Source organism: Miscanthus floridulus, chromosome 12 (genome assembly GCF_019320115.1).
Source record: "Miscanthus floridulus cultivar M001 chromosome 12, ASM1932011v1, whole genome shotgun sequence".
Classification (NCBI taxonomy): domain Eukaryota; kingdom Viridiplantae; phylum Streptophyta; class Magnoliopsida; order Poales; family Poaceae; genus Miscanthus; species Miscanthus floridulus.
In genome coordinates this window covers 79091230-79374755 of record NC_089591.1, presented here as the reverse complement: position 1 = coordinate 79374755, position 283526 = coordinate 79091230, and the positions used below count along the sequence as shown (strand labels likewise).

Sequence of the window (283526 nt, the reverse complement as noted above, 5' to 3'; positions counted from 1 at the left end):
GGGGTATAACATGCTAACCTATGCGCTGTTCCTCCATGCATTTACTATTTTGCTGGTGAGTAATAACATATATTTGTATCTGCAGCTTTGAAACTAGAGGGTGCATGAAATATGTTTGATGTCATTTTTTGTTTGTCAAGGCAAGCCACATGTTGATCCATTGTCCCATTTACAGGTGCCAGTTCCTCTGTTGAAAGAGAAAATTGCTACTGTAACTGGAATATTGTCTGAACAGCAACGCTTGATTTGTCGTGGGAGAGTCTTGAAGGATGATGAACTCTTGTCTACTTATCGTATCCTTATCTACTTAGTGTTTCATTCTTCTATTCTATTTTTTCTGTTTGTCTTGTGAGATTTGTTTACTCCACCTACAGACTGCCCTATGTATTTTATTGGTAGATGACATCAACCACAGTAAATACTTCCTCTGTCCCAAATTATAAGACGTTTTGACATTTCTAGATTCGTAGATTTTACTATGTATCTATACATAATATATATCTAGGTGCATAGCAAAAGTTATGAATCTAGAAAAGCCAAAACGTCTTATAATTTGGAACGGAGGGAGTATTAAATAATGTCATATCTCTGAAAATTGCCTAATTATCCAGTGTTGGGGTTTAATCTGTTAGTACTTTGCAAGACAACCTGCTTTATTTTTTTTCCATGGCCAATTTTTTTTTTTCATTCGGTCTTTTTAGTTTCAAATATTACCTCCAATCGAAAATGTAGAGATTTAGAATTTTTGCTGGTTAAACATTTTTAGTTCTAACATCGATTAAGAAGTATGTAGATTGACAGCATAAGATTGATAATCCTGTTTGATATATCATATTTTTAAAGCCTTATGTCCTATCGGTCAGAGGGAACCTATGGTTCATGCTGATGAGATTGTTGGGAATGAATGATGTTATTGGTGATGTTGTTAACGTTTTAAGTGAATGCAATTTTTTTTTTAAGAAATTCATTTCCCTAATATTGTGAGATGAAATTTACCAAATTGATGTTATGGATGTAAATGGATTGGATGCAAATGAACAGTGCCTCAACAACATTCGTATTTGAATTTTGTAAAGATATAAATCAGAATATGAATATTCTGAAATATGACTTAAGCAAATATCAATATTATGAATAAAAAAATCTCATAATTCAGCTGAAAGCAGAATCTCGGTAACTTGTGTAATGGAAAGATACAGATGACAGTCTATTCTGTGAATAGCACGCTTATTCTCATTTATTTTGTTTCAGTTGAACAGTGACTTCCATTATTTTTAGATGAGGAAATTACTCATGCCATGTTCGAGTATATTGCTTTTCCTTTACAACATTTTTAGATGTCGAAGATGGTCATACATTACATCTTGTTGTTAGACATCCAGGCCAGTCAGCTACATCTGGAAATGCAGCAACTGAAGGTTTGTAAACTTAAGAATTGTAAATTTATGGAGTTTTGTTAACCAGTTAAAAGTTATCTAGATCTAGAATCAAGAAAGCATCTTTTTTTATGTTGAGGTAATCGAATATTGCTTTCAAAGAAATACTATTGTTCCTGCTGCCTGGCAAACCTGTTGAATTAAGTTAACATGTTTTGCTAGCATCATCAGGCTTTTCCTGTCTCCCTATCACTCTGTTGTTTTGTTCACATGCTATAAAAGTGTTTTGGTGGCTTACATCCTTTGAGAAACGTTTTGGTCTTCATGGCATGACCATCAAGTTCTAGTGTTCTGGTGTCCCACAAGAACCATTGGAGAATCCCCTTGCGTTGGAACAATTTAGCATGTGGAGGCAGCTTCTATGGCAACACATTTTAGTTTTTGTGTTCAACTAATAGTCTGATACTCCCAGCGCTCCCAGATATGCAAAGTATTATTAGTGTGTCTGTTTTCTTCTAGGAACACACAATTTAACAAATGTGTCATACAAATAGGTACTGCCTTAAGGTTTAGTGTTAATAGGTTTGCTGTTCAAGTCATACTTATTTGAGCTATACTTATTTTATTTACGTCTAAGTTTATGCAGTACAGGCCAGTGTTTCAAAGGCGTTGCCTAGGCGTCCAGGCATACCCAGCTCGCCTTGGGAAACAGTGGCGTCTTGTCGCCTAGGTGTCCAGGCGGACCCAGCACTCGCCTGGACGCATAGTCGCCTTTTAAACACTGGTACAGGCCATTAAGTCAATATAGTAGTATTAACATTGAAAGTTATCTGCGATGTATGCTATTTTCACCTTTTGTGATTTAGATCTTTCCATTATGTTTTAGTTTGTGCTATTGACATAATATATCTGTATGTATAGTCAAGCACCCTCACTATATGGCAACTAATGCACTCTCTGCCACAACTTCACTTTGGAGCTAAGCTAAACTATTCGTTATTCAAAGGGCTTATCTCTGATGGTCCAATCTTTGTCGGACTCCTTCCAAATAACACTATGGCCTGTAACATGTCTGGACTGAGCATTTGTAACATAATACCATAATAACCGTTACATTTTCACGGTGCATCTTCCAATTTCCAAATATTCCATGTTCACTTCTAGATACTAACTTATATGCACTGTAAATTGGTACAATTTTACAGGTAACACAACAAATTCTGGCCGTCGTCGTGGACCCACAGTGGCAAGAAGTGTAGTACTTGAGGCTGTTAATGTGGATCCTGGGAGCAGTGAACTCCCAGCTTTTGTTGCGCAGGTGAGAGTAATTTCCTACATGCATTGAGGCGTTCTGTCCCACCGTTCTTTTGCTGAAGAACCTATAAGTTTGACATATAGCTTGATTATATTAAAAAAATTGTCTTATTCTTTTGATAGATTCTCCAAAGCGTGCTTGGAACAATCAATGCACAATCTTCGGTAATCCAGTGACCTTAAAGTAATTTTAGATTATTTATTTAGATAGAAACTTGTTTGAAAATAATTTCTCTGACGCCAGGGTACATCAGCATCTTCTGACACCAGACCTTCAGATCCTGCACAATCTTCCATCCCAAATACTGTAAGAGTTGAACTCGACCAGCAACAAGCTCCTCTGCTTTTCCCGTCTGAACCAGCACACGAGTCATCACAACCAAATGTAAATATTCATCTGATTGTTGTCGCATGCTCATCCTGATTCCCAAAAGGGATGTGTTTAATTTATGTATTCCTTTGTTGTAGGTCATCCCTGATGCTTTGACAACTATGTCTCAGTACATTGACTTTATGAGGGACTCATTTAGGAGGGAGGGCTTTAATCTTAATGGTCTGATTTTATTCTTCTGTGAGCTACATCCATCATGTAATCCACTTAAGGTTTACCTCCATTTATCTTTTTCTACAGGACAAACAGAGGGTAATGTGGAAAGCAGAACTGCAGGAAGTACTACTAGTGTTGGTGGTACTCAAAATCAGGAAAGCCAGCCTGAATCAGCTGCGCTTGGGCTTCATAATGCATCTTTGCTAGCTGAAAATATGCACTCCACTAGGCAAATTGTTGTTGAACAGGCTGGTGCATTGCTGTCTGTAAGTCGCATCTTACAAAATCTTATTACTGGTGCCAGTTAGCTAATCTTAATTTATGTTCTTACTGCTTTGTTTAATGTCTTCTGTTCATTGCTATTGACTTGATGTTGTGCATTACTTGATGTTTGCTGATAGTAAACCTCATTTATTTCTGATAATAAACATGTAAATTTGTATTTTTTTGCTATTTGAATGATGGCAAATGTTCTCTTTTTTATCTGTATTATTATTACTATGGTACTGCAAGATTTGTGTTTTGTAGATCCATGGACCCTCAGTTGGCACTTTTTAAAATCCAGTCACCAATAGTCCAATAGTAGGATCAAATCGAATGCTCTACAGTATCCATTCTACCAAAAATCCACTGGTTTATACGCAACTTCGTGTACCATGATGTATTTTATATTGAAATAACATACATCATTCTTGTCAATTAAAAACGGAACATGTACACATGACGTCCCTCGTGTAAATATCTTATGCGTCCAAGAGACTAAATGGAAGGGGCAGAAGGCGAAGGAGGTAGACAATACCGGCTTCAAGCTCTGGTACACAGGGACAACTTCAAATAAAAATAGAGTAGGAGTTTTGATTGATAAGAGCCTCAAGGATGGTGTGGTGGAGGTGAGAAGGCAAGGGGATAGGATCATCTTAGTTAAACTTGTCATTAGTGATATGGTATTAAACGTAATTAGTGCGTATACCCCCCAAGTAGGCCATGATGAGAGTGCTAAGCGGCTTTTCTGGAAAGACTTAGATCGCTTGGTTAGAGCTGTCCCTAGTAGCGAGAAGCTCTTTATAGGAGGTGATCTTAATGGCCATGTAAGTACATCAAGTGCAGGTTTCGAGGTAGTTCATGGGGGTTTCAGATATGGTAGTAGGAACCAGGAGGGAGAGGAAGTCTTAGACTTCGCCATAGCTTTTGATCTGATGATAGCTAACACTTTCTTTCGTAAGAGACAGTCCCATTTAGTGACCTTTAGTAGTGACCAGTATTCTAGTCAAATCGACTTTGTCCTTACAAGGAGGGATAAACGAACATGCGTGGACTGTAAGGTGATACCTGGAGAATGTGTGGTCGCTCAACACAAGCTGGTGGTGGCTGACTTCCGCTTTCTGGTGCAAGCTCGTGGGAACAAACAAGCTAGGGTTGCTAGAACGAAGTAGTGGAAATTAGAAGGGGAGGTATCAAAGGTCTTTAAGGAAAAGGTCATTGAAGAGGGCCCTTGGAATGATGAAGGCGATGCAAACAACATGTGGGAGAAGATGGTAACATGCGTTCGGAAGGTTGCTTCAGAGGTGCTTGGAGTGACCAAAGGGAGCGGATGCGACTCGAAAGACACTTGGTGGTGGAATGAAGATGCGCAAAAGGCTATTAAGGAAAAGGAGTGCTATAAGCGCTTGTATCATGACAGGTGTGCAAACAATATAGAGAAGTACAAGGTGGCAAAGAAGACTGCAAAACGAGCGGTGAGGCAAAGGGGCGAGCCTATGAGGACCTTTACCGACGTTTGAGTACGAAGGAAGGAGAGAAGGACATTTATAGGATGACTAGGGCTCGCGATAGGAAGACAAGGGACTTCAACCAAGTCAAGTGCATAAAGAATGAGAGGGAGCAGCTCTTGGTGAATGAGGATGAGATCAGACATAGATGGCAAGAGTATTTTGATAAATTGTTCAATGGTGAGAACGAGAACACCACCGTTCAGCTGGACGACTCGTTTGATGACACTAACAGGCGCTTTGTGCAGATGATTCAAGAATCGGAGGTCAGAGAAGCCTTGAAAAGGATGAAAGGGGGCAAAGCGATGGGCCCTGATAGTATCCCAATCAAGGCGTGGAGATGTCTCAGGGATATAGCTATAGTATGGCTAACCAAGATGTTCAACAATATCTTTCGATCGAACAAGATGTCTGAGGAGTGGAGAAGAAGCATATTGGTACTAATCTACAAGAACAATGGAGATATCCAAAGTTGTACTAATTATCGGGGAATTAAGTTGATGAGCCACACTATGAAGTTATGGGAGAGAGTCATCGAGCAGCGCCTGCGAGGAACGACGCAGATATCAACAAACCAATTTGGTTTCATGCCCGGAAGGTCAACCACAGAAGCAATCTTCTTAATAAGACAAGTTATGGAGTGGTTTAGAGAGCAGAAGAAGGACCTCTACTTGGTTTTCATTGACTTGAAGAAGGCTTATGACAAGATACCAAGAAATGTTATGTGGTGGTCTTTGGATAAACATAGAGTCCCATTAAAGTACGTGACCCTCATCAAGGACATGTACAACAATATTGTGACTAGTGTTCGAACAAACGATGGTAACACAGATTACTTCCTGATTAAAATTGGACTTCATCAAGGGTCAGCCTTCAGCCCGTATCTTTTTGCCTTGGTAATGGATGAGGTTACCAGGAACATACAAGGGGATATCCCTTAGTGTATGTTGTTCATTGATGATGTAGTGTTAGTGGACGAAAGCCAGGCGGGAGTAAATAGGAAACTAGAGTTATGGCCGCAGACTCTTGAGTCTAAAGGTTTTAGATTGAGCAGAACTAAAACCGAATACATGAGATGCGACTTTGGCGGAGTTGTACAGGAGGAGGGAGGTGTGAGTTTGGAAGGTCAAGTAGTGCCTAAGGAGGATACCTTTCGGTATCTGGGATCGATGCTACAGAGGGATAGAGATATTGATGCGGACGTTAGCCATAGAATCGAATCAAAGCATGGTGGATCAAGTGGCGACAAGTTTCTGGCATTCTCTGTGACAAGAGGGTACCACAAAAGCTAAAAGGCAAGTTCTATAGAACGGCGATTAGACCGGCTATGTTGTATGGAGCAGAATGTTGGCCTACAAAGATTCGACATGTTCAATAACTGAGTGTTGCAGAAATGCGTATGTTGCGATGGATTTGCGGTCACACAAGAATGGACCGAGTTCGGAACGGAACGATGATATATGTGATCGCCTAGAGGTAGCACCAATTGAAGAAAAGCTTGTCCAACATCGGTTGAGGTGGTTTGACCGTGTCCAAAGGAGACCTCCAGAGGCACCAGTGCATTGTGGAGTCCTAAGCCAAGCTAATAATATGAGGAGAGGTAGAGGAAGACCGGAATTGACATGGGGGGAGGCAATAAAAAGAGATTTGAAAGCTTGGGATATACCTAGAGATTTATGTTTGAATAGGAGTACTTGGAAAGCAGCTATTGAAGTGCATGAACCGTGACTTGGGGCTCTTGATGGGTTTCAACTCTAGCCTATCCCAACTTGCTTGGGACTGAAAGGCTATGTTGTTGTTGTTGTTGTTGTTGTTGTACACATGATATCCCTGGTTATTTTTTAAAAATGTTTTTCATCGCCTATTTGGTCAACATTTCATACCAAGGAAACAGTGCGGTTTTGATCATGACTGAACTATTTGAATGCTTTAATTTTGGTAGTAAAGGGTAATCTGTTAGTGTTCAGTCACGGAATTGGAGCATCTATGTGCTCCTTTGACATGTTTACAGTAACACTTCAATACAAATAAAAATAAATGTGATTCCCATGCACGACTCATGTATTTTTTTTTTTAAGTTTGTTTGTATCTATTTAATTCCCTGCTTATAAGTTCTTGTTATTTTCAATTGAACATCTCTTAAGTGTATCTTGAAGTTAATACTGTTGTAAAACAATACAGCAACTCTCAGCTCAGCTGGGAGATCTAGAGAATGTAACTGATCCTGCAACACGAAGGGACATTCAAAGTAGTGCAGTTCGCATGGGTTCTCTACTTCAGAACCTTGGTTCTTTGCTTCTGGAACTTGGCCGCACCACAATGCTACTGCGTATAAATCCGTCATCTGTAGGTTTTCCTGACAACTGTTTTGACCTCATTTCCGCTTAGATATTATTATGCACTATTGTATTGATTTGTTGTACCTTCTTTTCAGTCAGAAGCGGTTGTAAACTCTGGACCAGCTCTTTATATATCTCCATCAGGGCCAAATCCTCTTATGGTTCAAGTGAGATTTTGGAATTTTAAATTTTAGCATTCACTGATAACAAGCTTGCTAATTTATTTTGTTCAGCCTGTTCCATTTCCAGGAAGGTCTGTCCAAATGGGTACATTATTTTCCAGTCTTGGTTCGCAAGGATCTGTTCTACATCCGAGAGATGTTGATATCCATGTCCACACAAGTGAGTAATACTGAATATGTCTACACAAGTGAGATGTTGATATCCATGTCCACACAAGTCTTGGAGATTGACCATTTCGTTCATCATTACCATTAGTGTTTTCCTCTTGGGATGCTATCATCTTCAAGCAAGCATCACATTTGTTTGACTGAATTTATGGAAAAGTTGCTCACATCATGTCTAAGTATGCCGAACTATTGCATATGGCTGAACTAGTCTATAATTCTAAATAAATAGAAAATGTTTCATCTATATCATTTCAACCGGACTTTTCATCTATGCCACCAGGCTGTGTCAATGGCATGTAGGACCAAAGCCTGGTGCTATGGATGAGAAGTGCTCTGCAAGTGGTGTTATTGGTGCAAATCCCACAACTACAATGAGAGTGGGCCTGCCAATAGGAAGTTTGAATGTTATAATGTCTAGCAGGTGGTTGAACTCTGTGGGGATGCCAGGTTTTGATATTGGATTTTGGATGATCTCAACCTGGGATCTCTGGCATACTTTATAAACCAGAACAATATGGTGTGTTTGTCCTAGACCTGATCAAACACTGGGACGGGTTAGGCCGAAAAAAATGTCGGGTCTGTCAGGCTATTTCTCGGGTTTTTTTTTGGGCTTTCCTACTTTGGGTCAGGATTTTTCGGGTTGGGTCGGGTCATGGGTTGCATCCATGGCCAGAACCTGACCTGATGCAGTGACGGGTTGGTTGGCCCATGATCAGGTCTACTTTCTCCCTAAAAAATTATAAGTTGGGTTTGTCAATTGAAAAATTAGTTAGTAGATTTTACAATTAATAGCCAACATATTTGGACCTTTTATGGGGATAGTTGTACTAAATGTGATGTATCTTTGTAGCTACTTTTCTTGAGTTCTCATTTATCCTGTTGTTACTTTGGTTATGACAGTTGTTAAATGCATCTTTTTTTGTTGTTATAGGTGGGTCCATGCCTGGAGCCAACCCAAGTGAGTCGGCTGGTGCACAAGCACATCAAAATGTGAATAGGCCAGGAGATGCCTCGCATGCAAATATTGGTGAAGCATTTTCAGGGGTTGCAAGTGGCACTCCTTTTTCAGTTGAGTCTGGAGTTAGACTATTGCCACTTAGAACAGTGGTTGCCATGCCTGCAGGCATCAGTCGTGCTCCATCAGGGTCGTCTAGTGGAGGTGTTGGTATTATCTATCCATTTCTCACTCGAGTTCGACAAAGGGCAAACACTAATGGTAATGATGAACGAAATGGTCAATCTCCAAATGAATCTGCTCGTAGTAGCACCCATCCTAATCAGCAATCAATTCCTCAGTCATCTCAAACTCATGAAGCAGGTCAATTTTCCTCATTACCATCTTTTTCTACTTTGTTTCAATGTGTCGCATATTCAGTAAACCAAAGAGTTTCTATTAGGGGCTCAATAGGGTTTTACTGCTCCTGGTTGGGCTGATAAGCTGATCTGGCAGTGACTTATTTAGTTATCGGACTGATCAGAATAAGATATGTTCAAGATTTTCTTTTGAAAGAAACTTCTGTTAACTGATACTTGATTCGAATTGCTGGCACCCATTATATAGGCAATCTGATCTTGCCATAGTATGGGATCATGCGACTTAAATGAGCTTCCTCCTAAGTCATCTAAGGAGTCTGCTACAGAACTACAAATGTGAGGTGCAGCTGAGCAGTAAAGAAATCAGATACAATTAGCCCCCATTTTGAATTCTGGAAAGCTACCCATCTGATTTAATATTATCCAAGTACACAAGCTATGTACTGAGGCAGTGCCATAGTCTTTATGATATTCCGTTTTTCAATTTAATTTGAATAAGTTGTATATTGAATGTGGTCATTAGTACTTAAAAACTCCACATATATGATTAAAGTCCACATATCTGGTTGTAGTTTTTTCCAGCTCTTAATCTGATAAATTAATGGCTGGTTTATTGGAAACTAACATCCAAGTACTCAGATTGTAGTTGTACACATGCTTCTACATAATTTGTGCTGCCTTTTTTTTGCCTTTGTTTTCTAGATGATTTTCTCAATAAAAGCTGTGGCATTATTGAACTATTCTTCATTCTGTTGTTTACAGGTAATCTGGGATCTCCAGTTGATGTCAATGTTGGAGATGGCTCTGAGACCTCACCTGGGCAGCAGAATGGTCTGGTCACACTCTCTCAGATAATGGACTTTCTTGGATCAATGCTCCCTGGCGAAAATGTTCGAGGAAATACCTCAAGCCAGCAATCACCAATGGCTTCCACCGAGCAGGGAGAGGGTAGAAATCTTGCAACACCAGAAGTGTCAGGAGCCAGTGCGGAGGCCCTACGCTTTGCTGGCATGGTCAGACAAATTATGCCATTTATCTCCCAAGTTGAAACACAGAATCGAAGTGCCCCACCAGACAGCAGCAGCACACCTGCACAGGCAATTGCTGCTTCTCCTCATGCTTATTATGTTTATTTAGTAAAAAAAATGTAATCATTTAGTTGACCTGTAACATTGATACTGGATTCAGGCTGCATCTGGGAGCGCAGACAGAGCTAGGGATGTCCCAGATGATTCTATGAGTTCTCGTCAACATAACCGCGACCAAATTGATGAGCCTAATTCTAAAAGGCAAAGGTGTGACACTGACTTGTCATTTTAAATCCACTGCAGATGCTTTTCTTGGATATACTTGTTTGATCTTTGAACGTAATGATTTATATGGGTTGAAATGGTGAGCCTTTATGGTTTTTAGTAGTCTAATAGAAAAATACTAATGCAGTTTTCAAATTGTGTACTTATCAGTATTGATCGAAAGTTGACCTTAAGACCTAATAATTGGAACGTTTCACTGCATCGTTGTCCCCCTTGGAGCCATGGTTTGGCTGCATTCAGATCTTTAGAATCTTGTTTGCAAGTTCTTTAGAACGCCACAAGATATGCCAACTTATATTTGTGGACAAAGAATTTACCTGTTTTTTTTTCTTGCAGAACTAGTGACTGATTCAAATCTACTTGTGAGCTGGGAATCTTGCCAGTTCTTGCTTACCCCCAGCGGATTATCAAATCAGGACTTGAGGCAAATGTATAGTTGGCACTGAAGTCACTAGACGAGGCACCCAATGCCCCCTTTTTTTGGCACATCTTATAAACTGTTATTTTCGAGTGCAACCATTCACGCTGCTGGCATCCAATCCCCAATCTGTACTATTTTAATTTATTTGGGATGTAATAATTTATGCAACGAATCAAAGCCTCTGCTCTAGTCATTGCCGTAGCATGTGGAGGACTCCAGCCATCAATAATATTATTATGAAAATGTATAGCGTTAAGTTTGTATGCTTTTTTGAACATTGTGTGATTAGCTATTGCTTACACACACAACTGTTACTGTTGGAATACACCTGGCATGTTTGGTTACTAGTACAGAGCGTGCATGGGTAAAGAACTGCAAATATATGTTTGGTTCGCTGATTGTAAATATATATGTTACATATGTGGTTTGTGATATATATAGAAGATATATGTTTATCGAATAGAAGATATAGTAGTTGTAGATTTTACAAAGTACCCCAATTTCAATGAAAATGACGTGTAGTGATAAGAACATACAAAGAAGGTATTCAATCTAGAACTGTGTTTCTTTTACAGCGAGCGGAAGCTACAGCTGACGTGATCAAGAATCATGAATTACAAAACCTCAGAAACATGCAGAATGCTACAATAACCTACAGATTTAAGCTCGTGGTCCCTAATCTGATGAAAAACACCGCAATGACACCCGCACAATGGGCGCAGAAACACAGTTCTTGTTCTATACCTGACAACAAAGAAACATATGGCGTGCCCTTAGCATACGCATGGACCAAAAATCTTGACCGAGGTACATGGGAAAAGGAAATAACAAATACCTGCTGATGATATGTAGTACCTGTCTCAAGAAAGTGTCCATATATATTTTGTGCTCTTTTAGTGTAGGGCTTGAGAGTAGTTCTAATTTTCTCGACACGTGGTTTAGTAGCTGTAGCAATTCGATGAATATATGGTTTGGATAATTTCTTGGCGGCCTGAAAAACATAGGACCAAACAATTATATATCGATGATTTTGGGGGTAACGTGGTGCAAAAACTGTGGCACGGAACTATAAAAATCTGAAATGCTGGAGATGCACATGGAAATAGGGGTCAGCAACTCGATGTGCATTTACAAGATGAGGCCTGATGAAGTCACTTGATGTTTGATGAACCTCCAAAGATATCTCAGCCGCCCACTATAGTAGTCAGCTCTTCACCATTAATACATAACACATTTGTCTCTCTCAGAAAGTTTATTAGTTTTAATGTCTAAATCGGTTGTAAGCTTACAACCCATTTCTCTCTCTCCTCTCTTCTCCACCTTAGCAATCAGCTTACTTAGAGCCTACTATTATACTTGCTCTAACACTACCTTGCTGAGTTGCTGCCAGGCAAGTTAGGCACGTCACCACTTTAGAAATTGTTTTTATTTTAGAAAAATGTTGTTATAGCTTCTTCTCGTGAAAATGGCTTCTAGCTTCAATAGAAAATTATTCAGCCTTAATAGAATCTAAAAAGTTCCATTTACTTATTTGCAATGTACTATATACTCATAGTTATTGTTATTATTTGTGTTATTTATTGTCCTAGCCATTGGTAGTGTCCCATAAAGAGAATATATATAAAATCAACAAAAATAAAAAAAAATTATAAGGAAGAGAAAAAAATAAAAAAACAGAAATTTTCAAAGAAATTGTGAAAAAACGGCCAGAAGGCCCGTGCGGGTGCTTTTTTTTTTTACGCCGTCAATCCATGATCTGCATCCCGCATGGTGCTGTTTGGATTGTCACGGGGAATGGGATAGGGTTAGGAGGACGAAAAAGTTCAGGCAGGTATACGAGAGATTATATCCTTTTTCCATGTTTGGATTTACCTTGGTTTAGGATAGAGATATATGGTGGGATCCACACCAGATTTAAAAAAGAAAAGGAAAACTGACCGATACCTCTTCAAGTCTCGTACTCTGCTCGTCCAGCTCGTTCTTCCTCGTCATCTCCTTCTGGTCCCCGCCCGGACATCCCGAATTTTTTATCTTTTTAGCTTTTTTTTTTGTTTTTCGTACGTCTCTGGAGGAAAGATTTTAGAATCTAGATCCTTAGCTCGGCGCCATCGATGCTGGCGTCGAGCTAATAAGTCTCGGCGCCAGCGTCCCTAGCGCTAAGCTCTTGGGCTCGAGACCCACGCGGAGATGACATGGCAGTGAGCTCGGCGCTGCAGATCTTGGCGCCGAGCTCGGTCGGTGCCGTAGATCTTGGCACCGAGCTCGGCCCCAGAGTGAATGACGCCGAGCCTTTATTACGTATGGGTCTCAATCATTTCTCTCTTCCTCTCCCCCCCTCTCTCTCGCGTCTCCCTCGCCCGAGCCGAGCAGAGCACCGCTGCCGCCGCGCCCGGAGCCCGCACGGCCTCGCCCTCGCCGGAGCCCGCCACCGTCCGCCCGCGCCGCGCCGCCACCGAGGCCGCGCCGCGCCTGGAGCCCGCGCCGGCTGCCGTCTCCGCCCCACGCCCGCCCCGAGCCCGCGGCGCGGCCCACGCTCACGCCGGCCGCCCTTCCCCGCTTCCTCGGCCGTGGCCGCGGCAGCCACCGCGATGGGCCCTCGCCCCGCGCGCGCGCCGGCGCCGTGCCACCGCCGTGCAATGACCGTGTCGTGGCCACGTCGCGCCCGCATCGTGCCGCTTGGCGCCCGCCGTGCCATGCCGCGCCGCCCGCGCCCGGCCTTGCCTAATTGGCTACCCGTGCCGACGTCCGCGGATCAGTCGTTGGAAAGGTAAAAATTGTGAATATGCAATATACCTACTTAGTTGGCATTTATCATTTACTAGTTAATGTGATGACTTAGGTAGTTGATTTAATTAGTGATCTAGTGAGATATATATGTAGATAGATTGAAACATAGATACATAGGTATATAGATATAGTTAGATAGCTACTTAGATAAGTAGTTACATATTTAGTTAACTAAATAGGACCTAGCTATTTAGTTGGTACATTATATCTATGTATGTGGTTGTTATCTTATTTACTTAGTTTGTAGTTAGAAAGTACTTGTTAGGTACTATCTAGCGTCTAATTTGGACTAAAGGACGTGTGTTTCGTTATGTGTTTGAACTAGATGAACAACCTAGTGATCATATATCATGGAGGCACCGTTGAATACGATCGCTATGGATATGTTGAGTTTGTTGACATGCAAAGTGTGCCTGTGCTATTCAATAATATGCCTTCATTTAGTGAGATGCTTGTATAGGCTCGGGAGGAGCTGCATTGCCTTGGAGATGATGGCATTGCAGTTGAGGGTGTACTGCACCTAGGTTCTCCTCCCAACATCCTCAGACAAATGATCCCAATTGGTTGTGCAAATCAGTGGGAGAACTATGTGAGATCGGCTATAAAGAGCCAGCTGCAATGTTTGGACGTGGTTGTGCGTCGAGTGTTAATCGATCCCATCCCTTATGGGTTTTCCCCACCAATGGGTCAACAGGCACACATCGACCCTCCCATCCCAGAACATGATATGAATGTGGAGGTTGCACCTACGGTTCCTGATGCTCAATCTGTCCCCAATGCGGTAGTTGGAGATGCTTGTCAGACTCATGTTATTGTGGTAGATCCTTCTCATGAGATCCCTTTGACACAGAATCATCCGAGTAAGTGTCTTAACCGCGTGCTTATTGGGAGCTTATCCCCTTCCTTACATCCATTTCTTTCATTCTTTCCTCATTTCTTTACTTATGTTGTAAGAGATATTCCTAAGAATGTGGATGTGCCCCCTATTGCTGCGCAAGTGCACTTTGGAGATGAATTATGTGGCTCCAATAGTGTTGAAAATATGCATAATTCAGAGCCATATGAGATGGCAATGGCTCTTGATTCTGATGATGATCGCCCTGTTGGAGAGCTGATAGAGAGTGATGTTGAGATGCTGAGACGTATCTTTCCTGGCCATCGTGATCCAAGAGTTCACGAGTTCAGCATTCTTGCTCATTCTGATCAGGCGTGTGCAGAAGGGCATGATGATGAGCTCCTAGAAGCTCCTCAGGCTGGGCCTAACATGGTAATTGAGAATGGGAGGGTGTTCAATGACCTCCCTGTATTAAAGAGGTGGTTGCAGGCGTTTGCAGTGATACGAAAGAGACCTTACAAGGTCTTGCATTCATATGCAGAGCGTCGTTACACAATTGTGTGTGACAAGGAACGCTGCCCATGGAGGGTTTGTGCAAGGAAGCAAACAGTCATTGGAAAGTGGAAGATCACAAAAGTTGTTGGGCCACACAATTATGCTGACCATGAGCTGACACTGAGGCATCGACAGTTGACATCTACCCTCATTGCTAAATGGGTGATGGGAATATTGCAGGGAGAACCCAACATGAAGGTGAGGATAATTATCAGGACCATTGAGGCGTTGCATGAAGGTTATGTGATAACTTATGGTAAAGCTTGGAGGGCTAAGCAGCGAGCGTGGAAGATAATATATAGGAACTAGGAGGATGGGTACGAGCAGCTACCAATACTTTTCAATGTAATCAAAGCGATAAATCCAAGCATACATTATGAGTACATCCCAAAACCAAATGCATGGAAGGATGAGAGGCATATATTCTTTCATGCTTTCTCGTGCTTCCCTTAGTGTGTTGAGGCCTTTAGGCTATGTCATCCCATCTTCTTCATTAATAGTACGTTCCTGATTGGCAAATATCAGGGCACACTTCTTATAGCCATATCCTGTGACGCGAACAATAAGCTGGTTCCTTTGGTATTTGCTTTGGTTGAGAAGGAGAACAATAACAGTTGGGGATAGTTCTTGAGGCTAGTCCGAATACATATGGTTGGGCCTGGCAGAGAGGTTGGCGTCATATCTGATAGGCACCAGGGCATACTTAATGTTGTGCGAGAGCAGATAGAGGGATATGCACCTTTGCACCATTGTTGGTGTACTCGGCACCTTACCGAGAATCTACTCCGGAAGAATGGTGTGAATGGTAACTTTGATCTATTCTAGGAGGCTGCTCGATAGCTTGAGGACAAGCACTTTCAGAAAAAGTTGGAGCAGGTCAGAACTGCATCAAATGTAGAAGGTAGACAATGGCTCACTAGTTTGATGAGGGTTTTGGAGAAATAGACGAGAGCTCACGATGCCGGTGGATGGAGGTACGAGTTTTAGTGCAGCAACATGGTGGAGTCATTTAATAAGTTGCTATTAGAGATACATGGTATGCCTGTGAATGCAATCGTTCAATTCACCTTCTATAAGCTTGTGGCATGGTTCAACGATAGACACGCCCATGCATTGAAGTTACGGAGTGATAGAGAGATACGGGCTCCGAAACCGAAGGCACACCTAGAGAAGGCAAATAAAAGGACTGGCACACATGAGGTTACATGCTTTGATCATGCCATAGGGACTTATCAGGTCGAGCATAGGGGCAGTACAACATTCAACGACGAGGTCTGAGAGTCGAGGATACATGTGGTTGTCCTCCAAGATTTCAAATACACTTGTGGTAAACCAAGGCAGTACCACTTTCTTTGTTCCTATTTGATGGCAATAGCTAGGCATCACAACTATAATATCAAGAGCAGGATACCTCATGAGTTTAGTATCGACACGCTTGTGCACACATGGAGCCCCCGCTTTGTGCCTTTCCGAGACCCTGGAGAGTGGCCTCCATATGATGGGCCGAAGTACATTGCGGATCTAGCTTACCGTTGGAACAAGCATGGATCAAAGAAGAGGACGAGGCACATGATGGTTATGGGATCAGATACCTAGAAGAACAAGGCGTGGGAGAGGAACCCTATTTGTTACTGACCCCGAGCAGTATGAGCGTGGCAAGTGTGGTAGACTTGGCCACAATTCATGAAGTTGCCATTGGCAGATTAGTGGAGTACGATTATTGGTTGATTATATTACTTAATATTTGTTGTATTCATTTAATTAATTATGCATGTAATTGTGTCAATTACTTGTACATTTCTAAGTTCATGTTTCATTGCATATTGAATTTCTAATTCATTGACTTTTTTTGTAGGATGGCGCAATTCCACTTGCTCGACCCGACATACGAGGAGACCCACCGAGGACGTCTCATAGCGTAGGGGCAGGTAATAATCTATACATTTTGTTCAAATTTTGATGAGCGTACATATGTTCATAAAGTAATAGGAGACTATGTTTTATTCCATACATGACCTTTCGCTCCTTTGTCCTAGAACCCACAGTGGGTTCTTAGACATGCGGTACAACGACAGGTACACTCCTTTTCTACAAAGAGCTGACCTGGATGTCATCTCTTTTTAGGTTCATCGTGGGTTGCCCAAGTTCAACTTAGCGGCCCTAACTGCGTTGGTTGACAGATATTATATTCAATCATTACCTCCATTCATGGCCATTTGTTCATGCGCTCGCCTTTTTGACATGTAATGTTGATTTGTCTAAAATATAGGTGGCGGCTAGAGACTCATGACTTCCACCTACCTTTCGAGGAGATGACAGTCACGCTCTAGGACTGTCAGAAGATGCTAGGTCTGAGGATTCACGGCAACCCAGTCACCGGGCAGTGCAGGTCAGAAGGCTAGAGAGCACGAGTGGAGGCCTTCCTTGGGCATGAGCTTGACGAGCAAGGGGCTCGCACTTCTAGAGTTCTCACCTCCTAGCTCTGGCAAGAGTTCGCACAGTGCCTTGAGGAGGCAGATGATGAGACAGTTGGGTACTACAATAAGGCATGGATCCTACACCTATTTGTCTATGTTCTTTTCTTCGACACCACGGGTGACACTGTGTCCTAGATGTGGGTCCACTGCCTCAGTGACTGGGACCAGGCGAGTCACTACAACTAAGGCTCTATAGTCTTGGGTTTCTATACTGGCAGCTGTGTGAGGGGTGTCGTCGAACTTCATCCAACGTGTCACTTAGTGGATGCGTGTACCTATTACAACTATAGATGTGGGCTTATCTTCCAGTTAGCCGTCCAGAGGTTCTGGCTCATCGTGAGTGGTTCCAAGGTCAGCCTCTAAGTCAGCAGCCAACGTGGGTGTACCTTTGGGACCAGGTCAGGGTTCCGTATGCGAGGTTAGAGCGGTCGTACATTGAGTTCACGAACGAGCTAGACACGCTGACGGAGTCTAGTGTAAGTAAATTTTATTTCCTATGCTAGTTTGAAATGGATTAGTATACCATCTAACATCTTATTTGGACATGTTGCAGGTGGAGTGGGAGCCGTACGATGGAGATGGGGCACTTTCTTTTCAGTTGAGCAATGTTTGTGAGTTCGACGATGACTTCTATAGGATGAGGTGACCTCTAATCTGCTTCTATGTTGTTGAGTTCCACCTGCCAGATAGAGTTGCACGTTAATTTGGAGTGAGACAGCTTTGGCCTACGGCTCCGTTCTCGCCTGGCGTTGACTTACACAAGTAAGCGTTTTGCTATTTCAAATGTCTCATGATGGTCCATTTCTATTAATATGGTGACATGTACATGGATTCAAGTAACGATGACATATGTGTAGGTTGGATCGTTAGAAGAACAGAAAGATTTTTGACTGGGAGAAGCACCACCAGTCTTACATTGAGCAACAGGAGGAGATGCACGACAACGTGGATGAGAACAACGAGCCGCACACGAACCGTGAGTTTAGGCGGTACCAAGCTTGGTACTAGCATGCGACACGTTGTAGGCTGAGGGTACAGTGGATAGAAGATGACTACACCGACATTGAGTTCTCCGACGATGAAGACACGACATACGACCAATCTACTCATGTAGGAAGGCATGTGGAGGCAGGACCGATCTTGGACAGAGTGGTAAGTTAATTGTCTTATTTTTCTATGTTAGGTTGCATACCAATACATTAGGCATTCTTAGACAGACATTAGGAGTTATCTATTTTAGTTAGTGTCACCTTCGAGCCATATCACCCTTATAATACGTTAGATTCTTGTACAAAAGAAAACAAAATCTATTGTTATCTGTTTAGAAGTATTATTACTGAGAACTTTGTTGCAGGGCAATACACTCAAATGCTCCATTGAAGAGATTGAGCACATTCGGCCGAGAGTCAGGGGTGACTACATGCTTAGCTTCCTGGACGTAAGATTCAAAATATTCTTTTAAACATATTATTAATACGTTAGATTCTTTTAGTTAACATAATTTTGTACAACAGAGACTATCATGTCGGCTATACCGTGCGGCTGCTCGTTGTGGTTGTAGGATAGACACGACGCAAGACGTGTATGTTCCTTCCGCAGACAGAGCAGGCTTGGGTTCCTCTAGCCAAGTAGCTACACGGGACGGAGACGAGGACGAGGACGACATGGACCAGAGGCACGAGGAGCTTGGCCCCTCTCAGCTCCATGACGCTCTCTCGACTCAGCCTACACCGCCTCCAGGCACTAGGCGACACCGTCCGCGTGATCCTTACACTCTAGGTATGAGCTCTCTCGGTTACAAGGGTAAGGGCAAGAGTAGGAGGCAGTGAGGGTTGTGGTAGATGTTAGTATGCACTATTATAGATTTTATATTTACTTTTTTATAACTATTTAGGACTATATGGACATTATGAACTATTTGGACTGTGTAGGACATGTTATGTTGGTTGTGATGTTCGTTGTGGTTGCATTTTGCTTATTGGATGATTAAATATTTGAAATATATAATGATGTCTCTGTTTATAACTATGGATGGTTCTGAAACAAGGAGAACTCTTACGAATTTTTTCCGTGAATCATTAATCATACTACAATGCTAAAAATGCACAAATATAGTACACAGATTAATTGTAAAATTATTAGAATATGTATAGTCAATCGTATCGTATAGACACTTTGCAGATGAATCTAGGGTTACCAAGCAACAGTTCGGTATATGATCTCATATGCCATTTCATGTATTTTGTGTGTTGAAAAGGCTCAAATCTAGTACACAGATTAAATATAAATTTATTAGAACGTGCATAGTCTAATCGTATCGTACAGACTTGGGTCGGGACTCCCGACTTAGGTCGGGACGTCCGACTGTTGGAAGTTCTGACTCACATTTGGACTTCCAACGGCCACAATCACTACGTAGGCTAAGTGACTGGGTGTCAAGACTTCCGGCATGAGTCGTGACTTCCGACACCAACAGTCACTAAAAAATATTCTACGTGCTCGTAGAGTGCTAGAGTGTCTCTCTTTTGAGTTTATTTTTATGCTTGAGCACTATATCTTTCTCAGACCAACTAAGTTTACATCCCTCTTTATAGTGCGACGGATCTTAAACTCAAAACAAAAATAAAACTATTAGAGAGCGCATAATGAGTAATAGCTACGACATATCTCATTAAGATCATATTAGTCCATAATTTTAATGTCATCAATACACCAAAAACCACATAGGGGACAAATACATTTTCAAATTCTCAGTCTAAAATATACTGAGTAAGCAACTCATCATCCGAGTATCAGTTCTGTACCACAACCCTGTTGCTGTGGCTAGGCTCACCTGCATTGCTCTGACCTGCCTGTCGCCTATAGTAAGCGGCCTCCGCTTCATTTGCGGCCGCTGCGGTCTGAGTAAAGAACGCGTCGTCATCCTTCTCGGTCTGCAAGCCCGCCTCTGCTAGAGCGATGCACTCGCTCAGTCTCTCACTCAGTTTGCCAGTGTCGTCCCCATCCTCGTTCTGCTCATCAGACAACACAATCGGTGATTGAACGGTGCGACCAGCTCACGATCTATGCTCATCTAACTTCTTCTCATACCTTGCATGAGTCACCTCTGCGGCATGTTTCTCGCTGCAACCAATCCCTTCATGTATAAAATACAATCAGTTAATAACGTGATTATATTACATTTAAAATCAGGCAATGAAAAAAGTGAAAAAAGGCTTTCAAGCACTCACTAGCAAATAATGCAACAACATGCTCGTTCAAGACCTACATCTGTACTCTTGTCTCCTCCCTTGCCTCCTTTCTTGCCCTCTCCTCCTCTAACGTCATCCGCCTCTCCAATCCCTATTTGTTAAGTCCAACATCGATCGGGTTACAAATACCGCGCTGTTTAGCAAACTCACACATCTTTTGTTTATGATGTTTAACGAATAGGTTGACGTAGTTAGGTCCATATTCACTCTTCCGTGCAATTACTTGCCTCTCCTTCAGTTCATCCAAGAACTTAGCTTGACCATCATAACATTCTCATCTGTATTTTCTAGTGTTCTGTTCAAAATAAATATTATATCATATATGTGTTAGCAAAAGAAACAAAATACGATTTCATGTTTACCATAAAAATAACCAACCTCATCATACTCAACCATATGGCCGCAATAATGACATATTTCAAGCTCTGAAGGGACTAGGCCATAGTTAGATTTAACACCACATTCACACATGACAGGAGATGCTTTGTAAATTACCCTTTTTTCTTCTTTTTCTTAACCTTTCGCGGTTCTTTCGGCCATTGGTTCCTAGGACCATACAACCACTCTTTGAAACGGCACTTCGTCATTGAAAATACCTAAATAAGATGATATTAGTACATGAACACATATAGCTTAGCATTTCAACACATACACTTTGCACTTACTTCATGCTTGTTTAGACACACAAACTCCAACGTATTCTTAGGATTTATCACAACTCGACCTCTGCAATCGCACAGAGGAGGTTCCTCGAGTCGTCTAACCGTGGCTAGGTGCTTCTCCTTAGCCGTCATTGACGGAGGGTTAGGGAGGTGGAACCCACCGCTTGAAGTGCTCACGTGGATGTCTCCCTCTGAAACAATCGTCGAAAAGGAGGTACTTAGTATCAAACTTATTTGCACCGTCAATCCACTGAAAGAAAAAGTACCTCTCATGATCCTACACAACGAGATTCCAACAAAATATTAGTAACATACTTACACAAATAAAGAAAAAAAGATAATGAAAACAATTTCTTACATTAAAACGACTGCATGTGTAGAAGCACCGCGCCGCTGTGTCCGGATGTTTCAATTTAAAAACATGGGCCGGAAAACCACAGTCACAGTTTGAGACAGGGAGGTCAGGAGGGACGGGGCATCTTTGCTAGACGCGTCGGGGTATAATTCTCGAGGACGACCCCGTTTTCGCCAAAACTCCTCCCGAAATATTTCTTGCATCTAACAAAACGAATGTAATTTAACAAACATAAATCAAAACATCACAAATAAATGTCAATGAGAACCATAACTACAATACAACCAATTTCGTTCTAAGAACCGAAATCAATTAACATTAAACCCTAAATTTCTTATTTGATGCACAACAATGAACCCATAACATTCAATGACGTATTTGTGAAAAACTAAAAAAAAAAAAGGCTAAAAAAATAAAAAATTTCGGCCGGACGGCCTTACGAGTGTGGAGTAGCCCGCGGCTTCGTTTGCCTGCGCGGCTAGGCATGCTCCGGTGCGCCAGTGGCCCAACCAGTGCCCGAGCGGACACAAGCGGGATCCCGCGAGAAGCAGCGTCTCCGGCAGTCCACGCGGCGGGTCGAGATGCGGCCCAGGCACGCGGTGAGACGAGCTACTCCTCCGGTGGCCGGCGCAGCCAAGTGAGGAACGGCCTCGGCAACCCTCGTGGAGGCAAGCTGCCTCCGATTGCGATGCAACGGCGAGGGTCGGACGGTGTGGAAGATTGCGCAAACGAGGTGCGTACAGTATCTTTTCCGATCGTAACCCAGCCCTCTGATTGGAACAGGATCTCTGAGATATCGTAACCCAGCCTTAAACATGGTTCAAATCTACCCCATCCCTCGTTTCCCTATCCCAATCTTTATTTCCCTGAACCAACGCCACCCTTCCGTCCGCTGCATCCCTCCCAAGTCCACGTGCGTTCTGAGTGTCTCTCTCGCCCCCCTCTCGCTCTCAGAGACGACTGGTGGGCCGTCGCCACCGCCGCCCTAAGCCAGGCGCTGAGGCTTTCGTTGCTCTCTTCGCCGGCGACGAGCACCCCACCAGGTACTCCCACCCCTTCCCTTCCCTTCCCTTCATGCTGTTCGAAGCTGAGCACCGAAACCCTAACCTAAAGCTATTTAGCTATTTGATTTGACAAGCCTCCTAGCTTCCCCTTTACTGGATCTGCCCCTGGTGGGTGATCTCCTCGTGATGCAATGGCGCGTGCAATTTTTTTTCGTGGTAGTTGTTTCACATCACAAAAAAAACAGCGGCTTAGTTTTAAATTGCTGTAGTTTTGCGGCGGACCGCATTCAGGCCACCCACTGGTTCAGTTTAGGTACCCTTCCATTTTCAGTGTTTATGGAATTTATTAGGCTTCTAGTACTTCATTATTTTTTGCTTCTGCTCTGGTCAACATTCTAGTTCTTCTCCTCTAGGAGGTCAGAGGTACTATCATGGTGTGTGAGCCTGGTGCGGAATTTAGTCGAATGTGCATGATCATTCTGTTGCATCCATTTCTGTTGATGTGCTCTATGTTCGTGTCTTTTCTACTAAACTTGTGAACTCTTTCAGAGTAGATGTTGTCAAATACACAGGATGACAGGACCTTCTAGCACACAGCCATTTCCTGTGAGGTTTTCTTAACGTGTACAAAGGTATTGTGTATTCTTACAAATTCTACTTTTGGATGGTATTCAATCGTTGCTATAAAGGTATACATGGGCCTCATGTACATACCATAACTTGGACATAGGTAATAAGGTTCAACCTAGAAAAGCCCCATATATTTGATGAATTCAACCTTTTGCAAGTATCCAAATATACTGATGTATTATGAACACCCCCAAATAACTTCTACAAGCAGAAACACACAGCGACAGGAGGGACTTCCGCGCTGCCACTAACAAATCTAGATCGGTGCCTTTCCCTGGTCGACAGTTGGCGTATGGCGGCAGTGGCGGCGGCGGCAGCCCTCGGTGGCGTCTAAAAAGATGGCCACACACTCTTCACTGTATCCACTTGCCTCTTATCTCCTTCCTGTTTCACGCGACTGGTGACGATCTGAGGTGAAGGTGACTTCAATCTCATGCTTGGGTGTCAACATTGGGGGTGGGCTAGTTGTGACCGGATCTGTGGTATGGCGGCCCTACAGGCCAGTTCCGGCGGCGGGCACCTACCTTTGGTGCTTCAATGACAGTCAAACGGCATAGCAATGTTGGTTCCATGGATGATGCTGGTATACCCCCACCTGTCGGCGCCACGCTGTTGAGGCCTTTACTCACTTCTTGTTGTGTGGATCCATCTGGGTGAAAACTTAGTACTGGTTTATCCAGTCATGCGGTGACGGCGTCTTCAAATGTCTCTCTCCTTGGAGACCTCGCATTAGGAGGTGCCCTTTGTGGGGGCAGTGTGATGTTGGTTTCCCGACTTGGTGGTCAGAGCTCAGCCAGCATTTGGAGTTGTTCATCACCTTTGTTGGATTTGGCTCAAGCTTAGGTTCCGCTTTCACCCATTTTATTGTGAGATTGGTTCTTGCGGAGGAGACATCATGAAAAAACCGTGAAAGTTTGACTACATGATGAGCATGTTAAAGATTATTATTATTCTTATAGGTTTTATCTTTTGAAGGAGATGTATTGGCTATAAACCTTTAGGCCATATGCCTATCTTTCTAGTGGTGGGTTTTTTTTTGTAACTTTTGTGGTCCGATCAGGGAATGATTGAAGCCAGAATAAATCTTTCCATTATCTAAAAAATAACTTCTACAATATAGGTATAAACTTGTTAAAAATATGTATACCTGATGAGGTATTCCACCAATTGTACCAACTGGTTACTTCTACTGCCAAGAATCCGTAGAATACACGGCACAGTACTCATTTGTTGTAAGGTGGTCTACTCGTGCTAACCAACTTTGGAATACTTTCTAAATAAAAGTAAATAAATTTGTCGGATTCACAAAATCTCAGCCTTTTTACCTATATATGTTCCGTAAGGTTTTCTATCTGTTCTTTTGGAAATACCTTTCTAACAAACCTCACGTACTTTCTAAAAGTTGATCTTTTATTTAAGTTTCTAGTGGGGTCGTGTGACCCCACAGGACCCAAAACAGATAGCTGCCATCAAGGATGGAAGGTCTCTCCATCGATCCCAAGTGGCTTATCGACCCGAAGCTTCTCTTTGTTGGGCCACGCATCGGCGAGGGCGCTCATGCAAAGGTCTATGAGGGGAAGTAAGGCCCATCTTTTTGATCTATCATCTGCAATTTTCTCCTAATCGAGCACTTATTTGATGCTGGGATTGGCAGGTATAAGAACCAAAATGTTGCTATCAAGATTGTGCAAAAAGGGGACACCCCTGAGGAGATGACCAAGAGGGAGGGGAGATTCTTGAGAGAGGTGACCATGCTGTCAAGCGTGCAGCACAAGAACCTCGTCAAGGTCTACTTTTGCAGTCATGTTGATTCTTTCCTCCTCAAGGAGATGACCAAGAGGAAGAGGAGGTTTTTAATGCATTTGTTTATTGAAAACTACGACTGCTTGTTTCACAGTTTATAGGGGCCTGCCTAGAACCTGTCATGGTGGTGGTGACAGAGCTACTAGTGGGGGGCTCGTTGCGCAAGTATTTGGTCAGTCTCCGACCTAGGAGCCTTGAGCCTCATGTAGCAGTGGGGTTTGCATTGGACATTGCCCGAGCTATGGAATGCTTGCATGCACATGGGATCATTCATCGTGATCTTAAGCCTGGTAAGACTTGTCATTTTGTGATCTGATCGTTGCGTGCTCTCTATATTATTCACTGCATAGTAGGTGGGTTTCTTCAAACTGTGGATATACCTCTTTTTGCTCTCCATGTTTACCATGTGGGTATATATCTTTATTACTTTCTTTGGAAAAATAATTAACCTGCAATATTTACTTCCTTTTAACAGTTGATTAGTAAATTCCGTAGTTGAATATCAATCTTGTAATGGCATTCATGTGGATTAGTTCAGGATGGAAATGTGCCTTATAGTAACCTGCAGATGAGAAGTCTCTTCTCCTTGCACTATTACATCCTATATATATATAATTTTATAGTAAATTTTGCCATTACATGTTATTGAGATTGTAGAATGTTATGTTATCATAAATCTTCTAAAAAAAATCTGTTCTTCCCCAGTTTTGGTGATTAATAAATTAGTGCCTCCTTTAATTTTGTGGCATATTCTAATATATTGATTCACATCAAGTTTTGTTTCCTGTTGTGTGCGCTGTCTTATTTTATACATTGTGATTATTCTTCATTTCTTTTCTGCTACCACTGTTCTCTTCAAAGATGAAGTTCAGATGTTAAGTGCCAACTGTTGGCATTGTACTCACTTCTGGCAATCTATGACATACCATGGTTATCTAAGAACCTTTTTTCCCTTGCCTATTCTTTATTGTAGCATGCTGTAGTTCTATGATGGATAATTAATAATTCACTAGTTGAATGCCCGTGCGTTGATATGAGCTTACATAAAATCCCCTAACATTCCACTTTAAACAGACACCTCTTCTATGAATCATTCCATGCTTTACTCATTTTCATGAAAATTGCGATATGCATCTTCTTCTGAATAGAATTTTAAATTTTGTTTGGAGGAAAGAACAAACCAATGTCGTAGAATAAATATTGTTTGAATAGACTGTACAAGGCGCTCATCATTTAGCTCTTCTTGCAGCTATAAATTTTCCAACCCTTCTGATAGAACCTACTAAACACTGCCTTGAGATGCATCTTTAGTAAGATTCTGGAACTCAGACCTGGCATCTTAGCAAGATTCTGGAACTCAGGCCTGGCATCTATCTCAGAAGATTCATCGGGAGACATTGAAATTCTCCTATCTGATTTCTGAACAACTATTCTCTAGATGGCCACATTAGCAAAGTGCCTCTCCAAAAGCATCTGAATACAAACCTACAGGGCATGTGAAATCTTTTTTTTTTTGAAACAAAAGGCAGGAGCTCTACCGCTCAATTAAGCCGAAAGAATATTATGTACAAGAAGGTTAGCCGGACGAGATGCCAGAAAGGCACCCGAAGGGCTAACCACCCCATGCGACGCAGCTGAGCACAAACACGACACACTGCCATGGGTCATCGTTGCCGAGCATGGAAGCCAAGCTGCCAGCAGCTCCGACTTCCCATGGCAGGCCACCCACTAGTCACCCACCGATGGGTTTGAAGCTAATGGCCGCCACCGGTCATCGTTGCCAAGCTCAAACACCGAAGAGCAGCTCCGACTTCCAAACGCAAACCATCGCCCCGCATCGAAACCGCGACAATAATCCAAATGCGACGCCTTCAGGAAGGGAGTGATGCCAATGGCGTCACCGTCGCACGTCCAAAGTGGACGGAGTTTTCACCCTTGGAAGACATGCTAGTGGGGAAATACGACGCCCCCAACAGGGAAGCGGCGCCCAACGGCGTCGCCGTCGCCAAGGCTTTCGCCCAAGAATCCTCTAGCACACTTGTCGGGTCGCGAAGCCGGACCCGTGCCAGCCTTCACCGCCATCGCCGTTGTCCCGGCGCCCCACGGAAGCCCCTTAAGAGGGGCATCGACGCTCTGGCTGCACGTAGCAGCCGCACAGCTGCGTCAGTCGCCACCCCCTCCGACCGGGCCACGCAGAGCCGGACCTGACTCTGCGGCTCGGGTCACACCGCTGCACGCCGAGGCCGCATTTGACCAACGTCGTCGGCTCTGGCACCTGCCGATGTCGCTACCGTCATCACCGCCAGTGTGCCCCACCATGTCGGGCTCCGCCCCATGTCCTGGGGCCGCCGAATCCGGACGCCAGGCCCCGAAACCGGCGCCCCCTGCCGACGCCGACGCCGACGCCTCCGTCTTGACCATAGCTGCAGACACCATTCGCCTTGGCCGCCAGACCGGCCGCCGCGGGTAGGCCGGCCGGCAGAGGTCGCTGCCCCGGGCACAGCCAAGGTCATGAGGGGAGGGACGGCAGAGAAGAAAGCACCGCCCCCCCAGCACATGCATGGGCCTCGGCCACCGCGCCGGCCGCCAAGACAGATCCGGCAGCCTGGGGTCCGGATCTGGCCCGACTGGGCCCCGGACTGGCGGCCTCAGCCAGCGCCGCCGCCGCCATCAAGAGAGAAGGGGAACGCGCGGAGAAGAAGACCTTGCCGCCGTCCCCTGCGCCTGCACGGACACCAGCCGGCGCTGCAGCAGCCGCGGCAGCCACCTCGTCAACCTCCACGCCGGTTGCGCGGGGCCGGACCGCCGGCCTGCTGCAGGTGCGCCGCCAACACGAGGAGGGAGAGCCCCGCCGCCACCATCACAGCCGGCTGGGCGGCCATGTCGGCAGCCAGCTCCGGCAGCGGTGCGGCAGGCGAGGAGGAGAGGGGTGAGAGGGAGGCGGCGCGGCAGGGGCCTCCTGAGTCGCCCCGCGTGGGGGAGCGACGCCGGCGTCACCAAATGATAAGATTCCGTGAAATCTTATATAGCGTGAAATCAGGTTATAATTTCTAAATGTAATGCATGTACACAATACTCTACAACACATCAAAGCAAAACACATCATTTGTTTTGTCAATGCAGCCTCAAGATCAACCATGATGCAATCATTCTGAAAATGACCATTACATTTTATTGCATCAGGAATTAATACATGTATGCTTAAAAAATGAACAGGAGGATAGAGTGTTGGATCTTTACATGGACACATATACGTTTGCTTATACTACTTTTTAATAAAAATAAATAAATAAATGACTAATCATACATAGCAAGTTGAAAATACCGTGCATTTGACTGCTTTCCACTCTGGAGTTTGGAGATGTGTGCATGAAGATGTATTTCTCTGAAAAACATGGGTTACTTAAGTATATAATTTCAACAAGCTATTGTAAGAACATATACTGCCAATCATCGTTTCCTCCTGTGAAGACAAAAAGCATACTGCCAATCTGCAATCTAAAAGCATTAATTTGTCACTATCTAACCATTGTTTCCTAGGTAGGGTTCCACCGCGGAAATAAGAGGAGTTGGAATACACTTCTTCAGGTTGCTAAGGTGCCAATTACTGAAATTGATCGGTCTATAATTGAATCAACACCATGAGACCTATAAGCTTGCCGAGGATCATTTGTACTCAACCGACTCCCACGCAATCTCTGCATTGTGCACAGAGTTTGTTTGCCCCAACTACAACAGATGACCATTCTCTCCTCGCTTCAGCTGCACATCTTTGTAGGTTTCTATTTTGGCGGTGGAGTGACAGCCATGCTGCGGGAGCATTATCAGATGTTAAATAAAGAGTTCTAAATGGTCAAAATTATCGTGCAAATAAAGCAGTGTCACATCTATTAGGAGTACAGATAACAGACTCTCAGATAGTATAGAAGATGTTTGCATTTCCCAATAATCCCTCCATCAATCTTCAATTGTCATCACCAAAAGTTGCTCGTTCCTGCAATTTTTTGAACTTTATGCCAAAAAATCTGAAACTGGACAATTTGAAGTTGTCATATAAGAGTAGTTTACCTGACTAATTTGTTTGAGAGGCATGCGCTGGTTTTCGTGGCATTTGTAACCCCTTCGGCCCTTCCACCTCATACTCCAAACCTGCACCCACGGCCTCTACCATGTATGTCCATGGCCGCCTCAATGGTCCCTGCTGCTCGTCCCTCTGTTACTGAAATACCAAGCATGTCATCGAAAAAGCCACTATCTCTGTTGTTATTAGGTCTCGGCTTTGCTTCATCGACGTACAAACTGTAGCAACCAAGGACATCACCACTTCATATGCTTTATCCAAGGAATCTGAGTAAGAATCCAAGTATCGACGCCACCCTTACCATAAACTTGTTTGCCATGGCATGAAAAATTCAGAAGCCATGACAAACTAAAGTTGAATCATGCATCACAAATTCAAAGAAAAGAAATAATTGTAGTAGAGAAGTCTCACGACCGTGGGGTAGTTGACCTGATAGGGTAGGTGTGAGAGGTTGCCGGCCGGCCGCCGGCTTCCTGCCCGTGGTGGCTGGTTGAGTGTAGCAGCAGGGAGATGAGAAACAGAGAAAGGAGATGAGAATTGGATTGACTGTAATTGCTTGATTCATTCCTTGGTCACGACTGATTAAAAAGAGATTACAAACTCTCCTAGCCTCTCATTTGCCTAGCTGACTTCTTCCCTATTGCTAAATCAGGCGCCTGCATGATCTCCATGCATGTTCCTGCGCCTAATTCCTGAGCTGCATGATCTCCTTGGCCTCTCCTTGCCTAACTAGCCCCTATTCCTGCGCCTGTAGCTATTCCCAACCATAACAAGAAGAGATTAAGATTATCATGGTTCTGTCATCTGCAGTGTTTGTCGTGATTCTACTGTATAATTTATCAAGTAACATAACATTTAGCTGAGATTTTGCTAGTGCATAACTTACCCAACCTACTGTCATTTCCTGTTCCAAATGCATCAAGAAATATAAAGTAGCCTGAATGATTGGTCGTGATGTAAGCATAGTTTGAAGATGTTAATTTCAGCGCAGTGGAGTCTTCATCAGTAGAGATTACTATTATCTGAGTTTCAGATCATATATGTTCAATCCAACAATGCATTTTATTTTTTATTTGGTTTGTTAAACCACTGGTGACATCTTGTTAGTTTATCATGAATTTCCTTTTCTTTTCTTTTTTTTGTCCCATGTTATCTTTTAAGAATCTGCCTGACAGATATTTATTCAGACTGTTGATCTTTAGTCTGTGTTTTTTCCCTTCACTTTGTGCAGAGAATTTGTTGCTGACTGCAGACCAGAGAACAGTAAAACTTGTTGATCTTGGTTTGGCTAGGGAAGAAACATTAACAGAGATGATGACTGCTGAGACAGGAACATACCGTTGGATGGCTCCAGAGGTTTCAACTGTATTCATATTTGTCAGTTTCTGAATCCTTAATTTTCTGTGTTATTATTATTAATGTAACCTGGAATATCTCAACAGTTGTACAGCACAGTAACATTGAGGCACGGAGAAAAGAAGCATTACAACCACAAAGTAGATGTCTACAGCTTTGCAATTGTCTTGTGGGAACTCCTTCACAATAAACTGCCCTTTGAGGGAATGTCTAATCTTCAAGCTGCGTACGCTGCTGCTTTCAAGGTAACACCTGATACTCTAATCATGAGCCAATTATCCTGAAGAATTGTTGAGATCATCCCTGGGTTATGTTTGCTTTGGTATGTTTATATATACACATATCTTGCATGGTGTTTCAAATATGTTCCACCACATGAACTCTAGTTTATTCTTACACCACTGCATGTGTTTTGTATTTGACCAGATGAAAGCCTTATTTGCTGCAGAATATCAGACCAAGTGCTGATAACTTGCCTGAGGAGTTGTCAGAAATCCTAACATCCTGCTGGAAGGAAGACCCAAACGAGAGACCAAACTTCACACAGATAGTGCAAATGCTCCTACATTACCTATCCACCCTTTCGCCACAAGAAACCTTGGCCCCTCGCCGCACATTCAGTTCGGAGAACACAATCCTGCCTCCAGAATCTCCTGGGACGAGCTCACTTATGGCTTCTCGGGGTGACCTCGGCGACACACCGAAGGGCAAGAAGGAAGACAAGCCAAGGGGCTTCTTTTTCTGCTTCAGTGAGTGCTATTAGCACAACCCCAAAGGGAACTCTGAGAAGTTGCAAATACTGAATCAACATCGTCCCCTGATGCCCTGAGACTCAACCATGGTCAGTCGATCAAGTCTCGGCATCCATAGTCCATACCCTGAAGAATGGAAGTGTAGTCAAACTGTTGTTTCTGCAAATCAGGTCTCCTGCTTCGTTTACATGTTGATATACAGCAGGGTAAAACGGGGAACATTTTGACTCCAGATAGTAATGATGGAAATAGCTTATCCCTGTATTTTCGGTGCACCATGATATATAATGGAGTTACTAGAGCGCGACTATAGATTACCTGTCTCGTCTGCCATCGTATAGAAATAAATCAATAATTCGCATTTATTGGTTTGTCTGCCGCAAAGGATACTGGAAGCTTTCAGTTCTGTGCAGCACTGTGTTCTTGTTCTGGCACTGGTCTGAGTTCTTGGAGGACAGGACTTTAGGCTGCAAGATTTGTGTAGGAGAAACTGTTGCAGCAATGTGTTTGTGTTGCAGCACTGCAGCAGCAGCAGCAGCCTCTCCAGCAATGACTTTATGCACATAATTTATTTATATAACTTGTAACTTTTCAACGACAAGTTATGGAAATATTTTTCCAAAAAAGTTAAAAGTTATACTGAAAATTATGACAAGTTGTTACGTAAAAAGTTATGCATATGTTATAAGTATAATTTTGTAACTTTTCAAAAAAGAAAAAAATACGGGAATGGTTTTTTCTAGAAAAAGATTATGTTCATAAGTTACGTTTCGCAAAATATTATATTTAAAATTTACGTGCATAACTTTGCAACTTTCTGAGAAAATATGGTGATAAATTTTGCTCAAAAAGTTATACGTAAAAATTGTGAGTATAACTTTGTAACTTTTCAAATCAAAAGAAAGTTGTGAATTAAAAAAAAGTTACGGAAATATTTTTTCTAAAAAAAGAAAAGTTGCTGGACTGGTGGGATCACTGATTCGCTAGGTCAGAGAACCACCGTGTACATCACAGCACATGAAAAGAGAATGAATAGCGTATATGCTGCGCTATCCAAATAGGCAAAGATGTGGAAATTTATTTTTTTTTCGAAAAAAGAAAACTGTGGGACGTGTCGAAATATTGTTTGCCGCATTCCAATCGGCTGAGCGTTCGCGAATTAGTGCCATTGCCTTATATTAGGTTACAAATTGTGCAGTGTCGTCCCTGCCCACTGTTCTGGTGTGGACGTCCGGTGCACGCACGGGCACGCCAAAAAAACGCACGCATTCCTCTCCAGTCAAAAAAAAAAAAAAACGCACGCATTCCGCGCCGCGACTACTTCCTCCACAGCCTCGACTGCAACTGAAAGCAAAGCAAAGCCTGTACACTGTGTGTTCTCTGAAGGCAACTCTACTTGTACGTGCGAGAACGAGAACTTGATGTAAAATGTAGGGTTTTACACGACGAGACCGATGGATGGATACGTGTATCCGCCGAACCATGCACGGCGTGTAATGTAAACGAAACTCGTGCAGCGTGCCTGGAGACCTGCCATGCGTTGCAGGTTTGTGTCACGGAGATATCAGGCAACTGGCTTGCGTACCAAACGCATGCTGCCGCCCCTGCCCTGGTGGATTTGGGAGTGCTTTTGGCGGCCTTCGGTGCAGGCGTGCAGCGAAGTGGCGAATCGCCAGTTGGGTGGGGTGCGGGTGCGGCGTTTCGTTCATGCGATCGCCAGTTTGGGAAGGAGGGCAACTCCAGATCCAGGGGGTTCAGCTGGAGATGCGCCACGTTTGCTTGCGGACTGCAGTGGACAGTGTCGTCCCTGTCCGGCCGGTGCACGCACGCACGGGCACGCCAAAAAAACCCACGCATCCTCCTATATATATCGCACCCCGTCGCTCCCAATTCCACATCCACAGCCTCGACTGCAACTGAAAGCAAAGCAAGCCTCCACACAGCAAGGAAGCAAGGCAACGCCCGCTCGAGTAGTTCCAGCAAGGTGGTGATCACGATCTCGTCGCTCGTCTGCCTGCGCCGCACGATGCGGCAGTGGCGGTCCCGCGCCTCCTGCTCCTCCGACGCTGTGGTGCCGGTGGGGCACGTTGCCGTGTCCCTGCAAGGCGCGGCGCCGTCGTCGTCGGGGCCGAGGCGGTTCGCGGTGCGGGTGGCGCACCTCAGCCACCTGGCGTTCCTGGAGCTGCTGCGGCAGGCGGAGGAGTACGGCTTCCCAGCCGCCCCGGGGCCCATTGCGCTCCCCTGCGACGAGTGTGATTCGGTACGGTTTGGTTATGATTAAGAACCGGAAGCTGAAAGAGAATAAATAGATCTGATTGCTCAACTCTTATTTGAAAGTAGAACATGTGCTTACATAGAACGGTTAGCTAATGAATTAATCATGACTACTAATAAAACATATACATAAGGATTCACTATTAGTAATGCTTTTCGTAAAAAAAAAGAAAACCCAGCAAACCATAAAGCTTATCATATCCTTTGGAGTCGGAAAATTATTTTCACTAGCCGGGTAAGTCTTGAGAGTACATTGTGTACTCAAGATTTATTTACCCCTGTTGTAGGTGCAGCTTGAGGAGTGGCTGTTGTGTGGAGGATTCTTCTGGTGGGCACATACGGATCCTTGTATCTTATCGTTAGATGTTTATTCCAATTCCGCTGTTTAAATTTCGCACTCTGAACTTGGTATTGTAATAATGTATTTCTGAGAACTCTTATTGTATAAAATGGACTAAGTATTGTAAACTCGTTCTCATTATTGGATCCTGGATAAAAAACGTGGATTATTCGAGTTCTCTCTTGGGGTGTGCTCGACAGGACCATCCGATGTAGCGTACTTTCAGGGTGCTTAGCGTTTAGTGGAAGACGAATGCCTCCGAAAACGTGCTATTTTGGACAGTTATGCCACAGATTGTACCCATTGTCACATAAAATGGGTTCACCACCTTCGACCCTCGACCCGGGTTCGTCGACCCCGACCCGAGTTCATGGGTTCATTTTCGACCCGAAGTATAAAAATCTCTCGCAAGTAGCGTACCACGTACTGCGACCCCGTATCTCGACCCCATCAACCTAGAAACTTTGTGACTATGATTGTACCTACGTTCTCTCCTCTCCTCGGGCTCGGCGACCACCAGCGCATGCATCATCCTCATGTGCTAGGGCAGACGAAGATGACATCAGATGAGACGAGGGCACCAAGCTTGGCGGCTGTGATGCCCTCTTGGGATCCACCGACTTCTCCCATGGCAACTACGTCGTACCCAGCGGCAGGGTCATCCTTCTTGGATCCTTCTCCTCCTGCCATGGTGAAAGGTCCTAATGGCTAGAGGGGGTGAATAGTCTATTAAAAATTTCTACAACAACACTTAACAAACCGGTTAGATAATTATGAGACGAAGTAAGTATTGCGCTAGCCTACTAAAAATGAGAGTCACCTACCATAATTCTAGTTTATATAGTTTCTATCCACAATAGCTATGACACTACACTAAGTTAGTATGCTCTCAAAAGCTAACTAAAGAGCCACACTAACCAAACTAACAAGCTCCCACAAGTAGTTACACTAAAGAGCTTGACAACTAGTTTGCGGTAATGCAAAGAAAGAGAACAATTTGTTTATACCACCGTGTCGAAGAAGGAGCCAATCAATCACAAGAATGAATACCGATGAAGACCAATCACCTCGGAATCAAATGATGAACATAATATTTTTTTATCGAGGTTCACTTGCTTGCCGGCAAGCTACTCCTCGTTGTGGCGATTCACTCACTTGGAGGTTCACGAGCTAATTGGCATCACATGTCAAATCCTCAATAGGGTGCCACACAACCAACACAAGATGAGGATCACACAAGCCACGAGCAATCCACTAGAGTACCTTTTGGCTCTCCACCGAGAAAAGATCAAGAACCCCTCACAATCACCACGATCAGAGCCGGAGACAATCATCACCCTCCGCTCAACGATCATCGCTGCTCCAAGCCGCCTAGGTGGTGGCAACCACCAAGAGTAACAAGCGAATCTAAAAGGACCTAGGATGTCGCCTAGAGGGAGGGTGAATAGGCGTTTCTGAAAATTTACACCTTTTTCTATGTTTCTTGCTCTTGGTTGTGTTGGCCTTGCTTGAGATGTGATTTTTTTTGTCGGGTTTTGGAGGAAGCAAGGTTTGAACCCTTCTCAAGCTTCTTCACCATGTTATCACGGTTATCTTGAGAAGGTTGTGCTTTCTCCTTACCCTTCAACCGAATCACATCTTTCTTTAATCTTTGCACTTCTTCTTTGAGCTCTATGTTTTCTATAAGATTTAGCTCAATCGAAGATTGACTTCCTTGAGGAGCACATTCATTAGTACAAGAAATATTTAATTGAGACGGTGTACTAGTGAGCGGATGTGTGAGAGGTTGAGAGAGTTTTACCGATGTAATCACAACCTCATGAGCCACCTCAAGCATGATGCTTGATTCTACTACTTCCTCATAAGAGCACTTTAGATGAACATAATTTGCTTGTAGCTCATTATACTTGCTTGATAGTTCATCTAGCCTTGCCTTGAGCTCGAAGTTTTCCTTCTCTAGTTATGAAACACTAGAAGAGGAGTTAGTAACTAAAGCATGCTCAATTGACAATTTTTCATACCTCTCATTTATTGCCTTTAGCTCTTGCAATTTAGAGATGAGAAACTTTTCTTGATTTTGAAGCGATTGCTCTTGCTTCTCAATCTCTTCTTCAAGCTCATCATTCTTTTCAACTATCTTCATGATGATGAACTTGTCTTTATGGTTGAGATGATCAAGGTTGTAGTTGTCTTCAACTTCAATATCACTCTTATCTTGATCATCCACTTGAGCCTTCTCCTTTTCTTGATCTTTCTTGTTACTCTTCTTCTTGCTTTTCTTGGCCATGAGACACAAGTGATGAGTATCATGAGATACTGAGATTGACTCATCACTTGGTTGCCACTGTGCTTGAGCATCGTTGCAAACAGCTGCTCGCTGGTCTGCTGCCTCGGCCATACCGGACACGTCCGGCAGGCATACCGGACACGTCCGGTACATGCAGGCAGACAACAGGTCATGCGCTGCTTGCACTTCTTGCTCTGGCTCGGCATTCTTAACGTCTTGTGAGGCTTCTTCGCTATATGAAGACACAATGGACATACTTTCCATTGACTCGATCTTAAGTGCATCATCACATTTGGATTTTCCATATAAATTAAAAAGTCTAGTCCAAATGAGATGAGCACTCTCCGGAGGTGGTTGTCCATTGAATATTGCCTCATCTTGAACCTCTACACTTAATGTACTCAAAATGACATTAATAGCTTGAGCATTGAGTTGCACGCATATCTCTTCCTCTTTTGACAAATTTTTGTAGTTGCTCCAATCAACTATAGGAAGAGGTATGCTTGCATCCACAATATGCTCAACAAGAGGACTAATATCTCTAAAAGCAATGAGTACATTAATTGACCAAGGTAGAAAGTTTGAACCATCATTTTGGAGAAGCACCGGCTCCAACTCGATAGGCGTCGACATCCTTTTCTCACGGCGGTGAAACTTTAGGTGAGAACCTCGCTCTGATACCAATTGAAAGGACCTAGGATGCCGTCTAGAGGGGGGGGTGAATAGGCGTTTCTGAAAATTTACACCTTTAAATGCGGAAACAATTAGAAAGGGGAGTTTCCAAAATAGAAACTCTAAATTAAGAGTACTACCACCCCTCACAAGTTAGCCACAAAGTAAACAAGGTATAAAGAATATATCTAGAAGGTACAACCCTGCAACACCAAGTTAGAACAGAGAATAAATATTTTCAGTGCAGGCAGGAAATACCGGACGTGTCCGGTATGAATACCGGACGTGTCCGGTAAACACGATTTCTGCAGATCAACCCCGAACTTGCTCCTTTCGATTTCTATCTTCAAACCAAACTACAGGCACCTAATGGAGATGACAATATACACAGAGAACCTGCAGCACAGCTAGAGCAACATAAATATCAAATGAAATGCGAATTTAGACACGATATTTGTTTTACCGAAGTTCGGACTCGTTCGAGTCCTACTCTCCGTTGAGGGGGCTGCGGGTGACCCAGCGAAGGTCAGCCCTAGAGGGTATCACGAAGGTCACTCTAGCCGGAGTCTTTTCCAACTCCTTTTCCTCCTTCCACTAAATGATTTTGAGGCGGCAGAATCGACCGTTACAAACTTTCCGAAGCAACCATAATCTCTCGGTTGCTCTCCGGCGACGCCTAGCCGTCTAGGACCGAAGAGTCCAAGAGTAACAAATGCGAATCACGAGATTGACAATATGCACAAGTGCTCAAGTGGTGGCTTGCTCTCTTTTTCAAATTCTTTCTCAACCCACAAATTGATTTTGCAATTTAGATCACACACTCACTAAGAGAGGGTTTAGAAGAGTTGGCAAGGCTAAAAAACGTGTGACTATCTTAGCAGAATCAGCAGCCTCCAAAGGTGGAGGCTTGGGGGTATTTATAGCCCCCTTGAAAAACTAGCCGTTTTATAGCCGTTGCAATACCGGACATGTCCGGTATGCATGTCGGACACGTCCGGTATGACTCATACTACGCCAACGGTAACTAAGTTACAGTGATGTTGTGAGGCGTCGGAACTCCCGAAGAACGCCGGGACTTCCGACCGTCGGAACTCCCGACTCAAGTCAGAACCCCCGACCCTCAGTAATTTTGAAAAACATGTAACTGAGTTAAAGTTAATGAGGTGTCAGAACTCTCGACGCATGTTGAAACTCCCGACCGTCAAAACTCCCGACTCACGTCGGAACTCCCGACCCTCACGGCTTTTGAAAACTAGCCGTTGGCTTCTGGTCATCCATACCGGACACGTCCGGTATGACCAGGACAGAGAACCCTCCAATGTCAGTAGAAGTGCGACACGTCGGAACTCCCGACCCATGCCGGGACTCCTAACCGTCGAAACTCCTGACCTACGTCAGAACTCCCGACGAACCAACCCGAGAACAACAATTTTACAGCTGCTGGACAAATACCGGACACGTCCGGTATGAATACCGGACACGTCCGGTATTGCCAGACCAGCAAGAAATCAGTTAGCACTTTTGTCGCTCAAATACTCAAAACTCACATGGGTTGGCTTGAGCACTTATGAAACATTATCTATCAACATGATGCATCCCTCTTAATAGTACGGCATACCTATTAAACTCAAGATAAACGAAAATATGGATTTGTACCACTTGAGTTGTTCTCTTTTGAATTGATGCCGTCCCTTTCAATCTTTATCAAGTAAGGGTGCTACCATGTTGATATTGATCTTTTCACTTGAGCGTAGCCATCTTGAGCATGTGACTTGATTCCATTCATCAAGTTTGAATAATCCCAAATGTATCAAGTCACTTCCATCAAATACTTCATTATAGATTTGATCCTTCACATCAATATGACCATCTTGGCTTGATTAGTACCTCAACTAAATGTAAGTACTTTCTTCTTCACCCTAGCTAGGTTCTTCGGCCGCCAAGCCATCACTTGCCTTCACCCTTGCTTAGTACCTCGAAGCCTTTCCTTGCTATCTTCACCATTTCAAGCCATCAAGTCACATCTTGTGTTGAATCATCCATTCATGTATTGTTATCATTTTTATTTCAATCTAGCAAGCTTCAAATATGAGACCAATCCATATGCAATCCCTCATGTCTCATTAACTAATAATCACGAGCTTGCTTTCACATAGTACATGGAAATCCACAATAATTAAGCCTTAGCATGAATTCCATTTGCATTGTTGTCTTGTGCTTGAACTAGATTGTTTATACAACAACACATCATTTTGGCTTTCATTAAATACCTATGAGATAACCTTTTACCTATCCACACTAAGCAAACGGGTTAGTCCTTTAATCACGTTGTCATTCAATCATCCAAAACCCACTAAAGGGCTAGATGCACTTTCAATTTTTCATGTTTCTTGCTCTTGGTTGTGGATTGTATGGACATGAGTGGGCTATGTGTCCACACAAGAGTTGGGCCGACAAGGTTGAAGCCGCAAATCAAAAGGCTTCTACCAAGAAATGCCCAATGTACAAAGAGGCAAGAAAGGAAGCCCAAGTTGCAACAAGAAGATGCTATGGATGCAATGAGATGGGCCACAAGGTTGATATATGTCCATACAAGCAAAGCAAGCATAAAGCAAACAAAGGCCACATATGCTATGCTTGTAAAAGAAAGGGGCATCTAAGCTATGAATGCCCAAATGGTAACTCACCTAAGTCGAACACATTTGTTTATAATGATATGCTTAGGAAGACCACAAATGGAGTTGGCATTAGCAAGGTGATGTGTTCACCACAAACTAGTGCTAATGCCATTTGGGTGCCTAAGCACTTGTTGACTAACTCAAAAGGACCCAACAAAAGTTGGGTACCAAAGTGTGCTTAGGTTAATGATATATGTACTTGATGATGAGATGAAATCTTCGGGGTGGTTGAGCAAGCAATTTGACTATATTCACTCAATCTATCAACCAATTCTTATCTTAATCCCTTATATGGTTGACTCGAAGATAATTCAATGAACATCTCATATATTTCATCCTCACCATTGGTAACAAGTACCTAAACCTTTTAGGATAGCCACCTTGTTCATTTCATGTTCTATAGTTCACAAATAGGTACATTTGTGAAATAATGAAAGTGGCTAATTAATTTCACTTGAGATTTATCATGTTTGCCATATGATGCTTTTGATCGCTCTCTAGTAGAATAATTTATTTGTTGAGATGCTAGTATACAATAAATAATAAAGCTAAACAAAGAATCACAAGCAGCAACTTAATTGGTTCTGTCTTTCACCTATCGGACGTGTCCGGTATTACTATCGGACGTGTCTAGTATGGCTAGGGACAGAAAGTCAGTGTTTCTTTTCTGTGTATTCCGGACGTGTCCGGTATACTACCGGACATGTCCGGTATTGCATGGACCAGAACACTAATTGTGTTGCAACTGAGTATTCGATCCATACATTTTTTATATATCCCTAACTTACTCAGAAGCTTATGTTTTATCAAATCTAAGTGGATTGTGAGCATCTCTTAAACTCACTTTCAACTATGGCATTCTTATTTGGTTTATGGTCAAAATGAAAATTGGCTCTCAATTTCTTATTAGAATAAAAGTGCTTGTTGAAAGTCATTCAAAATACTTGAAGCACTTATTTAGGGGGAGCTAAATTTCTATTTTGCACCATTGTGGACTAACAAATTTATCTAGCACTCTTTGTAGTCCTTTGGATGAAAAATTGAATTTGTATCAAGCATGATTACTTGGCAATCAAGGTCAACATAAAGATTATCATGCCATGTATCTTCTTAGTGGTATTCTTGTGGGCTCAAGGCAAAGGTATGTTTTTACATACATGTATTGTAAGTGCATCTAAGGCCCTTTACATGTTAGAATGTGCATTTGTGTGACATAGGAGAGATGTTTTTCAAAACCCATAACTAGCATGTGTAGGTAGTGTGAATTTGAAAACTATTTAAATCTTGGTCTTTGCGACCTAGCCCTGCCATGTGATGATTATAGCTCTCCTTGATTGTTTGATTGTCTAATCATACATGACATGGCTTTCTTAAGTCCATAATCTACTATGTCTCTCTCTCTCTCAAGTAAGCGAAATCTTGTATATGCCATATATTTGGAAAAGAGAAAATAAAATGATGGCATTCGATAAGAAAAGTGATAGTACTCGGTTTGGATCAAGATCATACACCTTTTTGGACTGAGCAATAATAGAGAAAGGGATTGGAAGAGTGAGAACACATTTTGGAATTATTTGGGCCAGCCCGTGAATACCGGACGTGTCCGGTATGATATCGGACGTGTCCAGTATGAGCAGGACTATAAAAGCAGAAGTACCCCTTCGGCCCAGACTTGTCTGTCTCCTTCCAACCAACCAGCTGATGCCCTTCTTCCCACCTAGGGCGACCGAGGATTTCATCAAGGAAAAGAGAGAGAGGGAGATTGCATTGAAGAAGGCTTGGATCAAGGATTGAAGGCCCGTGGATTTGGATTTCACATCGCATTCTCATCTCTCCTCTCAAGGTACCCTAATCACGGACCTCGTCCGATCTACTTGGTCAATACATGATTTGAAAATTCCTTCGGTCAATATGCTGCATTGGTGATGGAGAAGCTATGCCAAAGTTTGGTATTAATCCGTGTTGGTTTGAATCAAGGAACCCTGGTTAGGGTTGCTGGTCGCCCATACCGGACGTGTCCGGTATGCTACTGGACGTGTCCGGTATGACCCAGCAGAGCAGGCTCTCTGCTTCCTTTGATTCAAATGCTATCCTAGAGTTGTATATTAGGCACAGTTTCTTCTATATCTATGTTTTGCAAACCTTGTGACAATGGTGTGTCGAGGTGATTGTAAAACCTTGGATAAAAGAATCTATGTCTAATTACAATTCAAGAATAAGCTATGGGCATGTATCTAAAAATCTTTGGAAATCTTTGGATACAGGACAACAGCCATGAGTGGACGATAGGAGCCGAGGTCCAAGCACAGGCATGATCCAACACTTGAGAAGTACAAGAAGGCGAGACAGGAAATACATCCTGGATTTCAGTCGACCAGCAGGAGGTCCACCCGGACTGCCTCTAGTGCAGCAGCTCAGTATGCAGAGGGGTCCGGGAGCTCTTCTTCTGACACAGACACTGATGAGTTTAGAGTGGAGTCTAGAGATGAAAGAAAGAGGAAGAGCACTGACAGAGGATCAGATGGTGATAGCTCAGATGAGGAGCAGGAGATTGAGGAGGAGGAGTTAGTTCCTCCAGTTCAGCACCAGCCTGGTCAGGGGATGCATTATGGTCTTCTTGAGACACGTCTGCCTAATGTGCCCTCCTATGTTCCCCGAGTTGACTACAGGGGAAAGGGTATGACTAGGAAGGCTAGAGATGAGCAAAGGGTTGATCCGAGGAGCTTACCTAAGGTTCAGTACGATCACCGCTTCCAGACAGCCTTTCACCTGGACTTCTACTCTAGTGTGATTCTCACCAGGAACCCTGTGATTGCCAGGTCTCAGTGGATTGACTGGCAGTATGTCAAAGAGTTGCAGAAGGCCTCAGTTGATCATGCCATTGCTATTTGCCAGTGCACTGGGGTTTATGAGATCATGGAGTTCTAGCATGACTGGAACATAGAGGTAGTAGCTCAGTTCTATGCTACTCTATTTGTTGAGGAGGATGAGCGGCGGATGCACTGGATGCTTGAGGGCCAGTGGTATAGTGTTGACTATGATGTTTTTGCCACCCAGCTTGGCTTCTCAGAGGACGATCTCTAGAGGGACAGGATCCACACCGAGCAGGTGTTACCCCCTGAGCAGCTTGCATATATGTATCCTCTTGGTGGTGAGAGAGGAGCTGTGGGGAAGGTTCTAGGTCTTCACCCTACCTATAGATACCTGGACAGGATGTTTAGGAAGACTATTGACTGTAAGGGTGGAGACAAGGGCAACATTGCAGATTATTCTAGGAACCTACTCCATAGGATGGCACCTGATGCTCGGCCCTTCAGCGTGTTTGACTTTATTTGGTCCGAGATCAGGAGTGTTGGAGAGAGGCCCCTCAAGGGCTGTGGTTTTGCTCCTTATATCATGCATATGATTGAGCAGGTGACAGGGCACACATTCGAGTATGATAAGATTCACAAGGCCCTGAAGATTATTGCAGATCTGCCTGAGACAGGGTTACCTCCAGCAGGACCAGGAGAAGCAGCCGCAGCACCAGAGGCAGATGCACCTGGGAGTGGTGCACCAGCAGGAGCTTCACCTTCACCACGTGCTTCTTCACGTTCTACTTCACGCCGTGGCAGTCCTCCCTCGCCTATCCGCAAGCTTTTCAGCTCCATATTTGGGATGTGCCACGACATCCAGACTAGGCAACAGAAGGAGAGGGAGGCTAGGAGGAAGGACACTCGAACCTTGAAGCAAATTGCTTCTAATCTTGAGCTTGATCCTCCTAGGTCTCCTCTATCAGATGAGGCAGCCAGTGAGCCTGAGACTGAGGAGCAGCAGCAGGCTAGATATGATAGAGAGTATGTTGAGTTCATACAGCGACAGCAGCAGCAGCAGGCACCTGAGCAGCCTGACACTCTACCACTTTAGGCTCGTGTGCCTACTCACTCTCAGCCACGTCCCAGCACTACAGACGACTATGCTACAGATTGGTGGAGTGACCTGACAGGTGGTGGTGGTTTCTATGGGTCTGGTGGCTATGACCCGTATGGTGCGGGTGGTTCTCGTCCAGCCGGTATTGCACGCTCAGATGATGAGAATGCTGGTCGAGATGATGATGATGATGAGTGATGCCAGAGATTAGTGACAGCTTGTAGCCCCTTTGTCCTTAGTATGTCATTGTTGGACCTTTGTGGTGATAGATGACAAAGGGGGAGAGAGACTGATTAAAGCTTCAGGATAGTTTCATTTGCTTATCTTTGTACCTGAAGATATGTACTGCAGGCTGTAGTTTGTTTTTGAGCTTCATTGATGTATCTTGGATTTGAGATAGATTGTATCATGTGAGAGATGAGACTTACTTATGCTTTATCTATGTATCTCTTGAGACATGATCTTTATCTATATATTTCAGTGGTTTCTGGACTTGAGAAAATTTGTAATGAGTGCTATGTGTGAATTACATATGTCATATTTATTTTCATAAGGACTATGCATGCTAGAATGAAAATATTTGATGTGATGCTTTTATATTTATTCTTGTGTGATATATCTTGTCATATGCATCACGGTTTCACTTTGTCACACACATATGCACCCCATGGATGCAATGATTTAGGGGGAGTCTCCTATATGTTTTAGTATGTGCAATTGACAATTGAGGTTATTTTGGGAATTCTAATCATAAGCACATATTAAGGGGGAGCCTCTCATAAATCATTGAACTCAAAAGTTTAAATGTTTATATCTTTGTGTAAGCTTTAATCAAGTTGTCATCAATCACCAAAAAGGGGGAGATTGAAAGTGCATCTAGCCCTTTAGTGGGTTTTGGATGATTGAATAACAACGTGATTAAAGGACTAACCCATTTGCTTAGTGTGGACAGGTAAAAGGTTATCTCATAGGTACTTAATGAAAGCCAAAATGATGTATTGTTGTATAAATAATCTAGTTCAAGCACAAGACAATAATACAAATGGAATTTATGCTAAGGCTTAATTATTGTGAATTTCCATGTACTATGTGAAAGCAAGCTCGTGATTATTAGTTAATGAGACATGAGGGATTGCATATGGATTGGTCTCATATTTGAAGCTTGCTAGATTGAAATGAAAATGATAACAATACATGAATGGATGATTCAACACAAGATGTGACTTGATGGCTTGAAATGGTGAAGATAGCAAGGAAAGGCTTCGAGGTACTAAGCAAGGGTGAAGGGCAAGCGACGGCTTGGCGGCCGAAGAACCTAGCTAGGGTGAAGAAGAAAGTACTTGCATTTAGTTGAGGTACTAATCAAGCCAAGATGGTCATATTGATGTGAAGGATCAAATCTATAATGAAGTATTTGATGGAAGTGACTTGATATATTTGGGATTATTCAAACTTGATGAATGGAATCAAGTCACATGCTCAAGATGGCTACGCTCAAGTGAAAAGATCAATATCAACATGGTAGCACCCTTACTTGATAAAGATTGAAAGGGACAGCATCAATTCAAAAGAGAACAACTCAAGTGGTACAAATCCATATTTTCGTTTATCTTGAGTTTAATAGGTATGTCGTACTATTAAGAGGGATGCATCATGTTGATAGATAATGTTTCATAAGTGCTCAAGCTAACCCATATGAGTTTTGAGTATTTGAGCGACAAAAGTGCTAACTAATTTCTTGCTGGTCTGGCAATACCGGACGTGTCCGGTATTTGTCCAGCAGCTGTAAAATTATTGTTCTCGGGTTGGTTCGTCGGGAGTTCCGACGTAGGTCGGGAGTTTCGACGGTCGGGAGTCCCGGCATGGGTCGGGAGTTCCGACGTGTCGCACTTCTACTGACATTGGAGGGTTCTCTGTCCTGGTCATACCAGACATGTCCGGTATGGATGACTAGAAGCCAACAGCTAGTTTTCAAAAGCCGTGAGGGTCGGGAGTTCCGACGTGAGTCGGGAGTTCCGACGGTCGGGAGTTCCGACACCTCACTAACTTTAACTCAGTTACATGTTTTTCAAAATTACTGAGGGTCAGGGGTTCCGACTTGAGTCGGGAGTTCCGACGGTCGGAAGTCTCGGCGTTCTTCGGGAGTTCCGACGCCTCACAACATCACTGTAACTTAGTTACCGTTGGCGCAGTGTGAGTCATACCGGACCGGTATGCATACCGGACATGTCCAGTATTGCAACGGCTATAAAACGGCTAGTTTTTCAAGGGGGCTATAAATACCCCCAAGCCTCCACCTTTGGAGGCTGCTGATTCTGCTAAGATAGTCACATGTTTTTGAGCCTTGCCAACTCTCCTAAACCCTCTCTTAGTGAGTGTGTGATCCAAATTGCAAAATCAATTTGTGGGTTGAGAAAGAATTTGAAAAAGAGAGCAAGCCACCACTTGAGCACTTGTGCATATTGTCAATCTCGTGATTCGCATTTGTTACTCTTAGACTCTTCGGTCCTAGATGGCTAGGCGTCGCCGGAGAGCAACCGAGAGATTGTGGTTGCTTCGGAAAGTTTGTAACGGTCGATTCCGCCGCCTCGGAATTATTTAGTGGAAGGAGGAAAAGGAGTTGGAAAAGACTCCGGCTAGAGTGACCTTCGTGGTACCCTCTAGGGCTAACCTTTGCTGGGTCGCCCGCAGCCCCCTCAACGGAGAGTAGGACTCGAACGAGTCCGAACTTCGGTAAAACAAATATCGTGTCTAAATTCGCATTTCATTTGATATTTGTGTTGCTCTAGCTGTGCTGCAGGTTCTCTATGTATATTGTCATCTCCATTAGGTGCCTGCAGTTTGGTTTGAAGATAGAAATCGAAAGGAGCAAGTTCGGGGTTGATCTGCAGAAATCGTGTATACCGAACACGTCCAGTATTTCCTGCTTGCACTGAAAATATTTATTCTCTGTTCTAACTTGGTGTTGCAGGGTTGTACCTTCTAGATATATTCTTTATACCTTGTTTACTTTGTGGCTAACTTGTGAGGGGTGGTAGTACTCTTAATTTGGAGTTTCCATTTTGGAAACTCCCCTTTCTAATTGTTTCCGCATTTAAAGGTGTAAATTTTCAGAAACGCCTATTCACCCCCCTCTAGGCGGCATCCTAGGTCCTTTCAGAATCCCGCAGCGAAACATGAACACCAAGTGCCTCTAGATACAAACACTCAAGTAATGCACTTGGATTCTATCCCTATCTCACAAAGATGATGAATCAATGATGGAGATGAGTGGGAGAGCTTTGGCTAAGCTCACAAGGTTGCTATGTTAATATAAATGACCAAGAGAGTGAGCTTGAGCTGGCCATGGGGCTTAAATAGAAGCCCCCATAGAATAGAGCCATTGTACCCCTTCACTAGGCACAACACGGGGTGATCGGACGCTGGACCTCAGCGTCCAGTCACGCGATGCGTGCCGCGTGTCCCCAATCACCACCCTCCGCTCGATGATCCTCACTGCTCCAAGCCATCTAGGTGACGGCAACCACCAAGAGTAACAAGCGAATCCCGCAGCGAAACACGAACACCAAGTGCCTCTAGATACAAACACTCAAGCAATGCACTTGGATTCTATCCCAATCTCACAAAGATGATGAATCAATGATGAAGATGAGTGGGAGAGCTTTGGCTAAGCTCACAAGGTTGCTATGTTAATACAAATAGCCAAGAGAGTGAGCTTGAGCCGGCCATGGGGCTTAAATAGAAGCCCCCCATGAAATAGAGTCATTGTACCCCTTCACTGGGCACAACACGGGGTGACCGGACGCTGGACCTCAGCGTTTGGTCACGCGATGCGTGCCACGTGTCTCCTCTCTTCAAATGTTGATCGCCCAATCTCAACGGTCAAGTGATGACCAGACGTAGCAGCTCAAAGTGGCCGGACGCTGAACCCCAGTGGCCGGTCGTTTCCAGTAAGCATCCAGAGACGACTTTTCATGTGCTCGACCGGACACACCCAGCGTCCGGTCACTCAGCGACTCCTCTGTCCATTGCCACGTCAGCAGGACCGAACACACCGAGTCAGCGTCCGGTCACTGAGTGACCCAGCGTCCGGTTAGAGACCGACGCTGCGCGCCCTCTGCTGCCACTGACCGGACACGCCGGTCCAACTGAGACCATCATCCGGTCACTTACAGTGACCTCCGTCTTTTTTGTCTAGGGCGCCGGTGGCACCGTCGGACTGTCTGCACTCTACAGGCAAACACTCCGCCGGTGAAGTTCCTAACCATTGCTCAAATGTGCCAACCACTAAGTGTATCACCTTGTGCACATGTGTTAGCATATTTTTACAAATATTTTCAAGGGTGTTAGCACTCCACTAGATCCTAAATGCATATGCAATGAGTTAGAGCATCTAGTGGCACTTTGATAACCGCATTCTAATACGAGTTTCACCCCTCTTAATAGTACGGCTATCGAACCTAAATGTGATCACACTCTCTAAGTGTCTTGATCATCAAAATAAAATAGCTCCTACTATTTATGCCTTTGCCTTGAGCCTTTTGTTTTTCTCTTTCTTCTTTTCAAGTTCAAGCACTTAATCATCACCATGGCATCACCATCATCATGTCATGATCTTCATTTGCTTCACCCCTTGGAATGTGTTACATATCTCATTATCACTTGATAAACTAGGTTAGCACTTAGTGTTTCATCAATTCATCAAAACCAAACTAGGGCTTTCACATGGCGGTGGCGGCGTTCGAGGAGAGTCACCGTGGCCGCATCCACGACGAGCCGTGATGGCGAAGACACGTCTGCGATGTTCGGAGGACGCGATCTGATGATGCAGCCGATGGAGCCAATGAGCTGGAAGCCGAGCTGCGACAGCTACCGAAGGAAACTCCAGAGGTGCCCGGGAGCCGAGCCGGCCTGCTGCGAGCTTGTGAAACCTTCCGTCAGATATGTACGGTGTCCACGCGTCAACCATCGGAAGCCGGTGAGTATGCAGGGAACTCCGTTTGCAGCCCAACTCCACGAAATTTTTTTCCTAGGTGGAGGGGTTGCGGTGGGACCGACAGGGTGAGTTTATATATAAGTGAAAAAAATTGGCTTTTTTTGGCAGATTCATTTTCTAAAGTGTGGTTTTGAGGCTTTCTGGAAACTTTGGTACCCCCTTAGCCCTGACAAGTGGGTCCTCTGTGAGGAGAGAAGTAGGCCTAATCTTGGTGAGAAAGGTTTTCAATTCTTTCATCCTTTATAGTATACATAGATGCGGGACATATGATGAAACCAATTACATTTTTGCCTATCTGTTCTGTAACTACCATATTTTTTAACTGCCTAATATATAATTACCATATCAATTACATCTTTAAATTTTGTCTAAAACAAGTTCATTATGTTACGGTAAAAATATCAGGTCTCTCTGGCTCGCACGCAAAGCCAAAAGAAGAGTGTTTATGTTGACCTGCAGGACCACACCACAGCAACATTATTGCCTGCATTGGCTGCCTGCCCATTGCCCACATGAGCCATCCAGGCCGACAAAACCACCCATACCCAAACCTAAATCATTCTTCTGAACACGCTTTCTGATTTTGTCTGTTGATCGGACAGACGTCGAACGGTGCAAGTGATGCTGCCAGTTACCTCTTTTGATTTCTTTTTTGTTTTCAGCGATTAAAGCCTTGTTTGGATAAACTAAATTTTATTACATTCCACTACAACACATGTGAATTGACATGGATACACATGTATCAAACAAAGACCTAAGAGTACTAAAGATGTATCATCGGATTCCTTTCTATTGCCTCAAGGCCAGTTTGTTTATTATTACAGTACAAGGAACAAATCGAGACGAATACATTAACTACTGTAGTAAGATGGAAACACGGACTCCAAATTTTACATAAAAGATTACAGTAATGCAAAATCAACGAAAACGATAGAGTATACATGAATTCTTGTTACGCACTATATATTCCATCCAATTGTATTCTTGAGTTATATAATATGGTATATTTGCATATAAAAAGGAATATCCATTTCCTTTCCTAAGAAAAAGAAACAACCATTTCCTATTATAAAAAAAACTCGACGTGCAGGGGGTAAGCTATCTCCGGGCATTGCTGTAAGAGAGAAGATTTTCTCACATAGGCCGAGAAACCCCCCAACCTTTGCCCCACCCTGACACGGGGGCACCGTTGCCCTGTGAGAACTGGATCGGGCCTTTTGACCTGTGCTTTAACCGTGGGATAGATGAGGAGATTTTTTAACCCCAACCAGAAATTCACTCCCACAGGAGTCAAACTCAGGAGCTGAGGAGTGCCGTCGAGACCACCTAACCGGTTCAGCTAGGCAGGAACTCATCCTCTTCCACTCCTCATCTCCTCCTTCCCTCCAAGAACTCGATCCCCTACAGCATTGTTTCTTCCTTGGGGCAAGACACGGAGAGAGTGGGTGGGAAGAAGGCGAGGCCGATGGGTCGGGAGGCGGCGATGCTCCCCCTCAGCATGATCGCCGTGCAGGGCTGCAGGCAATCATGGTGGGCATGTTACTTCTATCCAAGCTAGCTCTCAACGAAGGTATGGCCCCCTTGGTGCTGTCAGTTTACCGCAATGTTGCTGCAGCGGTGGTGGCGCCGCTTGGACTGTTGTTGGAGAGGTACGATGTCTTCCCAGTTTTCTTGTTCGTTCTCCCTGCTTTTCCGTCGGAATTAAAAAGTAACTATCTGTGAAGCAACAAGCTAGTTAGCTAGAGGACTGCGTAGGAATGCACACACGTATATATGATAAAAAACGAATGCAGTCCAATTTACAGTTTTCATGTTCATCCATTTACGGCTCGGTTCCTTCAGAAAACAAACCATAATTTTACTGCAGCACTCTCACTACGTTTCTTTACGGCTCGCTGAGAAAGATTTTAGATTCACAATGGCATCATGAACACAAAGAAACCAAGAGATTGAAGTTTCAATTACAAAAAAAAAAAAAAAAACGCACAGGCGAGGCTCAACATGTCGCATAATGTGAAGCCTTCGCAAGCCTTCCATCATGTATATAGGAGCTGAAGTTTCAATTTCAAGTCCGAATCACAAGTGCAGACACCAGTTCATTATTGATTGTTAATTTAACACAATATTACATCGTCAGATCTGATTCATAAAACTTCCTCCCCACATCTTATGTTGCAGGGAATTGTTGAAAAAGGTGAAGTGGATTGTGTTGGCCTGGATAAGTACCAATGCTACATTCGGGTGAGTTTTCATCAGATTTTACTAGTTAATCGTCTTTCTTTAGTGAATGTTGGCGTGGGGATAGAAATAAGAGCATGTGGATAACTTTTGCATCTTTGAATTAAACAAGAAAGGCACACAAATTTATTTTTGCAAGACAAAAGTTAACACATCTGTAGTATATTTTAAACCTTTAAAACACTCCACTTTCAGTTCACAACTATTTTATAAAAAAAAAGAAACAAAATAAGCTGATAACTAGCTGATTGATGATTTCACATGCACTGCCTAAGTTTCATGCGTAAATTATTGACAATCAACAATATAGTGTGAGAAGTCCCTTTCTCCTATTTTTCTTGTGACCCGTTTTACTTATGCCATGGGCCTGTAAATTCTTGTGACCCGTTTTACTACCTTGTGTCTGATTCAAAACATGAAATTCTGTCACGTCTTGCAGAGTTGGCCTGGCCATGGGCCTGTACTACTATGGTCTCCGGACAACCAATGCTGCTTACTCTGCAATTTTCCTCAACCTGGTTCCGATTGTGACCTTCATCATCGCCATTCTGCTAAGGTATTCCATCCCCTTATGAAACCATGCACTGTTGAACTGTTGCGTATGCAGGCCTAGGCAACTTGAAATATATGCGTGACTTAGTTCGTTTGATCTCAACTTCTCAAGGTCCGAGACACTGGCACTGGCAAAATGGTCTGGAAGGATGAAATTCTTCGGTGCATTACTCTGCTGGTGAGCCTGCTGAAAGGCCGCCGCATACTGCACATTTGGCCAACCGGCCTGCTGCTGCAAGGCTCCCATGCTCATGCCCCGGCGAGCCCCACCGGCGCTCACCACAACATGGTTGCTGTTGCTGGCACGCTGTTCCTGTGCGGAAGCTGCGTCGGTTATTCTCTTTGGTTGATCATCCAGTTGACCAATTCAGCGTTCAGTGTGTTTGCGAATGACTGATGTACCGAAAACACAGGCAAGGCTTGCGACGGTTTTTCCATCAAAGTACTGGACTAGCGTGCTGACCTGCCTCATCGGAAGCATAGAATGCTTTCTGGTGGGCATCTGCTTGAGCCATGACAAAGCAGCAGAGTGGGCACTCAAGTGGGACCTTCAGCTCCTCACCATCATTTACTCGGTAAGTATTAGTCATGAGACCCCATGCCAACAGCTTAAACCTGACAAATTCACCCTAATATCTTGGGTGATAAGCAAGCGCGGGCCCATCTATCCCCTTATGTTCAATTCGCTCTTCCTCATCGTTTCGACGGTCCTTGACTCGGTGCTGCTCGGCACCAACATCTACCTGGGAACGTGAGTGTTCTAGATTGAGTAGCAGCAGGGATAAGTATTGCCCTGTTCGCTTGGCTGATAAGCCATGGCTAAAAGTACTGATGGCTTATTTGTTGGGAGAGAAAAATACTGTTCGTTTACTGAAAAAGTATGGCTTATAAGCCGAACGAACAGGACGATATTTATATCTGTTTGGCGATCACGTGCTCGTGCAGTGTGGTGGGGCCAGTGTTGATAGTCCTGAGGCTCTACGGGTTCCTGTGGGGCAAGGACAAAGAGCTAGGCTCAACAGCCTGTTCGTTTGGCTGTGGTCTGTCGTAAACGATCGTAAATTTTCAGCCAAAATAATATTTTTCTCTTACACAAACCAGCCAACAGTACTTCTTAATGAACCAGCAACGATATGAATCAGCCAACCGAATAGGCTGCAAGCTCGCGGCGGCCGCACGGGCGCAGCAAGAGGCACAGGAGGCCGCACAACACGAGCAGCAAGACGAGACGGTCTAGCAGGACTCTTCGGCTACATGGACGACACTTGGCCACTGACTGGCAGAAGGAAGAAGAAACCCTACAATTAACTCTACGTCGTAGTTGTAGGCAATAATAATGATGTCCCGAGTGCAACCCTATGTTGTGGTGTGGATGCTCTAGATACCGGTTCGAGCAGTCCGTGCTCTAATTATGCCCCAGATGATTATTTACATATTAATTGTCGTCATGTGATTCGCCCTTCGCATATGTTGTAGGCAATAATGATAGCTCTTTGCAACTTGTACGTGCGCGGCTCACTAAAAACTCCATCACAAAATCCTTATGGAAAAAAGGGCATAGAGAAAAGAGCACGCGTACGACTCTAACCTATACATGTTCCAATTCCGGAAGCTTTGATTCTAGCTACAAGCGCCTTAATCTTTCGGACATCTTTATCTTTGGGCTTTGGCTCCTTCTGATGCGTCTGTAACATGGTTCATTCGCTTCGCTCGATGCGTAGGTCTTCATCTCTAGGACCTTCTCGATGCGCGGGCCTTCATTTCCGAGGCCTTCACCTTCCTTCTTGCATACCAAATTGCTCATATAGTTACCAACACCTGAATAAGATCGGCATGGGACTGTTTCAAACAGGTTCGCCAACCAACCTCTTGAGTTTTTCTCATGCATCTCGTTGAGGTGTTCGACGATTTCCTCACTCTCCAACACCCATACACATCTCGCCATATTACATTCAAGCAAGGAATGTTTCCAAGAATTAGGGGCTCCACATAAAGCACATTGGTCATGATCAGCCATATTTCAGCGGTGAAGAACATCTACCGATGGCAATGAGTGCTTTGCGAGCCGCCAAATAAAAATTCGTACCTTTGAAGGCACCATGACCTGCCACAAGGACGACCACTCATTCTCTTCCTCTCTCCTATTAGACCTTGCTGCATTCTCCGACAAAGCACGCCACATAATAAGCATTCTATATGCAGATCTCACTATGAAAACTCTCGTCTTGTCATGATGCCAGGCCCGGAAATCCGGTTGACTCCGATGACACAGAGGGATATTAAGAATCACATCACTATCGGCTAATGTGAATAACTCATGAAGCTTTATTCGATCACAAGCTGCCGATGTGCTGTCAATTAGCTCGCTCATAAGCTGTGGGGTGTGTGGGCGAGTGCTGGGTACTGGCCGCCACATTCTATGAGTCGGTAGGCGGTCCATATTCCAAACTGACGTAGGCAAACCTGTGCCGATCGACCAGGCAACTGTCGTGCGTACCGAACGCATGCGGCTGCCCTGGATTTTGGAGTGCTTTTGGCGGCGTTCGGTGCAGCGAAACGCAGTTGGGTGCGGGTGCGGCGTTTCGTTCATGCGATCGCCAGTTTGGGAAGAAGGGCAACTCGAGATCCAGGGTGGTTCGGCGGCTGGAGATGCGCCACGTTTGCTTGCTGACGGCGTCCAGGCGTGACGTACGAGAGAGTCCGGGTGTTTTCGGGGCAAGGGCAAGGAAGGCGGGAGAGGAAGTATCTGAGGCCAGCTGACACAAGTGTCTGTCCGTCCTAATAATTGCTAAACAAGGCCTAACTATTCCAAAGTAACCTTAAGCTTTATGACGTCAGTACGTGGTGCTTGGTTACGTTCTCTCACCCGCATCACTCGCCTCAGCTAATCCAGGCCGGTGTCATCACCATATATACGGTTCACTGGACAGTGATTTCAAAAAAAAGAAAAGAAGAAACGAACGTGTCCCCGTGAAACAGGGCTAGCGCCTAACTGAAAAATCACTTTCACTCACTAGTAACAACATAAGTGTGCAGAGCTGATTTGCTAAGCACAAGCAGCATCACCCATGAAAACGACAGGAACCGCTCTTACCGTACCAGTTGCACAGCTGAGCCAAGCGCACAGCAGTGTCGTCCCTGTCCAGTGCTGTCCTGCAGGTGCGGACGTCCGGTGCACGCACGGGCACGCCAGAAACGCACGCATTCCGCGCCGCGACTACTCCTATATATATGGCACCCCGTCGCTCCCAATTCCAAAGCCTCGACGTACTGCAACTGAAAGCAAAGCAAGCCCTCACGCAGCAAGGAAGCAAGCCGCCACCCGCTCGAGCTGCTCCAAGCATGTGCAAGGTGGTGATCACCATTCCGTCGCTCGTCTGGCTGCGCCGCACGCTAAGGGCTCCTTTGGAAGCAAAGGGTGCAAAACCCAGGGATAGAAAACCCCACTAAAAACTAAGATGATAATTAAAATGATATCCCCATGGGTTATCACCCAAGAAAAAGTCCGGAATGCCGAAGGGATTGGAGTTTCCAAATTAGGCTAAGGCGGTGGCAGTCCCGCACACGTCGCCGTGTCCGTGCAAGGCGCGGCGCCGAGGCGGTTCTTGGTGCGGGTGGCGCACCTCAGCCACCCGGCGTTCCTGGAGCTGCTGCGGCAGGCGGAGGAGTACGGCTTCCCGGCCGCCTCGGGCCCCATCGCGCTCTCCTGCGACGAGGACCGCTTCCTCGACGTCCTCCACCGCGTGTCCTCCTCGGCCTCCGGCTGCTCCTACGTCCCGGCGGCCGCCCGGCGCGGGCGCGGCGACGCTTGGCCGCTGCTGCTGGGCATGACCGTGGAGAAGCTCGTCTGCTGACCGTGACGCATGCAGGCCAAAAAGGCGAAAGCGACTCGCCCGGCTGGCGCAGCCGGGAAGACTGTGCGCGCGCGCGTGCAGGCATTATTCGTGCCGGGGCATCGGAGTAAAGGGCGTCCTCCTCCCGTGCCCTACATGAAGGCGACGGCCGCGAGGGCAACTGGGGAAGGCACGGGCATTGTTAGCAGCAGCAGGGCCAGCATTGCTGTAGGGGTTGTTTAGCTTGGAGCTAGTAGTAGATGACACTAGGAAGAAATTGCTCCAACCATGAGAGGGTATGAGTATGTGACGATTCTTTTGATGTTGGTGGTGTTTTTTTTTTCTCTGTAATGACTCGATGATCCATCTTGCAAAGGGAAATCATTTTTATCGTCATCTGGTGATGCGTCAAACCTGTCCTCGACGACAATGGATGTGATTGTTTCGACCACTAGACTACCACCGTGAATTGTGTACGCTAGCAACTGGTATTTGAGACTTGTATATAGTAAACAGTCCACTCGTATAGTGCTTATATATACTTAGGTTACAACTTACAAATCCTGCACTGTACTGACAGTGGCTAACGTAATAGGGACTAGTACGTAGAAAGCAGAATGTTCAGGCCATCAGGTAGACGGGTATTCAGATTTTCTGAATGAAGCAGGGACCGACAAGCTCGACCCGCGTGCTTCAAGTCTTATGGGTGGTCAGCAGAGCCGAAGGAGAGGGCCCGTGATTTGGTCCAAAATGTGAGTTGATAACAGCTATAGCATATCACTGTTGGTCTGGATTCACTAGCTAGCTCGGTACATTTTGAGTTGTAGCCATGCACGTCAGGCTAGGAATTTGAGTAAAGGACCTTGATTTAGGCGTGGTTACTCGCAAGAGCTCTGAACAAATCCTCGGTGAATCCAAAGCTCTTTTCTATCGTCCTTGCATTAGCTGTATGCTCCCTCAGTCCTAAAAAAATATATAATTATAGAATAGTCCATATTAGAGCATGTCAAGTTTAAATAAATTTATTATATAAAAAATTACTAGTGTTTATCATATTAAATATGTACCATTAAATTCGTCTTGAAACATATTTTTATAATATACTTTTTTTATGTCATAAACATTAATATGTTTACTTATATATTTGGTCAAACCATAGACACATTAACCGAGAATGCATATAGAATTTTATTCATTTTGTGACGGAGGCAATACAAGTTAACATCTTACTAGAGTTGTGTGTTGTTTCTAGATGCAATGGGGCAACTTCTAAAGCCACCATTATGGAAAGTCAGTTCTCCTTTTCTTATTTAGGTGTTGTTCTGATCCCTAGAACAGATAGTTACTCCCTCTCTTCTAAATTATAAGACGCTTTTACTTTTCTAAATACATACATTTGTAATTTAGATGGAGGGAGTAGATACTAATAATTAACTCATTTGTAATAGTCTAGTTAATTGTGTAAGATGAATGCTTAACTAACAACTATCTCACTAGTACTGGTCATTAGTAAAAGTTAGTAAAAGTGGACTATTGGAGTCTACTAGCAAGTTTGTTAAGAGTTACTCCCTCTAGCCTAGAAAATACACAATTCTAAATATATGAATCTGGACGAGGACTAGAGTAGTATGATAACATTAGCAGATACAACCTGACCTATCCAAGTGCTGTGCCCCCGGGAATAGTGAGCTGAACGAGCTGCTGGCTCGTAGTGGTTTTGTGCGTTCCGTGGGCTAGTCCGAGCTGATGGCGAGAGGTGGCGGCGGGATCTGGACATCAGCAGAGGAAGTGATGTAGCTGGAGCTCTTAGGCCGTCTTGGATGGGAGACTCACTGCGAAACCTAAATTCAAAATAGGTATTCAACACAATACTTATAGTCTCCAACAGAGTACCTATATATAAGACTTATTTTTTTATGCCGGAGAGGCATAATCTAGATCTAAGTATCCTCTCTTCTGGAGACCCATTTGCAGAAAGGGTTGTCTTTTGGGTCTTGTCGTTGGAGAAGATCAAAAATAGTTATTTAACCCTTTATCCCAAAGCACAAATAAATCTTGTATTTTGTGTCGGGTCGTTGGAGACATGCTCAACCGAGGCAATGTGCATGTGTCGTGTCGCTGATGGCAAAGGCCTCAACGGCATGGGACGTGACAGGCCGCCGTCGTACGTAGCCTAGTTGCTGTACTCAGCATCACATGCACGTGATCGAGCCGGTCCGGCTAGTCGCCATCATCACCTGGGTGTTGTCCAGTCCGAAGGGAACTGTAGCTGTACGTGCGAGAACTCGAAGGAAAATGTGGGGTTTGATACGAGACCAACGGGTACGTGTAACCGCCGCACGGTGTGTGTACGAAACCCGTGGTGACCTGCAAATCTGCCATGCGTTGCAGGTTTGTGTCACGGAGATATCGACTGATCGATGCAGGCAGCTGGCGTTTGCGCGGAACGAGCGCATGCTGCTGCCTGGATTTGGTAGTGCTTTTGGTAGCGTTCGGCTGCAGGCCACCACTTTTGCTTGCTGACGGCGCCCCGGTGACGTACGTGCAGGTTTCGTGGTCTGGTCTGGTTGTGTTTTCGTAGGGTCTGAAGCGTAGCTAGTACTATTCATTAGTCTCAGATCTTTCATTTAAGACCCGATTTAAGTTCGGATTAGGAAGACATGTGCTCCGTGCTCCGCGCTCCACTACTAATGGCAAAACAAAATGATTTTCCATAGAGGGGACTGTAAAGCCACCAAACAAGCGAGATCGATCTATCACAACTAAGGCGCCTGTATCTTTCAAATTCCAACAGGAGATCTAATTTTGTTTGATATAAAGAACACGGAGATCTATGCAAAATAAAATATTTTATAATGTATAAGCATATATTCGTTAAATAGTTACTCGATTGCTCAAATATATTTCCAATGCGTCCATAGTTCCAGCATTCATTAGGAATTCCTAGAGCCCGAGACATTAAGTAGTCTTAAACTTTTATCACTTGCCTCGGCTAAGCGAGGCTGATGCCAAAAAGTATAATTAAATTCATGAAACATGTTCAACTCATTCTAGTGCTGAGTAGAAAGTGATTTCAAAAAGAAACAAACGTGTGCCCCGTGAAAGTGGGCTGTAAAATCACTTTCACTCACCAGTAACCAGTAGTTGATGACATATAACCAATTGTGCATTGTCTATAGGCAAGCAGAAGCAGCAGCACGGGAAAAAGGAGGGCCACACGTATATGCAGCCGCACGTTCTATCCCAGGCATTCTTCATCTCTGCAGCACTAAATTTTTTTTCAATACGTAAAAGATTTACGTATCATTGTATTAAAAACAAGAGTTTCAACATATACACAACGCGTCTCTATCGAGCGCCGAAGAAGGTCGACTTAAAACAGCCATAGCTGGACCATCCTAGCAAAAGACCTGTAGTTTCGATATTACATAAATGAAAACAACCAAAACTGACGCAGCGGTGCGACCTATGAGGTGGCCTTGCGTTTTTCGCGGCTGCGTGGACGAGCCCTTTCCACCATCCAGGAAGAGCGCGTCCAGCGTTTCGACGTTGGACGCAGCCAGGTTGCCGTTGAAGATCTTATTAAAGGCCTCTAGCTTCGACGCGGATGGCGCTGATGGATCCTTGGTGTAGCCCATACGTTGCATGATCAGCATCTCATCTTGCTTGGAAGCAGGTACTCGAGAGAGACTCTGGGCCACCAACCGCCTATTCCGCAACGGCAGCTCCGGCTTAGCAGGAGGCTGCTTTGGAGGCTTACGAATAGGCAGAGAGTCGACCTTCTTCAACACGCGTGGCCGCCACCCATGACCTCATTTTCCTAAGCCAACGTTGCTCCTAACCCCGGCAGTTGCAGCTCCTAGCACCGCACCGGCCTCCATCACGCTCGGTCGCCGACCCCGGCCCTGGCTTCAGCCACATCCTCTGCCATTGCGCCGGCTCCGGCAACCTCGAGCTCTCCCGCCGCCGTGGTGGCCCCGGCCTCCTCTTCCTCTCCCTCTTTTATTTTCCATCCCCGGCGGGCTTAGAAAGGGGGTGGGGGGAGGGGGAGGTAGACAAGCCTGACACTAGGGGCGGGAGAAACAACAGTGGTGATGCCGCCGGAGCGGGCGACGGAGGAGTTGGCTGGGCGGGGTTGTGATAGGGACACCATCGTAGGACTCGACCCCATGCTCCTTCCACCGGCGTCGTCAGCCCGGCACAGTCGCTGTGTCCGAGCTACGCGAATTTTAGCGTCCTCGTACGGCCACGATAGGCCTGGCGGCCACATGCACACGTGGAAAATCCACTCTCCAGCAGCGCCCATGAAAACGACAGAAACCGAGAAGAGTCTGTCTACTATACAACCATGTGTTTTATTCAGTTTCAACACATGATTTTTTTGCACCATAGGATTAAGATTCAACAGCTTCCACCTTTCTTCTACCTCCAGCCTCTAGCCCTTTTCTACCTCCAGACAATCACAAATCACAAGATCACAGATCCACAGATCACAGATCATAGGAAATAATTTTTTCTATGGAAAGACAAATCACATATCGCATAAGAGAAGGAGAGGCCTACCTGAAGCCGGATCCGCTGCCGCCGCCGCGCTCCAGAGACCATGGCGGGACTCACAAGGTCTGCTTGGCCAACCTCGATGACAGCGGAGGGTAGAGCAGCTGGCTTGCAAAAGCGCGCGAACTTGTCGCGCGCCGGTCGTAAAAGCCCGCGAAAACAGATGGCTGCTCGTGACCATGTCACCGCACGGGGCTCAACGCTCGCTCCCACAGTCGAGACTGGCCCCACCATCCATCGGCCGCAAATCAGGCGCGGGGTCGTCATCCGCCAATCCCAAATCGACAACGGCAGCTCCACCCAGGCGTGCCGCGTGCCCACGTCCGCCATACCGCCAGAGCCGCGCCCGGCGCCCCCACCGCTGCATTTACATGTGGGCCCTAGACGTCATAGATTAAAAAATCCATGTGTTTTTTGTGTTAAAATACACGTGTATTGTATAGCATTTCCTGTTAGACAAACAGCAGTCTCGTCCCTGTCCACTGTCCTGTTGGACGTCCGGTGCACGCACGGGCACGCCAAAAAAAACACTCGCCACGACGCCATTGCCATCTACTACCTCCTCCTATATATATGGCCACCCCGTCCCTCCCAATTCCACAGCCTCGACTGCAACTGAAAGCAAAGCAAAAGCCCTAGCCTCCACGCAGCAAAGAAGCAAGGCACCGCCCGCTCGAGCTCTCCAGGCCTCCAAGCATGTGCAAGGTGGCGATCACGATCCCGTCGCTCGTCAGGCTGCGCCGCACGCTGCGGCGGTGGCGGTCCCGCGCCTCGGAGGCGGCCTCATCATCCTCCTCCTCCTTGGCGGCGGTGCCTGCGGGGCACGTCGCCGTGTCTGTGCAAGGGACGGCGCCGTCGTCCGGGCCGAGGCGGTTCGTGGTGCGGGTGGCGCACCTCAGCCACCCGGCGTTCCTGGAGCTGCTGCGGCAGGCAGAGGAGGAGTACGGCTTCCCGGCCGTCCCGGGCCCCATCGCGCTCCCCTGCGACGAGGACCACTTCCTCGACGTCCTCCAGCGCGTGTCCTCCTCGTCGTCCTCCTCCTGCTGCTGTGGCCCGTTGGCCGCCCGGCGCGGGCGCGGCGACGCGCGGCCGCTGCTTCAGGGCATGGCCGTCGAGAAGCTCGTCTGGTGAGTGGTCACCGCGACGCATGCAAGTGAGCAAGTCGGCAGCGGGGAAAAGGCGAAAGCGACTCGCCCGGCTGGCGCGGCCGGGAAGACCGTGCCCTCGCGCGCGCGCAGGCAGTTCGTGCTGCCGGGGCATCGGAGTAAAGGGCGTCCCTCCTCCCGTGCACTACGTGAAGGCGGCGCCCCCAACGACGACGGCCTCGAGGGCAACTGGGGAAGCCACGGGCATTGTTAGCTAGGAGCCTAGGAGCTAGTAATAGATTGTACTTGGAAAAATTGGTCCAAGATCAAGAGAGGGTATGTGAGGATTCTTTGTGTTTTATTGGTGTTTTTTCTCTGTAATAACTCGATGCTCCATCGTGCAAAAAGGAATAAACAAAGAAATTGTTCCTTGTATTGTATACAATTATTTTTGTCCTCACTGTGGCAAGCACGTGTTCGTGATACTGATGCGTCAAACCTGTCCTCGACGACCACTAGACTATCACCGCAAATTTGTATGCGCTGGCAACTGGTATTTCTCGTGGTTTACATGGCGATTACCTACTGTAAAAACCTGAGACTTGTATATAGTACACCCGTAGTGCTATATATACTTATGTTAACAAATCCTGCACTGACAAAAGCTAAGTAATAGGCATTAGTAGCAGATAAGCAGATTGTTCAGGCCATCAGGTGGACAGGTATTCAGGTTTTCCGAACGAAGCCGGAACCAACAAGCTCGACCTGCTTCAGGTCTTGGGGTACCGGATTTGAAGAAACTTTGGTCCTAAATGTGTAGCAATGTGAGTTCAGAACAGCTATAGCACATCACTGACGCTCTGGATTCACTAGCTTTGGTCCTAAATGTGTAGCAATGTGAGTTCAGAACAGCTATAGCACATCACTGATCGTATACATACATCCTGCAGAGCAGAGCATGTGCCCGACAATTTCTCGTCAAATGCACTGGCTTTAGTGAAACCACACCACTGACCTGAGGACTATCCCATATCCTATCCTCGAACAGGAGTACTGTAAAATCCAAAGGGGGTTGTCGTGCACTGTCTCCGCGACTTGACGTCGTCAGACAGGAGCACACGCAGCATGTCATGTGTGTGCGCCAAGTCCGGAACACCCGCGTCCTCCCAAAGCAACACTTGGCGTGGCGTCCGTCCCGGGCGGCCGGTCGTCGATCAGTCTCCGGTCCGCGCCACGTCGTTCAAACGGCACCGTATCCTCTCGCCGATTCGCCGCACGCGCTGGCGCCGATCCGCCCGTCGCCACGTAGCCCATACAGCCAGGGGCGTGCGCGCTCCGATCCGGCGCCGGACGGATTCCGGCCAGTTGCACTGCACCCACGGGTTCGGCCCGTTCGTTTCGGCTGCCGCGGCGGTTACACCTGGCCCGGTCGTCGTCGTCTCGTCTGGCTAGAAATTGCCGCGGCATCTCCGCTCGTGCGAGGCGTTCAGCTCACGCGCTCGCGCTCGCACTCGCGGCCGGCGCGTACGTGTCCGCGCGTCGGGGCGCGGAATTGTGCGAGCCCCCGGCCTGGGCCGCCAGAATCTTTGCGGAGGAACAGGAGGGAGGGAGGGAAGGCAATGCAATGATGGTCCAACCGAATTCGCGTGCCCTTTTGGTTGCCGTTGCCGGATCACATCATCATCTAGCTGCTGGATTAGTGTTTATTTAGCAGGGGTCATATTTTTAGTGCAGAGTTTTAATTTTCTGATCAAGCTTATTAGACTTGTATAAGCATGCAATCTGTGGAAGGACCAAGGATGCATGCACCTGTCCTGTCCTTCTGGTGCTTAGTTGGACTCATTGTGACTGCCCAGTAGTACTCCACTACCTTATTAGCTTGGTTGCTGCCCAGTTTTTTTTATCCAAAAGGCGGCTAAAAATTTTGCCGTATTTTTATTAGACGGGAAAAAAGAAAAACGGGAACAAAACATAATTACAAGAGAAAGACACCGACTCTGCTGTCGCCTACCCCTCTGGCCACAAGGCCCGGAGAACCCAACTCTAAACACCGCCTAGTAAACGCAACGCTGCGGACCCCCTTTGTAGGATAATAGCAAAAAGAACACACGAAAGACAAACCACTCACACCCAGATACAACATAGGAACATCAAAAACACTACTGCTGCGACTAAAACGTTTGCGCATTAGATCTCATCGCCAACTGGTACTCCTCGATGTCTTCCTTACATAGAAATGCCACTTGTCTCGGTTGCAGCGAGATGTTCTGGAAAGTTCTACGATTTCGCTCCTTCCATATGTTCCACCAATAATAGATTAAGATGCCATCAAAATCTTTCCTCTGCTTGCTTTCAATCTTTGAACGACATCTGCGCCAATAGTTGTGGAGCGAACCTTCCATTCGCACGGTGTCAATGGTAGCAAGCCCAAGCCACTGCTTCAGTGATCTTTACATAAGTGTGTTGGCATTTCTGGATCACTTCCACGGAGCTTGCATATTGGATTATGTGGCCATTGTCGCTTCATCAAGTTGTTCATAGTTAGAATCTTTTTATGCAGCAAGGTCCAGGCAAAAAAATTGCATTTTGTTCCGCCTTAGCTTTCCATATCGGCATCATTTTTAGTTTACTAAAAGTCCCCTGAAATTGTATTGCACAGGCACTCTTGGTTGTGTATTCTCCATCCTCTGTCCATCGCCAAATGATGTTATCCTCTGTTTTTTCTTCCAACTGAATGTGCTCGACGGCTTCCCAGAGCGTCACATATTCTTGCAATTCCTTTACCGTATCCACTGGAGTGACATGAGCAATCCATTTATTTCCTTGCAATGCCTTGTATACTGTGATGTTTTTCCTTTTAGCTTTCCTGAACAAAGACGGTGCAATGTTTTTTGGCGTTCTCCCGTCAACCCACGATGATGTCCAGAACTTGGCCACCTTCCCATAGCCGATCTTCACCATTGTCGATGCTGCGAATAATTCTCTATCCTGGCTGTCACAGGGAAGGTCGAGGCTGTTCCACACCCGGTCCCTTTGCTTCCATTGGAACCAAAGCCAACGCAGTCTTAACGCTCGTGCAAAGCGTTCCAAATCCAAGATCCCAAGCCCTCCTTTAAATTTCGGACGACAAGTCATTGGCCAATTGACGATCGAGTGTCCCCCTAGACTTTGTCAGATGTTTCACCCCTCCAAAGGAAGCTCCGTCGTAATCGATCGATCCTTTTGATTAACCATTTTTGCTCCAAAAAAGCGGTTAGGTGATAGACTGGCGGAGAAGATAGTACCGTTTTTACTAAAGTCTCCCTCCCTGCAGTGGACAGAAATCTACCCTTCCAGACTGGCAATCGGGCTCCAATCTTGTCTATGAGTGGTTGAACTTCAACCTTGCGCAGCTTCCTAATATGCAACGGGAGGCCAAGATATTTCCCCGGGAAATTGCAAATTTTTCTAGGGAAGTTTTGGATCAATTGCTCCACCGTAGCATTATCAATTCTGATGGGGAAGAGTTCGGTCTTGGAGATGTTGATTTTAAGCCCCGAGCATTCACCAAAAAGGTTAAGATCTTATATAAATGCTCCAATTCTCTGCTCCTTGGATCTGCAAAAATCGCTGCGTTGCACCTTATATTTGCCGCTTTTGGAAGTATCGGGTTTAAAACGCCTCTCTGCGCGGCTACTGATGTGTTGCAGGGGATCAATGGCTAAGATGAATAAAAGCTACGACAGTGGATCCCCCTGTCTTAAACCTCGCGCATGTCTAATTTCTTTTGTTGGCTGGCCATTGACAAGGACCTTGGATGACGCCGTGCCCAAAAGTGCAACGATCCAATCTCTCCACTTTCTGCTAAAACCGAGTTTTTCAAGAACCTCCAATAGGAAGCTCCATCCTATGGAGTCAAAGGCCTTTGAGATGTCTAATTTGATAAAGAGGGCCGACTTCTTCTTTTTATGTAGGAGTTGGATGACCCTCTACACGTAGATGAAATTGTCGTTGATGCATATTTTCTTGATAAAGGCATTTTGGGCATCGGAGACGAGTGAGTTCACGTGCGTGCCAGTCTATTAGCTAAGATCTTTGTGATGATTTTGACGAAGCTATTTATCAGGCTTATCGGCCTATAGTTTGATACTGAACGTGCATCTTGGGTTTTCGGCAGCAGCACAATATTTGCCTCATTGATTAGGCCTAGTCTTGTTGTACGATGGTTATAGAAACTCATGATCGCCTGGAGCATATCCCCCTTAATAATCGTCCAACATCTTTTATAGAAGGGTCCAATGAAACCATCTGGACCAGGCGCCTTTTCCGCAGCCATGTCCTTGATCACCGCTTTGATTTCTTGGTCGGTCAAGGGGTCATCTAGATCCTCAAGATCGTGGTGGGTGTATCACAGCTCATTCCAGTTGATTGCTTTGGATCTAGTACTTGGTGTCCCCATGATGGATGAGAAATAATTATGAATCAAACTTAATTTGTTTTCCTGTGAGATTACTGGACCCTTTTCTCCGATTAGTGAACTAATGAACGACTTTTTTCTACGCATGTTTGCATTTGTGTCTCCTTTACGGATCCACGTCAGTCTAGAGTGCTGACGAGCCCGAGCTTTTTGCATTGCCATAATCCCTAAAGCCTTCAGCTTGAGATAACTCTTAAATTCTATCTCATCTGGTGTGAGTGATCTTGACCTCTTGAGCCTTTTCCATGTTTGCCAAAGTGATGTTTAGTATAGCCCAACTTATCCTCCACCCATCGAGACATTGACGCCTCAAATTTTTTAGTGCTTTGGCCGTGCGCAATAGTTTTACATGAATCCGCAATAGTGCGTCTTGTGTATTAACCGGCTTGTTCCATGTCTTCTGAACCATCTCTAGGAAACCAGGCAAATGAATCCAGTGTGCTTCAAAACAGAACCCCCTGTAAAAATCAAAGGTGACACCTCCTTGGAGGAACAAAGTACAATGGTCAGAACCAAGTGAGGCCAGTGCTTGTAGATCAGTTCTTGGGAATAAATCTAGCCAGTTTGCCAAAACTAGCATGTGGTCTATTTTTGTCATAGTTGGCATCTATTGGTCGTTGCACCAAGTAAATTTTCTTCCCCTTAGAGTAAGAGGCGCTAGTTCCATGTTATCGATTGTTGCTCTGAACCTATTAATCATCGACATATTTATACGCGTGTTGTTCTTATCCTGAGCACTAAGGATTAAGTTGGAATCCCCAAGTAGCAACCATGTCGGGAGGACGTGCTGTCATATGTCTGTGATTTCCTAAAGAAAAAGGATTTTGTCCGCGTCAGACTGTGGTCCATGCACACCAGTAATAGACCACTCTTCATTATTAGCCAACATTTTAATCTGTGCTGATACTGTGTTGGTTGTTAAATATGGCTAACTTATCTTGAAAAACCGGTCGGAAGCTGCTACCAAAATACCTCCGCATACTCCTATGGAGGGCAACCACACTGCATTATTCGCCATGTCTGGACCAACCGTCTCTACTAAGAGATTATGATTCCAGGATGCAATTTTAGTTTCTTGAAGGCAGACCATTGTGGCCCCGGTTGAAAAGATTTTATTTCTAACCATCACTCTCTTCGCCCCATCGTTCAAACCTCTCACATTCCAACACATTATACTATAATTTTTAGCTGACATTAAAACAGAAAACATCTACTTGCATTGATGTCCCGGGTGACGACCGAAAGCAACACACTCGGAATCCATATGAACTACCAGCAGCACTGGGGGTGACCGAAGGCAACAGAGCCAGTAGGTCTAAAGAGTTCTCCCCCATGGTCCAACTGCAATGACGCTTACAATCCATCCGCCGAAGCCTACTAGGCCAGCAAGCGCATATCCAGTGAAAAGTACCAAGTCTGAAGGACAAGTGCTTGAAAGCACTATCATAGCCACACAGGGCTCTACTAACGACAAACTAACGAAGATACAGTGGGCAACAAGCCCAAACCCCCTTGCCTGTAGGGGCTAACATGTACCATTTGGACTACTTGAGGTTGACGCCTAGGCCACCAAGCCTAGCGCCACCGTCGCGGTCTTGCGGTTGTTTCCCTTCTTGCGCTGCTTGACCCCCTCTTCAATGAGAACCTTGATAGCCTCTGTCTTTGACTTGTCGATGGGCCTATCGAAGTGCTACGCATATAAGCCGAATTCGTCAGAACTTTGTTGTACCACTGAACCCGATAGCTCCCCCAATTTCTTAACTAGCAGATCTTGTGCAATTTGGATAGCATCTTTGCCTTAATTAGCTTCTACCTTTTGTGCTAATCTAGATCTATGTCTTTTGTTTGCACTTGGTGTAGGATTTATATGCTGGTTAGGAACAGTTGCGCTAGTGGAGTTTGTCATAGGTGTCATGGGCCCTCCATCTAATAAAGGTTGCCTTATGGGCAGTGAGATTGAATCTAAGAAATTGTCTATAGGTGAAGGTAAGTGGTTGTCTATGTTATTGATTAACTGTTGATTTTTAGTAGGCACCCCTTGCACTATGGTTTCAATAGTTAGTCTAAATCTTGCTGCGGTTGACTGATTTTAGTGGTTTCAGCAAGCTGATCATCTAAACAAGCATTCACTACTTTAGTATCAACTTGTACTGGTAAGGATTTGTCTACAGCAGGAGAGCTCACCAGCATGCTGCGCAGAAGGCCTAGCACTAGACCCAGCGTCTGCTCATTGGTGGCGTGGAGTTTTTCCATCTATGTGCCTACAGACTCCCTTGGGGTGAATGGAAAGTCCTGTTCCTTGTGGACATTGATGTCTACCACCTCCTTGACATGTGTGTTGTGTTGTCCTGCCAATATCTCTCCACTTGTTGCCAGATTTGGGTTAACTTGTTCATCAGTCATCCCCCAACTTTTCACACTTTCGTAGCCCTGAGTGTTTTGGGTTTCTTTGATAAGCAAGATGCTATCATCGGGGATGACAATCTTTGGGGGCTTCAGCTCAGTTGCTATTGCGTTGGCAAAGGAGACCTTCTTGTGCTTCTTTTCCACCTTGCGTTCCTTGACCCTCTAGACTTGTGACGGCCCTTGGAGACTTTGTGTTTCCTGCCTGCTTCTGCAAGGAGGGGAGTCACTCTAGCCGTGCCACCTGTTGGAGCTGACACAGTCATCCACTCCAACCCTGCAGCGTGAGCTTCTGGCCCAGTTGGAGATGCTTCGGTGACAACGGTTGCCGTGGTTGCGTCTATCGTCATAGTCGTTGTCATCCCTCCTTCATTGTCGCCTGATGTCGCATCCATGGTCGTTGTCGCGCCTACCTTGGATGTGCTCTCCTACAGTGTCCGGCACTCCGTAGCTCCAGTCGAACTCTTTGCGGGATTTGCGGTTCGGAGGACCACCAACTCTCCCGCGGCCCTACAGGAAGGAGAGATCCTCCACTACCTTGATGTGATTGCGAAGGAGGTAGACATGCCCGCGCTTGAGGTTGACCGGGTCATCGTGGTGTGGCGGCTCCCTGTCCGGCTCAGTCACCATGAGCCAAACCTCGATGGGGATGTCGCAGGGGTTGCAGCACCAGGCCTAGAGGTCGAACGACCTGGTGCGCTCCAGATAGCGGGTCTTCTCCTCGACGTAGTGCACCATGTAGCTTTTGCCCAGCGCCTTAGCAGCAACCTCCTCTGCCCAGCAGTGGACCGGAACTCCTTCTATGTGTACCTTGACTCGGAACTCCCAGCTGACGTTGGTGGAAAAGCGGCTCTCACTCCATGGGGCGAAGTGGAAGACGCGGCCGCTGTAGGGGACGATCCCCATGTCCACCACACGCTGCCTGACCGTCGGGTCAGAGAAGATGACGAGGTAACGCTCAGGGAAGTGCTTGAGCACCTGGAAGTCATCGTGGTGCAGGTTGAGCTTGCGGCAGAGAGCATCACTGAGGTGATAGGTCTCTGTGTCATGGCTGCTTCCGTTGATCCAGCACACCGCCGCCTTGCTGATGAGCTCGTCGTGGCGCCTGTGGATGGAGCCCGTAGCCGAAACAACGTAGTAGCCATGAGCGGGCCTGGCCCTTGGGTCGCCTGGGTACCGAGATGCCGCCATTGGATCTTGGCCGCGCACCACCTCCAGGAAGGAGCGGTGGTCAGACTTTTGATGGATTGGAGGTGGACTGAGTTTCTGGGAGGGGATGATATGTCGATGCTCAGTGGAGACCATCCTTTTATGTTGTCTAGACCTTGTGCAATACATTGCTCTGTGCCCAGAGTGGTAGCATTTCTAGCACCGAGGGAGGGAGCGGCAGAGCCGAGCAGAGTGATTTGGGGAAAAACAGTTATAGCATCTTCCTTCCATCTTTGATCCGAAGAATACAGAGCCCATTGATTTGTCTGTGGGTAGGTGTGGTGTTTGAACGTCCCTTGCCTGTATCTCTGGTTTTTTGCGTCGATGGATCTTGGCGGGCTCCCATCCCTCATCGCTGATAACAATGCTCATTTGCTGTTGCTGCAGGCGCGTGCTCAAGGGTGCAGTGGTGTCTTTGAGGGCAGTCATCCCTGTGCCTGATCTTGTTCAAATCTTCTGCCAAATCCGGAAGCAACGCCCATCCCTGTGCCTGAAGCTCGCTATCGATCACAGTTGGGCTTGCCAGAAGGAGATTGGGACCCTGTGGTACCCCTCTGGGCGAGGACGCCGGCGACCGCTAGTTGGCTGTAGCTGCTTCGAGTCCGCCAGAACTTGAATGCGGCACGGACTGCGCCCCATCAATGCGAAGACCGGGCACTGGGGAGAGTGGATCTGGTGTTTAATGGTTGAGGGAGGCAGCAGATGGGACGGATCTAGGCTGGGAAGGTTCCGGCGAGGGGAGGATGAGGAAGGGGAGGAAGGGGTCGGGAGGCGGGTCGGGGTCTTCCATTTTTCCCTGACTTCCGGAATACCTTGCTGCCTAGTTTCATGTCCATTTTTTAGACTAGACTAGAGGAACCCTAAGTTTATTTCTGCTGGGTCGCCACGCCATTGATTCTTTGCAGTGTGAACTGGAGTGTAAATATCTATTCCTACCTAACAAAACTGGAGGGAGAGAGGGAGGAGATGGGGAAAATGTTTGAAGCTAGGAAGCATGTTTTATATGGCGTACATATGTAAATGGTTTGAAATTGGCCAGAGGCCATAAGGATCTAGTCTAGTATATGGCTCTGCAGAGTCAGCAGCCACATGCTCCCCTCCCACAACACTACATGTGTTACCATCTGAGTCGTCATTGCAAGCTGCAGGGCATCTACGCTAGTATATACAAATGCCAATGTGACCTCTCAAGCGTGCCATGGGCATGGGCAGATGACACGTAGAGGCACAGAGCATCTAGGAGAGGCACCAGGACAAGAGGCGTGGTTTGGTGCTGTATGATTGGCGAATTAGGCCCTGTTTCTCCGATAAATCCACATAGAAATCTCCTCCTGATGTTGGCTTCCTAACTCTCTCCCTCCCAGTGGATGATCGGAGGAGAGAATATCTGTTAGGTGGAGCATTTCAGGATGGGCGAAGATTAAAGGGGGTATATTTTAGCATCTCGTTAGGTTTGGTTAATCATTTTTGAGCAATCATTTATCGTCAACACAAGGTGCTAGTTAAAGACATAAAATCATTTTAAATGTCCACCTCTCGGTAAGTATCCATAGAATAAGATAAAAGAAGACTAATCTTGGAGAGCTAATAGCTAGCTTGTTTACACCAAAAAGGCCCGTTCGGCTTACCCATAAATCGGTTTGTTCGGCTTGTTTTTTCAACCGGAACAATGTTTTTCTCTCACAACAATTCAATCAGGATAGTGTTTTCAGCTAGTTTCAGCCAAGTTTTAGCAAGCCAAACGGGGCCTTGAGTTGAATTTGGTGCCGCTTGTTCAACTAATTTTCTTTTCCGAGGGTACCCACTCCATTCTAAATCCTTTATTCTGTTTACTTGCCAACCTATAGTGGTACATCTATTTGACCATTCTTTTTTTAGATGTATCAAATATAATCACTTAAAAACCATTTTTCTTGCAAATGTACTGATATCATTTTTATGTGACAACTACTATTTTGAATACCCCAAGTAATGGTCAAAGTTTTCAAAGCTTTTAATCGTACATGTCTTAAGACAAGGTCATTTTTTAGAATGAGAGTGGATTATGTATAAAAAAGGGGACGATTAGTATCTTTGAAGACAAATATACTTGTATCAGTTCCAAATATTCAAATGGTAAAACTATTTTGTAGTCAAAGTAAGGAACATTGACTCCAACTGCAAAACATCACTTATTCTTTTACTAAGGGCTTGTTTGGCTGCACTTGAATCCATATGTTCTAGTGTGAATTTTGGTGAAAAATTAACTAGTTTATCACCTTAATACATATGTATTAGGATGATTAGAGTGCAGCCAAGCAAGGACTAAATAGAATTGTTAAGTACTCCCTCCATTCCAGATTATGACAAATATACAATAAAAGCTATGTACTTAAACATAATGTATATATATTATAGCGAAAGCTATGTATCTAGAAAAACTAGAATGATTTATAATTTGTAATGGAGGGAAAATTAATCACGATCGATTGAACACTTTCTTCTAAAAAGGAACAAATAATAACCTATCTAGTGGTGGTTACCCTCGGAACAGGACAAATAAGTTCATTAGCACCGAAGACATATCTGGGTGTTGCACGTACGTGTTAGTCGCTTGGATATTGTGAGAGCAAGTATTAAACCCTAATGCGATACAGCACGAACGAATGCATCTTGACACAACATGACACTCTGTCCTGATCACCTAAAGCAAGATCCCTAGCTCCTTTAGTCCTTTCCGATTAGACGTAAATTCCGGCCAGTACAACCAAAATCAGTGTACGGTGCACTTAAACTGACGAGTGACGAGTGCAATGATATTTCATATTTGTTTCTGTTCTATCTGCTTTACCAGCGACAGCTTCGCTGGCAGGAAAAAAAAAAAGCAGGAAAGATGCAAAGGCCTCGCGTCGCGTCGCGTCGCCTACTTTTGTTGCACGCCCTGCCGATTCTTTCTTCTTTGGCGCTGTCTGACAAGTCCTTAGATAATGTTGACATAAAATGTTGGAAGCATGTAGCAATAATGCCGTAAACCACGTACATTAAGTCATCAAATTTTGTGATTCACTGAATTTTTATATGTTCTTTTGTTTGATCTGCAGCAGCAGCAATCTTCGCCGAAGGCACCGTTGAGATGGAAGAGATAGAAATGTAGCGGCAGCAGCAGGTTGAGCTCGTGCAGAGCTGAAGCAGGCAAGGACGCCGATCCGTATGCAGGGGGTACTGTCTGCCTTGTTGTACATACGGTTCGAAATTTTGATTCTTCCTGTTTCAGCATTCCAGGATAGGCGTCATTTTCAGAGGAAACGCAGAGGTTAGAACATACTCCGTATATAGTAGCAACCAAACATTTCAGCATGGTATCCGGGCCTAATGTTACGAGGAATCCCTTTTACTATGGCTCTGTCTGTCTGTTCCCCTGAAATTGGGTATATTTTCAGACTGCACATAAAAATGCAGCAGACAAGGCTCCTGCTGTCCTGCAAACTGCCAAGTATACATACATGTGTACATACGTTAGGCGTTTGATTCTTTCTGTTTTTGGCTTTCTACGATAGCTTCCATTTCAGAAGGAAACAAACCCAGTGGTCAGGGGACTAAACATTTCATTTTCAGGATGGTTATTGTCGAAAGGCGCCCCGCCTCTACTTGTGTCCCTGGAAAATTGAAATCCAAGGGAGATCAGACCAGACCAAACAGAGACAACGTTAATGGTGAAAGCACAAGCCGTGGTCCTTGCTCCGTCTGCAGTGCGTGCACACACACTGTGACACTGATACACACGATGGTGCATGATTACTCGGTCGACACTTAGCGCGGACATTAAAAACAACCAAGAGGAGTCAGGGTGTCAGGCCGTCTCCAATGGTCCTTAAATAGCTACTCTACGAAGAATTTTATTGGCTATAAATGAGAGAGATCAAATAGACAGTGGCTTCTAAATAGCTAGTCTAGTACGATTTCTTAGAAATAACTCTCTCACATCTTACGTAACTCTGCACTAAAATGTTTATTTTTTATTATTTCTATGTCTCATCTGTATAGCTATTTGCAAATTGCCATAAAAGACGCCCTCATTAGGCAGTTGCTCAGAAGATAGTATAAAGGCGAGGAGGCGCCAGGATAGGAAAGTAAGCCGTCATCATCATCATCATTCTCGACGGCAACAACCGGTGCGGTGCGGACAGGGACAGCAGCCGACGGCTAAACAACGAAGGAGAGGGATGCATTTGGTTGGTTCATCCAGTTTGTTCACCTTTTCGTTGATGGTACTGAAGAAAAAACCATGGAGTTCCAGCCTGAAAAGGCAAATGCTGCTGACGGCTTTTCTAATCTTTGCGGTCCCTTTTCTCTAGGGCCTTGTTTAGTTTGCAGGTACCGTAGCATTTTCGTTGTTATTTGGTAATTAGTGTCCAATCATAATCTAATTAGACTTAAAAGATTCGTCTCGTGAATTTCGTCTAAACTGTGTAATTAATTTTATTTTTTTATTTATATTTAATGCTTCATGCATGCGTCCAAAGATTCGATGTGACGAAAAATCTTGAAAAATTTTACAAAATGAAGTGCAACTAAACAGGCACTGGCTTTCACCGACCGGGATGGGCGATCATCATTCCATCATGTACGTTTGGTCTTTTCCGGTGGTCAGTTACCGGTACTCATATAATTCGTCTTTTTCAGCTTGTTTAGTTTCTTATATTCTATTTTTTTCTTGTTTTTTTAATTAAAATAGTTTTTTTCTCGCAACGAATCGGTCGGAACAGTATTTCGACTTGTTTTTTTAGCGAACGGCACGTAATTCTACCTATTAGTTTTATGGCCTGCGAATTAAATTATGCAGGCTCGTACGTAGGACCAATGACCAATTCTCTGGGTCGCTAAAGTACACTGCTCATGTCCTTCCAAGTACTGAAACTCAACGTGTGTTTAGTTGGAGGGAATTTTGGAATTTGGCTACTGTAGCACTTTTGTTTTTATTTGACAATTAGTGTTCAATCATGGACTAATTAGCCTCAAAACGTTCGTCTCGTAATTTTCCACCAAACTATGTAATTAGTTTTTTTTTCTACATTTAATGCTCTATGCACGTATCACAAGATTCGATGTGATGGATAGTATAACACTTTTTAGGAAGTTATTTTGGAACTAAACACCGGCTGAAGGCATATGCATGCCTGGCAGTTACGCCGAACTCAAGGCAGCTAAAAAAAAATGGCAGGCATGCACTCTCTTGCACTGCCTAACTGGCTAACCAGGCGATCACATTTAAAAAAGCCCAGCTCTCTGACCTATGAAATTATAAAAACCCCTGTTAGTTGAAAATGCAGCGCTAATGGAGTCCTACGACTTACTAAAAGCCCCTGTAATATATAAGAGGCTAGTAGCACCGGTAGCACAACTCTTTGACACTCCCTAAGGGCTTGTTTGATGTATGTGTATCCACTTCAATTCACATGTGTTAGAGTGGAATGGAATGCAATTTAGTTCAATTTCGCCCCAATCCACTTCAACACATATGGATTGAGATGAATATATGTGCGTCCAAACAAGACCTAAGCGGATAAGACAGAGTAATTCTTCAGCACAGACAGGAAAAACAAAAAAAATCAAATCCGAATTAGAACTTTTATTTCCATGAATCATGATCCTCTCATGCACCGACAAGTATGTGTAAATCGCTTTGATCCATTTAGATTTTAGACAAGTATGCAAGCATAAACGTTTCTACTACTGATTAAGCAACGGGGTTTCTTATGCCAAGCCAGAGGCCAGAGCGGTGGCAAAATATAGTGACCGCACGCGTTTGGACATAGCCACGTGACCACGTGGCTGAAAGCCTGAAACGTGTGACACAGACGAGTTTTTTTCTTTTCTTTTTTGGAGTGTGACACATATGAGCTAGTAATGCTGAAGTATTCTTGTGTTATACCATCAATAGAGATTCATTTGGAGATTCCATGTTAATATTAATTCTAGTGAGGTGCACTATAAAAAAGAGATAAGATTCTAAAAATTATCATAGAAATCAAAATATCATGTCACCTCTACTATTCTAAAAAATAATATAAAGTAATGCCTATTACATCTCCATCTATATTACCTACATATGCTAATAATTGAAGAGAAATAATTCAAACGGGCCCTTAAAACTATCCATGGGCCTTTAATTTATTTTGGGCTTCAACGCTCATGTCTCTTTTTTAAAACACTTTCTCCGTTTTTATTTACATATCGTATTAGGATTGTTGTAAGTTAAACACTTTTATGTTTGACCATTGATTTTTTTTTAAAAGGTTGTTGGCATAATGAAATCAATCGAGGTGTACGTACGTTACCGAGTACTCCGTATGTGCGAGTCAGAGTCAGAGGCCCAGAGCACCATGTATCCACATGTCGGGTGCTGAAGTAAAGCCATCATGACAATCGTTTATTCGTTTTTTTTTTCTCTCTTCGAATCCGATCGGCACCATTTGAAACGAGGATGCTCGGCAAAACGTTTATTCGTATATGGCAGGCAGTACAACATGCACTGAGTAAACAAACAATGCCAGTTGAGTGCAGTAGTCAAACACTGCTGCGGGCGGCACCTCCGCACCGCCGCCTAGGCATGTGGCTGACAGTGGCTGCATGGCCCGACGCGCGCCGACGGCTATGAGCGGCTCGCTGGCTGGCTGCTGAGCCGTGCCCGCGCGGCCGTGCAGCGTGCTGCGTGCTCCATCCACCCTTCAGTCGACGAGCGTCGTCGTCCGTCATGTCCATGCCGGCAGCTCCTGCTCCCCCGTCTGCAGCCGATCAGAGACGGCGGAGATCGTGGCCGACGCAGTACCCGGCGCAACTTGCGACGCCAGGCTAGCTGCCCGTGACTTGACACCGTACGCTGCGCTCCTTGGCTTGGCTTTCGTTGGCCGTCTGGGCTGGCCGGTGCATGCACACTCGAACGAGTACACGACGTAGTAGTACTATAGTAACACTGCAATGCAAGGACTGAAGCGAGTACGACCACCAACACCAGCCGGCGCACCATACCAACTTGCGACTTGTTTTATCTATCTGCACCTAATCGATCCCGGAATCCGTGGCCAAATTGCAGTGCTCCTGCACTTCGTCACGGCGTACAAGTGCCGTGCGTACACTGGCTGAGGACACCACCGGCAAGAGGTATCGCGTTATTGGAATCAGTCCTGCCGTTCCGGAGCCGGCCGGGCACGGGTTCGTTCTGGTCACGCTTTCCACGCCCGTCCACGGTGTCCGATCGATCAGAACGGGAGATCGTCGATGCTGTCCGGATCATATCCGATCCACGCGTGCGTGCAGCGTCCGTGCGTGCACACGGCAACAGGCCAAGATGCAGAGTTAACGGACGATGCGTTGCCGCACTGCTCCCCGGTATTCGCTCTGCCTTCTGGTGGCTCGACGGAGCGCGCGTGGCGGAGAGAAAGGCGAAGCTAATAAGCATCTTTTTCCTCTTCTGATCTCTGGTGACGGCGAGCTGGCATATCCGCGCGTGAGACAGAGCGGCGTACGATCGCGTGTACGGTGCGCGAAAGCAACCGTGCGTTAGCTGGTCGTAGTGTTCCCCGGCCGGGAATAACGTAACCATCGGGTGTGTTGTTTTCCTCTTTTGGTGAGAAGAACGGGACGTACCGGCCGGGCGAGTTTGTTTGTAGCAGTGTCTGGCAGTGGCCGGCCGGGAGAGAGATACCAGAGACGACGCCGACCTCGCAACCTAAACAAAACCTCTCCAGCCGGGCTCTGGCAGGAAGCCAGTTCGTGGAGCAAGAACAACCGCGTTTCGTTTCTTGGTTTTTTCTAGCACTAGCACGCCTAACAGATTCTGAGCAATGAGCAATGAGCATGACCTTCCGTGGGTAATGCATGCATGTGAGACGTGGACCTGGCAGCCAGAATCCAGAACAGACGGAACGGGTCTTCCCTCCTTTTAGGCCGCGTTTAGTTTTTTTTTTTGGTTGGCTACTGTAGCATTTTCGTTTGTATTTATCAATTAGTGTTTAATTATGGACTAATTAGGTTCGAAAGTTTCGTCTCGCGATTTCTTATCTAACTATGCAATTAGTTTTTTTCCCGTCTAGATTTAGTACTCCATGCATGTGCCGCAAGATTCGATGTGATAGATACTGCGTAAAAAAATTTTGAAAACTAAACAGGCCCTTACTCCCTGCTCCCTGCCTGCCTCACCGTCACCGAGGAGAGTAGGAGACGTGCCACCGTTGCCCAGCCCGTACAAGAGACTCGGCACTAGCTGGGCACCGCGACTCACCGTATGCATGCAATGCACGCGCCAGCACCGGGGCGGATGGATAGGCATACATACATAGTACTGGGACTGGAAGTAGTACCGCAACGGCGACACGCCAGCGCGGCATGAGTACTGAACTGTGAACATAAGCGGGACCGCCGGCGGCCGGTGCACGAACCAAGTGGCGCGCCCGCTCCGTGCGCCGCAACCACGCACGTGGAACAGGCTACGTACAGGCGCGACCGGCGACGCGATGCACCCCACGGCAACGTAAGTAGGGTGGCCCAGCCGCGCGGTGAATGCACAGGCTGCAAACCGACCCGCTGGCCGGGGCCGATCCGTCGCGGATCCACCCGTATCGCGCCCCGGCGCCGCGCCCGCCCGCCCGCGCATTAATTTAGCCGCGGCCACGCTCGCTCGCACGGCGGGGCGGCGGCGGCACATGGGTGGACCGGTGGAGGCCGTTCGCCTGTCTGCCGTGCCGAGACGACCGCAGCGCCGCGAGCATCGCATCGCATCGTATCTTCGGAGCCGCGCGCGGCGTTTGGCTCGGAGCGACGGTCCAACAACATCCAGCGGCACGGCGACGGCTCAACCGCGCCCCCGCTGCCGTCGCCGCGGCGGCACGCGCCCGCCGCGCGTTATTCGTATCGACGCTTTGTACGTACGCACACGGCACACGCACACGCACACCCCCGCCGCGCGCGAATCGTGGAGTCTGCGGGCGCAGTTGCAGGCGCCCCCGTAAGGCCGTTCGTTTGACCGGCGCGGCGGTGCTCCGCCACTGGCTGCCCCGTAGCTAGCGATGCGTCCACGGCGCGACCTGTTCTCCGATTCCGCGCCGCTGCTCTTGTACATTGATCCGGAGATTTGTTTGGCCTGCACTGTTCCGTTCTTTCCCGCACGCCAAAGCGGCGAACAGCTTCGCGGTTTGGACACGTGCTTGCAATAGTGCCCGATGGTTCCTTCGCTAGCTAGGGGGAAGAGTCGAAAAAGAGATTACTGGAGTGTTGGACTCGGTCATTTGGAGTAGTTGCTTGGTTAGTAAGCAACGAGCATGTGTGCTCAAGGACAGTTAGCCGATATCATGGCATTGACAGGGGATCTCATTTGACTCCCTGGCCTGGTGCATGAACCAGTAACAGTCCTCCTGGCAGTTGCATGCCGTCCGTGAATCTGCAGTTTCTGTTTGGACGTTACCGACTTGCTACGCGGTAGGAGAGTTTGACAAAGTGTTCAGCCCTTCAGGGGACAACATGCTAGCAGAAACCTCGTTGCATAAACGAGGACACACGCGGGCGCGCGGTTACCGCTGAAACGATAGTAGATTATAAGCCAGAAGACTGGTTTGGTGTGAGACAAAAATACTATTGCATATTGTTGCAGCTTATAATCCACGATTGTATAAGTCGAAACCAATAGGCTGAAGATTTGCTGGATGCAAAAACTGGTTTCTGCGAGGGGCCGGGCGTGTGCCGCGAAATCTTCCCGGCGATCCTTGAAAGCTACGAGACCGGCAAGGACTGCGCGGCGCGGGGGCGCAAAATCCTAGGAGAAATCGGCCGGACCAGACAGGCCAAAATTCGGGCACATGGACATGATGGACTGCCCGCCCTGCTGCGGACAGCGCCCGGTCACATGCACCACCAGCCCACTCGCCACTCCCGCTCGGGTCGCCACTCGCCACCGCCACCGCTACCTGATCGCTCTCGCTCGCCGATCAGAATTCTGAGACAGAGATCAGAGGCACCTCGCCTGGCCTCTCGACACCGCCGATGATGTGACGCGACCGCTGGCCCGGCCACGATGCGATGCTACGGACACTGTAGCCAACAGCGACGCATGGTGCCGTGCTCTGTTCACTGTCTACATATACTCCGGGCTGCTCTGTACACTCTCTCCTCCCCCCGCTCGCCGACACGACACGAAGAGCACAACGCTGCAACAGTGAGCTCGGTTCGGTTCCGCGGTGGCCGTGCACGTTTTTGCGTTGCGACTTGCGAGGTCCCAAAACTTGTCCGGCACCGCGCTCGTTTCCCTGTTTGAGAAAGAACACGAGCAGCGTGGAGCGTGGCGTACCTACCACCCGTGCACAACTTGTTTGCGTCGCAGCAGCAGCGTTTCAATGCGCGCAGCGCTTCGCATCGAGGCCCTTTGTACGGGCGTTCCTAAAATTCTGGTTACATCAAATATTTAGACACGTACATGAAGTATTAAATATAGACTAATTATAAAACTAATTATACAACTTACGATTAATTCACGAGACGAATCTTTTAAGTCTAATTAGTTCATAATTTGACATCATGGTGCTACAGTAACATGTGCTAATGACAGATTACTTAGGCTTAAAAAATCATCTCGCAAATTAGCCTAATTGGTTTTGTAATTAATCTATATTTAATATTATTTATTAGTATCTAAATATTAGATGTGACATGAATTTTAGGAACGATTAAATAACCCAACACCCTCTTATTCATAGACGATATCGATATATACGTAAATAAATCTGCTAGCGACAGATCGACCATTTGCTCCCAAATGGCTCATGACATACACGCGAATGAAAGAAAAAAGGGAACGAATTGAATAAGTGGAGCGGGGGAAATGGCATCAGCTGATCTGCGCAAGAGGGAAATTTGTGCGCTTCGTAGCACAAGGGTGCGAGCTGCATAGTTTAGGCAGCCGGCCAGGCATTCGACGGTGCGGTTTTAAAACGTTAAGCATGTGCACTTACCAATACTTCCTACGCTAATAGCCCAGGAAGAAATACTTGTACTAGAATGTGCATCTTAGATGGACGGACTTTTCTTTTCTCCGTTTATACATGTGTGCAGTTCCACTCTGAATAAGCTTCGGTACTGTACTTGTAGCGACATGGAAAATGAAACAAGACCCAGGTGCATTTGACTGTACCCGTACCCGTGTGCTGATAAGGCATTAACAACAACTTTTGATGTATAGGTGAATTACAGCGCCACAGGGGGGTCCTTTTAATTTTCTCCAATTTACATTTTAGATAATAGGTTTCCCGATTTTTTTCAAGCGAACCAAAAGTCAACATTAGCAATACCGTATGATGTAAATGTCATGTTCGCTTGGCTGATAAGCCATGGCTAAAAGTATCATTGGCTGTTTTGTTGTGAAAGAAAAATACTATTCGTTGGCTGAAAAAGTATGGCTTATAAGCCAAGCGAACCGGACGAAAGTCAACATTCATAGTGCGCCTTTCCTCCATTGCTCACATCTGATCAGGAGGAATACAAACTGTCTCCCGCATTTGTTGAGTCTGAGTGTCTGACCATCTTGTGAGTCCTTGCCTCCTGTATTGCTCAGTTCTTCACATCCATCCAGCAACCCCTCTCAAAAAACATAGACAATCTCAAATCCTGCTCCACGGAATAACAGAAACTACATATTTTTCTCGCATCATGTTTTTTTTATTATTTATAAACAATCCACCATCTAGCAACTGACTCAAGCCAGAGCCAAACTTAACTACCAAAACCTGAGATACCAAATTTGAGTTTTCGACAGAAACACAATGGTAAAAAACAAGTGTTGCACAGTCACAGATGCATATTTTCCACAAAAAAGGCAGGTTTTATCTCCCACTGGATTGCCAAAAAATGCGCTATGAAAATCCAACAGAATAGTGGTGGGAAACAACTGGCATTTCTAACTATTGCATAGGAAAATATATTCGGCAGTGTACTCTATACATTCCCAAATATATTATTTATGAGTATTAAAGTTTGATCATTAACATTTCCAGCTACAAATCTAAAGTGACCATATTTGTTGTATAGACTTTTCATATGATTAAACTATTTACTAGTCAAAGATAAGAAAACTTAAAACTTAAAATATATATCTACATCTTATATTTTGTGACAGGGCGAGTACTAGAAGAATAACAACCCCAGCGCTTTCAGCATAATTTATACGGGGCCAACTGGAGGATCCGGAAAGGAAAGGGCCCCTCCATTTCGCCAAGGGCCCCTCCTCCCTATAAAGGCTAGCTCCGCCTCCAAAAGCCAGCCAGCTCCATCACCTCACACCACCAGCTCCGCTCTCGCCGCGCTCCCCCACGCCGTCCGTCGCCATTGATTGAGCCAACCCAACCGCGCAGTTAGACCCATCTCGACAGGCGGCCAGGAGGGCGTGCGCTCGCTCGCTCGTGCGTGCGTAGATATGGCGAAATGCAGCAGCAAGATCCGGTACATCGTGTGGCTCCGGCAGACGCTGCGGCGGTGGCGGTCCCGCGCGGCAGCGCGCGCGGCGGTGGAGGCGGCGGCGGTCCCGGTCCCGGCGGGCCACGTGGCGGTGTGCGTGGGCGGCGCGTCGCGGCGGTTCGTGGTGCGGGCGGCGCACCTGAACCACCCCGTGTTCCGGGAGCTGCTCCGGCAGGCGGAGGAGGAGTACGGGTTCCCGTCGGGGGCCTGCGCGGGCCCCATCGCGCTCCCCTGCGACGAGGGCCTCTTCGAGCACGTCCTCCGCCACCTCTCCTCCCCGGCCAAGTCCTCCCGCTTCGTCACCCTCGAGGACCTCAAGAGCGGCGCGGGCCTGTCCTGCTGCTGCGTCGCCGCCGCCGGCGACTCGCTCCCGCTCCTCCACGGCATCTCCGCCGACAAGGCCGTCTGGTGAGCGCGCCGCCCTGCTTGCCGGAGCCAGCCATCCCCGTGCCCATTGCGAGTGTGACGGCCATTTCGTCCTCCTTTTTTTCCCTTTTCTTGGGGTATTCTTTTCCCCCTTTTTCGCGCTCGCTCCCTCCGTTTCCACCCGAGTGGAGCTGAACGCGGCGGAGAGCCGGAGACAGACAACCTCGACGAGCAAGATGAGAGCGGCCGGCCGGAGGCGGTGAAGTGAGATGGCTGAGAAAAGTCCTAGGATTTTTAGACGACTGTCAAATCTAGTCATCCATTCATTCCCCTGTCAAATCAATCAGGGAAATTTAGTGGCTAAGATTTATTCTTTTTTCTTCTTTTTATTTTCTCTCTCACTCACTTAATAATCCTCCACTGTAAATACATGTGTACTACTACTGCGTCTCGGCCAGCATTGTTGCAAGTGAAAAACATTCGTTTTCTTCTGCTGCCACGGTGTAAAACCATAGTCTTGTGGACTGCTTGGCCAACGGCTGTTTTTTGCGTATATTTTCCGACGAATCTTCTCTACATTATTTCCAAATGTTCCCAGGTGCTTTAGAAGAGAAAGTGGCAAAGTTAAGACGTCTCACTGAACTGGCTGCTCACATCTACCAGTGACAAAGTTAGGACTTAGGATGACTCCAATGGACTAACTGAACCATCCTATAGTTTATTATCCCCCCATTTTCTTTTTCTTGGAGAAGAATGGGATGGCGTAGGAGCTTAACAGAAAGTTCACTACTACTCCTAGAATATGTGTTGAAGCTGTACCTAGGCTGGTCGCAATGATTACGGTATTACCAGCCACCACCAACCGAATAATCGGTTGATGCTCCTAGCTACTAATTGATATGGCAACATGAATATTGCTCAACTAATCCTTTGTTTTTTGTCAAGATTGATCGACTAGGAGGAGACTTGTGGTCAGCCTATATGTATTTTTTTTTCAACCTCACGAAAAGGTGACTTGAGCAGTTGAAGTAGAAGCCACGCGTAATTTTTTATTTATTTTACCGTGATCGTGATTAAAGTACCTCCCAGAGTGCAGCCTGCAGACTCACACTTTACACAGCAGGGGGAAACAGAAAGCAGGTACAGCCGTACGTACATGTGCAAAGATTGATGCTTTTCTTACCACTGCCTTTTGGTAGAATCTTTTTCCGATCCTAGCACACAACATAACGGCATGGGACTCCATTTGCAACAGCTACAGAAGCCTTGGATGGAGCAAGGCAAGTGAACACAACAGATGAGGATGACCAGAGTCCATGCCGTGAGGATCTATTGTGAATTCATGATATGTGAAGAACTGAAGATGTCGCAAGGATCTACCGTGGGATGTATAGAAGATGTCCGGCTCCGGCAACGGCGAGGGGACGAACGGACCGGACGGCCCGTGAACCTCCCCGTCCTCTCTGGTTGGTGCGTACTTGTTCCACTTGCTGCCCAATCTGCCGCAGCGGAGGCGCGTGCATGTGGCCTGTGGGGGGTGGTCCCCGTGCCGGCTGCACATGTGTGCTGATACCGGCAGCGGGGCCAGGCGCATGGCGTGGCGCCCAATCGCCTGCGCCGTAGTCCTTCCCGCTTTATCCGTAGTCCTTTCGCGGTTTGGGCCGGTCGGGCGGCCAGGGCCCACACCTCAGTCTCTCTCACGCGGTCACGCTCACGCCCCAGAGACGAGACGAGACGAGACTCGAGAGGAGAGCTGCTGCTGTAGTGCACTGCAGCCCCTGGTAAAAAAAAATCGCGTTCGACTCGAGATTTTCTCCTGGCACTGGCAGCGCGACGGTTGCGTTGCGTGCCGGGACCGCGCCTTTGGCCGTGGCCCGCGGCCGTACGCCTTTTCGGTGCCCGCAGCGTCGTGTTTCCGGCGCCGCCGGCTCACCGCGGCCGTCGCGTCCCCGTCCCGTGCCGCCTGCAACCTGCATCGCTGCAGGGCTGTGTGCACCACGGTGGGTGTTCCCTGCGCGCGCGGGTGGGCCCACCCAACACGACGCTCTGCTCACAAGTAAGCGGAGCGGAACGTGGAAGCGGCCGGCCCATCACCAGGGGGGTGGGAACCGCGCGCCGCGGGCCCAGCGCGCCCTCCGCCTCTTAGGCCCACAGAGTTCGAGCCCACCGGGCCTGGGCCACCGCTGTCGTTCGGAGGTGGTAGTTGCAAGCTGCAACTGCGCCCCGCAGCATCCAGCCCTAGCTAGCGTAGCCGCCCTCAGATCATCTCAATTCCTTTTGCTCAATAATAATAAAAAGGTCATCTCAATTCCTCCCGCCGGCTGATCGGAGCACCCTCCCGGTCCAGAACTTCTCCGTCGATTCCAGGAGATGAAGGATGAGGAAGCTCGCGTTCCACGAGCGGAAGCGCCTCAAGAGGGTCAACTTGCTGGACTACGACAAGGGCAAGGGGCGCCGCGAGGGACGACTACAACAAGTACTAACTACCCGCCACCCCCCCTTCACCGTCTTCACGATCGCACGTTGAGTGGCGCACGTTGAGTGGGTCGATCGACTCTCGTAATGCTGATCAGGCCAAACCAAAAACATGAGTGCTCCCCCGCGCGTGCCTCTCCAGCGCCCCGACCAGGCGACTGCCGTGCCCCGGAAGTCCTCGTCGTCGGTCGGCAAGGAGAGGCCGTCGACCGTCTTCACGATCCTCCCTTGACCGTCTTCACGAATCACGATCGCACGTTGAAGGATCGATCGACTTGTTATGCTGCGTCAGTTGTAGTGGCAAAATCTGTCGATCGATCTTGTCGAGGCACTTCCGACGATCATAGGCGACTCGACGTAAATAGTTCGAATTTTGTGGTGGCAGGTACAGTGGGATATGCCTGGTCATACACGCTCTTTCAATGCACTTGTTTATGTCTGGCCATACACGCTCTTATACTTAGATCAGCATGTGGTTGGGTTGGACACACATTTGCACTGGACTGAATGACCATAAGCCATCATGGCATGTCCTGTGTGATCTGTGGAGCTTGTTCCTGTTTCATAAGCTGTCTTACTCTTGCTACGACTACTATCACTTCTGATGCTATAGTGTCAGTATAACGTGTCATCTTAGGGAAAATATCTAGTCATATATATTTATTTTGACAAAATTATATGATTTCTCGTTCAATTAGTGTTGGCGGCTTCAGGATTTGTTACTTCGTATACTGATCTGTGTTGTGATGTTGTATGACAAAGTACCTTAATTTCAGGTATAATATGGGTGCAATTTCGACAAAAGAGAGTTTGGTAAAATGTGAGAAACTTTCAGCGAGCTCCTTCTGCAGGTCTCTCTTCCAGTCCAGCCAGCCACTCTCTTTTCACTCGCTCACATCACATTCCACTCACCTTTTGCTTTGCTAAATCACTGCAGACGAAGACTAGCAACAGTTATGATGAGGATCAAGATGGCAGAGCACCTCAAAGAGGCCGTGACATACATGGAACAGGGCCATGTGCGTGTTGGCCCTGAGTTCGTCACCGATCCAGCCTTCCTTGTGACCAGGAACATGGAGGACTTCATCACCTGGGTGGATTCCTCAAAGATCAAGAAAAAAGTCATGGAGTACAGTGATGCATTGGATGATTATGATGCCATGGCTTGAGGGTACTGTTCAGATAATTTCTGTGTGGTCAGTAATGTAGGCTGATGTGTGATATTCTTTAGGCTATCGTCTGAGGTGATTGTTGCAGAGGTACTGGTTGTGCATTTGGCTATTTTGGGCTGCAGATGTTGATACGATTTTATACAAGCTAACTAATAATGATATAGCAGCACACAGAAATTGTGATATTGGGCGTGATAACCACATTATGATGGTGCCTACCTCTGCATGACCAAGTTTAGTCTGCCTAAGTTCCAAAAAAAAAAGTTTAGTCTGCCTCGGTGATTCCCCTCGTTTTCTGACGTGCCTGCTCAGTGCTCATCCTGTAATTCGATGCTATTGTGCTCGCATGCATTTTCCTGGAATGGTTTCTACTTAAGCATTTATAATGTGATCTTATGGCATAGCATGGTTCAGAAAATTCCATCAGCGACACAGATGATATCATAACAAAAAAGAAAAGCAAGGTGGAGGTGGTGGGGTGGGGGGTAACAGAATTGTGTCCGACACATGCAGAAAGACATCGCAATTGACAAAATCAATAGTTATATGAAACGTACCATATTTATGTTCTTTGCATAAAGATTACACGCAAGATACCATAAATTTACATGTCAGTGGCTCAGAGCCTAGCCAACAAGCATATGCAGCTTGATGCCAGAAAGAACTACTTGGTTTCAGTGTACAAAAGCACACTCTGCAGACTTTCAATCTCGCGGGAGTTGCAAAACGGATCCAAGCCATGCATGATGCATCATCTGACAAACTCGTGGAGCTATTTTGTACCAGACATTGCAACTGGACATGAGCTAATTGATCTATGAAGGAATCATAAAGGAATACTCCTTGCATTACCTAACCTAAATCCTGTTAGAAGCTATAGCTGCAAAGCTAAACTTGGGATTCTAAATCTACTTCTGATGTTTTTGAGAGACTACTGCCTTTTGATTCTTGCATCTCCACCTCAACAGTAATCACTTGTTTTGACTTGCCATTTTCTGTCTCCATCCGTCTTAGCTTTTCTTTCTGTATGGCGCGTAGCTCATATCTACAAAAAGTAGAATGTGATGTTGTCAATAACAAATAGTAGCTGGTATAGAAAAAGATAATATCATACATCAGCAGGAGGTAAAATCTATATGGTAATGTAATTGCTCATTAAATAGCAACAGTTCAGTTCTCAATTAATATTTTTGCACATTCCGTGCGAAGGCTGCAGAGAAACTAGCAGTACTAATTTTGGTCAATGGGTTGCCAATTATGTCAGTTTCAATCCTCAAACATTTCAACTTTTTTGCTTGGAAAAAAACTTAATGTGATCTTCCTATACATAGCTTCACTGCTTATTCTCCAGGGAACATACAAATTATATTTCAGCCTAAACAGGAAAGCCCACTATTTCTTGAGGTTATCTATGCAGTGGAGATTTATTCGATGTGATCTTCCCAGCAGTAAGAGTTTTTACCCTAAAGAACAATCACCTTGTGATATTCCATGATAGCAAGTCTATAATAAAATTATAGTAAGTGGATATAGCAGGAAGAAGCAATTTGTTGCATATAATGTTTGTGTTTATAGAAAAGTCCCAATTTTCAATCCTCTAACTTTTGAATCATTAGCTTGTCTACAAAGCTTCATGTCAAGACACTCCTACATGCTTCAATAGAATATTCTTAAGGTTAAGGGAACTTATAAATTGCATTTTATTAGCCTAAACAGGAGAGCCCACTAGCTTTTACAGTTATCTATGTAGTAAAAAATGTGTTCCATCTTCCGAGCAGAAGTTTGCATATCAAAGAATAATCACCTTCCAGCATTTCGTAATGAAGCAGAGTAATAAAAGCATAGCAAGTAGTCATAGCATGAAGAAGCATAATGCCAATGAATTGAATGTTGCTGTTAATGGATAAGTTCAATTTTCAGTATGATCATCAGTCCCAAGTTCGATTTTTCTGAATATGCAGATTTACTTTACATCATTCATTTTGTTTGTGTACAAGGACAGCAGAATACTATATCCACACTGCAGATACCATAATCCATATATAATTTTGAATTACTCGATAAGGTTACAGCAGTGAACTCCATAGAAGATTGAACTCAACTGATTGTAACCAAAGTGAGACGCTAATTTCGAAGTTAACTCCTGTTGCTAATTTCGTTCATTAATCAACGACTGACAAACTGCGAGAACAATTGAACTTCACAACAGAAGCATCACACACACATGGGACACTATTAAGACGAGAGCTTACGGTGAGATGTAACTCTTGGCGAGCAGGAAGTATATCCTCCAGAAGTGCTTATCCTTCATGTGCCGAGGGCACAGATCGTACCGAATCTTGGCGAGTTCCTGTACGCGAAGCACACAGGTACAGCTCACGCTTCACAACCTTTCACGGATGGGCAGAGTTAAGCAGGGAGACGAGATCCGCGGGAAACCACCAACCTTAGCTTTGGACAGCACGAGCACGGCGTGCCGCTCCTGCCAGCTGGTGAGGTCGCCGGAGGCCGCCTCCGTGGAGCCTCCTGCGATCAGCGCAGAAGAGTATCAGGATCTAGCCGGATCGAGTAGGGCAGCAGAATCGGTGGGAGGGGAGGGCATGGGGTGAGGGGACGGAATCATCTGTTGCCTTGGAGCTGGAGGGCGGCGGCCTTGAAGGCGTCGGGCGAGAGCGTCCGGAGGAAGTCGAGGAGCTGCGGGGTCACGCCCAGCTCCTCCTCCTCCGCGGCCGTGGCGGCGGACTTGCTTGCGCCACCGCTGCCGCTGCCCCGGCGGCGAAACGGCCATGAGAAAGCGGAGAAGGCCATGGCGCTGTCAGTTGACACGCTGATCCGGCTCGCCCTCTCCGCGACAGAGCTAACCAAACCGGCAGACCCACGGATTCCCGTTGGATATCTCGGCAGAGAGGAACTGATCCCGTGAGCCCGTTATATTATTTCTATTTATTATTTATTACTAGGTTCGTGTCCGTGTGTTGCTACGAGTCAACTATATTAAAAACATACGGATCGTACGATAAGATAACAATATTATGAAATTAACCGACGTTAAGGTGACATTTAATCCAAAACGTAAATTTTATGAAATTAACGGTCACAGAAAGCACGACGTCGTAGGTTCGTAAACTCTGCTGTGTAGACCTAAAAATGTAGATAGACTTTGAAAATACAGAACCAATGCAACTATTATTCAAGAAACTCTTTGCCGATCACCAGAAAGTTCAAAAAACTTTGAAAACACAGAACCGATGCAACTGTTATACAGGAAACTCATTGCAACTCCTAAAGTCATCAGTTGATTGAACTTTCAGTGTTCAACTTATAGCTCGAGATAAATTCTTCATGAAGTATAGAATCAATTAACATACATGATACTCTAATAATCAATCCTTTAGTCTTCCACACATGGGTATCCTTTGTTTTGATGATGGTTGGCCTCCATCACCAATCCATGTAGCTCTGGGCGGTGTGAACTCACTTGCTCTGGCGACGAAGGAGATGAACTCGAAGACGCACTCCTACTGGTAACTTCCCAGTGGTAAAAAAAACTAAAATACTACACAGCTACATGATTAATATTTAAAAAAGGTAACATCCTTGTGGTAAAAAAACTACAACAATGACAATGGAGATTATTAACTCAATAATAAGAGCCGAGGACTGATTTGCACACGTGTAATCATATGCATATTACTGAAATCCTATTTTTATTTTTATCCATGCAAATGGCTAATATTCAGAACAGAAACAAATCTGTAAGCTTCATTAGGCACCTTCGTCCTGGTCAAATGCACCTTCGATTTTTTTTCTAGCTCACTGTCCGTAGAGAACCGAAGTGTAAGTGAAAACCCGCAAGTCAACCTGTAATGTTATCAGAGAGACTGAAACTATTGAATTACCTGGGAAACAAATGGGTTGTAGAGAGACTTAGTAATTCAAAGATGATCGAAATTTTAGGATTTTATGACGAGAGAAGTACCTACATTGGCCTCGTTCGGTTTGCTGAAACTTGGCTGAAACTGACTGAAAACACTGTTCTGGCTGAATTGTTGTGAGAGAAAACGTTGTTTCGACTGAAAAAAGAAGTCGAACATGCCGGTTTTAAGGTATGCCGAACGGGGCTATTGTATACAAACTCAGTGCACCAGAGAAATAATAACAAAATACAAACTTAGTTCACCAGAGAAATCCGTACAATGATCTTTTGAAGCTTGTTGCACTGCATAGCGAATTTAGAAAATCTTAAAGTGAGATCGTCTCAACCTGCACCAAATATAAATTCCATATGAGTTAACTGCAAAAGGAAAATAATCACTGGAATACAGGGAGAAATAAAGTATGGTTGATTTCTTAATGGTGATGAATAGATTGTCAAAATTGTGTGTCAGTAGCACGAGAGACTTTTCCTTTGAATTATATACAAATCTCACCCAAACATTTAGTGAGCGCATAACATGAGGACCCTGGAGCCTACTAAGCATGATAATTTGCTGAAGAGATCTTCCAAGATATATGCAGAACTTTCAAAATCTAAACACACAAAGTTGCTCATGGTAGAATGAAACTATAAGGCACATAAGTTGCTCATGGTAGAATGTAGCCATTCACAAAAACTCAGAGAAGCAATGTCAATATAAAAGTGCAGGTCCAAATCTGTTCACTAAAAATGCTCACTGAAAATATACTTTTATTAGGTATTTTATGGTAGTAAACTAAAGACACTGCAATTTTCACTCTTTCCACAAATTTACAATACCAACTTGCTTCAGTCATTCAATCTTCCACATAACAGATAGGAATGACGCCTTATGTCATTTACACGGATGAGCCCCGCACTGTCTAAAGCGCATCATGCTAGGAAGCAAACTGACAAGTTCAGTACCAAGTTTCTTGTATTATGAACTCTAAACAGCTCTACACTCTCTAGTTGATTGTTGAAATTAGAAAAGCTAACATTAGCTGCAAGGGTCATGTTGCAAGGGTCATGTATACAATTGATGTGAGTCAAAAGGTTAAGATGATACAATAAAACTGATATAACTGAAACCCGAACATCTATCTATGCCAGGCAAAATCACTTAAAGTTATATGCCAAAGAGAATGTGTTTTATAGGCAATTCAAAGTTGTATATATTCCTAACAATTGCATAGGGCAAAGAAACCTAAGCACTGACAGCTAATGCTCATGATTTTTTTAATGTATACAGTTTCAAAAGGATAACTCTACCTTCCTCTCTTAGAGCAAACTGCATACATGTATTTTTATTATCAGTTTTGACGGTACACAATGCCTCTTGTAGAGCATATTTATCAAAGTAATTTTATACAACTAATGCATTAGATCTATCACATATGAGATCAATCACGAATAAAAAATCAGCTATAGCCTTCGTAGGACTGAAAATGATATATTATGTCATTAAATGTGAAACTTTAACCGAAGCTTTGTTCATAAAAGGTGCGTGTCATTCATTAATTGATAAAAGATTCTCAGATAATCGCACAAGAATTCTTAGATAATGGCACAAGAACTTAAGAGGATCAGAAGACCTGCATGTGCAATCTGCACTATGAAGTAACATTGGCGAAAAGGATGAAATTGCCACAACTGTATATGGAGGAATATCATATCCTTGAATTTTTGACATACTTATTTGAACATGTGTGTTTCTAAATTCATGCCTAAACAACAAACGTTTTATCAAGACACATCTGCATACCCTTGGAAAGAATGCAATCGATCAATGCAATAATCCAGAAAAATCAATAGCAACACAGATAAATCCCGGAGAACCTGTAGGACAGAGAGGAGGATGGAGAGCTACCTGGAGATGTGGTTCGGGGGCTTACAGGCCAAGAACTCATGCAAAGGAGGCTCCGTCGCTGGCGCTGCTTCTGCAGCGTCGTCAAGAACCCTAAGCGCCGCTTCCGCTTCACCACCGACCTCGAGAAGCGTAGCGAAATGGTGGCCACGAAGCACGCACCACATGCGTCCTCCATTACCGCCGCTAAGTTCCACCGGGATCCACGGCAAGGAAGGCCGTGGGAATTTGGACCTGGGCGAGGAGCGATGGGGATGGTGTTGTGGCGGTGACACGGGGTGCAGGGACGGGGAGCGGCGGCGTGTGCGGCCGCAGGGAGCGGGGATGGCGAGCGGCGACGTACGTGGGCGAGCGAGTGACCGCGGGGATAGGGAGCAGTTGTGTACTCAGCCGCATGGATGGGGATGGTGTGTGCGGCGGCGTGATTGATGGATGGTCGCAGGGACGGGGAGCTCAGGGAGCGGATGCGGGCGCAAGGATGGAGATGGCGTGTGCGGCGGTGTGATTGATGGATGGTCGCAGGGACGGGGAGCTCAGGGAGCGGATGCAGGCGCAGGGATGGGGATGGCGTGTGCGGCGGTGTGATTGATGGATGGTCGCAGTGTGTGATTGGGGGAGCGGAAGGGAGGGAGCGAGCGTCGCACGCTAGGCAGACCGACGTAAAGATGTTTTTGTCGCAAGGGACAGGCTTAGGAGAGCAAGGGGTGCGGGATCACAGCAGCCAGGACGATGGACCTACGTTGGAATGTCGCACCTAAAAGTGTTCTCGCTTTGTTTTTTTAGTTGTAGGAGATATCCCCGTCCGATTGAGGTCAAGTTAGACGTATAATCCAAGGCGAGACGTATTCGGCGTCTTCACATATCGTGATAAACTCTAGTCCTATACCGGTTATAGTTGAGTTTGAAATCTACCCTTCTAAGGCTCTTTTTGAAACACAAGAATACAAAAGAATGGAGTGAAAAACATCTGAAATCCAAAACAGAGAAATATCTAAAGTTTGTTGTTTGGATTGTAGGAAGAAGGCAGTAAGGAGTATACGCCTTTGAGTTGGACTAGATGTTTGGTTTCCTGTATAAAATGCACATGGCCTGTTGCCTTCCGTCCTTCCGAAGAAACGGAACTCAAAATTCCTCTGTTCCAAACATTATCACACGAATCCTTTTAAAGAAGTGAAAGATATTAAGATTCCTGTAAGAAAACTTAAGTCTTATTCTTTACTAGATTGATAACTAGACAAAAAAACTAGAATTAATTTAGTCTAGATTTTAAACAAAGCTGTTATGGTAAACTGTTTAGCTAGTTAGCTTTCTTACGGTGTTATTTGATTGTATTTTCTTAGATTTATTTTACAATGCCATTCTATTAGTGACATGCGACAAATATATCGACAGCTTACGAGAAGTGTATGTGCTTTTATAGGGATGTGTTAAGAGCGCGTCCAACCCTGGCATACATCTATGTTACCCTTAACAAAAAAAGTTGTATCCATTGAACACAAGACTCGCAGTGCAAGACAAGACACTCATACATGTCGCTTTCAAAGTCTAACCACCTCTCTTCTCCCTTCTCCCATTCTCACCTGGCAACTCTATGGTCTCCCACATTGTTGTATTGGGGTATGGCTCACAACGTGTGCTTAATATATGCTTATGCAAGCTACGAAGCCACTCGCTCGTATGACATGGAACCTCAGTGCCTATCTGGAGGCTGGGCTAGCCTGGTGTGTCAAGCCTAACAACTTTGGCAAAGTGTTTGTGTTAGGTTAAAAAAAAAAGTGTTTGTGTGTTTATAAGGCCAGTCTCAGTGGGGGTTTCATCTCCCAGTTTCCAACGCACCTATATTTAAGAAACAGTGCAGAAGAGTTTCATCCCCATAAAACTCTCTCTACTCCCATGAAACTTTTATTCTCTCTCTTCATCAAGACAGTGCCATATCAACATATTTAATGCCCATGAAACTCTATGAAATCCCCGTTGAAACTGGCCTAAGGGTGGGTTGATCAAAGACTCTTGATCCCGAGCAAACATTCCGTGTGACTGTTTGGTTAGAAGCCACAATTTATCTAAGCAAGTGTTTGGCTAGCAACTAAACATAGAAAAGATTCTTTTGGCTCCACGTGTCATAGAACCAAAAAAAAAAGTATGACAAGACTCCTCTAGACACGGTAGAATATGAATATGAAAAACTGTCTAGCCACAATTGTTTTAGTTTAGCCATGGCAAATTATGCCCACTTAGACATGACAAAATAAGAATTTAAATTGTCTACGCACAATTGTCCAAGGTTTCGTGGCAAATTATGACCACGAACCAAACAGCCCATGTTTACCAATCAACAGGATCAGTCCAGATGGTTAGTATTTAAGACTCGCTACAAATCAATCAAGAACGGAGATGAATTGCATGACGTACAACGTACAGGTTCGCTATAAATCAATCACAAGAAACAAAAGTCTACATCATGAAACATGATGCATCAGATGAAATAGCACCGAGATCTACAGAAAACTTGAGGTATGATCTAAAGCTCATACAATGTAATTTGTTTCTCTTGCCGTTGACCTTATCATACATGAAATAAATATCAAAATGTCCATTCAAGGTAAGACAATTGGTTCAAGCACGACCGTGCTAACATGTCATCACAAGTTTCGTCCCTTTTCTTGGCCACCAATCAGTGATCAAAAGCATGTTTAGCTCCCGGCAGCAGTAGGAATGGCAGTTGGTTTCGAATCCTCAGCCTTCTCGTGCTCCTTGTTTAGCATCTGCAATCACAGCAATTAAGAGACAAGATTTCATGCCCACAGCAAAATTGAGTAATTCCATTACAAGTGATCAATGTCACAAAGGTAACAATCTATCTACAAGGAAATACAAGGAATGCATACAGGGACTGAACCAGCATCAGAACAGATAGAAACAACCAACCTTATTGTTGATCAAATTGTGAAGCGCAATGACACTCCGGATCAGAGAAGACAGGTATATCACCAACATCATGTCGTTTGTTTTCACTGCACAAAAGGGAACATTAGGCTGCTGCAATAGGATTCCATGAATATGAAAAGATCAGGTCAGTTATGTTAAATCAGAAGAAAGATGCAAGATTACCTGCAAAGGCTTTAATTAGCTCATTTACGTTCAGATTTGGAAGGAGATTAAAGACATCCTGCAAAAAGAACTCATAATGAATATAATCTACTATTAATATCTTCTGAAGCAGAACTTTATGACAGAATTAAAAATCAATGCTGTACATAATGAAAAAACTTAAAACATAACTACATGTGGAAAAATAACTGTTCTCAAGGGATCATTTTGTACTACAATACAAAGAAAAAGTTGGTCATCAACCAAAAATATACTGAACCTTTACTCATCTTATGTGTTCAATTCTGAATGCAATACTACTGCGACTAAGAAAGCTGGTATATTTCAGCATTTACTGTTTAGTTCATTCAATTCCAATGAAAGTAATACATGACGAATTGCAAGAAAGACTAACCTGCAAATGGTACAAAATTTCATGATTCAGTGGGAGCTTCCCGTCAATTACAAGATCCAAATAGCTTCGGATCTCCCTAAGCCTTGCATCGAGTCCCTTCAAGGCTGCAAGCTTGCTAGTGACCTTAATTGACAAAGGAAAGGGATATTTAGGGTGCGCCTTAAATAAAACAATACGCAATCGGAAAATCCACTCATGACATATTACCTCTGTAGCAAGTGTGCTTATTGTTGTGTCCTTTACATCCCTTAGAAGGTGCTCAACTCCTGAAGACAGCACAAGGCATATCAGTTAACAAACCGTCGCAGCGCAAATTCTATCAATATTTCTTGGTAACTATTTTCGTTCCTCAAAATGAAACTAGCCTATTGGAGGACTCTTAAGTGATAACATTGAGAATAGGTTCTGAATAATAAATTGAACATAATTATAATTTAGAAGGTGCCCAAATCCTGATGATAGCACAAAACATGAGTAAACCATCATAGTGCGAACTCTAATATTCATACATAATTATTTTGTTGCTCAAAATGAAGGCAGGAATTGGTGGACCCCTAATGATAACATTTGACAATACCATCTGGATAGTAAAATTCACATAACTTCTTGCTGTTGTTCATGCAGTATCAGATCAACAAGTCTTACCAATTTCCTCAACTTCATGAGCAGCAATTTCTGAAGGAACATGGACAAATACCTTCTGACTTTTCTGAGTAGCATTCTGTAAAGGACAAAAGAGAAATTAAACACTGCGCAAGCAAGTAAAACACTCCAGCATCTCAGCCCCCAGACATACCTCTTTAACCTCCTCCACAGCGTAGTATGCTTTGGTTGGTATCCCCAGCTCCTTGGGTTGAACATCAATAATCACCAGGACAGGATTAGGAACATAACTGCAAATTGGAGAGCGAGAATTGGAATAAACAGCTGTGAGAAGCGCCACAGGCAATACAGGATAAGCACCCAGTGAACAAGCTTGCAGAATTAACATTATATAGAAAATATAATTCTTTGATCAACATATCCAACATCCCTAGAGAAGGACAAAAAAAAAAAAAAGAAATGTAGAGGAATTTTTTTTTTTGAAGTTCCCAAACCAACAGAAAGTATTGATGGCTCTCAATGCTCATGGTTTAGTTTGACCCAACAAGATTATTCTTTTACAGAAGTATGTGGAGAAGAAATAAAGATGGAGAAATTGACTCTGGTGGAAATACTAACACTTGACTGTTGTCTCCATAAATTTTCTTTTCCCAGCAATCTACATTACCAGTGCTAGGACAGTAAACATAGAGTTTCAAAGCAAAATTCATGAGAAAATGTATAGACTATGTAGTTCTGAAGCAAGAATCTCTAGTGTGAGCAAATGTTTTGAGCACAGAGGAAAACAGAAATACGTCTGCAACCATGTATCACTAACAGTAGGTGAAACGTAGTCAACTAGCTTGTGGAAGCCAATCTACATATGACAACACTTCAAAAAATCATCCTAAGTTGACTGGAAAGTTACACACTCGTCTATAACTTAGGACAGTACCTACAAAATTGTAACACGAGTTCAGAAGAACAATCATAAGAGGACATAACTTCACATGCAGATTCACCATACCTGTTGAATAACGCATGGACATCCAAGTCGTTCTCCCTTAGTTTTGGGCCAGTGCTGTACCAGCCAACAACATGCTCCTTGGCTGCACCACAAACAGCTCGTGCTCATTAGGGCAACAGAATCAATAGCACCAAGCGGGCCCAACAAGTTTTGAGAATTTCGGTACAGCATACCATTAATCCTCTTGAACATGGAGAACATCGACTCATGGTAATTGTGGTCAAGGAACCAGATCCTAGGATCCTTGTCATCCTCCTCAAACGGCACTACAAAAAAAATCAAGTAGCGGATTCAGCAAGTCACCCCCGGGACAACATCACAGATCTAATCAATCAGGCACGAGCAGAATGGGCAATCCACGTCAATAGAAACAGCATCTAACTGCATCTACACCCGCAGCCAATTCAGCGAAACCCTAAGCAGCACAGCAGCCCCATCCGTGACCGGAAGCGTGCACCCTGAGGGGCGCAAACCCTAGCGACGGACAGAGAAACAGGAAGCGGGGGTTGTTGGCAGGTTTACCGGCGTAGGAGTTGGTGACGTCGACGGAGCCGCGGGAGGAGGTGCCGAGGAGGACGCCAACAACGCGCTTGCGGGTGTCGCGGGCAACGCGGTTGTAGTGGTCGACGATGCTGAGCAGCACCAAGGGGTGCACCACCACCCGCTCCAGCGTCCGCCCGGACAGCTGCGCCGCCTTCACCACGTCCATCTCGCCGGAACCCTAGCGGCGACCACAGATCTGCTGCGCGCGGTCTCGCTCCTCCTCGGAGCCGGGTCGCGTGATTGAGGAGGGGGGTGCGGCGACCACAGCTGCGCCGCCTCTGTGTGCGTTTGTGCTTCCCCCTGGTCCTTTTTCTTTTTCTTTCTTGCGGGAGCGGAAGGTCGGGATCGCTTTTGAATAACAACTTGGGACGAGGGGTGGAGGCGTAAAAGGACTCGGCCTTCTGCTGTGACCGCGGATCCGTATTGGGCCGGCCCATCAGAGCATCGGACGATCACCCTCCCCAACTGTTTCTTTCCTGCCCCGTTCCTTTCCGCATCGGCGTGTCTCCGTCCTACCCGGCGGCGGCGGTGGCGGCGCTCCCCTTCCCGGCGGTGCCGGTACAGCAGGCGAGGAATCCGAGCAGTTGATCTCCTACTCGTCCGTGTACTTGGTATTTCTTCCTTCCTCACTCTCGCCCCGCTGGTCCGCTCTTTGTGCCCAGCCCTAGCCTCAGTCGAATTGATCCCCGCATTGCTCAAATTGTTGTCTTCTGGTATCTTGGTTGGAGAAGAATAGTGAAGTATTTGGGTATTATATTATGTTCCGAGACTTAAGAAAGTAATTCTGATCTCATTTCTTTGTTCACAAAGATTCTGATATCATTTCCTTTGGTCAAATTGTTGTATGGTGGTAGGTAAGGACTGTGAAGTGAGTTGATTGGAATGTTTGTGTTTCTACACCGTGACTAGTTGAGATATACATGTCTTACAAAGAAATTTTGGTCCCATGTGTGTTCTATATTTCTAGGGTAACTAGTCACTGGTCATGTTTTAGATCGGGAAGTTACTTTTGCATTTTTTTACCTGGATAAATTAATTGTAATTGGAGTGAGTGCTCGACTATGCTGTGTTTTGTGATATGTGGTATTATGCTGCAGCTGAAATTAGAAAGTTGAGTAGCATTAGCATGTGGATTTCTCCATACTTACTTTTAGTCATCATTATGTAAATTTTAAAATAGAGGCAATTTTGCAAAACATTTGTTTCGCCGTCATTTCACTTTGAATCGTATATCGTAAAATTTCATTTGATTCACTGGGTTTAAGTAAACTAAAACCAAACATAGGAATTATACGACTTCGCCTCTGAGAGGTTATGTCATTTGACTTGACAGCTCAATCTCTATTCTGATATCTGGTTTTGCATTGCGTATGACAGGATGGCAATGGCCACATCATCGTCGTATCCTCCACCTCCTCCATTTTACCGACTGTACAAAAATTTTGAGCAAGATCCCTCATCCGCACCAGAACCGCCACCGCCAATTGATGGACCATTCAAAGCCTTGGGTGTTGATTACACAGTATGTTTTATCATACTGCCTTTGCTAATCTGCTATCGATGGCATTAAACTGATTCTGGTTTGCCTCTTTGGTATCTAGGGAGATGTTGTGATTCCAAGCTTGGAGAGTCATAATGTTCGTCAGCTTTATCCAAAGGGCCCCAATATTGGTGCGTTGATTCTTGAGAAATAGATATGTTTATCTGCATATGCATACATAACTCATCCTAGTTGGAAATTTTATATACCAAATAAGTTATTGTACTGTTACTTTTGAGGACTTATCCTTGTTTTAATGAGCTGAATGTTTGGACATTTGTTAAATTTTAGACTTCAAAAAGGAGCTAAGGACCCTCAACAGAGAGCTTCAATTGCATATTTTGGAGCTGGCAGATATTTTAGTTGAGAGACCATCTCAATATGCTCGTAGGGTAGAAGATATTACACTCATATTCAAGAACTTACATCATCTTCTCAATTCCCTACGGCCTCATCAGGTGTGAACCTCAATTTCGTTCCATGTGGTGTATTTTTCTGCTATTCTTCAAAAATGTACTTACATTCTTAAATATATTTTAGGCAAGAGCCACATTGATTCACATGCTTGAGAGCCAAATTCAGCACCGCAAGGAAGCAATTGAAGATATAAAGCAGTGAGTGACTAGTCTTTATTCAGCTTGGCTGCATAAGTTTGGAATTCCATCTAATGTAGTTTATAAAAGAATAAGGGTAGACCTCTGAGCTAAAACGATATTCATCAGTATTAAGTCAATCCCGCACATCACTCCCGTATATGCTGAAGCTGTTATATATGTTCCAATGTTTCATCAATATTTATATATTTTTTGTATATTCTTACCTAGAGTTGGAAATGAGTTTACACCCCGGAGAGTTGGAGGAGTGAGGTTCCTCCATCTTGTTATACATGCTTCCTTATCGGTCACAACTGTTGCAAAAATCTTTTTTTTTACCTACTGCATTACAGGTTTGGTATAGTATAGATGGCGTGGACTATAGTCATCCGTCACTAAGGTTCTCGGAAGAAGATAGCGAAAAAAATTATCCCTAAAGTAGAAACTAAAAGGAACGTATAAACCAATGCTTCCATAGATTCGATCCTGGTTTATTTACAATTATAACTTCCACACCTATTCACTTATCATTTGGGATCATTTCCCATATAAAAAAAGAAAAAGAGTCAAAGAAAGGACAGGAGATGTTCCTCATGTCAAATCAAACAAAAAGGACCGTTTAACTACTGCTTGCTGCCCTGATTCGAAACATATAGTATAGTTCAAGAGATGGTTAGCTGATAGTTTTGACAAAAAAGTTGTAGAATAATACTATGCTATTCTATGAAGATGGCCTCTGCTACCATGCATACAAGTTTTGTACAGTATCCTGTATGCTTGCTTTATTTTCGCGGATAACCTTCGACTTTAGAAACATGGTGACTAGTGGCTTGCTTGCACGTCTTCTGGTTTTATTGTAAATTGTGACTGCATAAATGTGTTTTTCTTCTAACGCCCCTGAAATTTTTCTTACTTCAGGAGGAGAGAGGAAGCGCAAAAGCTGCTTGGGGAATCACTGCTTATCTTGGATGGAAGTCAAACTAACTAGGCTGACGCCAAGTTAGCTGGTTCAAGACCAATTCCTCTATGAGTTATAAGAGTGTGTTAGTAGAGAACGTAGAGATGGTGTTGAGATATGTCTGGATTGTTGTGGTATCATCTGTTGTGGCTTGTGGTATTTCCAGCTTTGATAACTGAATTTCTTACTTACTTCCATGGTCGATGTTAGCAAACTCCGGCTACTTAATGCTCAACTGTGATTTTGTTGTGGATTACTTTTCTCAGCTGCATGTTGGATTACTTTGTTGTGGAAGTGGAGATTGTGAGATTGATGATGCCTCGTGGTTAGCTTCATTGAAAGGTTGTTGTTATATGCTAATATGCTATTTAAAAAAGGAAGATTTAAAAGAGCGTACATTTCTCGTCTTATTTTTGTTACAAGAATTTGTCGATCAATCAATATAGATAAGTATCGACTCTTGTGGTATCTGGGAACTGGAATGCGTGAAACAAGTCGTTCCTCGTTCGACGTCCACGTTTGCTACTGGGCCGGTTCCCAAGGTCACTACCAGCAGGCAAGCCCAAACCGTCTACAATGCAGGCCCACCTGAGCAAAAGCAAACCGACCCAGCTCAGGAGTCACCGAGTCTCCACTAAAAAAAAAGGAGTCACCGAGTCAGGACGGGGAAACGAGAAAAATCCACCTCCCCCCTCCCCCGCAGGCCCCAAGCCCCCGCCTCCGCCTCCGCCAGGAGGCCTCCATGGACGCGTACCAGCACCAGCGACGCTTCGCCGGCGCCGGCGACGCACCGACGCCGCCACCTCACCCCTCCCACACGAGCGCCCAGTGGTACCCGGCGCCCCCACCGCCGTACCATCTTCCCCACCCCGGACACCCCTACCCTCCGCAGCACCACCACCAGTGGGGCCCGCCCCCCGACCTGCAGCACCAGCACAATCCGCCGCCGCCGCCGCAGTCCTACGCGTACCAACCGCCACCCCCGCCCATGGCGATGCAGCAGCAGCCGCCCCCGCCGCCTGGGAACCCCTGGCCCTCTCACCATGGCGCCGGACAGCACCCGCCGCCTAGCTACCCTCCTCCGCCGTCTGGGCAGGTACGTTGGGTTTACGCTGTATGCGTTTAGAATGGCTGGCGATGCATTGACGTCCTTGTTGGGGGCAATATGTAGCTGGTTTTGCACTAGGGTTTGTGAGTAGGGAGAGTGGCTTTGGGTGTTAGGTTAATGGGAAGGGGGTTTCACTTCTAGTGCCCAGCACAATGGGCGTGTGGTTATTCGGATGTAAGCTTATTCTTCCGTTCAATTCGATCATTGTATGGCTTAATGGCTGGGCGCAGTTTGACATTGATATGATTGTACACAACGGTAGATGGAATGATTCTGCTATCAATCTTTCAATTTTCGGCGGTTTTACTGGTTACTATTGAGTATTGATCTGGATATCTACTTTTCTTCTTTGTGTGAGGTGACCTTCATTTGCTTGTTTGCTCTAAACTTTCATGGAACATGAAGTTCATTGCTGGGTGTTGCTTATTTTGCAGGCTTGGACTAATCACTCATGGGCTCAGAATCATGGATACCAAGGTTTGTCAATATTATATGAACCTCTGCTTCCTTCATATATAATTTTGCAGATCACGTTGAGTTGTTTATAACTATGACGTCATTGCTTGTATCTCTACTGAATTACTGATACACTATTGCTCAAAAAAATTACTGATACACTATGTTGCGGCATTTCTACTAAACATCCTATGCTAACACTTACGTATGTGGGCCTTTTTTTTTTTTGCTAAAGGTTATATTATACACGCATTTCAACCTTGTTTGTGAAAACACAAGTTCTCAATAGGTCTTGGCTACTGTATAACACATTACTGAAGCTGCAAATATATATCCATCTTGGCCATGTTAATACTGGTGTTGTTATTAAAGTTTAGTCTTAGTTGGAAATTTCTTTGCACCACTTGATTGGGGTGCTACCGCTATCTGTGATGTATTAGTGACTGTGCATGAGATGTTTCCTTTAAGCCTAATACATTTACTGTCATGTAATCCCCTTTCTGTAAAGATTCTCTTGAGAACTATTTGTTGATAAATCAATATTAAGCGATTGGTTTTGCATTTCCTTCACATCACTGTTATTTTCTTAGCACTTATGAGTGCTTTCTTACATAATCCGTTCTCTGTAATTTTTGGTGCGATACTTTGTTTTTATTAAAGTAAAACGTTTTCTTGTTTGTCAATGGACCAGTTGTTCAATTGGGGGCCGGCCTTGTCATTGAATCCATTTAGGCTACTTTCAATGAAATAAACTTTAAACATAGCATAAGATTTACTATAGTACAATCAACTTTAGAGAGACTTTTGAAGCAGAATAAATCTCTTTCGCCAATAAATCAATTGTTAGTTATGATGATAGTTTCTCTATTTCCTTAAAAATAAAAAAATGGAAGGTCATGGCAATGAGGAAGATTGGGCTACAAAGGCTAAGGCATGGGTTGCTGCTAAATCTGTTACGGGAAACCACCAGATTCAACAGCATGCCATATCCACAAGTAGAACTGAAGGTCATCATAATGGTTACCATGATCAGTATCAGCAACCAGCTGGTCTGCCAACAGAAGTTACAGAACCTTTGCACCCACCAGTACCTCAATCAAGTAATGATCATGTGCCGTTTCCAATGACAGGTCAACAGAGAGAAACGAACCATTTATTAGGTAAAGTATCTTATTGCCCTTGATCTATATATTTTACTTGTGGATGTGTAAGTTTCAGAACGGAGCTGAAGATTATATTGCAGATAGAGGTCCAATGGTGTCTCCAGCAAAGAACTTTGGTTCATTTCCGTCCACCTATGAGCAGGAGGTATCTTATAATTATTCTTCTGCTCAAGGTATGCCTTGCTTGGCAATTTAATTTGTTTGTGCAGCCTGAATCATAATAGGCTGGTCACTCTTGGGTATGTTGCCAGATTCAGTTGTGGAAAGACTTTAAATCTAGAGCATCATTTATTTTAGAATAGAAAGTCTGGTACACTTAACCTATCTCTGTGATACTTAGTTAACAGTACCTGTTGTGAGTACCCATTACGTCCCATTTGAAGCACTATTGGTTATATCTATTGTGTTTGCCTCTATCAAATAGAGGAGGAAGACACATATTAGTGGTTAAATGTATTGAGATGTTGACGAATCTCTTCATTACTGACTATAATTGGATATCAAGGATTCGATAGTTACTGGTGGTGGTAGATCATGCCAATTTTATGTACTGTCCTTAATGCTGAAAATAAGAAAAAAAGTCACTGGTGCAATATTATATTTCATTAATGGTGTTTTTTTGCTGTAAAATAAAGGGCAGAAATGTTCATTTCTTTAAATGATCACTTCTATACAATGTATTTGTGCATTCATCCTTTTCTGCTATATAGAGCTGAACTCATTTGTTTGTCTTACATAAACTACAATGCTCATGATGAGTAATATTTTTTGTAAAGAAAATTCTGACTTTGACTTTGCCATGTAATAATAGGTAATGAAAATAATATGCTTCAATATCCAAACTCTCAAGCACAGTCATTTCCATCCACCTCGTGTGTTCAAGGTGGATTCCCACAGGCTCCCCCTAGTATGCCTGTTGTTCCCTTGGCAGAACAGCCTCCTTTTGGGCATGAAAGGCTGCCAGTTGATCCAAGTGACCAACCTTTGGAATTTAACAGTAGGAAAGCTCCTGATTTGGCAGTACATACAAATGTCAATTCCAATATCCCAGCTGCTCCAACACTAGCATCTAATCATGATGTAGCTGCAACCTCTACACATTCATGGACGCCGTCTGCTACAGTAGGGTTCCTGCCTCGAGCTCCCGTGCCAGCACAAACAGCACAGGTTTGTAAGCCTGTTTGAATTACTGACCTATTCTGTTAAGTCCCCTAACATGAGTGATTCTACTCTTTTGAACCTACAGATGGATCCTTCTGTGCGTGCTGCACCGCTTTTTGGAGCAGCATCTAGTTCTAGTTATGTCCCACCTGCAGCATTTGGTGTTGGTAGTGTAACAGAAGTGTTCCCTACAGATCCAAACACTCCTTTTAGTGTTGCAGAAAAATCAAAGAAAGTATGCCTCCACCTTTTCCTGCCATGCGCTTCCTTTTCCGATTTTTTCAATTGTTTAACTTTGAATTTTTCCTGTTGCATTCTGTACCAGCGTCCAGTACCTAACTGGCTTCGGGAAGAACTTTTAAAGAAAAAATCGGCACCACTGAGTGCTTCGGCGCAATACTCAGAAAACTTAAATTCCTTGGAAGCTAATGATGCAGAACAAACGATAGGAAGACCTGACCAAAGTGACAGCAAAAGTAGTGATTCGGCTAAATCCACTGAAGACGATGAAGATGATGAGGTGCCATTTGCTATTTTAATTACAGTTCTTAACTCTCGCACTATTGATACTGTCTTTGTGTGTTGTGTACAAGATCAACCAAATAGCATCCTTCCAGTTTATATTCGAGGACATGAGGAGAGGTTGAATGGAAAAATTTTAATATCATACGTTAATAACAGTGATCTAGCTTGCTAGATAATATCAGCAGGTAGGACTAGAACTGGAGGCTAGCAGCTTTAAAAAAACTATTGAGGGCATGTAAGCTCTTGTTATACAGTAACTCATTTATGTCTTACAGAGATGCTGTGCCCGTATGGCCATATGCCAGTTATTGGAAAACCTATCATGAGCAACTGCACTGATTGAAACAAGAATCAACTTTACTATTTTCTTGCATTGCAGAATAAGTAGAACATATCGTTAAACAGCATGTTGACATTTTTTCCTGGACATTTTCAACTTGAGTATCAACATGGTCCTTATTTAGATTGTTGTGCTCATACTTAAATCGTTTGCAGGATGAAATTGAAGCAGCTCGAATGGCAGCGATCAACAAGGAAATTAAGCGTGTGTTGACTGAAGTCCTTTTGAAGGTTTTATTCTTTACTTGATCATCATGTTTACTGTTTACATTATTATATCTGTCCAAGAGGTGCAAGGTATTTCTAGTGTTCAGTTTCTTACCCTTTTTTCATCACTTGCAGGTTACTGATGATCTTTTTGATGAGATCGCAACAAAAGTTCTGAATGAAGATGACTCAGCTGAATGTGAGTGAATTTGAATGAATTATGAAAGTAAATAGACATTTTACTTTGCTGACTATTACCTCTGGTGCAGCCAATGAACCCACTGGTGTTTTTGGCTCAAAGGAGCCTGGTCTGGGAGGATCAAGAACCAAGACCTCGGCTAAAGTTGTTCTCCCTGCTAAGTCAACCAATAGCACTGATCATAAAGATAGTACTGGGTTAAGCTCCCCTAAAGGTGCTCTTCTCGGCCTGGCTAGTTATGATTCAGATGATGATGATGACGATGCTGACGCTGATGGCAAGGATAAGATACCAATATCAAATTTATCTTCTAACGCTAATGCTGGTGCTGTAAATACTGAAGGTAAAGCTGCAACCAAATACTCACGTTGTATTACTTTACAGAATTATTAACTTAGATGCATGATACAATTTTAGGTAATAAAAGCACTCTTGGTAAAAGAAATGGGAATCATAATGAACAGAATTCCTCACTTGGAAGTGCTCCATCAGGGGAAGATCATAAATCTAATAACCAAAACTTCCGAAGGAGTGCGAATGCAGAACCTGAACAAAAGCATATTCGTGATACAGGGAATGGAGAGTATCGTTTCACGGCCAAAAGTCATACTGAGCCAAAGGGTGCAGTTGACAGATTGGATGAGAAGGCACATAGGTATGCAGAGGTAGATATCCAAAACAGAAAAACCTCTTCTGGCAATAATGCTGAAAAGCACAATGATTTGGAAAGCAGTCACAGGCATTTAGAAAAGAGTAGCAAAGAAGACTTTGTTAATGAGGTGAAGACTTATCATACAAAAGAACTCGAATATTCTAGAGCAGAAAAATATAATAACGATGACAAATACAGCATGTATGGAAATATTGACAAAAGGAGTAGCTCCAAGGAGGGAAAAGGTTCTGGTAGGGCTGCAAAGCATGAATCTGATACAAGGGAGCTGCATTCCAGAGGTAACTCTAAGCATGATGGTGCAAAGGGAGATCAGAAGGATTTTCCGAAGGATAGAGAGAGAAACAGAGATACTACTGATAGAAGAGGGGGGAAAGGAAAAGATGAAAAGGACGACAGATCAAGGCAGATGACAAGTCATAACAGTAGAAGTTCACGGTCACGGTCACCGAGGGGGAGAAGTCGTACTAGAAAGGAGAACTCACATGTTCGAGGGAGTGTTTCAAGTGACGAGCCTTCTGATAGTGTGAAAAAGAGGTACCATCACTCATAACTATATTTCGCATGTATTAGTTTCACTCCTGTTCTTTTGAGCAGTTCATTACCATTTTCTGCTGCAGAAAGCATCATTCCCATAAAACCAGCATGTCACCTTCACCCCCAAAATCTAGAAACAGGTACCCTATTCTTGCCCTTTCTATATAATACTATGCTAGGAATTATTCTTGGATTGAGAGAATTTTGAATTTAGATAGCCCCAGTATTCATACAGATAAATATGTTTATGGTTGGCATAAGTTGTTCTAGTCAGCTAAATTTAAAGAATACGTCACTAGCTTTTTTATGCTTTATGAATAAAGCAATCCATACTAGATGTTCTTGTCTTCAGTTGTTCTACTCGTTAAAGAATGGGGTTCATGTTCATGTTACGGTGGTAACTGGTGGTAACACTAAATGCGGGTTTCTGCTATATGCTAATTTGAACCACACTGCTCTTCTTTATTGGATATGTGATGGCAAGTTGTTGAATCACATAGAAATTGTTTATTGTACACTTTGTGAATTTGATATGAGCGTGCAGGTATCTTCTGCGTGAAGAAACATCAGGTTCATATACCTCTTATCCTTACACTTACCCATTTAGTATTATGTTTCATCTCTAGACGAATTTCGCGGTCTCCACATAGCAAGCATTCTCACCGCAGGCATTCGCCTTATTCATCTGCTGACAGGTAAGAGATTAATCGGTTCTTCCTTCGCAATTATTATACTATTACTCGTGCTGATCCTTTTGTTAGTCGGTGTGTTATCGTCTCTAGTTGTGGTGGTAGTTTTCATTCATGAGGCTGATCCCTTGGTGATCTGTTATGACCGGCGTCTACTATAATAGGCGCAGGCCCATTAGTGGCTAGGGAGAGGACGCCGGCTATAGGGGCTAACAGCCCATATTATTATTATTAGCTATTTATGGTATTTATTCCTTAATTATAGGATCCTAGAGAGGATAAAGACTCTGTAAACAATTGAGATTGGAATTAAGCAGAAGCAACATAATTGTTGCCAGCTTCCCTTGGGAGCCCTAGCCGCACCTCCTCTTCCTTCTTGCGCTGTGATCACCACGGCGCCAACCCGCCGCCGCTTCCCTAAGCCTCGCCCTCGGCTCTTCCATCCCTACAACCTTCGCAGCAACTCCGGTAGGGCACCTAGTCCTATCAATCTGGTATCAGAGATGTCAGGCCCTCCTTCCACCTCCACCAGCCCACCGCCGCCGCCGCCAATCACCACTGCTGCGCAGCTGTTGCCATCCGTTTCGGTGGCCGCTTCGTCCTCTACAATGTCGATGGAGCAGATGACCGCGGCCATCCACGAGCTGTCCCGTTCCATGGCCGTGATGCAATCCTACCTCATCAGCTCGCAGCAGCCGCTGCCCTCCCTACCGCGCCCACCACCGCCGCCACCGCCGCCGCAATCGGCCATGGCCTCACTGCCGCCGGTTTTCCCTGCTGGGATGCCCCAGTCCAGCACCACAGGCGTGCCCATCCATCTACTGCGGATGCTGCCCTCCCTGTCGCCGATCCCATCTTATGCCCTAGCGCCTTTGAGCCATGTCTTTGGCCAGGGCCTTTGAGCGCCGCGCTGCTGCCATGACGCCGGCCACTCCTCAGCGTGGCGCCCGGCCTCCTCAGCGCCCGGGCATACCAGCAGCCCCGGGGGCGACCACAACTCAAGCACCAGCGGGCACTGCAGCCCCCGCTCGTCCTTTCCGCCACTTGTCCCCAACGGAGCAATTGGAGCGCCACCGCCAAGGTCTCTGCTACAATTGTGATGAGCCCTATGTGCGCGGTCATGTGTGCCAGCGCCTATTCTACCTCGAAGCGGCGGATTACCTCGACGATGACATACCAGCGGAGGTAGCCGTTGTGGCTGCTTTTCCGGAGGAGGCTGCTGTGCGCCTGCACCAGCAACGGGGCAGGAACCTGCAGCTCAGCCTCAGGTGTCCCTCTACGCCATTGCCGGCATCCGGACCGAGAATGCTATGCTCCTTCCAGTCTCCGTACATGGCCACCGGCTTGTAGCACTCCTCGACTCCGGCTCGACGCACAACTTCATCAACGCTGATCTCCCGTGCCGTCTACACCTCTCTACAGCACCGCACCCTACCATGCGGGTACTGGTGGCGAACGGCGATCGTGTGCCTTGCGAAGGCGTCGCCCGGGATGTGGCCTTGGCCATTGGTACAAAGGAGTTCACCATCAGCTGCTATGGCATCAGCCTGGGTGATTTTGATCTTATTCTTGGCGTCGAGTTCCTACGTAACTTGGGTCCTATCCTCTGGGATTTCGAGGATTTGTGCATGGCTTTCACACGGGGCGCCCGACGCATTCTATGGAAGGGCCTGGGGCCCCCCCGCGACAACATCCGGGAACGGCAGCGCGGGCGATCGTCGTTGCCCCCTCCTAGCCACTATTGGACCGGCTCCCGGTGCAGTTTGAGCCGGTCTTCGCCGAGCCACAGGGGCTCCCTCCGATGCGGCCGTATGATCACCGCATCCACCTGCTGCCGGGTACAGCTCCGGTCGCCGTTCGCCCCTATCGCTACCCCCAGCTGTAGAAGGACGAGTTGGAGCGTCAGTGCGCTGCTATGCTCGCCCAAGGCATCATCCGGCTGAGCACGTCCCCGTTCTCCGCCCCCGTGCTGCTGGTGTGCAAGGCGGACAACTCCTGGCGCTTTTGCATCGACTACCGGGCCCTCAACGCCAAGACGTCCAAGGACAAATTCCCGATTCCGGTCGTCGATGAGCTTCTCGACGAGCTTCACGGGGCTCGCTTCTTCACCAAGCTCGATTTGCGCTCGGGCTACCACCAAGTGCGGATGCACCCCGACGACATCGCCAAGACAACATTCCACACTCACCATGGCCATTTTGAGTTCCTGGTCATGCCGTTCGGCCTTTCCAACGCACCGGCGACTTTCCAGGCTTTGATGAACGACGTGCTCCGCCCCTTTTTGCGCAGGTTCGTGCTTGTGTTTTTCGACGACATACTCATATATAGCGCCTCCTGGGCCGAACACCTGCAGCACCTCAGCATCGTCCTCAACACACTTCGGGCGCACCGGCTCCACTCAAGCGCTCCAAGTGTTCTTTTGGGGCGTCGTCGGTGGCCTACCTTGGCCACGTGATATCAGCAAGCGGCGTTGCTATGGACGCCGACAAGGTGGCTGCGGTCGCCTCGTGGCCGGCCCCTCGCTCCGCCCGTGGGCTGCGGGTCTTCTTGGGCCTCGCCGGCTACTACAGGAAGTTCATCCGCGACTTCGGCCTCATCGCTGCGCCACTGACGTGCCTCCTGCGGAAGGATGCATTTGCATGGGACGACGAGGCGGACGCGGCGTTTCAGGCACTCAAGGGTGCCATGCCCGACTTCGACAAGCAGTTTGTGGTGGACTGTGACGCGTCAGGCGCGGGGTTCGACGTTGTTCTCCACCAAGACACCGGACCCCTCGCTTTCTTCAGCCGACCCTTCGCTGCTCGCCATCTCAAGCTCGCCGCCTACGAACGCTTGCTGATTGGGCTGGTTCAGGCTGTACGTCACTGGCGACCATACCTATGGGGGCGTCATTTTCTTGTTCGTACATATCACTACAGCCTCAAGTTTCTGCTGGACCAACGCCTCTCAATTGTACCTCAACACCAGTGGATCAGCAAGTTGTTTGGCTTTGATTTTGCTGATCGTGGCGGATGCCCTGTCCCGCCGCGGCATGGAGGAGGGTCCAGCTACTGTCCCTGCTGCTCATGCCCTCTCCGGGCCGACGTTCGCCCTCTTTGATGACATTCGCCGGGCTACAACAGCAGCTGCGGACGCCCAGCAGCTCCTCCAGCGCTTGCAAGCTGGTGAGTTGTCGGCACCGTGGCACTTCGACGACGGTCTCCTTCTCCACGGGTCCCGCATCTTCATCCCGGACCATGACGACCTGCGCCACCAAGTCCTCTTGGCTCATTCGGCGGGCCATGAGGGGGTCCATAAGACTCTATACTGCTTGCGCGCCGACTTCTACATTCTGGGAGACCGCGCCCTTGTCCAGGATTGGGTGCCGGCGTGCAGCACGTGCCAGCGGAACAAGACGGAGTCGCTACAGCCCGTCGGCCTGCTGCAGCCCCTCGAAGTACCATCCCAGGTGTGGGCGGATATCTCCATGGACTTCATCGAGGGGCTGCCCAAGGTCAGCGGCAAATCCGTCATTCTCACAGTGGTCGACCACTTCTCCAAGTATGCGTATTTCATCGCCCTTGGTCACCCCTACACCGCCGCCTCCGTCGCCCGTGCTTTCTTCGACGGCATCGTTCGACTGCATGGTTTCCCTTCTTCCATCGTCAGCGACAGGGACCTCGTGTTCACCGGTCACGTGGCGCGACCTCTTCAAGATGGCAGGCGTCACCTTGCGCATGAGCACGACCTTCCACCCTCAGACGGACAGCCAGTCGGAGGTGGTCAACAAGGTGATTGCGATGTATTTACGTTGTGTTACAGGTGATCGGCCGCGGGCGTGGGTGGACTGGTTGCCTTGGGCGGAGTATTGCTACAACACCTCCTTTCATACCGCCCTGCGTGCCACCCCGTTCGAAGTGGTCTACGGCCGACCGCCCCCGCCGATACTACCATACCAGCTGGGGTCGGCGCGGACTGACACGGCCGATGCCTTACTCCGCAACCGAGATGAAGTGCTGGCTGTGGTCCGGCAGCGCCTCCTTCAGGCGCAACAACTGTCTAAGTACTACGACGCTGGCCACCGCGACCTGGAGTTTGCTGTGGGCGATTGGGTTTGGTTGCGCCGGCTTCATCGGACCACGCGGTCCTTGGAGTTTGCTATAGGGGCTAACAACCCATATTATTATTATTGGCTATTTATGGTATTTATTCCTTAATTATAGGATCCTAGAGAAGATAAAGACTCCGTAAACAATTGAGATTGGAATTAAGCAGAAGCAACATAATTGTTGCCGGCTTCCCTTGGGAGCCCTAGCCGCACCTCCTCTTCCTCGCGCTGTGATCACCACGGCGCCAACCCGCCGCCGCTTCCCTAAGCCTCGCCCTCCGCTCTTCCATCCCTACAACCTTCGCAGCAACTCCGGTAGGGCACCTAGTCCTGTCATGATCACTCTCATGGACGCGTTGTTTTGTCTGGGCTTTCGTTACACTGCTGAACTCTGTAATTTCGTTATTTGATAATGAAATTCGGTTTCGACCGTTCTGGAAAAAAACTATTACTCATGCTGATGGTTCATCATGAAATTAATATTTGCTTTCAGATTTAGGATGGAAATTAGATTAGCTATCAATCTTGCTATGGGCCTGTTTGTTTCCACAATGCGGCTGAGCGAACGCGGCTCGGCGGCCGCGTTTTGGAAAATCGCGGGCCGCAGTTCATTTTTTCAAACTCCACGCCGCGGGGCGTTTGGTGGGATTATCCCGCTTATCTCGCTGAACTCCGTCGCGAACGCAGGAAAACGCCGGAACAAACAGGCCCTATGGCTGATTATGGGAAATTAGATTAGCAGCAAACAAAAACAAGTAATAAGGAATTTAAGAATAAAATCGAGTCTTAGGTATCTTGACAGCGCATTTCTGAAAACATTCTTCCGATCTTACTAGGAACCTTGTTTATGAAATGTGATATTTTATAGTTCTCCCAGAAAACTCTCGTGTCATCTTGAGAAATCAAAGACATTTTCTGCACAATTTCTCCTGGGTAAGGTCAAAATTGCACATCGTAAATTTGTAGCCTGCAGGAAAGTTTTCAGTTTAGTTGTTTTTAGATTCGTCTGTACTTATCTTGGACTCTTGGGTATTCTGGACGGAAACTGCTGATTTCTTCAAATCTGGGATCTTCAATTGTCTGCACCAGCTGATTCCTTTAAATCTGGAATCCTCTATTTGTTGGCCCACTTGTACAGTAATTGCGTGATTTACACTTGCTGAACTGTGTCTAATCATTGCAGGAAGAGGCGGTCGAGATCGAGAACTCCGGTCAAAAGGAGATAGAAGACATGGACCTTATGCCTAGGCATTCCTCTGAAACAACCGAAGACATATTTGCGGTACTGCTGCAGGGGCGGTTCCAGTAAAGGGACATGGGTTTACACATGTACACCCAATAATTTTTCACTCCCCCTGCGCTTCAGATGCCTGAAAAAGAGTGGGATTAACGGTCAGTCACGTTCCACGTGCGGTAGCGGAGACGCCGATCGGCCTCTGCATGGAATATGGAATATGGAATATGGATTATCTGTTGCAAAAATTTGTGATTTGTTAATTATTTTTTTATCATAACATACAAAATTTTTGTTCTTGTCTGACTATAAAAATAAATAATTGTAAATTGTTAATTGTATGTGTGCCAACACAAATCATAATTTGTAGGCTTGTGATTTTGTCTAATAGGCTTTTTATTCTCAGATCCAGAAATTACAACAAACTAAAGCTGCAATTGTAACATAAGATATGCAATAGCCGTCACCTGAAAAAAGCTAAAATTCAGGCACATGAATTTTAGCAAGTCCCAATTTTTTTTTGCAAAAACTTCGAAGTTTTGGTGCTAAATAGCTTGTCAAATAGCTAAATAGCTTTAGGTTAGGGTTTTGGTGCTCAACTTCGCACAGTACATTGTAAATAAGTAAATGGAACCTTTTATATTTTATTAAGGTTAAATATTTTCCTATTGAAGCTAGAAGATAATTCCTTTGCCTAGTTTTTTTTTTCTTTTCAGTTCTCATAAGTCCTTATACTAGCCTCAATACTTGACCGACTGTGTCACAGTGCTCAGGTAAAGTGGCAGTGGTTGAAAGCGAGCAGAAACGTCAGTGTTTTCTGTGTGTTACGATAGCAGTGGTGAAAGAAAATCCAATTCAAATATCTCAACGTAAAAGGAAAATCGTTTCAATTTGAAAAGAAAGACTCCGGCTAGCTATATGAGATCGAACTTCTTCCATCACTCTATCTACGATATTCATTGCACCATGATTGAAGGCCTACGCATCTTCTTTCAGGTATTTCTTATTAGTTGACATAAATTATAGACCCCATGGGGACGTCATCTAGACCAAAAGGGAAACTAAACCTCGATTTTCCCATGCCTACACGTGAAAAGTTATGAGACTACCTCACAAAAAAAGGCAAAGAAAAGAAGGCATACCCCATTACAATAAAACAATGCATACCTTGTAAACAACTACTGAAGTTCCTTGCCTCTCAAAAATACTTTAACACATTTCTCTTCCTACTGTACCAAGCTAGCTAAAACACCAAGCTCCTGCTTCATTCAAAGTTCTAGTCCTGTCTCCTGATATCTCGCCCGCTATTTCTATCTCTGCTAAACCTAGTCACTTGGCTAGCTATACTTCTATAGGAACTATCTAAACCTTTTATATTTTATTAAGGTTGAATATTTTCCTATTAAAGCTAGAAGCCATTTTCACAAGAACATATACCAATTTCACAAACCAATAAGCTATAACAACATTTTTTTCTAAAATAAAAACAATTTTCTCTTTGAGAAAAATTCCTAAGTGAATATTGCATATTTTTGTGCTAAACATGGAACAATAGCTCCCGGGAACCAAGAACATTGCTATTCCTCAATAAAAAAATGGTATGGACTCGTTAAAAATTTGTTTTCCATGCTCCAGCAAGAACTAAATAAAACACATGGAACAATATCCCATGAAAAAATTGAGTCTTCCTAGCACTCCCTTTCCATTCTACAATTTACTTTCTAAGGATTTTTATGCTGTAAGAGGGTCAAAGACTAGGTTGCAAAATACTTTTGTATGTTAGAATAGTCACACTTCATCAACTTTAAACGAATTTGGCTAAGTGAGTGTTTATGATCCGCAAGACACAAAGAAAGTAGAGGCCCATATTGGCATTAAGTCCATAGGAAAACTCCAATAAAAAACAAAGGTATACAAGTTAAAAATACATACGTCGTTATGAGGCAAGAGCAAAAGAAGGCTTGACATGACAGAATATGAATAGATATAGTCTAACCATAAAAACAATCATGCATTCAGAAAAGTATTGTACAAATAACAATAATGCATAATTAATAAACTAAGAATGTTGTCACTCTTACATGACACTAGTTGTCCTTTATGGAACAAATGATTTTTCTACAGCTAGAACATTTTTTATTTACTCCTTTGTAGTAGAATATTTTTTAGGGGTTAGAAACAACTAAATATTCTAGAGTGAAAAAACAATGCTTTATTAAGATAAGAGGAAAGAAATATTCTCATAGTAGAAAAAATGTTAGAGGGTGTGACCCATTTGCCTTCCTAGTATCTTATGAAATAGGAGAATTCTAGATAAATGGTGAGTATGCATAAGACATAATTATCATACTTCAGACAATAGAATACCCTATATCTAGATATTTTGCATGATAAATGTTTAGGAATAGATAAACGCGAACGGAATTCCATATGGAATACTCTAGATCAAGATATTTTGTATAATGAGAAATATCCCGGGAATAGATAAACACGAGAGACATTCTAAAATGTAGAAAATTGTAGAAGGTTGCCACCATAAAGCCATATATATATATATATATATATATATATATATATATATATATATATGTATGTATGTATGTATGTATGTATGTATGTATGTATAGATTTGAGTGTTCATTCCATACGTACCAAGTCACCAAGTGAGTTATCAAAAGTTATGAAAGTATCCATCGCATATTTAGTATGAAAATACTTCATAGGTGTTTAGAGTTTATAAGTGTGAATGAGTCTTATTTAGTAGATGCTAAAAGTTTATTTATAATTATTTAGACATGATTATGAATAAAATAAAAGGTAACGATATTTTGCACACTTTCTTGATTATGTTAATGTATATTGATGTAGGCTAATTTGTTTAAGGAGATGAAAATTGATGATTTAAGACATTTTCTAAAGATAAATGGAAAAGATGCAAAAGGAAAGAAGACGGAACTTATTAAAAGAGCAAGTCAAGTCAAGAAATTGAATTAGAGAAACTTAAGCAAGTTGAACTTCAGAAGTTATGCAAAGCAAACAATATTTCTCAAAACAAGGATACAAATGCGGAGATGATAAAAAAAATGATAACTTATAGGCAGAAACGGCTGAGGTTTGATGATCGCCAAGATGATGATGCACCAAACCCTTAAGAAGATGAAGAGTTTTGTCAAGATGATCGACAAGTGATCTGTCCTCTTTGCAGTTTTTATTCTGTGCATAACCAATGTTGGTCCTTTTGAATGGAACTGTAATGAAGTCGTTACTCTTATTTTGCTTGTTCTGGAAGTTTGGCCTCCTGGACTCTTCTAAACTCTACTATTCCTCTAGCTCTGAGACAGAGTGTAGGTCTGCTAGATGTCTGTTACTTTCTACTCCATTCGTTCTAAATTATAAGTCGTTTTGACTTTTTAGGTATATCTATTTTGCTATGCATCTAGATAAATAATGTCTAGATACAGAGCAAAAAATGAATGAACCAAAAAAATCAAAGCGATTTATAATTTAGAACGGAGGGAGTAGCTCTCTTCTGGAACGGAGGGAGTAGCTCTCTTCTGGTCTATCTGCTTACCAAACTCGTATTTCCGTTTTCTCTATAAATGGAAATGGGGTTCGGCCTCATGTTGAAAAAAAAGCAACCTGTGTATTATGTGCTTAATCACCATAACTTGTCAATTAGTAAAATCGAAGTGCACTTTATTGTCCTGACCGGACAGTATGCTCTATTCTGCAGTTAATCTGGTCACCACTTACAATTTACAATTGGGATTCAAGGTCAATGATTTCAAACTTTCCTGATCCCATTCTGAACCAGTAACTGGCCACATTATGGTGTATTTCACCTTCACTCTTTACTATGTATGTAGATAGCCTATATCTAGGCGCATAGCAAAAGCTATGTATATGAAAATGTCAAAATGACCTATAGTTTACGACGGAATGAGTAGTTTCTAGCTGTATTTGGTGCTTTCATGCTTTTTTAACATTCATTGTTTCTGTTTATTCAGATATCCTGCATAACTTTCCACAGAGGACTCCTTCAGGGTTCAGCACTCTTCAACCACAGCAGCAGCAAACTGAGGAGCAGTAGGCCATTCCCTGAGTTTTACAACATTTGTCGATTTTACTGGGAGTTGCAATTCCACCATGTGTCACATTGTTTGTCCACTCTTTCAGCCTGTTTGCTTGTTGGTTTCAGCCAGGGCTTATCAGTCAGCCAGTAGTGTTTTCCTCTTACAACAAATCAGCACCAGCCGGGCTTATCAGCCCAGAAACCAACCAGCGAACAGGCTCTTTACCCCTTTAATGCTGTGAAAAAAAAGGTTAAGTAGCTGTAGGATGTTATAATAGGTGTGTGTGGTAGCTCTTTGAGTTAGTGTTTCCTTTTGCCCATTTATATGGTCATCATTGACATATTGTGGAATGAAGAGCCAGACTTACAGGATTGGCCACTAAAAACGGTCCGAGTTAGGTGCCCGTCACTTATGCTTGCTTCAGTTATCTTTGAGAAAGATACTCTGAAAGAATTAGAGCCTGCATACACCTGTTACCATCTATCAGCTCCTATTGTGCTTTGTGGTATGAAAATGCAGTTGCCCCTCTCCTTTTTTTCCTTTGGATGACATGTATCTTATCCTCTGTAATTTACCACCGGTCTCTCCTTAGACGGTCTCCAATAGAGTTGGCAAACAGCGACGCAAACGCAAAATGCGTCCTCCATAGTGTTTTAGCTGAAAGAAACACGCTCCAACAGAAGACGCATACAGGACACCCATTTTGCGTAGCGGATGAACCAGAACGCAAAAACGCGTCGCCTCTCTCCGCGACGCAAATCTGGGTGAAGCGGTCGGCGCCGGGGTCCTCCTACCTCTCCCTCTCCCTCCTCTTCTCCCACCCCCACTCCCACTCCCGCCAGCCATCCGCCCGGGCGCGCGGCGCTAATTCCCACCTCCGCCTAGAGGTCAGAGCGGAGGGAGGAGAGGAGGAGCGAGTCGAGGAGGCCAGCCGGAGCGGAGGGAGGAAGTCGGAGCAGCCCGCGGACGATGACAGCGAGGCGGGACCGCGGCGCCGGCGGGCCTGCGGACGGGGGCGCTCGGCCAGGCGGCACCGCGGACGGGGGCGCTTGGCCAGGCGGGCCTGCGGACGGAGTCGCTGGCGACCTCGATGCTCGGCGGCTCGACGGGGAGGGAGGCGGGATCTGCTCGGCGGGGAGGGAGGCACTCCCATCGTCGCTGGGAGATGGCGCGTCCTCGGTCCCCATCGGGGGCCGCGCCGCCGCCATCGGTGACGAAGGGGACGTGCCTGTGTGCGAGAGGAGGAAGGGAAGAGGCGGCGGGGCTCGCGAGAGGAGGAAGGGAAGAGGATGCTCTGTTGCGTCCGCTGTTGGAGAAGGGAGGTTATGGGTCACGGACTCTTTTACTGTGCGCAACGCAAACCGACGAATGCGTCTTGTGATTGGGTTGGGTCTGTTGGAGACGGTCTTAGGAAGCCACTGGTGCTGATATCCTCTATCCTCACTTACGGAGAATTCTCTTTGTAGCTTCACTGTGCTGGGCTGCTGTATAATTGGCACACTGATTAGATCAAGCCCACACCATGGACTGGATGTTCTCTTAGTCCTGTTCGCCGTTTGCTTTATATGATTGGGAGGGAAACTTGTTTTTCTCTGCAGTTATTTGTACTGAAGAAATGTATACGGTCTTGTGTCGACGTGCATGATAACACAGTTTTGAGTTCCTTCCGCTCCGCGCAACTGTTAACGGTGTCTGAACCTTGTCGTCTGTGCGGTTCTCGCATATTCTGCACTTGTGGGCTGCAAAGCTTGGCAGTCAGCAGCATGCTGTGACGCCTGACGCGTTACGGCTTGGAAGGAAGTAGCTGCCAACGCTGGATCGACCACAGAATAGTTCCCGCATTCAATTGATTTGCCCTTTTTCGTTGCTGGTAACATATTTTTTGGTTCACTGGTACAATGGTACGGGTACGTATGCACTCTGCAGACGAGCAGTTCGTTCAGACCAGGACCAGCCGGTGGTGACACGTATAACATAACATAACATGAAATATTGTTGTCAAATAAGCAAGGGTGAAAAGAGCACGATGTACACGGCCATCGAACGTGACCTGCTGCGTGATGGTCATTTTCAGATGCTAATAATAAGCCTGCGAGGGAATCATCAAGAACCAAGCACGGGAGGTGCTAATAACAGATATGAAATATTTGTCTTAGTTTAAATATACTGTAGTTTGATCCTGATAAAGTAGTATCAGGTTTTGGATAAACCAGTGCGCTAAAAATTAGCTGAAAATTCCACGGTATGACATGCGACTGCTAGCAATCATTGGCTCCACACCTCCACTGGTTTCATGCGACTGTCCTTGGTGTGGATTCCTTCTGTTTCCTAGGTACAGGACATTAAATCGCGATTTGGTACACGTCTTTTATTTATCCATGGGCGCAGCCAAATAGCAAGCCAACCAAACAACATTTACACTTGCCAAATCTGTCCAGACATGAACTAAAACAGTAAGCACAAAATGCAAACTAAGCACGGGGGTTCTCTAAAGAGGACACCATCGCCAACAGGTGAAAAGGTCAAGCGAGACAATAGGCAATGCATCGGGTTAAAGAATCAGTCTCCAGCTGTATAGATACTGTAACACCCTAGGTCCGGCACTCGGCACAGGTCCACTCTATCAAGGAGTGGGCCTCACCTGCGTAGCAACCCGTTTGCGCTTTCGTTCTCGCTTCACGTAAAACGATTAACCAAAGGTTTTTACGCGTCCTTGGCCTGGCTATTTAAGCTGGTTCGACGAACTCAGGATCCACGGTATGGTACTAAACTTCGTCGCTATTGAACCAGCTTACCCATACGGGACAAATGCTCATGATCGACTCTCTTGGCCCACGTCTATATTCTCAACTCCCCGGCCCAAGTGCTATGCTCTTGCAGAGCCATGCGCAACCTTGTCCGAGCTCCCGAGCCATCCGTCCGTGAAACCACGAGAGTTGGCTCTGATACCATTTGTAACACCTCAGGCCCGACGCTCGGTACAGGCCCACTCTACCAAGGAGTGGGCCTCACCTACGTAGCAACCCGCTTGCACTTTCGTTCTCGCTTTGCATAAAACGGTTAATCGAAGGTTTTTACGCGTCCTTGGCCTAGCTATTTAAGCTGGTTCGGCGAACTCAGAATTTACGGTACGGTACTAAACTTCATCGCTACAGTGTTTTCGCAGCTACAATACTCGGCGCTGCAGTACCCCCCAGAACTCGGTGCGGCCCACCTTGGCCCAATGGGCTGGGTCTCACATCCACCCACCCTCAAAAGATTTGATGTCCTCGTCGAGCTATCGAACCAGATTACCCATACGGGGTAAATGCTCAGGATCGACTCTCTTGTCCTACGTCTATATTCCCAGCTCCCCGGCCCAAGTGCCATGCGCAGCCTTGTCCGAGCTCCCGAGCCATACATCCGTGAAACAGCGAGAGTTTGCTCTAATACCATTTGTAACACCTCAGGCCCGACACACGGCACAGGCCCACTCTACCAAGGAGTGGGCCCCACCTACGTAGCAACCCGCTTGCGTTTTCGTCGTCGCTTCGCGCAAAACAGTTAGCCGAAGGTTTTTACGCGTCCTTCGTCTGGCTATTTAAGCTAGTTCAGCGAACTCAGAATTCACGGTATGGTACTAAACTTCGCCGCTAAAGTGTTTCCCGTAGCAACAGTACTCATTGCTAAACTTCGCCGCTAAAGTGTTTCCCGTAGCAACAGTACTCATTGCTACAGTGCCCGAATTCGGTCTAGCCCAACTTGGCCCAATGAGCTGGGTCTCACATTGGTGGTGCACGCCGCCGCCGACCTGCACACATCAGAGAGGGGGAAAATCAAGGGAAATCGAAGGGGAAAACCAGTGCATAACAGCTAAAAACCATAGATATAGGAATCCTTGGAGAGCCTAGCAGCCATGATCGTCGATCCGGAGGAAGGGGAAAGAAGCACAGAGAGACAAAGTGAGAGAGGTGAGAGAGGAGAGTGCGTACGTGTGTTGCCCCTTGCGGCCTTGCCTGTTGACCTGCTTAAGTGCCAGTGCTTTTGGGGCTGCAAAGTAGTAGTAGTACTGAGAGGTGGATGGCTTCAATCAATTGAGTGCAGGTGCAGCTCACGTGAGAGCAGAGAGAGCTTAACAATACTAAACTAATTCAATGATTTACTAAGCACAGCAATACAATATTCCTTTATAAATCACAGCATATAATTGACACTAAACACCAGAAGGCTATTTCTACATACTGTAGGACGACCATATGGCCACGTATGTATTGTGTATATATATTTGTGTGTTTTCTATCCCTGCTAAATGTTAGTATATATATACTAATTGCAGAAAGCGAGCAAAGTCAGGTGTAGGAACCTCTAGCGAACCAAACTGAGCCCGAGTTGAATCTTAACAACTCAGGCATGAATCCTTGATCATTCTCCCCTTGAGTTTTTATATAAAGTTTGAGAAAATAAAAGTAACATGTATTAAATATTATTTTCTGAAATTGATTATGGATGGATGATATGTGAATTTGATGAGTTGGGGTTAACTGATGGAGCAGCTAATTCCCTACTATATATTTGGTTGGAAAAGTTTGGTAGAACTAATAACCAACTCTCACTTGTGTTATTGGGCCGTATAAATTCGTGTCAACCATGAACTCGTTTGGGATGGGCCAATTCTAGTACACATGGAGTTGTTGTATAATCCCTATGATAAGTAGGGAGAGGGTTGGGTGATGAAATTCCTAATCAGGTGTCGATGAAGTACACCCAGGCACATATATTAGCGCACGTGGATAGATGTGTATGTATAATTATACAAAGTGGAGAAAGTTCGGTATCTTGACCATGAGTCGCACCAAAGGAAGTGCGATGGGAAATTGGTCAAGGTAATTATGGCTAAAGTGATACAAACCTGCGCAGGGTTAAATCATGAATTCATGTCATGTCTCTCGGATCAGAGGCTACGGAAACCCATGGGTGGCTCTTTCTCAAGATACAAGTGATAGTAGTGTTTTTAAACTAAACTGACTTTTTCTACAAATGTTACTTTGAACAGTAAGATGATATATTATTGATCATTTGAGATGACTAGATTGCATTGCATTGATATTTATATGCTTGTTGATCACGTTGTACTCACTCTTGTTAACGCTCCCTCTTCAGAAGATCCTTAAGAATGTGCACAAGGGTCTCTAGATGATGGTTATGCCTATGTAGATTGAGATGACTATGAAGAAGCTAATCGGCTTGCTGCCACCTCCTATGGTGGATGGGATGAATAAATGATCCCTTAGTTCAGTTACGTATGTCAGAGGCGATATGTCTTTGTCGCTCACCCAGTAATCTAATGATCCCTTAGTTCAGTTACGTATGTCAGAGGCGATATGTCTTTGTCGCTCACCCAGTAATCTAGTTTGGACTTCTATATGTCAGGCTTGTAATAATGCGCAAACATGTGATGCTTCTTTAAAGACTTAAGTGCGTAGGATGGTATTGTAATAATTATTGGTACTCTCTAGCTATTCTCTGTTGCCAACTTTATTATGTTTTATTCTTTGACAAATCTTATATCTGTTAAGTAATAAATTATAGGCAAGATTATTATGTAAGGTGGTAATGACTCTGGGTCGTCACAGATACGTGATATGCCAATATGCCATGAGCCATAATCCGCCTCCAGGGCATTAAGGCAGCCATACGTCTCCAGCATCTGATCTAGCATACACCGTCTGATTGTCTGTTTCGTTGGCCTATCCATCTACCGTTCCTTAGTCGATGCGAGAGATCCGATCGGTGAAAGCCACGAGGTCATACTATAAAGGCATGTTTGGATGCACATATATCCACCTGTTTGTTTGGGTTTATTTGATTTATAAGCCGTATTTTTTTAGCCAATGAATAATATTTTTTTCTCACACCAAATCAAACAACAGTACTTTCAGTCATGATTTATCAACCAAACAAACCTAAACGAACAGGACGATCAACCTCGATCCATTACTAATGTGTGTTGGAGTGGAATTTAATTTAAATCTCACACCAATCTATTTCAACACATGAATTGATGTGGAAACACGTGCATCCAAACAAACAAGACATCCACCTCAACAGTTAATAGCAACATCACAGCTTTGGGATTTTTCTTCTCTCTTCACCTTCACCTCGTGCTAAAATACAGTATTGCACAACCTGTTTGGGGGACTGAAGCCCATCTAGATTACGCCGGACTTGTTCTGAGTTCAGGGTCAGCCAGCATTTCTCTCAAACTTACACTTGCTGAAACAGTGGCAGCCGTTCTCATCAAAGCACGTGCACACATTGCACAATTTTGGAATGTTTGGTTTGAGTAATCACCATGTTCTAGATGAAGTCATGAGTCTATTCCGCGTATCAGTACTAATTATTATGAGAAAGAGTGACGATGGATCAATTCATTCTATTTCACAAACCAATGACTGAGAAAATGATGGACTAACTCATTTCTCAATACAAATATGAAATATCCTATTTATGTTTGAACAATACCCGTTCTATGATTTTTTTTTTGCCACAAGGTCAGGCAAGACCCCACACGAATTACCGTAGTTCCTTTATTAGTCCACTAGATAGATGCCCGTGCGTTGCACGGAGGCCACGGATTTTTATCCACGTATATGATGAGATATTTGGCTTCCGGATTAGACGAACATATTAAAAAAATCTAGACATCTAATTACATAGAAAATATGAAGCCCGTTTCATGATCTTTGTCACGTGTAAATCTAGTTTATTCAAAAATTTAAAGCCCGTTTCATTTTTCAAATACTTTTGTGATTTATTATTATGTATTTTACAATTTTAAGCTGATTTGATTATTTTTTAAAAAATAATAAAAAGGTAGTAAACAATTTTGCAAAGGTAACTCTAAAGTGTTTTTAAATCCATTCAGACCTTTTTCTCTCTCTTTTTGTCGTTGTTCATGGCGGGGCCTCAGTGCGGGTGCTGTCGTGATGGGCTTCCTGGCCATCTCCGAGTTCCACGATGTGAACCTGGCCTACTTCAAGTTCTGGCGCGTCGGTAATGATAGCAGCTAGGGTTGGAGACGAAGTAGCAGTAAGCACGGCACCGACGTGGTCCTGTTGCCGAGTCGTCTCGGGGTGTTGTTGCTCTACACCCCGAATTTCATCACCTTGCTCGTGTCCTTTGCTGTCGTGCGATGCCAATGTTCGGCAAGGGATCAGAGCCATGGACAGGCTGTTGTTGGCCAGTGTCGAGGGTGGGCACGACTGGCGGTACGGCGCCCTACGGTGTTGTGAGATCCGACGCTGTTGGTGGGTGCGGTCTGGTGGCGGACTTCACCATGAGGTTGTGCACGGATGTCTGGCATTTGATCTTCGATGAGGGCAATGTTAAAGGATGTGCACCCACGCTTGAGGATCGGATTGGTATGTTTCCATAATTAGCATGTCATGGTCCATCTATAGAGTTCGTTGAAAAAAATCATATGTTGTACATGCGGGATTGATTGGCGGAAGTGGGCGAGCGGCGCGAAGCATTGCCGCGCAAACGATTCTGTTTTTTTGGATGTCATATCTTGGACTTGAAAATTTTTTGGATCGTCTTTGATTGGTGACTAGCTACAGTTTGGTGCCTATGCAAACACATTCTTTTGGTCGAACTATTAGGAAACTAGATTTTAAATTGTAGAATATTTTTTACGTGTGTATTTTATCTTTTTTATGCCGGTTGAAAAGGTGCTTGATTTCCTTACCTTAGTAGCACAAATTTTTGTGCCGTGTCTTTTTATTTAACTTTTCCTATTTTTGATTGATTTTTTTGGTTTGGGATTATTCTGTTTCCACGTTGTGGTCGGCATCTCGGTGAGGGCCACATGCCAGGGTGGCCCACCAGCTCAATCCCAGGAGGAGGCTAGGAGGCAGGGGTGAAAGCTGTGCCACATACCTGGGTGGCCCACCAACTCAAGCCCAGGGACGCAGGGCGATCAGGGCGGAGCGAAGGCCTTCGCGTCCGACAATAACACTGGTTATTTTTTAGGTGTAGTAGATAGATGCATCCACTAAAATATAGTAAAAAGGTGTTGTGTTTTATACCTGGTGGTGTTAGTCTTTTCTTCCAACGATGCAGGAGAACTATTATTAGCCAGTAATACTCTGGGACCATAGTTTTATTGTTTATGGAGGAGGCATAAGAGACATTGAAAAAAAAAACATTGTCATAGAAAAATATTTTTGCAAAATATTAAGAATACAGTATCTGTGAATTTGATGAAAGCAGATGTTGTTTGTTGATCGAGCGTCAAGGTAGCACGCACGTTGCCTGGATGAAACGAACTGAATTCGCACGGCACAAGCACGGCCGTACATTTGTTACTGCGTTACTGCGTCCTTTTGTTTGGTTTTCGAATCCCTAAACCTGCGTTCTGTTCTTCTCTATCAATCCAAAACCGATGTCCTCCTATTAGCCGACTCTCACGACTCAGGTCTCCTATTTATTTGCCCAGTACAATAGGCCACGGTCCTTTTTCCTTCCTCTATTCGGTCACGGCATGCAGCACACCAGCCGGCCTGGGTGTCCGACACGGTGTTGAAGGGAGCGAGGGGATAGATTAGCACACGCCGATGACAATAGTAATTTTTTTAGGTGTAGATAGATAGAAGAAGAAATAAAGAGATGACAAGGAAAAGATAGAAACCGCGCGCAGCAACAGGTGAAGGCAAAACATCGTCGGCCAGTAAATGAGACTAGAACCATATTGTACATTATTTGTAATACCGCAGTGAAAGAAGTTCACGATCAAGTAACAGCACGTTATCAAGCTAGACTCCCGCATCTTCATATAACATCACAACGAACAAGATCAAAACTTTAACATCGAGCTGGACGCAGTCGTGCACTGGAGCACGGAGGAACATAGCTCTCCTACTGTCTCGTCTTGGTTCCCCACTCTGGTGGGTATCTCACAGTCGATCAGGGCCCCTCAGGGATCACACGAGCACCCCCTGCCACTACCAGCTGATGCGGCTCTGAAGCTCCGCTCCCACTGGTCCACAGGTGCTGCTGCGGCGTGTGGGGTATGGCGAGGGTGCTTCTCCCTCTTGTCACCCTTGATCTGCTTCAGGGCGTGCTTGAGGGCCGGGAGGAGTGCTTCCAGGCACTCTGCCACAGCATTTGGGTTGCCAGGCATGTTGATGATCTGAAAAACATTACAAACACTCATGATCAGCGATTAGGAGGTCCAAATCCAAGAAATTGTCCAATACTTTCTTTTTCTAGTGAGAGTATTAGTACGTACTAGTGTTGATCCTCTGATTCCAGCTGTGGCCCGGGATAGCATTGCGAATGGTGTAATCTGCACCAGAAAGAACAGTTCACCAGAGAACGATTAACTATAATGTTTCTTAAGAATTTGAAACATTCAATTGTAATGTATAACTGTTCCAATTTGTATGGCTAACTTTTATCAGCCATTCATTTGTGCAAACATTCAGCTCGTGATCTAAAAATGCAAACATTCAGCTTCAGCATATGAAATATCTAAACTCTAAAGAAATAAAATGTAACAGACGCCACCATCACCTTCAAACTTTCTTGAAGCATAACAAATGTCAGACCAGGCGCTTCTTTCTGTATCACAGATTTTGTTGCTTCTGGTGTGACATCCCTGGGTGTGAAGCCAGTCCCACCTGCATGATGTGCATCCACCAATAAGTAGCTCATGTGAGTAGGAAACAAGCAATGTGCAACACTATTAACCTGAAGAACAAGATCATGTTACCTAATGTCAGAATGAGGTTAACATGGTCAATATCACTCCATTGTATCAGAATGCCCTTGATCTTGTCCACTTCATCAGGAACAACTGCAGTGGCAACCACAGTTGCACCACCCAGTTTCTCTGATGAAGAATTCACTACAGATACAGCTCTTGGGCCACTACAAGTACCATGAAAGAGAGAACAGATAAACTGGTATAAGTTGCTTTTAACTTCTAAAAAAGTTTGGTATGCACCATAAGAACTAGAACAAAAGATACATTATTAAACTGCTTTGATCTCTAGAGCAAATAAAAAATATGTGAAATGTGGAGTTGTTACTGGACTCCATCACTATCTTATGTGAAGAAAACCAGTAATCAAACTCTTTCATTTAGCACCATGAAGTGACCCCTTTGCAGCTCAAGGCAAATAGGTGTATCAGGGTGCAAGCACTTTAAAAGTTGAGAGTTCAATACACAATTTTGCTCTTGTCAACATACTATAAAAATAAACCAAATGCATACCATGGCTATGGGCCTATGACCTATGCATTTCTATTGCACATTACGAAGGAAAAAGGTGTCCAGCTCAGCTTAGATAAGTACCTCCTATCAGGACCAGCACCTGATGAAACAGTGTCACTTACAGTCAGAATTGCAACTTTAACTTCAGCATCCTGTGGAGATGCAATCTGAGATACATCTGTGGAAATACTTTTTACAGAAGGACCACAATGAGGTGGATGCGGATTTGAGGGAGCAGGCAGTTTATCTAAAGGAGAAGTTATTATGTCTGAAATAAGTATGGCTTGGATAGATGTCCCAGCTGCCAATATTTGTCCAGTGGATGGTACTTCCAGCAGAGCATTAGCAGATTTCATACTAAGGAGGCGGCTACTAGCCTGATGGCCAGTGCTCTCAGCAACAAAACTGCCACAAGCGCATAACAAATAAATGTTAACATTACCTGGTGTCAAAATACCAAATATATTGTAGTAAAATATCATTAGTTATAATATAGCTCTTACCCAGGTCGACCAGATCCATCATCAAGCACCCATCTAATTACTGCACGGTGAAACTCTGTACGATGTGAGTCTGCTCTTAAAGGATGTGATAGGCGTACATGCACCCTGTGGATATAGACTTATAAGAAATATGCTGAATAGTGTAAGGAGAGAACAAAACTGACAACAATCGTAACAATGAGGATTACTACCTTTGCAGATTAGGATTTGACCAGCCAGAGAGGAGACGAATTGCAGGAACAACAAAAAGATTGAAGCAAACCATACAGCTCACTGGATTTCCAGGCAAACCAAATGCAAGAACTGTTTTAGATGGCTTTGGCGTGTCTCGTGTGGTGATCTCAGCAAATGTTAATGGCTTTCCTGGTTTCATCCGGATCTATATGTGATACAAGCAGCAAACGGGTAAAATCATTCTGAGAAAAGGACAAGGACCATGATTTTGAGTTCAGAAGGATTATTTTTCCAAAGATAACAGGTCTAATAGGTTATCCAACAGAAGACATGAAAGGAACCGGATCGTAAAATGAATATTTAATCTGTATCCCTGGCTGTTGGTTATGTATTGCCTAATAACTAGCTGGTACAGAATAAATCTTTGAAAGCACCGAACGGTTTCAAAAGGTACCTTCTCAAAGTGAATTTTACCCATCTTTGCCAGGCAAGGTTTGACAAGATCTCTGTCGCCCATGGAAACACCACCAGAAGTAATGATTATATCAGCATCAGAACGCAAAGCTGCATCCATATGCTCCTTGAGACTTTCTTCAGTGTCTTCTGCAATACCCAGGTCAACCACTTTGCATTTCTGCTGAACAGCAGCAGCTAGAAGCATGGCTCGGTTGGAATCACGAATCTGCAATTTTAGTTTCAAGAAGGGAGGATCATTCATTTCTGAGAATACCAAACGCAAAGAAGAGTGAAGGATGCAAACATCATGGAAGAACAGAAATAACCTGACCATGACAGAGGGTGGCAGTGGCTGGCTGCACTAGCTCATCCCCTGTGGAGAATACAGCGATGGTTGGTCGAGGGTACACCTGCAATTGCAAATTCAGAATGCTGCATTGCAATTGTTGTTCTTTTGTATAATGAACCACGCTAACTGGAAGTGTAATTCACCTTGACAGTGGTTACACCCACTGTTGCAAGTAGCCCAATTTCTGCAGGACCTATATGGTCGCCAGAGTTAAGCACTATCGAATCCTTCTCTATGTCACATCCCTGCCAGTTATTTGAATTACTAAGTCAGCAAGTGCAACTTACTTTTAAGCAATGTGCAAAAGCAAGTGAATTCCACAGTATTGAACAGTGTCGAGTTCTCTGGAGAAAGAATTGTATACACTGCTGATGACTGCAGGAAGGTGGTTGCTTCCAACAACGGAATCCTAGCACACTACAGTCAGAAACTCTAGTAACCGTGCAGTGAGCAGGCTTTGCATACCACATTGCGGATGTCCTGCCCCTCGGCGGCCCGCGCCAGAATCCTAACCCTCTTGGCCCCATCCGATCCGCCGGGGACCTGTTCGATGTCCTCCACTTGCACGACGGCGTCGGCGCCATCGGGAATCGTCCCTGCGCCAGCAACCACAGTTCTATCGCTCAGCCGGCCAGGACACGCAAAGGGACAAGGCGGAGGCGCGGCCTCACCTCCGGTGGTGACGTAGGCGACCGTGCCGGGGGCGACGACCACGCCGAGGGCGTCGTCGCCCGCCCTCGACTCCGTGACCACCGGGTACTCCCCTGGCCCGTCGGCGGCAACGACGGCGTATCCATCCTAAAAGGGGAAGGGGGCCGACGGTTTTCGTCAGTAGTCCGATGGCGGCGGAACGGAGGGCGAAGAGGGGAGGAGGGCGGCGGATGGGAAGGAAGGAAGGGAAGGCCGTGCGAGCTGACCTTGATGGAGGCGCGGAAGGGAGGGAGCGGGTCGGGCGCGCTGACGTCCTCCGCGAGGACGAGCCCGAGCGCGTCGTGCAGCGGCACGGCGCGCGGCGCCGCGTGGCTCGCTGCCGCGGACAGCACCGCCGCCAGCGCCGCCTCCACCTGCAGCATCTCTTTCTCCGTCGTCTCCTTTTTTTTTTCCCCCCCTCTTCCTCCGCTTCAATTTCCCACGGCTCGTCCGCGCCGGCGGCGGCGGGCGAGGGCTCTGTATCTGTCTGTCTGTCTCGGGCTCTCGGCTGACTCGGTGGTGCGCTTTGCGCTGCTCTTTTTAAAATTCAACAATCGAGGGCTCGCCTTCTGCGTGTGGCGTGACGTCTGACCACTGCGGCGCCGGGAGCCGGGAGCTGGTAGAGGAGGTCCAGGGCCCAGGGCAGGGCGTCAGCGCCGCCCGGCCGGCCTCCGACTCCCGGCGTCAAAACCACGTTGGTTTCTGGAAGGCGAAATAGCCATATTCTTCCTTAAACTTTCATCTAAAGCTCAAATACGTTCATCAACTATCAAAAGGACCGATTTAGTCCTTGAATTTATAATTTTGGTTCGATCTCGTCCTCTGTCTTGTGTCGTCTGCCATAGTAGCTCACTCCATTAATACACTGTGAGACGAGACAACACACTTACACATTTTTGCAAGTCATATGCTGCAATCCGTGGAGCATGAGTAAGCATAGCCTATATCTCTAAATCCAAAGTCATTGTCTCCTAGAGTGAAGAAAATGCGAGGGCGCCCACCCAAAAATAGAAAGAAAGAGCCCTCAGAAGCAGTGAAATCGGGCACCAAGTCATGAAAAGTCGGTACTATAATTAGATTTCAAGGCCTACAACCACTTACAATGCAAAAAGCACCAGTGGTATAGATAATCCTTTGCTCTGATCCGCTCCGAATCCGAATTTTATGGATATGGAGAAGTGTTTTTAATATTCATGCGGATACGGATAATCCGAACCCGATTATATGCGGATGCGGTGTATAATATGGAATTGGCGAAATCCGATGGATATAGATTAACCGATAATTGAACGTGCAACGCTTATAATAGGATAATTGGAATATTTTAAGGAGCCCAAGTGAAAAGAATATAATTCAGCCTGGCCCATGACACAAGCATTATTATATTGAAGTCCACAAACAAAGCTCGTCAACTATAGGTTGGTACATTAAAATTACAGGAGACGAAAGAATTATCATCTACCAAAGTGGAGGACTAGTACACGGCAAAAGAGTGAAGGTAAAGTTTTGCCAAATTAAGAATATTTATTTTTTACACACTTGTTTTATACTCTTAAATTTAAACCGAGAACTTGTATTAATTTTGTGAGCTATTAAATCGAAGTGGTGGATTGATGGTGATTATTTCGTGTGGTATTGCCGCTTTATGACTTTGGTTAATAAATTATTTCTCATCATAAAAAATAACACGTAAGCACATATTATCCGACTTAAAAAAGTCCGCTTCTGCTCCATCACTGGTCCAAATCCGTATCATTTCCGACATCTAAAAAATATGTATTTGCATCCTAATCCGTATAATATCTGATCCGCTCTTAATCTAATAAAAATGGATTAGGATATGGGGAAGCCATTATTGGCTCCGATCCGATCCATTTTCATCACTACCATGCATCAGTTTACATATTTCTTTTCGCAACCTTTGTCGATCACTGTACATATCATCCCATTGTCTAGCTGAACGCAAATACAACCGTGTCAAGCTGTGATTCATGGATGCGAAGTCTTCAATCACCTTTTTTGGTCTCCCAATAGAACTATGCTGATGGAGTGAGCTTCCGTGTGGAAGACGGCATCAGACAGATGATGAAATCGGACTAAAATTGCAAATTCGAGGACTAAACCGACCATTTTGATAGTTGAAGGATGAATTTGAGCTTTGGATGAAAGTTTAAGGATAACTTCGCCTATATTGTCTGAACATAGCAGGTCACGAGCCCTGATAAAGGAGGAGGGTTGTGATAGGCGTGACGAGCCAACTTTAAATCTAGCCATTCTAATGGAGATGAAACCCGAAAGAAAACCGTTGAGGCGTAACCCTCTTAGCGACGCGCCATATCGAAACCCGGGGTATGGTGTTAAATGGGCAAGAGCTAGGTCGGCACCCCCTTGGTGACGCGTCGTGTCGCGATCTGGGCATGGTGTCAAGTGAGTAAGGATCGGGTCGTCGCTTTCTTAGTGGCGCGCTACATCGGCGCCCGGGTGTAGTGAAAAATGAGCAAGGGTCTTCACATCTAAGTCGACGGGTGCGAATGATAAGAAAGCTAGTCGAACCAACTAGGATCCGCTTAGGTAGTTGAAATGTAGGATCGCTTACAGGTAAGTTAAGAGAATTAGTTGATACCACGACTAGGAGGCGTGTAAATATATTATGCGTTCAAGAGACTAAATGGAAGGGTCAGAAGACGAAGAAGGTGGACAATACATGTTTCAAACTTTGGTACACAGGGACAGTCGCGAATAGAAAATGGAGTAGGAGTTTTGATTGATAAGAGCCTTAAGATTGATGTGGTGGGAGTGAGAAGGCAGGGAGATATGATTATCTTAGTCAAGCTTGTCGTTGGTGATATGGTCTTGAACGTAATTAGTACGTATGCCCCTCAAGTAGGCTTCGACGAGAGTGCTAGGAGACAGTTCTGTGAAGACTTAGATGGCCTGATTAGAGCTGTACCTAATAGTGAGAAGTTTTTTTTATAGGAGGAGATCTTAATGGACATGTAGGTACTACAAGCGCAGGTTTTGAGGTAGTTCATAGAGGTTTTGGATATGGTAGTAGGAGTCAGGAGGGAGAGGAAGTGGTGGAAACTGAAAGGAGAGGCGTCAGAGGTATTCAGAGAAATGGTTATCAAAGAGGGCTCTTGGAAGGAAGAAGAGGACATAAACAACATGTGGGAGAAGATAGCAACCAATATTCGGAAGGTGACCTCAGAGGTGTGTGGAGTAACCAAAGGAAGTGGAGGCGAGGCTAAAGATACTTGGTGGTGGAACGAGGAAGTCCAAAGGGCTATTAAGGAGAAGAAAGAATGTTATAGACGCTTGTACCATAACAAGAGTGTGGACAACATAGAGAAGTACAAGGTGGCAAAGAAGACTGCAAAACGAGCTGTAAGTGTGGGAAAGGATAGAGCGTACGAGGATCTTTACCAACATTTGAGTATGAAGAAAGGAGAGAAGAACATTTATAGGATGACTAGGGTTCGTGAGAGAAAGACAAGGAACTTTAACCAAGTTAAGTGCATTAAGGATAAAAGGGAGCATCTCTTGGTGAAGGAGGATGAGATTCGACATCGATGGCAAAAGTATTTTGATAAATTGTTCAATGGTGAGAATACGGACACAACCTTTCAGTTGGATGACTCTTTTGATGACACCAATAGTCGCTTTGTGCGGAGAATCCAAGAATCTGAGGTCAGAGAGACGTTGAAAATGATGAAAGGAGGTAAGACGATGGGACTGAATGGTATCCCAATCGAGGTGTGGAGATGTCTCGGGGACATAGCTATAGTATGAAGTGGCGAGGATATTGATGAAGATGTTAGCCATAGAATCAAAGCAGGGTGGATGAAGTGGCGCCAAGCATCTGATGTCATATGTGACAAAAGGGTACCACAGAAGCTAAAAGACAAGTTTTATAGGATGAAGATTAGACCTACTATGTTGTATGGTGCAGAATATTGTCCTACGGAAAGATGACATGTTCAACAGATAAGTGTCGCTAAAATGCATATTTTGTGTTGGATTTGTGGTCATACAAGAAGGGATCGTGTTCGGAACGATGATATACGTGATAGATTATGGGTAGCACCAATTGAACAAAAACTTATTCAACACCGGTTGAGATGATTTGGACATGTCTAACGGAGACCTCCAGAGACACCGGTACGTAGTGAAATCCTAAGCCAAGATAGTAACGTGAAGAAAGGCAGAGGAAGACCGAAGTTAACTTGGGTAGAGACAATAAAATGAGACTTGAAATGATGGAATATGCCCAAAGACTTAGCTTTAAATAGGAGTGCTTGGAAAACAGCTATTTACTCGTCTGAACTTTGATGGTTTCTACTAGATTTCAACTTTCGTCTATCCTAATTTGTTTGGGACTTAAAAGCTTCTCTGTTATTGTTGTTGTTGGATGAAAGTTTAAAGGAAGAATATGGCTATTTCGCCAAGCGACGGGCCTCTGAAAGAGGCAACTGCGTTCGGCCACGGCTCACACCCTTCGGCCTTCGCCGGGTAAACGAGCCTTCGCCTCGTGGTGCCTCGTGTGACGAAAGTTCCCGGTGCTCCTACCACCAAAGCCGCCGCCCTCCGGCTCCGCGCCAGCTCGCAACAGCCACCAATCGGCAGAGGCGCCGCGACAGCAACGAGCGAGCCGGATCGTGTGGATGGGATGATGATCGGCCTGCGCCTCCTCCAGCGTCTCTTTCCGCGCGAGTTGCTTCTGGTTGGCACCCGCGGGGTCTCTATCGGAGATACAGAGGGCACGCACGGCGCAGAGGCAGGCAGGGTAGGTGGCGTTGCCTTTGAGAAGCAACAAGGGACGCGCCACGCCCGCTGACGAAGAGGTGAGCTATTGTTAGGCCTCGTATAGTTCGAAATTTGAAATTTTGACTACCGTAGCATTTTTATTTTTATTTGGTAATTAATGTTTAATCATAGACTAATTAGACTTAAAATGTTCGTCTCGCGATTTCTAACTAAACTGTGCAATTAATTTTTTTTCGTCTATATTTAATGTTCCATGCACATATCGTAAGATTCGATGTGATGACTACTGTAGCACTTTTTTTTTAAAAGTTTTTAGAACTAGACATGGCCTTAATCGCCTAGACGCCAACGGCATCGATCAGACGGAAGAGTGACTGGAGCTCTTGGCCTCATCATGACCACGTGCACTTGCTTCGTTAGTCGCCAACTCGCCGTGCGACAGTGTACACACATGTGCCGTGCTTTGGCTATCTACTGATGTGACTGCCAGTGCCAGGCCTGGTCAAGCGAAAGCGAACAATGGAACTCAAAGGTAGTAGGAGTACAGGCGACCTGCAAACTCTGACCGAAATGCAAATAACATAAATAATGCTAGTAGTATCCTTTTATGCGAGGGCATTAAGCCATTAACGACCTCAAGACATACAATAGCCAAACTAGTCACAGGCATAGCCCTTGTGACCTCCTGTCCTGGGCTGGATGCAGATCACCTCACAGGTCCCGGCTATCCAGTCTACTTGAATCACTACAGATATTGGACACCATCTCTCTTTCTTGTCAGCAAAAGTTCACATCATGTATAAAAGTTGTAATGCAAACAGGGGGAAGGGTTTTTGAATCACTACAGGAGGCAAAATTTTCCGTAGCTCCAAGTCTTTTGGAAATGGAAATACTATAGGATGGACTCGATACAGATGCATCCCCAGCTCGAAATGGCGCAAAATTCTCCACTTCCTGTAAGAAAAGAATTTCAGTTAAGCACTCAAGCTCCAGCATATATATAAGAAGAAACACAGGAGTATTTCTGCTATCCACTGAAAGAGGACAAAGAAACAGTAACTCTATCACTGACAATACCTCAGGTGTTATCAGAAATAACTAGCTGTTATTTGTTCTTGCATTGTTGGCATGTTGCTTTAAAGTGAAGAGCCCATATAAAGAAAATAAAAATAACCATGGAACTACCCAACCTAGTTTCAGTCCAAAAACTCATGGGATCTCTAAACTCATCATATCAATGTTGCTTCTGTCATGTGCCAGAAAAACTGCAAGCAATCACACTGAAGATTGTCACTATCCCGACCCGTATCCTAAAACCTTACAGTACTATGATACTACCAAGTCGAAACGACACCAATCCTACCATGGGCTCGGTTGGAACTGCTTAAAAGCGGATTTTCAGCAGAACGCGATAATCGCGCCAGGCGTACCGTGGCTGCCGCGATTTTCTTCGCCGCCCCAAGCCACGAACTGTGGGATTTGAACTGAGGTCCTGATTTTCGGTACCGTGGCTAGCGTACCGCACTGTACCCTGGGCATAAGCTGAACCAAACATGGCCCATGTGTTCCACATTTTATAGTATCCCGATCCTATGTGAAGATTCCATACAATACTATACAATTACAATAATTGATATAATGACTTTTAAAATGATTCAATTGTGAGAAATACCATTAAAGTTAAGGGGCTTTGAAAATAATGCCATGTGTTGCACTTAAATGTACAAAAAATTCAAATAAATTAATCAAAATCAATATTATAAACTTAAATCAGCATATTACAAATCTTATATAAACTATATAGTTTGTAAAATCTGATAAGATACTGATACTACGATCTAATCCTACTATTCAATCCTATCAAGCAAAAAAAGATCTTGCCTAGGATCCCAATCCAAACAACCTTGGTCACATTTATACCATCCATAGATTTGTCCAACCTGTAACTTCAGGCCTCAACAAATCTGACCAAAGTGGTACTAAGCAATTACACTACCAAAAGTACAGCCCTGACGGCATATTGACCTAATGTGTGGAGAGAAAGAGTTTATAAGTATGACCAAAAGTACAGCGCTGACAGCATACCCCAAATTTTCAGTAAGATGGCATGTTCATATTGTGTTCAGACAAGAGTGGAACTGTTGAAACACAACTATCCACTGCCTGACAAAACTAACCAAAATATGTAAACCTAAACATAGTTTCCCTCAGATATTGCATATCAGTACCAGATGGCAGATGCTACATATATCCTCAGCTAAGTAAACACTTCTCTAACACGTGAAATTGGTAGATAGGACGAATATAAATTATCTTCAGTTCCCAATTGGGACCTGTTTGTATCACTTAATTGGGTCTTTCTCCATTCAACCTCATATTGTGGGATTTTTTTTTAACCTCATATTGTGGTATTTTTTTTTTTTTTTTGCGAGCATATTGTGGGATTGCTAAATCTGAACATTACAAATTTACAATGCCGGTGCATGACACAGTTCGGTCAATCCAAGGGGAAGTGGGCAGCCTTACCTGTTCTACTCTTCGTCCTTCAGGACTCGCTCGCTGGAGGCCGACGCGGCGGCGGCGGCTTGCTCTTCCTCCCGAAGGATCTTCTGCACATCGTTGACCCGCATCCGGACGACACCGCCGACCACAACTGCGCGCAAATCATCAAATGATCAGTGGGCACTGGCGTGAGCTCGCACGATTAGATAGAAGGCAAAGAAGAAAGAAAGGGTAAAAAAAATGACGGATGCGGTTACTTGCGGCGGTGCCCAGGGTCCAGATCCACAGGATCTTGAGGCCCGGGCTCTTCTGGCTCCACCTCGTCACCATTAGAAGAGCGGGCAGCCGGCGAGCGCGGTAGAAGAAGAGCAGCTCCGGTCGGGCAAGCGGCGCGAGGAGCGCGGGGCGGCGCAGGCTGAGCGAGGAGCACGGCGCGGGGGCCAGGCGAGCGGCTCCAGCGGCGTGGCGCGTCGGCGGCCCAGCAAGCGGCACGAGCGTTGGACGAGGACCGGGGCGGGGTTGCCGCGGCGCTGACTGAGCGGGGCTGGGCGAGCACGGGGGCGGGGGCGCGGGCTGAGCGAGGAGGGAGGTCCGGGCCAAGGGTACTGTCACGTGGGCCCCACTTGTCAAAATTAAAGGCGAAATAGCCATTTGGCCCCCTGAACTTTCGCGTAAGGCTCAAATTGGCCCCTGAACTATCAAAACGTCCACTTTAGTCCTTAATCTTCTGATTTACAACTCAATCTCGTCCATTCTGCATGATTGCTGGACACGTGGACAGCTGCACATGGAAAATGTCTAACATGTCCCTCCCTAATTCCTTTACCTGGCGTGGACGGTCACGGCGTTTTCTAGTCCGTCTCTTTTCCTTCCTCTTGGCCTCGCCCTCTCTCTTTTCTCCATGGCGGCTGCACAGGTAGGTTAGGGTTTTGGCTTCGGGAGGACAGCAGTCGCCGCCGGAGAGGAAGACCCACTGGCCGCACCCCTTCTCTTGGTGGAGGCACACCCCTTCTCTTGGTAGAGGCGCACCCCTTCTCTTGGTGGACGCACGCCCATCGACCTTGGTGCAGGCGGACTCCAGCTCATCTACAGCCACGAGGCAGGAAGAGGAGTGGAATTGCTGCAACAGGTTAGATGAAGTGGCACTTCACTAATTTTGCGATTGGATTTGATTTCCTTGTAGAATGTTTGAATTTGACCATATAGTTGATCTGTAGGGCTGCAAAACAATGTCTGAATTTGAGGTATTGGAAGTTCGATTTCATTTTAATGGGGACTTTGTTCTTGATGGGTTAAAGATATTGTATTGCAATGGGGATTGTGGAGTGTCTCACATAGAGAAGGACAAGATATCTATCCCAGAACTTGAAGGACACCTGTTAGATCACACAACTTTTCCTAGATCTGTTAGAATGCATTGGTTGCCATATGGTGCTGAATTGAATAGTGGAATGAGGTTACTTGTAGATGACAAGTCATGTTTGGACATGATTAATGAGTTGGGAACTGCTAGAGCTATAGATATATACATTGACTCAGTTGACATGGGTGGTAATGAAGAATCTGGAACACAGTATGCAGATGAGGATGTATTTGCCCTATTTCGAGATGAAAATATCATGCCATTGGATCATGTAGAACCTATTGCTGAGGATCAAACTGTCCAAAATAGGAACAAATTTGTTCAGGGTGGTAGCATGCTCTTGTTGGAAGGTCCAACTCATGGTCAGGATGGTCTGAATGTAGAAGAAGAAGAAGAAGATTCAGAATCAGAGAGTGGCTGTGATGCTACAGGTTTCACAACTGATGAAGATGATGAAGTTAGGGAGATAAGAGCCAACTATAAAGACTTTATGTCAGATGGTGATGCATCATATGATGAGGATGGTGATGGTGATGCATCATATGATGAGGACAGTGAAGGTGGAGATGGTGTTGAATACTTTGATTCAGATGGTGATGCATCATATGATGAGGACAGTGATGATGCCTTTACAAGAAGGAAGTGTAGGTTCCCAATATTTGATAGTTCTGCTGATACTCCACAGTTTGCAGTTGACATGTGCTTTAGAGGAAAGGATCAATTGAAGGATGCTATAGAGAGGTATGCACTGAAGATGAAGATAAATATCAGATATGTGAAGAATGAGAAGAAAAGGCTTAGGGCTGTTTGTAGGTGGAAATGTTGTCCTTGGCTTCTATATGCTTCCCATAACTCAAGATCTGATTGGTTTCAAATTGTAACTTATAATCCCAACCATGCTTGTTGTCCTCAGCTTAAAAATAAAAGGTTATCTACAAGTAGGATATGTGAGATGTATGAGAGTACTATCAAGGCTAATCCATCTTGGAAGGCTAGAGCAATGAAGGAGACAGTACAAGAGGACATGGGAGTGGATGTGTCAATCACAATGATTAAGAGAGCAAAGGCACGTGTAATGAAGAAAATAATGGATACTCAGACTGGTGAGTACTCCAAGTTGTTTGACTATGCTCTGGAGTTGCAGCGTAGTAATCCTAGAACTAGTGTGCATGTTGCCCTTGACCCAGAGGAAGAAGACCATGTGTTTCAGAGGTTTTACGTATGTTTTGATGCATGTAGAAGAGGATTCTTAGAAGGATGCAGGAGGATAATTGGGCTTGATGGTTGTTTCCTTAAGGGGCCATTGAAAGGTGAGTTGTTATCAGCTATTGGCAGGGATGCAAATAATCAGATTTACCCAATTGCATGGGCTGTCGTGGAATATGAGAATAAAGACTCATGGAATTGGTTTCTTGGGCATCTTCAGAAAGACATCAACATACCTGTTGGAGCAGCAGGCTGGGTGTTTATAACAGACCAACAGAAGGTAAATTTCTGTCTATCTATGTCAATTTTATGCAGGGGCTGTTTTATTCATTAAAACAAAATGTTTAAATCATTTGTGTCCATTTTATGCAGGGGCTGCTAAGCATAGTATCTACATTGTTTCCATTTGCTGAGCATAGGATGTGTGCACGCCACATCTATGCCAACTGGAGAAAGAAACATAGGCTGCAAGAGTACCAAAAGAGCTTTTGGAAGATTGCAAAGGCACCTAATGAGCAGTTGTTTAAGCATTACAAGAGTAAGCTTGCTGCAAAAACTCCTCGGGGATGGCAGGATTTGGAGAAAACAAATCCTATTCATTGGTCTCGAGCTTGGTTCAGACTTGGATCCAATTGTGAATCAGTTGATAACAACATGAGTGAATCATTCAATAGTTGGATTATAGAATCAAGGTTCAAGCCTATTATTACTATGTTGGAGGACATCAGGATCCAGGTGACTAGAAGAATCCAACAAAATAGGAGTAATAGTGAGAGGTGGACAATGGCAGTGTGTCCTAACATTATCAGGAAATTCAACAAGATTAGGCATAGGACACAGTTTTGTCATGTCTTGTGGAATGGTGAGGCTGGGTTTGAAGTGAGAGACAAAAAAAATAGGTTCACAGTAGACCTGACAAGCAAGACATGCTCATGTAGGTACTGGCAAGTCTCTGGGATTCCATGCCAACATGCTTGTGCTGCCCTATTCAAAATGGAACAAGAGCCTAACAATGACATACATGAGTGCTTCTCACTTAAGACATACAAGAAGACATACCAACATGTACTACAGCCAGTGGAACATGAGTCGGCTTGGCCTGTGTCTCCAAATCCCAAACCATTGCCTCCTAAAGTAAAAAAGATGCCAGGCCGACCAAAGAAAAAAAGGAGAAAAGACCCTTCAGAGCCAGTGAAATCTAGAACCAATTCATCAAAAGTTGGCACTAAAATTAGATGTCGTCGCTGTGGAATCTATGGTTACAACTCGAGGACATGCTCTGTGAAAATGGTGTTTACTGAATTTACTATTTTCCCTTGCTGCACTATATTCATTCCTTACTCATTTTACTAACTTGGTCCTTACTCATCTTACAACAGCAAGAACAAGCTGGGTCATATAATCCTCCCGCCACCAATGCAAGTCACTCAAGCCCATTGCAAATTGAACCTGCACAGTCGAAGCAAACTAAAGGAAAATCCATAGCGGCATCATCAAGTAAGAGAAGACTGTCCATGCCTGAGGGTTCATCATTTATACAGGTTAGTAATAATTCCGACATGTCCATGCTACAGCCTAAGTAAATTGTATATTTGCCTAAATTGGCTTTGTTGTTTACAGTCTGGCCATAAGAGAAGACTGACATCTTTTGGAGAGAGTGCTCAAGCATCTGCGAAGTCAAGTGCTCAAGCATCGGCGAAGGCATCTGTTGGAGGGAGTGCTTCTGTTGTCATTGAAACCAATGCTGGGACTGCTGGCTCATTTGCAAAGGCAACAATCAATGTAAAAGGTGGACGTGCCTCTGCAAAAGTCCATTCGACTTCACTTGGCCGTGGATCAGCATCAGGCCAAAGCAGCTTGTCCCAGAAAAAAGAAACAGAGCTGGTGAATTCAAAGAATAAGATGATGTAGCTTGCCAATGTAGTTTCAAAGCAGCAATGCTTTTGTATCACTTAGTCATAATGTCGTGAACACTTGCATTTGTTATGTCAAAACCATGAGCATGAGACATGTAGTTTCAAAGCAACAATGCTTTTGTATCACTTAGTCATAATGTCGTGAACACTTTCATTTGTTATGTCAAAACCATGAGCATGAGACATGTTAAATTTGTTTTTGCATTCCTTTCTCATTGCCTCAAACAGTGCTTACACAATGAGCCATATGCCACAAGCAATTACAATGCTAAAACAAATTAAGATTACAATGCACTCTCGTTGTTCTCTAATAGTACATTTCAGTTCACGAATTTCTTGTTTCGCTCTCTGTCGATCAGCATACATATCATCCCATTGTCCAGTTGAATGTTCGTACAGCTCCCACATGCTGTGCCTCATGGAAACTAGGTCCTGAATCACCCTTTTTGCTCTACCTTCAAAGTGTCCATCGATCCAATACTTGAAATCACAAGGCTGCTCAACTTGTGCGCACGCCAGGAACCTTCTTCCTGTGTCTGGACCAGACCAACAACAACATAAAATTGGGGAGAATCCATGCCGGCATGTAAGCCCTGTCCTCACCAGCATCCCCTCTGAATGTTGTTCAAGCAGTGTTTCAAGCTACACCAAATCGACGAATTTTTATCAAAAATCAAATCAATCCTAGCCCAAACGCCAACAGCTCTGTACTCACCTCCACTGCGCGCGCAGCTTCATGAGCGCTAGAACTCGACGCTCCGGGAAATGGCGCTACTCCCCTTATTGGCGTCGACCTTCTCCCTCTCCTCTCCCTGGATCCATTCTCCATGGGGATACAGGCACAGCGGTCGCCACCTCCACAATGGAGCGAGCAGATGGGGGAGCGATGGAGCTAGCAGATGGGGGAGACGGGGGAGATGAATCAAATGAAGCAGACGAGGGAGAGGGAACTGGGGACTCGGCGGCCAGTGGGTCTTCCTCTCCGCCGGCGACGACGAACAGAGAGGACGAGCGAACAGAGAGGACGAGGACGAGAGGGAGGAAACGGAGAAGAGGGAAACACCGTCAGCCGGCCAACGGGTAAAGAAGTGAGCGAGGGGCAGGACAGACATCACGCATGTCTAGCTGGCCACGTGGCGTGCTGTCAAGGGGAACGGACGAGATTGAGTCCGAAATTGATTGTTGAAGGACGAAAGTGGACAATTTGATAGTTCAGGGGCTAAATTGAGCTTCGGACAATAGTTGAGGGACGAAAATGGCTATTTCGCCAAAATTAAACTGAATTTACATAATTACATCACTTAGATTGGCACGGGTGTGTAGTTCTACTGAACATAGATCGTCTTCACTCCGGCTTCCCATAAACCACGTCCTTTCGTTTGCTCAAAGATTTACCAAGTTTCAGTAGAGGGGATTTAAGATTTATAACAAAATTGACAGATGAAATCTCTAGGCATGATACATCAATGATTTGTCATGTCAATAAACTATAATAAGTTTGCTCCTCATTATCTACACCAAATTTGTTGACACCAAGGCACTCGCATAATAAAGGCATAAAGCTCCTCGATAAGGTTTTCACAAGGTGTTGGTGACTTGCACACTCTGTGATGGGCATTCTATAGCCTGGCTAATGAGATATTCAAATAGCCTGCCTAATGAGTTGCAGATTTCCCAGGTAACATATTTCATGTCACTGGTAGGTACATTCCACACGAAGGACGACAAATTTCAAATCAGAAGTGCATTGAGTTAGCAACAAACGGATCAAAGATCTGCCAGGTACAACACTGCCTGCACCAGGCACCATAATCAAATGCATGTACAGCAGACTGGAGCGAACTCCTTGCATCTTTGCTACTAGGAAAGGTGTCCAAAGAACTTGATTGCGTATTTTGCCTTAGATACAATCAGATAAGCATTATGGCACTGTTACAGACTTACAGGTCTCATGCGGACGGGACACCCCAACATGTCAGGCACTATTCTCTGCAAATCAGGCAGCCGGAATCAGCAAGGACGGGCGCTACCTACTTACCTTGCCCCATTCTTCTTTCTCAACAGATCAGCTCGACGCTTAGCCTCTCTCTCTGCCGTCTGGACATAAAATTCAGCACCGAGCATGTCATTTATCTCTACATTTGATGATACACTTGCTTCCATGGTCTCGATTATCAGTTCAACAGTCAAAGTGAATCCTAGGGCTGAGAGCACACGTACAGCATTGGCAAGCCGGCAAATGTGCTTCCTCGTCTCTAATGGGGTAAAATTCTCTGCTTCAGTGCTGAACCTCAGCTGACCTCCTGTCAGTTTTGTTTTTTCACCCACCACAACATGCTCACCAACCCAGATGAATCCATTGCAACCAAGAATCAAGTCGACATTGTACTGCTCAAGATGATGAAAATGCTGCTTCTTTCGTTTAACCAAGTATGGAGGTACCATCAGCAACTGACCCCTCTCGAGCTGCATCAATAAATTAAAACCCCTCAAAGCCATATCAGCAACAGCCTAATTTGCCTCAAGCAATGGTAAATTTTTGTAAGACAAGATTTTAGCTAGAGCCAACACATACAAATCAAACCTACTTAAGATATTATCAACATAATGAAAACTAAAGGCATGGAGGCTTAAGGCACATCTATGAAACATCCATGAGTCTCCCTTGTATCGTTGCACCAAATGATCTAACAGACCAACTTTTGCACTTCACATTACGGCCTCTATATTTTACAGATGACACAATGCTAAATTGGAGGCATTAAAGGGGACAGATTAATAACAGGACAAGGGTGTCATCTAAACCGGCATGTACCTTTCCATACTTTTCACTCCTTGCCTGTAGGTGCAGAGATCCATCATGCTGAAAACCGCGAACTTCAGCCTGGTAATGGATTACACGCAAAGTAGCAGCATATTATTTTAAAACAGTTTTAATACAACAACAACAACAACAACAACAAAGCCTTTAAGTCCCAAACAAGTTGGGGTAGGCTAGAGTTGAAACCCAACAGAAGCAATCAAGGTTCAGGCACGTGAATAGCTGTCTTCCAAGCACTCCTATCTAAGGCTAAGTCTTTGGGTATATTCCATCCTTTCAAGTCTCCTTTTATTGCCTCTACCCAAGTCAACTTCGGTCTTCCTCTGCCTCTCTTCACGTTACTATCCTGACTTAGGATTCCACTACGCACCGGTGCATCTGGAGGTCTCCGTTGCTTTAAAACAGTTTTAATAACAAGGGAAAATGAGATTGCCCATCAAACTATAAAAAGATAGAGGCCACAGAAGTTCCTGGGGGGTTGAATGCAATAATTAAGAAGTGAGTGCAAAAACCCATTGCAACTTGTCAACATGAGGGAAAGGGAAGCAAGGTAAGCAAAGCACAAAAGAAGTCCTTCCACATGCAAAACACTCACCATCTGGCCCCTTTCTCAACAGATCAAACAGCTTTCTTTCAGTGAATTGACCTAGTGTATGTGTGCAAACATGGTTCACAAATATGAACGATCAATGGTGTATTGGTGTATAAAGACTAGAGTAGGTACAATTGTGGTAACTGTGCCTAATATCATTCTTTATGAATACAAATGCCAGATTCAGGTACTGGCGTCCCAAATTGCTTATGACGAACCATATTAAGTACTGATAACTGAGAATTCAAGTAACAACGAACAGCCTTTGCCAAGTAAAAAAAAAAGGCAACCAGAATATAAAAAGAAATATAGTCCTACTCCAATCTCGTGTAAGGGCCCATCGTCAGTTCATCACCGAAGATTAAAATACTATAAGTAACACGAAAATGAAATACTGCCAAGTGAATTGCAACTGTATGAAAGATGTGCAACAACATAAAGCTGTTTAAGTAGTGCCTTGAAGCTTGCAGAAGCCTCTGGATTAACAATGGAATTTATCAACAAATAAGCAGTTTAAAAATGATGCCTCAAACTGCCATCAACCTCAAGACAACAAACAAACACAGCAGCAGTTGCTCCAGGACTAAGTAAACATTTGAAAAGGGAAGTGCAATCAAATATGCTAAGATGATTCCTTGACATATAATAATGACGAAAAGTAGGCATTGCCACATTGATCGTGCATTCTTTGTTCGTGGTGCTACTGACATTATAGATATAGAAGAAAAATGTGTCAGTGCAACACCCCAAGTAAAAACAGATTTGAAGTCGCTATACACAAGATGAAATGAGTGTCGACTCCGTTACCAAAACAAAATAACTGCTTCAAATAAACAGAGCAAATATTGCACTTACACAGATAACATCATTTTCTTCAAAGATACTCCGCATATTAAGCTCATCAACAGCAGTTCTCCTTCTCTAGTAGAGGCAGCAGGGGAAAAGGTAGTTAATTGGATATTGAACAAGAATCGCTAATGTAATTAGTAATTTACTCAGGATTGCATTCATTAATTATTTTGAACAGACACAACATTTGTTGGAGGTAACAGAGCAATAATCAGCCAGGGCTTTTTTACCCAGATGACTGCATTGCAATATATATATATAGGATAAGAACTGCATTGATTACATACAGCTCACTAGAGCTTTTACTAGACAGGAAAACTGCCTGGGTACCCGCACACCTCTTGAGCTACCCAAGGACTTAATGACATAGATTAGCTAAAAACTTAAAAGCACTAAATGTGCCTGGGAAGCAGGGCTTACAGCTACAGTTCTCCCCCTAAGACCTGCTTCAACCCTTCTTGATCTGCTTGATGCCAATTCTGCTTCTCATATCTTCAAGCTTGGCCTTGCCCAAAGCCTTAGTGAGAATGTCTGCCAATTGATCAGCTGTAGGGATGTACTCAGTCCTGATGCTGCCTTCTTCAATACAATCCCTGATAAAATGTTGCTTAACTCTGATATGTTTGCTCCTGTCATGGAAGACAGGGTTCTTAGCAAGTGCAATTGCAGACTTGTTGTCAACCCTCAGTTCCACAGTCTCCACCTTTCTTCCCAACAGATCAGCCAACAATCTTGACAGCCACAGGGCTTGTGTTGCTGCTGAAGTCATAGCCATATATTCAGCCTCACAACTAGACAAAGCCACCACCCTCTGCTTGATAGATTGCCAGCTGACCAAGCTGTTGCCAAAGAAGAACAGACAACCTGTTGTGCTTTTGCTGGAGTCAATATCACCGGCTAGGTCTGAATCACAGTAGCCCACAAACCTAGCAGAATTTGGGGCTCTTTTGAACTGCAGACCATAGTCCAATGTTCCAGCCAAGTACCTCAGCACCCTCTTGACTGCTTGCTGGTGCTCAGTGGTCGGTTTCTCCAAGAATCTGCTCACATAGCCCACTGAGAAAGCCAAATCAGGCCTGGTATGAACCAGGTATCTCAAGCTTCCAACCAGCCTCCTATACTGAGTTGGATCCACCTCCTTGGCAGTGCTATGCTTGCTGAGCTTCAGGCGCTCTTCCATTGGTGTAGCTGCTGGATTGCAATCAGACATGCCTCCCAGTTCTAGGATTTTCTTGGCATAGTGAGTCTGCCTCATGGTGATCCCATTCTTGCCTTGCTGTACTTCAATGCCAAGGTAGAAACTGAGCAAACCCAAGTCACTCATCTCAAAGGTGGATTTCATCCTTTCCTTGAAAGCCTTTACTTCATCTTTGACTGCTCCAGTGATGATCAGATCATCAACATAGACCCCAACCAGCAACACTGAGCCCTCTGAACCTTTCCTGTAAATTGCTGCTTCATGTTTGCTCTGTTTGAACCCCATTTCCTTCAGAGTAGAGTCCAACTTAGCGTTCCACGCCCTGGGTGCCTGCTTCAGCCCATACAAAGCTTTGTGCAGGCGATATACCTTGCTTTCTTCCCCAGGAATAGCAAACCCAGGTGGCTGCTGGACATATACTTCTTCCTTGAGCTCTCCATTTAGAAAAGCTGACTTGACATCCATATGATGAACAGTCCATCCTTCCTGGGCAGCTAGAGCAAGCAGCAGTCTCACTGATTCTATGCGCGCAACAGGAGCGAACACATCCTCATAATCAACACCCTCTTGCTGCACAAACCCACGAGCAACAAGCCGAGCCTTGTGCTTGATCACATCTCCTTTCTCATCTTTCTTCAGCTTGTAGACCCATTTTAGAGAAATTGGCCGATGGCCAGCTCGGGGAGACACAAGCTCCCAGGTGCCATTGCGCTCAACAGCGCGCAGCTCCTCTTTCATTGCTGCCTGCCATGCAGGATCATCTTTTGCCTCTGCATAAGAAATGGGTTCCCCAGAGTGGGTGAGGTGGAGCTCTGCGAACAAGCGCTGCGCCGGCGGCGGAACTTCCTGTTCCCCGCCCAATATGCCATCTATGGTACGATAGCGCAGCTGCTCGTCGTTGTGATAAGTGTCCAGCCGTTCCTCATCATCTTCCAAGGGAGTCACGTGCTCCACTTGTGGGCTGGCTGGAGCTGGTGGTGGTGAAGGCGTTCTGGATGTCTCAGACACCTCTTCTCCTGCATCAAGCACCGATTCTGCTGCTGGAAAAGCTTCAGGTGAGGCAGAATGGGGCTGAGGAGATGAGTGTGACTGCACTGAACCTCCAGCTCCAGGGACTTCTTCCTCGCAAGGAAATTCCACCACAAAATCACTACCAGCTGCCCCAGACGTACCTGCTGCTGGTGATGTCCAATCCCAACCTCTTCCTTCATCAAAAACCACATCTCGGCTGACACGTACACGCTGAGATGCTGGATCAAAAACTCGATAGGCTTTGGCTCCTTCAGCATAGCCAATAAATACTCCAGCTTCACCACGATCATCAAGTTTCCTGAGCTGAGACAAACGGCGAGTATATGCCACACAACCAAACACCTTCAGATGGCCAACAGTGGGTGCTCGGCCATGCCATGCTTCATAGGGAGTGACATCACCTAGAGCCTTGGTTGGTGACCGATTCAGAATATGCACAGCAGTCATCACTGCCTCCCCCCAAAACTTGGCTGGCATCTGGCGCTGCTTGAGTAAGGCACGTGCCATGGCCACCACGGTTTGATTTCTACGCTCCACCACGCCATTCTGCTGTGGTGAATGAGGAGCACTGTAATGCCTTTTGACTCCTTCATTGGCACAATAAGCAGCAAATTCTGCAACAGTAAACTCTCCTCCATTATCTGTGCGCAGAACTTTCAGTTTACGCCCACTCTCCACCTCTGCAGCAGCCTTCACCTTCATGATAGCATCTGCTGCAGCATCCTTAGATGACAGCAGCACTGCCCACATGAATCGTGTGGCATCATCTACAAGCAGCAGAATATAGCGATTACCTGCCGAAGTTGCTGGTGTAACTGGCCCACAGAGATCACCATGCACCAATTCAAGGTGATCCTGAGCACGATATGTTGCTGCAGCAGGAAATGATCGCCTCCTCTGTTTGGTGGTGACACAAGTGTCACACACTTGCTCAACATGATCGATCTTTGGCATCCCTCTTGCCATTTCCTCCTTGCCAAGCCTCCGCAGGGCCTCAAAATTCAGATGCCCAAAACGCTCATGCCATTTCCACGCCTCCTCATCCCTGCGCGCAGCAAGACACACTGGCTGTGCTGTCTTCATATGCAGTACATACAGCCGGTTCGCGCCACGCCTCACCTTGGCCAGTAGGCGGCCGCTGCTGCGTTCCCAAATCCGCAGTACTCCATCATCAATTACCACCTTTGAGCCATTCTCATCAAGTTGACCGAGGCTCATGATCGAGTTCTTCAATGCCGGAATGAAATAAACTCCATGAAGAACACGATGCTCACCAGTCTTTGCTTCAAAAACAATTGAGCCAACGCCCTTGATTTCCACCTTGGACGCGTCCCCGAACCGAACCGTGCCTTGAACGTCCGTGTTCAGGTCTGAAAACAGGTCACGCTGCCCAGTCATGTGGTGTGTTGCGCCTGAATCAAGGTACCAGCCGCCAGCCATCTCTTCATCATCTGCTCCCAGATAAGCACGCGCACGTGGCTCAAAGAACTCAACGCGCTGTGCTGTATAGTTGAGCTCCGGCGTGCTCTGTTCCATCTCAATGAAGCCGTGAGACAGAAACAGAGCTGCATCTTCCTCACACTCAGCAAACTGGGCACGCCCTTCATGTCCTCCTTGCTGCCCAGCTTGGTTACCGCCGCGGCCTCCTCCACGGTTTCCGCCACCGCGTCCACCACGATTTCCTCCCCCGCCGCCGCGCTCTGTTCCATCACGGCGCGGCTGGGGACATTCACGCGCCCAATGCCCTTCCTGATGGCAGTTGAGGCACGTGTTGGGGCCAACACGGCCGGCGCCATTGCCTTCTCCACGTCCGCCGCCACGGCCAGCACCTCTGCCCCGTCCGCGTCCACCTCCGCGGCTGCGTCCTCCGCCACCGCCGCGCTGGTTCTTGAAACCAGAACTGCCAGCTTCTTCTGCGCCTTTCTTCTCCTTCCTCAAACGCGCACGCCACTGCTCCTCAGTGTACAGCAGCTTGCCGTTGATGGACACCGGCTCTGTCACAGCTTGCGCTTCACGGTCATCCACCGCCTTGAGCCTTCCTGTCACCTCTTCAAGCGTGAGCGCCTCGAAGTCGAGGAACTGCTCAATGGCGACGACGATCTGCGCGTACTTGGTCGGCACCGTGCGCAGAAACTTTTCCACGACACGCGCCTCATCGATGTCCCTGTCTCCATGAAGCACCAGCTGCTGGTGCAGAGTTGACAGCCGCAGGGCAAAATCCTCCACCGGCTCGCCAGGCTTGACGTCAATGTTCTCCCACTCCCGACGCAGTCGCTGCAACGTCGCTCGGCGGACCCTGTCCACACCGATACGAGTCGCAGCGATGGCATCCCATGCCTCTTTTGCCGTCGCCTTGTCGAGGAGCGGGAGCCCCAACTCCTTGGGCACAGCAGCGACGATCACCTCCAGAGCTCGCCTGTCGTCGCGAAACTGCACTGGGCCTCCTTCGACAGCTTCCCAGAGGTCGCGCGCCTGCATCCTGAGCTTCATCGTCTGGCTCCACTCATAATAATTGGTCTTGTCCAGCATTGGCCATGATGTGCCGCTGCCGGAATCGCGGTAGACCACCCTGCCATGCGGCGACTCATAGCGACCACCGCCACAACGCCTTCGGTCACGCAGTGGTGACTGCGAACGGCGCCTGTCCCGCGGCGGAGTCCGTGGCCGCCGGTTCCTCCGGTCCTCCTCTTCTTCTTCCTCCTCCTCCTCCTCATCTCCCTTCTCTGCTGCTATCTCCGCCCGCAGCTCCTGCGCTGTCCTGGCCGCCGCCTCCGCGGCTGCTGCAGCCTGCTGTGCCGCCTCGACAGCCAGCGCCGCCGCCTCCTCTGCTGCCTTCAGGCGTGCAGCCCTGCCAGAGGGGTCGCCCAGCTCGCCCTCAGTGGCTCCCTTGGTCTTCCTAGCCCGGCGCTCAGAGGAGGTTGACGTCATGGAGAAGATGAGAAGGTGAGAAGGTGTCTAACCTATTCTCTGATACCAATTGTTGGAGGTAACAGAGCAATAATCAGCCAGGGCTTTTTTACCCAGATGACTGCATTGCAATATATATATATAGGATAAGAACTGCATTGATTACATACAGCTCACTAGAGCTTTTACTAGACAGGAAAACTGCCTGGGTACCCGCACACCTCTTGAGCTACCCAAGGACTTAATGACATAGATTAGCTAAAAACTTAAAAGCACTAAATGTGCCTGGGAAGCAGGGCTTACAGCTACAACATTAAGACTGTTTGCAGTACATAATTTGCCGCAAACATGGAAATAGAATAATTTCTTGGTGTCTAATGTGTTACACTTACACATATTGATGGTAGAGAATTCTTATGCATTGACATGGTGCTTACTGCTGAGCAGTTAGCTTTATTTATCCTCCAGAATAGTATATCAAAGAAAACCCCTGTTTATTGCCTGTCCAATTTTACGGTGTTACAAGGCAAATATGCAGAAAAACGCACCTGAATACCATCGGGCAAGTTCATAGAGGAAAGCATCAGAACAGCATCTTGGCTAAAATTGATCTCCAACCTCCAGCGCTTAGGAGCAATCTTGAGAAACACAAACCAATTAATTATGGTACGAAATGTAGTGTGTTGTTTGCACCATAAAGAAAATAATGTTTGGTTCTCACTTTGTGACAAACATGACCACTATAAGATTCACACTCGCCTAATAACTCTGATCACCAAATGGATATGTATCAAAAAGCCATTGGCCATTAAACACCTATAATTAGTCAGAGCTACAAACTTAATCAAAATGAAGGTGAAATAAGTTCAATCTATGCAGTATCTAGGGGAACACATTCTCATATCTGCATGTTATAAAACGATCAATAATGTTGTGGGTTTCATATTCAAAATCTCTAAGGCAATGAAGTGTAGAGAATCCTAGTATTGCGATAAAATTAGCACGACCAGCCCATTTAAGCTAAATGAGAAGAAAGTCCAAACACAGACAGAAAGCATGAATTCACACACCTCAATGACACGGCCAACTATGATATCACCAACCTCTGGCTTGTATCTGAAAGAGGGTCAAAGAGAACAAATTGGACTAAATTTTCTGCTTGTGAGTTCATTTTTCTAAACAAAAACATAAAGAAAAATTAAGTATGGGAAATAAGATTAAGTAAGCCACACTTCTTAAGCAGCATCAAATATGGGCTTTGTAATCTAATTGACCAAACATATGAATTCAGGAAAACATATAACCAAACCTAAATTATGCAGACTGAATATCAACCTAACATTAAGTTCAGTGTATAATAAGTTCACAACTCAATTCAGTGTATTTTGTCCGATTGGTATAAGTCAGTCCTCAGTCATGAAGAGGTTAAAAAACCGGGGACGGAATTCCTCCACTGTTTGCAGAGGAATAGATAGATACCCAATGGAGACGAACAAAGCAGAGGCGCGCGCATACCTCGCCCGGAGAGTGCGGACGTAGACCAGCTTGTTGACCCGCTCCACCACCCCGCAGAGCGTCGCCACCACCTCCCCGTCCTGGTCCGACGTCCCGTGCCCCCTGCACCACACGCACCCACCCATAAGCCGCACATAAACGGACCGACAGGGGAAGAAAGAAACAGAGAGAGGGAGGCTCTGTACTTGAGGATGTTGTCCTCCTGATTGACGGGAATGGTGTCCGCGACGCGACGGTGACGGCGGCGGCGGACGCGGCGGCGGGCGCAAGGGACTGGAGCTCGTGGAGCGTGGCCTCGAGGCGGACCCGCTGCGTCTGGTTCAGCGAGAGGTGGCGGTCCTTCATTGCCAATCTCTTCCTCTCGGTAGCACCAGACAAGCAGGACGAAGCGGCGTAGGCGATCAGGCAACGCCGCGACGGTCCGAGTGCCGACTGTCGAGGAAGGAAGATAAGCAGTAAACCCTACCTGCAAAACCTGTCCCGGCTCCAACTGGGGCCTATAGGCCGACACAACCCACGCAACGGCCCAATGCTTCCCGCTCTTACTCGCCGCCTCTTCTCACCAACGCCCCGCTCAATGCTCGCCTAGTCGCTGCGAGCCTGCCCTCGCGGTCGCGCCGTCGCTCCGCCCCAGCCCTCGGCCCTCGCTCACGCCGGGATAGGGTTAGGTTTTGGGGGCAGTGGGGCACAGCTGCGGGAGTGGAGCTGTGGCCGTGCGGGTAGGGCCCGTGAGCCCGTGAGGCCGTCAGGACTGGGGTGGGCGTGGAGGCATGTTGGGCCGATGAGGGCTGGATTAGGGACGTGGGGTGGACGTGCCGACATTGGGAGCAGCGACTCTCTTTCGGGTTGCCGCGCTTGTCTGTGGTTAAACGAAGTATCGAAGCTTAACAGGAAGGGCAAAATACTCGATACCCATTACCTATATCCGAAATACACGAATCTAGACCCAAAATACACGAACCCAAGGTACCTGATCCTAAATTTGGATAGCGATTTTGATTACCTGAAATTAATTTGGATAATTCGGGTAATATCCCCCGGTACCCAAACTATCCGAACTACCCAAATATCTGTCACTGTCTTTGTATTTGTCATGTGTTGTTAGTTGAACACTTGAACTTATCACTTTATTAGAATATAATTCTCTCTGTTTGAACAAGTGACTGTAATACATTATTCTCTACAAAATGCTATTGAAATTCCATATAAATTGTTGCTAAAATTATATATAAATTGCTACTGAATATTTGTGTAGTTTGTTTTTTTTTAAATTCGGGTATATCGGGAATACCCAAACCGAACCCGAATTATCGGATACCCGAAATTATGGGTAGTGTTTTTTCAGGACTAATCTCGGGTAGTAGTTTTTATTACCCAGATTTTGAATTACCCGACCCGAAAAAATTAGGTAACCCGAACGCCCAGGCATGATAGGAAGCTCTAGGGTGTTAGATATCTTCTCGAGTTCTTTACAAAAATGAAGGTGCAAAACAGGATTGATGAAGACGTGAATCCATGAGCTTAAGTATGATTTGTAGTAATTAAAATACAGTTCATCTGAAATTGAGTATTTGGTGAAATTTAAGAAGATTTCTTCTCACGACTTACGGTGCCCAAGGTAACCCGGCTTACCCTCACTGGTAGGTCAGTGATGGTCCACGATGGCTTGGCCCCGCCAGCGTCCAGTCGCGGCAAGCGTGGACTCATCTTCCGGGTCAGGCACGGAGCCCCCCTACCGTTCGCGAGCAAGCGAAGCCCCGTAAAACCGTCATCTGAAATTTTAGCTGTAAATGTACAGGTAGGAGGGGCTGAGATTTGCTGAATCTCTTTTCTTACTAATTGTTGTTGTTTAACTCCTCCTAAATTTTTTTCTAGTTTCGTCTCGGTTCTAGGTGACTGTGCACCTGGATCTTGTGGAGGACCCAGCGGACAGGGACGGCCGCTCCGACATCCATGACTACAAGTGGCACTACGGGTTCATCGAAGGCGAGCGTGTGCCACGGGATCGCCACGACCCTCTTCCGCGTGACCATCATGACAAGCATCGCCGCGATGACGATGACTACGGTGACGACGGCGACGAGCGCCGCGGACGCAAGGAGGAAAGCTGGAGCTACCGCTTGTTCCGGAGCCTCTCGCGCGCTCCCAAGGAGCGGGAACGGGAGCGCTCTGAATCGAGAAGGGGCCATCGTCGGGACAGGAGCTCTGCAGTAGGCGGATGTCGATGTTAGGATAATCATGACTTGGAGTGTGTTTCAAGTCAGTTGGTTAGTTAGCGTGTGTGCGTGCTTGCATGTCGTTCATCAGGTGCATGCGTGTGTGTAGGCTGATCGAGTCTAGAGGCCAAGTCGTTGGCGGTTAAGCGCATGCAGGAGCACGTCACGCGAGAGAAGGATGGAGATCCGTTTATGTGAAGGAGTATGTGGCTCACGAACGCATGAAACCAGGTCCTCCAGGCTGCCATGCGTACGTGCGCGTGAAGCTTGCAAGGTGGGTGCATGGGCGCTGCGTTGCCGTGGGTATAAACTGGCCATGTAGGCTCGTGGTTTGGAGGGTCCCGAGTCGTGTGTTTGAATAATAGAAGCCAAGATACAGGCGTTCGTCGTCGCGGCGTTCGTCGCCGGCAAGTTTATCTATCTACTGTTCATCTTCTACCTCTGTTGAGTTAGAGTGACTCGGTTCCAAAAGTCGACACCTGCTCGAGGGTGGCGAGGCCAAGAACGGCCCCATCCTAGAGCATCGTGGCAGCCACCAAGCTTCCCAGGATGCTGTGGCTCCCAACGAGCGCGGCATGCGCGGCCGCAGCCGTGAACGCCATCAACGTCGACGCACCGAACGACGAGCAAGATCGGAGCCCCGTCCTCATCCACAGCCACGGGGAGCGTCCCCAGAGGTGAGGCCGCGCTGCAATCCGGCCACCCCTCTGAATGGCAACGACGACGATCACCTCTCCTCGCAACCACCCATGGTACGTTCTGGTATGCAGGTTGAGCTAACGATGGAAAATCCAGAGTTTCCTGCTGAGCACTGCAGTCCACCACAACAGCAAGCAGCGGGGGCGCCAGACTTGGTGTTGATACCCATGAGCACGGAGTTGGCAGCATGTGCATCACCACTGCCACCACCTCCGGAGACAGAGGCGAGCTGGCCTGCATGTGCATCACCACTGCCACCACCTCCGGAGACAGAGGCGAGCTGGCCTGCCTCCCCACCACAGCTGCACGCGGCACCATCCTTGGAAGAAACGGAGGCAGCACCAGTGGCTTCTAACTTCATCGGCAACATCACCAAGCCACTAGTGCAGACACTACTGCAGCAGCAGCAGCAGCAGCAGAAACAACAGGCTGCACCTCGCAACATTAAGAAGAAACTCGGCGTGACCACCAGGAAGAGCGCATGGCTGGCTGCACTTACCTGGCCGCGGGGAGATTCCCTCAGCCGTGCTCGCCAGGTGCTCATGAAGTGGCTGGGCGTCACGCAGGAGGAGGGCCAGTCCTCGAAAGAAGCCTTGCTGCGCTACATCAACCTTTTCAAGGGTCCTCTGTCCGACCTGGTGATGAAGGCTCTCGCCGAGCTCTCCGGACTCGACGGCTCTACGGCGATGCAGCGCGCAGCAGCCTGAGCGCTCCTCGTATCCGGGTTACTTCGCTACTTTATGTTACGACAACATTTCTTCGAGTGCCGAGGACGTGTCCTCACTGTTGTACCCCTCCCTGTTCGTCGTCGCGGATGCGTCCGCCTTTGTGCCTGGTCGTGCAGTCCTCTAGTGGCAGCCAGGGGCCTACAGCTACCGAGTTTCTGCACGGCCATCTACTTTAGATCGTCCTACCGCCAGGTCGTCGCCGCCACTTCCTCCATCTTCTGTTGGTCTGATGTCTTGCTTGCAGCCAGAGGCCTTCAGTATGCAAAGCAAGGTTCTACAGTCCACAACTTCATGTATGTCTGTGTCATCAGCACCTTAAGAAATGAGTTTAATCTGGTGCCTTCTCCTCCTGGGTTCTACATGGTTACAAATGTCACAGCATAACCGCAACATTCTCAATTGGAATGTCAGGGGGCTAAATGATGGTGCTCGGCGTGATTCTGTGTTTGATCTGGTGCGAGATACTGGAAGCTCAGTGGTCTGTTTACAAGAAACTAAATTAGCGGCCATCGATCGGGCAGTAGTACCGCGCACCCTGGGCACAAAATTTCTGAACAACTATGCAGTTCTTCCGGCACTGCAAACAAGAGGTGGAATTCTGCTTGCTGTCTCTGAAAATTACTTCACCCTCTCAAACGTGAGCCTCACCCGTAACACGGTTACGGCCATGATCACCATGAAAGCTGACAACATGGAGTGGTGGATTACGGTGGTTTACGGACCTCAAACAGATGCGGACAAGCTTCTGTTCCTCCAAGAACTGAAGGACCTTGCAGCCCCTGGGCATGATATCTTATTGGAGATTTCAATCTTATCTACCAAGCTGCGGATAAAAACAACACACCTCAATCGACGCCTAATGGGACCCTTTAAGAAAACCATCGATGATCTTCATCTAAAAGAAATCCGACTAAATGGTCGCCGGTTCACTTGGAGCAATGGCCAAAACAACCCAACTCTAACACGAATTGATAGGGTCTTTTGCACCCCGAATTGGGAACCCATTTTCCCAACTTGCTACCTCCACTCCTTGCCGTCGCTAATGTCTGATCACACACCACTGCTATTTCAGGGCGAGCTAGGTCAGGAATCAAACGACCGCTTTTGATTTGAAATTTTTTGGGTTCGAATGGAAGGTTTTTTTTAGGCTGTCCAAACTGCTTGGAATAAGCCAGTGAATTCGGTGCAGCCCCTTAAACGCCGTCACATCAAATTGGCACGTACCATCAAGGGCATCAAGAATCGAAAGAAATCCAAAATTGGTGATACTAGACTTCAGCTTGCAATTGTTAAGGAGATCATCCTTCGATTAGAGACTGCCCAAGAAGAACGAACCCTCACACAAGATGAACTCGATCTATTGAAATGGCTCAAAGTTCGATCCATTGGTCTAGCCCTCATTGAGAAAGCAAGAATTCGGCAACGCTCACGCCTCACTTACATTCGGTTTGGAGATGCTAACACGAAATTCTTCCAGCTACGTGCTAATTCAAGGTCGAGGAAACATTACATCCATTGCCTGCAAACTGATGACGGCATAGCTTTCTCACATGATGATAAGGAGAAAATCATTACTGAGCACTTCCTTGAGCACCTTGGCACCACTACCGTCAGGCCGGCCATCTTTCACTGGGAGGCCCTCGACTATCAACCACATGACCTATCTTCACTGGAGGCACCCTTTTCGCAAGATGAGATCAAGGACACCATTCAATCCATGCTGGGGGACAAAGCACCGGGGCCCGATGGGTTCACTGGACTTTTTCTTCAAAGAGTGTTGGGAGATCATCAAATATGATCTCACAGCCGCCTTCAATCAACTCTACAACATGAATGCGCAAGGATTTGATCTACTGAACTCAGCCAATATTTTTCTCCTTCCGAAAAAGATGGACGCTGCAAAAGTTGGTGACTACCGACCAATAAGTTTGATTCATAGCATTGCAAAGATCTTCTCCAAATTGTTAGCCAAAAGACTCTTCTCTCATCTAAACACCTTGGTCTCCAAATGCCAGAGTGCATTCATCAAACACCGGTGCATTTAGGACAACTTTATGTACATCCAAAACATGGTGAGGAGATTTCACAAAATGAAAATGCCAGCCCTCTTCATGAAGCTGGACATACAAAAGGCCTTTGACACCATCAATTGGAGCTACATGTTGGAGGTACTACATGCTCTTGGTTTTGGGCCAAGATGGTATGAATGGATTTCTATCCTTTTTGGCACAACCACTTCAAGAGCTCTTCTCAATGGTAGTCAGGGAAGTAGTTTCAGTCACAAACGGGGTGTGCGACAAGGTGACCCACTATCACCTATGCTATTCATTCTCGCCATCGACCCGCTGCAAAAAAATGCTTGATCTCGCAACTCAGAATGGTATCCTTACACCGCTGCCACTAGCTACAACGAAACTGCGTACTTCTCCTTATGGCGATGACGCTACTATCTTCCTAAATCCAAATCGAGAGGAATTGCAAGAAGTAAAGGACATCCTCCAAATGTTTGGCGAAGTCACGGGTTTAATCACAAACTTGTAAAAAAAAGTTCAATCCACCCAATTCACTGTGAAAACATTGATCTAGATCATGTACTTGAACCATTCCTGGGTGCCTGCAATACCTTCCCGTGCCGCTACCTTGGTCTGCAGCTTCACACTCACTCCCTGCAAAAAGTGCACGTACAACCCCTCATTGAAAAGATTGTCAATTGTCTTGCAAGATGGAAATGACGGCTTCTCAACCGCGCAGGGAGACTTACTTTGGTCCAATCAGTGCTCTCCTCCATGCTGACTTACCATTTAGCTATCTTCCCGCTAGCAGTCTGGGCAAGGAAACAAATTGACAAAATTTGCCGTTCATTCCTTTGGAAAGGCGATGATAATGCCAACGACGGTCACTGCATGGTAAACTGGCCAACTGTGAGCAAGCCCAAGGACATGGGCGGTCTAGGAGTGATCGAACTAGACAAATTCGGCAGAGCTCTGCGCGTGCGATGGCTTTGGCAAGAATGGTCTGATGATCATAAGCCATGGTCTGGTATAGACGTCCCATGCAATGAAGTGGACAGATTTTTCTTCAATGCCTCCACTACTGTTTCCATTGGCAATGGAAAGAAGATGAAGTTCTGGCATCATAGCTGGCTTGATGGCGAGGCCCCACGAAACCTTGCACCACATCTCTTTGATTTGGTCAAAAGAAAAAATAAGACGGTCGAGCAAGAATTGAATAATAGCGCCCGGATCAAAATGCTTCACCGCAAAATAACAACCGCCACACATATGGAGCAATTTGTCTCTCTATGGATCAGGATTCAACTTGTGCATCTACAACCTGAGAGGGAGGAACAAATCAAGTGGAAATGGATAGCTGATGGAAAGTACTCTGCTCGATCAGCCTATCGAGCTCAATTTATCGGGACATACAATCGGCATCAAACCAAACTAATATGGCGAGCACATCCCAAGAACAAATGCAAATTGATTGCTTGGATACTAATACAGAACAAGATCCTTACCTCAGACAACCTAGCACTCAAAGGATGGTCACACCAGAACTCGTGTGCTGTCTGCAGCGGGCCATTGGAAACCGGCTTACACCTTTGCCTAACCTGCCCATATGCTCAAGTGGTGTGGAACCAAATCTCAACTTGGGAGAATTTCAATATTCTTCAAGCTGCTAACCCAGTGCAATTTGATAATATTGGTAAATGGTGGGAGAAGGCGGCAAGATCCGTACCAAAGGATAAAAGACGACACTTCAATGGATTGATTATCTACACCATGTGAAATATTTGGAAGGAACGAAATCGAAAAAAATTTGATCAAAAGTTCTTAAGCTCAGGAAGTAGAAACCTGCATTAAAGAAAATCTAGAGGAGTATAGAAGGGGCTTTTCGGGTGATCACCTAAGGTAGTGTAATTGCAATCATGGTGTAAGGGCTGTCGGGTGGCGGAGCCAATCCTTGACTACATTGCGGGTTCACGGCCTAGGAGCCATTGTATCTTAAATTTCTCTTTTTCTTCTTAATTGAAAGGCAGAGCTCCTGCCATTTATGTTAAAAAAAGAATAAATATATGGCACGGCTGAGGTAACGATTATCAGATCTGGAGCTAAATTTTGCTCCCAATATGTGACACTACAAACTAAATAGATTTATTGTGTTTAGCTGAATTGAGAGCCTACAACTTCCTATCTATATTTGAGTAATTATATCTATATAAAACTCTTGATGAAAATTAGTATATACCTTGCATAATGTGTGTGTGACAGTAAATCAGAAAAGTAAATAAGGTATCCCACAACTTCATATAGGGGGTTGCTACACTGTCACAAAAACGACAGGGACCCTTGTGACTGCGTATAAAACATTAATAAAGCTAGCAACAATTCCGTCAAAAAATTATCATGGATTTTCTGCATTACACAGTGACCTTGCATTTTTAGGAGCAGTGCTTCAAGCCTTCGTGGAAAGCATAAACTACCAAGCTTGTCCCAAACGTGATATATACTATTTAAAATGGGAGGCATTTCGAATCACATGTTGACCTTGAGTGATCAAAACTGAACAACGAAAATGTTTATGATCCGAATCTTCCGAAGAGCAGCTTGATGAACACCAAGAGAAGTCATAGCTACAATGGGCACGGCATGAACATGATCCGAGGGTGGAACACGCTCTCGTGCTGTGCGTGGCTTAGCCGAGGCGATGCTGATACGCGGCCATGCCGGGGGAGGGGTGTATTTACGAAGTATTTTGGGTTTTATTTACAAGGAGAAAAGGGGAAAAGGGAGTATATGACATAGTCATAGTGTCATGGTGACATCATCAAGCTAGCAGCAGAGCACGCGGCGGTCGTGGCACAGACGCGATCAACCAGCTCTCGCCCGGGCAACAAGCGGCGTGCAGGGAGGCGGCGCAGGAGCTGCACACGCGCCTGGCCGGGCCCGGGTCCTGGAGGGCACCGAAGCACATGGTGGCGGCGCTTGGTCGGATTTGGGGCAGACCAGCAGAGCCCAAGCCATCGTCGTTGTTGCGAGGAGGGAGGCGGCGAAGGGGAGTTGCGGACAGGCTGTGGCACACCGAAGCGAGGGCTGCGCAGACGTGGACGCGCGCTACCATGTGTGGATGGCTGTGCGGGTCCGCGGCGTAACGACGCGGGGGCCACGTGGACGGGCGGCTGCGCGGGGAGCAGCGAACAGGCCCACAACGGCGTGGTCCTCCCTCGTGAACCCGCGAACCACCCCGCACCTCCGCCTCTTCGGACCTCCGACGGCGTGTGGCAGAGCGGAACGACCTAGGCGTCGTTGAACTCGGGCGGGAGAAGGGACGACCACGGTGCGATGCCCACGAGAGGACTCTGGAGGAAGATGGAGAACGGGTGGCGACGGACGCCGCGAAGATAGGGACCGAGCTGGGACGTTGCTCGGCAACTGTGATAGAGTGGCGGTTGCAAGTGGAGGGAACGACTACAGCGAGGAACGACGCCGCTGTAGGATGGGGATGGCTGACTAGAGCGGTGAATAGTCATTTTAAAAAACTAGGTAGCATGTCCGTGCGTTGCTACGGGGTAACTAACAATTTATACTAAAAACACACGGATCGCACGATAAGATAACAATACTGTAAAAATTAAATACCAACGTTAAAGTGACATTTAATCCAAAAATCAAAGTTTATGAATTTAACACAGTCACGGTGTGCGCGGCGTCGCAGTCTCACAAACTCTACTTTATAGACCTTTCCGTGATGCGGCTAAGATAATGTTTTATATTGGCAGGAAAAAATCTCATATATCCATTTCTTTCATTGTAATCCATTTATCTGAACAATGTTTGAGGTGAGGGCACGGTTACAATTTTTAGGAGCTTTGCGATATTGTCCGAAGCTATGAGATGAAGCCTGTTCGTTTCGTCGTAAACGATCGTGGATTATTTACTGCTGACTGGTTTGGTGTGAGAGAAAAATATTGTTCCAGCTTATAATCCACGATCATATACGAGCAAGCGAACAGGCTGATGATTGATGTCTTGCAATGATCCTTCCAGAGATTGGGTCGAATCCAAACTAGAGCCTCGGAACCCTGCATCTTTTCCTGAACAGGCTTCACTTCGGATGCGCCGGTAGCAATATCAACTATCTCCAATCGATGGACCAAGTCGTATGGATCCCCATACAAAGGCTCAGACATATAGATTTTGTTCTTCTTGTACTTGGATACACTTGTTGCACTGAAGCTTTCATTGAAATGTTTAGACATGAACAATGTCTGATCACCGATGTTCCTTACCTTGAACCACTTCGACGTACGGTCGTGGAGGTTGCACTTGTAGATCGCGCTGTTGTAGGTGAAGCTTTGTGTCTCGTAGAACGTGCTCACCATGGCACCCATAATGTGTAGCTCACCATTTGATTCCAGGTAGCTGCGGTGGTAGAGCCCCGCAGGTGGCGACAACGATGGCAACAATGTCGCGGTTGGAGTAGCACCGGCAGTGTTGCTGCTGTAGACGGAGATTTCTCCAGTGCAGTCGATCGCCAAGAACTTTGTCTTAGCAGTGGACGATGGACCCCATGGAGAACTCCAGTTTGATGTCGAGCAGCGTCCATGCGCTGTCGACTCCAACCCAGCAGAACGCGACCTCCGTGGAACACCCAAGCATGGCCATGGCCACGCACTCACGGCCGACGGCGTCAAGCGGCGCCGAGAGCACGATCTCACAAAAGAACGCGTCCCTCATGTCTTCTAGCTTGATGGCTTTGCCTGTGGTATCCACGTCCCCGTAGCCATTGGTGGGATGCAGGACCCACCGGCCGTGGACCCTAGACACGTGTTCCGATGAGGACGTCGCTGCGACATGTTCGTCTGCTGGCGGGAGCTCAACGCGGGGGGCATGGGCACCGGCGAATGGATTCAGCAGCGTCACGGACATCGCCTCATCCATGAGCGCCAGCCACCCACACGAGGGGTCGCACGCCACCTTGCCATGCACGTCGGGCAGCGTTTTGGACAAGACCTTCTTCTCCGGGATGCAGTAGAAGCCGACGCGGTCCGAGTCAGGGTCGAACGGGAGCAGTAGGAGCGGCTCGAAGGTCGCGAACGGGGCAGCGGCGCACCATGGGGAGCAAGCGGATCGAAAGGACACCGCGTCGTGGCCTAACGCGAGATGCTGTCCGATGGACTCAAGGAAATCCTCTGGCAGGCCGGATCTTCAGTCAGGAAGTGGTAGGGACCTTCTCTTGGGATTTGGAGGCTGAGCCATGGAAGACTGATGACATCAACTATGGTTCACGCAAGAAATAGTGTCTGGTGTCTACTGTCGCGATAGACCATGGATTGGGGAATAAGGATATGGGGAAATGATTCAAAATGAACAGACCAAGGACAATTTCAGCAAGAAACAACAAGCGAGGACGATGGAACACGTGAGCGTGAAACCAAATGAAAGGAGGAAAAAGCTATCCCTTTTGCAAATGCAAAGATGGGAAGTAATTAAATGTTGGTAGATTTGGCAATGTTCTCAGAAATGCAAAGAGGTTCCTTTTGTCTTAATTCTTTTTCCTTCTGTATTAATTCACTTTTCTTTTGCTCGTTGCCATGTATGCTGGTGCACGCAAACATGCAATGTGTATATGGATAGCACAATAATTTTCTACTTCCTATTTTACCGTGATTTCTCTATCACATGGTAGACAATATTCAATCAAGGAGACGCAGCATGCGGGAGATGTCGTGGGATCGTAGGCGTGGGCAGACGGACGAACCAAAACAAATGTCGCACCAAAAAATGTCCACACTTTGTTCTTTTTAGTTGTAGGAGATTAATCGCGAGAGTTAGCTAATTTAAATGTGGAAGTGAAATAACAGCCAGCCTTCACTACACCCCTCTATCTAAATTTGCTAGTACCCTTAAAAAGATTGAACTAGTGAGCAACTAAGGAAACCAAGCTAGAGAGAGCACTTCTAAACAATTTTAGTTAGCAAGAACAAACAAGCTAAACAACTAGTACAAGAGTAAGCGCAAGGGAGCTCCTACACATATTAGTGATAAAGCGGTAAACACTAGGCACAAGCTCAACAACACGAATAGAGAATTTTGCAAAGTAAACTTGTGTTGAGATATGCAAAACACAATGTAGAGGATGACACACGATGTTTTTACGTGGTTCGGTGACTTGCCGGTCACTTAATCCACGTTGAGGCAAGTTCTAGGATTGCCGCTCCTCTTGTTAGCTCCAAGCCCGCAAACTTTGGACTACCTCACTAGGTAGGCTCCACGTGAGCACTAAACCTTGAGCCGGTCAAATCAACTAGATACTCTCACAAGCCTCAATTTTACTAGAGATGCTCTTTGCCTTCCTCCGACGAGGATGAGCTCAATAGCCCCTCACAAATCCAACTCCGGAGCACCGCACAATCCTTCTTGCGTGCTTCACGGAGACACAATCACCAAGCCGTCTAGGAACCGGCAAGCTCCAAGAGTAACAAGCAACCGCGCTCGCACGATGACCACCTAGTGCCACAAGCAATTTTTCACACAAAGATTCGCACTAGTGGAGCACACTCACTCTCCAAATGTTGCCCTCAAGCAAGGAGTATGAGAGGAGGTGTTACTCTCTCTCTCTCTGAGATCTTAGCAGTTTTTTGTTGTGGTGCATATAAACATCCTGACTTCATGAGGATACGTTGTGTATCAACCAGACAATAGATGTAAGGGTAATAAGCAAGTGGTTCAGAAACAATTTGTTCCTTTCTTGTTTGGCAATTACTCCATTCGTCCTCAAATACAATGCATTCTGGCCATTTTTAGACAAAATAAGGGAGAGTGCAATAGACACATGTACCCCTCACTTGTCTTCCTAATGTATTGAAATCTGATTCTTTTTACACGATTAAAGGGTGAACTATTAGTCTCCTTATACAAAATATTTCAAGTACATGAATTACTTTCCTTATACGAAATAATAATGTATTTTATTTAAGTAAACATTATCTTCTTGTTCCCCGAATGTACTATATTTAAGTACAAATTTTAAATGCCAGAATGCACCTTATTTCAGGACCGAGGGAGTATTGTCACGTAATTGATTTTAGGACATGTTTGGATTGGATACATAATTTCAAGAATCTAGTATTTGTTATTATCAGGGTTTAACTAGAATTTTGATATTACAAGAATCAATGTCTTGGATTTTTGTTATCTATTACACAATCTATAATCTGTCATGTTTGGATGGGCATATGATTTTTAGTAGATTCTTATCTAAACAGGGCAGCCTCCCTGTTGTGTTGTGTGATTGTTTCTTCGACTTTGGGTTTTGCACCGAAAGCACTAGATATGTTTCATGTAGGTACTCCCTCTAGTTTGTAAATGACCAATATTTTAAACAAAGGTATAGTCTCCAAAACATAGCTTTAACCAAGTTTTCTATTAGAATGCAAATAAGACAAAATTGGCTTCTGGACACTGAAAGTGACCACGCTTTGTTGTTGAACATCCAAAATGAAGTTATTTGCTGTAGGACACTCTAGTTCTTGACAAATTTATTGATGGACACTCTGCCTAATAAAATATTAATTTCTAGTTTTTAAGGAGAGAGAAGGGCGGTAAAATATCCTTTTTGTCTCTGTCCCTTTCTTCTACCTTGGTCTCCTTCCTCTAGCCGCCGCACTCCTGATTGGCGAAGCTGCAGCCGAGGTGACCTATGCGTGTGCGACTACGCATGGCCACATCGATCCCCGTTGTTCATCATGGCCATGTCGAGCCATGCGCCGCACATGGTAGGTGGTCCTTGCTGTGCCTGATCGAGCGGGTAGGTCGTGGTGCTCCTGGCTGGATGCCGCCAGCCGCGCTAGGACACCTGGCATGCTGGTCCAGCCACCCAGCCTGCGTGCCTCCCTGCCGGGTCGGGGAAGGGGGAAGGGGTGGGGAGCTTAGGGTGGGGGATAGGCCGCCTCCATGGATCTAGGGGTGGGGAGCTCGGGGTGGAGGAGGGCTACCGACGCATAAGGAGAGCAGGGCGGCGGTGCCTGCTCCAATTGGAGCCGCACTGGAGCAGGGCAGCGGCGCCTGCTCCAACTCGATCTGCCACTTGCTCGTCGGTTGGGGGAGGGACGTCGCCGGGCCCCGTGGGCACCGAGTGGAGGGAGGAGCCGCCGCAGCCAGGGTCTCTCACAGGCCGCTGAGTGGAGGTTGACCTGCCCTGCCAGGCACTGTCGCCGATCTCGAGAAAGAAAGGAAACGACCGGACCAAGGTAGAAGAAAAGGGTAGGGGCAAAAAGGACATTTTACTACCCTTCTCTCTCCTCAAAAGCCATAAATTAATATTTTATTGGACGGAGTGTCCACCAGCAAATTTGTCAAGAACTAGAGTGTCCTTCAGTAAATCACCTCATGTTGGATGTCCAGCAGCAAAACGTAGTCACTTTTTAGTGTACAGGAGCCAATTTTGCCAATAGAACATCCTAATGTTATGCTTACTAGTTCATCACGCGTGCCCTCGCGCGCGCCGGTAAGGTAGGAAAGGAGATAAAGGGGATTTTTTGGCACCCGATTCACTGCATAGATTAAATGGGGAGCAGAGAAATCCAACCATGCAGCCAACAGATCCGGCCATCCATCACCGGAGCCGGCAAGGGAAGGGGAGGGAAGCAAGAGAGAGCGCACCTTTACGTGTATAGCGGCCGAGCAGCAGTCGTTCCACGGCCACCTCTCCCGTGCCCCGTGCCCACAGTGTGTAGCGACGATGGCGGCCAGTGGGCCTGCTCGCACCCACCCCCAGCCAGGGGCATGGCCGCCGAGCACAGGCAGCTAGGGTTTGGTCAAGCACAGCGAAGCAGCGGGAAGGGGCAGCGCGGGGGAAGCAGCGGCGGCGCATGTAGCTAGGGTTTGGTGGAGCACATGCGGAGCGGCAGAAAGGGGCAGCGCGAGGGAAGCAGTTGCGGCGGCGACCGGCATGGGCTTGTCGTGCCGCTCCGTGGCCGAGGACGTCCACCGTTGGGGCCCATGCGTGGTGCTGCGCAACAGGCCGGGGGCGCCGTCGCCCCCACAGCACGGCGTGCGAGGAGAGGTGAACCTGCAGGATGAAGTTGTGTTGGGGTGGCAGCCACGGCTACGTCCACCTGCTGGGGGTAGCGGGGGGCAGCTCATGGACGTGTGGCACCGTCCAGCCGGCGCACCGGCCATCGGTGGAGCCCATGTAGCTGGATCTAGTGGAGATGGGGAGGCCTCGTGCTGGATTTGCCTGCTCACCATAGTCCACCGCCTTCATTGCCGACGCGAGCTCCACGCCGTGCTCCAGCTTCAGATCCACCGCCGGGAGGGTGAAAGGTCCTAATGGCTAGAGGGGGGGGGGTGAATAGCCTAATAAAAATTTCTACAACAACACTTAACAAAATGATTAAACAATTATGAGGCGAAGCAGGTGTTGCGCTAGCCTACTTAAAATGCAAGCCACCTACCATAATTCTAGTTTAGATAGTATCTATTCACACAATAGCTATGACACTACCCTATGTTAGTGTGCTCTCAAAGGCTAACTAAAGAGCCACACCAATTAAGCAAGCAAGCTCTCACAACTAGCTACACTAAAGAGCTTGACAACTAGTTTACGATAATGTAAAGAGAGTGATCAAGAAGGTTATACCGCCGTGTAGATGAATGAATCAATCAATCACAAGGATGAATAACAATGAAGACCAATCACCTTGGAATCAATGATGAACACAATGATTTTTACCGAGGTTCACTTGCTTGCCGGCAAGCTACTCCTCGTTGTGGCAATTCACTCACTTGGAGGTTCACGCGCTAATTGGCTTCACACGCCAAACCCTCAATAGGGTGTCGCACAACCAATCACAAAATGAGGATCACATAAGCCACGAGCAATTCACTAGAGTACATTTTGGCTCTCCGCCGGGGAAAGGTCAAGAACCCCTCACAATCACCATGATCGGAGCCAGAGACAATCACCACCCTCCGCTCAACGATCCTCGCTGCTCCAAGCTGTCTAGGTGGCGGCAACCACCAAGAGTAACAAGCGAATCCTGCAGTGAAACACGAACACCAAGTGCCTCTAGATGTAATCACTCAAGCAATGCACTTGAATTCTCTTCCAATCTCACAAAGATGATGAATCAATGATGAAGATGAATGGGAGGGCTTTGGCTATGCTCACAAGGTTGCTATGTCAATAAAAAATGGCCAAAGGTGTGAGCTACAGCCAGCCATGGGGCTTAAATAGAAGCCCCCACAAAATAGAGCCGTTATACCCCTTCACTAGGCATAACGCGGACTGACCGGACGCTCCGGTCAGTTGATCGGACGCTGAGCCCCCAGCGTTCGGTCGCTTGCTGTCAGCCACATGTCCCGACTTCAACGATCATCAGCCTTGACCAAACACTACGCTTGAGTTGACTGGATGCTGAACACCAGCGTCCGGTCGTTTACAGTAAGGTTCCAAAACCGACTTTTGCCGACCGGACGCGTCCAGTCATGCTCGACCGGACCCTTCCAGCGTCCGGTCATACTGTAACTTCTTACTGTGCTGACCGACAACACGACCGGACGTAGCTCTTCAGCATCCGGTCGCTGAGCGACCCAGCATCCGGTCAGTTGACCGACAGCAGTATCTTTGCGACCAACTTTATTTCTCCTCTAACTTCTTCACCCTTGCTCAAATGTGCCAACCACCAAGTGTATCACCTTGTGCACATGTGTTAGCATATTTTCACAAACATTTTCAAGGGTGTTAGCACTCCACTAGATCCTAAATGCATATGCAATGAGTTAGAGCATCTAGTGGCACTTTGATAACCGCATTCTGATACGAGTTTCACCCCTCTTAATAGTACGGCTATCAAACCTAAATGTGATCACACTCTCTAAGTGTCTTGGTCATCCAAAACAAAATAGCTCATATGGTTTATACCTTTGCCTTGAGCTTTTTGTTTTTCTCTTTCTTCTTTCCAAGTCCAAGCACTTGATCATCACCATGGCATCATCTTCATCATGCTATGATCTTTGTTTGATTCGCAACTTGGAGTGTGCTACCTATCTCATGATCACTTGATAAACTAGGTTATCACTTAGGGTTTCATCAATTCACCAAAACCAAACTAGAGCTTTTAGAGGGGCCCCGCGAGCGGTCGCTTCAGATCCACCGCTGAGGTTGCCGATGTGACCTCCTCGTCGTCATCCACGCCCACCACGGAGGTCCCTCCGCCGCGTCAGGGCCTCCGCTGGCTGCCCGCGCACCCGTGGGGACGACCGGCGATGGAGGGGCCAAACCCTAGGACGTGCGACCCGCTGCCTTGCGTCGCGAGGAGGAAGCGACGTGGTGGAGGGCCAGGAGGAGGAGGAGGGTGGCCGCCGCCACGTGGAGGGGCGACCACCGCCGAGGTCGCCTCGCGCCGTTGCCTCGGTCGCGTCGCGACTTGGGAGCGAGGGAGGAAGCGTACAAGAGAGAGAGAGGAGGAGGAGGGGATGAGAAGTTTTCTTAAGGAGAATCAGGAGCTGGAGTATATATTTGCTCCACCGGATTCGCACGAGAAGCCGCAAAAGCTAGCAAAATCAACCTAGAGCGACGAGAGGCAAAAGAAGCAGATTCTAAAAGAAACGGCTACAAGCAGTCTGGGCCACACGATGGCGGATCCGACGTTTGGGAACAATTGGGGTGACGTGGATGCTGTGAGAGGCGGCCAAAGTAACTTGCTTTGATATATTAGATATGAAAGTACTTCTCAAGTATCTATGTATATGAGCATCTAGTATTTAAGTCTGTGAACTAAACAAGCTACTAAAAATTATTTGTAGTTAAGGTTTTAAAAGTTTGACTCAAACCTTGTGCAAAAGATGAAGTGTATGCAGCAACAACGCAAATGAAATAATCCTACTCCACATAGATTTTTTCTTTGCTACGTGCTTAGAACTCGGTTTGGTGAAGCGATACTATACCATCAAATTATTCGATGGTCCGTCTTTTATAACACTTATTAGGGCATCTTTAGAACAGGAGCAAAGAGGAATAAAAAACATAGATATCCGAAAAAAAATTAGCATAAAGTGAAAACTAATGAATCTAACATAGAGGAATGCCTGAAGTTTGCTCTTTTGATTTGCGCGAAAATTTGAATGCTCATGTTCCAAACGCTCTCATGTGATTTCTTTTTGGAGGAAGGAAAAACCTCCAAAATTCATGTGGAAAAAAAAAGCTACCGTCCCAAATATGTCCACAAATGTGTGTTCCATTTCCATACATGCGCCAGAATTTGCACTCGTCTCGATGCTGGCGGCGGCGCGTCGCCAATACGCGGCGCGGAGGTGGAGCCGTGTGTCCGCCCGCGTGGCGTCCACTCTCCCTCCACGTTTTGGCGTCCTCCTCGCCTTCCCGGGAATCTCCTCCAGCTACTGCCCCTCCCCTTCCCTTCGCTCCCTTGCCCCAAGCACTGCTACTAGTACTAGTACTAGCATCGCTTCAGGTCTCCGCCAAGCGCAGACACCGCAGTAGCAGCACGAACTGGCGATCTCCGCCGCGTCCAACCTCCTCCTCTGGTGATCGCCGGACGGGCGGGGTTGGAACCAGCGGAGCGAAGCCCACCTCCTTCCGCTGGTAAGCGTCACGCCCGCCCGCTCCTCCCTCCCTCCCTCCGAAGCTCCACCCCGCGGGCCCGGGCACCCTGGTCGCTGCGCCCGGATGTGTGCGCCATCTGCTCGACGAAACGCCGCTCCGCTTAGGAACATGCTTGCTTGCTGCTTCTCGCTCAATTTCGCTCGCTTCCTCTCTCTCGATGCGGCTTGGGGCTTTGCTGCGGAGCTAGTGAACCAGCAGAGCTAGATGACAGATGCAGATCGCTTGCTCTATCGTTTGACTTTTGGAGTCACCATTTCTGTTTGGTTTGTTTGCCTCTGTGTGTGACAGCTGCAGATTCTCGATGGATATGGATGGGGTTCTGCAAGCCGCGGATGCCAAGGACTGGGTTTACAAGGGGGAAGGCGCCGCGAATCTCATCCTCAGCTACACCGGCTCGTCCCCTTCCATGGTATGCACCGAGTAGGTTCTTACTTCTTAGTGTGACCGCATCGATCACTTGGCTTGCTGTGAGTTTAGGGGCTCCATGTGATTCACGAGTGGGCCATTCCAGCCCCAGATCCAGTACCCTGTCTAGCAAGTGATGAAACATGGATCAGGGCGTTCACGTGATAGCTTGAAAAATAAGCATATGTTGCTTTTCCATGATTGTGCATTTTGTGACGATGCATGTGTTTTTCCTGAATACTATGATGGATATGTTTGGAGGAAGCATTGTTTCACTCTGATGATAATGATGTTACTTTCACTTGTTTTCAGCTTGGCAAGGTACTGCGGGTCAAAAAGGTTCTAAAAGACAAGTCGCAGCCGGCACCAAGTTGTTTGGTCTTCTCAAGTCATGAGAAACTCCTGTGGGGCCATATCCCAGAATTGGTTGAGTCTGTCAAACAAGATTGCTTGGCTCAAGCATATGCAGTGCATGTTATGAGCCAACATCTGGGTGCCAATCATGTCGATGGTGGGGTATGGTTCAGATTCAGTTCATTTATGTCCTGTTATTGTGATTTACTTGGGTATTGTTCACTTCTAGAAGAAATTGGATATTTGCGATCATTTCCTTATAATCACCATCACCCTACTGAAATAGAAATAACATGTCATCAATGTGCATACTATTGAATTTTGACACGAATATGCTTCATTCATCGTTTGTTGCTAATTCCAGTAGGCACTACTCTTTGGATCTGCATGACTAGACAAAGAAATCATGTTATCTTTCCACGATGCAGGTTCGTGTACGTGTTTCTAGGGATTTTCTGGAGCTTGTTGAAAAGAATGTTCTTAGCAGTCGTCCTGCTTGGAGAGTAAATGCAAGTTCAATTGATAACACTGCGGATGCTGCTCTTCTAATACCAGACCACTCGTTATTTTCTGGTACACACTTACATATATTGATACAATCTCCATCCCTCCTTTTACCATAATCTGAATCTTGTTAGTTAAGGTTAAAAAATAGGAAAAAATCTACTTAACCTCCCACCTTTCATACTTGGTCTACCTCACCCCCAACTATGAAACCGTCTGTTTTACCCCCTGAACTTTCTAAAACCGTCTATTTTACCCTTTGGGCGGTTTTCAGCGGCGGCTTTGCCACAGTAACAGCGGGTCTGCTACGGTGGGTTTGCTACAGTGCCAGTGGTTTTGATTTTTTTTTATTTTCGGTGAATTTTTGAAAAATTATAGTAAATCATAGAAAAATCATAAAATGAAAAATCTAATTTTATTGGACTCCACATGAGTAGATCTACACAGTGAATATATAATACGATATACTTTAGTACAAATTTTTTTTGTAGCTTTAGATTAATTGAAAAATCCAATTTTGTCTGTAATTAATTAGAATTTATCTATAACTCAGTTATACATAGTCCAATGAGTACGAAATTTTTACTATAGTTCAAGCATACAATAATTAGCGTACCATAAAAATTTCACCACAATTGGACCATAGAAGCTGCAGCTATGAATTATTCCAATTAATTACAGACAAAATTAGATTTTCCAATTAATCTAAGGCTACAGTAAAAATTTTGTACTAAAGCATACCATATTATATATTCACTATGTAGATCTACTCATGTGGAGTCCAACAAAATTAGATTTTTTATTTTATGATTTTTCTATGATTTACTGTGATTTTTCAAAGATTCACCAAAAATAAAAAAAGGGAATTCAAACCCACCGTTACTGTACCAAACCCACCGTTACTGTAGCAAACCGCTGTCAAAAAACCGCCCGGGGGGGTAAAATAGACGGTTTTGGAAAATTCAGGGGGTAAAACAGACGGTTTCATAGTTGGGGGGTGAAGTAGACCATGTATGAAAGGTGGGGGGTTAAGTAGACTTTTTCCTTAAAAAATATGATTGATTAAGCAAGGTCCAGAGCTGTATTAATTTCTCATGCACCGATGTTTTGATGGAACATTTGCAGCAAGGCTGTTGCTTAACTTTTTTCTATTTGCATTGGACGAACAGTCGGCTTCTTTGTCTATAAAGATCTTCCAATTTGCAGTTCTTATAGGTTTAAATTTGCAACTGTCATTTACAACAGCCCACTGGGTAGCATCAAGATGGGTAGAAACTGGCTTGTTTTCTCATTGATTTATAACTTAAATTCTTGGTTAAACTACTAGAACATGGTTGGTGTCTTCAAATGCTGCTGATCCTGAAGCCATAACCTGAAATCATTGTAGTTTGATAGTTTCCTCTTAGTCCTTTAGATATTTCCAGAACTCTATATAGATTGAATGTATGTTTGCTTACTAAATCTTTCTTAATCTCAGGTAATCCTAAGGGTAGCAGCTGCATAGCTGTAGAGATAAAGGTACTTTGCAAGCTTCCTCTTTTATTCTTATTTTTCATTTCTGATGTATATTTCACCTTCACCATTTGACTTCTTTTCGGCTTGCTTTACCTTGCAGGCCAAATGTGGGTTCCTGCCATCATCAGAATATATATCAGAAGATAATTCTATCAAGAAACAAGTAACGAGATATAAGATGCATCAGCACCTCAAATTTCATCAGGGTGAGGTACGTAGATTGGAATGCTTGATCCAAGATAGAATTCCCCTCTCTTTTGCACACTTAAAAAAAACATCCATTGATGATACAAATTTTATGACAATACCGTAAGGCTTTTCTTGTTATTTATGGCACTCTTGTAATACTACACCATCTCTTTTGCTTTTTGACATCAGGTTGATTCCCAATACATTCTTGCACACATTTCAGATATCGAAGACTAGTGAATACAATCCTCTTGATCTATTTTCTGAGTCAAAAGAAAGAATACGCATGGCCATCAAGTCATTTTTCTCAACTCCTCAGAACAACTTCAGGATTTTTGTCAATGGATCTTTAGCTTTTGGTGGCATGGGAGGTGGTACAGATAGTGTTCGTCCTGCTGACACTGATAAGTGTATTGAAGATCTCAGCAAGGTTAGTGGCCTAGAACTCCCTGACTTCACTGAGCTCCTGTCAGAGACAATTTTTAAATCTGGGGTATTAGGCAAACTGTTGACCACTCAAAAGCTGGATTATCATGACATTGAAGGGGCAATTCATCTGTACTACAACATAATTTCTCAGCCTTGTTTGGTCTGCAAAAACCTAACTGATGTAGAGCTATTGCGGAAGTACACTCTCTTGCATTCTCTTCCGTTGGACGAGAGCCTGAAGATTGTCAGGGACTTCCTCATTTCTGCTACTGCAAAGGACTGTAGCCTGATGATCAGCTTTCGGCCAAGAGAGAATGGAAGTACAGATTCTGAGTATGATTCAGTGTTTCTTGAATCAGTGAAGCGAACCTATGAGTACAAGGTATGCTACTGTGAAATCTAGTGTTGTTGTACCTTCTAGTCGTCCAGCTCTCCAGCCACAAAACTAGCTATATAGTTCACAACTGAGTTTGTTTGTGAATTTATTTCTTTGCTTATTTTTTTCGGGATAAATGGTGTTAAACTGCACATTCCTTTTGCAGGCATATTTCGTTGATCTGGATGTGAAACCTCTGGTTAAGATGGAACATTATTTTAAACTGGATCAGAAGATAGTCAATTTCTACACAAGTAATGGGGAGGTCTTGCCAGCTCCAAAGAGCAGTAATACAAAAGACACTTCACCGATTCAGCTCCAACAATGAGGAGCCTCTCTTCCTATATACGTCTGGAGAAGGGTGCATCAGGGAGTGTTGGTTTTTGTTTCCTGCTGCTGTTGTTGTAACTTCATGAGTATAGTCCCAAGGTTGGGAGGCTCGATCATTACGCCTGGGAAGGGTACAGGGAGCCGTGTTGTTCGTTGTTGCTGTTGTAACTCTACTTGTGCATACACCGTGGCTTGTCACAGCTATTTCCGAAGATGTCCAATGTTAGTTGAGACAACTGAACTGCTTACCGTGGCAACCACTCATTGTAACATCAAGTTGAAAAATGAGGGCTGAAGTTTCCCTCGCACTCGCAAGGTACTATATGTCATGTGTACCGATTAGTTTGCCCGTGTCATGTGTTTTCAGTTTGCTATTGCAGAAATGTTTGGTGAAACTTTCGTCCTCTCACCCTTGGCAAACCAAACCTAACTTATTAGAATTAAATTCAGTTCTAGTGGCTGGGAATCTGTATGTAGCCTAGCTGTTGGCTTCATTCGACTAAATCCTGCCTGCCGGACTTGCGATGCTGTCTGTTTTCGTTGTGATGGCTACGGCCTACAGGCCACAAGCGCCTGTCGCCGTCCAGCCATGCCTGATGACTGATGAGCTAGCTAATCGAAAGGCATGAAGTGTCTCTGGCACTGCTTGCTTATATATTGTGTTATTTCTCTGGTCAAAAACGCATGTAGCCTTTGATTCGCCAACGCCGGCAGGCGTTCGCCGTTTGCAGAACTAGTCAGGGTGGTTCAGCTTCCAGCTTCTAGACAGAGACAAATGTGGACTTCCTGTTTAAACAGTTAGTAATTGCAGCTAAACTAACCGCATACAACTGTCTATTTCGTTAGCGTATCAAAATCACGCACGTCAAAGTTGTAATTTTCTGTCACCAGCCGCCGGCCGGCCGAAATTCTTGAACACATTTTGAGTCGTTAAATAAACCATTGCAAGGACTACAGGAGTGAAATGCATGAGTTCTAGAATCTGCAATTCTGCAGACTGCAGTGTAGTAGTCGCTGAACAACGGCAAGTTAGAGGCCCAGTTGGTGCCGGCAATGTTATGCATTTAGCCAATGCAAAGGACAGAGCGAGCGATTGGACTTCTCCAGGAGTCCAGGCAGGGGTTGAGCTACCCAATTTGTCCCTCCAACCACCCGAAAACCAACCAGAATATCTGCAGCAGGGGAGCAAGACACCTGCCGGCCGGCACTTGCCACTTTGTCACTTGTCAGGCAAGGCCGGAGAAACTAAAACGGCGGCAAAGGGACCCGGCCGTCCGGCGTCCATGTCGAAGGTGACGGTGCTCAAGGTGGACACCTCCTGCCCCAAATGCAAGCGCAAGGTCTTGCAGGCCGTCACCGGCCTCCACGGTACGTACACGTACGAGCCCGCTTCTTCTCCGTTCGGCCATGCACGCACCATGGATCCCGGCAATGTAAAGATCGTTTTGGTGGGCTCAGGTGTTGACAAGGTCGAGGTGGACTCGGAGAAGAGCACGATGACGGTGACGGGCACCGTGGACCCGGTGGACGTGATCGTGCAGGCAAGGAAGGCCGGGAGGCGCGCGTCCGTGCTCACCATCGGCCCGCCGCCCAAGCCGGCCGAGGAGAAGAAGCCCGCCGAGCAGGATAAGAAGAAGACGGAGGAGAAGAAGACGGCGGCGGGCGCGGAGAAGAAGGCGCCCGAGACGCCGGCCACGGTGTTCGTCCACCACGTGCCGTCGTGGCCTTCGTGCCCCAGGTACCAGTACCCGGAGAGAGTAGTGTACGAGCAGGAACCGCCGCCTTGCTCCATCATGTAATGTAACTTAACTAACTGAGCCGGATCTGACCATGGGTATACATCACTGCTTCCGCTTGCTCATTTCGAACTTGGAACAGGTACAGGAACTTTGTAAGATCTTGTTCTTGTATAGAGTTCAGAAGAAACAGTTCAGCTTACTCAAGATCAGGGTATAAACTCTGCTTGCATTTTTACGGTGTGAGACAGTGGCAATATATTACAGTACAGTAATAAATAAATATTATATATGTGCCGGATCATCCGATCGAGATTCCGAGGTGAATATATAGGCATATTTTACTTCTTTTGGGATTTGGGATTGGGAATTGGGATGACGTACGAGCGAACCGATTCAGAGCTCTGGCTTTAGCTTGACCTTAACGAACGCGCTTACTAATCTTCAAATCAGGCGGACATAGAAGATAGAACCGGTACAGATTCCTATTCCTGTTTGGAGTCGTGAACGGGCTCCTGTAGGGGATACAACAGTTCAGAATTCACCAGGTATCCAAATCCAAATAGAAAGCATTGCCGAGGCATCCACGATCGATCAGGTCAGGTGTCTGGCCACCAGGAGTTCAGGAAACCACAGCACTGCACGAATAACATCGGAGGCGAAAACTCAAGGAGATGGAGGAAACTACGGCGGCCCAGGTATATGACGACTGAATCTTGTCCCCCCGCCTGCCGCCGCGACTCTGTTACACCGTCGCTGACATCGCGATGCCGATGCCGTCAAATATCTCTACTGCCTATGTTCATCCGTCAAATCTGACATTGTCATCACAACATTATTACAGGACGAGCTTGAGAAGCACGAGGCCGACGACAGGATAAGCAGTCTCCCAGACGATATCCTCCTCCTCATCCTGAACAAGCTCCAACGCGTGCATGACGCCGCGAGAACCACCGTCCCGAGATCGTACTGGACGTTGTACACTTCAACCCTAGAGACGACGACGACGACGACGACGACGACGACGACAGTGACGAGGAGGATTCCACAGGTACACTGCCGTCTGCTGATGCCCTGGCGCGAGCCAACGCCTCCGTTGTTGAGGCCACAAAGAGCATCCTGCGACGACGGCACCGTGGACGACACAGCATCGACCGCCTGAGCATCACGTTCTGCCTGAGGGACGAGTCCATGGACATCGTCCGCGCCGTCGACGACGCCATGGCAGCAAACCATAACATCCTCGCAGCAGAGTTCACGGTCATACCAGAGGAGCTGGACATCGACTGGATCGACGACGATGGCATGCTCGTCAACGGGAGTTGGTTCATGCGCTTCGTCGCCGCGTGTCCCCGCGCATTTGCAGGTCTTACGGACCTGAGCTTGCACAGCGTGAGGCTCGGAGGTTCCGACACCCCTAACGTGCTCGGCACATGCAAGAAGCTGACGTTCCTTAGCCTCACAACTGTGACGCCGGGATTCGGTCTGAATTGCAAGTATAACACTCTGAACTTGCTGAGCTGAGAATTGGCTCGTGTAACTTCGAAAGGGTTGAGCTCAAGTGGCTTCCAAGACTCACACGTTTTCTGTGGAAGGGTTGGCTTCCTTCGCACGATCCGTTGTTCTTCGGCTATGTTCCACAGCTCTGGACACTAGTCCTGAGTAATAGAGGCACGATTTGGCACAAAAGTTTCAAGCTAAGTGAGTTCCTTGGCAGTGCGGTCATAGGTGAATTGGATTTGGATTTCCAATGCGAACGGGTACGGGGTGATAAAAACTGCACTTTTTTCAAAAAAAAAAAAACAAAAAAAAACTCAGATGTATACTTTGTTTCTTTTGTTGAAGATGTTCACTCTTATGTTGCACCTGGTGTAGATTTGGATTCAGCCTGAAAGTTCAAAACGATTAGCACCTGCATTGCGGAATCTTCAGATGGTGAGCCTCCACTCCATTCATGAAGAGTGTGACCTCACTTGGACATTGTTCTTCTTAGAATCTGCACCCCTCTTAAAGGAACTAGACATACAGGTATCTGTAACGCCTTATTATCTTTCAAAGAATCTTTTTCGTTATTTAGGCCCTCTTTGGCCGGGCTTCACCGGCTCCAACTCCTGCTCTGGTACTGTAGCAGTACTGTTCCGGCTGAAAAAACAAACCGAACAAGCCGGATATGGGGTAAGCCGAACGTATACATATATTCATCATTTATTTGTTGACGCAATGGAAGGGTAAATATAGTTGTTCTAGCTACTTTTTTTTTGCATATAATAAAAAATAGGTTGATGTTCAGTTTTATGTTCTTTCTTCTATGGACAATGTTAGCCTTGTTGCTCAGATATTTGGGGTTCACGTCCAATCTGTAAGAATGACTAAGTTAACCCCCATAGTTCAAAGAAATAATATTAATTCCTACTCATCCAAGCAAAAACATCAGTAGATTTTTGTTTATAGCAAATGCAACAATCTATTATCAAGAGATGCTCTAATACCCCCAGATTCACATGTCATGAGTGTTTTTTCTCCATGCATGCATATAGAATATGATCCATCCTCAAATTGTTCATTAATTACAATGTATCGCTTCATTTTCCATGGGTGCGATTATTTTCTTCGGTTCTTTCACTAAAAAGTGTTGACAACAAAAAATGTCCATTTTGTGAAGTTGTCCAAATGTGGAACGGACTTTACCATTACGTTCCTCTTGTCGAGACGGTCAAAAAAACATATATGGAACCTCTAATTCGGAGTCCGGATGAAGGAGTTATGCCCTCGGAAAGATGCTCCGTTATCGGAAGTTCCGACGTGTGTCGGGACTTCCGGAAAGCCTGAAGAAACCTGCTCGGGTGTCTGGGGTTATCCCCACGTCGGGAGTTCCGACAAAGGTCGAAAGTTTTGACTGTCGGGAGTTCCAACACAAGTCCGACAGTCGAAACTTCCGACAGACCTAATAAAAAGACCTTTTCGGATCTAACCGTTTGGATTCCGATCCGAACTATTCCAAACATATGGAAAACTTAGAAAATAAGTTTTGGAGAGGTTTCCTAATGGGATAAGACCACCCTCCTCTATATATATGAGAGGATCATGGCCGATTGAGTTCTCATCTATCCAATCGATAAATAAATCAATCTACTACCTCTACTCCAATCCTTTTACTCTCCCCCCCATGATGTTCATCTCTTGATCCGACGACCAAGGATAGCGCCCTAGGCTTGTCGGTCGACCTAGGGCAACCCGACGACGTCCTTGCCCTGACGGGGTCCCTCCCGGGCGAGAGCTTCGACGGTTTCTTTGCTAGTTTGCCTAAAAACTAGCCGATTCTTCGTCACGCAAGCACGTTGGTTATCCTTTGGTGGTTTGCTTGTAAACCTCTCCGTTCTTCACCATGAAAGAGTGACATTCTTGATGTGTTCTTCGGTCCATAGCGGCCCGGGCGTCCAATGCCCTTGTTGATGTTTGATTTAGATCGCTTCCGACGTCAACACACTTTTTGACAACTCCGTTGGGAAAGAATTTGCTTCGGCTCTACTTTATATAGTCGAATCTCTTTGCCCTAGCCCTGTTCTTCATTGATCTACCTTCTTGTGCTCACCATTACCGTTGTATCTGGCCCAAAAGGTCGATCGCATCTGGTTTTGACTCCCTTGTGACTTCATTTGCAATTTTGCAACATGTTGCGCTTGCTATTGAAAAATTCAGCAAGGCGGTCAAGTTCTAAATCATGGAGTACCAAGGTGGTTCATCACAAAACTTCTACAATTATCCTGAGGTACAACTTGCAAATACATCTTATGATCCCAATAATTATTTTGCAAGTTCTATGAGCTCTCATGTTGGTGTTGCTAACTGTAATGATACTAGATATGTTGCATTGGCTGAAACTTTTGATAATGTTCCTCATAATACACATCATGATTATGAATATTATGGTCAAGAGCTGATGTCAATTATAAATTCTTCGAATTTTGATGCTACTAGCAACATACAACATGTAAATCCTTATTCATTGGCTATAAGTTCACAATATGTGGTTTCTCCACAAGACATGCCGATGAATGAGAGAATTGGCTATAACAATGCTAATTATTTAGCCAATTGCTCTCAAAATTCAGCACCATATGCTAATGTTCCTATTCATAATTCGGCATCATGTGTTCCAACCAACTCGAGCCGAATTAATAAAAATTCATCAAGGGACTTAGGTGCTAATACTCATGATTTGGCTTCACATGTTACTAGTAACTATAGCCAAATCAATAAAAATTCAGCACCTTGTACAAGGATCAATGCCCACAGTTCGGCTTCGTATTTTGTTCATGATCATAGCCTAATTAGTGAAATTTCAGCAAGGCATTCAAGTGCTAAAACTCATGATTCGGCTTTATATGTTGCTCTCAAATCAAGCCGAATCAAAAAAGATTTAGCCCATACTAAAAATCCATATTGCTCCTCTAAATGGAAGGTGCCCACTTATCATAGACCATATCTATTATGCTATAATTACTTGAAAACTCCCGATGGTTGGTGTGTACCTGATTTTTATGAATTTAGTGGTGAAGATAGTAAGACCATTGTGGAACACATTAGTATATATCTCTCACAGTTGGATTTGGCCGATAAAGAAGACCATATAAGGGTGCAGAATTTTCCTTTATCTCTTACTGGTATTCCCTTTGCATGGTTTACATCTTTGCCCCGATGTACTATTGGTTCATGGTCTCAATTAGAGGAGCAATTCTATAAATATTTTGGAAAGACTAATGAGAAAAGGCCAATCATAGTTGAATCATCGGCTAAAAGAAGATTGTTAGTGGGCATGAAAGAAAGAATTGATTCGGATGTAAGCAAAGGTTTAGCTACAAAAACCGAACAACATAATATCATTTCCAAATCAATCACATCTCAAAAAAGAAGTCTTGCTATAGAGAACCATGAGAAGCACAAGAAAATAGCTAGACTTGATTTTTCAGGAGCTAAAGAGGTTATATACTTATCTAGTGATTACCGCATCATTGACGGAGATCAAGCCCCTACAAGCAACAAAGGATGGCTGCCTGCCTGCTCAAAATCGGCTTAGCCAACTTCAAAGTCGGCTAAGCCGATTGTTGCCTGCTCTGAGTCGGCTAGGCCGACTGCCTCTATCACCTGCCCTGAGTCGGCTAGGCCGCCTTCTCAGTCGGCCAAGCCGACTGCTCTAGCTGCTGTTGTGCCTGCTAGTGCCCAAGTTGGCCTAGCTGACTTCCAGTCAGATAAGCCGACTTCCTTGGTTCTGGCAGCCGCCGATGCGTCTTCGGATGATTTGGCACCTATTGTTGATCATTCTCTAGAGGTGAAGAGCAATATCATTCAAATCAAGGACGTGCACTTCTCCAACATGATCAACAAGGTAGAAAATGCAAATATTTTGCTCAAATTCCAAACAGGTCATACTATTTCAATTTCAGCATCTATTAGAGATATCATTGCTAATAGTTGTAAAAGACCAATTGAGAATGCCATTTTATTTATTAATGATAAAATAAATTTAGATTCTATCGGCCAACACATGGTGCCATATGGCAAGGCCGATAGTGGTAGTTCATCAAAGTTAAAGCTTCTCAAAAGCAATTGCAAAGGTGTGGCCGAATGGATTGATGTCAAATATGATCCATTCGTTTGCCTAGCTTTAAAGCCTACTCCACAAAAGAATCGGCTAAAGAAATCAAAATACACATTTGACTTTATTTTTTGTGATCATGTCTTTGATATCTTGCTCAAGAATAATTTTATTAGAATCATTGATCACAATATTTTGCCATCTGTTAAAAATTTAGAAGAGCTTACGTATTGCAAATAGCACAATTCTTCTGATCACAATACTTAATTGCAATATGTTTCATCGAGCAATCGGCCAATGATAAAGGACGATTAAGATTTTCTAAAGCTCAACAGATGGACCAATTGGATTCAATTGGTCTCGATGGCAAACAGGTTTTGAATCGGCTTGCATTAGCCGATTCATTCAAAGCTCAAGGCTCCAATGCCCAAGAGAGAGATGTAGATCCCTCAAGTGAAGACAAGATTGTTGTTCATGAATTGCAAATTGAAGATACTCAAGAGGACAACAATGTTATCACAATTTTAGAAGACACTAGGGCAAGTAAAATCTCTCCAACTAAAGCAAAAGCCAATTGATCCCGTTGAGCAAGGGGAGTCGGCTAAGGATCTTCCTCTGGAGCATGTCTATCAAGATGGGAAGAAGAAGGAGGATGCCCATAAAGCTGATCGAGGTAAAGGCCGTGACAAGCAAAGAAGTAGAAGGCCGAAGCTTAGCTTCGAAGAACTTCTAGCTAAATATGAAAAGATAGCAAAAGAAAATGTCGCCAATCGGCCAAAGAAAGTCTAATCATCAAAATTGCCTCCAAAGCATAAGTCTCAAGAGTAGAATTGGCAAGGAGATAGATCTCACGTAGCAGCAACATATTCTCCTTTTGAGCAGCCAATTTCCATGTCATATGGACCATAGCCCGCATATTTTCATCCTTATTCATCTTGGGGCTGGTTTGATCAGGAGGCACATGTTCCATCATATTTTAGGCCACAATATGTAGAATATATAGCTCCTAGACATTCAGAGAGATCATCATCTTGTAAAGACCGTTTTGATCAAAATCGGTCTGGAGCTCAACCAAAGAAGAAAGCGGTAAAGCAAGTTTACCGCGTGAAGTATGATGGACGAAAGAAGAAGAGTTCAGATCTGAATTTAACTATTGAAAAGCATATTACATTGCTAAAAAATCTGACTATTGATGGCAAAGAAGTAGGAAAATCATCTGTTGATATTGTAGGTGTCAAATCTGAACAAAAGAAGGTGAGAGTGCCTAAAATCAAGAAAGATTTGCCGCTGTCCAAAACAGAAATAAAACCGATATGCTCAATTGGTTTACCAAAGTGGCAAGAAAATAAGTTACAGAAGCTTAGTGTAGAGAATCTAAAAGAAAAAGGCTTGACATGGGTGCCTAAAGGAAGAATTGAATCTCAAAAGAATGATGCTAAAGCAAGTGGTGCAACGAAGGCCAAAGAGAGAAGGAGATTCAAGAAGCAATTGCCAAGTTAAAGGTTTGCACCAAATCATCAAAGTTATTGGTCATGGCATCATCCATATTCTCTGCCTATGCCTATGTGGGATTCATCTCTTGGTATGCATAGTTATCCCTCAGCTCCTTATTTTGATCCTTGGTATGGATCTTTATATTATGGAGGGTTGCCAAATTATTTTGCTTATCAATGATAAAGAGCTGAAATATTTATTTCAGTTATGCATACTTTTGTGGACGAATTCATATAGCCAATATTTTGATATCGCCCTTAGTATAAAAATATAGCCGATGAATGTTTGCAACCATTGTGCTATTAGAAAGGCCCCCATGGAATTCACGTTGATGGCTTTTAGGCCCGGGGGCATGATATATGCATTTTGATTTACTTCATGGATGTGACAATATGATTAATCAGCTTGCAAATAAGGTCAAGGTGTTGGCATAATCATCATTTCTCACAACGGTGTTGTTTGAGACATCAAGCCGATTAAAATTATATTTGCACCAACATTTGAGCCGAATGTGAAATTTTTTCATTCGGCTGGGCCATATTACAATCCATGAGGCATGACATGTTGAAACCTTTAGTGATTCCTTGCTAGTGGCACAACAAGTAGTTGGTGAGTTTCAATGCTTAGAAGAATCACTTAATGCTCATCTTGATATGTGCCTTGATATGCTTGCTTCTTTTGTCGAATTTCAAATTCAGCATATTCCAAGACATGAGAATTTTAAGATCAATATGTTAGCTCAATAAGCATCTGGCTATGACGTCGGTGGGCATAATTTTCATATTTAAGAACAACCGATGCATAAAAATTTACATTTTTTCCATGTAGGTACAGACGAGTCGGCTAAGTCGATTGCCCGAGTCGGCTCAGCCGGCCCCTTGCTGCCAGGAGCCTAGTCAGTTAAGTCGACTGCCCTAGTTGGCTTAGTCAACTCCCCTATGACCAGTCTGATTAATTCGCCCGAGAAGCTCCCAAATTGACCCAATGTATTTTCTAGTGATGTTAGGGCTGATTTAGATGATTGGAGGACTCTCTTACTGGGATATCTACGTGATCCAAGTGCTAAAGTTGATAAGAGTGTTTGGCGGAGCGCTTTTTAAGTATGTATCGCATAATTATGAACTCTGTCGGAGAACCGCCGAGGATTTGTTGCTTAAGTGCTTGGGATCTGATCAAGCTAGAGTGGCTATGGGAGAAGTCCATGAAGGCATTTATGGTACGCATCAATGGGCCCCGAAGATGAAGTGGTTATTGCATAGAGCCAGTTTTTATTGGTCTACTATGATGGCCGATTGCTTTCGTTACTACAAGGGTTGCGAAGAGTGCCAAAAGTTTGAGAATATTCAGCTTGTGCCTACTGCTATGCTTTATCCTATCATCAAACCATGGCCTTTTCATGGTTGGGGGCTAGACTTCATTGGCCAAATTCATCCCCCATCTTCAAAGGAACATCGATTTGTGCTAGTTGCTACGAATTACTTTACTAAGTGGACCGAGACGGTTCCTTTGAAGAATATGACACACAAGGAGGTAATTGAGTTCACACTGAGCATATCATCCATAGATTCGTCATCCCTCAAATATTAACTAAAGATCAAGGGACATCATTTGTGTCTAAAGAGGTGAGGGAATTTGTCAAATTATATAAGATCAAGTTGCTCAATTCATCTCCATACTATGCTCAAGGCAATGGCCAGACTGAGTCTAGTAATAAGACTTTGATCAAGCTTATCAAAAAAAGATTGAGAAAAATCCAAGGAGATGGCATGAAGTTTTGTCTGAGGCTCTATGGGCATATCGTATTTCAAGGCATGGTGCTACAAAAGTTACTCCTTTTGAGTTAGTATATGGTCAAGAGGCCGTGTTACCCATCGAGGTGAATTTGGATGCATATAGGCTTGCTAAACAAAATGATCTATCTGCTGTTATGTATCATGATCTGATGATGGATACTATCGATGAGGTGACTGATGTAAGATTAAAAGCTCTCAAGGAAATAGAGAAAGACAAAGCTCGAGTTGCCAAGGCATACAACAAGAAAGTCAAGAGCAAATCGTTCCAAGTGAGAGAATTAATGTGAAAACCCATACTACCATTTGGATGGAAGAGCAACAAGTTCGACAAGTGGTCACCAAATTGGGAAGGTCCTTACAAAGTGATCAAAGTGATATTCAGTAATTCTTATCTGCTAGAGACATTGCAAGGTGAACGTATCAATAGAGCATTCAACGAGAGATACTTGAAAAAGTATTTTCCAAGTGTTTGGCAAGAAGCCTAAGTGCTCTCCAAACAATGGCCGATACATGTATCGCCCTTAGAACAAAAAATGACCGATGTATACATTGTCCTTAGTCACTGAGCAGCCAATGAGATGGGCATCGTCGTTGTTCGGTTCTATTTTGTTTGATTAAGTGTTTTTAGGTTCATGCATCATTTACCTGAAAACAGGGGGGCATATGTTGACAACAAAAAATGTCCATTTTGTGAAGTTATCAAAATATGGAATGGACTTCACCGTTACGTTTCTCTCGTCGAGATAGTCAAAAACATATATGGAACGTCTAATTCGAAGTCTGGATGAAGGAGTTATGCCCCTGGAAAGATGTTCCGTTGTCGGAAGTCCCGACTCTTCTGACCCGAGTCGGGACTTCCGACTGTCGAAAGTTTCGACATATGTCGGGACTTTCAGGAAGCCTAAAGAAACCTGCTCGGGTGTCTAGGATTATCCCCACGTTGGAAGTTCCGACCCAAGTCGGGACTTCCGACAGACCTAATAAAAAGACCTATTCGGATCTAGCCTTTTGGATTTTGATCCGAACTATTTCAAACTCGTGGAAAACTTGGAAAATAAGTCTTGGAGAGGATTTCTACTGGGATAAGACCACCCCCTCTATGTATATGGGAGGATCATGGCCGATTGAGTTCTCATCTATCCAATTGACAAACAAATCAATCTACTACCTCTACTCCAACCATTTTACTCTCTCCTCCAACCCCTATGTTGTTCATCTCTTGATCCGACGACCAAGGATGACGCCCTAGGCTTGCTAGCCGACCTAGGGCAACCCGGCGACGTCCTTGCCCTGACAGGGTCCCTCCCGGGCGAGAGTTTCGACAGTTTCTTTGCTAGTTTGCCTAAAAATTAGTCGGTTCTTCGTCACGCAAGCACGTTGGTTATCCTTTGGTGGTTTGCTTGTAAACCTCTCCGTTCTTCACCACGAAAGAGTGACATTCTTGCTGCGTTCTTCGGTCCGTAGCAGCCCGGGCGTCCAACGCCATTGCTAGTGTGTGATTTGGACCACATCCAACGTCAACAAAAGGCTTGTCAAGCTGAACCCACCTTCTCCCTATATATATTATATATGAATTTCTCTCGAGTCTCCACTCTAATTTCTCGCTTGCTTGTGTGAATTTCATCTCCATTGCAGCCTTGCAGGTGTGGGACCATACATGTTCCGCAATTGAAAAAGATGAGTACAGGGAATACAAGGTCATAGCCGGGAAAATCTACCAGAAAGCAAATGCTTCGTTAAACTGGGAGGCATGTAGTGGCTTTAGGCACTATAATCTGAGAAGCCTCGCCGTGGGAGGCTTTCAAGTCGAAGAAAAGTTCATGGCGTATATAAGGCACCTCGTGGAAGCGGCAGTTAATTTAGAAGTTGCATCACTGCTTGATAGTCGTACATGTCCTTATTGTGGGTTTCATCCTCAAACGTCGTATCCACAGACTGCCAAGGAGGTGGACCAAGTTACGAAGCAAGTATCGGACTGAAGATCCTCACCAATTACAATTAAGATTGGAGTCTAAACGTATTTATCTAAATGGTCACGAATCTTGTTCGACTGAGTGTACGTTTTTTTGGTAGTATTTGATATAATAGCCAAAATACTTAGAGAAAATTAAAAATAGGCCTTCAAAAATAACTTCAAATTAATTACAAATACTTCTACTATCAAACAAGTTACTTACAAATAGGCCTTTATGAAAAACATGAGTACACTTTAAAAGTACATAGACCAGAGACTATAAATCTTGATAGGAACAACGATGGATCGTGCAGATGACCGAAGTAGCTAAAAAGATGATGCCTTTATGATCGTGTCACCATGATGGAATGCTAACTTTTGGTTATATTTTACCCAGACAAGCCCCGGTGCATAACCCCTATTATTCTGCACATTATTTTATGCTTGTGCATTAAGTTTAAGGAGTTAAATGAAACCCACTTGCATATATATATATATATATATATATATATATATATATATATATATATATATATATATATATCATTATCCTATGAGTTTTACTAGTATGACAGGATCATATAGATTGCTATGCTATAGGACTCTGGTAGAAGTCGAGTGATTGCCTGTCACTCACGAGAGATAGGAAATATATTATTGTTGTTATTATATTACTATCACATGGAATATATATGAATGATAATTAGAGACTGGGCGGAATGGTACTTTGGATCTGGACTTGATTTAGCATTCGAGCGAGGCTCGGATTGCACTTGTTCCGCCTGTGTCAGTTAAGGACCGTCCATTGCATTGGATTCGAGTCAGATCACAGACTTATTATCCTGAGCACATACTTGCTTATGGGGGCAGGAAGGCTCGTTGCTCTCTTATCATAGGTTCCGGCTCTTTTCGAACCGACTGATTGGAGGCGGGGATGGTGGAGGTCTAAGCACCACACTGAGTCCGAGACTCAGGTGTGGGGGCTTAGAGTCTAAGTTTGGACGGGGACCTGGACCCCTTGACAGGAGAGTGGTGGGTTGGTCCTGCTTGTGCCCGGGATACAAGTGGGGCGTGTGTTTCGGGGTACCTAGTTAGGATACATTGGTTCACGAATCGCCATGTGATATGTTATGACTTGGCTACGATCTAGTACCGTAGTAAGAACTAAAATATGAAAGATGATAAAATAGTTCTGATTGTTTACCACCTGCTTGAAAGTAGCATAGGTGTTTACATAGAATGGTTAGTTAATGAACTAATGAGGATTGCTAGTAAAATTGAATATAAGGATGCACGCTTAGTAATGTTTCTATAGATGCAATAACCCACAAGCCAGATAGCCTTGCATATCCTTGGAGTCTTTTCTTTCCTCCTGACGGGTAAGCCTTGTGGAGTACAATTGAGTACTCAGAATTTGTTCTACCCTGTTGTAGGTGATAGGAACATGTGGAGCTAACACTTGTGTGTGGAAACTTCCTGGTGGGCTCAGCGAGGATTTCCTTAACGTTGCAGACATAGAGTTTATTTGAAACTTCCACCCAAAATATTTTACAATGGAAAAACTTATAACCTGTTATGATGTATATAACGGATCATCATGTTAATGTTTGACTTGTCATTAAATGATTTTATTTTCGCTGAAACTCTGATAACATGGTTATATTCCATTGTTATAAACAATAAATATTATACTTTGATGTTGCACGGAAAGTGATATAAGAAATGGCTAAAATGTTGTAAGCTTTATTCTCCCATTTATGATCCTGTTGAAAAATATGGATTTTTGGGTTCTCCCATAGGGTGTGCTCGACAGAACTGTTTAAATTAGCTCACTCTTGGGGTATTTAGTGTCTAATAGAAGACAAGCACATCCGAAAGTGAGTTATTTTAGGCGGTTCTACCACAAGACTCCACCGCGTAGCCCGCCCACCGCTCACCTTCCTAGCACGGGCAGCGTTGTCGCCTCCACCACGGGGGACCGCACCCGCCCTATCATCGGGAGCCATGCAGCAACTCGTCGGCGGTCACATAGCTGCTCGTCCAGGCCACGCAGCCGCCCGCCTACTGGCATCCCCCCCCTCCCCCGCGCGCCACTTCGTGGCATCGAGCTCTGCGCCGACGTCGAGCTCTGCGTCGACGAGCCTCCATTCATCCAAGTAGCAAGTAGATGCTACGTTGAAAGCACATGTTGCAATAATATGTTTCAAGTGTTTCAGATATTTCAGAGGTATGTTGCAAGTTTTGCATATCAATGTTGCAAAAGTAAATCGGGATGTTGCACATGTTGTAATGGCTATACACGTATGTTCCAAATGTTGCATCTGTTCCAGACGTATGTTGCAAGTGTTTTATCTCGATGTTGCCAAAGTAGATCTTGATGTTGCATATACATGCATGTTGTAAGCATATGTTTCAAATATTTCAGGTGTTTTATACGCATGTTGCAAGTGTTTCATCTGGATGTTGCATATGTTTTGCAATGTTTTTCAAGTGTTTTCAGGCGTTTTCGCAAGTGTTTCCGACGCTTATTTCAAGTGTTTCATCTATCTTTTTTTCTATGTTGCATCTGTATGTTTCAACAACTCCGCCTATGTTGTCTCAACATAGCAGGTCCCAAGCCCTGGTAAAGGAGGAGGGTTGTGATAGGCGTGGTGAGCCAATGTTAAATCTATCCATTCTAATGGAGATGAAACCTGAAAGAAAACCGTTGGGGCGTAACCCTCTTAGCGACGCGCCATATCAGAACCCAGGTATGGTGTTAAATCGGCAAGGGTCGGGTCGGCACCCCCTTGGTGATGCGCCGTGTCATGATCTGGGCATGGTGTCAAGTGAGCAAGGATCGGGTCGTCACTTCCTTAGTGGCGCGCTACATCAGCGCCCGGGTGTAGTAAAAAATGAGAAAGGGTCTTCACATCTGAGTCGATAGGTGCGAAAGGTAAGGAAGCTAGTCGAACCAACTAGGATCCATTTAGGTAGTTGGAATGTAGGGTCGCTTACAGGTAAGTTAAGAGAATTAGTTGATACCGTGACTAGGAGGGTGTAAATATATTATACGTTCAAGAGACTAAATAGAAGGGTCAGAAGGCGAAGGAGGTGGACAATATAGGTTTCAAGCTTTGGTACACAGGGACAGTCACGAATAGAAATGGAGTACGAGTTTTGATTGATAAGAGCCTCAAGAATGGTGTGGTGGGAGTGAGAAGGCAAGGAGATAGGATTATCTTAGTCAAGCTTGTCGTTGGTGATATTGTCTTGAACACAATTAGTGCGTATGCCCCCCCCAAGTAAGCCTCGACGAGAGTGCTAAGAGACAGTTCTGAGAAGACTTAGAATGCCTGATTAGAGTTGTACCTAGTAGTGAGAAGCTTTTTATAGGAGGAGATCTTAATGGGCATATAGGTACTACAAGCGTAGGTTTCAAGGCAGTTCATGGAGGTTTTGGGTATGGCAGTAGGAATCAGGGAGGGGAGAAAGTTCTAGACTTTGCGGTAGCTTTTGACTTGATGATAGCCAACACTTTCTTTAGAAAGAGAGAATCTCATTTAGTGACCTTCAGTAGCGGATAACACTCTAGCCAGATTGACTTTGTCCTTGCAAGAAGAAAGGACAAACGAGCATGCTTGGGTTGCAAGTTGATACCAGGGGAGTGTGTTGTTTCTCAACATAAGCTTTTGGTGGCAGACTTTCGTTTTTAGGTGCGTGCCCGTAGGGATAAACAAGCTAAGATTGAAAGAACAAAATGGTGGAAACTAAAAGGGGAGACGTCAGGGGTATTCAGGGAAAGAGTTATCAAAGAGGGCTCTTGGAAGGAAGAAGAGGACATAAACAACATGTGAGAGAAGATGGCAACCAACATTCGAAAGGTGGCCTCAGAGGTGTGTGGAGTAACCAAAGGAAGTGGAGGCGAGGCTAAAGATACTTAGTAGTGGAATGAGAAAGTCCAAAGGGCTATTAAAGAGAAGAAAGAATGCTATAGATGCTTGTACCATGATAGGAGTGTGGACAACATAGAGAAGTGCAAGGTGGCAAAGAAGACTGCAAAGCAAGCTGTAAGTGTAGCAAAGGGTAGAGCGTACGAGGATCTTTACCAACATTTGAGTACGAAGGAAGGAGAGAAGGATATTTATAGGATGGCTAGGGTTCATGAGAGAAAGACAAGGGACTTCAACCAAGTTAAGTGCATTAAGGATGAAAGGGAGCATCTCTTGGTGAAGGAGTATGAGATCCGACATCGATGACAAAAGTATTTTGACAAATTATTTAATAGTGAGAATACGGACACAACCTTTCAGTTGGATGACTCTTTTGATGACACCAACAGGCGCTTTGTGCAGAGAATCCAAGAATATGAGGTCAGAGAGACGTTCAAAAGGATGAAATGAGGTAAGACGATGGGACCGGATGATATCCCAATCGAGGTGTGGAGATGTCTCGAGGACATAGCTATAATATGGCTAACCAAGCTGTTCAACCATATTTTTCGATCGAACAAGATGCCTGACGAGTGGAGGAGAAGTATATTGGTACCGATCTACAAGAATAAAGGGGATATTCAAAGTTGTATTAATTACTGAGGAATTAAGTTGATGAGCCACACTATAAAGCTATGGGAGAGAGTTATCGAGCATCGCTTGAGAGCAATAACGTGGGTCTCTATGAACCAAATTAGTTTCATGCCCGGAAGGTCAACCATGGAAGCCATTTTCTTAATAAGACAAGTTATGGAGTCGTATCGGAAGAAGAAGAAGGACCTACACATGGTTTTTATTAACTTGGAGAAGGCTTATGATAAAATACCAAGAAATATTATGTGGTGGGCTTTGGACAAACATAAAGTCCCAACGAAGTACGTTGGGCTCATTAAGGACATGTACAACAATGCTATGACTAGTGTTCGAACAAGTGATGGAGACACGAAAGACTTTTCGATTAGGATAGGACTACATCAATGGTCAACTTTGAGCCCTTATCTGTTGGAAAAAGTCTATTTTTGGCCCTCCAACTATGGCTGCAGTTTATTTCTAGCCCTCTAACTCCAAAACCAGACACGCGCAGTCCCTTAACTCTCAATACCGTTTAAAATTGGCCCTCGTGTCCATTCGACCGTGGTTTCTGCATAGTAAACCCACCACGACCCCGCCTGTCGGGTCTTTTCCTCTCACCGCCAGGTTGAGACCACCTGTCATCCCCCTCCCTCTCTTTGCGGGCCCCGCCTGTCAGGCCTTTCTCCAACCTCCCTCTCGGCCACAGACCCCGTGCAGCACCCCCATCTTGAGGTTGAACTCCAGCAGGTTGTTCTCCATGTGGTGGCCTCCGACGACCACCGCCGGAGAGTCTGGCACCGCGTACGCCGCCGCGGCCCCCGCCCCCATCTCCACGAAGGCGAAGCACAACGTCTGCAGGACGACCTCATGCATCGCGCTCAGGCTGGTGAACGTCCAGTTCTTCTTGTTGGCCAGCATCAGGTCGACGGCCACGGGTAGGGAGCCGGTCCACGTCCCCATCTGGTTCATCACGGTCAGGTTGAAGCAGCGCTCCAGCGGCTTGGGCACCTGAGAAACGCGCGGGAGGCCGGCCGTGGCCGCGTCGAACGCCGCGAGCACCGCGCGGTAGATGTTCGGGCGCAGCGCCGTGTAGGACGTCACCGATCTCAGCGCGACGCCGCTCTGGCCCTGGCTGGAGAGGGCGAGGGCGCCATCCGGTAAGGCCACACGCGCGCTGTTCACGGCAATGCCCGCGACGTCCATGTAGTAGGCGTTGTTCCTCGGGTTCCAGAGGAGGCGGGTGCGGCTCAGGTGGTAGGTCACCGTCTCGACGTCGTCGGCCGAGCCCGGGATGTGGACGGGCCCGCCGCCGAAGATGGCCATGTGCGGGAGGCAGAGCGCGAACTTGCTGGACACCTTGAGCCCCGCCGCGACCTGTGACGGCAGCGAGAGCGGCAACCGCGACAGCCCCGCCACGCCGGAATACAGGTTTCCCCTCGGGCTGCACGGCCCCTGCGCCTGGAAGAGGTTGGGGAACGACGAGGAGGGGAGCTCATCTGGCGTGCACAACGCCACGGCGTGGAACGACACCGGGTACAGCGGGCGCCGCCCGTCCGTGGCGTTCGCCGACAGCCACTCCCAGGTGAGCCCACCGCTGCCGCACTTGCTGTTGACGGGGTTGTAGGGGTAGGTTGTGCAGTTGCAGCTGGGCTCCGGGGACCCCGGCCTGCCGCCGTCGATGTAGGGGCAGTTGGGCAGGTGGTTCCTGTTGGCGACGCGGCACGTGCCAGAGCTGTAGGGGATGGCGTGTTCTTTCTCTTCTTGCCCCATGCACGGCCACCACAGGAGCGGGCCGGTGAGGTCGAGGACGAGCGGGTTTGGGTCATAGTTCCTGACGCTGATGAGGTATAGGCCGGTGGAGCGGTCCTGGATGACGCGTGCGACGACGGGCAGGGGCTTAGACCTCGCAACTGCGCTCTGCATGATGAGCGGCGATAGGAGCAGCAGCAGAGCTGCCACGACGGCCGCCATGGCGCTGGAGCTGCTGGAGGATGGCAGAGAGAGGCCGAGAGCGCTGCTACGAGTGGTGTGGTCGTCTGATGTCTACCTGATGATAGGATGCAATTGCTATCGTGTTCAGATTAAAAAAATGAAGCTGGAGAGGGTCCCCGAGCTCGCCTCCTGTCTCCGCGAGGTGCTCGCATTCTTCTTCAGGGGGGGGGGGGGAGCAGCCAAGACGCGGACATGGCGACGGGGGTTGCAGAGGCGGCGGCCACACGCGCACTTGCACAGCTTGGCTGTAGCGGAGGCGGCCTCGGCATCGGCGGCGAGCTGGCGAATGCGAACAGCGTGCGGAGACCGGACGTACGCCGCTGCGGGAGGTGAGCGCGCAGCCATACAGCGTGGGCAGAGCAGCGAGCAGGGCACCGCCGCGGCGCAGGCGAGTGGCGAGCGGGGTGTCGGCGCCGTATGGGCGAGCTGCGAGCAGGGCACCCTGGCAAGCGCAGGCGAGCGGCGAGCAGGACATGGGCCCGCGTGGGCGAGCAGCGAGCCAGGGCGCGAGCAGCAGGAGCAGTAGCCATGGCGCGAGTAGCAGCAGCAGCCATGGCGCGAGTAGCAGCAGTAGCCATGGCTAGCGCTGCCTGCGCTGGCCGCCGTGGTGCCAACGACGTGTGGCGGGGAGGTTGGGGAAAGGCCTGACAGACGGGGCCCGCGAAGAGAGGGAGGGGGATGACATGTGGTCCCAACCTGACGGTGAGAGGGAAAGGTCTGACAGGCGGGGTCGTGGCGGGTTTACTGTGCAGAAACCACAGGTCGAATGGGCGCGAGGGCCAATTTTAAACGGTTTTGAGAGTTAAGGGACTGCACGTGTCTGGTTTTGGAGTTAGAGGCCTAGAAACAAACTACATCCATAGTTGGAGGGCCAAAAATAGACTTTTTCCTTATCTGTTTGACTTAGTGATGGATGAGGTCACAAGGGGACATACAAGGGGACATCCCTTGGTGTATGCTTTTCGCGGACGATGTAGTGCTAGTTGATGAAAGCCAGACAGGAGTGAATCAGAAACTAGGGTTATGGCGGGAGACTTTGGAGTCTAAAGGTTTTAGACTCAGTAGAACTAAAACTGAGTATATAAGATATGACTTCGGCACTACTACTCGGGATGAGGAAGATATTAGTTTGGAAGGTCAAGTAGTGTCTAGAAAGGATACCTTTTGATATTTAGGATCAATACTACAGAGAGACGGGGATATTGATGAAGATGTTAGCCATAGAATTAAAGTAGGGTGGATGAAGTGGCGCCAATCATTTGGTGTCCTATGTGATAAAAGGGTACCACAGAAGCTAAAAGGCAAGTTTTATAGAACGGCGATTAGACCTGCTATGTTGTATGGTGCAGAATGTTAGCCTACGAAAAGACGACATGTTCAACAGATAAGTGTCGCGGAAATGCATATGGTTCGTTGGATTTGCGGTCATACAAGAAGGGATCGAGTTCAGAACGATAATATACGTGATAGATTAGGGGTAGTACCAATTAAAGAAAAGCTTGTCCAACACCGGTTGAGATGGTTTGGACATGTCCAATGGAGACTTACAGAGGCACCGGTGCGTAGTGGAATACTAAGCCAGGATAGTAACGTGAAGAGAGACAAAGGAACACCGAAGGTGACTTGGGTAGAGACAATAAAAGGAGACTTGAAAGGATGGAATATACCCAAAGACTTAGCCTTAGATAGGAATGCTTGAAAAACAGCTATTCACGTGCCTGAACCTTCATTGCTTCTGCTGGGTTTTAACTCTCGCCTACCCCAACTTGTTTTAAACTTAAAGGCTTTGTTGTTGTTGTTGTATCTGTATGTTTCAAAAGTAGATGGGGTGTTGCACATAGGATAAGCGTGGGAAGCGGTTGGCGGCGCGTGCAACGTTCTAGGGCGACGTGGGCGACATCCGGGCATCGCGGGCCCACTACTAGGGCGCTCGCTCGCTCGTTGTGCGAGCACCAGTCCGGACGCTAGCACCCCGGATCGGACGTCCGGGCGCTAGCAAGTCCGAATTAAGCCCGGCCGCCAATGCCGAACTGGCTAAACCCGTCACTAGCAAGTGCATTACCGGCGCTGAGCGGTCCACACTAGGCACGTGGTGCTTACTCTTTATTCCTTGTGTGTGTAAGATCAGTTTCAATGGAAGTTTCATAAGAGTTTCATGACATTAAATGAGCTGACACGACAGAATAGATAAAGAGAGTACCCGCAAAAAAAAGAATAGATAAAGAGAGATGATAAAAGTTTCATAAGATGAAATGAGTTTTATGGGATGAAACTCATCTACACTGTTTCCAACTAATTGAGTCTTGAAAATTGATAGGCTAGGCCTAAGTGTGTTTGCTCACCGGTAAGCATTTACCAGTCATTTGTACGTGACAAACATTAGTACACGTGATCACGTCTGTGGATCGCTGTCGCAGCCGTGGAACGCCTTGAGCTCATATACCAGCCGTGCCCAGTCATCGCAAGACGAACCGTCCTCCGCCACGGCCGCCCACGTCGCTGCCCCTGAGCTCCCGGGATCTGGCTCTCCACGCCGCGACCGCATCCTCGTCCTGGCCATCGCCGCCCATGAGCCTCCCCACGGCGCACGCCACCGCGTCAGCCGGCACCACGACCTCCAGGTCCGACTCGCTCGCCACCGCGTCGATCGTGGTGACGAAGGGAAGACCTCATCCGCGAGCGACGACTGCGCAAACCCAACGGCGTTGCACCGAGCGAGGCTCAGAAGGAATCGAGTGAAGGCTATACCTGTGGTAGTTCCTCGTGGTTGCCCAGGTTTGAAGATATTGAGCACGTTTTGACGTTCGTTAAGGTCAAATCAAAGCCAAAAGCTCTGGATTCGGTCGTCAGAATCTTTTACAAGACGAAACATCACAAACATAGTGACATCGATATATCCGGAACATATATGATTGTATAACCGAACCTTACCTGGTCTATATATATTCTATCTAGAAGCCCAATCTGGATGGGTTTCTCAGGGGTGACTTGTTCTACGCGCCCCAACAGCTTTCACAAGTATTTTATTTATGCTCAGCTAGCAGTACCCATCTGGTTGCAGTTGCATACTACCTTATCTAAAAAGATTATAATTTTGTGGGAGACGATGAACTTCCAGGGAGCATGCATTTCACAGATTTTGAGTGATATTAGGGAGCTTAGTGCTGTCTTTCTTAATTTTTCTCTAGTATACACCAATCGTTCTTGTAATCAAGTAGCTCATGTCTTGGCTAAGCAAGTCTCAGATGATAACTGGATGTCAGGATGGGTGAGTGGCAATCAGTCCCCACTACGCTAGATTCTTACTGTAGAAACGGGAGCATTTTTACTGTAGGGGCGGCTGGGGTTAGGGGCGCCCCTACAGTGGACGTCCTTGGACCCCAGCAGCCCAGCCGCCCCTACAGATGGCACTGTAGGGGCGGCTGGTAACCTGAGCCGCCCCTACAGTTGGGGCTGATCTGTAGGGGTGGCTCAATCACCAGCCGCCCCTGCAGTGCCCATTTGTAGGGGCAGCTGCCACCAGCCACCCCTGCCCCTACTGATGGCGCACGAATAAATAGCAGTCACCCCTTCTTCCACCTCGGGACACACTCTTCTAAAAAAAGGTTGGGAGGCCTTGGGCTCCTCCTAAAAATTGCTCTACTAAGGGGAGGTTTTGATCTCAAATCCTCTGGTGGAGAGGCTCTAAAAGGTAAGGAAATGCTTCTCCAACTCTTTATTTGAAGTTTAATTCGTTGGTTAGTGAGTAATTTGATTTTTAGTTTTCTCTCTCTTCCATAGAGCTTGAGCTAGTTATGAGTGAAATTGGACCCTAATTTTCACTGTACTAGGGTAAATTAGGTAGGGAAGTAAGATTACACCCTTTGTTAGTACATCTTTGTTGATTTTAGTGTAGTATTAGTGAAGTTTAGTGCATGTGTCATGAAACCCTATATCTAGATCTAGGATTTTGTTTTTTTTCTTTTTCAATTTTTTCTTTATGTGACTAGGGTTTGCATGTAGGTGAATGTGTAAGATTTTAATTGTTGCTAATGTGTAAAATATCCTCTACCATGGCTACTAATTATCATTTAATATTTATTTTGATTCATTTCTATAATGTGTGTTTTTAATTAGTTATGGATAAATAGGTCATTAATTAATTATCCTCTACCATGAAATTGGAATGGAGTTTGCTTGAAAGGTAGTGGATGAAATATTAAATGTTGCTAATTGTTTTCTTTGAAATTGTTTATTTGAACCAATTAATTTATATTTTAAAATATTTATGCATTAATAGTCAATTAATTAACTATCCTCTACTACCATGGTGCGTGTCTCAGGTATATACAATTATTCTCGAGTAATATTCTTTCTTTGGTTGTTTTGTTTCTATAAGATGGACTACAGGAACTCTTGGATGTATGGTTCGTTAAGACACGACGCTCTTTTTCGTGATGAGGTGGACAAATTCATCAAAGCCGCAGAGAAGCATGCATCGACGTTGAAAGAGAATAGTGACACGATTATTTGTCCCTACAAAGATTGCAAGAACCTTATTGCATTTCGAGATGTGAGTACCATCAAAGAACATCTGATTAGGAGAGGATTTGTTCTGGACTACACAGTGTGGATTCATCATGGTGAAACAGTGGTTGTTGATGATAGCGACGATGATCTAGCTAATGAAGCTGAAACTCAAGCATACTTGTCCTGATTCATAGACGATCTTGAGCAACAAATGGATCGTGACTATGGCAATCAACAAGGATGGTGGCTTTGGCAATCAACAAGGTGGTGGCTTTGGCAATGAACAAGGTGGTGATGATGCTAGTGGTGCCAGCAATGATGGCGAAGCACGTGAGGGGGATGCAGATGATGGTGACAACTTGGACTGAAATACTTGGGGCCTTTGGACCAGAAATATTAGAAAAGAGCAAGAGAGGTCTAGAAAATCTTGAGAGGGTGACAAAAGCATCGAAGAAGACTGTGTATGATGCTGAGAAGGGCTGTCCGACATACTTCACACTGCTACGTTTTGTGCTTGAGCTACTCATCCTAAAGGCTAAGTACTGGCTGGTCGGACTACAGTTTCAATGATCTGTTGTGCCTCATGTCACGGTTGCTCCCACGGCCGAACACAGTTCCGCCAACACATACCAAGCGAAGAAGGTTATAAGTCCACTCACATTGGGGGTTGAAAAAAATCCTATACATGCCCCAACCACTGTATCCTTTTTTGGCGTGGCACATCGTTTGAGACTTTAGATACATGTCCTAGGTGTGGGGCTAGTCGCTATAAGAACAATGACCTTCAAAGTGGGGTGGAAGCCTCCATAGGAAAGAGGAAGAAGGGTGGGAAGAAGGTGGTGCAAGAATCTTAGCCCCCAGAGGAAACTCCATTAGGCAACGATGCAAATAAGAGAAGAATTCCTGCCCTGGTTATGTGGTACTTGCCAATGACCGACCGCTTGAGGTGTATGTTCCTAAACCCTAAGGAAGCCGCACTGATGACATGGTGGGATGATGAGCGCAAGATGGATGATGATACGATCGCACACCTAGGCCGATTGTAGCCAGTGGCAAGCGTTCGATGCCAAGTACAAAGTAGAATTTAGTGATGACCCACGGAATGTATGGTTCGGCTTAAGCACCAATGGAATGAATCCCTTCAATGAGAGGATGACCGACCACAGCACATGGCCAGTCATCTTGACCATGTACAACCTCCCAACGTATTTGTGTCAGAAGAGGAAGTACCTTCTCCTCACCATTCTTATCTCCGGCCCCAAACAACTAGGCATTGATATAGATGTGTTCTTGGAGCCTCTGATACAAGAAATGGAGAGGCTATGGAGGTATGGGGAGCCGATGTACGATGTGTTCTGGCAGGAGGACTTCATATGCAAAGCAATAATATTTGTTACTACCAATGATTACCCTATGCTGTTTGCCCTGTCTGGATAGTTCAAAGGCAAGACTGGATGCTTAGTCTGTTTAGATGGTACTAAATGGGTGTTCCTAGATGGATCCAGGAAGATAGTTTACATAAGGAACCGGAGATGGTTGGTTTAGTTAAGATTTTATTAAGGCTAGTATATTCTTTTTTTCTTTTATTTTAGTAAAAAACCATAGGAAGTAAGACTTTTCATGATTAGACATGAATTAGAGGCAACCTTTATTTAGCAGAAGTAGTGAGCAAGGTTGGCTATCAGATGAGTCGCACGAGAAGAATTAGAGAGTCATGGATAGTTCATTATGCGAGTTACACTACTACAAAGATGATTATGTGAGACACAGCCCAAATATTAACGGAGGCAGTCACAAAATCTAACCATCTCGTAAAATGCCTAAGGATTTTCGGAGGCGGCCGTTTTCATTTACGGAGGCAGTCATAATTAACCAGTCTCATAAAATGCATTTACAAAAATGGACATTTTATTTACGGAGGCAATCAAGATTGCCCGTCTCATAAATCAATTTACGGAAGCAGTCAAAATTGCTCGTCTTGTAAAATCGATTCACGGAGGCGGTCAAAAAATGATTACCTCCTAAAATCGGTTTATAGAGGCGGGCCTCCTAAGAGGTCTGCCTCCAAAAATGGATCCATTTTAGTTAAAAGGACCGAGGCCCATCAATAGCTCGCTCCAAACCCTAGCTATAAAGGCAACCCTCTCTCTCCACTTCTCTACCTCTCAGCCGCCGCATAGACTCCTTGCACTTGGCTCTCTCTTGCGCTTGTGACTCCCAGAGCAGAGCAGCCTGCCACTCCCTTTCCATGTGATTAGAGTAGTCATCGCTCCCTCTCCATGCTTAGAGCAGCCGTCGCTCCCACTACATGCGATCCGTCTCCTGTCTACATGCGCTCCCACTACATCCCACTACATGTGCTCCGTCTCCCGCACGCCTTCAACTCTGACTCCTCTACGGGCTGTGCCTCTCTATGCGCTTGCCCTCCTCCGGCGTAGGTGGCAGCGCGTGGGCCCTGCTCCATTATGTGTACCTAGACACTGAGGCGGTGGGTGGCCATGGTGGGGCCCCGCACGTCTTGTAGGCTCGCTTCTTCGATGGCCGGTGTCCTGTGTCGTGCGGGCTCGATCCGGTGGAGGGCAACCAGATCGGTGGAAGGCGGGGGTGGTGGCAGGACATGTACAACTCTATCCATCTCCCTCTCCCTTCCCCTCTTCATCTCTCTCACTCTTCCCTCTCCCCCTTTGTAGATCCGTGGGCGGCAGAACTTTGGAGTAGGTAGATTTAGGCGACATCGCTACGGGCGGCGGGTGGAGTGCGTGGAGGATCCTAGCAGCGGCGTGTAACACCCTTGGTGTTATGCTCTAAATAAATTACTAAACCATGGCATGAGCATCATGTTTATGTGATAATGCATGTGATGGAATGTATAGATGAAGTATTGCAATCTAAAATGATCAATAAAAATGTTAAATGAGAAGCTATTATATAACTCATGTATATCAAGTAGGGTTTAAAACTAATTTTTATTGAACAAAAATACTATAGAACATATATGTGGCGCTTAAATAAAGTTTGGAATATGAACTTTATAGATGACAATAAAATACTTGTTGTGGAAAAATAACATTGCTAGCCAACATTTCTAATACCCTAAAAATAGAACTTGAAATGAAACTCAGCTCAAGGACTTACAAGAATTTAAGTATATATAAGCAGCAAGACAAGTGCAATATCTGGTGATTTATTTGGTGAAATCAAGTTAGGAGGTGGTGTCATGTTTTAGCTCGGGTTGGTAGCCTCATATGCTATCTTGAGCATGGTGAAGATGGTTTAGGTCCAGAAGCAACCGTTTAGTTGTTATAGGTGCTTTAAAATGCGTGCATGACATGTTCTCGGCCTAACTCGTCGGGTGGACGTGGTCACCTAGCTCGGGCGCTTGGCATCGCCATGCTGGTCACGCATGTGTGCGCTGCCACATGTGGCCGGCCATGGCCACCTCTGGCTTGGCCGTGGCCCGACGCCGCTGGCCCTCCGCGTGGAGCTACTACTGTCGCTACCACGCCTCGCACCACGACGAAGCCACTACTGGCACCAGTCACCTCTTCGTCGCATCTGTGTAGTGCTACCCTACCTTGCATTGCCGCTACCGATGCCACCGCGATGCTGTGCTGCGCTGCTGGTGCTCGCTCTACCACCGTGGGCATGTGGGCTGTCCCACCGCACCGCTGACCCGCCCTGTACCACGACACAGCCGCTGTAGGTGTCGTCGTCTCACCATCACATTCCGTGCCTTCCTCTACACCCCTACCCCACTATTGGCCCAGTTTGGTGCTCACCACAGCCGCGCGCACGTGGTAGAGCTTGCCATCGCCTTGCCATTTATGGCACTATGGTTGCGTGGGCCATGCTAGTCGTGGATGCGTGCGCTTGTCGTTAGCGCCTATGCATGGGCCTCCATGATCACACTGACCGCATCCCACTAAGGTGAAGCCGAGCCGAGCCCAGCTACCGTGCCCCATCTCTCTCTTTCTCTCTTTCTCCCTCTGCTGCCACCATCGAGCCGCGCCATCAAATTACCCAGTGAACGATCACCTCCATTCAATTCAGTGCATCCATGGTTTCAACATCATGTCCTCTCCATGTCTGACCCCACCCAGCCTTGAACCATGCAAGGCCAAGGTCCAATTTGGAGTTTTTCCCACCGCCAGTGCCATTAAGGCCTCGCTCGGCCATGGTCGAGGGTTGCCCTCCTACCACCCATCCCGAACCAATTCACATGCACCACTACCATCGCCTTGACTACCTCTTCACCCTACTGTGCCTTAGCCGAACTGCTACCACCTCCTCGTCATCGCTGACCTAGACCGTGCCACCGCGGTATGCCGCCATATGGCTCGGCCCCACGTGGCCATCCCTTCTCCGTCACCCTCTTCTCCAACCGTCACCTCAGCTAGGTCTATGGTAGTCTACTGATGCTCACTCGCTAGCCGATTAGGTCCTTAGGTGCTCTGGTTCATCAGAGCAGTCACGTCACCATCATAGATGATCGCACCACTGCAGCTCGCTCTAGTGCGTCCCTCCACCCCATGTTGCTGCTCGGTATAGGTGGTTGGACCATAGTTGAGTGTTGGCCTAACTGATGAGCTAGTGCGGGTCTCGAGGGGCTGGCGTTGCCACCCCATGTCATCGCTCATCTCACCGTCGGGCACTGGGTTAGCCGGGGGTGCACGTGGGGGAATTCTAGGAAAGCCAGGGGGTTAAGTGAGAAGTCTTGTGAGAAGGGGAAATAGAGTTAGGACTTAGTTGTAATTCAGGAAAAGTGCGAGGTCTATTTTGCAAAAGCGCTGGTGTCGCGTGGGCCGCTGCGCGTGCTGGTTCGCGTGGACCGTGTGTGTGGGCCACGTGGAGAGATTCGCTTTTCGTTTTCATAAGGAATTAGAAATAGTTTTCTAATTTAATTTCTGATCTGATCTTTGGTAATTAATATAAAATCATGTAGGTGTCCAAAAATTGTGAAACAAATTTTGTTAGGTTCCTAAAATTGTGCTCTATCTATTGGTGTATTTAGTTCATGTTTATATGTGTTGACATTAGGGGCTATTAAATTATTTGAGGATGCTTAATAATATTAAGTTAATTATTATAGGAATTTTTGTGGTAAATTGGTGATAGCTTTAGTCCTAAAAATTTTATAGTAGCTTCATTGTATTATTATGTACTCATTATAATTTTTGTAGCTTTAGAATAGACTAAGCATTAGGGTAGTTAAATGCTCAGTTGTTTCAATATACATTAAATCATCAATAGAAATAAAGATATATCCTTCATTTATAAAGCTAGGTGTTTATTAGTTGAACCCAACACTTTGCTTCGTAAAGACGATAGTTAGCTTAGTACCTTGGTCATTAGAGCTAGCTTAGTAGCTTAGCATGCGTATTCTTAGTCTAAGAGTTGTTGTTGCCTAAATGCTAAGTGTTGCATCATCATCGCATGCATGTAGAGAACGAGTTGGCGGAGATCGTGACCACCAGGCAATCATGAGTTCGAGGAGATCAGTCGAGGAGTACGAAGGAGGAGATTCTCATGCAGAAGGAGGTCCTGGAGCTACCACTGACTAACTCAACTGACACCGCGCCTGCCTAAGGCAAGCCTCGGTGCATAACCTATATTTTTTAATTCACCATATATAAATGTGTTGTGCATTTACGTTACAGGAATTTTATGGAAACCAAATGCATAGATATACCTATCTTATGAGTCCTACTAATACAGGTTCGAGTAGATACTAGGCTTAGGTCATCGGTAGCGTGAGTAACCTGTCGTTGCTCACAATAGAGGATTATTATTACTCTTATAATAAAATGATAAAAGGAAAAATGGAGACAGGGGAGGGATATGGCATGGGTATTGGTGGGTGTAATAGGTTGTGTTCCATGGCCAACAGGGCTTAGCTTGGTTACACTGTTCTCCCTGTTCATGTCGATTAAGGATCATCCATTGCTGTGGATAGTAGTCAGGTCACAGACTTATTATCCTGAGCACATACTTGCTTATAAGAGTGGAAAGGCTCAGTTACTGCTCTTGTCATGGGTTCTGGCTCTTTTTAGACCGACTGATTGGAGGCGGGGAAAGGTGGAGGTCTAAGCACCATATTGAGACCAGGTCTCAAGTGTGGGGGCTTGGAGTCCAAGTTTGGATAGAGACCTGGACCTCATGATAGGAGTGGAATGGGCTGGTCTTGTTTGTGCTTGGGGTAGGGCGTGTATTTCAGGGTACCCAGCTAGGGATACATTGGTTCATGAATCACCATTTCTATGAGACTGGTATGACTTGGCTATGGTCTAGCACCGTAGTAAGAACCAGAAGATGAAAGATGGTGAAATGGCTCTGATTGCTTAACCCTTGATTGAAAGTAGAAAAGGTGCTTACCTAGAATGGTTAGCTAATGAAGTAATCATGACTGCTAATAAAACTTGACTGTAAGGATGAACTATTAGTAAGGCTTTCTGCAAACAAAAAGAAAAAAACAAACCCATATTGCCTATCATATCCTTGAGAGTCAGGAAACTATTCCCACTAGTTCAGGTAAGTCTTGCGAGTACATTGTGTAGTCAGGGTTTATTTTACCCATTTTGCAGGTGCAGCTTGAGGAGTAACTCTTGTGTGGAAGGATTCTTCTAGTGGGCATAGACGGATCCTTGTATCGTTTCCGCTAGATGTTTATTTTCATTCCGCTGTTTAATTAACACACTCTGAACTCTGGTATTGTAATAAAGAATTTCTAAGAACTCTTGTTGTATGAAATGGATGAAGTTTTGTAAGCTCATACTCATTATTGGATTCTGAAGGTAAAATGTGGATTGATTCAAGTTCTCCCATGGGGTGTGCTCGACGGAACTATCCGATGTAGCTAACTTTCGGGTGCTTAGTGTCTAGTGGAAGACAAGCGCCTCTGAAAGCGTGTTATTTCGGGCGGTTCTGTCAAGAGCCCTTCACTATGCATTTATGTATAGTTTGGTCTTGTTAGAGGGAACTGGAAAATGAGAACTCTATTTCTAACTGAGGTCTACATAACATAATCGCATGCAAATACAGAACATGTTCTTTGAAATTTCAGCTATGGATGGCTCGATGCCTCGATATGCACTCCTAAAAATGGCTATGATGAAAAATATAACATGAAAAGCATCCTAGGCAGGTAGTACGTAGTAAAATGCATTGGATGAGACATCATGAACACCGTGATGTACATGCACCTAAAATTCCTGTTGATTGACATAATGCAGTTGGCAAAGCAGGAAACACGTTATAGCAGGTTTGTTATACCAAATCGACTACCGCAGACTGGAGAGGTCCCCTTCCAAGCCAGTAAACATCACCAGACCGCATGGGCAGTGCAAAGTAGAGGCCTAATAAGCCTAGAAATGCTCTTCTCAGAGCGTCCGACGCTCCGGACACGCTTCCTAGGCCTGTCGAGCTCAATACGAAGCCTGCTCCTAGCTTCTCCATAAAAAAATACAAATTCCCCATTCCTCCTCGTCACGACGTTCTTTCACCACGTGCATGCATCTTTCGCAGCCAACTTGTAACACCCTTGGTGTTACCGCTTAGACAACTTGCCTAAAATATGTCATGAGCATCATGTTTATGTGTCAATGCATGTGATAAAGTATGTAGATCAATTTCCATAACTTCAAAACGATCAACAAACATGCTAAACGAAAGTTGATTCAATAGTCATGTTATATCACTTAGGGTTTAAAACTAATTTTTATTAAGCAAAAATACTATAGAACATGTATGTGACACTTAAATAAAGTTGGAAGTACAAACTTGGTAGATGACAATGCAACTTTAACTTATGGGAAATAGATGTTGTTAACTCGTGTTTTGGGAGCCCAAAAATCAAACTTGACGTTAAGATAAGCTCTTTTCGTTAAGTTGGCAAGCACTTGAACGATTGTTAAAATACCATTTTTGGCGAATTATAGTTAAATGGTGCTTAAATATTTTGCTTCTATGGGTTAGTATAAGGTATGGACTATTGCATGAAGTATTTGTTGGTTGAAGTTAACAAGGTTTAGATCTATTTAAAATTGCGACAAAAGGGTAATTGTTACTTAACCTCAATTGAAACCCTTAGCTTTCCTAGTATGGAAAAGTAGTAAGACAATGCTATTTTGACATTTAATTTCTAACAAAAATGTTTAAACACTAGTTGCACGTTTTTGTATTGTTGATTGCATCAAATGAGTGCTTGAGCTTGGCATGGGTCGACATTGTGTTGGATGTCACATTGTCTGCTCTAAAATTGCCCAAACTTCGTTAGAACGCGTTGTAACCGCGTTGTTGGCGCTCTGTTCGCGAACCGGCACTCTAGCAACGAACCCAAGTTGGCATCCTTGTATCTCCCCTTCTAGTCACTCTCTGGACGTGAGGTTTGCTTCGTTAGCTGGGTGTTAGTAGTGACTTTAGGTTAGGGGAATTAGTTGAGCCTCGATCGTGATCGTTAGCGGCTTTTGCTTCTCTTTAAAATACGTGCATGACACAACTTGATACCTCCCTGGCCTGAGTTCATGGACACCATGCGCGTGGGCGCTGCTGGCACCAGGCTCATGTCGTGGCTGGCCGACTCACAAGCCTGGGTCATGCCACGCAGCGCCTTGGCCTCGCGATGGCCTGGCTCCGGTCGACTGCGGCTAGGTTTCCACTGTCGCACGCGTGTGCCTGCCGTTTGGCTGCCGAGCCACACGTGGAGTTGAGCCGTGGCTACGGCCATCGTTGCTAGGTTAGCGTGGTAGTCACTCCGCCCTTTAGTTCCTCTACTACGCTGAGCTGTGTGTCTTGGTCGCAGCCGCCCTCTCGTGCGCACGTGCTCTCGGCCATGCACCTTACCTACCGTCGCGCCGCTGCTTGTGTCCCGTGGCATGATCCTAGCCGCTCATCCCATCTACCTCTACTACCACAACTGCACATACCGCCATAACTATGAGATAGGGAGGAGAGGATGGGTTGTGTATATCGGTAGTGCCACGCCAGCACGTGGTCGGAGTCGCTATCGTATTCGAGGCACCTCGCTCTCCACTCGCTCAATTCGCCTAGCTCAAGGCTTCTTAGTCCAATTCCTCACACTAGTGAGTAGCATAGGTAGTCAGCTAGACTCCCGTTTCCCCTCAAGCCCGGCCGGTCACTACCCACCGGCAAATTGGCGTTTTTGCTCACCACCAGTCATGTGCGCCACCATGACCAGAAGGTTGAGGGTAAGGCATGTAGGCGTGGTAGCAGTTCAATTGCTCGTAATCCTAAGCTCGCCTTGACACCCTCTATCTGGTGCTCACACTATTTTGGCCAGGGTGCTTGTTGTCGGTGGAGTGACTCGCCGTTGTCCATCACAGAGCATCGCCACACCGCTCGGTCACCCATGGCCTAGACCATTGCAGTGCTCCCCTGCTTCAACCATCAGTGGAGAGTGCACCACGGTGAGCTACTGATGCTTCTCCGCCATCTCTACCTTGCCATGAGGGCGTAGGCTCACTGGAACAGTCACGCCGCCACCGCGGATAGCCTCTTGCCGCTGCAGCTCGAGCCAGTGCATCTCTAAGTCTCTAACTGTCACCCATTATAGTGCATGTAGCCGTAGATGGCGACTGACCCGCTAGGTGGGTTCGCACAGGCCTCTGGTGCCCGGCATGGACGCCTAGTGCCGCCGCTCGCTGCGCTGCCGTGCACTGGATGACCGGGGGTGCACGCGGCTAAATTTGATAAAATCCAGGGGGTTAAGTGAATTTGCTAGAGAAATGAAGAAATAGTATTAGGACTTAGTTGTGGTTCAGAAAAAGTCCGAGGGCTCATTTGCTAAAGTGCCAACAGTGGGCTCACTGCCGTGGGCCGCCCTCCGTGCTTGGCCACTGGGCTGGACTGCTGCGCGCGCCCACATCCCGCGTTGGGCCAGGCTCGGCTGTCGGGCCGAATCGTTGGCCATCGGCCCTTTTCTTTTTCTAAAGTGTTTTATAATTTAGTTTCTAAAGGTAAATTTGTAAATTCAAGATAAATTTGTGTAGATATCCAAAAATTGTGGAACTAGTTTTGCTAGGTTTCTGAAATCATGACCTATCTGCTAATGTATTTTGTTCACTTAGTTCCATAGAATTTTCAAGAGTAGACTAATTAATTTGAAGCACTTAAAATGGGTAAAACTATGAACTTGTAGAAATTATTATGATGAATTGGTAGTAGTACTAGCCTTGAAATTTTTACAGTAGATTCCTAACATTATTAGGTGCTCACTGTAATTTTTGTAGCTCCATAGGAATTAGTTTGTTAAGGTAACTAAATAAGCCCTAGTACGAAAATATATATTTAATCAATCAAATATCAAAAATAATTAGGGGTTTGTAGAATGAAAACATTTTCCGAAAACAAGCCTTACTTGGCGACGTGGATACGTAGACTAGTACGTTAGTCATTAAGCTAGCTTCGTTAGCTCACGGAGCATAATCGTATTATAGAGTTGCAGTTACCATTGATTAATTGCGTCTCTACGTTGCATCCACGTATATCATAATCGGAACAACGATGGATCGTGGAGATGATCGAAGTAGCTAAAAAGATGGTGTCTTGATGATCGTGTCACCATGATAGAATGCTAACTTTTGGTTATATCTTACCTAGGCAAGTCCCGGTGCATAACCCCTATTATTCTTCACTTTATTTTATGCTTTTGCATTAAGTTTAAGGAGTTAAATGAAACCCATTTGCATATATATATATATATATATATATATATATATATATATATATATATATATATATATATATATATATATATATATATATATATATATATATCCTTATCCTATTAGTTTTACTAGTATGGCAGGATCGTGTAGATTACTATGCTATAGGACTCTGATAGAAGTCGAGTGATTGCCTGTCACTTGCGAGAGATAGGAAAGATATTATTGTTGTTATTATATTACTATCACATGGAATATATATGAATAATAATTGGAGACCGGGCAAAATGATACTTTGTATCTGGACTTGGTTTGGCATTCGAGCGAGGCCTCGGGTTACACTTATTCCGCCTGTGTCGGTTAAGGACCGTCCGTTGCATTAGATTCTAGTCAGGTCACAGACTTATTATCCTGAGCACATACTTGCTTATTGGGACGGGAAGGCTCGTTGCTCTCTTGTCGTGGGTTCCGACTCTTTCGAACTGACTGATTGGATGCGAGGATGGTGGAGGTCCAAGCACCACACTGAGTCCGGGACTCAGGTGTGGGGGCTTGGAGTTTAAGTTTGGACGGAGACCTGGACCCCAGTGACATGAGAGTGATGGGTTGATCCTGCTTGTGCCTGGGGTACAAGTGGGACGTGTGTTTTCAGGGTACCTAGCTGGGATATATTGGTTCACTGAATTGCCGTGTGATACGGTACGACTTGGCTACGATCTAGTACCGTACTAAAAACTAGAATATGAAAGATGGTAAAATGGTTCTGATTGCTTACCACCTGCTTGAAAGTAGCATAGGTGCTTACATAGAATGGTTAGTTAATGAATTAATGAGGATTGCTAATAAAATTGAATATAAGGATGCACGCTTAGTAATGCTTCTTGCAGATGCAATAACCCATAAGCCAGATAGCCTTGCATATCCTTGGAGTCTTTCTTTCCTCCTGACGGATAAGCCTTGCGGAGTATAATTGAGTACTCAGGATTTGTTCTACCCTGTTGCAGGTGACAGGAACAAATAGAGCTGACATTTGTGTGTGAAAACCTCCTGGTGGGCTCAGCGAGGATTTCGTTAATGTTGCGGACATAAAGTTTATTTGAAACTTCCACCCAAAATATTTTATAATAGAAAAACTTATAACCGGTTATGATGTATATAACGGATAATCATGTTAATGTTTGACTTGTCATTAAATGATTTTATTTCCACTGAAACTCTGATAACATGGTTATATTCCGCTGTTATAAACAATAAATATTATACTCTGATGTTGCACGGAAAGTGATGTAAGAAATGGCTAAAATATTGTAAGCTTTATTCTTTTATTTATGATCCTATTGAAAAATATGGATTTTTGGGTTCTCTCATGGGGTGTGCTCGACAGAACTGTTTAAATTAGCTCACTCTTGGGGTGTTTAGTGTCTAATGGAAGATAAACACCCGGAAAGTGAGTTATTTTAGGCGGTTCTACCACACGACTCCACCATGCCTGCCCCCACCACTCACCTTCCTAGCACGAGGGATGCTTGCCACGGGCAGCACTATCGCCTCCACCGCGGGGGACAGCACCCGTCCACCCTATCACTAGGAGCCGCACAGCAGCTCGTCGGCAGCCACATAGCCGCTCGTCTAGGCCACGCAGTCCGCCCGCCTGCTGGCATCCCCCTCCTCCCCCGCACGCCACTTCGCTGGCGTCGAGCTTCGCGCCAGCGTCGAGCTCTACGTCGACGAGCCTCCATTCGTCCAAGTAGCAAGTAGATGCTACGTTGAAAGCACATGTTGCAAGAATATGTTTCAAGTGTTTTAGATGTTTCAGAGGTATGTTGCAAGTTTTGCATGTCAATGTTGCAAAAGTAAATCGGGATGTTGCACATGTTGTAATGGCTATACACTGTATGTTCCAAATGTTGCATCTGTTCCAGACGTATGTTGCAAGTGTTTTATCTCGATGTTGCAAAAGTAGATCTCGATGTTGCATATACATGCATGTTGCAAGCATATGTTTCAAGTGTTTCAGGTGTTTCATACATATGTTGCAAGTGTTTCATCTGGATGTTGCATATGTTTTGCAATGTTTTTCAAGTGTTTTCCGGCGTTTTCGCAAGTATTTCAGACGATTATTTCAAATGTTTCATCTATCTTTTTTTTCTATGTTGCATCTGTATGTTTTAAAAGTAGATTGGGTGTTGCACATGGGATGCGCGTGGGAAGCGGCAGGCGGCACGTGCAACATTTTGGGCGGCGTGGGCGACGTTCGGGCGGCGCAGGCCCACTACTAGGGCACTCGCTCGCTCACTGTGCGAGCACTGTCCGGATGCTAGCGCCCCGGATCGGACGTCTGGGCGCTAGCAAGTCCGAATTAAGCCAGGCCGCCGATGCCGAACTGGCTAAACCTATCACTAGCAAGTGCATTACCGGCACTGGGCAGTCCACACTGGGCACATGGTGCTTACTCTTTATTCCTTGTGTGTGTAAGGTCAGTTTCAATGGGAGTTTCCTGAGAGTTTCATGCCATTAAATGAGCTGATAAGACAGAATAGATAAAGAGAGTTCTAAAAAAAAGAATAGATAAAGAGAGATGATAAAAGTTTTATGAGGTGAAATGAGTTTTATGAGATGAAACTCATCTTGCAAAATGATAGGCTGGCATAAGTGTGTTTGCTCACCGGTAAGCATTTACCACTGTCGTTTGTACGTGACAAACATTAGTACACGTCTGTGGATCGCTGTCGCGGCCGTGGAACGCCTTGAGCTCATATACCAGCCGTGCCCAGTCATCGCAAGACGAACCGTCCTCCGCCACGGCCGCCCGCGCCGCTGCCCCGAGCTCCCGGGATCTGGCTCTCCTCGCCGCGACCGCATCCTCGTCCTGGCCATCGCCGCCCATGAGCCTCCCCACGGCGCGCGCCACCGCGTCAGCCGGCACCACGGCCTCCAGGTCCGACTCGCTCGCCACCTCCCGCACCCGCACGCCCACGCGGAAGCACCTCCACGAGGAACACCTCGTTCAGGAACTGCTCCGCGCGGAGCGGCCACGTCGCGAGCGGGACTTCGGCGGACACGGCCTCCAGCACCGAGTTCCAGCCGCAGTGCGTGACGAAGCCGCCCACTGCGCGGTGCGCCAGGATCTCCGCCTGCGGCGCCCACCGCCCGGCCACCACCATGCCGTGGCTGGACGCGCGCTCCTCCCGCTCCGTGCAGCTGCCAGTGCCATCCCAGCGGGGCGGCGTCGGGATCGCCCAGACGAACGGCCGGCCCGACGCGCGCAGCCCGGCGGCCAGCTCGCGGAGCTGGCTCTCGCCCAGCGCGCACGTGCTCCCGAAGCACACGTACACCACCGATCCCGCGTCCCGGCCGTCGAGCCACTGCAGAATCGGGTCCCGCTCCATGACGGCGCGTGGAGGTGGTGGAGAGACCGCGGCGCGCGTGGGGCCGACGAGGAACACTTTCTTGGGCGTCCCTGCGAGCTGGCTCTGGTAGTACGCGGCGAAGTCGGCCTCGAGCGCGGAGACGCTATTAAACACGACGGCGCAGCTCTGGGCCTCCGCGGCACGGAAGAGAGGGAGGTGCGCCAGCGCCTCCTCGTTGACCTGCGTCCTGTTGACCATCACGGGGTGCGGGAAGCCGCCGGGGACCGCGAACGGGTCCGTGAGCACCACCCCGGGGCGGTAGAGATGGAGCGCGACCATTGCCGCCGCGGCGAAGGCGCCGATAGTGTGGAATGTGACGTGCGGCACGCCGCAGTCGCTTGCGACGCGCGGCGCCCAGTAGAGCACGGCGTCCGAGACGACGGCCACTGGGCCCGCCACCGTCGTGGGCGCTGATGGCGGCCGGCGAGCACCGGCGCCAGCGCGGCCTCGGCGGCAGCAAAGAAGGCCGGTGCGGCGGAGGCCTCGTCCGGGAGGAGGGAGAAGTCCTCGTGCCCGCCCGGGCAGCGGAGCGGCGCAGCGTGGACCGGCACGGACGGCGGCGCGAGTGCCGCGAAGTGTGCCGTGGTGACGATGGCGGCCGTGGTGGTGGCGACCTCGTGCTCTGCGCGGGCGGCTGCGGAGGAGGCCGCCTTGGCCGCGAGCGGGGCGAAGTGGCTGCGCGCGAGGAATGGCACGAAGACGAGGTGGAGAGGCGCGTCCGGGCGGCGCGCGGCGTCCGCGCGCGATCGCTCGGCCTGCGACCTGCGACATGGTGTCGTGGCCTCGTGGGCTTGTGGTCAGGCTGGCCGGTTTGTGGAGGATGGACTGGGCTTCTTTTCAGGGTTGGATTAGAGGAGAGGCAGATGCGTGTGGGACTAGGCCCCCGGAACTGCCGGTCATGAGATAGTGCCTTGGATGGGCTGTTGGGAACTTGGGACGTGTGGTGTTCCGTTTGTGAGTTGATTTTGAGGAAAAAGTCTGCTTTCACGTCCTCAACTATCGAAAAAATCAGTTTTTCTTTCCTGAACTAGAAAACCGGAACATAACTCATCCACCGTCTTTTCAAACCGGACATGTGACCCCTAGCTGTTTCTCTAGGCGTTTTTTCTCTTTTTTTATATTTATTTTGGCTGAATCTTTGAAAAATGATAGTAAATTACAGAAAAATCATAAAATATAAAATTCAATTTTGTTTGGACTCCACATGAGTAGATCTACATAGTAAACATATGATATGGTATGCTTTAGTACAAAATTTTAGCTCTAGCTTTAGATCTACGTTTTACTGTGATTAATTCATAGTTGTAGTTTTTGTGGTCCTATTGTGGTGAAATTTTTATGATGGACTAATCATTGTATATTTGAGATGAAGTAAAAATGTCATGCTCATTGGATCATGTATGACTGAGTTATAGATTTATTCAGGTTTATGCTTATTAAATAGTTAAAAGTGTGTAAAAATAGAAAATATGTGTTCTCTATGTTATACAGTTTGTTTTTGTGCAAACTGTTAAATAAGACTACGCCGGTTTTGCAAATCACTTTGACCCGCTATGAAGCTACTGCTGCTCCATGTGACATGACAACTGCATGATGCATGTAGATTGTAGATGTGGACGCCGGAGCACCACGACACATGCGTGGCGGCGCGCGTGGGGGCTGGGGCTAGGGCAGGCCTCAGGACGGAGCTGGTAGTACTTGCCTCGATCGCGCACCACGTCTGCACCCGCGCATCGTCAGCTCTCACGTAATACTTGTGACACAACGCAAACGGGCCGGGGGCCAAAAGCGTCGATCATGGTGACGAAGGGAAGACCTCATCCGCGCGCGACGACTGCGCAACCCAACGGCGTTGCACCGAGCGAGGCTCAGGAGGAATCGAGTGAAGGCTCTACCCAAGTTCCTCGTGGTAGTTCCTCGTGGCTGCCCAGGTTTGAAGATATTGAGCACGTTCTGACGTTCGTTAATTAAGGTCAAATCAAAGCCAAAAGCTCTGGATTCGGTCGTCGATCAGAATATTTTACAAGACGAAACATCACAAACATAGTGACCTCGGTATATCCGGAACATATATGATTGTATAACCGAACCTTACCTGGTCTATATATATTCTATCTAGAAGCCCAATCTGGATGGGTTTCTCAGGGGTGACTTGTTCTACGCGCCCCAACAGCTTTCACAGTTTCACCCAAGGAAGTATTTTATTTATGCTCAGCTAGCAGTACCCACCTAGTTGCAGTTGCATACTACCTTATCTAAAACAGATATAATTTTGTGGGAGACGATGAACTTCCAGGGAGCATGCATTTCACAGATTTTGAGTGATATTAGGGAGCTTAGTGCTGTCTTTCTTATTTTTTTCTCTAGTATACACCAATCGTTCTTGTAATCAAGTAGCTCATGTCTTGGCTAAGCAAGTCTCAGACGATAACTGGATGTCAGGATGGGTGAGTGGCAATCAGCCCCAGCCTGTAGCCCCAGCCTGTATTATTCATCTGCTGACTGAAGATTGTAATCCTGATGCTATATAATCAATAGAAGCTCTTTGTCGCAAAAAAAAAAGATATAATTCTTTTTTCCCTCTCGACTGACATATTACCTAAAAAAGTAACATCATTAAATTCTTAAATAAATTAGAAAAATACGAACACCCAAGTTGAGAATTGATCTAGAACCAGCTATAGACAAGTTACACCACAGGCAGTCTAATTAACCAGTTGAGCTTTTTTCCCTGAGACAAGCATTAATCAGTTGAGATACTCCCTACGTCCCCAAATAAATTAATTTCTAGAATCCGTACAAGTTCAACTTTTTTAAGTTTGACTAACTTTATAGAAAAGAGTAACAACATCTATGTCATAAAATGAGCACCTTATAAAAATATATTCTATGATAAATCTAATGATATTAATTTGATACCATAAATCTTTACGTTTTTTTCTAAAAATCCGGTCAAAATTTAAAATGTTTGACTTAAGACAGCTCTAGGAATCTATTTATTCAGTGACAGAGGGAGTATGCTCTATCGGTTCACTAGAAAAAGATATTGATCTGGTTAGGTTTTAAATGGTTTGATCCAGTATTTTAAAAGTTGGACAATGCTACGGTACAGAATCACATTGTGTGTAAATCAAGTGTATCAAGTCATATACAAAATTATATGATATATCATAAATATATCAAGTCGGAAGTTGCAAAATAAAAAAAAATACCATATTTGTCAAACCATGCATGCATCAATCAAATCTAGAAAAAAATATTTGTTATATCTCAAACTTTCCTTATTTATCCTAGTTTACAAAATAAATAAATAAATAAATAAATAAATATTTCACGTATTACCTCCTGTGAGATAATACGCGATCGTAACCGTCTGAAAAAAGAAATGATCGTCTCACGGTCATTTAGGAGTACCATAACAAAACTCGTTTTAAAATTACACATTTTTGACACATAGGGAATATAGTTCACATTCACACCTCTCGCCTCTGAGATGAGCTTCAGCTTCTGCGCCCCCGATCAGTAGTTAGTTTAGAGTTTAGACTACACGATGCCACCTGCACGAGAGAACTGAAACGGCGGCTACGCGAGAGTAGATACAAACTGACGAAGAAGCAGCAGAGTGCGTTCCATTTCTGATTCCTAAGCGACTCCTTCCTGACTTGGTCCCTGGTCTGGTTTTATTCCGTTGAGTTGCATTGCTCCCAACAACCCTCGCGGTCGAGAAACCAGCAGGAAGCAGCCAGTACAACACAACACAACACGGGACCTGTACCACATGTTCTCAGCTAACTATGCGAGTGAATATGTCTTTAGCCAACCAAGCCGAATGAACAAATCAACTTGTCCAACTAAGTCAATTTTGAGTGAAAAGTACTTGGCCAACCAATCCGAGTAAATTTATGCACTCAAGCAACCAATCTGAATGAATTTACACAGTTGGTCAACCAATTCGAGTGAATCCATGCATTCAGCCAATCAATCCAAGTGAATTGATCTGAATTACATTTTCTATCATCAACCATAGCCTACTATAACAATGAGGGAAACGAAAGAAGGCTAAACAAAGGGGGCTACGAATCATACTTTCCCTCACTTTCTCTCTTTTGAGCTATCAGGGCAACTAAGTTGGGGTCACTACCACGGGCAAATTGGATGCACGAGCAGGAAGGAGAAACCGGAGAAAGCCGACGACGAACAAGGACAAGGACAACAACAACAACAACGACGACGAGAGACGACGACGACGACGACGACGACGACGAACGACGACACGACGGACGACGACGACGACGAGACGACGACGACGACGACGACCACCACCACCACGACGACCACGACGACCAGACGACGACGACCACGACGACCACGACGACCACGACGACCACGACGACCACGACGACTACGACGACGACGACGACGAGACGACGACGACGACGAAACGACGACGACGACGACGACGACGACGACCACCACGACGACCACGACGACCACGACGACCACGACGACCACGACGCCACGACGACCACCACGACCCACCACCCACCACCACCACCACCACGACGACGACGACGACGACGACGACGACGACGTGACGACGACGACGACGACACGACGACGACGACGACTACGACGAGACGACGAACGACGACGACGACGAGACGACGACGACGACCACGACGAAGACGACCACGACGACGACGACCACGACGACGACGACCAGACGACGACGACCACGACGACGACGACCACGACGACGACGACCACGACGACGACGACCACGACGACACGACGACCACGACGACGACGACCACACGACGACGACCACACGACGACACGACGACAACGACGACGACGACCAAGACGACGACACCACGAAGACGACGACCACGACGACACGACACGACTACCACGACCACTACACACGACCAACTACCACTACCACCTATACCACTACCACAGACCACGACCACTAACCACTACTACTACTACTACTACTACTACTACTACTACTACTACTACTCTACTACTACTACCTACTACTACTAGGCATACTAGAACAAGGCACGAAATGTCGCGAACATCAAAGAGTGCATCCCGATGCCTCGTGAATGATGAGCAGCCATCCCATGGAGAGCAAGAACTAGATAACCAGCTTACTCAGGAGCAGTTCGATAACGAGTTAGAAAAGGGTTAAGAAGTGATGCTTACTCAGGAGGACCTTGTCGATGATGAGGATCCAGTGGGGGAGCCTAGGGAAGAGAAGGCGAGAGGATGCCCAAGGTGAAGAAGGGGATGATAATGACGACACCTCATCAAGGGGGTATGTAAGTCCTGAGGATTCTTTCCCACAAGAACCCAGACAGAGGCCAACGGAGGACGAGTTGGATAAGGATTTTGATCCGAACGATGAGGTACGGATAAAATCTTAGTAGCTTGTAAATTTGGCTAATGCTATGGCTTTATGTTACCTCTGCTAACACTTTTGACCTACCGGATACACAGGTCATCCCTACTCAACCTCTAAAAGACAACGTCGGCCTCTGGCTCGTCTTGCCGGACAATACATAGCGGGGCAAAGGAGATCAGAGGAAGGAGCCACAAATACTCACAATGAGGCCTCCGCTTTACAACCTCAGGACACAACCATGACTGAGACTGCCTAGCCAAAGAGGAAACAAGGGGGGATTAGAAAGCCAAACCAATATCACGACAAGGCATGCTATATGATAACGGAGGTCGGGCCAGACGGGCAGATCCTTGAGCCATATACATACAGGGCAAAATTCCGTAATCACATCGGGTTTGTAGTTAGAGATAAGTTGAACCCAGCTATCCGTGGCTGGAATCTTGTACCTATGAGCCAAAAGGTAGACCTATGGGAGAAGCTAAAGCAGAACTTTAGGTTTCCAGAGGGAACACACGAGTTGGTACAACAAAATGCTTTTAAGATAATGGGGCAGAGCTTCCGACGTTGGTGGTCGGATCTGAACAAGAACTTTATCCAATAGAAGTTAACTCCTTTCCACGAGTATGGCAACATAACTCCTAGTCAATGGGAGAATCTCGTGGCTGAGAAGACTTCAGAGGCATCATTGTCCCTCAGTGCCCGTAACAGCGAGCAGGCGAAGAAGAACCAACACTACCCTCGTCTAGGCCCCGGTGGCTACGCTGGCAAGCAAGAGGTCTTTAGGAAGATGGACGCAGAGGCCGAAGCTGCCAGGAATACGGAAGTGCCGAAGTTGAAGCCACGCCTTAAACAGTGGATATACGCGAGGAGTGTCGATTCATCCGGTAGTAGCCTCAAGTTTGCTAAGGCGGAGACCGAAGAGGTAGTATCAAAGATACTGAAGCTTGCTGAAGACAAGGAGAAGGGCGCATTCAACCCTTCCAGAGAGAGGGATGAGTTTACCGTTGCCTTGGGAAACCCCGAGCACACAGGATGCACCAGGGGGCTAGGGAAGAGGATGTCCTAGAAGTACGAATTCGTAGAGGAGAGGCACATGTACAAGAAACATGGCAGAGACCGAGAGTCTAATCTTGAGCGCCAAGTGAAGGCTCTAGTTGAAAAGATGTTGGTGGAGAAAGGACTGTCTATGATGGAGCCACAAACACCAATGGGGCCGCCCGGAGAACTGGCGGTAGTTAGCAGCCCTCCGGATGTTCCTAGCAGTCAAGGTTCCAATGCAACCGGAACCCCCATTGATCGCATACGGGCGCCAACCAGTTGCAAATTGGTGGTTCTGATGGGCAGGCAAAACGTGATCATTGAGGTGGCAACGGGCGTGGCACATCCTCCAGGCGGCACGTGGCACAATAGGGACATCCCGCAGGACTACACTCGGGTCGAGGTGCATACCATGAAGCCTGAGTTCATGACTTGGAAGATAGAACACCCTACTCCCGAGGGGCTCATGTTACTCAGAGACGTCATGAACCAGTTCATCCTCTGGCACAGACGGGACATTGTATTGACCGAGTCTTCGCCAACTCCGACTGAAGTTCATCCTCTGGAGCGACCCGTCGAGGACGGGGAGGTATACTCACCGGCCCATGACCATGACCACCACACGCTAGAGACTTCTCCACCTCGTACCGAGCAAGGGCATGATGACATGCCACATCCTTCTCCACCTCGTATCGAGCATGGGCATGATGACATGCCACGTCCTTCTCCAGCTCGTACCGAGCAAAGGCATGATGAGATGCAACATCCTTCTCAACAAGCGCAGCCGATACATGAACAATAAGTGTCTCATGAACAGCAATTGCCTCGTGAACAACCGATACGTGAAGAACAAGTGGCCTCTAGAGCAGGTGATGCACAAGTTGACAATGACGTGCCCAAATGGGAAGCTTGAAACAAAATCCCAATCAAGATAAGGCCATCGTATGTGGGCATTAATGATGTCTCGTCGTGCACAAGTGGATGGCCTATGACCAGTTCAAGCCTAAGAATCAAGTAAAAGAATTCAGAGCACCAGCTTTTGAGGAGGGCACCACTAGCAAACTACACAAAGGGTTTAACAAGTATCCAGCTGTTGATAACCTCAAATGGTCAAATGATTGCCCAGATAAATATGAAAAGGCAAGAACTTCCTACCAAACCGAGTCATACAGTGCTTGCCACGTGGAATGAGAAAGTTCCACGATTGGTACTTGCGTGCTTAGATAACAGAACTAGAAATCATACAAGCATGGATCCCTGCCGGCACATTTGGAGCCCCAGGTGGGCAAATTGCCGTTGAGTTTAAGGATATCTAGGCATGCTTCCACCTCGGACGAATGAAAATGAATCTAATTCTCATATGGTGCATGTAAGTCCTTGCCCTCTCGATATGATATGAATATAATCTTTTAATTTTGTTGTAACTAACCCGCGCCGTGATTTGTAGAATGCAAGCGGACTTTGTAAAAAAGAGGCTAGCTCTAAAACACGGGTATATAGACCCTTCACCTATAGCATCAATAAATTTTAATTACCCTAAAGATTGGAAACTAGATTGCAAAGAACTAGGAGCTAGAAAGACACTTAAGGAGAAAGAGGACATCAGGAACAAGAAAATATTGGAAGAGTCCCTCAAGGTTGCGGCATACATTGCCCTATGTTTTAAAAATCTCCAACAACATGATAACATATGGATACCATACCACTTCAAGTAACTTCGACTGTATACTTAGCTTTGTTCAATATACTTTGTTCGATGCAAAAGAGCTTGTGTTCCTTCTATGACTAAATTCATGCAGCGATCACTGGATTTGCATAGGCGTCTGGCTCTCACATAGCATGGCATGGGTCTTTGATTCAACGGATTTCACAGTCGAGACATACAAAGACTTCATAGCGATTGTCAAGACGTATACATATTGTCAATCCTCATTTTAGCTACTATGTTTGTATACATACTTGTAAGGTTCAATGTGGGATACTAACAAGTTGCATTTGCTAAAACCATTGGAACAGGGCATTCAGGTACTATGTCCAGGAACATAAGGGGAGGCATCATCCAAATAGGAAGGAAAAGTTGTATGTCAAAACTCTATGTGTGGTAAGTGTCATTTACTTTGGTACTTCATATATTACGTGTCTGTCAATAGCATTACTTAACATCTCCATATGCAAAACACACAGTGCCCCAAGCAGAAGCCTGGGAGTCTACATTGTGGATACTACACATGTATTATGATGAGTACCATCGGTGGCTACAACAGAAACCCCAATCTAGTAGGTTTGAACCTCTTCGCTCGTAGTATGAAAAGTTCGCATATATTGTGATATAGTAAACCTAAACTTGTTCTCTTGTAGTTGGAGAAAGATAAAGACACGAGAAGGAACCCATACAAGGATGATGAGCTCTTAGAGATGGTCGGCGACCTTTGCAACTTCATAATGGACCAGATTGTGTACCATAAAGGCACTTACCATCATCTTCTTTCCGACTTAGGTAGTAATCCTCTATATCAACACCTTTGGGAGACTGATAGGCTAGCCCTAGGCCGTTGATGACAATGTGGACTTGTGGTATGGTTTGGATCAGACTTTGAAATGGTTTGGACTTTGTTTTGCATGTGGACTTGTGGATTTCTTAATGGACCATGTTATAATGATGGACTTCATAATGGACTATGTTGTAATGATGGACTTTTGTGAATTATGACTTGTGATGATGTTTTAAATAATGGTCTTGTGTTTGTGGATGTATATATGTATATTTGTGGCGGTCAGATTCGAATTTGAATTTTATATATGGTCAGATTTGAATTTGAATTATTTATTTTTTTGCTATAAAATCCACTATAGGGGCGGTTTTTGATTGAACCGCCTTTACAAATACACACAGCAGGGGCGGCTGGTGATACAGCCGCCCTTACAGAAGTCCACTACAGGGGCGGCTAATATTACCAGCCACCTTTACAGAGGGCACTGTAGAGGCGGCTGAAAACACCAGCCGCCCCTACAGAGGGCACTGCAGAGGCGGTCAGAAAACCGCCCCTACAGAGGCACCCTCTGTAGGAACACTCTGGGAAGGGCGGCTGGCGTAGCCGCCCCTACAGAGGCTCTAGAGCCGCCCCTACAGTTAACTTCTGTAGTAGTGCCCAGCCTGTATTATTCATCTGCTGACTGAAGATTGTAATCCTGATGCTATATAATCAATAGAAGCTCTTTGTCGAAAAAGATATAATTCTTTTTTCCCTCTCGACTGACATATTACCTAAAAAGTATCATCATTAAATTCTTAAAATAAATTAGAAAAATACGAACACCCAAGTTGAGAATTGATCTAGAACCAGCTATAGACAAGTTACACCACAAGCAATCTAATTAACCAGTTGAGTTTTTTTCCTGAGACAAGCATTAACCAGTTGAGATACTCCCTACATCCCCAAATAAATTAATTCATCGAATCCGTGCCAATCGAACTATTTTTAAGTTTGACTAACTTTATAGAAAAGAGTAACAACATCTATGTCATAAAATGAGCACATTATAAAAATATATTCTATAATAAATCTAATGATATTAATTTGATATCATAAATCTTTACATTTTTTTCTAAAATTCTGGTCAAAGTTTAAAAAGTTTGACTTAAGACAGCTCTAGGAATCTATTTATTCAGTGACAAGGAGTATGCTCTATCGGTTCACTAGAAAAAGATATTGATCTGGTTAGATTTTAAATGGTTTGATCCAGTATTTTAAAAGTTGGACAATGCTACGGTACTCTTACCAGGAGGTTACCTTAAACAAATCTGAATCCTTGTTTTTTAAATTTTAAGGATAAATATATAATAGAATACATTTATGTGGTATCTTAGATAGCATGTACAGACATCCGTACATGCTAACACGTTTTGCACAGCAACACGCTAACATGCACCAGTAATCACGTTTAAAATCACCTTTAGCAATATGGCAACACGGTAGCTCAAGCTTTTATGACGCATGCACTCACCGGAGCTCTTTTCTCTCTCTCCTGTCTCCTCTCTCATAGAGCCGGTGGAGCCAGTTTTTTTTCCTTCACCTAGCTTCACCCGCCTCTGTAAGAGAAGGAGAGATGAGAGAGAAAAAGAGCTCCTATGAATAGAAGCCGGAGCTAGTAGGAGCTCTACCAAACGGGGCCATAATCACGTACAGAATCACATTGTGTGTAAATCAAGTGTATCAAGTCATATACAAAATTATATGATATATCATAAATATATCAAGTCGGAAGTTGCAAAATAAAAAAGATTTACCATATTTGTCATACCATGCATGCATCAATCAAATCTAGATAAAAATATTTGTTATATCTCAAACTTTCCTTATTTATCCTAGTCTACAAAATAAATAAATAAATAAATAAATATTTCACGTATTACCTCCTGTGAGATAATACGCGATCGTAACCGTCTGAAAAAAGAAATGAACGTCTCACGGTCATTAAAATTACACATTTTTGACACGTACGGAATATAGTTCACATTCACACCTCTCGCCTCTGAGATGAGCTTCAGCTTCTGCGCCCTGGTCTGGTTTTATTCCGTTGAGTTGCATTGCTTCCAACAATCAGAGTGCTTCCTCCCAAGTCCCAACAACCCACGCGGTCGAGAAACCAGCAGGAAAACACCTGAAGAGGAAAACACGGTAGTTTCCTGCATACCTTTCTCAACCGGCGCCAGTACAAATACGGATGCGCACCCCCATTGCAATCCACTGCAGCAGAAGCACAACACAACACGGGACCTGCTTTCTCTGATCGAGCTTCGGAGAGAACCGTAACCTTCTTCTCTGCTCCATCGACCAGGCAATCGATCCCATCATCTGGCACTGCGTTCTGAGTAACCATGTGCCAGGGCGGAAGGCCGGAAGCAGCATCCATGGCCTCGCGCCGTGGACCGCAGCCGGAGCAAGAGGCTGCGGGCGGTGGCGGTGGCGGAGGAGGAGCAGAGGCGACACGGAGGAGGCCCAGAGGGTGGCGAGCCGTCGCCTTCATCATCGGTCTGTCGCTAGCTGTGCATCCACGCATATGTCTTCAGCTTCAGTGCTTCAGCGATGGCAACTGGATTAATGTGTGAGTGTGTGTGTGCGCGCGCGCGCTTGGCATGGCATGGGATGCAGGGGTCTTCGCGGCAGCTTATTTCGCGGGCAACGCCTTCTCCTTCTCCCTCACCAGCTACCTCATCGACCGTTACAACATGAAGCAGAACGCCGCCACGAACGTGAACAACATCTTCTCCGGCACGTTCAACTTCGCGCCCGTCGTCGGAGCCTTCGTCGCCGACGCGTTCTGGGGCAGGTTCAGAACCCTGCTGTTTGGAACCGTGGTCGGAGTTGCGGTAAGTTTTTGCCTTCTGATCACGTAACATGTTTTCTCTGCAGCAAAAATGTTAGTTGTCCCCAAACAACAACGCGACATTTGCAAACCACCAGTGGAAAACATCTCGCTGAAATTAAAGGACATTACTATTGTTTTTGGACTAGAGAACGATCGTCGATCGATCAAATGCATGTGACGCATGCATGGCTGATGTGTTTGTTTGTGGTGCCATACAGGCAATGGCGGTTATCACCCTATCGGCGACTGTCCATGAGCTTAAACCTCCAACGTGCAGCCCGATGGCACAGCAAGCCGGGACGTGTGTCGCCCCGTCGACGCTGCAGCGAGCCGTGCTCTACCTCGGCATGGGGCTGCTCGTGGTGTCCGCCGGCGGCATGAACCCGACTAGCCTGCCCTTCGGCGCGGACCAGTTCGACGAGAGGAAAGAGCAGCACAAGGGAGGGCTCGCGCGCTTCTACAACTGGTACTACGCCGCCGCCATGATAGCCACGTTCCTGGCACTCACCGTCGTGCTGTACGTCCAGGTCAACGTGAGCTGGGGACTCGGCTTCGCCATCCCCACGGCGTTCATGGCCGTCGCCTTAGTGGTGTTCCTCGTAGGCACCAAGGTGTACGTCTACGTGCCGTCCGAGAGCATCTTCTCGAGCGTCGCGCGGGTGTTCGTCGCGTCGTGCCTCAAGTGGAGGCTCCCGCTGCCGCACCCCGAGGACGCGCAGCGGCAGGAGGAGCTCCTGTACAACCCTCCGGCCGCCGTCGGGAACGGGCGCCGCGTGTTCAAGCTCCCCCTTACTCTGCAGCTCAGCTTTCTAAACAAGGCGGCCATCGTCACCGACGCCGCCGAGGAGATACGGCCCGACGGCTCCCCGGCGAGGGCGTGGAACCTGTGCAACGTGCAGCAGGTGGAGGAGGCCAAGTGCCTCCTGAAGATCATCCCCGTGTGGATCTCCGGCACCCTGTGGTTCACCGTCGTGACGGAGCTGATAAACTACACGTTCCTCCAGGCGTCAACCATGGACCTCCACATGGGGAAGCACTTCACCATCCCGCCGGCGTCGATCGTCGCCGTGCTCTACCTCTCCGTCGCGCTATTCGTGCCCATCTATGACCTGCTCATCGCCCGCGCCGCGCAGCGGGTCACCAAGGCAGGACACGGCATCACCTTGCTCCAGAGGCAGGGCGCCGGGCTGGTGGTTGGCGCGCTGGCGTTCGTGGTCGCGGCCTCCGTGGAGCGTAGGCGGAGGCACTCCGCTCTGGCACACGGCGACGGCATGTCCCCGCTGTCCGTGTTCCTCCTGGCGCCGCAACTCGCCGTGATGGGCGTGTCGGGTGGGTTCAGCATGGTGGGACAGACGGAGTTCTGCAACACGCAGTTCCCAGACCAGATGCGCACTCTCGCCAACGCGGCCATCTACTGCGCGCAGGGCGTCAGCAGCTACCTGGCCACGCTCGTGGTCAACATCGTGAACGCGAGGACGAGGCAACACGGTGGGTCTGCGGGCTGGGTCACCGACGACATCAACGCCGGGAGGATCGACTACTTCTACTATGCCATGGCGGTGCTCACTGGAGCCAACTTCGTCTACTTCCTCGTGTGCTCGCACTTCTACCAGTACAAGGGCGAGCAGGCTGCTGACACTCCTGCTGGACGTGAACCTGTAACGGACAGTGGTAGCTTAAGCGAGAGTGACGCCGCACTCCTAAAGACATAATAGAAAGCTAAAGAGACTATATATGTTCTATTCTGATAAATAAATTGGTTCTTTTTTTATCGGATAAATAAATTGGTTCTATATCATTCTAATGCTACAACTATAACCAGTATGCATGATTATATAGGACCATATTCCTAAACAAATTAAAACAAGTAGCCAACTTGGAGGCGAGGAAACAAACCATAGCGATAACCTTTAGACCAGTCCTAGTGGGAGTTTCATGTCCCAGTATCTAACACACTCATACGTTGAAAACAGTATAGAAGAGTTTCATTACCATGAAATTCTCTGTGCTCCTATAAATCTTTTGTCATCTCTTTTCGTAAATATAATGTCATGTCAGCATATTTAATGCTCATAAAATTCTATGAAATCTCTACTGAGACTAGCCTTAAAACAACCTTAATTAAATTAATTACATACCTTGTCGTCTTGGTTAAAAGTTAAAACTGGTGTTGATCATGGCCATTTTAGGTAGTGATGGGTTCTCTTTGATGCAGTCCAACTCGACCCACAAATCGCTCCGACACTTGTACTCTTGGCATTACTATTTACCACCAGTGGCTCGTTCACGTCTTGCTGCTGTCCTCACCACACTACCCTCCGAATAACCGAAAATCCAGCAACCAATGTTAGCCAACAGTGACGCTCGCGTCTTGACCCATGCATGCGAGACACGTACTCGTCCCCTCCGTCTTCCTCTTCGTCGTCGCGCTCTGTACCGTCGTCCTACCCCCGCCTCGGTGGCCAAGGTCGACGTCGTTCTTCCAGTCGTCTTGGTTGCCTCCGGTCAACAGAAGAGAGCACGGCGACAGCGCCGACGGCCACCCATGCGACTATTCAGACGGACGATGGGTGAGGGACGATGCTGCCGACGTGGCGACGTACACGGAGGACTGCCCGTTCCTCGACCCCGGCTTCCGGTGCACGCGGAACGGCCGCAGGGACTCGTCCTTCCGGCACTGGCGCTGGCGACCTCGCCGCTGCGACCTCCCTAAGTAGGTAGCCCCCGCCATGTCACGACATCTTCATCTTCTTCCTGGATGTCCGAATCGTGACCTGATGTCAATGGTTTAAGTTGTTTATTAGGTTCAACGCGACGGACATGCTGGAGCGGAGCCGGAACGGCAGGATCGTCTTCGCCGGGGACTCGATCGGCCGGAACCAGTGGGAGTCCATGGTGTGCATGCTCGCCGCTGCCGTGCTGCCCACGGCCAGCGCGTCGTCGTCCAGAGTGTACGAGCGGTCCGGGAAGCCGATCAGCCGGCACAAGGGCTACCTCGCCATGGTTTTCGCCGACTACAACCTCTCCGTGGAGTACTACCGCGCGCCCATGATCGTGATGGTCCACCGCTTCCTGCGGCAAACTGAGACAGGCAGCGGCGTGAGGGGAGCCGTCCGCCTGGACGTGTTGCCACGGCACGCCGACCGGTGGGCCGGTGCCGACGTGCTCGTGCTTAACACCGGCCACTGGTGGAACCAGCACAAAACCGTCAAGGCGTACGTATGCATGCCATGGTTATTTTGTACTCAGTGGGTAATTAAGACACTAATTTGAGGTTGTTGTGCGTGTGTGGCTCATGAGCAGAGGAAACTATTTCATGGTTGGCGACCGCTTGGACAAAACCATGCGCATCAAGGACGCTTTTCGACGGTCCCTGGAAACGGTGAAAGATTGGGAACTGAGTAGTGCTCGATTTTCGAAAAGCTATTTCTTCTTCAGGAGTTATTCTCCCTCGCATTACAGGTAAGTTAAGCTAAGTGGTGTTAATTGCACTGTGATAAAGAGAAGTGTGGCTTATGATATGACAATATATTTGATCTAGCAATTGCGACTATTTGAGGAAATCTGCATGACTATAATGCTCTACCAACAATCTATTTAAACCTACTGAACTTTATTTTTCTTCCTAAGTTGTTCACATAGGTAATTGCAGGGCTAAACTTTCCAGTCGTAACTAGGGATGAAAACGGATCGGATACGAACGGATATCACTCATATTATATTTGTTTTCATATTTCTGTTCGGATTCGGACACGGATAGCGTTCGGATACATATACGAATACGGATTGACTCGGTTACGGATACGAATAATGAGTATCGAATACGGTATGAATCGGATTCAGAGAAGGTCGGATACAAATATCTATTCGGATATTGAGTAAAAGCAGCATATATATATATATATATATATATATATATATATATATATATATATATATATATATATATATATATATATATATATATATATATATCATACGTGCGCAAACCATTACACCACTCTATGAGTCCATAATCCATCTAGATTAAGCCGAAAGACTAAAGAGTAAAGCAACAAATAAGATAAAGATACAGATACATCATACATCAAACATCATACAAGCACCAATCTTCGCGGCATGAGTAGAAATAGCCAAGCTCATGGCTTTATGGGTCTCATGGAGTCATGGTCATGGATTCAAGATCTACAATCCTTATATAGGCCATTTTTTCATTCGAGAAAGTTTGAACAAAATGTAGTTCAAATTTCACAAGTGTGTGACATAGTTTTAGAAAGTCTGTATGAGATTCAAGAATTTGTGACTAGTGTTTGATAAAACTTTCTTAAATGGGAAAATAAGCTATGTAACAATTGTAGATCTTGCTGAGATGATCAAACTTGGTATTCAAAGTTTTTTCATCTGAGGTCATTTAGTGTCTCATTTGAGCAAGTTTGACCAAGTCAAATTTGGTCAAATGAAAAAACAACACTTTGACTCTAGTATTATGAACTCTAAATGACTTCAAATTGAAAAGTTTTGAATACCAAGTTTGTTCAACTCATCAAGATCTACAATTCTTGTATTGGTCAACTTTCCATTTGAGATAGTTTGGACGGTTCAAATTTGTGATTTTTAAATTTCGATGCTTACAAACTAGTTTTCGGAACCCTAGATTGTCTCAAATTGAAAAGTTTTGAATACCAAGTTTGTTCATCTCATCAAGATCTACAATCCTTATATAGGCTATTTTTTCATTTGAGAAAGTTTGAACAAAATGTAGTTCAAATTTTACAAGTGTGTGACATAGTTTCAGAAAGTCTATATGAGATTCAAGAATTTGTGACTAGTGTTTGATAAAACTTTCTCAAATGGGAAAATGAGCTATGTAACAATTGTATATCTTGCTGAGACGATCAAACTTGGTATTCAGAGTTTTTTCATCTGAGGTCATTTAGTGTCTCATTTTAGCAAGTTTGACCAAGTCAAATTTGGTCAAATGAAAAAATAACACTTTGACTCTAGTATTATGAACTCTAAATGACTTCAAATTGAAAAGTTTTGAATACCAAGTTTGTTCAACTCATCAAGATCTACAATTGTTGTTTTGGTCAACTTTCCATTTGAGATAGTTTGGACGGTTCAAATTTATGATTTTTAAATTTCGACGTTTACAAACTAGTTTTCGGAACCCTAGATTGTCTCAAATTGAAAAGTTTTGAATACCAAGTTTGTTCAGCTCATCAAGATCTACAATCCTTATATAGGCTATTTTTTCATTTGAGAAAGTTTGAATAAAATATAGTTCAAATTTCACAAGTGTGTGCCATAGTTTCAGAAAGTCTATATGAGATTCAAGAATTTATGACTAGTGTTTGATAAAACTTTCTCAAATGAGAAAATGAGCTATGTAACAATTGTATATCTTGCTGAGACGATCAAACTTGGTATTCAGAGTTTTTTCATCTGAGGTCATTTAGTGTCTCATTTGAGCTAGTTTGACCAAGTCAAATTTGGTCAAATGAAAAAACAACACTTTGACTCTAGTATTATGAACTCTAAATGACTTCAAATTGAAAAGTTTTGAATACCAAGTTTGTTCAACTCATCAAGATCTACAATTGTTGTTTTGGTCAACTTTCTATTTGAGATAGTTTGGATGGTTCAAATTTGTGATTTTTAAATTTCAACGTTTACAAACTAGTTTTCAGAACCCTAGATTGTCTCAAATTGAAAAGTTTTGAATACCAAATTTGTTCATCTCATCAAGATCTACAATCCTTATATAGGCCATTTTTTCATTTGAGAAAGTTTGAACAAAATATAGTTCAAATTTCACAAGTGTGTGACATAGTTTCAGAAAGTCTATATGATATTTAAGAATTTGTGACTAGTGTTTGATAAAACTTTCTCAAATGGGAAAATGAGCCATGTAACAATTGTAGATCTTGCTGAGATGATCAAACTTGGTATTCAGAGTTTTTTCATCTGAGGTCATTTAGTGTCTCATTTGAGCAAGTTTGACCAAGTCAAATTTGGTCAAATGAAAAAACAACACTTTGACTCTAGTATTATGAACTCTAAATGACTTTAAATTGAAAAGTTTTGAATACCAAGTTTGTTTAACTCATCAAGATCTACAATTGTTGTTTTGGTCAACTTTCCATTTGAGATAGTTTGGATGGTTCAAATTTGTGATTTTTAAATTTTGACGCCTATAAACTAGTTTTCCATTTGAGAAAGTTTGGACGGTTTAAATTTTGAAGCACTAAATGATTTCAAACGAAAAAGTTGTAAACAACAAAGTTTCATAACGTTTTGAGATCTACAATTTTTATTTTGATCATTTCTCCATCCAAGGTCGTTTGAATAATATCCGGATAATATCCGTTTTTAAATATCCGGATATATCCGATACTTAACCGGATTATCCGATATCCGCCGGATATCGATGATATTACATCCATATTTGATATCCGCCTAAGATATCCGTTTTAGTATCCGTATCCGAAAAAAATTACGGATATCCGAGTAACTATCCAGATAAGTGTTCATATTTGTTCGGTCGAACGGACGGTCGAATAAATATCCGTACCGTTTTCATCCATAGTCGTAACCATGGTTTTTCTGCACCTGAAAAATGGCAGCAATGGCACCTGGGACACTGGTGGTTCGTGCGCCGGCCACCGAGAACCACTACTGACCACTAACGCCCACTCCGGTGAAGAGTACTCATGGATGAACGCAATGATTGCGAAGATGACAGATGGCATCAAGAGCCACGGGAGGAAGGCTACGTTTTTGAATATCACTCACATGACGGAGCTCAGACCAGATGGCCACCCGTCAGGGCACAGGGAGCCCGGAACGCCGCCGGACGCGCCGGAGGATTGCAGCCACTGGTGCCTCCCCGGCGTGCCGGACGTTTGGAATCAGGTCCTCTACGCACATCTCTTGTCCACACGGTATGGCACGCGCAGGAACAACAGATAATTAGTCGTATTGGTACGTGTATGTAAACTGCGCCGTATTAGCGTGGTTTGCTCGTAGAAATTAAAGCTAACTAAAATAGGTGTATTGTACTACTACAGTTATATATTGCTTAGTTTTGCAATACTTAGAATGTATCTTTCACTATTAGTTCTGTGCTGGCACAACCCATGAACATTTGAAAGGGCTCTTAAGTCTTAAGGGAAGACAATAATCAAACAATTGCATGCATAAGAGTCTTAACCTACAATGGAGAAAAGCTAACCTTACGTGCTGATCTACATATCAATCCTTAAAACCACTACTTTTCAAACTACAAAATCTCCTAGAGGCGGCTTGCTTGTGTGACCAGCAACGCTTGTGCCAAGCGCCTGTCAAATGTACATGGTGGCAAAAAATTGCAGAATCTGCCGGCGACATTGTACTTGTCCTAAGACAACAATATGAATTCTCTTACTTACTAAGAAATAAAAGTACATTATTTTCAAGAAGCACCAAGCGCTCACGCAATTCAAATAAAGAGACACGTCTCGTAGAATTTCTTGTAGTCCATAGGCATACAATCCAAAATCCGTAATGGAAAACAATATACAACTTCTGCACTCGGCCGACTGCTTAGTTAGCCCCACAGTCAGAAGTCAGAAGTCTCGTGTTTTTGCACGAAACAAAAGCTTGAGCATTTCCTACAAATCAAACCCAGAACCCTTCCCCTCACGCGATCCTTTGTTACCATCCTAGTGTAGAGTTGTTACCAATAGGATCATCTTTACTTTCAAACCTTGTCAGAAACAATTTCCATAGGCGGTTCATGTAAGGATCCACATGTGGAAATGATATTTTTTTCACATGTTTCTTATGTGAGCCCCCTTGTGAAAATATCTGAAAACATTAGTATTTTTATATCTGTTTGATTGATATGGCTCATGTTTTAAATTTAACCGTCAGTTAGCCTTTTAATTAACCACTGGCCCCACTAAATCCTAAGCCACCTGAACATTTACAATAAGTTGATCCAGGTTCCAACTAAGGCCTAAATGGGCCAGCTTGTGCGTAGACGAGTTACTAGACCTGGGAGTATAGAGCAGCTCCACATGTACAAAATTTTCTCTTAGCAAACTGGGTATATATGTACAATAGCCTAAATCAAAGTTTTCTTCTCTAACCTGATTTCTGATATTTAATCTCACTCATGCTGTCTTCTCTGCTGAACCAAACACACCGTCCACATTGGTCCTTAGAAGGTTAGGAGGTTTCTATCTGCAGTTTCTAATGGACTTTTCTCTTTGTTTCTGTGTTGTCCCAGTCTTGATCTCACCATCAAAGAATTGACACTATGCATGACTGCATTGTAAGGCAACTTTTGTTCTCCTGCATTAACCTTATTCCTGACATCTCACCACTTCCAAAGTAAATCACTGATTTAGGGCATGTTTTTTCATCAAGGGATAGCACATGTCGCACCACATGTTTTGTAGACCGAAGGGAAATCATCACATAACAATGATTACATAACAATGATCACATGTTATCTAGATCATGGTCCACAGTTATTTTAGAATATTACATGGCAGAACCGCCCGAAATAGCACACTTCCGGAGGCGCTTGTCTTCCACCATACACTAAGCACCCCGAAAGCTGGCCACATCGGACGGTTCCGTCGAGCACACCCCAAGGGAGAACTCGAACAATCCACGTTTTTTCCCTCAGGATCCAATAATGAGAACGAGTTTACATTACTTAGTCCATTTCATACAACCAGAGTTCTTGAAAATACATTATTACAATACCAAGTTCAGAGTGTGGAATTTAAACAGCGGAATTACAATAAACATCTAACGATAAGACACAAGGATCCGTTTGTGCCCACCAGAAGAATCCTCCACACAACAGCCATTCCTCAAGCTGCACCTGCAACAGGGGTAAATAAACCCTTAGTACACAATGTACTCGCAAGACTTACCCGACTAGTGGGAATACTTTTTCGACTCCAAAGGATATGATAGGCTTTATGGTTTGCTGGATTTCCTTTTTGCGAAAAGACTTACTAGTAGTGCATCTTTATGTATGTTTCTTATTAGCCGTCATGATTAGTTCATTATCTAACCATTCTATGTAAGCACCTATTCTACTTTCAAGCAAGAGTTGAGCAATCAGGTCTATTTCTCCACCTTTTATCTTCTAGTTCTTACTACGGTGCTAGATCATAGACAAGTCGTACCGTATTACACGACGATTCACGAATCAATATAGCCCAGCTGGGTATCCCGAAACACACATCCCGCTTGTACTCCAGGCACAAGCAGGACTAACCCACCACTCTCCTGTCAAGGGGTCCAGGTCCCCGTCCAAACTTGGAATCCAAGCCCCCACACCTGAGTCTCGAACTCTGTGTGGTGCATAGACCTCCATCATCCCTACCTCCAATCAGTCGGTCCGGAAAGAGCCGGAACCCATGACAAGAGAGCAACGAGTCTTTCCGCTCCCATAAGCAAGTATGTGCTTAGGATAATAAGTCTATGACCTGACTAGAATCAAATACAACGGTCGGTTCTTAACCGACATGGACAGGGAAAACATTGTAACCAAGCTATGCCCCGTTGGCCGCGGGACACAACCTCTTACACCCACCAATACCCGTATCATATCACTGCCCGGTCTCAATTTTCTTTCACCATTTTATCATGTGAGTACTATTAATAATCACCTATTGTGAATAACGGCAGGTTACTCACGCTACCGATAGCCTAAGCATATCAACTACTCGACATATGCTAGTAGGACTCGTAGGTAGGTTATCTATGCATGTAGTTTCAATATAAATCATGTAACGTAAATGCACATCATATATATATATATATCCAGTGACCATTCAAAATAAGGGTTATGCATCGAGGCTTGCCTTGGCCAGGCGGGGTGTCAGCTCAGTCAGTCAGTGACGGCTCTGGGACCTCCTCCTACATGAGGATCTCCTCCTCGTACTCCCCGATCACCTCCTCGAACTCATGGTCTCCGATGATCACGATTTCCGCCAATTCGTTCTCTACATACATGCGATGATGATGCAACACTTACAACTCTTAAAATAAGAATACACATGCTAAGCTACTAAGCTAGCTCTAATGACTAAGATACTAAGCTAATCATTATCTCTATCAAATAGATTCCAAGCTCACCCTACAAGTGCTTAATTTTTATAAACCAATATCATGCCATTATTCATTTAGCCTTAATGGGTATTTAGCTACCATATTAAATAGTCTATTTTAGGGCTACAAAAATTACAGTGAGCACATAATAATACAATGAAGCTACTGTAAACATTTCAGGATTTTGCTATCACCAATCTACCACAAAAAATTCTATAATATTTAACCTAATAATATTGAGCATTCTCAAATGATTTAATAGCTCCTGGTATCAACAGGTGTATATATATAAACTAAATACACTAACAGATAGAGCATAATTTTAGGAACTTAACAAAATTAATTTCATAATTTTTGGACACCTACATGATTTTATATGATTTACCAAAGATCAGCTCAAAATGTAATTAAAAAATCATTTAACTAACTCGCTTAAAAAAGAAAAGGCGCCGAGCCCAGCGCGACCCACCGCGCGGACGCGGCCCACGCGAGCCGGCCCATGACGGGGGCAGCCCGCGCGCGTTTGCACTCTTGCAAAAACGCCCTCGCGTTACCAGGCATTAGCGCGAGCACTACACATACTATTCCTATAAACAACGACTTTGCAAGGAAGCCCTCGTATTCTCTTGTCTTCGCATCGGAGAGGTCCCTGACGCCTCCGCGCTCATCGGCGCAACACTGGCCGGCACTGAGCCACTACGCCAGCCAACTAGGGCCCGTGTAGACGTAGCTAGGGGGTCGACCCTTACCTATGGGCTGACGCACAACTTCGAGCAGCGGTGGGACAAGTCGAGATGTAGTAGGATGGCCTCTCTACGACGACGGGCACCCTGCGGTGGCGGCAACCATGTTCCAGTGAGCCTTGGCATAAAAGAGGTGATAGAAACAGTGGATGAGCATCAGCGACTCACCACGCACCTACCCGTGGCGGTGGCTTGGCCGGAGACGCCCCGAGCAAGCCTGGTCGCGTGCGCACGGCAAGCGTGACTTTGGGCCGCGGTGGCACGGCCACGTCAACGCCACGAGGGTAGCCGCAGGGGTATAGCTTAGGTGCGCACAGCGAGAAGGGGTGCAAGGCGGGTCGGGTGGTGCAGCCAATTTGGCTTGAGGCGGTGAGCTGGTGGCAACCTACGGTGGTGGCAGGCTGGGTCTTAATGGCGCTGTGGTGAAAGGTCCTAATGGCTAGAGGGGGGTGAATAGCCTATTAAAAATTTCTACAACAACACTTAACAAACCGGTTAGACAATTATGAGGTGGAGCAAGTGTTGTGCTAGCCTACTAAAATTGCAAGCCACCTACCATAATTCTAGTTTATATAGTTTCTATCCACACAATGGCTATGTCACTGCACTAAGTTAGTGCACTCTCAAATGCTAACTAAAGAGCCACACTTACCAAACTAACAAGCTCTCACGACTAGCTACACTATAGAGCTTGGCAACTAGTTTGTGGTATTGTAAAAAGAGAGAGCAAAATAGTTATACCGCCATGTTGAGGAGTGAACCAATCAATCACAAGGATGAATACCAATGAAGACCAATCACCTCGGAATCAAATGATGACACAATGATTTTTTTCTGAGGTTCACTTACTTTCCGGCAAGCTAGTCCTCGTTGTGGCGATTCACTCACATGGAGGTTCATGCGCTAATTGGCATCACACGCCAAACCCTTAATAGGATGCCTCACAACCAACACAAGATGAGGATCACACAAGCCACAAGCAATTCATTAGAGTACCATTTTGCTCTCTACCGGAGAAAGGTCAAGAACCCCTCACAATCACCATGATCGGAGCCGGAGACAATCACCAACCTTCGCTCGATGATCCTCGCTGCTCTAAGCCGTCTAGGTGGCGGCAACCACCAAGAGTAACAAGTGAATCCCATAGTGAAACACGAACACCAAGTGCCTCTAGATGCAAACACTCAAGCAATGCATTTGGATTCACTCCCAATCTCATAAAGATGTTGAATCTATGATGGAGATGAGTGGGAGGGCTTTGGCTAATCTCACAAGGTTGCTATGTCAATGCAAATAGCCAAGAGAGTGAGCTAGAGCTAGCCATGGGGCTTAAATAGAAGCCCCCACAAAATAGAGCCGTTGTATCCCTTCACCAGGCACTGCTCGGGGTGACCGGATGCTCCGATCATATCGACTGGACACACCCTGCCAGCATCTAGTCAATGGATGGCTGCCATGTCATCCCTCTTCAAATACTGAGCGCCCAATCCCAATGGTTAAGTGATGACCGGACGCAGCACAGTGCCACGACCAGACGTAGGACCCTAGCATCCGGTCATTTCTAGTAAGCCTCCACTCGCGACCGGACGTGTCCGGTCATGCTCGACCGGACTCACCCAGATTCCAGTCACTCACTGTCTCCTCTATGTGCTGCCACATCAGCAGGACCGGACGCACCCCGCCAGCGTCCGATCACGAAGTGACCCAGTGTTCGGTCGAAGACTGACGCCAACATCTTCACTGCTTCTACTGACCGGACGCGCCGATCTAGTTAAGGCCAGCGTCCGATCCACTCTGTGAAACCCTATCTTTTCTATACAGGGCGCTGGTGGCACCGTTGGACTATCCACACTGTATGGGCGGACACTCCACTGATGAAGTTTCTTACCCTTGCTCCCAAGTGCTAAACACAATGTGTATCACCTTTATGCATGTGTGTTAGCATATTTTCACAAACATTTTTAAAGGTGTTAGCACTCCACTAGATCCTAAATGCATATGCAATGAGTTAGAGCATCTAGTGGCACTTTGATAACCATATTTAGATACGAGTTTCACCTCTCTTAATAGTACGGCTATCGAACTTAAATGTGACCACACTCGCTAAGTGTCTTGATCACTGAAACAAAATGGCTCCTACATTTATACCTTTGCCTTGAGCCTTTTGTTTTTCTTTCTTCTTTTCTAAGTCCAAGTACTTTATCATCACCATGGCAACACCATCATCATGCCATGATTTTCATTTGCTCCACCACTTGGAGTAGTGCTACCTATCTTATAATCACTTTGATAAACTAGGTTAGCACTTAGGGTTTCATCAATATACCAAAACCAAACTAGAGCTTTCATGTGGTGGGGGCAAAACTCCAAAATTGGAGCTCGGCCAGGCGCCATTCAAGGTGAGGTTGGGACGATCGACTAGAGGACTTGATGGCGGTGCTAGAGACACGACGCCACAACCCGAGATGACTCCTCCTAGCCGTATTAATGCGTGGCTTAGTCGGCCATGGCGGGGAGAGCAGAGAGAGAACTAGAGCTCGACGTGACCAGCCTTGGCAGGATGCACCTGTCACGATCTGGCTGACCCGCGCATTGCTACTATGGACAACACACGCATGCCACTAACCGGCACTGCCTGCAGGGTTGCTATGCCATAAATGGCAAAGCAATGGTGCAAGCAACATAGGAGGGGGCAAGCCCTCGTGTGCGCAGCAAAGGGACGAGCACATCACGGTGCAGTATCAGCAGCAGCGGCATCATAGCAGAGCGGTAGGGATAGTAGAGCAGCGACAGCTGGTGGCCTACAGCACAACGCGATGAGTGACAGCGACACAGTGCAGCCGTGGGACGGGACGTCTATGCGGCAGGGCACCGGGCCGGCGGTGGTGGCAGCACTGCACGGCAAGGCCACACGACCAGCAATGGCTGGCCAGGATAGGGCAGTCATGACTGACCACACGCAGCAGCGCGTGTCCGAGCCTAGTGACACCGAGGCTCTGCGCGATGATGACCATGCACACATGGCCAAGCAACTGAAGCAAGTGTTGTGCATGAATTTTAAAGCATCAACCACGACAAAATCATTGCTTCTAAGCCTAAACTGTCTTCTCTAAGCTCAAGGTGGTATATGAGGCTGCCAAATCGAGCTATAACACTGTCGGTGCAGAAAGTGACCAATAAGTAAATATTTATAGTTTTGTTGTACATTGTGATTGGAGGTGGCCTAGCACTCAATGACACAGGGTTTATACTAGTTTAGGCAACATGCCCTACATCCAGTTTGAGTTGATCGGTGACTTTATTCCTGAGCCTAGGTGCTCGAAGTTTGCAGTGGGGTTACAAACAAGAAGGAGAAAGATGGGGGTACAAGAGGTCCGGTCGGCTCTAGTCAGAAGGGCCGAGAGTGATAGGAGCTCTGCTATGGGCTAAGTATTCAAGCGTGTGCTTGAGGTCCGAATCCGGCGGTTCTGTGGTTGCGAGCTAGTGAACTTGATTGATCTAATGAATCTAGAAGCACTTGAATCGACCTGGCTTAACTTTGTCTCTTGGGAGAGAGCACATCCCCTTTTATAGATGAAGGGGATGGCCTTATGAGTGAGAGGGAGAGAGTACATATGCTTCTAAACCTTGATGCCCATGTCAGTAGGTACAGGATGCTGGTAGGCGCCCACAACACTATTGGATGTCGGATGCACGTGGGAGGTTACGTCGTCTTGTTCAGGTACGGCAGAGGTCAGCACCTGCTATACTGTTGATGCCAGGAGGCATGTGAGGGGTTTCGTCATGTTCACCTAGTACGGTAAATGCTGGCGCCCACAACACTATCGATGCCCAGAGGCATATGGGGGAGCCTTACCTTATGGGAGTTAATTGTGCCCACAATACTGTAGGGAAAAAGTCGGCGCCTACAATACTATTTGTGTCAGGGTGGTTGCAGAGTACTGTTTCTGTAGGTGTACAGGGTACGGTCCATGGTATCGTGGTTTGACTTGTGCGCCTTGCCTTGCTTTCTCTGTTCGTTCCCTGGTCCTTTCCAAGCGGGCGTCCCCGATCGGTCGGTCCTAGTTGGCTCTGGTTTCGCAAGTAGGGGAAGAGCGGTTTGTAGGGTTTTTGCTTACCCCGGTCGGAGATGTCGGGTCAGAGTCGGAAGTAGTGTTTTGGCCAGGCCTTTCGGTCGAAGAGGCCATCCGGAGGCGGGCTAGAGATCGAAGTGAGCACTCCGATCGGAGAGGTGGGCCAGAGTTGGAAAATGGGCAGCCGTTCCTCCTCGGGCCAGGCCTTCCGGTCGGTGATTAGATTGCCCCTTTGGCCTATCATTCAGATACTTGGGCCAGGCCCATAAGTTGCGCGTTTGTCTACTTGGGCCGAGCCTTTGTTGAGAAGCCGATCAGCTGAGGGACCCTAGGATTTATGAACCTGACAAACACCTTATCACTCCTTAACCCAATCTCTTGCAATAATTTGCTAAACACGACAATGTCTAGCTAGTTAACATACTTAAAATTTTCCTAAATTTTTGAGCCTGAGTCTTATTTCAAATTGTATTTCTAGGCTAGTAGAAATATTACTTAGCAATATTATTTTTGAACAGCAAGTATTTTATTGTCATCTATAAAGTTTGTACTTCAAACTTTATTTAAGTATTACATACATGTTCTATAGCATTTTTGCTTAATAAAAATTGGTTTTAAACCCTAAGTGATATAACATGACTATCGAATCAACTTTCGTTTCGCATTTCTGTCGATCGTTTCGAGTTACAGAAATTGATCTACACACTCTATTATAAGCATTAACACATAAACATGATGCTCATGACATGTTTTAGTAATCTGGGGGTGTTTGTCAGCGGGTGTGTGTGTGTGTTTTTTAGTCGAGATGGAGTTGTCAACCAAGGCGTCGCTGTGCAGTCGAGGCGGTTAGTTTTTAGGGATCGGGTGAGACAGAGCTCGCGGATCCTAGCGTCGATGCACGCCGTGGAATCGGGCGAGGCAGTTAGTCAAGGGATCAGATGAGATGGAGCTCGCAGGTCTTGGCGTCGGTGCGCACCATGGGATCAAGCGAGTCGGAGTCATGGATCCTTTCCTCGGTGCAGTCTGTGCAGCCGAGGCAGTTTAGTATAGGGATTATATGAGATAGAGCTCGCCGATCCTAGCGTTGGTGCGCGCCGTGGGATCGTGCAAGTCGGAGTCATGGATCCCGATGGGGTGAGTTTGGGGTCACAGACCTAGGTTTTTTTTGTGTGTAGTCGAAGCATAGCCGGATGGGGCGAGGTTCAGGGTCATAGACCCTAGGGAGTTTTGGAGTGCAGTCGAAGCGTAGCCAGATGGGGTGCAAGTTTAGGGGTCGCAGACCCAGGCATTTTGTGTCTTGAGCCCCCAAGCCTCGTTGTGCTTTTAGTAGGGGTCAGGTTTGAGTTGTGTGCGTTACCCCCATCCTCGGTTCCTCACAACCTGGAGGGAGCTAAGTTTTGTCGTTTGTCCCTGATCGCTCGGGCTCGAGTGACGCGCTCGGTGAGTTCGCTAACGGGTATGATCGAGTGGAATTCAGGTCTGTCATTCATGACGGGGTCGGACATAGCCCTCTTATGACATTCTACTGCTCCTTTACCTATAACTCGATAGATGCATGGGTCATTCCGAAGACTGGACCCAGGTGGCCTGACTGACCTCCCCTCGATGGAGATTCAATGGGCTTGGCAGAGGCTTAGAATCGAATAAGAAGGTTGAGATGACCCTATCTGCCAGACTGGGCGAGGGCCGCATGAGGCTCATCTGCGTTTTTCTCCCCTAGCTCTGTTTGACGTGGGGCGGACTCAAGCCCTTCATGGGTCGGCCTTCGAATCCCAGTCGGTCGCTGCTTATGTTCGAATGGGGCAACTGCCGCTTCATGACGCAACATGGAGCATTGTGATGCATTTCGCTGCATGTGCGATGCTTAGTTCCTGAGCCCCTGTGTGGTTTAGGGCCCGTATCGTCCAGGGGGCACGGGCATATAGGAATGAATGCACGTATGGATGTATGAAATGATTTATAAAGAAATAGAGGGGGTTGGTAGTGTTACCTTGATGACTCGAGTGACGGGGTTTGGAGAGCTCCTAGTCAGAAATGTCCGACAGGAACCCGTGCTCGTCTGTTCGTGACTGGAGTTCGGCATGGCCTATATGGGGCATCCCTTGCCTCCCTACCTAGTCTCTCGGTGTGTTTTTCTGAGCTGTTCGATCGACTTAGGAAGCCCGATGGTCTCTCCTGGCGGAGATCCCATTTTGGGTTTTTCCAAGTCCTGCCTGGGGATACGGAGAGCTGCCTGCGTGTGGTGACGCTTCAGGTTTTCACGCTCGATCGTGCGATAGTGGTGGGCCATACCCAGGCCACATCTCGCCTAACCACGTGGTGTTTCACATCACCAGGCGTCATTCCATTGGTCAGCGTGCGTCCCATCGGTCAAGGTGTGTCCCATCATTTCCCATCTACATTGAATGGGGGAAGGGAGAGAGTTTTTCGCTCTAATCTTTTGCCCCTCTTCTTCTGTCGTGTTTCTTCCTTAAATAGGGGGAGGGAGAGGGCTCTCCGTCAGTAGTCCTTTGCCTAGTTCTCCAACTATTGTCTCTCCTCCTCCTTCCTCCTTATCGAGAGTGCCTGTATGTCGCGGCGGTTCCTAAGTGAGAGAGGGGGAGGACTTATAGATCCTTTTGTGAATTCAGAGCATGATGTCGAGCTGGAGGCTGCCCGGGGCAGTGCTGGCTGTCTTTGCCTGAGAAGGTGTGACTTTTGCCGAAGGGGGTGGCGTGCTGGATTCATCTACGAGGTCTTCTTCAGGATGGAGCTATGTGTGGACTTTCTCTGGTGGATCTTCACCGGGCGAGCCTTGTCGGAGGGGAAGTCGCTCAAGATCGTGTTGGTGGAGGGTTCCGTGTCTGTAGCTACTTAGGTCAGCCAATTCATAAAGTTTGATGACATCTCTTCCAACCATGGTGGCCATACCTCGGTAGCGGTGTCCCTGCCCAGGAGCTGTCTCGACTGCATGAGAAGGTCAGGAGCTTCGTGCTCTTCTGCTGAGCATCTATGGGTGCGATGCCCTTGAGGTACCCGTTGTGTTCACCGAAGTCAAGGGGATGGAACCGGGTGGGTCCCTTGAGGTACCCGTTGCACTCGCCAAAGTTGAGGGAACAGAACCGGGTGGGGCCCCTATAGTCGTGGCTATGTCTAGGCGGCTTTGTGCCGTGGTCTCTCCTTTGGTGTCCAGGTGACGTCGTCGAGCGGCCGTAGTAGTATTTGGAGTAGTAGTAGAAAATGTAATAGTTGAGTTCATGGGTAAGTCCCTGTGTGAATAGTTTTTTGTATCAATGAATACATCAGTGCTGCTTTTGTGATAGAATTACTATCCAGTTCCTTGCTTTTATCCTAGCATAGCTATTGTTTTTGTCCTTTCTTTTTCGCACCTACCCATTAGTTCCATAGGCTATAGCTTTTTTAAGAACCTAGGACATGGCTCGCGGGAGCTCAGGCTGCTCGTAACATGTAGGCCGTGGCAGGGGTTCGTTCGGTTAGGAGTAAGAACAAAGTTACGTAGGAAAATTAAAGGAAAAGGAAAGCGCTTCCGTTCGGGGACGAAGTTGTTTACCATGTGACAGTAAAAAAGAGAGGTAGTATTTAGTATTGTACCCTCATGGAGCCCCCGAGCGACTCGGGCTAAAAGTGTTCAGGCTGGGGTGCTTTACAGGGGCAAGTGTTGACTAAAAAGTGGTAAGACCAAATTTAGGGGGAAAACGACGTAGCTGTTCAATGTTCCAAGTGTTGGTGAGAACGTTGCCATTGTTGTCCTCCAGTTGGTAGGTGCCTGGTCGGATTACTTCGATCACCGTATAGGACCCTTCCCATGGTGGAGAGAGTTTGTATTTTTCCTTCGTTGATTGGGTCCTCTAGAGTACGAGATCACCGACTTTGAGTATCATCCTCCTGATCTTCCTTTCGTGGTACCTATGCAGGGTTTGTTGGTAGTGGGCAGAACGGATGACGGTCGTCTCACGGGCCTCTTCGAGCAGGTCAACTATGTCTTGCTGAGCCTCCGTGGCTCAGTCATGGTCAAAAGCCTTCACTCTTGGGGCGCCATGGTCGAGGTTGGAGGGCAGCACTACCTCAGCTCCGTAGGTCAGGAAGAAGGGTGTGAAACCTGTGGATCGGTTTGGGGACATTCTCAAGCTCCAGAGGATTGCTAGGACCTCTACAACCCATCGTCCGACGTACTTGTTGAGTCGATCAAAGATGTGTGACTTAAGTCCTTGGAGGACCATGCCATTGGCACGCACGACTTGACCATTAGTCCATGGATGTCCGACTGAGGCCCAGTCGATCTTGATGCCGTATCCATCACTGAAGTCTAGGAATTTATTTCCGATGAAGTTAGTCCCATGGTTGGTGATGATACAGTTAGGAACGCCAAACCGGTAAATGACGTTGAGGAAGAATTTGACTGCCTCTTCCGAGCGATGTTGGTGATGGGCTTGGCCTCTATCCACTTGGTGAACTTGTTGACTGCTACGAGTAGGTGAGTGAAGTCGCCTAGGCCCTTTTTGAGGGGTCCCACAATGTTGAGGCGCTAGACCGTGAATGGCTAGGTGATGGGGATGGTTTGGAGCTCCTGTGCCAGCAAATGGGTTTGCCGAGCGTAGAACTGGTATCCTTCACACCTACGAACGACCTCCTCTGCATCTCGTAGCATGGTGGACTAGTAAAAACCTTAGCGAAAGGCTTTTCCGACCAGCGACCTTGGGGCCATGTGATGTCCACAGATCCTGGCATGGACCTTGAGGAGGAGCTGCTTCCCCTGGTTGGTGAGGATTCACTTCATGAGTACCCCCGATGGACTCTGTTTGTAGAGTTCATCACCAAGCACGACGAAGGTCTTGGCGCGTCGAGTGATCCATCGGGCTTCGGTCCTTTTGGGCAGGAGAACCTCCTCAAGGAGGTAGGCGAGTAGCGGCGCTTGCCAGTTAGTTTGATCGAGTGCTAATATGGTGATGTTGGTGGGTGATGTCATCATGGAGGTACTAGGATCGGAGCCCCCAAGCACTGGCTTGGCATCGGGGTCGGAGCCCCAGGCGTCAGCTGGGTGTTGTGGTGTGTCTAGACCAGTCCTTCCAGGATGTCGGCGGACGGCTCGTGGATGTCCTTGATGAAGACCCCGCTTGGGGATGGATCCTGCCTGGTGGCCAATTTCGCAAGAAAATCGACGATGTCGTTGTCCTTTCGGGGGACGTGATGCAGCTTGATCCCCTAGAATTTGTCCTCGAGCTTGTGCACATCTTGGCAGTATGCTGCCATGAGGGGGCTTTTGCAAGAGGACTCCTTCATGACCTGATCAACGACTAGCTCTGAGTCGCCACGAACGTAGAGTCGTGTAGCACCTAGCTCGATGGCGATGCGTAGTCCATTGATGAGGGCCTCATACTCTATGGCATTATTTGAGGCTGAAAAGTGGAGGCAGATGGCATAGCGGAGCCTACTCCCATCTAGGGAGATCAGAACCACTCCAGCCCCCGAGCCAGGCGCCATTACAAACCCGTCGAAGTACATTGTCTAGTACTCATGGGTGACGTTCGGGGTCAGTAGCTGCACCTCTGTCCATTCGGTGACAAAATCCATGAGAGCCTGAGATTTAATGGTGGTATGGGGGATGTACCTCATGTTGTGGCCCATGAGTTCGAGTGCCTACTTAGAGATCCGTCCGACGGCATCACGGTTGCGGATGATGTCCCCGAGCGGGTATGAAGTGACGACCGCGACTTCATGGTCAGTGAAGTAGTGCAGGAGCTTCCGAGTAGCCATTAGCATGGCATATAGGAGTTTTTGCACCTAGGGGTACCAGACCTTGGGGTCGGTGAGTACTTCCCCGATGAAGTATATGGGCCGCTGGACCTTAAGTTGGTGTCTTGGCTCCTCCTTTTCGACGACCAGCGCGGCGCTTACCACATGGTTGCTAGCGGTGATGTAGAGGTGAAGGGATTATCCCCGTTTGGGAGTGACAAGGATTGGGGCTGACGTTAGGGACGTTTCGAGGCTCTCTAGGGCCTGCTGAGCTTCCTCGGTCTAGACGAAAGTGTCCATCTTTTTTAGGAGCTTGTAAAGTGGCATCCCCCATTCGCCGAGCCAGGAGATGAATCGACTAAGAGCAGCCAGGCAGCCAGTGAGCCTTTGTATGCCCTTGACATTGCGTATGGGACCCATGTTGGAGATGGCCATGATTTTTTCGGGTTTGGCCTCGATGCCGCGCTCGGACACAATGTATCCTAGCAGCTTCCCCTTCGAAACCCCGAAAACACATTTTTTGGGATTCAGCCTGATGTTGAATCTTCTGAGGTTCACGAACATTGCAGCCAAGTTTGGGATCAGGTCGCAGGCTTGAGTTGTTTTGACCACTATATCATCAACATATACGGCGATCATTGGTCTTGGCCGCTCGGCTTGATCAGGCTGATCGAGCAGGTCGATTTGGTCGGCGAAGCATTGCTGCATGCACCTTTGGTAGGTGGCGCCAACGTTCTTCAAGTCGAACAACATGGTTATGTAGTTGTATGAACCATACGGGGTGATGAATGAGCTTGCGAGCTGATCAGACTCTTTCATCGTGATCTAGTGATAGCCCGAGTAGGCATCCAGAAAGGAGAGGATCTCACAACCTAAGGTGGAGTCGACTATCTGGTCTATGTGCGGCAAAGGGAAGTGATCCTTTGGGCATGCCTTGTTGAGGCCAGTATAATCAATGCACATTCTCCATTTCCTAGTCTTTTTTTAATAAGAATGGGATTGGCAAGCCAGTCGAAGTGGAATACCTCTCTGATAAATCCGGCGGCCAGGAGTTTGGCGATCTCTTCGCCTACGGCCCTGCACCTTTCATCGTCGAAATGGCACAGGCGTTGCTTGGTGGGCTTGAGCCCAGGATGAGGCGCAGTGCATGCTCAATGACCTCCCGTGGTATGCCTGGCATGTCAGAGGGCTGCCATGCGAAGACATCGCGATTGGTGCATAGGAAGTCAATGAGCTCGCATTCCTATTTGGCCGGGAGCTGGGTCCCGATCCGCACTGTCTTGGCCGGGTCGGTAGGGTCGACCCCCACCACCTTGGTTTCCTCGAGCGGATAGAAGGCCATCAAGGAGGTTGGTTTATTGCAGTCTAGGACTACCAGGATCGACGATTCCCTGAGCCGCAGGAGCTCGGTTGAGTTGATGACCGTAGTGGTGAGCTCGTAGTGCTTGCGGACGCACGTGAAGGCATGCGAGAAGGTGCTGCTCATGGTGATGACACCGTTCGGTCTCGACATCTTTAGCTTGAGGTAGGAGTAGTTGGGGATTGCCATGAATTTGGCATAGCATGGCCGCCCCAAGATGGTGTGGTAGGACCCTAGAAAGTCCACCACTTCAAAGGTGAGGACCACCAAGCGGAAGTTGGCTCGGTTGCCGAACGTGATGGGCAGGTCGATCTGCTCGAGCGGGTATGCCTGTGCTCTCAGGATCACCCCATGGAAGGGAGAGCCCGCCAGGTGGAGTTCCGATCGAGGGATGCGCATGGTGTCGAGGGTGTCGACGTAGAGGATGTTGAGGCCGTTGCCTCCGTCCATCAGCACCTTGGTGAGGCACTTCTTGTGGATGATGGGGTCGATGACGAGCGGGTAGCATCCCAGTCTTGTGACATGGGAGGGATGGTCCCTCTGATCGAAGGTGATCGAAGATTCCGACCAATTGAGGAAGGAGGGGACAGCCATCTCGGCGGCGCATGCCTCCCTATAGCGTACCTTGTGCTGGCACTTGGACTAGATGATGTCGGATCTACCAAAGATCATAATGCATTCATCAGCGTCAGGGAAACTATCTCCATCCTTGCCCACCATGCCTCCTTTCTTGGATGTCGCCTCTTTGCCATCCCCTTCTTTCGGCATGTCGGTCTGTCGTAGGAAACGCTTAAGGAGCTCGCAGTCCATGTAGAGGTGTTTGATGGGGTAGGCATGGTTAGTGCATAGGCTATCCATGAGTCTGTTGAAGTGGTCAGGCAGGCCCTGTTAGGGCTGCTTGCCCGTGTGATCAGTTGCGGTGACCAACGCGGTGTTGTCCAGCCAGCGCTGGTCCTTTTTGTTCTTCTTGCCCCTCTGTGTGGAGGGGCCCTCATCTTGGTCCATGCGCTTGGCCTCGCCTTTGTAACACCTCGGGTGTTAGCCTTGTATAACTTGACTTGCATAACATGAGCATGAGCATCAAGCATTCATAAATCATCATTTACAATTGAAACATTTGATCGAAGCATATGAAACATTGCTTGTTATCTCGTGTTTCTTGGAACATATGCATATGATCATGTGCAAATGAATGCAAGTGGGTAATGCTAGTCACTAAAACACCTTAGCTACACTTAGGTTAACAAAAGGAACCTTGTTCATGAAGGTCACCTTTCATGATCAAGCACTTAAGTAATATTACATGTGTTGACCTGGATAGCTCTATGAGTGACCACTGCATAAAATGATTGAATGACCTTGAAAATTTCTTAAACATGCTTAGGATATCATCATGAACAACTTTGGTATTTAAGGCTAGGGCTAGTTTGGTCATTTAGCCATGGTTTGAGTATGTATCATGATTTCAAAGTGACATGTTTGACTAAAGTTGAACTAGGTGTTAGAGACCTTGCATGGAGGAGTTCACTAAAGCAAAGTTGTAGTGTTTGACATAAGGAACAACTTTTATTTTTGGGTCATGGACTGATTTAGCTTCTAACATGCTTGAATGGGTCCCACAAAAACCAGCAAAATCCAGCTTTCAACACTTAACGAATTTTTCTAAGTCTAGGTTCACTGACCGACTGTCAGGCTGACATTGGGGATGATATAACTTGGTTTTGGTTGCAAATTAGAGCATAATCCTTTAAGAACAATTGAAGCTGGTACATGGGTCTACAAAAGTTGTTAAGGTCGGTTGCACGATAGAGCTACGGTTAAGCAGAAAAATCATTGTCAACTCGCTCTGTTAGGCAGCCATCGCGTTTCTGACGAACTGAATCAAGTCCGGCACGTTGGCTTCGGTGGCCGACCACCGGTAGAGCTTGCGCACCGCGTGTCCGCGGCGATGGCCGCGCGTCGCCATTGCTCTATCCGGTCAGGCCACGACGCGCCTGGGCACGGCCTTAACCCCGCCAGCGTTTGCCGAGCCGTTCGCGCCCTCAGTTTTGCTTTCTTGCTCCTCCTTCGCCCACAGCGTAGCCGCCGAGCTCCCGCAGCGCCGAGCAGTTCCGCCGTCGTCTCGCGTGCGCTACGTCACACCACAACCGCCTCCATCTTGCCCATAGCTGCGCTGCACCTCCCTCCACCACCACGACGTGTTGATTGCTTCTATTGCGCCTTGGTGAGGGTGTATTTCCTTTTTCCCCTCCCGCCAGAACCTCGACCGCCATGGCCGCCTCCACAGCAAGCTCGCCACTGTTCGGCTCGCGCGCGCTTCCCTTTCGATTTTGAGCGTTAGCATTTGGTTAGGATGTGTATTAGCCGGTGCTATGGTGTCACCTCCATTGGTGGTCCCGCCGGCGTGGAACGTGACAACCCGCGCCGCCGCGTTCTAACCTCCGCGCCACCGCGCCGTAGCCATGCGTCGTCGGAGCTTTACGTGGAGCTTTTGTTGTTGAAATAGAGTCGCTAGGTCACCGTGGCACCGTTGCGCGCCTCGCCTAGCTTTCCCATGGCCGGAGATGGCCAGCACAGCATTAAGCAGCGCCGCCGTGCCGCCATCACCGACGACGAGCATGCTCCACCCACCCTCACCCGCCACCACCTAGGTCGTTCGACGCGCGCTGCTCAGTAGAATGTGTCGTGAAGACCTCACCGCCGGTGAAGCTCGCCGTCGACGAGCCGTAGCCGTGTAGTACCAAGCAGCGCCGCTGCCCTGTTTCGTGTCACTGACGCGTGGGGTCCCCTGACCAGCGGGTCCCACTGGTCAGCGACAGCAGTATTGAGGGCTGGTTCAAATATTCCAGATTTTGATTTGTTTTGTGAATTTTGTATCTTCAGTTTGGTAGCTCCTAAAATTGTGAAATAAATATGGTTGTGCTGCTTAGGAAGTGTAGTATTTAAGAAAAATATGTTCTTGGTTTCAACAGTAGAAATTTCTGGAGATTTAAATAAGGATTTGAAATGTGCTTTTGAATGCATTCAAATTTGTTTATTTTATATCTAGAGTTCCTGTGCTCCAAAAATTATGAAATTTTTGTGGTAAGCTAGTCTTAGCATATATGAACTCTGGTAAAAATTTGAAGACCAGTGCATGGGTAGATTTATAGTTATAGATTTTTCTTTTATGAATAGTCAATCCTTGCATGAATTTTTATAAATTATTTGTGAGTCCAAAATTCATGAAATTTGTTGGAGGTAATCCTAGTACCATATGTATGTTAAGAAAAATAGGAAATCTGTTGCTTGACACTTTTCAATAGGATTTTCCATTTATGCTATTTCAAGCCTTGCTGCCTTATCATTTTTGTATAGAATGTTCTACTTAGTAAAATGACATGAAATTTTTATAGTAGTCCTTTTATAGCATTAGTAAGGCACTGTAAATTTTTAAGAATTTAATAAGTATGTTTGATATATGTTTAGTATTTAACCTAGATATCTAAATAAAATAATAAAGGTAATTAAATAAATAGTTTGGACTTCACCATTATATTATCTTAACTGTATTTGGTATGCTTAAACTATTGGTAGATTCTATGTTGTCAAATTTTGAATGATTACATGAAGTAGAAGTATTATTACTTTATATTGCATGTTAAATAGTTTCCGGACTAATTCTAGAGTGTGATGAGTTGCATGTTGAAACTGATGTATACTGTAAAAATGATTAATAACAAAGTTGTAGAGAATTTGATAAGCTTTCTAGAAAGTCTAGGATCACTGTTTTTGGATTAGTAAAACTCCAGTTATGAGTGAAACAAGTAGCTACTGTTTGTGGCATAGTCGATGTATTGTCAAAGTAGATTCAGTAATAATCGAGAAGAGATATGCACCTACTCAATAAATATGATGCACTTGTTAACATTATGCATTCGTAATACTTATGCCATACTCATGCATCTAGGATCGGAGGAAGAGATCACGTTGCTGGAATTCGAAGAAGCAGAGGAAGGGAACCAGCAGGAGGATCTGCAAGCCGCAGCTCCCGAAGGCGTGGAGCAGAACCCTGAAGAGCTTCCGAAGTGTCCTGACCACCGCCCTACTTCCTTTCTGTGAGGCAAGCCCCAGAGCATTATAAGTCTCCCAGTAATTTACAAATGTCTACTTACTTACTTATGATTGATGCATTAGGTTATAAGAGTTGAATGAAACCACTTGATGCATGTAAATTCCTTGTCCAGATATTAACCCTTTAACCGGTATAGGTCCAGGATCGAATATATGCTTAGCCATGCTTAGACCGGTAGAAGTCGGGTGATGTCCTGTCACCTGCGAGATATAGATGGATACCGGAGCACGGTTGGCTATATCTGCTATCGTGGAACAGAACCATGAGGTAAAAGTAAATTGAGACCGGATGGGAAGTCGATAGAGAAGCAACAAGACATGGAGGTCTTGGGTGTGGACTTATCCCCATCCATGTCGATTAAGGACCGTACCGTTGTTGGCGCTTCTGACAAGATTGAATGCATGCCTCTCACTTAGCTGGCCGGATAACTCGTTCCGACCGCGAAGCTGAGTAATTCAACTCAGGCCGGGAACCGTTCTGTTGTGCGCTCCTTCCGGGGAACGATCAGACTGAGCCCAAGGGCAGGCTTGGCCTGAGCATCCTGGCATCTGGTGTTCTAGATTGTGCGGCGCAGTACGGACCCACGAAATGTGTACCGGAGTTGTACCAAAGGTGACCTAAGGCTATCGTGGCTGGTAGACCTGGGTTTGTGTTAGGAATAAATTCCCAGCTGGTTGAAATCGATTCGAATCGCCGTCTCTCCCGAATAGTGAGAAACTTGGCTAGTCCCAACATCGTAGCAACTATATTATGAAACATGATGGTTCAGATGAATATGGAATTACAATACCTGCTATGGTTACTATTATATGCTTCTAAATGATATACCACATGTTTGGCACAGGATAGTTGTTAATCTAGAAATGGATAGTTATAATTAACTTGATAAAGGAATCATAATGGTATAACGGGTAATTGCCTTTTACGTAAAATGTTGTCAAGTTACGTCCACTTATACAGTCTTGCATAATTCTTGGAGTCATTTTATTTCTGGTTCATGACGGATAAGTCTAGCTGAGTACCTTCTCGTACTTAGGGTTTATTTTCCCATTGTTGCAGATGGCACTGTGTATCATGGGTATTGCAAGAGTTGCTTCTATCCCGCTATGGATGAGGAGTAAGCCTTGGGCAGGCTTCCTTAGTAATTCCTATCTTTGCTTTTGTGGACCATGATCTAGCTTGGCACTGTATCAAACTATGTTGGAAACTTTATCTTTGAACTTATTTGCTTCTGTTTTATTTATCAAACTCAGTTTGTAATAACTTTTATTTGTACTCTGATGATGAAAAGTATCTATGAACTTTATGTAATATGTGGCATGTATGTTGAATCCTGTACGATCTTGGTTGTTGTAAATCGTTTATCGAGACCCGTCGTGGTACTCGATGGACTACCGGGTTTATATAGGTTCAAGTATGACAGTGCGACTGCTTGCGGATTGCCATTGTACTTGTATTCTTATAAATTGGTCGGTTCTGCGACAGCCTTTGTCCTGGCCCTCGTTGAAGACCTCTCTGACCACTTCCTTGTTGAAGGCGTGGTTAGTGGCGACGTCGAGCAGGTCGCGGGTGGTATGGGGCTTCAGGCATCCAAGCTTGTGGATCAAGGACTCGCAGGTCATCCTAGAGAGGTATGCGCTGATGACATCCACGTCGATGCCATTAGGGAGGGAGTTGCATCATTAGAAGAACCTGTGGATGTAGTCCCATAGATACTTGTTGGGCTCTTGCTGGCAACTCTTGAGGTCCTAGGAGTTTCTAGGGAGGACATACGTCCCCTAGAAATTCCTGATGAAGACCCTCTTGAGGTCTGCCCAGTCGTGGATGCTGTCGTGCGGGAGGAATTCAAGCCATGCCCGAACATGTTCCCCTACGCAGATAGGGAGATACTAAATGATGAAAAAGTCATCATCCACCCCTCCGGCTCAGCAGGCGAGCTAGAAATCTTTGAGCCAAATACCAGGGTTTGTCTCCCCGGTGTACTTGGTGATGTTGGTGGGCGGTCAGAAGCGCTGTGGGAACAATGCTCTCCAAATACGCTGGTCAAAGGCCTGTGGTCCTAGGCCCTCAGGGCTGGGACTCCGGTCGTTCGGCCAGCAACCATGTCTAGAGCGCGTTTCACCGCTCCCCTCGATAGTTCAGTCGGGATCCGTGTCGCCTGCTCTCACCGTCGCCCGGTGGACGTCATCATCATGCTGAGCACGATGCCGGTTGCTGACGACGCTGCGAGTGTCCTGGTGTGGACTGGGCCGCTTGTGTACCGACGGTTAGTGTGGAGCAGGCGCCATGTCAAACTGAGGCACAGATGCTGCCTCTCGAGCCACACCTGGCGGCTATAGCGGTGAGCGGATGGAGCGATCCATCTGGCATGTCCCTACTCCCCCAGTGGGAGAGAGGGCATGTGTCGGAGTCGCAATGCGGAGCTTTCCACTTGTTGTACGACGGTGGCTTCTACTAGAACCCAAAGGTTTCAGTAGACCGCCCGCTCCTAGGGGTCGACGGGCTTAGGAACGCCGCACAAAAGCATTGCTGCAGCAGCGATGTTCTGGCTAGCCCAAGCGAACTATGGGAGGTCGTTCCCCTCATTCATGATGTCATGTTGGACCTGGCGGGCGCGACCCCGGGTGCCGCCCACCGGGGTATGCACATGGGGCGCAACGTGCTGCACCAAGCTTGCCGGCGCAGGTGGCGTCTGGCTCCGCCACCGTTGTCTTAGTTCCTCGGCGTGCCTTTGCACAAATGTGAGGGCCCCCACACGTGGGTTTAGAGGGGTGCAAGTTTGCGCAGACTCCGCAACGACCGGTAGCTGCCTCAGAGCGTCCGCCATAGCGCACTCCCGGGACGGACAATGGCTAGGTGCCATGTCACTGATGCTGGAGCCGTCGCTCTCATCCTCGTCATCCGGGAGTTCGTGGAAAGTGGTAGGAGCATAGCTCGCCATTCCCATGAATTCGGATGTGAGGGGGGATGGCGACAGTGTTCCTCGAAGCCCTCAAGCACATGCGTCCATGGGGGACGCGAGGCTGTAGGGGAACTGATCGTATGGTGTTCATGGTGCGGTAAATACGGTCCCTCTAGATAATCGGCAGGAGATAGTAAATAGAGAGTAAATAACAGTATGCATATTACTTACAGCGGGGTTTGAGCGGAGAGTTTGCTCGGAATAAAGCGTAGATGCCACATTGTTGAAGTTGTCGTGCATCCTAGAGCCGATGGAGGGCGCCCCTCCGATGGGCACTGGAACGAGCGCCTCCTCGCGGGGGTGCAGTATGCCGAGCCGGTCGGCGACGAAGTCTAGGCTTCCAAAGAGGAAGGCTTGGGATGGCTCGAAGACGGGTGGAACCCGCATCCCAACTAGTGGGAGAGCGGGAAACTCGAGTGAGCCGAAGTGAATCGTATCGCCTGAGCCTGCCATGGCGAAGGTGGCGGAAAAGTGGGCCATCCAATGACCAAAAAGTGTTGAATATATAGCGTCTTCCCCACGGACGGCGCCAACTGTTTGTGCAGAAAGTGACCAACAAGTAAATATTTATAGTTTTGTCGTACGTTGTGATCGAAGATGGCCTAGCACTCAATGACACATGGTTTATACTGGTTCAGGCAACATGCCTTATGTCTAGTTTGAGTCGGTCGGTGACTTTATTCCTGAGCCTAGGTGCTTGAAGTTTGCAGTGGGGTTACAAACGAGAAGGAGAAAGATGGGGGGTAAAAGAGGTCTGGTCGGCTCTGGTCGGAAGGGCCAAGAGCGACAGGAGCTCTGCTATGAGCTAAGTGTTCAAGCGTGTGCTTGAGGTCTAAACCCGGCGGTTCTGTGGTTGTGAGCTAGTGAACTTGATCGATCTAATGAATCTGGAAGCACTTGAATCGACCCGGCTTAACTTTGTCTCTTGGGAGAGAGCGCATCCCCTTTTATAGTTGAAGGGGATGGCCTTACGAGTGAGAGGGAGAGAGTACGTATGTTTCTAAACCTTGCTGCCCACGCCGATAGGTATAGGATGATGGTAGGTGCCCACAACATTGTTGGATGTCGGATGCATGTGGGAGGTTATGTCGTCTTGTTTAGGTACAGCAGATGTTGGTACCTGCTATACTGTTGATGCCCGGAGGCATGTGAGGGGTTTCGCCATGTTCACCCGGTTTGGTAAATGTCGACGCCCACAACACTATCGATGCCCAGAGGCATGTGGGGGAGCCTTACCGTATGGGAGTTAATAGCGCCCACAATACTGTAGGGAAAAAGTCAATGCCTACAATACTGTTTATGTCAGGGTGGTTGTAGAGTACTGTTTCTGCAGGTGTACAGAGACGGTCCCTAGTATCGTTGTTTGACTTGTGTGCCTTGCCTTGCTTTCTTCGTTCGTTCCCTGGTCCTTTTCGAGCAGACGTCCCTGGTCGGTCGGTCCTAGTCGGCTCTGGTTTCGCCAGTAGGAGAAGAGCGGTGAGTAGGGTTTTTGCGTATCCCGGTCGGAGACGTGGGGTCGGAGTCAGAAGTAGTGTTTCGGCCAGGCCTTCCGGTCGAAGAGGCCATTCGGAGGCGGGCTGGAGATCGAAGTGAGCGCTCCGGTCAGAGAGGTGGGCTGGAGTTAGAAAATGGGCGTCGTTCCTCCTCGGCCAGGGCTTCCGGTCGGTGATTGGATTGCCCCTCTAACCTATCGTTTAGATACTTGGGTCGGCCCATAAGTTGCGCGTTTGTCTGCTTGGGCCGAGCCTTTGTTGGGAAACTGATCCACGAGGGACCCCGGGTTTATGAACCTAACAAACACCTTATCACTCCTTAACCCAATCTCTTGCAATAATTTGCTAAACACGACAATGTCTAGCTGTTAACATACTTAAAATTTTCCTAAATTTTTGAGTTGAGTCTTATTTCAAATTGCATTTCTAGGCTAGTAGAAACATTACTTAGCAATATTATTTTTGAACAACAAGTATTTCATTGTCATCTATAAAGTTTTTACTTCAAACTTTATTTAAGTATTACATACATGTTCTATAGCATTTTTGCTTAATAAAAATTGGTTTTAAACCCTAAGTGATATAACATGACTATCGAATCAACTTTTGTTTCGCATTTCTGTCGATCGTTTTGAGTTACAGAAATTGATCTACACACTCTATTATATGCATTAACACATAAATATGATATTCATGACATGTTTTAGTAAATGATTTACGGTGTAACACCGAGGGTGTTACATATTGTAGCAAAGCCCAAGACTAAATTAATAAGGTGAACATGTTCAAGATTGAGAGCTTGCCAACATTTCCTCACAAACTTGCACTTCAAAAGACATTGACCTCCATCCTCATCAAGGTGTTTGCATACTGGACAACTTGTATCAAATTCCAAATCTCGATGTTTTATATTCATTTGTAGGGCTCGGGTATTGTGAACAAGGCACCACAATAATTGCTTTTATCTTCGTAGGGCATGATAACTTCTATTTTTTCCCAGGTAAACCTATCTTGATTCAGAGATGGATTGGCACATTGCCCTTGTTAACGCCTAGCTTGACGCTCCCTTTTACCCTCTAAAATGCGGTAAGCTGACCTAACTAAAAAGAGTCCCTTTTGTGTCGTAATGCCAAGACACCATATCCTCATATTCTATGCTCACTGGAATAGCCAGAATTTTTATGCATCTTCCTCGCAGAAGGTGTCATGTACTAATTGAACATTCACCCTCCACTGCTTGGATCAATGCGTTCAGAAACTCTTGCGATAATGTTACCTCTTCTTGGGATAATCGAACGATAGGTAATTGAAAGGATAAAGATGTCCATGAAGGGGATTGAATTGGGCAAATCTGAAATTTTCATGAAAAATAGACCTATCACTTAGCCAAATTCACCCATTGTGACAACAAGTGTTATATGCCTACCACACAGTTTTGTACCCTAGATTCTAGCCTTACACACTAACATGACAATTCTAAGAATGTAAATTGCATGAAAGTAAAGAGGGTAAGGAACATGGCGATGCTATTCTAAGGTATCGAAGAGTCGTGAATCCCTACTAGTCCTTGTTAGAGCACCCCGCACAAAGGTGTAGCTCCCCCTTATCCACGCATGGACCAAGTGTTCTCTATGAGTTGACCCTTCTCCACTCCGTAATGGTGGATGTGGATCACCACGACCGTGTACACCTTCTTGGGCCTCTCACAATCACCACTAAGAGATCACCAAGAACAACAACACCACCAAACCTTCTAGGTGGTGCCAATCACCAAGAGTAACAAGCACAAACTTTCACTTGGCCCAACAAAGCCTGATGAGAAGAGTGGATACACACTTGCTACTCTCCGAACATTAATGGAGTTCTTAATCTTCAATTAAGACTTTCTAATCACTCATATAGGCCAAATCACTCTCTTAGACCCAAATGTATGTAGCTAGTTGTTCCTGGCTTCCAAGAGGCCCCAAATGCATGGGAGACTGGAGTATATATAGTCCAATCATCAAAACTAGTCGTTCTTCCAGAAAGTATTTTGCTCTCAATGCAAACAACAAATCTGGGAATAGCATGGTATGCTAGGCTTGTCTTGCTAGCATGGCTAGATTAAAAAGGTGCAAATCTCTATACCCCAATCTTCCTTTATTTTTTGGCCACATAAAGTCTCCCATGACTACCAAAGCATTTCACTACTATAGAAGTTAACTGTAGGGGCGGCTCTAGAGCCTCTGTAGGGGCGGCTGTGCCAGCCGCCCTTCCCAGGGTGTTTCTACAGAGGGTGCCTCTGTAGGGGTGGTTTCCTGACCGCCCCTGCAGTGCCCTCTATAGGGGTGGCTGGTGTATTCAGCCGCTCCTATAGTTCCCTCTGTAAGAGCGGCTGGTAATATCAGTCGCCCCTGTAGTGGACTTCTATAAGGGTGGCTGTATCACCAGCCGCCCCTGCTGTGTGTATTTGTAAGGGCGGTTCAATCAAGAACCGCCCCTACAGTAGATTTTCCAGCAAAATAAATAAATAATTCAAATTCAAATCTGACCACATATATATATATAATTCAAATTCGAATCTGACCGCCACAAATATACAAATATACATCCACAAACACAAGACCATTATTTACAACATCATCACAAATCATAATTCACAAAAGTCAATCATTACAATATAGTCCATTATGAAGTACATCATTATAACATAGTCCATTAAGAAATCCATAAGTCCACATGCAAAACAAAGTCCAAACCGTTCCAAAGTCTGATCCAAATCATACCACAAGTCCACATTATCATCAACGACCTAGGGCTAACCTATCAGTCTCCCGAAGGTGTTGGTACAGAGGATTACTACCTAAGTCAGAAAGAAGATGATGGTAAGTGCCTTTATGATACACAATCTGGTCCATTATGAAGTTACAAAGGTCACCGACCATCTCTAAGAGCTCGTCATCCTTGTATGGGTTCCTTCTCGTGTCTTTATCTTTCTCCAACTACAAGAGAACAAGTTTAGGTTTACTATATCACAACATATGCGAACTTTTCATACTACGAGCGAAGAGGTTCAAACTTACCATATTGGAGTTTCTGTTGTAGCCACCGATAGTACTCATCATAATACATGTGTAGTATCCACAATGTAGACTCTCAGGCTTCTGCTTGGGGCACTGTGTGTTTTGCATATGGAGATGTTAAGTAATGCTATTGACAAACACGTAATATATGGAGTACCAAAGTAAATGACACTTACCGCACATAGAGTTTTGACATACAACTTTTCCTTCCTATTTGGATGATGCCTCCCCTTATGTTCCTGGACATAGTGTCTGAATGCCCTGTTCCAATGATTTTAGCAAATGCAACTTGTTAGTATCCCACATTGAACCTTACAAGTATGTATACAAACATAGTAGCTAAAATGAGGATTGTCAATATGTATACGTCTTGACAATCGTTATGAAGTCTTTGTATGTCTCGACTGGGAAATCCGCTGAATCAAAGACCCATGCCATGCTATGTGAGAGCCAGACGCCTATGCAAATCCAGTGATCGCTGCATGAATTTAGTCATAGAAGGAACACATAAGCTCTTTTACATCGAACAAAGTATATTGAACAAAGCTAAGTATATAGTCGAACTTACTTGAAATGGTATGGTATCCATATATTATCATGTTGTTGGAGATTTTTAAAACATAGGGCAATGTATGCCGCAACCTTGAGGGACTCTTCCAATATTTTCTTATTTCTGATGTCCTCTTTCTTCTTAAGTGTCTTTCCAGCTCCTAGTTCTTTGCAATCTAGTTTCCACTCTTTATGGTAATTAAAATTTGTTGATGCTATAGGTGAAGGGTCTATATACCCGTGTTTCAGAGCTGGCCTCTTTTTCACAAAGTCCGCTTGCATTCTACAAATCATAGCGTGGGTTAGTTACAACAAAATTAAAAGATTACATTCATATCATATCGAGAGGGCAAGAACTTACAGGCACCATATGCGAATTAGATTCATTTCCATTCATCTGAGGTGGAAGCATGCCTGGATATCCTTAAACTCAACGGCAATTTGCCCACCTAGGGCTCCAAATGTGCCAGCAGGGATCCATGCTTGTAAGATTTCTAGTTCTGTTATCTGAGCACGCAAGTACCAATCATGGAACTTTCTCATTCCACGTGGCAAGCACTGTATGACTCAGTTTGGTAGGAAGTTCTTGCCTTTTTCATATTTATTCGGGCAATCATTTGACCATTTGAGGTTATCAATAGCTGGATACTTGTTAAACCCTTTGTGTAGTTTGCTAGTGGTGCCCTCCTTAGAAGCTGGTGCTCTGAATTCTTTTACTTGGTTCTTAGGCTTGAACTGGTCATGGGCCATCCACTTGTGCACCGATGAGACGTCATTAATGCCTACATACGATGGCCTTATCTTGATTGGGATTTTGTTTCGAGCTTCCCATTCAAGCACGTCCTTGTCAACTTGTGCACCACCTGCTCCAGGGGCCATTTGTTCTTCACGTATCGGATGTTCACGAGGCAATTACTATTCATGAGACACTTGTTGTTTATGTATCGGCTGCGCTTGTTGAGAAGGATGTTGCATCTCATCATGTCTTTGCTCGGTATGAGCTGAAGAAGGACGTGGCATGTCATCATGCCCATGCTCGATACGAGGTGGAGAAGGATGTGGCATGTCATCATGCCCTTGCTCGGTACTAGGTGGAGAAGTCTCTAGCGTGTGGTGGTCATGATCATGGGCCGGTGAGTATACCTCCCCGTCCTCGATGGGTCGCTCTAGAGGATGAACTTCAGTCGTAGTTAGCAAAGACTCGGTCAATACAATGTCCCGTCTGTGCCAGAGGATGAACTGGTTCATGACGTCTCCGAGTAACACGAGCCCCTCGGGAGTAGGGTGTTCTATCTTCCAAGTCATGAACTCGGGCTTCACGGTATGCACCTCGACCCGAGTGTAGTCCTGCAGGATGTCCCTATTGTGCCACATGCTGCCCGGAGGATGTGCCACGCCCGTTGCCACCTCAATGATCACGTTTTGTCTGCCCATCGGAACCACCAATTTGCAACTGGATGGCGCCCGTATACGATCGATGGGGGTTTCGATTGCATTGGAACCTTGACTGCTAGGAACATCCAGAGGGCTGCCAACTATCGCCAGTTCTCCGGGTGGCCCCATTGGTGTATGTGGCTCCATCATAGACAATCCTTTCTCCACCAATATCTTTTCAACTAGAGCCTTCACTTGGCGCTCAAGATTAGACTCTCGGTCTCTACCATGTTTCTTGTACATGTGCCTCTCCTCTATAAATCCATGCTTCTAGGACATCCGCTTCCCCCCTAGTGCGTCCTGTGTGCTCGGGGTTTCCCAAGGCAACGGTAAGCTCGTCCCTCTCTCTGGAAGGGTTGAATGCGCCCTTCTCCTTGTCTTCAGCAAGTTTCAGTATCTTTAATACTACCTCTCCGGTCTCCGGCTTAGCAAACTTGAGGCTACTACCGGATGAATCCACACTCCTCGCGTATATCCACTGTTGGAGGCATGGCTTCAACTTCGGCACTTCCGTATTCCTGGCAGCTTCGGCCTCTGCGTCCATCTTCCTAAAGACCTCTTGCTTGCTAGCGTAGCCACCAGGGCCTAGACGAGGGTAGTGTTGGTTCTTCTTCGCCTGCTCACTGTTACGAGCACTGAGGGCTAATGATGCCTCTGAAGTCTTCTCAGCCACGAGCTCCTCCCATTGACTAGGAGTTATGTTGCCATACTCATGGAAAGAAGTTAACTTCTGTTGGATAAAGTTCTTGTTCAGATCCGACCGCCAACGTCGGAAGCTCTGCCCCATTATCTTAAAAGCATTTTGTTGTACCAACTCATGCGTTCCCTCTGAAAACCTGAAGTTATGCTTTAGCTTCTCCCATAGGTCTACCTTTTGGCTCATAGGTACAAGATTCCAGCCACGGATAGCTGGGTTCAACTTATCTCTAACTACAAACCCGATGTGATTACGGAATTTCGCTCTGTATGTATATGGCTCAAGGATCTGCCCGTCTAGCCCGACCTCCGTTATCACATAGCATGCCTTGTCGTGATATTGGTTTGGCTTTCTAATCCCCCCTCGTTTCCTCTTTGGCTGGGCAGTCTCAGTTGTGGTTGTGTCCTGAGATTGTGGAGCGGAGGCCTCATTGTGAGTATCTGTGGCTCCTTCCTCTGATCTCCTTTGCCCCGCTACGTATTGTCTGGCAAGACGAGCCGGAGGCCGACGTTGTCTTTTCAAAGGTTGAGTAGGGATGACCTATGTATACGGCAGGTCAAAAGTGTTAGCAGAGGTAACATATAGCCATAGCATTAGCCAAATTTACAAGCTACTAAGGCTTTTTTCGTACCTCATCGTTCAGATCAAAATCCTTGTCCAACTCGTCCTCCGTTGGCCTCCGTCTGGGTTCTCGTGCGAAAGGATCCTTGGGACTTACATATCCCCCTGATGAGGTGTCGTCATCCTCATCCTCATCATCATCATCATCCCCTTCTTTGCCTTGGGCATCCTCTCCGCCTTCTCTTCCCTGGGCTCCCCCCACCGGATCCTCATCATCGACAAGGTCCTCCTGAGTAAGCATCACTTCTAGACCCTTTTCTAACTCGTTATCGAACTGCTCCTAAGTAAGCTGGTCATCTAGTTCTTGCTCTCCATGGGATGGCTGCTCATCATTCACGGGGCATCGGAATGCACTCTTTGATGTTCGCGACTTGTTCTAAGAGATGCAAGGAAAAAAGTAGTATAAGTAGTAGAAGTAGTAGTACTAGTGGTAGAAGTAGTAGTACTAGTAGTACAAGTAGTAGTACTAGTACTAATAGTAGTACTAGTAGTAGTACTTGTAGTAGTACTAGTAGTAGTAGTACTTGTAGTACCTGTAGTAGTACTTGTAGTAGTAGCAGTACTTGTAGTAACAGCACCGTCCAAAATTATTGTTAAAAAAAATCAGATTTGTACATGTTCAGGAATTAGGATCTAAGAAGCAGATGCATTAAGAAGGCAACTTGTTATCCTGTCAGCAGACCAGAAATACAGACAACATTAACTATGATCAACAAAGAGTTATAGATAAGTTAGGAAACCTTAAAAAGGAAGAAGAGTTTTGGCAACTGCTCTTAGCAGTTTTTGTAAAAAAAACATGTTGAACTGTAAAATTGATGGCTAACTGAACTCCTTGCATTGAAAGTATAGTAATCCAGCAAGTTAATGTTGTTGGCTTCTGGTCAGGCTTCGAGTTCAAATGTTGCTATTCTCGCATCTTCCCTTAGTTTGTGTGGTTTTTTTTTCGTGCTTTAGGCTGAGGCAACCATATTGAGGGGTCCCCATGAGGATTTGGAGAGCTACCTGGAGGCAGTGGATGTGCTGAAGGCCATCATTCGCTTCTTTTCCTCGAATAAGAACTTCAAGAGCAGTGAAGGAGTTCTGAATCATGTCAACAATCTGTTAGCTAAGTCTACTCTGAAGATTGAAGAGGAATTTAAGCAGCTGATGGGTACATACAGGTAAGGCCGTTAACTTATGGCTGGTGCATCTAGTGATGTAGAGGCCCACTCATGAAGGTCTCCATCATCTATTTCCCTCCATATAATGGCAAAAGAACAGTTAACTTATCACTGTGTTCTTCTAGTGAAGCAGAGGCCTGGAGTTGTTCTTACCTAAAAAAAGTTGTGTTGATTGTCGTTTTCTTTTCTTTTCAGCAAACCTATCGAGCCAGAACGCCTGTTTGACTGTCTACCCAAGTCTCTGCGGCCAACAAAAGGTGATCACGAGGCCGATGGAGGCGGCCATTCTGATCATCCATCCAAAGGCTTGGAGACTGCCGTATACAGGACCCCAACACTAATTCCTCCTAGAATATTGCCTCTCATGAATGACATAGCTCAACAGTTGGTTCAGGCTAGAAATCAGCAAACTTGCTACAAAATCTACAGGTAGGCTTTGGTTGTCTTTATTATTGTTTTACATTTATTCTGAGCTCGTTCCTTCTCGATGGCGGTGAGGATCCTTCTTAAAATGTACTCATGTTATGTATGTCCATTTCAGCATCAAGTTAACAATGTTATGCTTTTCAAACAGGTCAAATTATTACTAGCAGGGGAAAGAAAAATCTGTGATCAGATTTTTGATGGTGTCAACTTTAACAAGGGCCATTGTTTTGCTGAACTGACAGCAAATAGTGTTATAACTCTTTTCAGCTTTGGAGATGCTGTTGCTAAAAGCAAAAGGTCCCCTGAAAAGCTGTTTGTGTTGCTCGACATGTATGAAGTAATGCGTGAACTTCAACCAGAGGTATTCTGGAAGTACCTCATAGAGGCCACTACCCAAATTTTACATACTTTTTTATGTTGCTGTGATTCTAAACTATTTGATATTGATGATGATTACAAAGATGTCAATACTACCTTTGCTTGATCCTTTGTTTTTATCAGATTGAGGAAATATTTGAAGGCAAACCTTGCACTGAGATGCGTGAAGCTGCATCAATCTTAACAAAGCGATTGGCACAGACTGCTCAGGAAACATTTTCAGATTTTGAGGAGGCAGTTGAAATAGATGCTTCAAAAACTATTATTCAGGACGAAACAGTCCATCCTTTGACTAGCTATGTGATTAATTATGTTAAATTCCTATTCGAGTAAGTATTCCCTTTCTCATATTGGTTGTGAATCTATGGACATGTAAAATTGTTGATCACATAAGTTTGACTAACCTACTGTTAATAACACTATTTTAACTGTGGCTTATGGGGCTTTATGCTTCTGATCTTCTCAAGACCATAGTTTTTGATGAAGTAGAAAGGATTTCCAAGTGCTAATATTAACAGGCTGGTTCTTTTAGGAAACAAAATTGTACCACAATACTGAATAAGATTTTGAACAAATTTGAATCAGGGAAGTTCAGCCTATAGGCTGTAATACCTATACGAAGCTATTTATAACATCTTTTGATCTTGCTTTTCTTAACAAACTTGGGCACTTTCTAGATTCTAGAATTTATCTGGTTATGAATTAGTTGCCTTTTTCATTTACTCATGAAGCAATGTCGCATTTGTTTATTCTTTTCCTGTTGTTGTTTCTGAAATTTCATGCATAACAAATATTACTCTGATTTGAACAGTTACCAGTCAACATTGAAGCTATTATTTCAAGAATTTGATAGTGGCACTGAGGCAGAATCTCAGCTTGCTGCTGTTACCACAAGGATAATGCAGGCCCTATAGAATAACCTAGATGGAAAATCTAAACAGTATAAGGATCCTGCATTGACATACTTATTTCTTATGAACAAATATCCACTATATGGTTAGATCTGTTCACAGGTATGTCTGTGTTTATTACAAGACCTGTTTCGTATTATGTTATGATAGCATGTTCATTTAATGATCTCTTGTGTTGCCTCAGATCAGAAGCAAAAGATATACTTGGTGATGACTGGATTCAGAGACATCGTAGGACTGTTCAGCAAAATGCCAATCAGTGCATCTTACATAGCCCTAGCTAGGATTTAACTACCCTGGTATAGAAAACTAAATCAGGCCAGGAATAGAAGGATAACCAAACAAACCTCATAAAGAATAGTATTAACATTTACTGAGAAATATGGTTCATTATTAATTTTAATTTTAATTTCACCGGCAAGCTCTCTTCCACCAACCCCCATTCTAGCTTCATTCAGCAGTACAGAACACCAATCACTTGTCTCTTCAATTTTTAATCGTATGTAGAAGAAACATCCTCTACATTGCTGACAAATTAGGAGTGCGGAATGATCACAGGATACGCGCGGATGTACATACATCCAACATGGGAGACTTTTCCTCTCAAAATAAAAAAGGGAGCCTTTTCAAAATGAGCACACCAATTGTTCTCTAGCTCTTCAACAAAATAAATAAAGAGAGCAGGGAAGATAGATCTCTACAAGACAATAAAGGAAGGAAGGGTCAGTACCTGGTCGACGCGATCCCACCACCGAAAGTCCACCTCGAACCGGTTGCGCAAGACGTTGTAGAGCAACGTCGGGTAGAACAGCACCCTCATGCCGGCGCCAACGAGCGCGCGCTTTGCCTTAAGCCATACGAGCTCGCCGCCATCGCTCACCTCCTAAACCCCCTGCTGCTGCTCCTGCTGCCACACCAGGCCGGGACGGGAGGCGGGAAGATTAGGGAAGAGAAGGGAAGGAACGGGACGGGAGGCGGGGGATCGGAGAGGAGGCGCGCGTACCAGCGAGGAGGGAGGGGACGGGGGCGGTTGCTTGCTCTCAGGAGGTCGAGGTCCCAAACCCTAGCCGCCGTCGCGGCCTAGAGAATGGTGGTGGATGGGGCCGCGCCAGGGGAGACCTCGTAGCTGCGCTGAGGAGAGAGTGGTGTGGTGGTCGGAGGGGAAGGGGAGAGCGGGCGGCGGCGCGGAGCGGGCGAGCGGCGTGGTGGGGCGAGCGCCGACAGCCTAACGACGTCTATATGTGATTTCGCCCAACTTCTAGCTTCTAGCGCCCACATTGACGGTAATATACCTCAGAGCACTGTAGGGGCGGCTGAGGTTATAAGCCGCCCCTACAGTTGAATTAGCCACTATAGGGGCGGCTGAGGTTATAAGCCGCCCCTATAGTTGAATTTTTTTTTCAAAATTCTAAATCAAAATGAATTATTCACATGTAAATAATAAATAATACATTACAAAATTTTATATTTATTTTTTTATAGATATATTTACATATACAATAACTAAAACAACTACAACAGTTTAAAATTACAAAATTGAACCTTTAAAAATGGAGAAAATTAAATTTTAAAAAATTAAAATCAAAATTACTAAAATAATTTTAAGACACCAAATGATCTCAAATGAAAATTTGATAAACGTCAAAGTTGTAGAGGTCATGAAGATCTACAACTTTTCTTTTGGTCATCTTGTCATTTGACAAAATTTGAACCTTTCAAATTTGAAATTTTAAAAAATAACAAGTTCGAACCAAAATTTTAGACCCAAAATGATTTCAACATAAAAAATGATGAATACAAAGTTGTTCAACTCATTAATATCTACAACTTTTATTTTAGTCATCTTTTCATTTGATAAAATTTGAACCTTTCAAATTTGAAATTTTGAAAACTACAAGTTTGAACCAAAATTTGAGACCCAAATTGATTTCAACATAAAAAGTGATGAATACCAAAGTTGTTCAACTCATTAATATCTACAACTTTTATTTTAGTCATCTTGTCATTTGATAAAATTTGAACCTTTCAAATTTGAAATTTTGAAAACGACAAGTTCGAACCAAAATTTGAGACCCAAATTAATTTCAACATAAAAAGTGATGAATACCAAAGTTGTTCAACTCATGAATATCTACAACTTTTATTTTGGTCATTTTTTCATTTGACAAATTCTTAGCACACATTGTTCACTAATCTTACACATGTCTCATATAGTTTATAAAACCTTATGAGAGATGTGTCATATTTATGAACAATGTCATTATCACTTTATCATATAAAGAAATGACCAATACAAAAGTTATAGATCTTGATGAGTTATTCAACTTTGGTATTTATCACTTTTTCAGCTGAAATCATTTGGGGTACCAAAATCTTGTCTGAAGTTGCATTTTTTTTAAATTCAAAATTTAAATTGCTCAAACTTTTCATATGTATATATTGACAAAACCAACAAAATGAATTGATAGAGAATGATTTTAAAAAATTTTAGGAAAAAATTATCACATTTGGAGTTAGTATGAGGAAGAAAAACTAGTTATAAAGTTGACCCAGAGATTAAAAAAAGAAATCACACTGTTCACTATGATCATGTAAGGATCATCTAGAACAGTGTGATTTTTCTTTTTAATCTGTGGGTAAACTTTGTAACTAGTTGTTCTCCCTCATACTAACTCCAAATATGATGGTTTTTTTCCTAAAAATTTCTAAAATCATGCTTCAGCATTTAAGTTTGATCAAACTTGGATGTGACAATGTTTTACACATTTTAAAATTTGAAATTTGATAAGTTCAAACCAAATTTTGAAACCCTAAATGATTTCAACAGTAAAAGTGATGAATACAAAAGTTGTTCAGCTCATCAAGATCTATAAGTTTTATTTTGGTTATCTTGTCATTTGACTAAATTTGAACCTTTTAAATTTTGAAATTTGGAAAAAGACAAGTTGAAACCATAATTTGGACCCCCAAATCATTTCAATTGAAAAAGTAATGAATACCAAAGTTGAATAACTCATGGAGATCTACAACTTTTATTTTGGTAATTTCATAATTTGATAAATTCTTAGTACATATTGTTCACACCGTGACAACTTTCTCCTTGACACCTTTTCGTTCCCATGGCAATACATCTTTGGGCAGGTTCTTTTCCACAGCCTCGATCTTCTTACAAAAGTCTGTGTATAGCGGCATCTCATCACACTTATTGTAAGCTTCAACATCGTCCACGCCATCAACTCCGATGATATGTTGTTTCCCGGAGGCCACCACGTGCTTTGTCTTCTTCTTTGGGGGGAGGTTACTTTGCGGGTCGGGCATATAGAAGACTTGCGCGACACGTTCAGCGAACACCCAAGGGTCATCCTGGTAGCCTACATTCTGGAGGTCGACGACTCTATGTTCGATCTCATTGAATTGATGTTGCTTGATCCAGCGGCAATGAAACAGGGCTACCTTTATATCCCTTCCATAGTCAAGTTCCTATATATCTTCAATTATGCCAAAGTATAGGACCTTTCGCCCCACTCCGTCGAGAGACTCTATTCGGACGCCGCTGTTCTGATTCACAGATTTCCTGTCCTTTGTGTCGGTATAGTATGTGTACCCATTGATGTCATAAGCATTCCAAGACGTCACCTGTTTCGATGGTCCGGCCGTCAACCGACTGATGGTAATAGAATCTATGGTTTCTCCAGGCTGTATGTTCTGGTCTTTCAACCATGATGTCAGGCGTTGCTTATGCTGTTTCATGACCCAATCATCTAAACGGCCATTCCTCTCGGCCATAATGATAGCTATGTGTTCATCAATGTACGGTTGCATCACTGCCATACTCTGCAAGACACTGTAATGCGCCCGACTCATCTCTCTGTAATCATTGTCAAGGAACACTTTCCTACCACTTGTGCCCTTCCCAGCTAGCCTTCACTTGTGACAAGAATTGGGATTACCAATCCCTCTCTGTACTTTTAGCCACTCTTGGTAATACTCGACGACTTCTTTAGAATTGTAACCATCTATCATGGAGCCCTCTAGGTGTGTTCGGTTATGCACGTATCGGCTTAGAACCGACATGAACCGCTCGTAGGACCACATTTCATGTAAGAAGCTAGGGCCCAACGCCTCGATCTAATGAACCAGGTGAATCATGAGATGTACCATTATATAAAAAAAGCGAGAGGTAAACACATCTCTAGCTGGTTCTAGGTCTCCACCATGAATTCATGTAGGTCACTCAGCTCTTGCCTGTGAATCATCTTCTGTGAGATCTTCGAAAAGAAGTAGCACATGCGGATGATGGCCATCTTTAGGAACTCTGGCTTTATAGCCCTGATTGCAATTGGTAGGAACACTGTCAGCATCACATGATAATCGTGAGCCTTGCAGTATGTTAATGATAGGTCCTTCATCGACACTAGCTTCTTCGAGTTCGCTGAAAACCCAGTCGGCACTCTGACCCCCCTAAGGAAATTGCATATAGCTCTCCTCTCCTCTAGGGTTAGGTTGAAGCTAGCCGCGGGAAGACTGTACTTGCCATTATCTTGTTGTACCGGCCAAAGCTCCCGCATCATGTTCAGTTGCACCATGTCTTTCCGTGATCTGAGACCATCCTTTGACTTGCCCGTGTCCATCAAGGTAGCCATGAGACTCTCAAAGACATTCTTCTGCACGTGCATCGCATCAATGGCATGGGTGACCTCCAAGTCTGGCCAATAAGGCAGGTACTGAAAGAAGATCGATTGCTTCTTGAATGGTACGCCTTCGATGGGAGGTGTGCTTCTATCTCTGATCATTCCATCTGGATTCTTCTTTCCATAGACGACGTGTATGTTTTGGACCATTCTGAACACATGTTCTCCATTACGACGTCTCTCTGGAGGGGGTTCATCCTCCGGTATGTTGCCATAGTATCTTAGGTACAATTTGCCGCGGTACTTATGACATGTCTTTAAGAAGCGCCGGTTCCTTATGTAAACTATCTTCCTGGATCCATCTAGGAACACCCATTTAGTACCATCCAAACAGACTAAGCATCCAGTCTTGCCTTTGAACTGTCCAGACAGGGCAAACAGCGTGGGATAATCATTGGTAGTAACAAATATTATTGCTTTGCATATGAAGTCCTCCCGCTGGAACGCATCGTACATCGGCTCCCTATACCTCCATAGCCTCTCCATTTCTTGCATTAGAGGCTCCAAGAACACGTCTATATCAATGCCTGGTTGTTTGGGGCTGGAGAGAAGAATGGTGAGGAGAAGGTACTTCCTCTTCTTACACAAATACGTTGGGAGGTTGTACATGGTCAAGATGACTGGCCATGTGCTGTGGTCGGTCATCCTCTCATTGAAGGGATTCATTCCATCGGTGCTCAAGCCGAACCGTACATTCCGTGGGTCATCACTGAATTCTGCTTTGTACTTGGCATCGAACGCTTGCCACTGGCTACAATCGGCCGGGTGTGCAATCGTATCATCATCCACCTTGCGCTCATCATCCCACCATGTCATCAGTGCGGCTTCCTTAGGGTTTAGGAACATACGCCTCAAGCAGTTGGTCACTGGCAAGTACCACATAACTAGGGAAGGAATTCTTCTCTTATTTGCATCGTTACCTAATGGAGTTTCCTCTAGGGGCTGAGATTCTTGCACCACCTTCTTCCTCTTTCCTATGGAGGCTTCCACCCCACTTTGAAGGTCATTGTTCTTGTACCGACTAGCCCCACACCTAGGACATGTATCTAAAGTCTCGAACGATGTGCCACGCCGAAAAAGGATACAGTGGTTGGGGCATGCATTGATTTTTTCAACCCCCAATGTGAGTGGACTTATAACCTTCTTCGCTTAGTATGTGTTGGCGGGAACTGTGTTCGGCCGTGGGAGCAACCGTGACATGAGGCACAACAGATCATCGAAACTGCAGTCCGACCAGCCGTACTTAGGCTTCAGGATGAGTAGCTCAAGCACAAAATGTAGCAGTGTGAAGTATGTCGGACAGCCCTTCTCAGCATCATACACAGTCTTCTTTGATGCTTTTGTCACCCTCTCAAGATTTTCTAGACATCTCTTGCTCTTTTATAATATTTCTGGTCCAAAGGCCCCAAGCATTTCGTCCAAGTTGTCACCGTCATCTGCATCCCCCTCACGTGCTTCGCCATCATTGCTGGCACCACCAGCATCGTCACCACCTTGTTCATTGCCAAAGCCACCACCTTGTTGATTGCCAAAGCCACCACCTTATTGATTGCCATAGTCATGATCCATTTGTTGCTCAAGATCGTCTATGAATCGGGACAAGTATGCTTGGGTTTCAGCTTCATCAGCTAGATCATCGTCGCTGTCATCAACAACCACGATTTCACCATGATGAATCCACACTATGTAGTCCGGAACAAATCTTCTCCTAATCAGATGTTCTTTGATGGTACTCACATCTCGAAATGCAATAAGGTTCTTGCAATCTTTGCGGGGACAAATAATCGTGTCACTATTCTCTTTCAACGTCGCTGCATGCTTCTCTACGGCTTTGATGAATTTGTCCACCTCATGACGGAAAAGAACGTCGTGTCTTAACGAACCATACATCCAAGAGTTCCTGTAGTCCATCTTATAGAAACAAAACAACCAAAGAAAGAATATTACTCGAGAATAATTGTATATACCTGAGACACGCACCATGATAGTAGAGGATAGTTAATTAATTGACTATTAATGCATAAATATTTTAAAATATAAATTAATTGGTTCAAATAAACAATTTCAAAGAAAACAATTAGCAACATTTAATATTTCATCCACTACCTTTCATGCAAACTCCATTCCAATTTCATGGTAGAGGATAATTAATTAATGACCTATTTATCCATAACTAATTAAAAACACACATTATAGAAATAAATCAAAATAAATATTAAATGATAATTAGTAGCCATGGTAGAGGATATTTTATACATTAGCAACAATTAAAATCTTACACATTCACCTACATGCAAACCCTAGTCACATAAAGAAAAAATTGAAAAAGGAAAAAAAATCCTAGATCTAGATCTAGATATAGGGTTTCATGACACATGGACCAAACTTCACTAATACTACACTAAAATCAACAAAGATGTACTAACAAAGGGTGCAATCTTACTTCCCTACCTAATTTATCATAGTATAGTAAAAATTAGGGTACAATTTTACTCATAACTAGCTCAAGCTCTATGGAAGAGAGAGAAAACCAAAAATCAAATTACTCACTAACCAATGAATTAAACTTCAAATAAAGAGTTAGAGAAGCATTTTCTTACCTTTTAGAGCCTCACCATCAAAGGATTTGAGATCAAAACCTCCCCCTTAGTAGAGCAATTTTTAGGAGGAGTCCAAGGCCTTCCAACCTTTTTTTAAAGAGTGTGTCCCGAGATGGAAGAAGGGGTGGCTGCTATTTATTCGTGCGTCATCAGTAGGGACGGCTGGTGATTCAGCCGCCCCTACAGTAGAACAGCAAGGGCGGCTGGTGGCAGCCGCCCCTACAAATGGGCACTGCAGGGGCGGCTGGTGATTGAGCCGCCCCTACAGATCAGCCCCAACTGTAGGGGCGACTCAGGTTACCAGCCGCCCCTACAGTGTCATCTGTAGGGGCGGCTGGGCTGCTGGGGCCCGAGGACGTCCACTGTAGGGGCGCCCCCAACCCCAGCCGTCCCTATAGTAAAAATGCCCTCGTTCCTACAGTGCGAATCTGGCGTAGTGTTTAATGCTTATTATCTTGTTGAGCACACCAAAATTGGCTAATCGTTGTATTTATCTCTTCAAAAAGTGATCAGGCTAGATCAAAATAAGACATCACATTAGTAGGTATAGCTTGAGGGATTGCCTTGATTAACATATCTTTCTCTAATTCGTGACTAAAGCTTTTCCTTGAGACCTTGGATTCTCTTCCACACAATATCTTTGTGGTACAAGAAGGTCTTGGACTTAGATTGCCCAATACACAGTAGGAGACATATGTATTTTTCACTTCTTCCTCATTCATAATATCCAACATGCCATGATTTGGTTCTTTGCATTTTCTTTTGTATTCCAACTGAACATTGTGGATGACTTTTCCTTATTTATGATTTGCCCTGAACAATCTTCATATGAAGACGATACATTTTGCAAATAAGTTGGACCCCGTCCATCAACTTTCATGAGAAGCAAAGAGTGTCATATGTGTAAATAGATGATTTGAGCTTAGTGCGTTTTGGCACGCTTTCACACCCTTCAAATCTTTTGAGCTGTATTAAGTACCAAGGAGAAATCTTCAACACATAAAAAGAACAAATATGGTAAGATGGGATCTCCTTGGTGTAGTCCATTTCCTTATTTCTTTCGAATTCATTCACTTCGACGGCTGGCGCTACGCTAGCTTTGCATGATTAGTCCGGCTAGCACTGCATTTCCTTAGTTGGATCCGCTCTTTTCTCTCTCGTGCAGTTGTTGCTTTCGGCTATTTATTCAGTCGTCAATCAGCATTGATCTGGGTTAGCTGGAATAATTTGTTTTGTTAGCTCACCACTAACTTTTATATGGTAGGAAACTATCGGAATACACCTCATCATCATTTCCCACCATCTCTCACGAAAGCCCATATTTGACATTATTTTCTCTAGAATTTATCGTAAGCCTTGTCCATATTTTACGGTCTATTAGGTCATACCTTGCAAGCGATTTTGTACATCACATTGCATAGACCAATATGGCATAAATATTTTAATTTTTTGTGCTCTTTTGAAATTAGAATGCTCACTATCTCATTCCACTTCTCAAACATTACGCCATCATTCATAAAGATTTTCACTTTTCTAATCGCATTCGACCCAATTGTATCCAAGTATTGCCTGTAGAAAAGTGCCGGGATCCCATCAGCTATTCAGCTGGAGCCTTGGTCTTGTAGAATAGAAGATACAAATATTGTAAAATATCAAGATACATGAGAAATCGAGATCGAGGTTCGAAAGAACTTGAGAGACTGAAGTATAGATTAGCTTTTCCAAAAAATACAACGAAGACGGTAAGGAGATCCCACAAGCAGGCAAGTGAGAAATGGTTGTGTCGTGCCGGTGTTCTTCCGTCCCTATGCAAAACAGCAAAAGGGCTTGAAGATATACATGACACAAGTGTGTGACGAAACCATGGCACATTTTAGTTCAATGTGTTAGGCGGTGTTTGGATCCAGTGACTAAAATTTAGGAGATATGTCGGGAGGATATTGTATGGGGTATTCAGATACTAATAAAAAAACAAATTACATAATCCGTCAGTACTCCACGAGACGAATTTTCTAAGCCTAATTAATCCGTCATTATCACATATTTACTGTAGCAAAACATTGTCAAATCATGAACTAATTAGGCTTAAAAGATTCGTCTCGTAAATTAGTTGCAAACTATATAATTAGTTTCATAATTAGTCTATATTTAATACTCCATACATGTGTCAAACATTCGATAAGACAGCGACTAAAATTTAGAAGGTGCAATAAAAAAAAACTTAAAAGAGATTGAAACGGACACCGGATGGATGAGGCCCCAGACCTCATATGCTAGTCGATGACAGCTAATTGACAGTCCTTCACCCCGCTTGTCCCTGCAACATCCTCGTTGGCCTCCGCCAATTTCAAAGGCCCCACCCCCGGTATAAAAGCGAATCCATTCCGTTAGTTTCCCACGCCCAGAAAAATATCGAAACGAGGACGAAAAATAGTAAGAATTACGGAAAAGCCCCCTCTCGAGTGTGTCTCCCTCTTCCGTTTCTCTCCTCCGGCCTTCGTCTTCCTGCTTCCCCCCGTCCGCCAATTCCCTTCCCCACCCAAAACCTAGAGCAAGGCTGAATGGCCCTCGCCACGAGCTCGCGAGAGACTCTGCACCGCCGCCGGTGACTGCTGATCCGCCCGCCCCTGTCGCGCCCGGCGGCGCCCGGGGCCCTGTCACGGAGGAGGCGACGATATGGCTTCGAGGCAGCACAATGCGCAGTTCCACAAATCCAAGACGCTCGACAACAAATACGTGAGGATTCTCGCGCCTCCCGCCTCAGATCCGGGCGGAATTCGTGTTCTGTTGCTGCGAATTTTGGGGTTATCCTACTCTCACTCACTGCGCCTGCGCGGGCGCGTGTGCAGATGCTTGGAGATGAGATAGGGAAGGGGGCGTACGGCCGCGTATACAAGGCGCTTGACCTGGAGAATGGCGATTTCGTGGCCATCAAACAGGTCTCGCTGGAGAACATTCCGCAGGAGGATCTCAACATTATAATGGTGAGTTTTTTTTTTTAAACTTATCTTATTATCATGCACAGGAACTGACGAATTGCGTGAAATGTGGTTTCGGGGGAGCTGTGGAGCTAACACACAACGGCTGCAGTGCAGCTATAATATGTAGTTTGAGCTATGCAGCTCGCCCTTTTGTAGTGTACTTTTTGCTGTGAGATTACATCCAAGGGCTAGGTTCTGCTAGCTTACTCATGTGAGTCGTAAGCAAGCTCCCTGTTTGGTAGGTTCAAACTTGGAATTACAGCAGAAGTCAAGGACACACGTTACTTGTGTTTTGGCATGTTAATTGGTCATGTAGCGAGTTGGTTATACGTTTGCTGATTGCGATCATATGGAACTTTTGACCTGTTAATTGTTTTATGTGTGGAAGATATGATACATATGGGTCCGTTTGGAAGACTGAATCGGTTCTGATTCTAGCAAAAAACTGTAGAATCCGTGCCAAACGCAGAAACGTTTCATGTTTGCTTCTTTGGAACCTGAAACGCCCGAAGGCTGGTTTCACATGGATTCTACTATTGCTACTGTGTACTAATGATTGTAATTTTTTAATTATAATTCTTTTCTAGTGCAACAAATTAAAATGGGTTGTATTGAAGTTTTTCTTCACCCACAAAAAGTTTAGAATTTTTTTGAAGCATAGTTCATTTATATGATTTTTTTAATTATAAAATACTCTTTTAGGAATCCAAATCTAGGCTACCATCCAAACAGTTTTGTGATTCTGATTCTTCACCCGAAACGTTTCCGGAGAGAATCTGGATCTGAAACGTTTCTACGAGAATATGGATCCCTACCAAACGCACCCATAGTTCCACAAAACATTTGTAGTCTGATATTCTATTGGGATCTCATAAAAACATGACTCATGACATAAAGGAGCGCTACTCTAGGTCCATAATGCATTTTCTTGATACAATTGGCTTGATTATCGCAGAATTGTATTATTTCCAAATTTACTACCTATATGACATTTACCAAACGCACCCATAGTTCCACAAAACATTTGTAGTCTGATATTCTATTGGGATCTCATAAAAACATGACTCATGACATAAAGGAGCGCTACTCTAGGTCCATAATGCATTTTCTTGATACAATTGGCTTGATTATCGCAGAATTGTATTATTTCCAAATTTACTACCTATATGACATTTTGAACCTCTCCAACTTTCCTGCAATTGATGGGTTTGTCTTTTGGCTACATAACTACATATAAGTGGATTGACAGCAAATAAAAGCAATGTGTAGGCTGACACGTGGTTCATCTAAATCTAATCTATAGTTGTATAGGTATCGTGTAAATTGTTAATATCTAAAATAGAACTTTATGTGTTGGTGTTAATTTTGTGAATTGCTTGCTAAGTTAGTTCTCTTTCATCATTTTGATATTGGTTTCATGTATCACCTAACGCTTGAAGTTGATCTTGAAATCTATGTGTATGGCTTGTTAAATGTTGTCCTTTGGAGCATATCTGATGCATCTGTCCTGAGCTTGTGAAATAACAACTTTAGTTGTTTGTTTATTTACCATATGGACATACTGTTGGACTTACTTGGCCACATATGTTATCAAGGACCATAGGATGTATTTTAGAACACTGGGTTTAAGGAAGTAATACATTTTTTGCATTCTTATATAACCATCCCTATCACTTTCTTATATAGCTCTTGTTGAAACATTTCCCCCTCTTTTTGGTGAATATTACTGTTTTCTGCAATTGCTCTTGTATTCCTGCAGCCTAGGGTTCTAATTAATTGTCTTTGTGCATGTTTAACGATTCTGCACAATGCTCTTCATGGTTTGCTGGTATGGTTTATGCAGCAAGAGATCGACCTTTTGAAAGTAAGTTTTGTTGTTTTTATGTTATACAGCTATAATCACATCTCTATTATTTTTCCTGTTAACTTGCACAAATTGATTTCTGTTATATTCCTTGTAATCAGAATTTTTAGATCTTTTGCATGCTCTACTGGTGTGTAGGTAGGAGTTGCTGTAGCTTATTAAAATTCATAAAGATCACACCAAATTCTTGCTTCGGTCTAATATATATACTGTTATACACTTTGAGGTGCTTATATTTCATTCTTTGATCATCATACCTAGTCTCTCCCTAAACATGTATAATGTAAGAGGTAATAGAATCTGGAAATAGTAATTAGTGTGGTGGGAAAGCTAAAACTATTTATTCTTGCAGTTGGTTTTAGTAGCTTCTATTGTTTCTGAAATTGAAAGCAGGACCTTGATTGTTTTATGCACTTATGCGGGACTCCAAATCTTTTTTTTTTTGTGCAGAATCTTAATCACAAAAATATTGTCAAGTATCTGGGATCACTGAAGACAAAGAGCCACCTCCATATTATTTTAGAGTAAGCATTGAAAATGTCTTCATAGTTGATACGAGGTAGGGGTATACAATATACATCTAGTGAATTTCGACATGGAAGTTCTAATACCATAGGGATAACTGCAGGTATGTGGAGAATGGCTCACTTGCCAATATTATCAAGCCAAACAAATTTGGACCTTTTCCTGAATCTTTGGTGGCTGTATACATTGCCCAGGTGCTTGTGGTGGTTACTGCAATACTAGTTCTTTTCTCTTTTCTCCTTATTTCATCTGATTTTAGTTTTTATGTGACCAGGTGTTGGAAGGTCTTGTTTATCTGCATGAACAAGGTGTCATTCATAGAGATATCAAGGGCGCAAATATACTGACTACCAAAGAGGTTAATGGCTGTATATTATTTGCCCTTTTTTTCTTTGTTTCAATAATTGAATTTGGTAAAAAAAAAATCTTGGAACACCTAGATCTGAATGTTGTAAAAAAAAAGGTGCAAGGACACTTATCTTGGAACTTGGAAGCAACCTTCTAATACCATAATTGGAAGCATAAAACCATGAAAACATGTAGTGACATGACTGATGCAGCGAAAAAAAAGAAACAAAGGGGCATCCTAGAGATAAAATCATAGACAAATAGTGGGCTAGCAGAGATTTTGTGAGCATGAATTGTTAATATGAAGTGTGTATCCCCCCTTAATTCTAAACTTGCAATAGAAACATAGCAGTAACACATTTTCTCTATATATCTTCATTTGTGTACCCTGCTTGTTTAGGGCCTTGTCAAACTTGCTGATTTTGGAGTTGCCACTAAATTGACTGAAGCTGACATCAACACTCATTCTGTGGTCGGCACTCCATACTGGATGGCGCCTGAGGTTGGCTATTGATTAACCATTTGTTGATACGATGTTTCTACTGAATTATTGTCCTCTATGCCACTTAGCATACTGGAGTAGTTTATTATCTTAATTTTGTGTGTCTTACTATTAAATGAGTTGAAGGTTGCCTGGTTCCATTGTTCTGTGGATGTAAAAGCTGTAGAATCAACAAAGACTAATGCAACCATTAATTTAACATTAATTCATCAGGTTGAACACCCATTTCATAGAAAATATAGCAATGTCTGCTTATGTGGGGGACAAATTGATTAGAACTTGGGGAAGATGATCATGAGGCCAATAGAACTTATTTACACCAATGTGTTACATTGTTCTGGAATTCCTATATGTATTTTCAATATTTTGTGATCATGGTTTTGCAAATGCATGCCAGTGGCACCACAAAAGTATAGATTTCTAAAGGATGTGTAGCCCAAGATTGACTAAACATATCTAGTCTAGGCTGAAGAGTTTTACTTACATATTCAACTAGGACAACTGGACTGAGTTAATTTGCAAATTCATATCACTGACTTGTGTTTCTTACTCCGATGATATTAATTGCTATGATGGCTACTATGGCCTTTCATCTTTCACCATAAAAAAATATATAATTGCATTTTAATACAGTCTAGGATTTGAGTTTCATTCATCATCTTATCAACACATGACTACATTATGTTTTTAATACAGTCTAGGATTTGAGTTTCATTCATCATCTTATCAACACATGACTACATTAGGTCATCGAAATGTCCGGTGTTTGCGCTGCTTCTGATATCTGGAGTGTGGGTTGCACTGTAATTGAGTTGCTGACATGTGCCCCGCCATATTATGATCTCCAACCTATGCCTGCACTGTTCCGTATTGTTCAGGTTGGTTGCATACAGCTGTTTCGATCTATGTTCATCTTTGCAAGTTACTCTTTATTCTGCTATGTGAGTATACTATTTATTTTGTATAGGATGTGCATCCACCAATACCAGAAGGACTGTCGCCTGAGATTACCGATTTTCTCCGGCAATGTTTCCAAAAGGTTCTCTGTCGTAATGTTATTTGAAGACTTCAATTTGTATTTCTTTAGTTACATGGTCTGACTTTAAAAAAAAAAAAAAACTTTAGGATGCGATGCAAAGGCCTGATGCAAAGGCATTATTGATGCATCCATGGTTGCAAAACTCAAGACGAGCTTTGCCTGCTTCCCTTCGGCAACCTACTCCATTGAGGTATAAATGAGAGTTTCCCGTGATAGTGAATAGTTTGATGAACAGATATACAGTCTAGAAAAGTACAGACATCATTGACTTTTTCTTTTGCTTCATAATATATCACTAGATTGGATGTTCATTGATTATTTGAATCTTCTTTCCATTGAGAAGACTTAAATTCTCCTCCTGTCGGTACAATCAGGAACATCGACGGGGATGATGAAGGTTCAAGAGGTGATAATAGCTCGGGTTTATGCGGCACACCAGGAGATACTCAAACAACTATTGCTTCTAATGTTGACCAGGTAACACTAGCAGGGTTTTTTACACATCATGTTTAGCTCAGGGATTGATCCTCCCAAATCTTCTGCAGTGCACCCACTATATTCTTATCCTCTGAGGCTTGCCAATTAAAATTTATTTTTATTTATGCTGCTCTAGGAGAATGGGAAAAAAGAACCAATTATGGACTCTGCTGCGCAAAATAAATCTGAAGGGCTTCATGATGGAAATTTAAAACTTACTGAGGGCAGTAGTTCAAACAATGTGGTGCCTATGAAAGATAATGTGGTCCTTAATAAAGATCCGACACTAGTTTTACATGAGAAGTTACCGGTGGAATCTTCATCTGGAGGTGCTGATTTGAATGGCAAAGTAATGGCACATGAACTATTGCAAGGTGGTCTGCCAAGTAAGGTAGAGCTGGAGGATAAAGAAAGTTCAAGTGTTGAGGATGGTGATGTGTTCTCCTTTCAGGCTGGAAGACAGAATATTGACTTCCAAAAGGTGAGATCTTTGTGCATAGCATTTTGACTTGAAGAAATCTTCTGTTAGTTCCTTAATCAAGAACTGTAAGGAGTCACTATGACGCACATGTTTGTATTTTATATTTTTATATGCACTCTACATATGCGTTCTTAATTCTTAAACAACCACTTGTTGTACGAGTGGAAGTTGGAAAAGCTGAAATAAAATGTAGGTAGGAGGAAATATACTTGAACTGCCTTATGTGTGTGAAGGAACATAATGGGATTATGCACGGTCCATTCGATTTGAGTTAGGTTACAATCGATCGAATGATGCAGCCACTAGGCTGCCACTTTGGTAAATAATTTTCAAATTTAGCTGTTCACATGCAACTATGAAACCATCATAACGCACATCTCCCACCTCTCATTCGTGAATCAATCTTGTTGGTTACTTGTCAATTGGTCTATAATACTTTCACTAGGTGAATAGTTGGCAATATTTACTCATTATCAAGGTCTTGAATTTATTTTATTTTTATTGGAAGTTCTTTAAATTGCCCTTGAATGTATCCTGTCTTGACAGGTGGTTGAACCTTCAGTTATTGAGGGGCCGAAACAGCTTAGTAGATTTAGTGACAAACCTGAAGATGCCTCTTTGGAAGACTTATTTCCACCAATCGATAAACGGGGAGATAATGGGGCTGAACCTTCGACATCAACTACTGTCCAAGAACTTCAATATAATGGTGTACACAATGAATTCGCGAAGGGGCTCAATGCCAGGGTGGAGAAGCAAAAAGAAAATGATATCGAGTCCATGAATGGTGGAAAACTAATTGAATTTGCCATGCAACTAGAAAATATTGATGCGTCGGTACTGCACAACACTACTGTTGCTCTATCTATGTACCTTTGATATTTAAAATAGATGAATTTCTGTTTATTCTAGCTCTGATTTCGATGGTATTGGCCAATTTTATAGGGTTTTGGTGAACATATTCCTGGAGAGAGTCTTTTCCCCCTGCAGGTGTGCCATGTCTAACTTCTATTACCATGATGCATTCTACAACTTTGGTCTGTGTTTGTGCAAATTGATGTCAATACTTTGGCATATGTAATGATGTCCACTAGGCTGTAAGGTGCCTTCAGGGCTCAAGGCGTCACTGACGCCTTGCCAAAAGCAGTGAGAGGGAAGGAAGGAACAAGCGGGAAGGCAACCGCTGGTTCCAGTGCTTGTCGATATGGGAGGGGATGGGGGCAGCATGCAGGCTGCTGGAACCATGTAAAGAGCTTGCTTTTGGGTCAGTGATGCTTGTTGCTGCTCCCCTCGCTCTGTTCAGAATACCACTGGTAGTGTGCCCTTACGTAGCTGCTGCTGGCGCTTAATCGTGGTGGGTGCAATGTGTTAGGTGTATAACAAGGCATGGACTATCTCTTTGAGAGGAGGATGGGCTAGAGTACCTAGAAAGGGTGACGAGCTGGATAGTCTAGGAAGGCAGTCTCTCCTCTTTTCTTGTGTTATTTTCCTTCTCTTGAAATGCTAATATGTGTATGGCGTCGTGTCACCTTAGCACCTTAAGTGCCTTGGCAATATGAGGGGGGTTGGTTTGCCATGCCTCGCCTTAAAACCTAAGAACGATGCTTTGGCAATGTTCTTGGCAAACCTTTACAATTCTATAAATGTACATGTTCTATATATGGCTCTGTCAGTTGTTCAATTCTGGTAATATGATTCTTGCAATTCTGGTGCAAAAGAATGCCCCTGTTGGTTGATTACATGATAAGTTTCTATTTGAAATATACGATACTTGCATTTGAAATGGACAGTATGTTGGATGGCTTATTTGCTGATAAACTTAACTGTTTACTGTCGTAAAAGAGATCGCCCCAAAACAATTAATTATTCCTACTCAGTACAGTGCATTTTTGTTTCATTTAGACTATGTCCTGCTAACCATACATTGCTTTCGTACAGTTCTAATTGCTAGGGTTTGACCTTGAAATACCTTTTGTTCTCTATTTTTGTAGTCTGTGGAATACAGCAAAATAGTAGCACAACTGAAACCAGGGGAAAGTGAAGATGTAATACTGTTGGCGTGCCAAAAGCTTCTATCAATCTTCAGTCACCGGCCTGAGCAAAAACAGATTTATATGACACAGAATGGTTTCCTCCCGCTGATGGAACTCCTTGAAATTCCTAAAAATCGTGTATGATGTTTCACTGTGGTTTTTGCAAACATTTTTTTCCTGGCTCTTTACACCGAATAGTTGGTTGTTTTGTTATTTATTTATTTATTTATTTATTTTTGCAGATTTTATTCTCAGTTCTGCAGCTTATCAACAACATTGTAAAAGATAGTACAGGCTTCCTGGAAAATGCTTGCCTTGTTGGCCTTGTAAGACTAATATTCCAGAGCAATTCATAACCTTCATGCTCTGTTGACTTTGTGGGAAAGATAGTTGATATTTAAAAGTTATCTGCAGATTCCAGTGGTGATGAATTTTGCAGAGCCAAATCGCCCAAAGGATGTTCGGGTGCAAGCATCCTTGTTTCTTCAGCAGCTTTGTCAAGCCAGGTCTTTTTCTTTCTCCGACATTATAGTTGATAGTTTCTGACATTTTTTAATAAAAGAGTGGAAGGGACAAATGTTTTGGTGTACTAATTTCCAGTTTCCATCTCCAGCACCTTGACATTGCAAATGTTCATTGCGTGCCAAGGGATCCCTGTTTTGGTAAGCTTTATGGAGCCTGACTATGCAAAATACAGGCAAGTCTGCTGGTTTAATTATTCCTACATATTTTTCCTCTGTATTAATTTGTTTTAAATGCTTGGATCTAACTAATATACTGGAAAATATTTTAAATTAGCAGGGATATGGTTCATCTTGCAATTGACGGCATTTGGCAGGTCTTCAAGCTCCAGCATTCAACTCCAAGAAATGACTTCTGCCGTATAGCGGCAAAAAATGGGATGCTTCCTAGGCTGGTGAATACACTACACAGCCTGAACGAAGCAACAAGATTTGCCTCAGTCTCAGGGTCAGGTGCTTCAGTAACACAGAATGGCTCAACCCCCCGACGAAGATCTGGCCAATTAGACCCTTCAGTTCTTGAAAGTTGCAAGGCACGGCTGGATCATCATCATTCATCTGGTTCTCTGCAATCTCTACAAGCAGATGCAGATAAGCACCATGTATTAATGGACTCCTCATCATCTCCTAGGTTCAGCGATAAAACCGGCAGTAACTTGGAGAGGAATGAGAACGACTTGGTTATTCGGCCACCGAGGCTTAGTGTTTCTGCCGGAAGGACATCTACAGACAGATCACCAAAGCACGTAGAACTAGTTTCAAATGGTCATAATAGCGGTCAAAATGACCAGGTCCGACCTCTACTGAGTTTATTGGAGAAAGAACCACCTTCTCGACATGTATCTGGACAACTTGATTATGTTCGCCACATATCTGGATTGGAAAGGCATGAAACCATTTTGCCACTATTACATTCATCGACAGAGAGGAAAACAAATGGTGAACTTGACTTAATGATGGATTTTGCTGGTACATTATTCTGTGCCCATTATTTCAGATGTTAGTCCTTAGCATATTGGTGCATCCTTCCATTGTGCATTCTGCTTTTCGCCTAAGTAGTTTGCTTTATGTTCTACTTTTCTCTCTTGAGTTTATATACTCTTTATCAAATGCTAACTTTTTCGGTTTTCGTTACACATGGACAAAGAAACCTAAAAATAGAATATTTCTATTCGAACCTTTCTTTACTCTTTATAAGTTTATATGCTATCATATACCACATTTGGTTATAGTTCTAACGTTTTATTATTGAGACTTCTTTATGTTATATATTTGTCTATTTGGTTTGCTTGTGGTTCCACTAAGTCCTTTTTCCCCAAATTAAGGTAGCTCCCCTATTAAAAGGAAGGAGTTCCTGGTTTCCAGTATTTGGATAAAACTAAAGAGAGTTACGGTATGACTATCCAGCACACTTTTGCATAATGTGATACACAAGTTAACGTGAAAGCACCTATGCTCTAGTAATCCAGTTACAGACCAAGTAAAAAGGAGAAACTCCTGGATTATAGATCTACAGTAGTTCAGGATCAGAGCTGACTGTTCACATCTCCTTAAAGTACTTGTGTACCTCGCTCAAGTTGGGTTTTCCAATATTCGAGTGTAGCATATGCTCTTTTTAGTGGTAAGGAGTGTGTCTACGAGTTTGCACACTTCCTGTTGGAGGGGTTCTGTTTTCGGACCAGTGCTTCCTCTCGTTCATACGAAGATGTGCAGCTCTCATGCGTATTTACTAAGTTTCTTTTGTGTAAATGACAAGTAATGTTGTACTTTATTGTAACACTCTAGCAGTCATTTGTGAACTGTAGAAACGATTTGGAGTACAGAAAGAATCATCCACTCCCTATTTGCAAAAGATGTGTAGCTTGTATTTATTTATGTGCAAATAGATTGGTTTTTGAATTTAATGCAGAGGTCTCTAGACATGGAAGGGAGAATGGCCATCTGGACTCTAGTATAAAAGCTTCAAATAGAGTTCATAGTATGAAATATGCACCTTCGGCAAGTGCCTCTAATGAAGGGGCATCAACTTCTGGAGCTGCATCGCAAACAGCATCTGGTGTGTTATCTGGATCAGGGGTGCTCAATTTAAGACCAGGGAGTACAACATCATCAGGCCCATTAGCTCAGATGTTCTCTTCCATGAGCGCAGATGTGGCACGTGAATATCTTGAGAAAGTAGCAGATCTTCTTTTGGAGTTTGCACAGGCAGACACCGTGGTAAAATCTCTGATGGCCAGCCAAAGCCTTCTTACAAGGCTTTTCCAGATGTTTAGCAAGATAGAACCTCCTATTCTCCTTAAGGTAAAAGTCTAAAACATTTAGTTTGTTCTGCTATGTACTTGTTCATGTGACTC

The 283526-nt window shown here is 45.5% G+C and overlaps 21 protein-coding genes, 1 long non-coding RNA gene and 6 pseudogenes across 36 annotated transcripts in view; 19 read left to right on the top strand and 9 right to left on the bottom strand.

The window, feature by feature from the left end:
• The window catches only part of LOC136497868 (ubiquitin-like domain-containing protein CIP73), a 13144-nt gene extending 1946 nt beyond the window's left edge, over nt 1-11198 (top strand). For both annotated transcript variants that reach the window (XM_066493747.1, XM_066493748.1), the window contains exons 3-16: nt 176-293; nt 1338-1418; nt 2582-2694; nt 2814-2855; nt 2935-3075; nt 3159-3243; nt 3322-3503; nt 7188-7352; nt 7441-7512; nt 7579-7687; nt 8627-9013; nt 9772-10106; nt 10198-10304; nt 10659-11198. In XM_066493747.1, the coding sequence (XP_066349844.1) occupies nt 176-293; nt 1338-1418; nt 2582-2694; nt 2814-2855; nt 2935-3075; nt 3159-3243; nt 3322-3503; nt 7188-7352; nt 7441-7512; nt 7579-7687; nt 8627-9013; nt 9772-10106; nt 10198-10304; nt 10659-10671 (1950 nt within the window). In that variant the 3' untranslated portion in view covers nt 10672-11198. The remainder of the gene's footprint in view (nt 1-175; nt 294-1337; nt 1419-2581; nt 2695-2813; nt 2856-2934; nt 3076-3158; nt 3244-3321; nt 3504-7187; nt 7353-7440; nt 7513-7578; nt 7688-8626; nt 9014-9771; nt 10107-10197; nt 10305-10658) is intronic.
• An 11033-nt stretch (nt 11199-22231) lies between these two features.
• LOC136497866 (serine/threonine-protein kinase STY13-like) lies at nt 22232-31654 on the top strand. Of its 7 annotated transcripts, none has more exons than XM_066493744.1 (8): nt 22232-22398; nt 23219-23301; nt 24726-24878; nt 24954-25086; nt 25197-25392; nt 30415-30539; nt 30626-30784; nt 30988-31654. In XM_066493744.1, the coding sequence occupies exons 3-8, from the start codon at nt 24775-24777 to the stop codon at nt 31300-31302; spliced, it is 1032 nt and encodes a 343-aa protein (XP_066349841.1). In that variant the 5' UTR covers nt 22232-22398; nt 23219-23301; nt 24726-24774; the 3' UTR covers nt 31303-31654. The 7 variants fall into 7 exon arrangements, with proteins under 7 accessions (XP_066349841.1, XP_066349838.1, XP_066349842.1 ...); XM_066493741.1 differs by having other exon boundaries at nt 24719-24878; XM_066493745.1 differs by lacking the exon at nt 22232-22398 and adding an exon at nt 22526-22708 and having other exon boundaries at nt 23224-23301.
• Nucleotides 28581-30399, bottom strand: LOC136497867 (uncharacterized). Of its 2 annotated transcripts, XR_010769453.1 has the most exons (3): nt 29171-30383; nt 29014-29096; nt 28581-28912 (listed from the first exon to the last, which is right to left on the bottom strand). It is a non-coding gene; the product is annotated as an uncharacterized lncRNA (long non-coding RNA). The 2 variants fall into 2 exon arrangements; XR_010769452.1 differs by having other exon boundaries at nt 28581-29096; nt 29171-30399.
• Nucleotides 31655-33297: 1643 nt separating the features above from the next.
• Nucleotides 33298-33942, top strand: LOC136498626 (uncharacterized; the record flags this gene model as incomplete). The annotated part of the gene is made up of 2 exons (XM_066494513.1): nt 33298-33551; nt 33853-33942. Coding segments are annotated over exons 1-2 (324 nt in total), but the record flags the coding sequence as incomplete, so codon positions are not given.
• A 15970-nt stretch (nt 33943-49912) lies between these two features.
• LOC136496220 (WAT1-related protein At1g25270-like) lies at nt 49913-55091 on the top strand (annotated as a pseudogene).
• Nucleotides 55092-60254: 5163 nt separating this feature from the next.
• LOC136498642 (auxin-induced protein X10A-like) lies at nt 60255-61101 on the top strand. The gene has a single exon (XM_066494530.1). The coding sequence runs from the start codon at nt 60324-60326 to the stop codon at nt 60756-60758; it is 435 nt and encodes a 144-aa protein (XP_066350627.1). The 5' UTR covers nt 60255-60323; the 3' UTR covers nt 60759-61101.
• Nucleotides 61102-81081: 19980 nt separating this feature from the next.
• On the top strand, nt 81082-81798 carry LOC136498278 (indole-3-acetic acid-induced protein ARG7-like). The gene has a single exon (XM_066494227.1). It carries the CDS (start codon nt 81217-81219, stop codon nt 81667-81669), a length of 453 nt encoding a protein of 150 aa, XP_066350324.1. The 5' UTR covers nt 81082-81216; the 3' UTR covers nt 81670-81798.
• Nucleotides 81799-83903: 2105 nt separating this feature from the next.
• LOC136495244 (uncharacterized) lies at nt 83904-85424 on the top strand. Of its 2 annotated transcripts, none has more exons than XR_010768944.1 (3): nt 83904-84099; nt 84875-84949; nt 85036-85424. XR_010768944.1 is itself a non-coding variant. In XM_066491221.1 (3 exons), exons 1-3 carry the CDS (start codon nt 84001-84003, stop codon nt 85265-85267), a joined length of 420 nt encoding a protein of 139 aa, XP_066347318.1. In that variant the 5' UTR covers nt 83904-84000; the 3' UTR covers nt 85268-85424. The 2 variants fall into 2 exon arrangements, 1 of the variants encoding a protein (XP_066347318.1); XM_066491221.1 differs by having other exon boundaries at nt 84861-84949.
• A 372-nt stretch (nt 85425-85796) lies between these two features.
• Nucleotides 85797-88173, bottom strand: LOC136498198 (uncharacterized). The gene is made up of 4 exons (XM_066494153.1): nt 87901-88173; nt 87717-87796; nt 87523-87620; nt 85797-86315 (listed from the first exon to the last, which is right to left on the bottom strand). Exons 1-4 carry the CDS (start codon nt 88076-88078, stop codon nt 86159-86161), a joined length of 513 nt encoding a protein of 170 aa, XP_066350250.1. The 5' UTR covers nt 88079-88173; the 3' UTR covers nt 85797-86158.
• A 5323-nt stretch (nt 88174-93496) lies between these two features.
• On the bottom strand, nt 93497-97063 carry LOC136497861 (26S proteasome non-ATPase regulatory subunit 7 homolog A). Its single transcript, XM_066493734.1, has 10 exons — nt 96729-97063; nt 96380-96472; nt 96207-96288; nt 95394-95490; nt 95243-95318; nt 94805-94863; nt 94598-94720; nt 94204-94261; nt 94021-94106; nt 93497-93857 (listed from the first exon to the last, which is right to left on the bottom strand). The coding sequence occupies exons 1-10, from the start codon at nt 96913-96915 to the stop codon at nt 93786-93788; spliced, it is 933 nt and encodes a 310-aa protein (XP_066349831.1). The 5' UTR covers nt 96916-97063; the 3' UTR covers nt 93497-93785.
• A 115-nt stretch (nt 97064-97178) lies between these two features.
• LOC136497862 (mediator of RNA polymerase II transcription subunit 7a-like) lies at nt 97179-100096 on the top strand. The gene is made up of 6 exons (XM_066493736.1): nt 97179-97360; nt 98127-98271; nt 98351-98420; nt 98581-98747; nt 98830-98903; nt 99801-100096. Exons 2-6 carry the CDS (start codon nt 98128-98130, stop codon nt 99868-99870), a joined length of 525 nt encoding a protein of 174 aa, XP_066349833.1. The 5' UTR covers nt 97179-97360; nt 98127; the 3' UTR covers nt 99871-100096.
• Nucleotides 100097-100535: 439 nt separating this feature from the next.
• On the top strand, nt 100536-112551 carry LOC136497860 (uncharacterized). Of its 2 annotated transcripts, none has more exons than XM_066493733.1 (14): nt 100536-100936; nt 101383-101425; nt 102535-102564; nt 102648-102740; nt 103379-103734; nt 103814-103963; nt 104054-104248; nt 104749-104823; nt 104935-104998; nt 105069-105341; nt 105416-106205; nt 106289-106345; nt 106832-106900; nt 112165-112551. In XM_066493733.1, the coding sequence occupies exons 1-14, from the start codon at nt 100583-100585 to the stop codon at nt 112205-112207; spliced, it is 2592 nt and encodes an 863-aa protein (XP_066349830.1). In that variant the 5' UTR covers nt 100536-100582; the 3' UTR covers nt 112208-112551. The 2 variants fall into 2 exon arrangements, with proteins under 2 accessions (XP_066349830.1, XP_066349829.1); XM_066493732.1 differs by having other exon boundaries at nt 102298-102564.
• Nucleotides 112552-125011: 12460 nt separating this feature from the next.
• On the bottom strand, nt 125012-129438 carry LOC136496516 (molybdopterin biosynthesis protein CNX1-like). Of its 2 annotated transcripts, XM_066492214.1 has the most exons (13): nt 128943-129437; nt 128697-128823; nt 128491-128621; nt 128169-128270; nt 128003-128086; nt 127675-127902; nt 127238-127425; nt 127047-127151; nt 126625-126948; nt 126040-126197; nt 125841-125947; nt 125557-125613; nt 125012-125457 (listed from the first exon to the last, which is right to left on the bottom strand). In XM_066492214.1, exons 1-13 carry the CDS (start codon nt 129096-129098, stop codon nt 125242-125244), a joined length of 1983 nt encoding a protein of 660 aa, XP_066348311.1. In that variant the 5' UTR covers nt 129099-129437; the 3' UTR covers nt 125012-125241. The 2 variants fall into 2 exon arrangements, with proteins under 2 accessions (XP_066348311.1, XP_066348312.1); XM_066492215.1 differs by lacking the exons at nt 128491-128621; nt 128697-128823 and having other exon boundaries at nt 128943-129438.
• Nucleotides 129439-133967: 4529 nt separating this feature from the next.
• On the top strand, nt 133968-136576 carry LOC136496219 (uncharacterized). The gene is made up of 3 exons (XM_066491897.1): nt 133968-134435; nt 135972-136132; nt 136239-136576. Exons 1-3 carry the CDS (start codon nt 134379-134381, stop codon nt 136312-136314), a joined length of 294 nt encoding a protein of 97 aa, XP_066347994.1. The 5' UTR covers nt 133968-134378; the 3' UTR covers nt 136315-136576.
• A 634-nt stretch (nt 136577-137210) lies between these two features.
• LOC136496303 (uncharacterized) lies at nt 137211-140461 on the top strand. The gene is made up of 4 exons (XM_066491950.1): nt 137211-138830; nt 138923-139840; nt 139930-140091; nt 140171-140461. The coding sequence occupies exons 1-4, from the start codon at nt 137211-137213 to the stop codon at nt 140459-140461; spliced, it is 2991 nt and encodes a 996-aa protein (XP_066348047.1).
• Nucleotides 140462-142301: 1840 nt separating this feature from the next.
• LOC136497856 (exosome complex component RRP4 homolog) lies at nt 142302-152100 on the bottom strand (annotated as a pseudogene).
• A 1842-nt stretch (nt 152101-153942) lies between these two features.
• Nucleotides 153943-155370, top strand: LOC136498628 (uncharacterized). Of its 2 annotated transcripts, none has more exons than XM_066494517.1 (2): nt 153943-154273; nt 154367-155370. In XM_066494517.1, exons 1-2 carry the CDS (start codon nt 154172-154174, stop codon nt 155000-155002), a joined length of 738 nt encoding a protein of 245 aa, XP_066350614.1. In that variant the 5' UTR covers nt 153943-154171; the 3' UTR covers nt 155003-155370. The 2 variants fall into 2 exon arrangements, with proteins under 2 accessions (XP_066350614.1, XP_066350613.1); XM_066494516.1 differs by having other exon boundaries at nt 153943-154348; nt 154427-155370.
• Nucleotides 155371-161571: 6201 nt separating this feature from the next.
• Nucleotides 161572-165978, bottom strand: LOC136496218 (F-box protein SKIP23-like). Its single transcript, XM_066491896.1, has 2 exons — nt 165851-165978; nt 161572-162229 (listed from the first exon to the last, which is right to left on the bottom strand). Exons 1-2 carry the CDS (start codon nt 165976-165978, stop codon nt 161572-161574), a joined length of 786 nt encoding a protein of 261 aa, XP_066347993.1.
• A 3518-nt stretch (nt 165979-169496) lies between these two features.
• LOC136496430 (inositol-pentakisphosphate 2-kinase IPK1-like) lies at nt 169497-174077 on the top strand. 2 transcript variants are annotated; one of them, XM_066492095.1, is made up of 8 exons: nt 169497-169630; nt 169940-170060; nt 170369-170572; nt 170839-170983; nt 172392-172432; nt 172530-172640; nt 172842-173429; nt 173590-174077. In XM_066492095.1, the coding sequence occupies exons 2-8, from the start codon at nt 169953-169955 to the stop codon at nt 173749-173751; spliced, it is 1359 nt and encodes a 452-aa protein (XP_066348192.1). In that variant the 5' UTR covers nt 169497-169630; nt 169940-169952; the 3' UTR covers nt 173752-174077. The 2 variants fall into 2 exon arrangements, with proteins under 2 accessions (XP_066348192.1, XP_066348193.1); XM_066492096.1 differs by having other exon boundaries at nt 169518-169630; nt 169946-170060.
• A 119-nt stretch (nt 174078-174196) lies between these two features.
• Nucleotides 174197-175682, top strand: LOC136497891 (heavy metal-associated isoprenylated plant protein 20-like). The gene is made up of 2 exons (XM_066493772.1): nt 174197-175121; nt 175212-175682. Exons 1-2 carry the CDS (start codon nt 174722-174724, stop codon nt 175550-175552), a joined length of 741 nt encoding a protein of 246 aa, XP_066349869.1. The 5' UTR covers nt 174197-174721; the 3' UTR covers nt 175553-175682.
• A 481-nt stretch (nt 175683-176163) lies between these two features.
• On the top strand, nt 176164-186351 carry LOC136496217 (uncharacterized). The gene is made up of 7 exons (XM_066491895.1): nt 176164-176187; nt 176334-176422; nt 176485-176972; nt 177218-177249; nt 177365-177517; nt 184321-184641; nt 186016-186351. Exons 1-7 carry the CDS (start codon nt 176164-176166, stop codon nt 186349-186351), a joined length of 1443 nt encoding a protein of 480 aa, XP_066347992.1.
• A 5191-nt stretch (nt 186352-191542) lies between these two features.
• LOC136496216 (chitinase CLP-like) lies at nt 191543-192841 on the bottom strand. The gene has a single exon (XM_066491894.1). It carries the CDS (start codon nt 192839-192841, stop codon nt 191543-191545), a length of 1299 nt encoding a protein of 432 aa, XP_066347991.1.
• A 17702-nt stretch (nt 192842-210543) lies between these two features.
• Nucleotides 210544-212257, bottom strand: LOC136496215 (probable UDP-glucosyl transferase 73B6; annotated as a pseudogene).
• A 10410-nt stretch (nt 212258-222667) lies between these two features.
• On the top strand, nt 222668-225224 carry LOC136498195 (protein NRT1/ PTR FAMILY 2.12-like). The gene is made up of 3 exons (XM_066494151.1): nt 222668-222941; nt 223062-223279; nt 223497-225224. Exons 1-3 carry the CDS (start codon nt 222788-222790, stop codon nt 224988-224990), a joined length of 1866 nt encoding a protein of 621 aa, XP_066350248.1. The 5' UTR covers nt 222668-222787; the 3' UTR covers nt 224991-225224.
• A 387-nt stretch (nt 225225-225611) lies between these two features.
• Nucleotides 225612-230429, top strand: LOC136498591 (protein trichome birefringence-like 8). 2 transcript variants are annotated; one of them, XM_066494482.1, is made up of 4 exons: nt 225612-225991; nt 226083-226493; nt 226582-226740; nt 229905-230429. In XM_066494482.1, the coding sequence occupies exons 1-4, from the start codon at nt 225657-225659 to the stop codon at nt 230248-230250; spliced, it is 1251 nt and encodes a 416-aa protein (XP_066350579.1). In that variant the 5' UTR covers nt 225612-225656; the 3' UTR covers nt 230251-230429. The 2 variants fall into 2 exon arrangements, with proteins under 2 accessions (XP_066350579.1, XP_066350580.1); XM_066494483.1 differs by having other exon boundaries at nt 225710-225995.
• A 26226-nt stretch (nt 230430-256655) lies between these two features.
• LOC136496214 (uncharacterized) lies at nt 256656-259704 on the bottom strand (annotated as a pseudogene).
• A 445-nt stretch (nt 259705-260149) lies between these two features.
• On the top strand, nt 260150-263394 carry LOC136496213 (exocyst complex component EXO70A1-like; annotated as a pseudogene).
• Nucleotides 263395-272803: 9409 nt separating this feature from the next.
• Nucleotides 272804-283224, top strand: LOC136497851 (MAP3K epsilon protein kinase 1-like; annotated as a pseudogene).
• The last annotated feature ends 302 nt before the right edge of the window (nt 283225-283526 follow it).

Bases quoted from the DNA above. Each gene is read 5' to 3' on its own strand.
- LOC136498628 (XM_066494516.1), top strand. From the start codon at position 154,172: ATGCGCGGCCGCAGCCGTGAACGCCATCAACGTCGACGCACCGAACGA. The intron at 154,349-154,426 runs GTACGTTCTGGT...CCACCACAACAG, and splicing joins TCTCCTCGCAACCACCCATG to CAAGCAGCGGGGGCGCCAGA.
- LOC136497866 (XM_066493744.1), top strand. From the start codon at position 24,775: ATGGAAGGTCTCTCCATCGATCCCAAGTGGCTTATCGACCCGAAGCTT. The intron at 25,087-25,196 runs GTCTACTTTTGC...CTTGTTTCACAG, and splicing joins AGCACAAGAACCTCGTCAAG to TTTATAGGGGCCTGCCTAGA. The intron at 25,393-30,414 runs GTAAGACTTGTC...CACTTTGTGCAG, and splicing joins TCATCGTGATCTTAAGCCTG to AGAATTTGTTGCTGACTGCA.
- LOC136497891 (XM_066493772.1), top strand. From the start codon at position 174,722: ATGAGTTCTAGAATCTGCAATTCTGCAGACTGCAGTGTAGTAGTCGCT. The intron at 175,122-175,211 runs GTACGTACACGT...TGGTGGGCTCAG, and splicing joins GGCCGTCACCGGCCTCCACG to GTGTTGACAAGGTCGAGGTG.
- LOC136496218 (XM_066491896.1), bottom strand. From the start codon at position 165,978: ATGCCGGTCGCCGCCGCAACTGCTTCCCTCGCGCTGCCCCTTTCTGCC. The intron at 162,230-165,850 runs GTGCTTGACCAA...TCCTGACTGAAG, and splicing joins CCCCTTCCCGCTGCTTCGCT to ATCCGGCCTGCCAGAGGATT.
- LOC136498195 (XM_066494151.1), top strand. From the start codon at position 222,788: ATGTGCCAGGGCGGAAGGCCGGAAGCAGCATCCATGGCCTCGCGCCGT. The intron at 222,942-223,061 runs GTCTGTCGCTAG...CATGGGATGCAG, and splicing joins AGCCGTCGCCTTCATCATCG to GGGTCTTCGCGGCAGCTTAT. The intron at 223,280-223,496 runs GTAAGTTTTTGC...GGTGCCATACAG, and splicing joins GAACCGTGGTCGGAGTTGCG to GCAATGGCGGTTATCACCCT.
- LOC136497860 (XM_066493732.1), top strand. From the start codon at position 100,583: ATGGACGCGTACCAGCACCAGCGACGCTTCGCCGGCGCCGGCGACGCA. The intron at 102,565-102,647 runs GTAAAGTATCTT...ATTATATTGCAG, and splicing joins AGAAACGAACCATTTATTAG to ATAGAGGTCCAATGGTGTCT. The intron at 103,964-104,053 runs GTATGCCTCCAC...ATTCTGTACCAG, and splicing joins TTGCAGAAAAATCAAAGAAA to CGTCCAGTACCTAACTGGCT.
- LOC136496216 (XM_066491894.1), bottom strand. From the start codon at position 192,841: ATGGCGGCCGTCGTGGCAGCTCTGCTGCTGCTCCTATCGCCGCTCATC.
- LOC136497862 (XM_066493736.1), top strand. From the start codon at position 98,128: ATGGCAATGGCCACATCATCGTCGTATCCTCCACCTCCTCCATTTTAC. The intron at 98,748-98,829 runs GTGTGAACCTCA...AATATATTTTAG, and splicing joins ATTCCCTACGGCCTCATCAG to GCAAGAGCCACATTGATTCA. The intron at 98,904-99,800 runs GTGAGTGACTAG...TTCTTACTTCAG, and splicing joins GCAATTGAAGATATAAAGCA to GAGGAGAGAGGAAGCGCAAA.
- LOC136497861 (XM_066493734.1), bottom strand. From the start codon at position 96,915: ATGGACGTGGTGAAGGCGGCGCAGCTGTCCGGGCGGACGCTGGAGCGG. The intron at 96,289-96,379 runs GTATGCTGTACC...TTTGTGGTGCAG, and splicing joins CATGTTCAAGAGGATTAATG to CCAAGGAGCATGTTGTTGGC. The intron at 93,858-94,020 runs GTTGGTTGTTTC...CTGTGATTGCAG, and splicing joins ACAATTTGATCAACAATAAG to ATGCTAAACAAGGAGCACGA.
- LOC136496217 (XM_066491895.1), top strand. From the start codon at position 176,164: ATGGAGGAAACTACGGCGGCCCAG. The intron at 176,188-176,333 runs GTATATGACGAC...ACATTATTACAG, and splicing joins AGGAAACTACGGCGGCCCAG to GACGAGCTTGAGAAGCACGA. The intron at 184,642-186,015 runs GTGAGAGAATTA...GCAGCCTTGCAG, and splicing joins TCAAGAGCAAATCGTTCCAA to GTGTGGGACCATACATGTTC.
- LOC136498278 (XM_066494227.1), top strand. From the start codon at position 81,217: ATGGCGAAATGCAGCAGCAAGATCCGGTACATCGTGTGGCTCCGGCAG.
- LOC136496303 (XM_066491950.1), top strand. From the start codon at position 137,211: ATGTCTGAATTTGAGGTATTGGAAGTTCGATTTCATTTTAATGGGGAC. The intron at 138,831-138,922 runs GTAAATTTCTGT...CATTTTATGCAG, and splicing joins TTATAACAGACCAACAGAAG to GGGCTGCTAAGCATAGTATC. The intron at 140,092-140,170 runs GTTAGTAATAAT...TGTTGTTTACAG, and splicing joins AGGGTTCATCATTTATACAG to TCTGGCCATAAGAGAAGACT.
- LOC136496516 (XM_066492214.1), bottom strand. From the start codon at position 129,098: ATGCTGCAGGTGGAGGCGGCGCTGGCGGCGGTGCTGTCCGCGGCAGCG. The intron at 128,622-128,696 runs GTGAGGCCGCGC...TTGCTGGCGCAG, and splicing joins CGCCTACGTCACCACCGGAG to GGACGATTCCCGATGGCGCC. The intron at 127,426-127,674 runs GTACCTTTTGAA...TATCACATATAG, and splicing joins GTAAAATTCACTTTGAGAAG to ATCCGGATGAAACCAGGAAA.
- LOC136498591 (XM_066494482.1), top strand. From the start codon at position 225,657: ATGCATGCGAGACACGTACTCGTCCCCTCCGTCTTCCTCTTCGTCGTC. The intron at 225,992-226,082 runs GTAGGTAGCCCC...GTTGTTTATTAG, and splicing joins CGCCGCTGCGACCTCCCTAA to GTTCAACGCGACGGACATGC. The intron at 226,494-226,581 runs GTACGTATGCAT...GCTCATGAGCAG, and splicing joins CAGCACAAAACCGTCAAGGC to AGGAAACTATTTCATGGTTG.
- LOC136496219 (XM_066491897.1), top strand. From the start codon at position 134,379: ATGGACTCGATACAGATGCATCCCCAGCTCGAAATGGCGCAAAATTCT. The intron at 134,436-135,971 runs GTAAGAAAAGAA...TGCATGACACAG, and splicing joins CGCAAAATTCTCCACTTCCT to TTCGGTCAATCCAAGGGGAA. The intron at 136,133-136,238 runs CTGCGCGCAAAT...GGATGCGGTTAC, and splicing joins GACGACACCGCCGACCACAA to TTGCGGCGGTGCCCAGGGTC.
- LOC136495244 (XM_066491221.1), top strand. From the start codon at position 84,001: ATGAGGAAGCTCGCGTTCCACGAGCGGAAGCGCCTCAAGAGGGTCAAC. The intron at 84,100-84,860 runs GTACTAACTACC...TGTATGACAAAG, and splicing joins GCGAGGGACGACTACAACAA to TACCTTAATTTCAGGTATAA. The intron at 84,950-85,035 runs GTCTCTCTTCCA...AAATCACTGCAG, and splicing joins TCAGCGAGCTCCTTCTGCAG to ACGAAGACTAGCAACAGTTA.
- LOC136498642 (XM_066494530.1), top strand. From the start codon at position 60,324: ATGTGCAAGGTGGCGATCACGATCCCGTCGCTCGTCAGGCTGCGCCGC.
- LOC136498198 (XM_066494153.1), bottom strand. From the start codon at position 88,078: ATGGCCTTCTCCGCTTTCTCATGGCCGTTTCGCCGCCGGGGCAGCGGC. The intron at 87,621-87,716 runs GTTGGTGGTTTC...CTTCGCGTACAG, and splicing joins TCGTGCTGTCCAAAGCTAAG to GAACTCGCCAAGATTCGGTA. The intron at 86,316-87,522 runs GTAAGCTCTCGT...TACTTTTTGTAG, and splicing joins GCCAAGAGTTACATCTCACC to ATATGAGCTACGCGCCATAC.
- LOC136496430 (XM_066492095.1), top strand. From the start codon at position 169,953: ATGGATATGGATGGGGTTCTGCAAGCCGCGGATGCCAAGGACTGGGTT. The intron at 170,061-170,368 runs GTATGCACCGAG...ACTTGTTTTCAG, and splicing joins CCGGCTCGTCCCCTTCCATG to CTTGGCAAGGTACTGCGGGT. The intron at 173,430-173,589 runs GTATGCTACTGT...TTCCTTTTGCAG, and splicing joins AGCGAACCTATGAGTACAAG to GCATATTTCGTTGATCTGGA.